Genomic DNA, 252500 nt, shown 5'->3' on the forward strand with positions numbered 1-252500 from the left:
ACGGTATGTTGAGCCCTCATTGAGAATAATCAACAGCCTTTCTGAAGCCTTTTGCAAGTATTTCTCTTTTGTGGTTGTCTGGGGAAAGGGATGTTTGCCAACAGTGGTTTCGCAACTCCCAGTGATGACTGATGTAGTCGACAAGCATGCAAAATGTTCGTAAACATTCCGAAACACTGTTTCGGAATGTTTACGAACATTTTGCGATCTCAAACGGATTACCAGCACCCGCTGGTTATCACACACCCTATGCTCCAGAGGCACAGGGTTACGCAAGGACTGATTTTAAATTCGGCAGACATTTCCTTAAGGTTAAAGCGCCTAAAATAAATTATGTTCACAAGTCCCAAATCCTGAGTCTGAGATCCTCCCGTCACCGCCCAAGTCACTGAGTGTGTCGGTTTAAGTGCGCCTCTATTCCCAGTCTCAAATTCGAGTCTCCCCTGTCTCTGATCCACACATTCATTAATTCATTTATTATTTTCTTTAGCATTTACTTAAGTGTCTTTTTATTATTTGTATTAATACTTTGAATTTGTATTTGTAGCCTGTGTTTTCCACTGCTACTGGGCTGTTCTAACAAAGGAATTTCCCCTCCCAGGGATTAATAAAGTTGTCATTAATAAAGTTTCTATCTGTCTGTCTGTCTGTCTGTCTGTCTGTCTGTCTGTCTGTCTGTCTGTCTGTCTGTCTGTCTGTCTGCCACTTGTCCCTCCTATCCTGTGTGTTTTTAACCAGTCTGTATGTTCCCCAGGTAAGAAGAACAAGCTAAGGGTGTACTACCTGTCCTGGCTGAGGAACAGGATCCTGCACAACGACCCCGAGGTGGAGAAGAGGCAGGGCTGGATCACCGTGGGGGAGCTGGAGGGCTGTGTGCACTACAAAGTCGGTGAGTGTGTGTGAGTGGTTTTCGGCCTGTGCACGTCAGTGTGTGGATTGAAGCCCCCTTTTTCACCCAATGCAATTGTTCGTTGTGGTTTTCTTTCCCGTGTCGATGAAATAATTACAAATCGTGGAACTGAGTGGACCGTACGGATACCATTCCATTTTCCGTTTAGCCTAAAAGTGCCATCCATTTCATTTGTTCAAATTCGAAATGAATCAAACAGGCGCCATTCAGGCGTCTTTGTCATAGTCACCATGGTCACTGTACATGTCGTGGGAAATGGCGGCGATACTTCATAGCCTATTTTCGTTTCTTAACACACAGTCCTCTTATTGCATCCATAGTGCTAAACAATATGCATATGCATTTAATTATCGCTTTCTGTTACTGCACTGATGGTAAATCAGGCAATGTATTGGTCATCGTTGTCGACGGCAGTCTCGATAACAAGCTAGAAGCCAATGTTTACTTTAACTGTGTTACGTGACTATAGGTTGTGTTACGTGACTATAGGTTCAGCAACAATTTCGACTTGGATACCAACTTTCTCCCAAAAGAGTGAGAGCCTACTTTCAGTTCTCAAACAGGGAGACAACCTCAAAAACTAACGTCTCTAAAATATTGATTTTATAAAAGAAGATTCCAAATGCACACTAATACACACCCACACATCATAAACCCCTTCATCCGTGAGCTGCATCCACTCAAATATTAAACACGTGGATTACAAGAGTGTAAAACCAATTATATTTTGGGGAAAGGACAGAGCATTAACTTGTCTTTACTAGGCTTTATGAGGTTGAGCGTTGTAGCCATCTGTCTTTTTCATTTACACGGTTCGCATTGGAAAGTGCTGCATATTTGTGTTGTTTCGGATGTAAATAGTTTAATCTCTAATGTTTGACAGATTTTTCTCTGTTTTTCTCGCCTTTTCTGTTTATTCGTAACATACTTCATAAAATGACGTCATAGTAATTCTCATATTGTGTGTACATAGATATATTTTCTGTATTTATTTATAGTTCTTATTTAAAAGTGTCTATTCCTACTAATTCCAGATCATGTTGATCTTGAGGTTAAGTAAGACCAGGGATCTCTTTGTAAAAGCCCTTAACTTTACCTGTATAACTTGTCTGGTTTCTAGTGAAATATGAACGGATTAAGTTCCTGGTGATTGCTCAGAAGAACGCGGTAGAGATCTACGCCTGGGCCCCCAAGCCCTACCACAAGTTCATGGCCTTCAAGGTAGAGGCACACAGCACCAAGACATGTCACATGTCACGGGACATTATACAAGTTTATGGATCAAACCTTTTTTGTAAAATTACAATCTTGAAGCTTGTACTTATTTTATTGATGGTTCTTACTAATCACAACAAAAGTTTTTGTTTGTTTAATAAATATTTTTCCATCCAATGATTTGATACGGTATACAACTATGTGTTATGATAACTGTTTGAGCTTAATGTTTCTAATTGATAGTTGGGTTCCTTTGATTATGCTTTGATTATTGATTATGCTTTAATATCTCTGTCTGTCTCTGTGTGTCTCTCTGTCTGTCTGTGTGTCTGTCTGTCTGTCTGTCTTTGTCAGTCGTTTACCGAGCTGCAGCACCGCCCTCAGCTGGTTGACCTGACGGTGGAGGAGGGTCAGAGGTTAAAGGTCATCTACGGCTCCAGCGTGGGCTTCCATGTCATTGACGTGGACTCCGGGAACCCCTACGACATCTACATCCCCTCCCATGTGAGTGTGTGTGTGTTTGCTGTCATTTGTGTCTGTGTGTACTGTGTGTTTTGCAGAAGTATATTTTAGGATGCAAGCATGTTCCTTTTTCTCCTTGAATGTTTCCTATTCCTTCCTTTTGGGAAGATTGTGGATTGTAGTCTTCAAAAATAATCTTTATTTAAAAATAACTAAACATGTGGTACGCATAACACAGGTTGTTTGTTTGATTTTTAAATGGACACATTTACAATGGAAAAAATGTAATAGATAATTTAGAATAAATATATAATAATGTTGATCAGTAAATAAAGTTGTATTATTTCACAAATACCATTGCCTGCTACATTCCATTATGTTTCCCATCAATGCTTTGTGTTCATTTAATTTTCTAAATAAACCCACTGAGAGCTATACAGCATTGCTTAACTATCTTACCACTGCTTTCTAATGGCCGTAGCCTTCCTGCACTCATGTTTGTGTATGAAGGGGCTGCTCTGCTGGCTCAGCCACTGCTTGGTATTAATCAACTCTTTAAGAGTTTACTACAGATTATTTCTACAGCATATAGTTGTTACCACTGCTCCCCCCCCCCCCCCCCCTATACATCCATTACAAAGGATCATAATGAATATACTTAATTTAATAACAGTTGCATGCTTTAAGCCCAGTAAGTCTCTTCATTAACCCTAATTAACCTAAATGTATTGATTAGCATGGATCAATGTTACTCCAAGCATGCTAGGCCTCTCCGGAAGCCATGATTAAGGCTGTTTAATCGCTGATGTTGATCTGTTGTTGCAATTCAATTATGAAACTGTTGGGTTTAATAACCTGACCTGAGTGACAGTTCTTTATTTGTTCTTTATTTCTGTATTTCGTGTTTTCTCCTCTTCCTCGCTTCCGTCTGCTCAACAGATGAAGATCACAATCTGCCTCTTGTCTTCTAGATTAGATTAAAAGATCCCGATCAATAGATCCATGATTAAACCCTGTATCAGAACCCCTGTAGAACTAAAGGAGAGGTTTCTGTGTACAAAACGGTTCAATGCGCCGTAGAGATTAACGCACAACACACCCACCCAGATATCTGTTTTAGCTCGAAGGGAATCATTTTGCCAATAGACCTCTGAAGAATAAGTCCCGCCTCCGAGGTGGGACTTATTCTTCAGGTCAAATGTCGATGGGAAACGTCTATGGGAAACAACATGGGCTTTTTGAATGATTGTACATAACAAACTCTCTAGGTGGCGAAGAAGTAAAAGCTGCTCACGTTTTAAACTACACACTTTTTCCATCTAGATTCCACTTGGGTTTTGGATTGTCTGTGCCGTTAAAGTGGCATTTATAATCGTTTACTACTCACTGCAATAACAATCCAAAACCCAAGCGGAATCTAGATGGAAAAAGTGTGTAGTTCAAAACGTGAGCAGCTTTTACTTCTTCGCCACCAAGAGAGTTTGTTATGTACGATCATTCAAAAACCCCATGTTATTTCCCATATTCATTTGACTGATGGAACCAGAGCCTCGGAGGTGGGACTTATTGTTCAGAGGTCTATAGTAAACTTCTGAGTGCAATTGGCCCTGACTTAAATATTTAAAGAATAAACCCTGTGCTTACCAGAATACGAGAGGGACAGCCTTGATTGTTACTAGCGGATCGGCCTCGCCAACCATCACTATCAGGATGAATACCCAGGTCCTCTGGAAGTCGGGAGATATATTTTGAAAAGGCTTTTCATCAAACACTCCACGCTACTGAATATTGCGGTAATGTGGCATTCCTCAAGCTAAATATCAAGCATCTGAATTGAGGGTTGAACACTTTGCTTTTGGAACACTTTGCTTTTGGCACATACGTTGGTGTAAACTTCAGTGCCGTTGCTACGCTACTGTTTGGTCACACCTTTTGGGCTAGCTGGCTTGCAGACGCTCTGAGGGCATTGCTGTGTTAAAGGTCAATAAACCACCTCAAGTGTGTGTGCAAGTGTATTCGCACCATGCATGAGAGGGCACAACACTTACGTCGGGGGGGGGGGGCAAACCGTCCTGTCACTGTTGGCCTGGCAACCGTTTCCTGCAGGCTTGAAGGAATCTTGTCACAAACCTTGGACCCGAGCACTTCGTTTTTGTTATCATCCCTATGTGCTGTTTTTTTGAGTCAGTTTCCATCTCCTCTAGCCTGGCTCCGCCCACCTAAGTACTTCCACTCAATTTTAATTTCCCTTCAGTACTACTTCTGGGTCTGCGGTATGTTAGTGGGCTTTCTCCGTCCAAATTTTGTGCATCCAATCAGCGACCATAGGGAGTGGCTGAGAACAATGACGTTAAAGTCAGCTCTCGTTGACGGACATCTTCACACACGGTGTTTGGTTTGTTTACAGCCTGCGCGCAACGTGATTCCCGGCCAAACGTTAGCGATTGGTTATTATGGCAGATCCAGAGTGGCACTGGGAAGATCCAATAGATTTAAACTTCCACAGACACCCGCCTTCAAGCGAGTTAAGGTTTCTCAATCGAGTAGGTCCAGACCTTCTGTGCAAATGAAATGAGGTACGAGAGTCTGGTAGGACCACGCTACATCTCCTCACCACACGATGTGAGAAAGCGTTCACCTGTGTGTGTGCGTTCACTCCTGACTGCGGTGGTCTGTGCATGTGTGTGTGTTTAGATTCAGAGCCAGGTGACCCCCCATGCCATCGTGGTGCTCCCCAGGACGGAGGGCATGGAGATGCTGCTGTGCTACGAGGACGAGGGCGTCTACGTCAACACCTACGGGCGCATCACCAAAGACGTGGTGCTGCAGTGGGGAGAGATGCCCACCTCTGTTGGTAGGTTGTGTGTGTGTGCCCCCAACCGTGCGAGGGCTAAAACAAACAAGGGTGCTTATAGACAGACACAGTCACACACACACACACACACACACACAGTGTTTCACACCCTCCCCAACCAAGGTTTTGCCTGTTCTCCCATCGGACCATGACAGCGCAGGGTGTGGTGTGCTTATGTTTATTTTACTTTAATAATTGTATCGCTTGGATTGCTGTCCTTGATCATATCAGAACTAGTGGCCCCGCCTTGTGATAACGGGTTGCATAATCCACAATGCCTCGCGCAGAACTGTATCCCGCTGCGCTACGATCTAAGGGCCTGATGAGAACCATGCCAATTCTCTCAAAGGGGGGTCTCACCTTACATAAAATAATAAAATAAAGGTCCAATGTCCCATGGGTCCAGCCCTCCGGAGTCAGGCCCCGTCGGTCAGGCAGCCCCGCTTCACCATTGGGTGATTCCCCCGGCAGCACCCGCCAATCATCGCCCTTTCTTTCTTTTCCCCTCCTACAGCTGCGTCTGAGCACCCCCCTCCCCTGTCTGTCCCACTCACACCACAGCAACCTCATCTCAACAAAAGCTCATTGAGAGCGGATTTATTTCAGATTAGTCTTGTTTACACATTGGGAAATGCTTCCACATATTTCCACCCAGTGAGGGCCTCACTGTGTCCTGCGCTGTTACATGAACATATAAAGCAATGAATCAAGCCGTTGAGAACTCCACTCTGCACATATGGCAATTTGCCGCAACGACACACACAATGAGTTTGTTTGAGGGACCAAGTGAAGACTGGTAGACCTACTGTAATAATGTGAAGAAGGAATTGAGTTTAGAACTCCACTCTACACATATGGTGACAACACAAACACTTATTGTATTTAGCTTTATATTATGGCCTATCATAAAATGTGATTGAGTCATTTGAAAGTCATTAAATATACTTAATGACTTTCATATATACTTAATATATTTAATAACACTCATTATTAAATCCACGATCATGAATAAAGGATGTTCAATAATCAATTTGAGAGACCTGTTTGTTTGAGAGACATTTGATATATTGTAGGCTATGTAATTTATACAGACCCAACACCCAGCTCTATTTCTTGACTGATCTCTTTCGCTGCCAGAGAAGCCCCTCTATATGGCTATATAGACTTTGCGGTTACTTCGTCTCTCTTCTTTTTTAATCCCTTGCAACCGAGGGCTTGTGTCTTTTAATCTTGCACGGGTGAGCTATCGTTTCTTCCTGTGAGTGTCTTTTCCCCATGGCTGGACGTGGCTCCGCAATGGACAGCAGTTGAGGAATTCATGTTGATATGTGTTAGTGTTAAGGGTACAGCGGTTAGGGAAACACTATGGCAGATAGGGATTTCAGAAAGAACATACTTTAATCACACTGTTTTGAATTTGTGATGTTGTGATGAATTCCACTTTCACGTACTCCACTGCCCCTGTGTACTGGTTCTTTGTTGTAGCATGACATGCCTTTCTGAGCATTTGTTCTGGTGTTTTTAGAAAAATGCAACACAGTTACCGTCCAGTAACGAGTTGGAATCTGAACTAACACTTTTTCTGATACACTCCTACCTAGTGCCTTCACATACGCAAAAAAAATGCAACCAAAACGTCCTATGAATCCTGAAATCTCCACTGACAACTTGTGGTGTTCTTCTACCCTCTCCCTGTCCTCCTCCAGCCTACATCCACTCCAACCAGATCATGGGCTGGGGCGAGAAGGCCATCGAGATCCGCTCGGTGGAGACGGGCCACCTGGACGGGGTCTTCATGCACAAGAGAGCCCAGAGGCTCAAGTTCCTCTGCGAACGCAACGACAAGGTGAGCCTTCAACCGAGTACGGAATCAAAGCGAAATGACCCTAGAAACTGAATGTGTCCTGTTGCCACGGGGACTGTCCTGTGAGTCAATCCAAGATTAATGTAAAATGTCCTGTGAGTCAAGTGCGCGTAGGATGTAAGGTGAGCTAATTTAAGATGAGTCAATCCAAGATCAATCTGTTGGAGATGGGGATCCTGCTTGATCATTTTTATGTGAAGATGAGACATCTTGATCATTTTAAGATAAAAAAGAATGATGCAAATATCAGAATGGTCATCATTGGATGGGGATGGTCAGCCATATGCAAAATGACACAATTGTTGATTACGAGGTGGGGCACACACGTAAAGATTATGAATTCTAGTGGTGAAGGTTTTGACTCCCAGCTCAAAGGTTCTGCGTTCAAAACCAAAATATCCACAGTGTACCTGTAGTCAGTCAAGAGCAGGAGGATTAGCTCCCAATGAATGATGTTTATCTAAAATGGTTCACTTTGGATAATAGTAATAGCATGTTGTCATCTCCTCCAAGGTGTTCTTTGCGTCGGTGCGGTCGGGTGGCAGCAGCCAGGTCTTCTTCATGACCCTCAACAGGAGCTCTATGATGAACTGGTGAAGGCCCCTCCCACCCTGAGGCTACACGTCCCCATTGGCCAGTTCCCAAATCACTCTAGGACTCGGCACCTATCGATCAGATGACAATGCAATCCCCACTCGAAGTGAATCCATTTCGTCAGCGAAAGAGAGACTAAAACTAATCTTTAGAGAACGTGCGTGTTACTGTATAGAAGATAACTGCAATTGTGAACTAAAGGAAAAGAGATCTTAACCCTTAAAGAGAGACTGTTTTGATGGTCGACCACGAGAAAGAGGTTTCTCTTATGGTCGCCTTATTGGTGCCACTGGATTCCAAATATTGCTCTTTTCCTTCCTTTCTATCTATCTATCTTCTGTCTATCTTCTGCACCTCACTTTTGACCTTTCTTGATTTCATTCTCCTCCCTACCTCTCGCACTTTTCCTTTCTTTCTTTCCTGCTCTTTCTCTCTGCAGGCCAGTGCAATTAATTCTTAAGGAACTGTAAAATCACTGTAGAACCACACAATGCACCCGTGTTGACTCTTACACACACACACACACACACACACACACACACACACACACACACACACACACACACACACACACACACACACACACACACACACACACACACACACACACACACACACATACACACACTTTCCACCCCACCTCTTGCTTCCTTTCTGGCTTCCTGTCTGACCTACTTTCTGTTGGCTGAGGGCAGGGAATAGAATTGAATGCAGGGAGTCAGTGTTTTCACATGAAGTATCAATACATACAGTAATATGACGATAAGGCACTAGGACCCTGAGGCTGGCTCAGATGACTCCCTCCGGACGGCACCATTCCCCTCTTGTGTGTCCCTCTCTTTCAGCCTTCATTCATGTAAATGTGTTTTTTTTACTTGTTTATTTTCTTCTGCACCCCTGCGCCTCCTAGTGGAGAATAACAGTATGCAAAGATGAAGCCATCAGCCCTTTAAAATTAGATCCTGGTCATGTGGACCCTTCCTTTGATCCATCCTTCCTTTCCTCCTAACGCCTTTCTTCCTTGCCTTATTCCTTTCTCTGTCTCCTCTCTCCATCCCCCCCCCTCTATATTCACTCAATAACTTATCCAGGTGCTGCATCAGCTATACTGTAGTTTTTAAATGCAACAACATGAGCATCTTTCTTATCATGGGATCATTAGAAATGTGTTTCAACCTTTTTCTATTCTCATTTTTTCCTTTTTATTTTTTTCGTTGGCGCACTGTACAAGCAAAGAGCTGCTTGGCACTTGAGCGTTGTGAAATGTACAGCACATCTGTGTTCCAGTATCTGTGTGTGTGTGTGTTTGTGTGGGATGGTGTTGTGAGACAAGCAAGACGAAAACAGGCTTTCACAGTATCTAAGGAGTTGATTTATTCACCGGAGTCTAAACGTTAAGGTCCGTCGATTCCGGCTAAGTCTTTCCATGTACACACATCATGAGTTTATGAAATGGGTTGACACACTAATATCCCCATATATTTCCCTTCTTTTTTATTAGTTATCACAGTGGGTCATTAACGCAAAACCACATTGAGGTTTTGTTGCAAGGTATGATGGAAGATGAGCACGGTGACCAATTCTTTCGAACAACGGACAGCGGTTACAGTTGGTTGCGCAAAGGCAAACTTCTCCTGACAACTGAGAAACTGGAGGCGAGAAGATCAGAGTATGATGGGCTTTTAAAAAAAGTTCTTGTGGTTTAAAGAACTTGTGGTCTAAAAGCCTTGTGGTTTAAAGACCTTGCAGAACGGGTTACATAATGTCTAGCGTGACGTGACGTTCAAATGACTTGTTTTTTCTCTCTATGATTGGTATATTGGGATTCTTTCTATGATTGGTATACCTTAAGTTTGATCATTGACATTACATTTAGTGTGAACTATTGGAAGCAATATAATTTTTTTTCTCTCTTTTAACAGACGTCTGTCAATATAATGTGTCTCTATGTGACAGATTCATGTTTAATTGCCAATGTGATAAAAAAAAACGACCAACAAAATAACAAATCATCGATAAACATTTTTTTAATTGCCAATTTTGTATGTTTTTCCCCAACTGACCAAAAGTACTGTAATTTAATTGTTCTTATTATTTTTGACAAAACAAACTGCTGTGTGTTTATGATCGTGGTTAGGAAGGGCAGGCTAACTGGCTAGCAATAACAAGCTGCTCAGATCAAACTACTGTCTTCCTTTAGTGTGTGTGTGTGTGTGTGTGTGTGTGTGTGTGTGTGTGTGTGTGTGTGTGTCTGTGTGCACATTGCCATTCTTAGTTATGAAATTGTTATGGTCACTCATTCGGTTGCAGAACCCTTCTCGTCATAATTATTACATTGTTTATTTTATTTTGAAAGTGTTTTACTAATCTAGCATCCTGTTATGGGAGGATTGGTTCTTTGTTTTGTAAAAAAGGATGCTGTACTGAATAAATAAAGTACCGTACAACATCACACAGCAATACAGACATCGCGTGTGTGTTGCATTCTGTCTTTCCCATTCTTCCCCAAGAGGGGTAAACTAATGACTAGTCGACGTACAGTTTACCCTGAAGAAAAAAGTATATTGCATTGAGAGTTCACAGGATGACATAAACTAGCAAAATTGCCAGTTATGATTATTCAGTTATTTTGCACAGCAAGAAAAGCTGGTATCAAAATGTAATCCAGACCAGTTGATGCAGAATTGCAGCGAGTTTAATACAGGGTCTCCTGTTTCCAAGACAGGTGCTTTGACCAGCTAAGCCACAGAATACTTGTACTGTTGTACAAACAAGTTCTTGATAAAAAAAAACAAGGAAATAGGTCTAATATAGCATGACCTTTACCTTCAGGCCAATGTGTAAAGATAAACAAACTGGATTCTAAAGGCCCATTATTTTATTATTTAGCGAAGGGAATTTCAACCACTCGATTGGTCGACAGGGACCACGAACGGAGTGGGGGATGGGCAATGTGTTCTCTATAAATTGATGATCATGCTAGCAATCTCTCCTTTCCACCGAACTCACTTGATAAGATAGTCATCAATCAATACGAAAATGACTGGTTGTGTTGCAATCAACTGCGTGAATCGATCGGTATCCAAGATATCCCTTTACAGGTATGTGAACGATCATTTCTAAACTAATAATTAATAATAATAAAAAAAACAACTTTATCGTCAAATAACATTGGAATTCCACCACGCAGCAAGCTAACATTAGCTTAAAGTTAGAGCTAAGTTATTTGTTAGGCTTAGCGATCATGTTAGCGATGCAGTGCTTTAGATTGAAGTGATGTACAAATTTGTGATATACTGACTATTCTATATTGTTTTATGAGCGTACATATTAATTTAAATTATAATTAATAAAGTTCAAACTAAAATGAGGTAATATTATTTTAATAATTAATGCTGCACAAAATCTCACATTTTATGTTGGTTCGTTGAATAAAAAAAAGATAACCTTAATGTTCACACTGACAGTCAGAATCCTACTGATGAAATAAAATATAATACTAATGACCATTGCAAACTTTTGGGGGAGTACCAGAATGCCATAACACAATTCTTTTTAACTTTATTATACTGTTCTGTTATTACTCAGATATGAATGAAATGTGTTTATTTCTGTTCCACTTACAATTTGATTAAATACATTCAATGATTTGTATTTTGAAAACATACAACATGCAAAAGGTACATATGCAGCAGAATTGTCCTTGTACTTAACTTTATTTATGTAGCAACTTTCATAACATACAATGCAGCTCAAAGTGCTTTGCACAACAAGAGACGGGTGTCTTTTTAAAGGAGGCAGGATTTAAAATTAAGAAAGTAGATGATTATTGGTGTGTTAAGTTTAAATTGCACAAATAATATTTTTACCTCACGATAGTGTTCCTTCCTATTGTTTTTTTTTAATGATTTGAAATATCCTTGTTGATAATAAACATCATTTCTCCACAGCCTCCCGCTCCGGCAGAAGAAAAGGCTCCGCCAGTGGTTGAAAAACATTAACCGCAAGTCGTGGGTACCAAATGTCTATAGCAGATTATGTGCCTGCAATTTCAGAGAGGACTGCTTCACCATCAATCGCAGACTCAAGCCAGATGCGGTACCCACCCTTTTCGGCAGCCCTGGAGCACCATCTAAGGTAAGGGCAGAGGTAAGAAATGTGAATCAAGAGCACAATTACTGCAAAGTCTTTTTAGATGTTGCAGGTGTTGTTGATGAAGTTGATGAGGTACAGGTAAATGTTTCGAAAGCCACAGAGGTTGCAGGTATTGTTGATGAAGCTGTTAAGGTACTGGTTAATGTTTGTAAACAGTGCTGACAATTGTAATGCAGTGAAGAAATCTAAAGAAAATAAACTGGGATCTATTAGAAAAAAACCTAGATTGGTGCAGCAGAAGAGCAGAAAATTTAAGATAAAAGTTTCCTGCTTAACTCAGGTCATCACTTCTCTCAAGGACAAACTGCTCATTCTAGTGCCTGTGCAGAGATGCTGGAGAACTCGTTCAGTGGAGTCCATGAGACCTTGCTCTCGAGAAGGGTGCAAGGTAAAAGATCAAAAGTGTCGGAGGAGTTGCGTTCATTTGCGATGACTCTGCACTTCTATTCTGCCAAAGCTTATAGATATGTGCTGTGTTTGACCTTGCACCGCCCCGTCCCGACACCATCCAGACGTGGTACAGCCCAATTTCTGCGGATCCCGGTTTTACAAAGACTGCATTTTCTGCTCTTGCATGTCATGTGCAGAACAGAAAAGTTGAAGGGAAGGAGACCCTGTGTGCTGTCATGTTGGATGAAGTGGCCATTCGAAAGCACGTGGAATATGCAGCTGGAAGATTCCATGGATATGTGGACCTTGGCTGTGGCACTGTTGATGACAGTCTACCCCCAGCAAAAGATACCTTGGTCCTGTTGGTTGTAGCCATCAACGACTCATGGAAAATCCCTGTTGCCTAATTCCTCATTGACAAAGTGACTGGTGAAGAGCGTGCCAACATCATCAGTGAATGCCTTCATTGACTCCATGCCACCAGAGTTTGTACAGTCTCTTTGACTTGCGATGGACCATCATGCGACTTTTCAATGCTGAGAGCCCTGGGAGCAACATTGGATGTCAATAACATGAGATCCTCTTTTGCACATCCTGCTGATCCATCAGAATTGGTCCATGTGCTCCTGGATGTTTGCTATATGTTGAAGCTGCTCAGAAACGCATTGGCTGAAGGAGGTTTACTCCGAACTCCAAATGGAGAAATCCGTTGGAAATATATTAAGGAGTTGAATAAACTTGAAGAGATGGAGGGATTACGACTTGGAAACAAGTTAAAAATGTCTCATGTACGGTGGGAGAAACAGAAGATGAAGGTGAAGCATGCAGCTCAGGTGTTCAGCAGCAGATAGCAGATGCTCTTGAGTACTGTAACAGACACTTGCATCTTCCACAATTCAGCGGGTGCGAGGAGACTGAAGTTCCTGAGAACCATTGATGCCGTCCTTAACAGCAGGAACCCTTTGGGGAAGGGGTCCAAAGCCCCAATGAGGATATCCCAACAAAGACCAGGTGAAGGAAATCCTGCTAAATGCTCAAAGGTCACTCTTGGAACTGAAAAACAGCAAAGGCAAGCTAGTGCATTTAGGCCCGAGGAAAACTTGTGTAGTTGGCTTTATTGCCAGTTGCGCAAGTGCATGGAATATTTTCCTTGAAGTGGTCATCCAGCCAAACGCACCATGCCGTTACCTCCTCACCTTCAAGCTGAGCCAAGATTAACTTGAGCTGTTCTTCTCCCCTCTGAGAGCATGTGATGGATTCAACAACAATCCCACGTCAAGACAGTTTACAGCTGCCTACAAGCGTCCTCTTTTGAAGTCCCAAGTAAAGACAGGAATATTGCTTTCAGAGAATTTTGCTTTTCAGAGAATACAGTGCTGGTAAGACATTGTTCCTAGAGCTGCACAACCACATGTTCAAAACCACTGTTGAGGACAACCACGTACATCTTCTGGTGAAAATGGCATCCTCTTTATATTGTAAAATAAGGATGAACCATCTGGCAACAACAGAGTCTGCATAAGGACATAAATCCACAAAGCTCATCCATTTTAATCACCATTAAACCCCTTTACTGGAAAGGATAGATTGATTGATAGATACTCTATTGATCCCAGGGAAAATCATTAGCAAACACAAGTAATAACAAAAATCCCCCCACCCCTAATTTTAACAATTGGAATTAAACAATGTAAAAATAGAAACAAATACAAAGTTATAAGATGACTTAAATTTAACCTTGCAATTTTTTTTAAATATGATTTAGAAAAGAAGATAATTGTTGTCAAAAGTGGAACATGTATAGCATATCTCAAACCACCCTCCAGCCAATAAGATCTGTATTTGTACAGCTAGTGTTCAGTGTAATACTTGGAGCTTGCATGACGGAGCACAAGTTGGCACAAAGCACTCAAAACTGCAAAAAGACATTGTTCAATTGTAGACTTGGAGCTTGCATAACGGAGCACAAGGCATAGTTGAATAGTTAATTAATTTTTGTATAGCACATCCGATCAGTGACCTCTGTAATTTTTGTAAATGTACATTTATGCCCATCACTAACTTGCAAGTTGAGTTTAGCTTTGCCTATTATTTTTTTTATTTTCTTCCCTTCTTTTCGTAATGTTATGCGTATTTTGGTTTTGAGATAAAGCAAGAAAAACAAATGTCTCGTATTTATATGACATGTTCTGACTGTCTGAGTTTGTGATGTGAGTCTATGGTCTCGTATTTATATACATGTTTCATGTATTTATGTTTTTTACATGTTCTGACAGTGCCTCAGTTTGTGATTGGAGTCAATGTTCTAGTATTATACTTCTTTTCTTGTTTTAATATTGCTTGTATTTTGATTTTAAAATAAAGAAGGAAAACAAAAAAATTAATGGTCTCGCATTTATATACATGTTTCATGTATTTACATGTTTTTGACATGTTGTGACTGTCTGAGTTTGTGATGTGAGTCTGGTCTCATATTTATATACATGTTTCATGTATTTATGTTTTTCACATGTTGTGACAGTTCCTCAGTTTGTGATTTGAGTACTTATTTTCTTGTTTTAATGTTGCGTGTATTTTGATTTTAAAATAAAAGAGAAAAACAAAAAAAATACTGGTCTCGTATTTACATGTTTCATGTATTTATATGTTTTTTAAATGTTGTGACTGTCTGAGTTTGTGATGTGAGTCTATGGTCTAGTATTTATATGCATGTTTCATGTATTTATGTGTTTTACATGTTGTGACTGTCTGAGTTTGTGATGTGAGTCTGTGGTCTAGTATTTATATGCATGTTTCATGTATTTATGTGTTTTACATGTTGTGACTCTGAGTTTGTGATGTGAGTCTATGGTCTAGTATTTATATGCATGTTTCATGTATTTATGTGTTTTACATGTTGTGACTGTCTGAGTTTGTGATATGAGTCTATGGTCTAGTATTTATATGCATGATTCATGTATTTATGTTTTTTTCATGTTGTGACTGTCTGAGTTTGTGATGTGAGTCTTTGTTCTATGTTCCCACTGTTGGCCTGCACCTTGACGTGGTGAGTGGGCTTTAAACTAAGACAGGCCTTTTATATTTTTGGTTATTGATTGTTTGTCACAGTCTTATCTTATTAATGTTACCAAGCCTTAATTACACCCCTTCTCTTCAGTCGCAGAAACTGGAAACTTCAGAGTATATTTTATCTTAAGTTAGATAATCTTTTTTCTTTCCTCATCAGATCCCAGTCCATCATGCTTCCCTACTTGTCTGCCGTGCCACCATCATGCCTCATGCATCACCTCTCAGCGCCCTGTCCAGCCTGATCTTATTCCGTTACTCCAGCTCTTTCACAAAAGTGACAAACATTAAGGTAAAACACACCTGTACCTCCCCAGGTGATTAACTTTAAGCATTTCCTTTGCTAATGCTCCATCCAGTGTTCAAACACAAAACTGCATATACATTTACATGTCACTTGTACTGTATAAAAAATTCTCCTCCTTGCTCCTTGCGCCCCCCCCCCCCCCCCCCCCTTACATCTCTGACCTCCTCCAGACATTCAGCCCTACCGGTAATCTCCGCTTTTCCTCCTCCTTGCTTCTCACCACCGGTGCACCACCTGCACTGGCTGTCATCCATGGGGTCCCAACTTTCAGCCACACAGCCATTCGTCTCTGGAACTCTCTCCCACATTCCATCCGTGAGACTGACTCTATCTCCCACAATCAAATCAGGTCTTAAAATCCACATCTTCAAACTTGTATATTCAATGTAATTCTTAGTATTTTAGTCAGTTGTTGTTTTATCTTTGCTCTGTTTTGATATTTTATTAATTATACATGTAAGGTGTCATTAAGTGCCCTGAAAGGTACCCATATTATTATTATTATTATTATTAATATAACATAATGCTCTTCAGGCGCTTCACAACCTGCTGATTGGCGCAAGCACTAATGAGCTCAGTGGCGCCATCTGGTGGAAATGGGTGGTACACCGCCTCAACCACCTGCCCCCTGGACATCCAGGGATGCTGTGCCGGAGCTGGGTTGCCACAATACATTGTGAGTAGCAAAACAAACTTCGGTTGTTGATGGGATTCCTCCAGATGGGCTTAGTCAGTCTCCATAGACGTTGGCCGGGTCCTCTTGTAATCAGGTGACCTCTGTGTGCCAGCTTCCCAGAAAGCGGACACTGTTCCCATGACGGCCCATCCTAGACTTGTACTTTTACAATGTTGTAATTTTTCCTGCTTGAGGGGGAAAATCTCCCGGCTAGGCAATTGTTTCAATATGTTACCCTGAAAGGACCAGGCTTTCACTGCTCATTTGGCGTTTTTGTATGAAAACTTCAATCTGTTACTTCGTCTGCATTTGGGTCCTCACTTCAAACCCTGTCAGTATTAAAGGAGAGATGAGCTAGTAGTACAAACTCATGTTTGTAGATAAATAATAAATAAAATCACTTTTTTTATATTTAAAAACATACTTTATGTTTTTGCTATTTGGTTGTTTAGATGGATTAATTACCTCTGAAACTTTACTTTCAGTTTGTTCTTATTTCCACACACTATCTTAACTGCAACATAAAGAACCATTGTAAACAACATAGTATGTCTTTTTGGTTTATCCTTTGAAAGCCACTGCTGCCACAACAGTTAATTATTGCAGTAGTTTAAATTTATGGGCTTCCATTATTTCCAGACCCATACTCTCTGCAAGCAGGAGTGCCTGTGCCTCAAAACTCTATCTATAAATATAATAATAAACACATCCTGTAACAGTTAATGTTTGTTTAATTTGTATTTTATTAAAGAGTTTAATATCTTTTGATGAACTTTTTGTAATTTGGTCAGAAAGTCCAATGTGAATCTTTCAACCTCTATTGAAGCAACAATTTGTCCTGCAGGTGGCACTAAGTGACTGCTTTGGAGGTTTTTGTGTATAACCTACAACACCATTTCAGTTAAAGGGAACAGGCAATATTCTCTTGACTCCCGTCTGGGAGAGAGAATATATGGATATTCACTGAATAACTCAAATAAATAAATAAAATGTAACCTCATATTATCCTCAAGACGAGACATGCTTCCCAGATGATATGTCTATTCTGGGATTTTGGGAAATGTGAAATGCGACTAGCATAGCCATTTGAAGGCCAAGTGCCTTATCTTGGTCCAAGCAACTGTTTTTTTCTCAGACTGAAGCAAACGTCCTTGAGTTTCTGTCTTTTTAGAGATAGTGTCCATTTCGGGCTACATTATGTATGTTTAGGCTTTTATCAAGGACAAAGGGCACCACTCTTGTTATGCTTTAAGGGTAAAGCAAGTGCTATCTCATCCATCCATAATAGATATACCGTACACTTGATGACATGTTTTATTATCGGTAATCATTGCCTTGTTGTGTTTAGGGTAATTCCACACGTAATTCGTAATTCCAAACCATCTCCCATGGTTTGTCAATAGGTCAACAAAAGTATAGAAGTAAAAAAGTTGGAAGCTTGAAAAGTAAGACATCATGTCACATCCTCTGGTTTTCATAATTTGTTTACTTCTCTTTCTCTCTCTCTCTATATATATATATATATATAGTAAATTTCAGGATTTTCTCACTGTTCTGCACCCATTTTCAGAGAGCTACCATTTCCAAGCAGTCCCTTCACGCCCAGAGCAATTGGCCACAGCATTATTTCAACAGCCATTGTGTTCGCACACAAAATTAATTTAGCAAAAAACAAATTATAATTTTCTGACGCCATATTGCACTATTCTCTGTAGGCAGCAATGAGCATTGTTCAGTTGCTTTGATAGTTATTCATTGCGTAGATAATTGCATACAAAATAGTATTATTATTAGTAGTAATCACAATGAGCATTGCCTGTTGGATGCACAATTCAACACCTTGCATTACTATGCTCAGGGGACAAACAGGGAATTTACATACCTACCCTTGGCTGAGTGCTTTATGTGTATTAGTCTGTATCAGCGGTAGGCCTAGACCACAATTTTATTCAATTATATGGTGGAAATATTGGCAATTTTTGTATGTATATACACTGGAAGCCAACCACTGAGTGAATGTTTTAACAAAAGCATTGCCATGGGAAGAAGCAGTGACATACATACACAGAGTGTATAATCCTGGATGTTCTAAAAGGAAAGCTTGACCCTTTTATAGTACAAGGAAAGAAAACGCCAACAGTGATGGAGGTGAATTGGTCAAACAGAAAGCCATTAGGAAGTGGGATCCCAGCATGAGGTATAGTGATGAAAAACTAACAGAGGGAAGTGTTGAATGCCTTCTACGACACAAGATTAATTCAGGAAGTAAACTGGAACAAATGAGAATCTGCTTCAAAGCATGCTTGAATTAGGAAGGGCATCAACGTGAGCAAATGGTGACCCACAAACAAAGATCAGAGTCAACACTCGCTGCATCCGGACTCATCATAGTTAAATGAGCAATAATAAGACACCAACAATAGCACCCATCCACGTATACAGAACTCTTGTTTAAAACTGTTGACATTGAAACAACGTATTGAGGATTGCATATTGGAAGTGATACTTTAACCAATATACCTCTGGAATGGCATTATATATATTTTTCTCTACAAAAGGGCAATACAATCATAATACAAAAGCTACCGGAGGCTGAGAAGTTTTGTGTTTGAGAATTGTGAGCGAAAGGTTCTTTCCATATTGAAAACAAGATAAGACAGGAATATTATTTCATCTTTGACTATTAGTCATTTTTCATTTGTATAAGATATTTACACATGCAGCTGAATGTGTATACACTTATCAATTTTCAGTACTGTCATTGAATATGCCAGTTCCTATATGACCAGTTGAGTCATATAGGATACATACATACCGTTATATATTCGTGTTTAAGTAATTGGCTGTGGGTGTGTTGCATCCCATTCCCAACAAGGACATGCTCACACACTTACACACGCTTCAACTTATTTTTCCATTTGTCCAGGCCTGTGGACTGTTATCTGGATAGCGCAGCTATATTTACACATGGACACAAACAAAAAATACAACACACATGATAACGTTACCCAATCAATGTGTTCCTATGTTCACGTTTATCTGGCTGTGGATTCACTTCCTCCGGCAGTCCTTTTTTCCACCTCCCACTGCTACATATCACGCATGCATGCCAAATGCGGTGCATTTTTAATCAACCGCCACCAAGGAGTCTATGGTAAGATATAGAAACTACTTGTAGACCTGTAATATTCAAAAGGCTTACACATAAGACGCTTAGTTTATTTTACCATAAAGCCTTTAGGACATTTGTAACTACATGTGGGGTATATGGTTGCATTGACATTAATATGGTGAAATTTAACAATCACCAACTAGCAGACTGAAGTTTGCTAATCAACTTGTGTCGCTAAGTCCTAGTCAAGCCTTGGTCGATCAGGAAGTTTGGTTGTCTTTATTTTAGCTTTTTTCCCCGCCATATGTATGTTCTATGTTGTCTGACATTTTAATGTCGCATTAGAACAGGACGTTTCCGTTTCAAAAGCATTTTTCATCCGCACCACAATTGTCTCCTTTTACGTTGATCCACTTCCATGTCGGATCTGTGATGATTCTATTTCCCTTCCCTATTTTCCTGGCATAGGCTACCTGAAGAGAAAATGAAACCAGCTTAATGCCAGTGTCACTAACAACCTAATAAAGAACTATGGGAGTCAAAGAAACATCCCGACCGTGTTTAGGTTTGTCTCGGATAAGCTTCAAATAACATACCCATTTTACATGGAACAAAAACTAATATCAAAGAAAGTAGTCGTAAACTTAAATTATAAAGGGATTGCCACCCAAGCACACTATGCAGCCCTTTTTTGAAGCGGTATAAATATGGTTGCATGGTGCATCATGGGAAATCAAACCCACTCAAGCTTAATTTAAGGGAAAGGGAAGAGAAATTCTAAGAAAAGGCCACAACACCTAAGGTAAATCAATACACCCGGTTAATAGAAATCAGCAACTAGTTCCCTTACCCTGTGTTCAGCGCTATTGCCATTAGCCCAGCAGTCACCCTTGCACTATAACTTGGAATAGATTAGCGTAAATGTGCTGTGACAAGTTGGCACAGTGCTGTGCCTCGCAGAGCATAGTTCCTAGCTGGGGAACCATTCTGTGTGGACACTTTACTCTCCCAGTGCACCCTCCTGGTGGTGTCCTTGAGCAAGGACCTGGCATCAGGACTGGAGTCGGTCCCCTGGCAGCGCGTTGTTGCTTCCCTCTACTCCTAGAAATGGAACCCAGGCCCCAATGGGAAAAATAAATACAAACTAACTCAACAGCTATCCCCAACACATTCATAGATATGCCATTTACAATTACAGTGAGCAGACATGGTGCAGTTTGACTCAGCCAGTAAATCATGGCCAAGAGAAATATGGCTCCTTTTACACATTGCTAAATCTATCTTTTTCTTTTTTTCATTCACAATGTGTCAACAAACACATAACTATACCACCCACTGTACCGCTGGTACAAATTTGTTAAATTGTCTGTTTGGGCCAAATGTTATATTCTGTAATTCGGTGATATTCTGACTGTAAGGTAAGGTAACAGCCGTACAGGAAAAAGATTCAGAAGGAAGACATACAACTATCATTAATGCACTTTGAGGTCGAGCGCAACACCAGAAGTAGTAGACACCGGTCTAGCCAGTAGTAATCGGTAAAGGATTACTATTTTAGACCCAAGGGCCTTTCCGCAGATTGTCTAGCATGATTCTAGAGTTGAGACACAATTATATCCGCAGATTGTACAGCATGATTCTTAAGTTTAGACACTATTATATCCCCAGATAGTCTGGCATGATTCCAGAGTTTAGACACCATTATATGAACAGATTGTCCAGCATGATTCTAGAGTTAAGACACCATTATATCCATAGATTGTCTAGCATGCTCATAGAGGACACCATTATTTTGCAAATTGTTTCAGTATGGCTTTGTTTGCCTCTTCCTGTAGTGGTCAAGGGGTGCTAGAATGGAAGGCAAGTGGGTAAACTTGCAAGTTTTTAAAAATATATATCTTGGGAGTGTGTGGACGATGGCTGGTGTGAGCAGCCTGACCTGGCCGAGTCTGATTGGACTCTGGGGCTCGGTGAGGTTGCACATTGAGTAATCAGTGCACAGGATGAACCAGCTATCTCCAACACACTCAGGAGGAGTTCTCCTAGATGGTAACATGAAGCGCAAGGCCATGTGTTTTTTTTTCAACAAACCTTTGCAAAAAGTATTTCAACATCACCACCCCGCGTCCTTTTATCTGGAGCCCAATATAAGTCACCTAGGTGGAGTGTTGCAGGTGGTTGTACTATGAACATTCCTCCAGGTATGTAAAAAGAAAAATTCTAAACTGGTAGTTCAGAGTGTGTTTATACATATCTCAGTAAACAGTTTTGTTTTCTTTTTTATCAGAAACCAACCACTACCTCCAAACATTGGTCAACTTCTGAACTGCAACTAAACTACAAATGAGAATCGAAATAAAAAAATTGCTTAAAAACCTGCCTAGCAGGCAGAACAATAATGGCAAGCTAAACAGATGAAAAATAATTTGGAAGAAAATATCGGACATTCTGTTTGGGGAAAGAAAGAAGATTTTTGGTTATTGAATTGATCTTCACTCGGGCAGACCTTGCTTAGCTGTGCTGCTCAGATGAAAACATATTTTGACTGCTTCCTCTGAGGTAAAATGCATCTGATTGGTGCCTGACTGGGCGGAGAAAACCTGCAAGTTGAAGTGATGGAAAAACAGCTTGGAAGCTTCCAATCAGCCCAGACCCAGAGCCCCATTGTATGGGCTGAACTCCTCTGCTCCGACCACTCAGAAACACCCAAACCAAATCGAAACGTATTCTGTGTGCAATACATATTTTATATATAATGAATCAAAAGAAACATTTAGCCACACGGGGGAAACCATCTCGGGCATCAGCCTTTGAAACCAGTTTTTCCTTTTTACTGTTAAAGTTAATTCAAACAAACAATAATAATAGATGATGATGATACAACTGTTTTAATATGCATTTCCCAGAACACCTCTAAATACCACATTATCACAGCGTCACATGATCGTAATACAATAGTTTAATACATTTCATACCTTTCTCAGAACCTAGTTATTTGTTGTGCAAAGTTATTCAAATACTATAGGAAAGAAACAACCAAACTTGTTTGTAGGTAGGATTCACAGGCCATTCACCTCATACTGTTATCCACATTACATTTCTCACCAAGGAATTTTAGTGGCATTTAATTTCATACTCATCAATATTTAATGATTACAAGTTATAGTGCAGTCACCAAAAAGAGAATGGAGGGATTTAGATCCATTATCCAACTTCAGTTATCCAGACCTTCAACCACATCTACATTCAGTTATTAAATCACTTTGATATCATTTGCAAGGTTCCTGGTGAGTATTATGCAGTATGCATGGATTTAAGGAATAGCATTATAACATGTTACATATATGCTGGTACATGTTGTCACATTGCTTACTACACAGTAGCTTATTTACTTGTGTAATGACATTGTAATAGGACACTCTTACGGCAGGTACTGGTTTGTACTATTTTTGTACTGGAGATGTTTGTAAGAAACATCTCCATAGTAATGCATCATGATCACTATAGCGTCTAACAAACTGCAAGGCACGATTATTTGTGTAAAACATGGTGCTACGTAGGCAGCAGTGTTTTATTTTGGGGAATAATTGGGAGCAATTAGAGAAATTCCTCTGATGCCTTGCCAGTTTCGACTCCCAGACTTGCAGCACGACTTTTAAGAGACCCAGTCTATGCTAGCGCACACATGCTCTGTGTGCTAAGTAGAGATGTGACCTTGTTATCATTCATTTTTCAAACCATTTCTCAGTCACTTTTCTCTGGCGCCGTTCTGCTCTCTTTTAGTTCTCCATTTCTCTATCTGCCCCCCTCCTCACCCCCACCCTGCACATTACCCAGAACATTGCTCCACGAAAGCTGTGATCCTGTTGAGCTAATACATTCTCCCTCAGGGCTGTGTGTGTGTGTGTGTGTGTGTGTGTGTGTGTGTGTGTGTGTGTGTGTGTGTGTGTGTGTGTGTGTGTGTGTGTGTGTGTGTGTGTGTGTGTGTGTGTGTGTGTGTGTGTGTGTGTGTGTGTGTGTGTGTGTGTGTGTGTGTGTGTGTTCATGCTTTCGTGTCTGTGTCCAAAGCCCTCTGCCGCCTGTGGTTATCGCCAACCTTATTCATTATTCAATGGAAACGTGCAGACACACACACACATGCATAAACACCAGGCCTATCCAAGGGGAGGGTTATAGTGCAGAGTTTGCATACATGTTATAGTAAAATGCATAATCCTCATGGAAATTGTTTTGATTTTACCTCCCCGTTCACAACCCTGTTTGAATCACACAACACATATGTACACGTATGTGTGTTGAACTAGATACCAAAGGATGAGGTCAAGGGAGGTTTTTTTTCCATCCCTTCCTCCTTTGCATAACGCCAGTGTTTATAAAACACCACAGTCCTCCCTGACCCCCTGGTAAGGTGTGTCCTGTCTTGTCAGGGGTTTGTAAATCTCCAGGCCTCTGTCATCTGTGTCACCTCACAATGGTCCATCCTTGACCTCTCCTGTCCCCATCTCGGCCCGAACATCAGTCCACACAGGCTGCTGTTTCATTGTAATGCTGCTCTATTGTGTTTCAATGAATGTGTCGATAGAAAGTGTAATTTGCCACGGTGTATACATTGTAAACGGTGTGTACAATGTAATACTTTGTTTTAGGATTAGGGTAAGTAAGTAATAGCGCTGCTGAAAAATGTGTCAACATAACAATGGTTGACAATCACTGCGATCGATAGCTCATGGAAGTTGACCTGAAGATCATCACCCCCAGATGGCCAATCCCGAAAAGGCCCTCCGCTAGAGAGCATGAAGTGACCCTCAACTACTTTGTTCCTTCTTTCCTGGTTCGCATATGCTTTGGAAGGAACACATCATATGAATGAATAAATAGCTTCCTATTGTGTGGCTCGGAAGGCAACATGCAACGGCTGGCCAAATTCATACCTGGACGGCGTCGCCATGGGGCAGAAGTTCTCTTTCGACACAAGACAGAGATGGACCCCTCTTTACAAGGTTATTTTAAGGTCCTCGGGAGGGGGTCCTCTTGTACCCCTCGGAGGAGTTCAATGGGGACCTTTCAATCTTCCTTCTCCATTTGGGAGCCTAAGTGTGGAGACACCTGAGGTAACACAGCAGGTCATGTAAAGGCCCGCGGAGAGCAACCCTGTAATGAGCGTGTCTGGCTGCGGTCCAGGCTTTGTACGCGGACACTCCATCCCAGCCCTAGTGGGATGAAATGCAGACAGAAATGGCAGCGTCCACGCCTCAGATGGAAAGGTCAGAAACTTGTTGTTGCACATAACTGGAGACGTGACACCTGCACCCTGGTAGCGGACCTCCGACGGCGGTGCGGCAATCATTCTCCAGCTTTTCAGAGAATAAATAGACTCTGTTTGGAGGATTTTGAGAAGCAGTGGGATTCGTTCATTATAATTCATTAGTAATCCATCGAGTCTGAAGAGGTGGTGAGCTCAAATGGCTTTTCTGCCTTGGTTGCTCGGCCAGTGATAACCTGGGCACCCCTACCGAACAGAAAAGGGGGCTCTCTCTCTGGCCCCAGAAGCTCTACTGAAGCAGTCATGCGGAGACAAAGCGTTGAACGACCCATGAAGAGAAGTGTGGCGGGGCACAACAGAATCACTGCCCGGTACAGTTGGAGGGTTATAAACCCTCTGTCTGGTGTCTCGTCTTTCAAGGGAGAGGTCCACTTTGCCACGCCGGGGCTGTGCATATACAACTATTAAGCTACCCCTACTCAGGGTAAAGCCAACCTAGTGTACTTCACTGGCTCTTCACGTCGACATACTGGCTTTGCCAACAGCATTGAGAGGAGCGCACTGTTTCCGAGCCATCATTCCAGTTAACAGGGCATTGAGTTGATTCAACGGCTTTCATTCACAATTCAAGGTCCATCGTGGCCGTGTTGCCACGATGGCACATGAAGGGTGCACATAATCTAGGGTTGTGAACCATGAAGCTGTTTTACAAACACTTCCATGCATCTTTCTCAGTTAATAGATTATAACACAATGGGTGCGCCTCCCACCCCTGTGTATCATTTCAACATTCTCCCTGCTGCCTGTCGACGCAACACCCACCAAGGGTATGTCGTAGTGCTGTGCCCCTCAGTCATATGTTGCATATGTTGCATTCTCCTGTTCCTCTGTCCATATGCTTGCAACTTTCCAATAAGAAATATGAGCATAAACACTATCAATATAACGATAGTTTGGGTAAGTTCTTGCACTCACTTACTCCTTCTTTCCTGTCATCGTCCATTCTACTATTCTACGACTACTTTCCTTGTTTGGGTCTTTATAGATCGACTGTATTATGGTTGATCTATGAACCAGTGCAGACAGTCCCACCCCGTGAACAGGGTAAAATGTCCTTGACTAGACGGTTCCACTAAATTCTGGATGCTAAGGGTGAGGAGGAGAAATGAGTGTGTGTGTGTGTGTGTGTGTATGTGTGTGTGTGTGTGTGTGTGTGTGCGCAGTTTCAGCATCTTTCACGTTCCCAAAGTGACAAGCACAGACAGAAAACGTCTCAGTTATCCATCACAGAGACACACAAACACACGTACACACGCACACACAGTCTATCAATCACTCGCTCATACACATGATTTCTCTTGCTATTATTCTCTCTTACTAACCCGGGGTTTACACATACAGGCACACTCCCATACAGCACACACTCACAAACACGCAGTATGTTATCTCACGCCCATTCTGTTTCAGTTTTCTTTTCATTCTCTTCAACGTTTCATCACAGACCAACGCACACACGCATCATAAATCAAGAATGATGGTGCAGGCTGTTAAAAGGTCAATTTTGGTTCTTATGGTAAGAGTCATCCTGCTGGAAGGGTGTCAAGCGCCTCTTTTCATCTCAAGACAATGGTTTAAATCAGCTCATCTACTGAGATGTTTTTTGTTTGTAGAATCAACGTTGAACCTGAAAATGGGAAAGCGGGGGAGTTATGATCATCGCTCAATCCTTTGATCAATGATCTCAGCTTTGTCAAACTGACAGACCACTGAACAAATAGATGGCAGAATAACTTCAGTTCTACATCAGTGGGAAATAGAACATTTAGATCAGCACAAGGAAGCACTACTGTACTATTTCAGTTAGAAATATGACAAGTAGATCAGCACAAGGAAGCACTACTGTACTATTTCAGTTAGAAATATGACAAGTAGATCAGCACAAGGAAGCACTACTGTACTATTTCAGTTAGAAATATGACATGTAGATCAGCACAAGGAAGCAGTCCTGTACTATTTCAGTTAGAAATATGACATGTAGATCAGCACAAGGAAGCACTACTGTACTATTTCAGTTAGAAATATGACATGTAGATCAGCACAAGGAAGCACTACTGTACTACTACCATGTTAATTTGAAATAAACGTGTAGATCAGTTCAAGAAATTAATGTACTATAATCTGCTAGAAATAGAACATGTAGATCAGCACAAGGAAGCAAGCAGTGGTTAATAACCTTATACCACTCTATAGCAAAATAAACACTTGCAAATGATGAACTACTACTACTACTAATAATAATAATAATATGTACAACTTTGTCATCATCAGTCATCGTTATATAAATAACATGCAGAGGAGATATATCACCAACAACACAAGTCTGTGATATTTGTATTGCATGAATATATCACTAATACAGCTGTCTTGTTTTACTGTTCTTTGATGCAGAGTGATTACAATCCCCGTAGTTATCCTAAAGTATAATGGCCAACTCTGATCCACATAGAAGAAGTAAAGTAATAAAGGCATCCTTTTCAATTTACAAACTAGCACTCAAATCGTCCTCATTGTTTGCAATTTTGAATGTGTGATGTGATATATTACAACGGACAGCAGGTTAAGAGCCTGAATCATTCAGCTGGGTCATAGAATTCTTAGAATACAATGAAGATGAAAAAATCCTTATGAATACAAATGGCAAAGACCAGGTTCATATGAAAGCATTCTTACATGAGTGCCTACACCTGTGGGGTCCACAATATGATTCAACCTAAAAAGTAATATATATAATATACCTAACCGTATACTGTGACCATTTACCTATTCCAAAGCATCCATTAAATCATACTATGAATAATTGCACAGAAAAGATAGTTATACCATACACTGGCCGACTGGTGTGTGTCTGCGTGTCTGCGTGTGTGCTCACGTACGTGCATGCAAGTGTGCGCGTGTGTTTGAATAACATCATTTTTGTAGAAGGATTGGGTTTACTGCAAATGATGTTGTTCTCCTGGTTTGTTAAAGGTAAAACACAATGTGGTATTTTTTTGAGTGCTGAAGTGCCTCTGCTTATTCAGATGATGCTGGGTCTCCGTAGCAACCAGAAGCCATCCGCTGCTGTCGCACCTGCTGTTCTCTCTGCACTGCAACCTCTGGGTACATTAGTGTAATTGTGCGCAAAAGAACACCTCATGCATTCCCATGAACTTGTGAAAAATGGGTATTATGAAAAGAATGACACTATCCTGGAGGAGTAATTTTGGCAGGGTGGGCGCAGTGGTTTACCAGCTGAGAATGCATTTAAATTAATCTTGTATTACCTAACACATGCAGGCTTACATAATTTATATGCACTGTGTTCATGTTGTGTGCCAATGTGAGATATTCAGAAAATTCAATTTGTGTGTGTGTGTGCGCCAACCAGCAGTTAATTGAACTGCTGGTTCATGGGTGCGATCTTTGTGATAGTCCAATGGTTCTGATTAGAGTCAGCAGTCTGCATGTTGTTTATTGCTATCCTTTACGGAAAAATTGTAATTTCAATAGCAGTTGGAGAGCCTCAACAGAACAAGTTTTTCTCGAAACAGAAGGACATCTACATAACTTGAACAACTGAATTGAGAACGCTTTCCCAAAAAACATATGCTTATTTGGCAATGAGCCCTCCTAGACTCATGTAGGTCTACTCGTTTCATAAACCAATTCTGCAGTATGCTAACCACAAGGTTCAAACGATCAGTGTATAATTTTTGTGCCTAACAATTTTTTTACATCAAGGTTTGTGGTTTATCACACAGGCACAAACAAACACAACTACCAATCAACCGTTAAAATGGCCAGAGTCAAAACTACTTCTGGCTCCCAATTAGATGCTATCAGAAGCAATCATTCTCAGCCAATTACCGTGAGAGGCGGTGAGTGAAAATGAGGGGAGAGGAAAAGAACAGGAAATCAGGAGGGGAAGAAAAACTCATAACCAATTTGCTCAAGGATATTTAATTGTTTTGTTTACCGAATCGTAATGGCAGTTGTCTCTCGGCTGATTGTATTTCATTAACTCCAATAATTAATATCAAGCCTAGATGTTAGCATGTTTAACTCAATGCATTTGAATGCAATCTTCACCTTTTCCCCTATTATAATGTTTAGTTCAACATAATGTTGTAGTTCCAAACCGAACCATTCCCTCCAACCACCAGAGGACAGGCCAGGTTAACCTATTACATTGTTAGAGGGACTCAACCCTATTTACTTCCCTTCTAGCTGCCGTCCATTAGAGCGTTATATGAGCATTTGTGCGACCCTTAAATTAACATACAAAAAAAATCAATTTAATGGTATTATATGTAACACTGACACCGAGCATTTAAAGTGGGTACTGCAGTCTAAATTCCCAATAGTGGAGGGTTGTCTCCGATTGCCCCCTCCTCCCCAGATTTGAAGCTCACGTTGGTTGCCAGGTTAACGATACTGAACGTACACAGGCGGCGCAAGATGAGCCAAGGGCAACAATATATTTTGAGACAAGCGCAATTATTATATTTTGACAATGATAAGTGACTATGAGTGGTACATCCTAAGTGGATAAGCTCGAAGTCCTTCTGGGCTCCAAGGTATCTCTATCTTTCAAAAGCATCACCAAGATTTATTTGTTTACCACAAATCTGGTCATGAAGCTTTTTCGAAAGAGGAAGTGGCTTTTTAGTTTGGGTAGAATCTAAGACAATCTCAGTTGATCAAGTTAATTTGCTTGCTTCATGGCTGAAGCACGCTGTGTTTTGTGTTGTAATTTGTTTCATATCTGGCAACCCGGGGAGTCTAAATAGGATGTGGCCGGAGTCGAGTCAGCTAATAGTGTATAAAAACACAAGCCAAAACAGACTCGAAATGAACATTTCAAAGGAGAACAAACTGGCTGGAGCGTTGTTGTCGGAGAAGCCAGTATTTTTACTTGTTTTCCTTAATCTCTGATGAAATATCGTGGTCATTTTATGATTTACTATAATAAATTGTAGTAAATTATCATAAAGCTGTTTTAACACACCATCTGCACATACAAGGTTATTTGAGAAAAATATCTCAGTCAGGTCTGATGAAAAATATATAAAATAAACAAAACTCTTTGAGGAGGAGGTGAGAGGACAGCAAATAAAATGCATGCATAGATGGTGAGCTCTTTGTTTATTTTTCTCTAGCGAGCACTGCAGAGAAAAACATGGTTATTTCATTTTTGATATTTGCTTGGTACTCCATTTGCCACAGCTGTGACTATTTATTGTGATGGCACATGCACCTGGAGGGGTGTTTGTGTTTTTCGAAGCTTAAAGACCACCAGTGCGATTCCGTACCGAAGAAAATAATAACCAATGAGCTTTATTTGTGTATCCAAATGTAGGAATCCATGTCCGCCGTTGGAATAAGTAAGCTTTGTAGTGTACTGTGAATCCATTGAGGATATGAAAACTACTCATGTCAAGGTCCTCCAGTGCAGCCCACTTTGTGCTGTGTTTGAGGCCTGTGGTTGAACTAAAGGTGCGGGGGAATGTAGCTGGGCCGCGGCTTGCCCGCCAATGATCCAGACGATAAATAGAACCGCAGCGACCTCTTGGTCTCAGAGACTGATGTCATGTCTACCTCATGTCGGATTTTCATCTTCTTTTTGAACAAATTGTGTGAACTGTCGTGATGCGTAGTGCTATGGTGCTGTGGATGGGGCGCTCAGTAATGCATTAGAGATGCAATAAGGCAATAACTGGAAAGAAAATGTTGAATCCCCGTAATATACAAAGTATATTATCGGGACTCTAAACAGTTTCATAGCAACCCAATTCAAACATCAATAGATTGATGAAAATTATTCTTATTTTTGTGCCCTTTGATATGTTTAGATATGAAGGTTTAAGTCGGCAAAGAAAAACTTTTTCTAGACATTTTTTGAATTGTCAACAATCATCTTTCAGTTATTGATCACTATTCATTTACATGCATACTTTACATCTTCTGATTTTATACAGAATAAGTTATGTTCTGAAAGAAATATCAAGGAAAAATTCAAAAAATACTAAAGTTAGTATTTTTGTAGAATACAAAAATAAATTTGTTGACATAGCTGTATTGGTGGGAAGATTAGTGATAATACTACATCAATATCAGTGCAACTTTACAGACAACATTTACGTTAACAACGCATCATTAATATTGACTGGTTATTATCAACAAAGCTTGTTGAAACCCCTCATTAAAATTATGGTCAATTCTGAATCCCATCTGTAACAGAACTGTGTTTACCCATTAATACAATTCTTGCTGACATGTCCCTTATTTATTGATATTGTTAGCTTCATGGTCAATAGCTTTATTAGAAACCAACTCCATTCAATGCTTCCGAACGGTATTCTTGACACATGGGTGGCTCTCCGTTGTTCATTACATGACCTGGTTTCAGGATGACACATATTCTCATTACAGCTTTTTTCCCCCGCGACATCTTCATGTTGATATTCAGGAGCTATAGGAACACGTGCAGGTTTGGAGGCGAATACACTATCATACATAAGTAATAATACACAACAGTGCATTATAACAAATGCTCTTATATTGTATTCTTCTCATTAAAAACAATGTGCAAGTGTGTAGTTGGGTGAGCCAAGTAACCGCCCCGTGCGTGTGCGTGTGTGTGTCCTTTTGATAAATCATTCAGTTCTCCTCGTTGTAAACATGACATCTGCGAGAGGAATTGCTGAGGAATCGCTCTCTCCGTAATTCCCCCCTCCCCCCCAGACTCTCTCTCTGGCTCTTATTCTCTCTGAATCTCGCCCTCTCTCGTTCTCTCACTCTCTCTTGCTCTCGTTCTCTCTCTCTCTCTCCCTCACCTCTTTCCATCACTGTCATTTATTTCCTCCACAGCCCTCTATCTGTCTCCTCTCTTTCCTCCCTTCGCCAGCACATCCATCTATCTACCTCATCTGCCTTTCCTATTTGTCTATTCTTCATCCACGTTCTGTTTATCTTGTCCTCCTTCCTGTCTATAAATGCTTCTCTGCTCTCTCTCCTCTTTCTCATTTTCTCCACCCCGGTACACCATCACACCATCACACCACACACAGGCACATGCTCAAGCTCACATGAACACACAGACCCAAATAGCACTTTCTTAGAGTGACACTGAATAAAAGGTAAATATCTAAAGAGCCCATTGGCAGTGATATGAATACCACCATCTGTACACTAAGTTTTGTCATGTTTTGATTCCATAGACGATAAAAAGCGGCTCCGGCACACTAACGTGCCAAATTTAACTTTTAAATAACGAGGTTTCCATAACTAGTGAAACCCACTGTCAATGTGTAACATTAGATGACAATACTATATGAGTGCTTAATAAATCGTAACATGAGCATTTATTAGAATATTTACAGTTAAACTTTATATTAAAGTTCCTGTTACATTGCAATCACACAAGTATGAAATGTGCAATGTAACAACATTTAAATGTACTTAATTGGTAATAACGTTCTGGAACAGCTTATAATGACACAGTGTGGTCAGGGCTTAAGGCGCGTTCCACACTAGTGTAGGGTTAGGGGTCAAGGATGGGTAGTTCCATTCCTTATTGCATGTAAAGTACATACTGTTACAGGTTGTTACATTGCTTAGTACGTGTGTATTTACACTCTGAAATGGACCATTAATGTACAATACAAGCTGAACATTAGCACATAATATAGGTTGTGTATTTAATACAAACATGTACTATGTTTTATTCAACCTTTTCCCCTTTATTTTACCGAGCAGGTTTTGTCCCTTGAGATGAAAAATATTTTTTTCCAGAGAGGGTAGCAGTACATGAAGTTAAATCAAAACTAGATTCCAAACACAACATAAATCAACTCCTACCAAGACAACCTTTAGCAGTTCCCTCTGCAGTAAAAGTTGTTTGTTTACGTAATTTCAATAATTGCTTTACCTTAATTAAAGTCAGGAAATGAGAATGACATTACAAATACACTCTGTAATGTGCTTATTCTGTTAAGCCTAGGAGATACTAAGGTCCTTGTCTACTCCTATTCAAATATGCATATTGCAGCAGCATGTTTAAACACTGCGCTGCCCTCTGTGATCACAGGTCAGTGGACACAGACATGCCCAGGAAAGTGGGTGCTGGGAGATTGAATTGGACAGATAATCAGGGCTTTAAGGGCATTATGATGATATGATGAATATAGACTGACCCTCCACATGCCTGCAGCCACAGACCCAAAACTTAAACAAGATGTCTGGTGCAAAAAAAGAATAATTTGGTGGGAAAAAAAAGAATAGTTAAATACCGGATTTTGCTGTTTAATTGGATCAAAGAGGGACCAGAAGGTAGTGGAACAGCCACTTCATCCACACCTAAAGCAGTCTATAGTAAAGCATAGTGCATGCTGTTTCTGGTTTCTGTGTATGTTTTGCACACGCTCCCTGCTTATGTTGTAGATCATTGTTAATCTTTAGTGTAAAGTCCAAGGGACTTTTTTGATGACATTCATTTCTTCTTTTCATTGTTGTGGCTAGAAGTAATTAATCTATTCTAGACATAAGCTATCTTTGATATATGAATTGGTGGGATATTTGCTTCTAGAGGTGCCTTTTGAATAAGCAGATGTGGACAATAAAAAGTAAAATATAACTTTATAAGGTCAAAAATGTGGGTGAATAATGTATTGACAGCTAAGAGGCATATTGGACTCTGACCAAACCAAAATATGTCTCTTCTTAACCAATCATACCTATCCATATATAAATAACCATATGTTACCCAATATTTAATAAACTGACATTCAGTATAATTACAGTGTCAACTTCATCAAGTTAATTGAATAGGTTGGCAAAACCCTAGACCTATGAACAGGGGTGGGCAGTACGTTTCTCAAGTGCTATATTTTACACCTTGCGCTGCTTGAGCTATATCTGAGCAGTTACATTATATTTGTAGTGCTTTTACTACATTTCAAGGGAAATATAATAAATGTGTAGAAGCCTTTACGATTTTTTTCTGAAACGAGATGCCAAATTTGCCATTTTGACAAAAAAAACATTCATACCAATAACTGTAAAGAAAAATAAAAACGCCTTTCCCTCGCAAATTCAAAGTGCATGCCTAGAAAACGCAAATGCAATACTATCTTCAATGCCACACAAAGTTCAGTTTAAAACCGCTGCTTGTTTCTTCAGTCATATCGAGCCGACCAGGCAGTCTGTGACATCGTGGCTCATCCTCCTGTTGGCCCGATACATCAGCCGGTCCAGCTGTCAATCTGCCACAAGCCGTAAGTGAAACTGATGCAAGTATGAATGTTAAACTCGAGTCAGATTTCCAGCTAAACATGAAGCTTGGAAGACCGAAGCGCAGGACGACGTTTACCACTGGCCTTGACAGATAGCAGCAAGGGGGTTAAAACTAGCAGAAAAAAATGAGAGCGTGGGGCAGATGAAAGGAAAGTGGGGGATTAAAGAAGAAAGTAAAGGAAGGCCCAGTGTGTGTAATTGATAGTAACAGTGTAGAACTCGCTGTTGGCAAAAGCTCCCTTTGACTGATGAGCCTTTTTCCTAGACCTGCTGACGCGCAGTAATATGCTGTGTGGGTGTGTGCACGTGTGCGTGTGTGTGTGCCTGTGTGTCTACCTTTCAGTCTAAAAAACTCCCGGCAAACGGAAGGCTTGAGTATGCTGATTCTAGTCATAATCATGCAGAAGCTTATTGAACACTAGTGGTCTTTGGTTTCTGGTTATTTTTGTGGGGACCGGACTCTTTCTGTCCCAGGTCTCTGTTTGTCTCTCATCTCTTCATCGTGTCACCCTTTTTTCCCTTCTATGTGCCATCATGTATTTAATCTGAGAACCTCAGTTCTTTGATGCCAACTGTTTGATGATCGCCCATACCTTGGGGTTCATCGGCGAGTCGACGTTCACACATGACCACACGCACCCCCGTGTGTGCAGTGCAAGCCCCCGCACAGAGAATCCTCTGAACTCATGTAACCATCACCCATGAGAAGCAACTAAAGGCTTGTAACCCATCCCTGTCAGGGCTTTCACAGACATTCTGCACTGACGAGCATAGGAAGCCAAACGCTGGTGGAGTCATGACGAAATTGAACCATATGGCTCAATATGATCCAATGAGAGGTTTTATCTGCCAACGTTTGGGGCTCCGATTCAATAAGTAGCTTCCTCAAAGCTATACACACGCTATGATGTTGTCTGTACATCCATCAACCCATGCTTACCAAACAAACGAAAGAATCACAAAAGGATGATAAAACGATCAACATTAGCATAACGTTATAATACCCGCAAAACATATCACAAAAGCAAAGCCAAATAAGCTAAATAAACTAATCAGTCATTTGGGAGGTTTAAAACTAAAAAAGTCTAGAAAACCGTTTCTATAAATCACTTTCTATCTCTATCTCTCTCTATCCTAATCTGTCTTTCAGTGTAGGCCGCAGTAGGATATGGGGACAACAAGCACTAAATCACATCTTGACACACACACACACACACACACACATACACACACACACACACACACACACACACACACACACTTCCCCCCCACCCCACCACCCATTATTTTGTCACTGATAGAAACTTAATAGGGTTTATTCAGAAACTCATAAGCTACTGGGGGAAAAACGTGTGTGTGCATACATCAGCAGGAGAGCAAATTAATGGATGAATTCTTATGCCAGCAAAAAGGAAAATATCCCGACAGGCAACTCAAGCCATTGAGAATAGTTTGGCAGCAGCTACTTTGTAACCCTATTAGGTGTTTGAAAGTGTTGCCGGAAAATCCAGTCAATTATAATTATAGCACATTTGTATTCCTATATCTGTCGAGAAGGTGGATGCGATACATAAATACATTGACATTATTAAATGGCAATACAACCCTTGGAAGTACATTTTTCAGCTGAGTATCAATATTTATGACAATTGTATAATGAAAGCCATCCATTCTTGTTGTGTTCATGGATTTTCTGTGCAAATCTTGTGATATTGACCCTAACTTGTGTTCTGAAAAACACTGCTATGATGAGGACTTTTTGCGTATAAAGGACTTGCATGCATCATCATGTCACCACCACTTACTTTAAAGGCCACTCGTTTACCAGCCACACGCACACGCACAGACACACACCACACACATCTTGTGCAACACCTAAAAAATGGCAATCTTTCAAATCAGTGTTGACAGAAACTTTCCATTCTATTGTTGTCAATAACGATGGAAGAAATGTATGAAGTCTCACTGGCTGTATTATACATTTAGCATCTGCTTCCAGTACACATTCTTTATATTTCATCTGTTCAACTTGCTTCACTTCACATTGATAACCTCAAACGAGGAACCAGATATTAAATTCCTTTCCCTAGCCTCCTTACCAATTTAGCAGTTAGATTGCAAACAGTAGCAGTTAACAAACTAAAATTGCTTCAGAGGGACCTAAATTAAAATCAATAAACCCTTTTCACAGAGGCGTGGCCGTGGGACCTGGGTATCCTCTGCGGTTTAGCCTTAACCCCGAGCCCTGGTACAGATAAACAGCAGACCCATAATTATTGTTATGAGCGACACTTGTCCTACAACTGGCAACTGCAAGACACTAGGTTGGACATGGATGTCTAGCCATGGGAAATTCATGTTGTTGTCAAAAAGACATCATGAATCTATCATGAATCTATACGTTAAGGAAAAACTATGTTCCAGACGCCACCATGCTGCTGTCTAAAGGTTAAACATCCGTCTTGATGGGACACGACTTGTCTAACAGAGTATAAACGCTCTTGTATAATCAGTCAAGTGCATAGGTTCACCTTAATTATCAAGAGACTATACAATTAAAGGATATAAAAAAGCACCATAAAGTTATCTTTGATCGACAATGTCAGATAGAAAAGAGAAGACAAAGGTATCCATTTAAGAATGTCCTTAGTAAATATGTAAAAAAAATCACATGACAATGACATCATTTGTGCATATCATTTCTCCCTATTGTGGCGACCCCCTGCACCCCCTGTTGGTCATAGCTGCCACTACAAGGACAGGGCTAGGCCTCAGTATCCTAATGACCTAATTGAGCACACCTGAGTACTGGGGGTGGGGTTATATAAGCAAGTTTTCACCCTCCTACAGTGGCCTTTACTACAAACCTCGATTAGTGGGTTAGCGAGGTATGTTGCGCTCAAAGCCTGGGTTAGCTGGGACACAAAAGGCGATCTCTTTTAGTGTCGCTGTATCACCATGATGACTTATGCTCTCAACCAAACCTGGTTGGGAGCAGGTTTTCAGCTTAGTCTATCGGGAGATCGACTACTTAAAGCGACGCACAACTTCCTCGCCCCTCCTCTGACAATGGCTTCACCATTTGTGGGTGTTCCCGTGGACCTCAGAGCCAGTTTCATACAGGGGTCTCTCCGACAGAGGCTCTTTCGGGACCGATCCCTAAGCATTGCCTGAGAATATTCTTTATGAGAGATACAGCTTCTCATCAGAGGGTATTCGCTATTTGATCGTCCTTGAGAATATGCCTTAAGTAGACAATGCTCACTGTTGCACATTGTGTCCCAGTGAGTGAGTGGTAGAGTGGAGGCAGTCTTGAATTTCTGCGTGGGGGGTTCGACTCCCAAGTGACGCGCATTTATGTGAAGCTTAAAAAGTCCCAATTCTCATGCATATAAAATACTTATTCACTAAAGGTTATGGAATTATATTTTTGTACTTATTTCGAACTTCAACCCATATTTTCAAGGCCGTGCTGGCACCACATCTATGGGGGTAAAAGGCATGATGATAAACCGGCGAGATTTGAACCCTGGCCGCTGGCGTTTGGGTCTTATACTAATGCACTATACCACCGCCGCTACCCCTCAACGGTTGAAAACATATGCAATACATTTCTTACATAGGTTGTATTTAAAGTGAATTCCCTAAATTATAGAATAAGGCAGGTTTGATGTTGCTTATGCATTTTGAAATCATCATTCTATCGGGATTAATGGCGAACAATTCTGCATTTGGCAGTTATTTTAAAGACAATATGCAGAATCTTTTCACTTATACGCATTTATATAGACTGCTTGATCCACCCAGTTTGTAAAGGTGAGTAAAATGACGCGATAAACGCCCCTTTCATGTGAATGCGCATTGAACCTAAAGCGGAAAACCTGGCTCGACTAATCGAATCCTAAGTGAGCTTTCTAGTACCATTTAACTCTGATCGCGAGTTCCGTCTCTGTTGAGCCAAGTTTTCCCAAGAAAGTCTGGGTATTGTGGCGACCCAGCCCCAGGATTGTCTCTAGTTCTCAGGATTTACCAAACGCCCAGGTCCGTGCAAAGCCAAAAGAGGCATTTATTCAAGGTACAACAGAAAAACCCGTGGGTCGGTGCCCGTGGGATAAACGGAAATAATACAAATGGCTCCCGTGAGCTATGGAAAAGTCACTGCGACATTGTCTCTCCGGCCGGGCCGGTCTTGTCCCTGGAGAGGGAGGTCGCTCCCGTCTGGACTGCTGTGCCGGCGGGGCGTTCCTCGTCGGCGAGCATAGTCCTTGCATGCGGCTCCCTCGGGAACGCTGGGGGAAGGTCCGCTAGACCCACTTGTCGGCCTGCCCGTATCGGGTCCTGGAGGTTCCTTGGTTCTCTCGGGCTCCCAGTTCTCCCCCCTCCGAGAACATGAAACAGCCTTTTAAAGGGTACCTCGTCTTCCTCGTCCTCCGCCGCAGGTGTTCCCCATTGCGCTGATTAGTGTGACGCACTGGACGCTCTCTGGCTCCGACTGGTGAATGTCGGCGGTATACGCCATTCACCACCACTCCCTCGGGAGGGTTTCGGACCGGGTTGCCACAGTATGTTCAGCGAGGTTCGTAGTATACCCCACAGGGGGGCAATCTTCAGTTGATGCAGGCACTCTATTGAATGGTCTCTCTTCCACATGGGCACTTTGAGTTATTCTCTTCGATTCTATATTACATCTAACATACAGACACATTCACCACATACTCCCACACACAAACTATATCCTTGCATTTAAAGGCAATGCTGACAATTTGGACCGGACTCTTTCTGTCCCAGGTCTCTGGACAATTTGGCAATGCTGGACCCAGAGTCTGAAGGCAGACTCTGGACCCAGAGTCTGAAGGCAGACTCTGGCTCCATCAAAGAGAAGAAAGAGAGATTTCCATGCAAAGGTATACTATCCATACAGGTATTCTATTTTATTGGCTTTAAAATGCGCTTTTCTTAAAGTGATGGACAACAGAAATTCGTAATCTAATTGTTGCTTTATGAAATATATTGCAATCGCATGTAATTTCGGTTTATTGATTTCCTTTTATAGAGTCTATTGGCCCTCCTGGTCTCATAGCCGAGCAGGTGTCCAATAACAGTGCACTCATGCGGCCGGGTTTATGTGCTGATGTGATGTACTTTGGTTATAAGAGACAAGTTATTTTAGGTTTGGCTTTAAAAGAAGTGGATGGTAAATTTTGATGACATTATTATTAAAAAAGCAAAAACAATGTTAAAAATATTTATGTTTTGTTTAATAAAGGTTTATGTAGCCTAAGTTCAGGGATACTTTGTCAAAATGGCTTGTTTGGGTATTGGTACTGTAACGTATGGTTCATTTCAGGATGACCTTAGAGATGAATGAGTCAGGGGAAGTTCACACACACACAAAATCCTGCCCCGTAGCGGAAAAGCTAGCCAAAAACACGCATCGCAATCTTGTTCGCAAGGCTTGTTTTTCCAAGCTTGTATCGGGAATGTATTCACACAAGTCCGCTCACACAGGCAGAGTCAGGGGAGGATATCAGATAATGGCAAGATACAGTAGGAAACCTTTTAAGTAGGGTGAGCAAGTGAGACATACATGGGCCAGTGGAGACCAAGCCGGGACCGGTGGCTGCCATCCTAATCCTATAAAGTGACTCTATTGCTGTGCCCTGGCTTAGTTTGTGGTAGCAGAGATAGTGGCAATGTTGCTATCAAGAGCATCTCCCCTCCCAAAAATACTTCACTTTGAGGACCTTTTAAATATTTTGTACACTTATTTTTTAAATTTTTTGTCTGCAGAGTTGGGTTGACTCATTTATGTTATCTTATACAGGCAGATAGCAACAGGTGTTGTAGCAAAAGGGAGTCGGGGCTAATATCCATGCAAAAGCCAGCCTTTAAGGGTTCTGTTTTTGTGATTTGAACTCTTTTGAGATGGATTCGAACAACACATTTATAAACGTTTGTGTATGTACAATATGAGTGTATTCATAATAGCAACAATAACCCCGATTGGAGGTAATTTATGGCCATGAAATGTTTGTATTCCAGGCATCCTCGATAGTGCAACAAACAAAATATACTGATAAAGAATAGGATATAGAGGTCATGTTGTCATGGCCGTCAAAAGCCTATATGTCTCTCCACAGTTCCTTGTGACCAAGTTGAAATTGATGAATGCGCAACATGTCGGAGATTGTATCTTCAAAGCTCAGTGGCTAAAGCATTGATCGGATCCCAGTGCCTCAGCGGACATTAAGTCAATTCCTCCAGCAGCTGCTGTGAGAGTAGCCTAGGCAGGTCAGACTTTACCTTACTTTCTTTTACGTCAGCAGGTATGATTAAACTAAATGACACTATTTTTCGATCAAAGCTGAAATCCGTCTTCAAATGCCTCTTTGTCTTTGCGACATCTGCTCCATTTGTTGTGCGTACAATCTATCTGAAGCATTGTTAGGATCCGATCAGTGCGTTACTCGAAAGAGAGAGAGAGAGAGAGAGGGAGACTTTGAGGAGCACGCTACGGGAGACGGTGGATGGGGAGTGAGAAGACATGGAGCATATTAAAGCAGTCACATTCACTTTAAATGACTCAGATCACCCATTAAATATATACGACACAGCCAGAGATAAAGGGAGCTAGAGAGAGGGACAAGGCACATGATGGTTGCTAAGTAATTTAATCAAGATAACTTTGATAGGCTATTAAATATGTAACAGACCGAAATAAAGAGACAGGCAGAGGGGAGAGAGAGTGAGTGATAATAAGGCACGGCGTTGGATGTTAAATGTATGGAAAGGCACAGAGAGAGAGGCACAGTGTGCAAAGAGGAGGCAGGAACAGTGAAAATGGAGGTGGACAGGCTTTTAACGCTTCATGTTTTTTTTTTCTAAACCCTTGTACTACAATGTCCATTTATCTTGAGATGAGGTTTTCTTTTTTTATAAGACCGAAAAGGGAGTAAAGAGCCTTGTCAGCCGCCCGCCGCTGCACAATAAAACACTTTACAGTGGTGGGGGTGGCGTGTCACCTGTGGTCCACTGGGTCCCCTGACCGGCGGTTTGCTCGTGCATGACCCCTCTGATTGGCTGTGCCGGGAGACCAGGTGGTTTGTATAAGGAAGTAGATAACCATAACATGCTTATTTACGTAGGCTATAGGAGGGACTTCCTCTTTGGCAACCGAGTCATGTGAGCCCATTGATGTGTGTGCGTGTGTGTGTTTGTGTTTCACTACCTTTCACCAAAAAAGGTTCATGTGAAACAATTCCATTTCATGTAGCTAGTTCATATAAGATGGCACGACAACATGGCTTTGAGTAATGCGACTATGGAGATCAGTGAGTTGGAATATACGTGTCTGTTGGTTGGATTACAGATGTCAAGTCAGTTGTCAGTTCCTTGTAAAAGAACAACCTGATGCTGAAGTTTTGTGCGGGCTTCTCGGTTGATCAAAACTTGCATTGTTGACCATTTGACTTGGGTTTATAGTAATTGCCATGGCAATCAGTGTAGCCCATCTCCGGAGCATTTTAACGGTCGAGCCAGTTATTCTGCTCTACATGACTGCCTTGTTTCTAGTGACCCCTGCCTATCAACGACTGATCATCACCAAGGTAATAACCTCTGCTATTTGTACAGTGATGTGAATGGGAAGGAAATATTTTGATTTGAAAGAGGATTCATAATGCATCATAATAGATCTCATTCGATTATGGTTTTCTTTGGCACAAGTCAATGTAGCCGTTGGAGCAGTAATTATATTTTAAACATCCAGAATGGATGATGACATCTTTTACCTTTGTATTTTTATGTTATCTTCATATTGAAAGACACTTTATTTTGAAGTGATCTTATGAAGATCAGAAACTGTTACTTTGAAAGGCTATGCTACAGGAAACCCTATAGGGCGAGTTCAGCATATCGGCCTGTGGCTTGTTTGTTTGTTTGTAGGACAAAGAAACCCTTAGGAAGACGTTGGACACCTATAGCTCTTTACGCGTTATGCATTCCTCTTTATGCTTTCCAAATTAATTAACCTTCTATTTTCCTGCTCAATTCATGACCTTCCAGCTTGGCTAGCTGCTTGCCTATTGTATCCCCTGGATCATTACACCGCATATTAAAAGAAGGCCTTGCATAGAACCAAGTTTGACACTTCATTCACCACAGCATCGATTTGTTTATAGCGCTGTATGTTTATAGCGCTGTATGTTTTACCACGTTCTAACCTTTAAATACTCAGCGTGTTATCATATTAAATAGTAGGCTACAGTAATAATATTATATTTCTAATTGTGCCAGTTAAATCTGCCACCAATATATAGACCAGACGACCTCAAATATATGCATTTGTAGGTATTGTATTTATATAATCGATTTTTGCATATCTATCTAAATTGTCCTGTATGGATATAGACTGCTGCACAAGCCTGTACCCCTTTAATCTGCTTCCATAACCACGGGTCTGTTAAGGTTTGAGTAGATCAATCATAAGATAACTAAGTGCCCTGCTGCGAGGATCCTTCTTTTAAAACCACAAGGTACACTTGAGCATGAATTAACCCCGGGTGGCTCCTCTCAAAATGAACAAACAAAACCTGAAGGAGAAAATCCATGGGGGGGGGGGAGGAAGAGCTCAAGTAACGTCCCTTTCTCTCGAGAAAAACTAATCCCCTGACGCCCACGCTACCAGCTTCTGAAATTGACTTGACATTGACAAAGCCATGCTTTTCGAATCAGGAAGGCTATGGGAAATAAAACAGGCCAAGTGCATGTGTTACTCAAGGATGGTCGAGTTTGGGTTAAGATAACATTATGTTTTTAATCATGTGATTGGAGGTGAGGGTGCGGACAGGGTGCTAAGTCAATGTTTTTCAAATGTCTGCGGAGATGCACACTTTGTTTGAACTTGGATCCATTTCCCAATGACCTAACTTGCATTGCACTCAAGTTGACCGATCCAAGCTTTGAATTAAATAAAAATAAAACAATCACAACATTCGGCACCTTTAAGCACATATCAATAGCATTACAAAAATAAAAACGTCATTATTCGTATTAACCTTTCATCTAGAACTACACTATCTTAACAATTGGGAAGACGACTGCACATTAACGTACCCCGATAACCAAACCGGACTCGCTCTCTCCAACATCACGGCCACTTGATAACCTTCAGACCAATCAGTATTCTGCTCTGTGTTTCTAAATTGCACTGCAGTGATGATGACCTCCCAGGTTTGCTCACATGCCTTGGTCTCGGTCGACCCTGGTCATCAAACCCAAGGACCCCGAACCAAAGAACACTTAAATAATCAACAGGTGTTGCGTATAAATCGAATCAGAGCACAAACCGGGGTGTGTTTGATTAATCCCCCTGCTCCTCCACCTTGGGAGCCCCCTCATTGGCTCTGGGCACTGACTGTAGAACTGCGTTAATCATGATTTGTTACTAAAATATTGCAGTTTGCAAAGGGTGCTCAAATATGTAATCAGTGACATTTAACAACAACCCGTGACTGTCTGTAACAGGATTGGGGTCTGCCTTAATATCCCAGTGATTAGAATTGCGTTACTATAGCAACATGGATTTCCACACACTAAAACGGGTGTTTAAATTTTTCCTCTGTGTAATTAATGTGGCTGGGCAACCTTGACCCTAAGACTTTTCAACCCTTATTTAGATACAAATTGGAACAACTTCTCCTAGCAGAAGTTGTTTGTAAGTTATTTTATCAGGTTTTCAATTAAAAGACAATACATTTTATTTTCATATGCATTTCATCCATTGTTTTTCCGAATGTTCCCATTTCAGTTGCAATAATAAGTTAATAATTAATTATATCTACACTATTCGAATAACATTGTGTAACATTGGATACATTTCACACAAAGGGTATATTGTCACCTAATATATTTTTTATGTTTTAGGGGCGCTTTTATCAGCCGTAAAAGTATGTCTACTTGAATTATCTGTGGAGTTAAAGACCACGGTAACAGTGTTGAGGGTATGGAATGACAACATAAGTTACTTTAGTGCTTCACTTTAGCACCCCATAAACAGCAGTCGATAGCTTTGGGTGGCAGCTGCTAATGCGTGTTGGATGAGGAATGCTGGAAGTCGCCTGCAGTAAAGATTGACACCGGTACGGCCCTTCAAGTTGATTATGACATAGATTACGTAAACATCTGCTGTCTAACTCTGCGTGTCCTTTTTAATGTTAGAATTGATCTGCGTTGTTTCCTATTCATCCGGGGGTATCAACGGATCCATCATGGTGCACTTGAAAATAACCCAAAGGTAAACGGATGGACTCCGATTTACTCATTGCTCTTAAATAAATTGTACAGAGCGACAGACCAAGCCGAGATGTCCAAGTCAAAACGGCCATGACGTGCGCTGCCTCTGTATCCGTATCTCAAACAACCAAAATAACCAATTCAAAACGGCCATGAAGGGGCGCTCTCTGTATCAGTATCTCGACATAATTGCGAAAAACGGCCAAGCAACGTACACAAAACACGCTTGTGTGTGAGCGCAGATCTGCAGTGAGCAGTACGGGCCGGCCAGCGCAGAGTGCAAGGACCTGGCGGCCCACCCTGAGGCGCATGAGTCGGTGCAGCGCTCGTCCTCCATGGTCATCCTTCTCTACACCTCCGTGCTCTCCGTGCTCTCCGTCCCCCCGGCCATGCTGCTGGGCTCCTGGTCGGACCAGAGGCAGCGCTCCGACGGAGGTACGCTTCGTCCACCACGCATCATCATGGGAAACCTTTTGTTATTTTTACACAGTCGTTATTTTAATGACAACTCAAATGAAGGAAATATCAATACATATGAGCACGCGCGCACACACACACACACACCAATCCCACAACCTATCCAATTTTTGCCGCAATCCACGCCAAGCAATCCTTAGCATTTAAATTCCCCGCGGAGATAAGGATCCAAGGCCGCGCAGCACGCGTGCAGAACGGCTTGCTGATCAAAATCACATTTTTACATACATTTGCAAGAATTTGCATATGATTTGTCCAAAACCTTTTTTGCACTGGAGTGCTGTCAGAATAGATGGCAGCTCACATCAGCTCGTCTGCTGTAGAAAACCAACACCCTGTTGGGCCTCCATCCCCCCCCCCCCCATTAAGGTCTCCCGTGATCCATTGAACCAAATTAGTTTTCAATTAGACACGCCCACCGCTACAGAGCTAGTAAGCAAAGGGCTCGGCTAGAACACACACAAGCTTATCAATCTTGTGCTTGAATGGACGTTTACTTGTGTGGTTTGTTTTCGGGGCTTTTTCTCGGCTTGAGCTGTTCGTGCGTCCTTCTGCTGATTGGCTGGTTGATGTTTCACTTACCAATCAACCGTTGGAGTGTGTAATGGCGATGACCAAATCACATTTGTCACATTGTTTATTTATTCCGTCGCAGAAATTGATGGCCACTTTAAACGTTTTCGAATTGCGGGTGCACCTGCTTAACTTTTCACTGCTAGGATTGTTTTTTTACTTTGTTTTGTGGATTCAAATGGTTCCAAGGTTGCATGGAGCCAAAAGTAAAACTTTTCTTGTGTCCAGTGCGGTATTATTGTTCTGTTAAGACCATGAAAACACATAGGCTCATACCAATCAGTTTTTGTGGTCCGAAATAAAAGAATGATGTAAAGATTAAAAAAGATATAAGGCTAACAAAGAAAAGATGAGTCGACTTTATAGTCCAATCAATTTACATAAAATTGAAATTTGTCTTCATCAATCTAGCAAACAGTAAGTACTGACCGAACACAGGTTTAAACACATCACACACAGCATATAACAGACATTGAACAGCAACTAAAGGGTGCCATGATGACAAAAAGCTTCTGACACGTAATCATTCTGAAAAAAGAGCCTTTTGACTGAGGCCGTCCGTCTGTCTGTCCTTGACCCTCACAAAGGGGCAGTAAAGAAATGACAGACAGCAACCTCTGACCCAAAAGGACCTTACTTTCTCCGGTAGCCATTTATAAAAACGGCCAGCCTTGTTAAAAATGATCGTATTCTTTCACTCACTGTGTTAATCGTATTAAGCAGCTGTCGTGTCACCCCCCGGCCATATGGCCCACGACGTGTTTCATGTGAATTGTGGATGCTGTGCACGTCTCTGGGGTTTTCACTTTGTGTTGGGAAGCCTTGAATGCTGCTGGCGTTCAGTGGCGGACCACCCCATGAGCCAGCCATGAGCAACCACACAACCTATCCACACAAGCGCACAACCTTTTGCGTAACAAACAATAACTCGGCCTGTTGGATTAGCCTGTGACAAGATATTTACAACGTATAAATCTTTCATGCAAAAAAACGAATGCATTATTAAGAGTCATGTTTAATTAAAGCTCTCAGATGGAGAATGTTCTCCGGGTTTTTTCCGTGCTTTTGTGTTGACTATTAATACGCTTTGACACTAGTTGCTGTCATTGAGACCTTTCAGATGGATATAACATTTGATGCATTTTGTAATATCTAGTATAATATCTAATATGTTCCTACGCGGCTTATGAAGATTTCTTTGTTTGTCATATCCAATAGATTGTATTAAATCGTCGTTGTTTATTGCTAAACTTAACAGGGTTATTCTTAATGTGTTATTGATCACAGTCAAACCCATGCCAGTGGTTTAGCCTACTTACACTTGACAGGAATCTTTATTTATTTATTTATTCAGCATATAACATATTTTCTTCTGAGAAGTTATCTGTCTTCAGTAATGAGAGCGCATGTCTTGATGGACAAGATAAACACGCACATCAAATTGTATAATAGATGAAGATCCAACCGGATCAAAGCGTAGATCTTGTTTGTAGTCTGGGAGAATGAACACCTTGGGAGCAGAACACACTGTGCAGACTCCTTTATAGAGGGTGCCTTGTGTAAACCAGCTGTCACATTGTATAACATTTGACGGAAACCCTTTAGCAACTTAAGAGAAATGTTTGAATACAATGGGAATTAAGCAAATATAAACAGTGACAAAAGAAAATCTAATCTGGGGTTGTCAAAAGTACGATGAAATGTGATGAAATATCAAGCAATATGCATCTCTGCTGACAGTCAAGCTAATGGCTTTTGTTTGGGACAGGTTTTCGAGGCAGCAGGCGCAGTTTGGTTCTGCTATTGCCCTGTCTCCTTTCCCTGGCCAGCGGAGGCCTGCTCATCGCCATAGCGATGGTGGACCAGTTGGGGGTACTCTGGATGCTGATGGCGGCCGGCTTGGTCGGACTTTCGGGAGGTACAAGTTCCCTGTTCTTAAGGTAAATATGTATACGCTTAAACACACGCCACAAGTATTGGACTAGTATTCTTTCGCCAGAGTTGATTACTCTGGTGAAAAAATATATTGAAAAATATTTGTGTGGATATTTATTCAATATTTTATTGAGTAGTTTTGTTTCCAATTTGAATATCTCTTTTCATATTTCTTCTGCGGTACCACAATTTCCCAAATAGGATTAATAAAGTTCTTCTTTATCTTGTCTTAACCTCTTCTGCTTAAAACTGCTTAAAATGTGTTCGACGCTTGGTTCTCTAATGTGTTACATTTCAAAATCGAACACCCCAGCTGTGTTATATTGGTTGGAAAATTGATAGCCACGCATGCTTGTACATTTATGATTTACATTAGTGTAAACGATTAGGTTTTAATGTGGAATAATTAGAAAGATCAGGTTTTGTTTTTGTAAAACAGGTAAATTAGAGGATTTGCCGCTTGAATACCTTCAGCCAACCCTCTACAATATTGATGAATACAACTATGATTAATAAGCATAAAAACAACTCTCTTCCCCCTGTCAGTTCCTTCAGTTATCTCGCAGATCTCACAGCCAGTAATGAAGGAGTGAGCAGGACTCTGCGTATGGCCGTTGCCGAGGCCATGGTTTTTGTGGGTGGCACCATTGGCTTCCTGCTAGGTAAACTTCCTTAAAGTAGAGTTTTATGCAGAGGCTATTGCTGTATAGTTGAGAATTCGTTTCATCCTTTTTTTTTATCTAATTGTTTTATAGGTTGCAGTTTTATATATTATTGTGTTATAGGCTATGGAGAAGACGTATACTATTTTTAGCTCCATAAATAAGTCCAGTTTTTTTCTTCTTTTTCTAACTGCCGTAAGGTATGTGTGGATTCCGCGTTGGAAGTGTTGCTCAATTTCACTGTACTCTGTGCAACAAAAGGACTTCTATCATACCGTTATAATATTTTGGTGCATTATGAATTTATGACATATAATACAATTAATTATACATAGCAATATCATTTTTCAAATTATTTTCAAGGTGGATATCTGGAGGAGCAAGATTGGGGGCTGGTAATAGCCTTCTCTTCCTTCTGCGGTTGTCAACTTCTCTCCATTGTATACATCCTCGTCTGGTTACGCGACCCCGTCATACCAGCCCGACTCACATCCTCATATGGGGTAAGCGGAATAAAGGCAGCGTTGTTCAAGTTTGACTAGGATGTCAGCCATTTTGTAGGGTGTTCAAATGTTTTGAAAAAAAAAGGGTAGCTGTCCTAAAATGAAGAAAGTTCAATAGGAAGGCCTTCCCATAATTTGCTCCAGTGTCCTGTTTTCCTACGATACCCATAATGACTGCCCTACCCCCTCACTACATCAGCCATCAAAATTCTGTAAATGGTACATTAATAAATATAATCAATTAATCAAATGGTTTAATAAAACATGAATTACAGGCTTTATTATTAATTATAAAAGCTATCCCCCCCACGACCGTAGAGCCGAAGTGTAACACAGATTTACAAGGTTTCAGTTCACAGCCACGTACTACACAAAACTATAAAATAGGACCTATTTTCTTTTGGTGCGTCGCACATCACGATAGATGTTTTAAAATGATTTCAAACTGTTGCGAGGCTGTTTTATCCCCTAAAGTCCATTATGGCAAAGAATAGTGCATTTTATTAGGGTAGAACCAAGAAGTGCAATTTAATAATGCGATTCCAAAACCAAGACAGCCCATTGATTCCATGAGATTGACTTCTCCAAGCTTGGTTAAACATTCATATCCCATTGTTCTTGGATATCTTGTCATGTCCTGTCTGTGGATCTACATTGTCTAACAATGCAGACGCATCATCACATCTTTTGAGGTGAATAGAAGTGGAATAAATCCCTGGATCGTGTCGAGGTGCCAGCAGACGTTTAATCACTATTCTAACTGAACTGGGGGTTGCCGCAGATTCTCTCAGAATACCAACAGGCAGGCCCTGGGTAACCACCTGAATCCTGAGTGATAAAATGATGTCACTCGGGCTCAATAGGTTTTGAGTGACGTACAAGTCACCTCTTTGCGAGAAAAAGCAAGAGTAAAACGTAGTTAGGCAAAAAATGCTACATTCGCCATAAAATCGCATGTCTGTCCTGACTGTCATGGTTAATCAGGCAGGCCTGACAGCCTGAAATAGGCTAGATGATTTGTTTACAATGATCATGCAAAGAGAAGATCATTGCAAAGGCAGTGATTCTGCATAAGGCGCAGTCATCAAAGTGTGATAATGTTGCTGTCATCGGCAACAAAAGGTTTACTATGCTTTTTTAGATATGTTTCTAAATGAAGGCTATTACTATTGTTTACGCATAGATGGAAGATTTGGATGTATTCAGAAAGAAGAGAAAAGGAGACCATGTTTCTCCTGAGAACTCGTTTTGCATAGACGACATTCAGCTGAATTCAAAACACCCAGTAGCACTTAATTTATCGTGAGGTAAATGTTATGTTTAGCAGCGATCACGCGTATTCCAACTGGGAAGCAATTTGCGGTGTTTCTGACAACTATCATTTCATGAGATATGATGAGACGCACAACTGTTCATGCGTTATGCTTCCGTGGCTGCAGTGTGCAGCAGAGATGGGTTGATTGATCACGACAGCAGACATATTTCAAGGAAATCCCGACTTATGTAAACTCCTGTGGGAGAGGGGATAGACGATACCAAACTAACGAAACATCTTCACCCGACCGTGTCAATCTTCTTCTCACTTAGAGTAGTCGTCTGGGTCACATCTTTAAACTTCTGCTCGGTGACGGCTGCTTAGTGATTGCCAATTGATTGCAGCTGCCTCGACTCCAGGTTTGGGGCAGCTGCCAGTCATAATACTGATTGCCCAGTATAATGCCCAAACATGGGCGTTCCTGAAGGGAGGTTGTCCAAAATCCGGATCTTTCTGCCCGCAGAGGCTCCACAACTGTTAACTTACATGTTAAAGGGGACATATCATACCATCAGGTGTGAGTGTGATTAGCCATTACAAGCCGTTTTCAAAATGTGCAGCATTGTGACATCACAGGTGGGCGTATCCACCTAGATGTGTGACGGATAGATGAGCAGTGTTTGCTAGTCTACTGGGTAGGCTGGTAGACTGATCTATCCAGCACACATCTAGATGGACACGCCCACCTGTGATGTCACAATGCTGCACATTTTCAAACCTGCTTGTAATGGCTAATCACACTCACACCTGGTGGTATGATATGTCCCCTTTAAGCTACATCGTAGACAAAGAGCATTTGGTGCTCAGACCGCCTATCGATGGTGAATACGTGACTTACATTACATACCTGCTATTTAAAATGATGAAGATGAATAACCTTGTTTTTCACTTTATTAGTTTAAATGTAATAGTACATTTAATAAACTTTAATGTTCAAGGGCAAGGGTTCCAGACATATCCTCACTAGTTTAGTGTAATTCCTGTGCCCTGTTAAATGAAGGTGGCAGAGCCATAATTAGTGTTATGAGCAACATCTATATATGTCCTCAGATGACACCTCTGTGAAGAGGTGTATTTGATTTCAAGAAAAGTTAGAGGGAAACCAGATATTCGGTGCCAACACTGTCATGTCATACTGGAATTTGCCATTTATATTAATTTATTTGATGTTTTATAAAAAGCAGCATTACTTTCCCACTTCCTAGAGGGTCATGGTTAATGGAGCCAGCCTGGCATTACAGCCGTAACATAAAAAAATAGCATGACAAGGAACATGAGTTAGCGAAACCCAAGCACACGTTTGGACACAGTGAGCAAAGGTCATATAACCTTTGAATTAAGCTAGCCAAACTGTGAAATTAAGAGGAGCATCCATTGCAATGGGTGGCAATTTTAATTTTAAAGCCAATGTAATAGTTAGCTCAGGATTACCCAGGTGTGGTTATCTAAAAAAAGTTAAGAAAACAACTTCACAAATCAACTGAATTGCTTTGCCTTTCCTGTTATAAAGCCCATTTCAAGATTTATATTTCTATATCGACCAGCAGAGTGTGCGAGGCCAAAGTGTAACAAGGGAGTTCCATGATGCTATAATATATTTGTGGACTTATTATTGATGGGAATGTAAACATTTTCCATTCAGATTAATATAAGTGAATATTAGTCATATGTATAATGGGCCTCCAAATGTACTGTATTTTATATTACTTTCCATCCTTCCTTCCTTTCTTCCTTCCTTCCTTCCTCCCTCCTCAGTCTATTAGCCCTAGCAGCGAGGATGACGCCACCCCCAGCATCCTGTCACATGCCAGAAGGTCTCTGGCGGTGGTGTTCAAGGAGAGGCCTGAACGGGGAAGGTTCAAGCTGCTGCTATTGATCGTCTGTACATTCATTAACAATCTGGTAGCTGTCGGTGAGAGAACACACAGCATCCACGCGCACGTGCACACACACACACACACACACACACTCACTGGTGCTCATGTTCGACAGGTGAAATGATGCTGTGTTGAAATTCAACTCACAGTCGGAATTGTAACAGTTGGGTCTGTCAAAAAAATGACATCCAAAACATTTGCATAATTCAATAGAACAGCTGAAAAACAAAGGGAGTTCAAACATGCAATTCTGACAGTGTGTGCGTGTGTTTGTTTGTGTGTGTGTGTGTGTATTCCAGGTGAGACCACAATCTCCCTGCTTTATCTTTCGTATGAGCCGAGAGATTTTTCTACACAACTCTATGGGATCTTCCATTCAATCAGGATGCTGTTGCTGGTAACACACACACACGCACGCACGCACACACACACACACACACACACACACACACACACACACACACACACACACAAATTACAAATTGACATGCGACACACCAAGAAACATAACCACGTCATTTCCTTGTAGCTTTCTTATGGCAAGACAACATCATCTTTTTTCAGTTCACGCCAAAGTTGTTGAAGTTCTCCGAGGCGGAGTGGAAGTCAGCTGGCGAGAATGGCTCCGTGCGTGAACCCGTTTCTGTGGTTTTTCGTGTTATCATGGTTTCATTTTCTAACAGAGATATCGTCTTCAGTCTCAGATGCGTATTAGGAATGCTGAAGCTCACTGGAGATTAAACGGTTCGGAGGTGATAAAATGCAGCGTTAACACAGCGTAGTATCACATCATATCATGCAAGCATTACACCATTTCAAGGAGATATCTGAAAGAAAAAACATACTAAGGAATTTCAATTAAAACATGTCTTTGTTTTAAACTGTTCCAGTTCTGCAAATGGTACACCACACTTGACTTTAAATACTTGCACGTCAAATCTAGAGGCAGACAGTTCCTCATACGGTTGTCTACAAATGTAGCTGCTGCCTTTCCCCCAATGGGAAGCCTTGTGTGACAACTGCTGTCCTCTCCAAACTGTGTACAGAGAATAACACCACTGCTTTAATACTCCTCACAGACTGATCTGATCCCAGCACGGCAGACTGAGTCATCCACACCTGGGACCGCTGAGCTGAAACTGTAGCTTTACCTAGCTGTACAATTCACAGTTAGTTTTACTTTGATTTTGGCCAGTGGACGTTTAAGAAGTGTACAGTTGTAGTAACTTAAGCGACAGGAATAACCGCCTGCCTCCAAGCCATGGCAATAACCGCAATTTGACAAAGTAAAACAGTATTGATCTAATTATCGACGGAAACGAGACGGGGAAACCTGGTTTCCTGTTGTAACCTCTCTGTACACATCCTCAGTCTCTCTTTGAGAAGTTGTCATTCGTTTCCTCTAATGGGCGATCCACATGAATTATTAATTTACTGCTGGGTTATTTCAGTGTAACGCGAACGGTGAGATGTTTATATTGGAGTCATTCAATCCGCCCCCGAGGTTAGACCTTTACTTGACCATTTTGAGGAACTGCCTCTGCTCTGACCTATAAACCTCCTTTGAAAGAAAAAAAGAGGTATCATTCACATTTGAATCACGTAACTCCCTTATGTTTCCCAGACTGACTAACAATGCTAAATGGAGGATGGTGGACATCAAGATGAGGTTTATGTGTGTTGCCTTGTTAATGTGCAGCAGCAATACCCCTGCCTTGCATGTGTGTGTCACTATGACATTGCAGAGTCCATCAAGGCAGACCACCGGCACACGTCAGACCACCAGAACACAGGCACGCACGCACATACATACGCACGCAGCAATGCGCAGGCACACGCGCGCACACGCAAATGCACAGGCACGTACACATGCTGGACACACACAACCACACACACACACACACAGACACACACACACACACACACCACAAAGAGGTTTAATTAAGGCCAGATCAAATAGCTGTTGGACAGAGAGGAAGCCGGAAAAAGGGTAGAATTAGAAAGATGAAGAGAGATAGGAAGTAAAGAAAAGATGGAAAGTTGATTTTAATTAGGTTAGTGGGGGTAGGGGAGGGGGGAGGAGGAGTACCTATGGAGCGACCAGGGGGGAGCGGTTAGAATACAAAGCCAGAAAGATGCAGAAGGTGGAGATAAGGAGGCTGATGGGGACGTGTTTACCAATGGGACGAGAAGCGAGCGCTTATTCATGTCCCCAGTGAAGGGGGAACGAGTGAGGCTATTGTGGTGCGGTGTAAATAAATCAATCAAGAAATACAATGTACAATGAGGAGGCTGGCTGGGGGAAGAGAAGACGGGGTGGTGGTGCGTCATGGAACAGATTAAGGTGTTTGAGGTCAGCTGTAGAGAGCAAGTCCCAGAGGGGGCTCTGCTTGAAAACACATGGCTTGTTCAAGCAATTCATTGAGTGGCTTTTGTCGCATTGTGGAAGATGGTTTAATCGGAAGTATGACGCTTAAAGGTGATATATTATAGCACCAGGTGTGAGTGTGATTAGCGATTACACAAGGTTTTTTCAAACGCCCACTTGTGATGTTTAAAGAGTGATTTGCAAAACGGTAACGGCTAAGCACACAAAACTCAAACAAAACCAAGGTTTGTTAATGGCATTATCAGATTAAGTGGACTATTGGTGTGGTGATTAATACACACTTACCTCAGTGCTCTTCAACCACATGGGCACAACAAAGTCATTTCAAAGAAATGATATTGTTCGTGGAGGATTTAGCCGAGAAAGAGAGACGTGGGCAATGCTTTGTTCCCTCAGACTGGTGTGGTCCTGTCTTTTTCTTTGCTGTATTTTTGGGGGCTTTTTTTGTGCCTTTAAGGACGGGACAGTGAAGAGAGACAGGAAGTTGGGTTGGAAAAAGAGAAGCAATGTCATTGGAGTACAGGTGGGAATGGAACCTGGGTCGCTAGAAGGCATCCTGCCTCCGTGGTCGGTGTGCTAGCAGCCTGAGTCACAGAGCCCGCCCACACACATTTTATAACGGCCATTTAAAAAAAAGAAAATTGGTAACTCTATATTGACTGAGGCTGCTTTCAATTTATGTTCCTGCATAGGAAATTGGACAGATTAGCTGTAAAATTGTTCAGACTCATCCATGTTGTTGGACTGGTTCAAAGTTGTGTAAAGCTGACACTGAGTTGTAAATAATGTCTGACGCTTAAAAAATATAGCCTTCATTCTCACCTGGGGCCACTTCGTAGAGAAGAGCATCAGCACAAGAGGTAGACAATATTTATCTCTGCGCCAGCACATCATCTTTACGAGAACACACGGAAAGAACAAACGTCAGATGTAGAACCTAGAAATGCACTTCCATATTATGAAGTATTATCTTATGGAAGAGTTTATATACTCTATAGAGTACTGTAACACACACACACACACACACACATAGCTCTCTCTCTGCGTCACGGTGTGCGTTGTTGTTTGGTGTGTGGCTGAGGGCGTACGTGCAGGACGTCTCATTTTGCTTTGATAACAGAAGCAAGAAAATTTGAATTTGAACATCCCCGTCTACACACGCGCAGACACTGGTGAGAACAGTAATGGTTGAAGGTTAATTCATTCTACTCTGTTGTCTAACAAATGACAGGATTATTCATCAGCCACACCACCGCCATTGTGTTATGGATGTGTGGCCACCTCTTTGTATGTACATCTTGCGTGTGTTTGTGTCTGTGCGGTTGTGTGTGTGCGTGTGCGTGCGTGTGTGTGTGTGTGTCAGTGTCAGCAGTAGTGATTCCTCGCTAATGATGTGTGACTGTGATAACAGCCTACAGCCGTAATAGCCTCCTCTATTGGATAATAACTACAGCTGAATGAATGCCCTTGAGCAAAGCACTTAACCCCTCGCCTCTAATCGCAACGCCTGTCATTCTCACTCAGGTGGGAGCGGCATCTATCTATATCTCTCCGTCTGTCCGTCTATCTACCATGTCCGTCGGTCCATCCGTTTCACATGCATTGTCACTGTATTTATGCTGCATGTACGTTTTGAATACATGTTGACACCTCCTGCTTTTGTTAATACCACAAATGGACTTGCAGTAGAGGCGAAGGGAAACATACGGCCACCGCGTGAGTCATTCTTTTCCCTTCATTCCCTTCACGTTTTTCTCACCGCAATCCTCGTCCCCATCCAGCCCCTCGCAAGGCAGGGACGTCGTTTGATATCCAAGCGCCTGTTAACATCTAGAAAGCAAAAGACCAGTACAAGACCCCGAGTGCGCTTTGTGATCGTCTCACTTGGGGACATTTTGCAGGACATTGTAAGGACATTTCAGGGGACAAATGGCTGTTCTTAATCCAGCTGGGTTCGCCTTAATATTTTTTATAAGGTTCAACCATCTGGATGGTGAGCGTGCGACAGACTCCCCCTTCTATTGTGATCTCACGGGATGTGTACACACGCTATTTCCTGCCAGTCTCACTGTGACCTTGCCAGTGCCGTAACGGTCCATACACATCAACATAAGTGAAATGACATGTCATTTGTAATCCTTTGGTTCACAAAAGCCATTGGTTAGATATAAGGCCACGGAGGGATCAAAATAGGGCGTTATCGCTAAAGTTTCAGTCTCAGTGAATGGCTTAGGCTCAAATTCACCTCCGTCGCTTGCTCTCTTTACGGCTAATAGATCCATGCATGTAATTATGTCCTAATTGCCTTTAATGCAACTCTGTCTCTGTTATTGTGAGGTCTATATGCTACGAAGCGTTGTGTGTGTGTGTTTTTAGGGTGCTGTATTGCTGTTGGTGTTTCCTCTGTTACTGAAGCGGGTTTCGGAGCAGACTCTGGCAAAGGTCAGCGCCCTGTTCCGCTCGGCCGCCTTATTCCTCATGGCGTTCTCTACCAACACGTGGATGGTCTTCCTAGGTGAGCCCAGCCACACAGTCCTTTTTGCCACACAGTTTTAACATTATGTCTCTTTAAATTCCGAATTTGGGTCAGGGTTATTATCAGGGAATTTTTCGACCTGAAATTAGCATTCAAGACAGTGTTTTGGAACTTGATTTCTATCACCATTTTCAGTCTTTGGTTCCTTTCATGCAGGCATACATATACACGCACGCACGCACGCAGGCCCGCTCACACACCCACACACACACACACAATGTAGTAGGAGTTTATACTCAGTGATAAAACAAAGTCGCAGATAAAATGTGTCACTAGCTTAAATTGAAGATAGATTTTTATCCAGAGAACAGTGTGAAAAATCTGCAACAAGAGAACAATTCCATTCATTTAACATTTTGATAATAATTCGAAAATACTGTGAGGACCAAACAAAGATTTTTCCGTTTCCCATCAACAAACAACAAAAGCATTAAAAAAACAAAGCTTTTTCAAATGGCTTATGCTAACAAATGCATGATAATAACCTACATTTCCATAACTATGATTGCTAACTTTTAAACGGAAATGAAACAATCCAGGACAATACTGGAAAATTGTGATTGAAATTAACTAGATTGTTTGGTCAACATAGAGTAAACGCATTTGACAGTCTGCTGTTATGTGTGTTCATGAGCTATGCAGCAGGCGAGTGAACAGAATTGGCAGTACAGGGATTTATCCAGATATAACTAGTAGAGGGTATATTCTAGGCGGCAATTTAACAAATGGTTTGCATAATGTTTAGACATTTGGACCCATTGCAAGGTTCACCGAGAGGGACACGCAGTGCTGTATAATGCAGCACAAATCACTGCATGCGATATTCAAGGATATTTTAGCCTGAATGTAGTGGGCTGAATTAGACTGGCCCCAGTGGCTGAAGGAACGTCTCAGCCATATGAAAGCCTTCATCTATCTCTGTACTTGTTCCTCTGCAGTGTGTGTCATTGGGGCTCCATCAGGAATAGGCCAGGCAGTTGTGAGGTCACTTTCTTCTGCTATCGTGGAAGAGCATGAACAAGGTGATTCAGTCCACTTCTGTCTGTCTGCCTGTCTGTCTGTCTGTCTGTCTGTCTGTCTGTCTGTCTGTCTGTCTGTCTGTCTTTCTGTCTGTCTGTCTGTCTGTCTGTCTGTCTGTCTGTCTGTCTGTCTGTATTTCGGATTCAAATGTGAATTTCCGAAAGCTATGCCTCTCTCTTCTGTTCTGGTTGGCATTTTAAAGAGAATCTCTAACATGCATGCAAAACAAATTAAGAGGGACTGGCCATGCAAGAGAACAATCAAAGCATACTATTGTAATTGGATTACCTACAAGAATACTAAGTGAATACTAAGTACCAAATGCTTAGGTGTCCATCTATCCCTCCAAAGGATCTTTGGCAATTGGGCTTTTCACTCTATGTAGCTGTTCTGTTGGATGCCCCTCCAGAACCCGTACAGGACTACCTGCACGAGGTCAAACAGCCAGTCCCAAGAGATGCTGCTCGACCTAGGGAGAATCTAAACACCATGACTACATTGCAGGACACGGCAATCAAACAACCTGTCCCCATCCCATGGCCAATTAAACTGATGAAGAACTATAGTAGAAGAGTCTATATGCTTTTCATCTCTATTTTGCCCTTCCATCAGGACTAGGTATAGTGGACAGTGGTGGACCATAGTGAGAATATCATTTTTTCTTTTTCTAAGACCCAGTTTGGGGGACCCCAGACTTTGGTCACTCCTGTATGCTTCACACTGCTGCATCTGAGGTGGGCGGCCGGGGGCTGTCACATAAACAAACCATGGATTGCTTTTGCACAATGTCGCTATGCCACCGTAGATAATGAATACCTGAGTGGGCAAGAGGCACACTGAGGTATCTCCTCTTATGAAGGCTATTAGTTCTTGTCACTGACCATGCATCCCCAAAGTGGATCATTACTAATGCAGTCGAGGAGCCCGAGAATAGGGGCATGTTGGGGTGACCTAACTCGAAGCAACACCACGCTTGGGAAACTCCATGGGCGGGCCTGGGAACCTGTCAAGAAAAACAGAGCCGGGCGCCCCGGCGGCTCGACGGGTAGAGCGCGTACCATATCGGCTCAGTACTGAACTGGGTTTGAATCCTACCATTGGTCATTTGCTGCATGTCCTTCCCTCTATCTCCCATACCTTCCTCTCTATCTCACAAATGCAAAAATAAATCTTTAAAGGAAAGCAGCGCACCTATGGACAGGCATCCATGACTGGTCGATTTCAGCGGATGTCATCACGCACAGCCCATCCATTGAAGGGGGAGGACATGAGTTGGGATTCACAGCCGGGGGTGGTGTCACCTGCTCTGCAATCTAATTGAAGGCTACATATTCGAATTACTATGATGGCATGCATCCCAGGCCTGCTGCATTCACGTCATCAACGCAGAGACACTCCCCCGTGGTGTCCACCAGTGTGAAAACCTTCGCCCGACCAGTGTTGATTACTGAATGCTCCCATAAATACATACATTAGTGCCCAAAGAGTTCAAAGCTTTCATGAGGGAAAAACAAGAGTATAATATATGTTCTACCATCGGTGATCCAGCAGACTGTCCATGCAGCCTCCAGCAACATGGAGATCCACATGTTTACAAGCGCCAGCCAAGCCCACTATTAACCATGGCAGTCGCCGTCTGCCAGCTTGTTCATGTACATCCAACACTTGTGGGACTTGTGTATTTATACCAGACATGTGTATTTTTCCTATTTGGCGTCTATTTGTGGAGAAAATGGTGCAATTGCCAAAACGATTGCTATTGCGCCCACAGAGAAGTTCCCGCACCATAGAAGCGATAGCAAATAGTTTTGATCATAGTGTGGTACATACAGTGTCATATTGAAAGGTCCAGGATTCAGATCTGTTGTGCACACAATTTTGAGGTATTTAGATGATTTAAAATAGTCCAAGGAGACATGCATACAAATTAATCAGTACATTTTTTATGTATTATTTGGTCACTTGGCGTTTTGGTAGCCATAGTCTGAAGGCATTAACTCTATACAAATACAACGACTGCAAAAAGTACGGAAAAACAAACAGACTTATGTTATGACTAGATTGATAGTGCATTGTGTTGAACAATATATCCGGAACCAGAAACTAGTTTACATCCGTGTCATGTATTTGTGTAAACAGGAGATCAAGGGCCAAAGTGTGCTGCAGCACTATTCTATCCAGACATCCTATGGGGACACATTTAAATGCAGAGTAATCACCCTGTCAGAGCTCAACGGGATAGGACAGCTGAATAGTCACGGGTAAACAAAGTCACTAATCTGCAGTCTCACAATTAATCGGGGGAAAAAAAACCCGGATAACACTGAAGTCCTGTTTTCTATCAACCGGGAACCGAGCCAACACACAATGCTGCAGAACAGAGTAAATCAGAGAAGAACAGAGAAGATGTCTCGGGCATCACCACTGAGCAGTCTCTCAGGCACTTCAGATCACAGGCGTCAGACAGCAACCACAATCCAGCGTTGCGGCACACATGAGTCCATCCCCGCAGCGTTCTCTCATCTCATTACAGCCGGCCACACTGACTGTGGCCGTCGACGAGCCCTTCAAGGTATTATGTTATAGAGTGATTCAATGGAGGACGGACCTACTGAGAGTGGGTGGATTTGAAGGCTTGTTTATTTCTATTGTTTTACTGCTCATGTCGCTGCGCTCAAATTGCAGGATAAAGATTTATGGCCTTGTTTGTTTCTAGGGAATCTGCTCTTTTTTTTTTTTATTCTTACTTGGCTTCCATCCCAAACGCCACCACTTGTTTATAGTGCAACCCTAATAGCAATTCAAAATCCCAAATCCAAAAATGATATATATAGCAGCGCAGTTCAGCACAGTTCTAAGAATCATTCTAGGTGTGAACAAAACTGTGTATACAAAATGTGCATTGTTATGTTGTTACGTGAATGTCTGTGTGCGTGCGCGGGCATGCATGTACCTGTGTGTGTGTGTGTGTGCGTGGGCGAGGGTGTGTATCCCTCTAAATGGTCTAAATTGATATAGGGGGTTTATTTTTTTCCCTAGGTGCCATGTTCTCATTTTCAGCGTCTGTGGAGGCCCTGTGTATTCTCTTGGCCGGTCTGTTGTTTAACGGCCTCTACCCCCTCACCTTGGCGACCGTGGCTGGGATGCCCTTCGTCGTCATGGCGACGCTCATGCTGGTCGTCTTCGTCCTCATGCAGTAAGTGCACGCAGTGCTCCAGACACGCAGACATTAGGGTGGACACGAATTTATGTTATACGCCATAATGGCTCCCGCCAAGGCTAGCTTGACAGGGGGGAAAAAAGATTTATTCTTAGTCAAACAATATGTATTCTATGTGTGTTGTATTTGTCTTGAAGGGAAATACATTAGGAATACAAATGAAACTGGACAGGGTAGAGAGTGTCTAATCTCCTGTTGGTATTCGACACTGAGCCAAGATGAAAGGTATATGAATGATTAAGAATCTCTCACCGTATTAGCATTGGTAAATCTAATTGGAGTCATTAACAAATCTCGATTTTATATGTTAACACAGTCAATATAATTTAAAAATAAAGTCCTTCACATTGTTATCATTAATTTTCACACAAGACAAAGCTCTGCATTGTAAAGTTACTCATAGCTTAATGAATGCTGCGGTAGTGCATAGAGTACTACCACCACTACTCTTACAGTTCTACAGTGATGCATCGGTCACCAGTCTCAGTTTCATTCCTGTTTTAATGTATGAATGTAAATCCACAAGCGCAATTTCGTGTACTAATGATGTTCACCTTAAAACCTTTCACATGTACGTGTTCTGAGAAATCTCTCACTCTCATTTCCCCCAGCTGCAACTATCGTTTCCTATCCTTTCTAATTCCTCATATTGTATCTGTTTGTCTACTGATGCTGGACTTTTTGTTTTTGCGTGGCCCAGTGTTATTCAACAGTGCTTGGGCCTGGGTATCCAAGACGCTTCCATTTGGCTCTTCCTGATCCTTCTTATAGAGGGCTCCAATACTGAAGACTTTAATTACCTTTGAAGTGACAAAGTGTCTAGCCGACCACAGCCCACCCTAATTCCTCATTCAATGATTCGCCTCAAAGCTACAATACGAATAAGGGAACAATCCAAGACTGTGGGCTTATCTCCATTTGGCCTTTGGTCACGTCTTCATGAGAGGAAGGATTAACATATTTTAGGATACGGGAGGCAATGCTATGATCCCTCGAATGCAGGAGTCAGATTTTAGCTGTGAATGCTTAATCTGGAGTATGGTAAACACCAGCATGTTAGCTTGAACTCATACACAGGTGTGTATGCAGAAGCTATACATGACCAAATCTGAAAGCCCAAGTTCACAACATCCTTGGAGAGTTTAGCGCAACAGATTAAGGGGCCTGGCAGCTTTTACAGACAACCCTGTGAACGAATGTGTCAAAAGCTTACATCACCAAGCCCTTATTTTGCCTTGTCACCGCAATGTCAAAACACGGCAACCGTGTCTGAGGTTTAAGGTTTACCATCACCGTCGCGGGGGGACCCATTGAAACCAAAGGGGGTAGAAAAGTCCGCTTAATTACAGCATAGAGACAGCATAAGGCCCACCTTGTGAGTGAATGGAGACCTTTTAACCGAAGGTTGTTAGAGGAATATATTGTCGATAGAAAAGGACCCTAATTTAACAGCCCAATGCATAAGAGTTGAAGGCCAATGCGATTTCCTAATCAAATGAACGCCAGCATAAACTACTATGGACTGATAAACTTCGGCTCTCTTTCTGCTCTCCTTCACTAGCTGGCGCATGATGGAGAAGACACATGCTTTTTTGACTTCCACGCACTGCACCAAAATAAGTTTGCTTTAGTAAATACAGTAAATCAGATATCTGCGTTATGGTAATAAACCAGCATGTGCGCCTGCAATTCAAAGTTTATGTACTAATCATTCAATACAGCTCACACTGGCTTACTTTAAAACAGATATTGCTTATACATGCAAGTCCATGGACGTCAAACATAGGAGTGACCTTGTATAGGGGCTTTAGCAAAGGGAATGTATCGCGCTCATGTTTCTCGTCGTACATTTTTGCAGAAGAGTAGAATTACGGTGTAATCGTTACAGACATGCCACTCCTACACAACCCAGTTTTATCCTGGAAACAAAGAAGAGTCTCCACAGTTAAGTTTGTCGGTGCTAAAACATAATGTGAACAGCTTTACCCAAGTCGTATTAACACAATCAACCAGATCCCAGCAGTGGTGCTATGACCTGCAGCAGAATCCCACAGCCATGACATTCATTAACTGCTGAGATGCACTTTCATCCATAGGCTCTTTTATCCTCCTGCAGTGTTCTCTTTCTATAAATTCTCTCCCTCTCTCTCTCTGTCTCTGTCTCTGTCTCTCTGTCTCTGTCTGTCTCTCTCTCTCTCTCTCTCTCTCTCTCTCTGTCTGTGTCTCTCTCTCTCTCTCTCTCTCTCTGTCTCTCTCTCTGTCTCACTTACTCTCGCTCTCACTCGCTCTCTCACCCTGTCTTTCCCATTGTCACTTGAGAACTGATTACCACGTTATTGACTCCCTGGTGACGTAGACGGGTAGAGGGGGAGGCAGAGATAATGTGCGGATAGTGAGTGACGTCGACAGACAAAGAAAAGGGGAAAAATAGAAACCAAATTAATTATGCTTCCATTTGTATATGCGTATACAAATGGAAGGTAATCACACAACAATAAGGGTGAAATTGTAAGCAGACACCATGTGGATTGAATCTGCGGATGTGGGTGTATTGGTGGGTGGGTGGGTGTGTGTGCACATGCATGCCTGCCTGTGTGCATGTGTTTGAGGGTAATTGTGGGTGTTAATGGGAGTGGGTGAGTGTGAGTGTGTGTGTGTGTGTGTGTGTGTGTGTGTGTGTGTGTGTGTGTGTGTGTGTGTGTGTGTGCTGATCCTTCATGGGTAGCGAGGCATTTATTTTGACTGGAAGCTGATATCACTTCAATTTGATTTCAGATTTAATTTTGTTCAGTTTTATTGATTTTTAATTTGAGTCTGTATGTGTGTGTGTGTGCATGTGTGTGTGTGTGTGTGTGTGTGGAAATGAATGGCTCGGAGTGTGTCGTTTAATTTGATTTTCATTTTAATTGGTTTGGGTGCCTTATCATGAAGTTGCTGCATCAAACCCTTGCTGAAGTGTCAGAAAAAATAAGGAATTGCTTGCAGTGAATGGTTCAGGTTAATGTATGTGTTTGTGTGTGCCTGTGTGTGTCAACAATTTAAATATATGTGTTTGATTAATAACGTAGAATGTTGCTGTTCCATTTCGATCTGATTGATAATGAGGTTCGGGATTATTTGAACATGTAATACAATTCCAGATTAGGCATATCGATCAATAGGACCGGCCTCCGTGGTGAAAGACTGTCGTAAATGACCGCTCAGTGTGACACACGGATTCACAACACTACTCCAATTATCTAGTTTGTAGTTCATTGATGTTGCCTATTTTGAATGGTTCACTGCAACCACTAATGACATATCCGGGAGAGTCTCATCCCTTCCATCTCTCACTCTGTCTAGCCTGCCGGTGGAAATATCCTAACGGATGATGAGGAGAACGACATTGTAGTGATCTTGTGTCTCTGTATCAGCGGGGTTGCCGACTACATTCTGTTATTTCAACACCACTTTGTATTACAGGCCTTCTCGTTTAGCCGCCGCTGCCGCCACCTCAATGTTTGTACTGCCTCACAGTAGATTTACCACTCGGCGTTGCCTCTGTGTTGCCAATTTACTTAGAGTTTCTCAAACGCCTGAGGATATAGATTCTTGTCCAATCTGGCTTTAGTTTTAAAAAAAAAAAAAAAGATGCGGAACATGTAATGGGATCTTGGGAAATTGTTTTAAAAATGGACTTCTCGATTCACAAAAGGTTGGTTTTCTCCAAATCCCAAAGCAAATCCCTTTGGATACTTAATCGCCGGCTGACACTCCCAGGAGAGTAATGGGCCGTGGATGACAGACAATTGTTCGACTTCATGGAAGAGGGCGAGGTTCGACAGAGGGCAAGGATCCCCTCCCGAGGAAGGACTACAGTTAAAGATATATACATACTGTACATAGGAGGCTGAAGAAAAGGCAGACAGGGAAATTGGGAAAAAATAGGGATTGTATTTAAAAAGTGCCACTGGCAGTCTTAAATATCTGAGGATGACTCTGTGTGTAATAATCAATCCACAGAGGAAAAACACAACTTCCCATCACATACAAACACATGCATGCACACACAAACTCTCCTACACACACACACACACACTCTCATAAACACATAAAAACACACCTGCTTAGCACGCACACATACACACACACACTCTCATAAACACATAAAAACACACCTGCCCAGCACACCTGCCCAGCACGCACACATACACACACACACACTCTCCTCCTAAGTGCAAGTTTAAAAGCGGAAGCTCAATATTTTGTGTTTTTCAGAGCTTTTTAAAGACCGAAGACTTGGTATTGAATTGCTCCTAGTATTGTACAGGCCTACACAGTGTATACATTGGCAGGATGTGCAAAAAAAATTAATGATTACGATTAGATTTAGTAGCTTTTTCAGATGCCAAATATCCTCGTTTAGTGCGACCCTCCATAACTTAATGCTAAAATACACAATGTAAGGGACCAATAAAACACAATATGGTTATTGTGTTTTAAAATGAAATGAATGGCGAAAAAAACCTCTTGTGTTCTTGAAACTGTTCCTCATGACAATCCACAACCTGTGTTATCAGTGTTGTATAACGTGTTATTGGGGAGCTTTTTCTAACCAATGCCACCAAGCGACCCACCTCGGGTGGAGGAAACTCTTCTTCTCACAAGATACTTTTGGGTGGAGGAATATGTAATCATCTACCGCTGGAGGACGTCCCACTTCATCGTGCAGTGTATTCTCCTCTTTGTTCTTCCTCCTCCTCCTCCTCCTCCTCCTCCTCCCATTGTGACGTCCTCCTCCTCTCTGCTCAGGTGGATCAGTGAGAGCCCTGCTACACACCCTCGCCTCCTGCTGTCGGACTGACGGACTGACGGACAGACAGGTACAACATCCTGTCTGGGATCTCATCTTGCTGAAATAATCCTATTTCTAGAAATAGATAAGGATTTATAGTTGAATTATTGCAGTTTTTATGATAATAGTACCATGATGAATCGTTTTGTGAACCTAAAAGTTGATTGGATTGAAACAGATTATTACATGGGGAAGGGGTTCAAACCTGCACTATCTAACTTTTGTACTGCAGCTATTTAATCCATTAAAAAACTGATAGTTTCTCAAGAATAAAATAGACCCATCCATGGGGCAATCCATCCTGGGAATTTTCCTCTATAAATCGTTTAATCGTTTTATTCTGGTCCACTTTCAAATGATAAGGCACAAGTATGATCAAAACACCCAACGATGGTGAGGTTTAACCTCAATCAATTGCTGTGAGAAACGAATGTTGTAAACATACACTGTTTTCGATATGTTTTATATTATATATGAATAAAAAATAACTAAAATAACTATATATATGTTTATATGATCTATTTCAAAGACGGAAACAAACTGCCACACTCACACACACACATCATACATTCCATACGACTATGGAATGCCAAATGTGCCAATATTAAATATATAATTAATAAAAACATGGAATGCAATAATTAATACATTTTAACATGAAATAAATACTTAAACAACAAATGCACATTTTTATTGTCTTGTTCCAAATGTACTATTTTCTGTGCATTGATTTATTCCCACATGTTCTTCATTATTTAACCTTTACTTCACAATTTATTTCATAACCTGGCCATAAATAAATAGTCTCGTGTGCGCCATGAGAAAAATAGATGTGTCAAAGCCCCTAAAATTGTGTCTTTGAGGAGATTTTGGGTCGCTAACTGGTAGTGCACCCGCAGAGTTTCAACCGCCCACATTTTTATTTAAGACGATTTACTGAGAAATCTGTGGTGCTCAGACTGCTGTCTCTGCCATCCAATGGATTGTGAGTGCTGTGAATAAAGTCGTACTCAGTGAAGAGTTAAAGAGTTTCTGAGACTACCTGGTTCGGGAGCTGAGCTCAGCGACTGTATTCTGGACTTCGTGACAGGCAGACCCACTACTTGTGAGCCTCTAGCAGTAATAATACAACAAACATCCTCATCCACAAGTCTGCTACTTTAGCCATCACCTTTACTTTTATTGTCCAGAAAGCATTAAATCCAGGGCAAGGGTTAGTAAATACATGCGGCAGTGCAGCTGGAAATATGCAGCAGAAATAATAACCTTGTGGTCTGCCCTGAAACAGAGCGACAGAAGAAAACAGCAGAAGAGAAATTATTTTGAAACTAAAGAGCCACAAAAAAAGTCCCCTCCCTCTCTGCTCCCTCCCACCTGCCTGTATCTACACCATTGAGAAGTGTTGCACCTGTGATTGACAGGCAAGATGGATTCCCTTATCCAATCAGTGAACTCGAAATACTCTCAAATATTCTCACAGTACGTTTCACTTACTGGATGACGGTTGGCTGTGCAATTTCTAACAAATGACACTCCAATAATAGCTCTCAATTCTTACCAACAGCGCCTTTAAGGGGCTGTCAGAAGCCACCACAGTAACCCATGACCCCATGGGAAAGTACAAGGTACCAGTTGGAAGTTGTTAAGTACTTCTGATGTCAAGCTGACATAGATTGTAGTCGCAACAACTTTGGTCTGAGTCCTCAGTGCTTGAACAACTCAACAAAATGTAGTCCGAGATGAGTCACAGTTACATGAGTCATCAGTTGAAATTCAAATAAATGTCTATATAACATTTATTCATTTTATTATGTTACATTTATAATGATTCTCATTCTATTTTACAGTTTTTGAAATAAAAAAAGTATAAAAAAAAGCCACTATAACGCATCATGATATATGTAGGCTGCCAAACACTGTTCAAGTTATTATGGATGTAAAACATTGCCATGCTATCCATGCTATTTAGCAGTTTAACCCTGCAGCTTTATAACAACAAACTGCTGAACGCATTCCAGTGCACAAGCACGTCGTCTCATAGGAGACAGGGGTGAGAGTCCACACACACTGGGTTCTAAATGTTTATCGTGTCCCCGTAGGACAGTCGGTTCCAACGTGACCCCATTTCTTTTTTAAATAATTGTGTCTGCTTCCACACACACATTGCGTCAACCCTGTTAGCGTCACATCACTAGTAGCAGTTTGCAAGTGGGGACGAATCATAAGCACTGTCTGTTTGGGGACACACAAAAAGCTTTTACAAGACCTTCCAGACCTGATCGTCCTGTTAGTTGCCATCACATATCTATATCTGATAAGTTAGCAATCTCCCATGGCCATTCATCTCCAGCTACCCAAACTTGGTGGTCCTGACCCCAAGTGTGCGAACCTCTGCACAACTGCTTCCCAAGACAGGGAAGCCATCCAGAGGGTTATGAGAACAACTGCGATCCATCCATCTTTTCTATCTAATGTGCAAACAGCAGACAATGTTCTTTCCCTGGTTGCCTGGCTGTCGATTCACTGGGATATCATAAAAAAAAAAGGACCACCAGGTTAAACAGACTCAGTATATCCACAGGCTGTGGCAATGTGAACTGTTATCACATTGATTCAGCCCACTACTACCCAAAGGGAGTAACATACAGAATGCTTGATCCCATCAATGATGAAACTTCAAAAAAACAGCGGTAGCTTCCACCACGACGGTAGACTACCACTCCGGACTGCACAAGTGGGCCTCAAACGCACAATCTATACTTGTTTATCATGTTATCTTGCTTACAGTTACAATATATTTGTATTGATGGAGGTAACGGGATGCAATCCTTGTACTTGTTGCGTAAGGAAAAACAAAACTGTATCTGTCGTTGGTAAACAAAAGGTTCTGTTTACATTTTGGTCAGATTAGAAGTGTTATGTTGGGGGGGAAATGGACAAACACTGTATTCCGTAAAAAATTAGATTGAGCCAATGCATATATAGGTATTGTGATGGTGAGCATTAGCTTACGTAGCGTGCCAACTTGTCAACCTTAATTGTTACACATCAATAGCCAGGAGACAGCTTTATGATGAGCTACACATTGAAACAGCAAGGTCTGACAATGTTACTATTCATGACAAAATATGTAAATATATGGCATCTATATGTAAATACAAGAAAAAACGAAAGGGGGACTTGCATCTCCCTTAAAATGATTTTTTTCCTGCAAGTGATATAATTAGCTCGCCATTAGGTCTGGTTTTGTACACAAAGAGTGCTCATTATTGCAGCATGCCTCCCATGATGCATTGTGCTGCCCATGATGAAAGCCATGGAAATTGCAGTTGGAGAGCAGACTAACTAAACAGTTTCTTTTAGCCGGCCCTGTGGTCTTCATTTGCTGCTCTGTCTCATCTACAATGAAAGCAGTTGTTGGTCAGAATGTTTTATCTTGGATCTGAAAATAAAATAAAACCCAACCATAATCGATAAATCTAAATACATAAGACTTTCGCATACATGTTTTTTAACATTTAAATTCACATTTGAGATTATTAGAAATACATTTGCTCTTGTCTTGACTGATATGAAATAGTTCATTGGTCTTCAATGTACTGAGCGAGCTCCTGGACATCATGACATGGACTTTGAAGAGGTTGATACAAAGTCAGAAGACCGCAGGGCTAGTCTTTCAACTATGTTTTACACTGACAGGGCCTTCGTTGATTCAGCCCTGTTAAGGCTTTTTATTATCACTACTTTGAGAAATTGTAATTTATTCTGCCTTGAAGGCAACCGTACCTCCAAGTCAAGTATAAATTAAATTTGTGAGTTGTATTATACTTTCAGATATACAGTCCTTGTGGGAATTAGGCTAATTCTAGTAAATATTAGGATACTGGGATATAATGTTAATGTGATATTGCCACTTGTTATATGGGGTTTATCTGATTCCCCATACCTCTTCAAGGGAACCCCATAATGTTATTTTTAGCATATACTGTATATGTGTGTGTGACACACACACACACACACACGCACACACACACACACACACACAGACACAGACAATGTGGCATTGATGCAGCAATATTGATTTAGTCAAATGCCCTAGATATTGACATGCCAGCAGTTGTATTCTGCGAACAAATACCAGAGGTGTTGTAGACAGGGGAAGCCAGCGAGTCATAGATGGGGAGGCAACAGGACCACGGTAAGACCTATCTTCAGGAGAAAAACACAGGGAAACTATCTCACTCAAATGCGCTTTTTTCTTTTTACACGCTTAGTCTAGATTGTGAGAAAGATGCCATGCCAAGCCGCTCTAGGTTTTAAAGCATTGCATTTGATGCTAATGTGGAAATAGCATATTATTGGACACACACACACATGAACGCACACACGCACGTGCACACACACACTCTAAATCCTACATAGGATTTTTATTTATAGGCCTGGGACCGATTTTTATTTATTTAATTTTGTATATAGAATGATCACGTTAAAACTAGACTGTTCACACCAAAATTACGAGATGAGTTCTAACACCATTTCTAAATTCCAATCATGGTTATTGGGGTCAGTCAACAATAGGCGCTGAATGACGCTGAATGATGAGTGAGACAGCAACAATTTGATGATGTTGAATCTTGAAGATGGCTTGACCTAATGGTGACGTTCTAATACTAGAGACCAAAACGCTCTTTCTGTCTTGCCTCATCATTTTGTTCTAAACCTTAAAAAGCACCAGTTATCCAGTTCCATTGCGAGAATTGTTGCTCTTATCTTTGATCCCTTTTCCCTGCAATAATTATTACCCAAAACGGGGTAATAATTTATATATATATATTTTTTTTTCCTTCCTCACAATATAAGCTGAACCATCATGGATACCTTTATTCATGACTATCAAATTCTGTCTCCATTTGTTATGGGCCACATTTATTCATTCACCGGCCTTCGAAATACAGGTACTGGAAGCTTTCGGCTTGTACCTTATCATTCAGCTTCAATTCTGGCTGGATATTCAGTGTTGCTAGAGGATATACTCAAGTACATCTAAATGGACAAGTATCTTTTATGGGCTCATGCCAACTAACTCTTTCATGACCCTGTTGGTCTTTTAGAATTACATATTTTCAAAGTCGAGGTAAAAAATAATCATATTGATGGTGTTAATAAGTTAAATGAAAGATTTCTCTTGGTATGAATAAGTAAACCCATAAGACCCTGTCTGCCGTTAATGGGGTGGTTTTTCCACACAAACAAACACATACACACTCGCACACACACACATATTTTCTGTTCCCTCATCATTCCGTTTCATCTCATTATGAGTTACTTGCTGCAGTGTTGACTCATCATAGCTCGGTTGAGGTCAATCTCCCTTCATGTACACCTGGATGTGTCATCATATTACCCCTCCTTAAACCTTGCCTGTTTAAGAGTCATTCAAAATAGTACAAAATAACACTTTGACCTACTATAATTTGTCAAAGCTCATCCGTAACGCCTCTCAAATGTAAATAACGAAAAACAACACAAACGGTAGTAGATGAAGTGTAAAAATAAAATTATTGCAATAACAATGTTTTATGAAACACATTTGAAGATAACTGGACACACACCAACACACACACACAACAACAACAGCAGCCATCCCCTGCTTTATGAAATGTTCTGTTTATTTTGTCATTACGTGAAGTGTACCCAGATTGCCGCTGTTCGTAGGATGATGGTTGGGTGTTTGCTTTCGGAGCTCCCAATGGCAATCGGATGCACTCACACCCACACACTCGTGTGGAGATCACATGCATCAGTCAGACATAACATCGGCATTGTGAGGGGCGATGCATGGTGGCAGCTTTGTGCTCGGAGACTGAGATCCCTGAGTGCTTTGCTGTGTTTCGTCTAAATGACACACCTCCACATAAATGTGAAGACACTCTTAAGAATACACTTATGGCGCACATGGACACACACACAAATAGAGGAGAACACACATGAACACACACACAAACAAACAGGGTGGGACACACACATAAAGACACACCCACACACACACGCAGGCACGCATGCGCATGCACAAAAACAGAGGGGCAGACACATGCAAGCACGCATACAAGGGCCGACACACACACACAAGCACACAAAGCGTCAATTTGTGAGTATGAAGTTAACTATTGATAAAGATCTATAATATCTTGGACAAAAGAGCTGTCTGATGCTTTATTGGATATTCGTTTGGATTTCTGTTAGATGTTTGACAGGGATCTGCTGAAACACGGCTTCCATTGACCCAGTTTCAATTCACAACAAAAACAAATTACCTGTCACGGTTGTCAGGTTTGTGAGTTTATGACTCTATTGGTTGTGTTTGATCTGTGATCTTTTTGAGGATGGATATGGCAAGACAGACCCCTTTGTCAGGGATGCTGCAGTGAAATTTAAATGATGCCTGAGACAGCCAAAAAAAGGTGAGGCATGAAATGACGAGAGAGAGAGAGGTGCGGAATGACGGAGATGGGAATCAAACCTCTGGCAAAGAGGAGCAGAAAACATCCTCACGTAATGTGTTTACTTTTTCAGCAGTGACATTCCATTTTGAACGTCTCTCCTGAGAACATTTGCTGCCGTGAACTTCCCCCCTAGATTGGCACATGTTGCGTGCTCGTGAGGCATTCCACGACCAAACAGAAACACAGTGGCTGCACAGGGAGTGGGAAATAACTCAAGGAGGGTGGGAACTCTCTATGTCTCTGCTGTTTTTCTCAGCATGTTCCTGGAGGACGGGGCTAAACTGGGCTCATAACCATCCTTGCCGCAGCGCACGACGCACCAGCCCAGCCGAAAACGGGAATGGTTGGGGGGGTGGCTGCTTTATCCATTGTTTATCCGAAAACATCAAACCTTAAAGGTTTAAAAACTTGACATGGATGTTTTTTTTGGGGCCCCTATTTTGGGACACTATGCCGGGAGGGGGTTGGGGGGAATCCAAGCCAAGTCAAGGGGCAGGCATTTAATATTTCAAGAAGAAAATAAGTATGATCCGTGAAAAATACTTAAGACCCCTTCTTCTCTAAAATTCAAATGAGAGAGAGCCAGTGGGGGTGCTCTTTGTAGCCCCCTACAAAGAGAAACTCCTGAAGACGAATAGCATTTACAGAATCTGCATTAAAGTGCAATTTTCCATAATTTAGTTAATACCGTAATTTAATTTTCGGAGGCATTTGACGTCACGATGAGGGAAACCAGTGCTGCAGTGTTTGTGGATGTGTGGATCTCTGTCTTGGCAGCTGTTTATTTTGAACTCCACATCTGAGAGAGGGCTACAACTTCGAAGAGATGTTACTGAATTGGGGGAGGCTGAAATTCTGTCTCTTGAGTACCCGGCATTCATCATTGTCAATCTTAATAATGCCAGGTGTAATAGATTAATTGCCCTTTAGGCGTCAGTTTCGAGAACGCTGATTGGCAAAATTAATGATGCTATGTGCACATCTTGTGTCAGCAATTGGCTACGCTGCTGCCCTGACTGGGCAGTGTTCCTATCGCCCCACAAGAGATCATCAGCAGGACGGGATGAACATGGTCGCTAGTTCTCCCTCATGATTGGTATTTTATATTTAACATCTTATTGTGCACTTTAAACACACATACTTGAAATAAATAATGATTGTTTGTTAAAATATATATATATTTTAAGAAGAAAATAAGAAAAATCCAAACATACTTTTCCCTAGAGACAGCTGCGCCCTAGCGCACTCTATTGGCCAGCCACCACGGCTAGCATCCATATAAAGACGAATATGATAAAAACACATAACGAACCAATAGTGTGTGTATGTATATATATATATAACGGTTCGATGATTAATGTTGAAGTTGATTTTCTCACAAGACGCACCTTCCAAATCTATTGCAGCGCTTCAGTAATAATATATATATTTTCAGAGTTAATCTTTTGGGGGTGGGGGTGGGGGCGGTCATCAATGTTATTTCAATCAAGTTATTTGAAACAAAAAAAAATTAATATGAAACTATGCAACTGCATAGTCCGCACATAGCGGTCTATGCAGCGACCTGGATGAACTGATGAAGGTTTTTCTAGAACACAGCCAACCTAAACACTTATATCCTTCCAATACAGATTAATATCTGTAATATGTTAATGAAAAGACAAACATTGTACAATTTTATTACCATAAGTAACATGTTTAAATACTTGTAGATAACTAAAATAACATGGACGGAGCTAATGATCAGTGACTTCTTAAAGCCTTTTCTGAAAATCGACTAAATAGTGACTAAATTGAGTGACTAAATAAATAGTAAATGTTCCTAAATTTAGAAACATTTACCAATTTTGGTTTGAACATTTCTTAGTGGTTACACACAGTATGAAACATATTATTTTCGATCAATCTAGTTATGTCTGTATGGCAGAAATAACACATTTGACCACATAGGGGCTCATTTCAATAGTGCTGTCCTAGGTTCTCCTTATGCCTTCCTATTTGCCCTGAGTAGGCCTGGGACTGAATGTGTGTGTGTGTGTGTGTGTGTTTTTGCGTGCCTTTTTGATAGCAAACATCAGCTTCTCGTAGTTAATGGGGCGTGTCGTCCAATCACAGTCTCAAGTTCAAGTGTAACAGGCAGAGCACCACCGTACACACCTCAAGGCATTAAGATGAGAATGTTGCCATGACCACAGAAGGGATTGACATAATGACATTATGGTATGTCCAATGAGCCAAAGCTCCCTCTCTCTCTCTCTCCTTCTCCTTCTCTCTCTGTCTCTCTGTCTCTCTCTGTCTCTCTCTCTGTCTCTGTCTCTCTGTTATCTTTTCTCATTTCTGACTTTAGTCCTATTTTGTGTGTGCATTTTTGAATTGTAAATTGTGCATTGCAGTGAAGCTTTTTGTCACTTACAGTTTCCATTAAAAAGTTACAAAATTCTATTTAACTTTTATTTCAGTTTCTAATAAGAACCATTGTTCCATATCCAAGCAATCTTCATCTCTTTGTTTGTATGTGTGCATATGTGGAAGTGAGAGTGTGTGTGTAGGATAGAGAAAGGTAGACAGAGTATGGCCGATTCTTGGTAATCTTTTGTGGCTTTATACCTTGAAAAATGATGACAGACAGGACAGAGTATGAATGTCTGTCCGTCTCAGTAACTCTCCATGTTCTGTGTGTGTGTATGTGTATGAGTGTGCGTATGAGTGTGTTGGTGTGAGTGTCAGTGTGTGTTTGTGTGTGTGTTATAGTAATCTTTTGGTCTCAGTCATCTTTGATGGTTCATGAGCGGCAGCCATTTTGTGTTTCAGCTTGGAAAGCCCTGAGGTGTGAAATTGGTTTTTCCTGCTCACACACGCTTACACAAAAAGACACACACTCACACGCAAACATATGAAGGTAAACACAAAAGACACACACTGACACATCGACACAAAGACACACACACATATATTGTTCACCTACACATATGTGTGCGCACACACAAACATTTACTGCCAATTTAAGCACTGATGAGCTATGACAGCTAGGCAAGGCTGTGTGTGTGTGTGTTTGTGTGTGTGTATGGGCGTGTTTGTGCAAGTGCCAGAGGCTACGTCGATGACCACTAACATTACAGACCCCCGGATATTGAAAACTGAAAACTTAGATTACCTTTTTAATATTGCAGTTTCCCTCCTCACTCATCATATTATACTCTCAGCTCCCCGTCAGGTGACGATGACAGACCCCCCCTCCAGACCCAACCACGCAATCCTTTTTTCGTGCCCTCACCTCTCTCCTTTCCTCTTCAACATGATTTCCTTAAATTACCATCACCTTAGCATGTAAATAGAAACAGCCCATCACTTGTTATGACAAACACTGCAAATCAATTAATTTTAAACTAATTGGAGTGGAACTGCCTTCTGAAGCTTTGTTTGTGGAGAATAAAGTAGGGAATGTAAATTACACCGATGTAACCAAATTCACGGTATTTTCTTACTCTTACGTTGAATCAGTCCAGTACTTTTTTATGGAATTTTAAGTGACTGTAATTAGGCACACATAAAATCACGCATGTGCGCACACACAAACACACATCATCTGCAAATATGTTGAATAAATGTATTCTGATTTGTCCCACACTGAAACAGCATGGTTTATCTATGGGGGTATTTGTGTGCGTGTTTTTGTGTGTGTGTGTATGTGTGTGTGTGTGTGTGTGTGTGTGTGTGTATGGGATTGTAGACCGAAAACACTAAACAAAAAAAAGATACCAACCCAAATACATAGAAAAAGATTATCTCATAATGGATAAGCCATACATCCTTATTATATTGTTGGAATGTTGGAATGGGTACAGAGATTTAAAAGGAAGTTCATCCATCATATTTATCTGCTTGATAAACCACATCAAAGGGTCACTTTTAGACCTCCCATGAGACTGACCTGTACGTCTGTCTTTGTGCCGGTTGGCAAAATACTAGCAAAACATTTGGAAAGAAAATGCAAAGTCCACAGAGACCAACCAAGTGTCATGAGGTCCACTGCAAATGGGAGAGCCGCTGAATTCAAGCAAGGTGCTAAAAAATGCACGGTAGACGGGCATACTAAATATGCCTACCTTTTTTTTTTTGCCTTCAAGAAATCCATCTATCCAATAGTTGTAATGAGCACTTGGAGATTCATAGAAGTAGCCTAAGACTTTCCACCCCTAGTTTAAAGGTAGATTTAAAAAGGCAGCGGTCGCAGCAGCAATTATTTTTAATTGCTATGAGGGAGTGGATGGATAATATTCAACCTGACCAGTCCAGCAAAGTTCTGTTCAAACGTCGGCATGAAACACCTTCCGTCTGAACCCCAATGCTGCTAGGCGGAGTTCAATAATGAAAGTTTTCCCCTTTCTCCTCTATTATTCTATGCTGCTGTCAAACTTTCCTGTTGCTTTGATGGCATAATTGTTGCCTTGCAAGAAATCCACGCAGCACCAATATGCATGCCAACAGTCTACTTTGACAATAAACAGCCAATAGAGATTCCCGTTTACATTTAAGGGAATACATTAATTGAATTTGTTTATATATTTCTGACACCTGGGTTTTGATGCTGAAAGCCTATAACGAATCGTGAATTATAAATTAAGTTTTAACATATGGATGGGGGAATGCTAATCACCTTGCACGTTCACTTTTCTCTGGTGAAGAATGAGTACTCAAGGGTACATTGTGAAGTTGTTTGTTATTTAAAAATAATTAAATAGATTGTCTCTTAGTACTGTCTTAGACTATAATATAGCTCAAGGAAGACAGAGAGCCAAAACATTTCTGCTGTGCATGACATTTTGGAATCAATCATTCTTAAACCCGCTGACTTATATGGCTGTTGTTTTGGTTTCTTTGAGGATCTCAGTTTGGGATATAATCTTAGGAAACTGCAAAAATAAGTACATTAGCTGTGTCTGAACTTGATTCCTGTAGTGCTGAAGTTTTGGGACATCAGTTTGTGGGCATAAAAATTTAAAAAAGATATCCCAAGTTGGCGTTAGTGGGCCACAACCATGTGGAATATCCCTTTTCCCGTACAACTTTTTTTATTTCATAGTGTTTACATTTCCCAAATAGATCCATATTCTCATGCTCTGACTTCACGTTGGCCTAGGCAAAGGTAATCAGCTGTCCAATCGCAGTGGACTGCAGACCGATTCCCGACTAGATATGATGAATGGGAACTTCAATAATCTTGAAGGAAGTTCTCGTGCCAGAGATGACAACAAACAAAGCATAAATCATTTGCATATGCTAATGATTTAATTAATTTAGCACATGATTGCCAGGAAATGAAAAGTTTTGTCCTCTAAATGCCCAAATTGAACAGTGCAAAATGGAAAAGCTGAGATAATTACACCACAATATAACACTTTTTATCTTTAGCTCTATACCCGTGGTCATTTTAATTAATTACTGGGAGGGATAGGGACATTTTGATGCATGCAAATGGTAAAATAAATGGTAACTATAGTTTAAACTCATTTGGTTCCTCTAAACATACCTAGAAGTTCAGGAACCTCAAGCTTGTTTATGCAATTGAACAATGCATTCTGGGATTGGTAGTCTATTGAAGAATTTATACTCAAGTTGATAATTATAGGTCAAAAACGTTAACCCAAATTTGGTCTATTGTCTATTGCAGACTCACTGTATCATCAACACTCAGAAACAACATTGTGTGTTCTGTGTTTTACTACTCAAACATTGTACACATTAAAATATTAATTATAATATCATTATACACGTAACAATTTAAATAGGAGTTGTTCCGACATTTTCAAAAAGATTGGCTATAAGGGGAAAAAATCCACCGTCTTCTATTAGCGTTTTCCCTGGCTCTATTTAATTGGTAAGCAAGTACAAACGTTGTTGTTTACACTGTGTTTGATTATTTAATGAAATGGCTAACATCCTGACAAACAAGCCCAACAGCTAATTAGATGTTTACTTTGGATTCAGATGTGGAATTATGACAAAATATGTCACTGAATGTGTTCCTATTATTGATTTAAGTGTAGCGCTTCAACTAAAACAACTGAAAATACGGAAAAAGTACCAGAATAATGTAGCCATCTAATCTTGGATCCAGCAGTGCTACTGTGTTGTAGCAGAATAGATTGTGGGCTGGACACCAAAACTGCAACGGGAGGAGTTACCGCTTGTTTCCTGTTTTGTTACAGAGTTATTCTACCAAAGAAAACAGCATTTGCAGGAGAGGATGAAGCTTTTAGTGTCTGTCGAAAAACCTGATCCCCTCCTCCAGCATCATGATTGGTCAAAACAATTATGAGGCAAAAAGAGTAAACACCCTGGTAACCAGATTGGAGCTCTGCTATCTCACTTTAGATATTAATCTTAAATCTGATTTGTGACTACTAGTTATCCAACCCTCTCTCTCTCTCTCTCTCTCTCTCTCTGTCTGTGTCTGTAATTGAGTGTGTGTGTGCGTGAGTGTGTATTCATTATCATTAATAAATTTGCATGAATGTCAATCAAATAAAACATAGAAACTAGTGTATTGAAAGAAAATCTGGAAAACTTTCATACATCATTTAAAACAATATTTGAAGACACACAAATTATAATAAAGCAGGGGGTCAGGAACTGAGACAGGCAGTCAGCTTTACAAGAAGGCGCAAGAAGGGATTTGATTCTCACTGACACACAATATAATATGAAATTATATTATGTCTCTGTTTATTTATATTGTGTGTTATGCAATGCACTTGTTATAGGGGGGATGAATTCATCATTGGAGAATATCTCCATATGATTAAATAAGAAAACACTTTATTAATAATGGAAAGGACATTCAGGGAGATTCATAAAATGATGATATGAGATGAGCTATTGATAGACTCCAGTATGATATTGCAAGGCAAGGGAGACGCTCAGGACAAAGTATCTGTGCCAGAGTGAGAAACAGATGCAAGTTAATGATCCATATTGTGCAGCAGATTATTGTTGTGAATCTTGACAGACAGAGGAATAAGGTCCAGTACCAAGGACAGCGATTGGCTGATAGACATCAGCCCTGTTCTGTGCTAGCCTGGCTAACGCCAGATCTCATCTCAATCTACATTTAGGAGAGGTATGGGAACCACACATTCATTTTCTCGTATTTGAGGCGTGGTTTACGATTGCCCGGAGCCGTTTATTGGGCGCTACGAATGTCTGTCATATGAGTCTGTACGTAGCTCATAGCCAATCCTATCAATTATACCAGATGACGTATGTAGAGCGACAGAAATTTGATGAGGAAGAAGACGATGGGTGTGTCGCATAGACATCGTCATCGTCTTGCCATCCCTCCCCGTTCTGTGATTGGCTGCCTATCTCAGGCGAAAATCTGATCCATGGAATCCAGGCTGCCTAGCAGTGCGAAATGAAATCGCGCGCAAGGCAGCATGGGTGAACTCAGGCTAGTTCTGTGCACCAGCTTCGAGAAATTGGTCCCAACCAGTCGGTTTAAGTCATGTTCTTCCCACAATTGTTTTCCCTCAAAGAAAATAACGTTCTCTCCATGTAACCCATTGTTAGGGATTAGTCTGACACCATTTGACATATTCAGCTGGATATAATCGTTGACTCTGTGTTCAATAGATTTGATTTGATGTGGGATAAATTGTTCATATTTTCGGGTGAGTTGTTATGAACGAGTTAATGCGACTAGATTTCCTTAATCATGTAAATACTCAACAAATGACCTACTCCTGAATGTAAACATTTCCCTCATCTGTGTTCACTAGAAATGTCAAGTCACTTTGTCCGCAAAGCATGGCGGAAAGATAACTGGGCTTGTCTGTGAGGGACGCAACATCCACTGAGAGCCAAAGTAGCGTTTACTAAGACATCTGTGACATATGGATCAGCAGAAAAATACAACCTGTCTAAAGATGTTACTTTAACACAAATCGGTTACATGTTAAAAGCTATATTTTGGTATATCACATGTTAAAATTACTATATTCTGGTATTGCGTGATTAAACAGCTAAAATCCGATATTTTTGGAGCATTTAACAGGCAGCTTAAACTCAACCGTGGACTATTCTTTAGTTCCTCATGTTGTTTATGCGGTATGAAGGCCTACACAAAGTGTAAATAGCAACACAACATATAACATTCTGCTGCCAATATAGTAAAAGAAGTCTGTTGAAAAACAGTTTTTGGGGCCAGAACTGAAGCAGCCAAGTTAACTACCAGAAAAATAAACAAAGCCCTCCTACAAGGAGTTTTGAGTTAGGTTGCTTACTAGGTCGCCTCTTTCAAACTGTAGAATAAGCAGCGCAGACATTCATACCCATACATGTGACATTACAGGCTGCGATAATGGCACACTCCTTTTTGCAACTAGAAACGAAACAAACTGGAAGCTAGGAGCTAGAAAAATCTATGTACAAAGGATTTCTTTTTTTATTGTCAATGCTACTATTTTTGATGATGTTTTAACACATATTAAGGATTTAAATAGCTTTTAGGGCAGATAGGAGGTAGGCCAGGGAGCATACCACTGTTTGAGCTTCCTGCTTCTCTTGAAAGAGCGGAAAAGGGAGTTGTCCCCTCCATGGGTCAAAAGGCGGAGCCCGTCATTCCTTCAACCTAATTGGTCCCCAAAGATCATGGAGCCTGTGTTGCTGAGGAAGTGATCATTGTTGGGAAAACAACTTACTGCGGCTTGGAAATTCACAAGAGCTATAGGACTGCATATCTTACTGCCTGTTTATCCTCAGGCTCACCATTGCACTCGATTTTATGCATATTCCCCCGAAAAAAGACTCTACACTAAATCATAACTGAGGCTCCACAGTATATGAATTTGATTGATTCCAACATTTTCAACATTTTCCAACAATATGCTTAAATACTCAAGTAAAGTTTGACTGTGTCCGTGTAGACAAGCTTGATCTGAGATATCGATATACAGAAATCGGTAATGTGGCTACTATATCTGGACTTTGCTGGCAATGCTTTTACACTGTGGACTGTTGTTTTAATTAAAGAGGGATTTGACAAGCTGCTGGTTTGGAATCACTCCCCCCATCTTTGATATTCATGACATCATTCATTAACATCTAGATGGCCATTATCATCTTTTCCGCACATTGGGGGGCTATGGTTAGGGGATGTCATAAATATATGACCTGTTAAGCCCTTTGAGACTGTCACGGTGATTTAGGACCCTACAAACAAAATGGACTTGACTTGACATGGCGGAGAAACAAAGGGAAGGAGGGAGCAGATATGAAGGGTGCGCTATTTGGGTTGTCCATTTTCAACGTCCTTCTCCCTTACGCTCTTTTCCATTCTTTCTCTCTTTATAATTCTGAAATCGTACCAACCATTTTAAGAAGGAGACAAATCACAAAACAAAAGCAGGGGCTGCACAGAGAAGTTGTGAATGGGGAGCCAGATAATCATCGGGTTCATTTTCAACACCAAACGATATGTGAGAAAAACAACAAGTGAAGCTGTAGGCAACACGCAGAAGATGTGTTAATTAATGCATTCATTTTTGCATTAGAAATCCCTTACGCAGTAAGTGTGTGTGTGCTTGTTTCAGGGGGCTGTGGATCGTGTTGGCTATATTTCAGGTAGACGCAGGGCTAATGCTGCTGTGCACAACTGTTAGAAACTGTAAATCAAGTGTGTATACAGACACACTTGATTTACAGCTGCTGCTGTTAAGATTTGAGAGTTATTGAGAGAGAGAAAGCAGAAGAGGGCAAGACTTTGAAACCTCCCTTCTTTTTCCAACATTGAGAACTGTTGCATTTCATGCACCTGTGCTTCACAGGCAAGCTGGATTCCCTGAATTCCCATAAGACATGCCCTGATTGGTATGAAATAAGCTGCGAGCGGTCTAAAAATCAAAATGATCTCATACAGAGGCAGGCTCAGTCAAAATATATTCTCGCATTTCTAGAAAATAACCATTAAATGATAGCTCTTAAATCTTACCTACAGCACCTTCAAACTCTGAAGCCTTTCTTATCAATGTTATGCACAGGTTGCTGTATCAAATCAGCACACCATCTCATACATGTCTTTTTTGAATGTGAACAGGACGATAGAAAAACTATTTATATTATGTAGTACACAGTGCTAGTTCACCGCGGCCACAAAGCTGGAGAACATTTGTTCATAAAAAGAACACACTGAGTAGCAATATATGACAGTAACCAAAATAGCAATTGGCTAGAACATTAGTTCCATAAATATCTAAGCTGAACAATTAAGCCAGCCCTAATGTGAAGTCAGTTTGTACACAAGTGTTTTTATGGAGATTACTGTTTTCGAGTTTTCATCTTGGAAAATGGCGTGGGATATTTACTTGGTTGGGACTGTTAAACAGTTCTAAGAATAATCGTTATTATCATCAGCCTACAAAGATAGAGAGAGAGAGAGAGAGAGAGAGAGAGAGAGAGAGAGAGGGAGAGAGAGAGAGAGGAGAGGGAGAATGTGAGAGAAAAGAGAGGAAGAGAAAAAAGAAAGAGAGAGAATGCCTTCTGGTGTTATTTTAATAATTGATTTGTTTTTATTTCATGCGAGTCATGGATGTTTTGATGTTAAGGCCTGCCAACTCAACAGACACAATCGCTCTGTCTACAGACAGAGGGCACACACAAACTGCACACTGCTCTCTGTTGTTGTTGTTGCGTGCGTTCAGAAGAACAAAAGACTTACGAAGCAGTTGCCTTTTTTTAAAGAATTGAGCAAAACGAAAACAGCCAGAAGACGAAGAAAGAATATAATCTACCTAGGTAATGTTCCTAACAGTGCTCAGTGATCTTGGGGCTTTTTTTCACTCTGAATAAGTTCCACAGACCTGCAGGGTCAAAGGATTTGCGAGTCCTGTCGCAAATTGAAATTCTATTTTAACCAATGCACCAGAAAAGGGTTTATTTATTTATGAGTCCAATATCGGCATGAAAATGAAAAAAAGAAAGAAACCAAAGACATCCACATTGACAGAAATGGAAAAAGGGACATGAATAGAAAGAGGTTCAAAACAGGAGCAAGAAATATAGGGAGTGGGGGTGAGAAAGAGAGAGGGGGCGGGGGGGGGAGAGCGAGGGAGATAAATAGCAGCGTTTTAATAGAATTACCTAAAACAGCATGCTGACGCTGCCCTAGGGTGAGATACGTGTTTATGGGTGCTGGTGTGAGAGAGAGAGTGTGTGTTTGTGTGTGTGTGGGCCGTGTGTGTGTGTCGTTCTGTGTGTGCGTGTGCGTGTGTTTCTGCGTCAGAGCGAAAGCTTGGTAGCAAGACGTTTACCGGTGCGTAGCGTTCCCCCTCACCCTTCTCTCCCCCCGGCTGGATGATTAATGGGCCGCTTAAAATTGTGTGCACATGTACACACACACACACACACATGCACACACACGCATGCAGGCACGTACGCACACACGCACGCACACATTCACAAATCGCAACACACGCATACACACACTCCTCCCTATTCATTTCTCAAGTCTTTCTCTAAAACACACACACACCATATCCCTTTTAATTTCCTACTCTCTCTCTCTCTCTCTCTCTCTCTCACACACAGTCACAGACTCCTGCTCCTTATTCATTTCACACTACTGCTCTATGTCTCTTTATCTTTATCAAACACATGCATAGACATTACTTGTTGGTTTTTGGATTGTTACAAATCCCTCTATGCTTTTCAATTTGAACAATTCCATTCATCACATTATGTGCTGAATTGAATAAGGTGTGTGTGTACTGTATATATATTTATGCATATGTTATGGTTGTTACTGAAAAGGTAATTAATTCAATCATTCAAATGTGTTTTTTTATTGGGCACACATGCACACACATATAGACCTACACACACACATTCTTATTCCTATTAATTTTATACGCGCTTGTTTGTTTTTTGCTTAGTAGAATACATGCATTATACGACTATGAAGAAAGGAATAAAATTATAACCAAAAAAAAAGACACTTGTATCTGAATTTATTTGAAATGTCCATGATCACATTATAATGTTTTCAAATAACTCCTCGGATGTGCCGCGGCAAGATATGACATTCTAACATATTTTTCCGAATATTTTGCCAAAGCATAAAAGTTTGACAAAACATGACAAATATTTATTTCTGAAGGCTCAGTGGAACTAATGATAATACACACAACCCAAACTTATTGTGTAAAGGCTGTGTTTGTTTATATGGGTGTTCATGTAACCGACAAAAGCTATCCATGCCATTAATTATGGATTTAATTAATATCGTTTTGATGGATGAATACTTTTGAGGTGACAATAATTGTTTACTCCTATTCCTTGCTTAAATTAGTAGTTTTTGGCTTCCCAGGTTTCCTATTGCTTATTTGTTCCCTGCAAACAGTTTATTCATTAGGTGACCTGGGAATATGGACAGACAGTTGAGCATTATGCAAATGAGATCACGGTCACTGTTCTTCTCACTGGGGTCCCCTTGTGCTGTCCTTCCTGGGGCTAGGGCCCAATAGTATTTACTTGTTTTTGTTATTTCTGCATTTTTAATTGTTTCTTATTTGAATAAAAGCTGTTAAATTAGAACGCGGCATACAATTTTCTCATTGGGAAATTATTAGAAGAAAAGGGGTTATTTCATTGTTATTTGACTTGGCTATGGCTTGGAGAATACATGTTGCTTCGTTTTTTCAATTGCATTTTAATTAGATCCTTATAACAAACTTTTGTTTCACCTTAATTATGATATTTAAGCAGCACCAAAAAACAGTATAATATCAACGCCAATAAATGTTATTATAAAGCCAAGGCTCCACACTATCACCAACCCTTTTATCCAACAGCCACGGCAAGACACACGAGGGCATGTCCCTGTTGAGGACAATAACATTCATCTTGAGGTGTTAGGGCCCAGATATAATACAACATGGAAAATGGTGGTTAGCAGCTATGTTCTGTCTGATTTATCGGACCGGTGACTCAAAGTTTTCCTACAAACTTTTGTATATTTTGCGGCTGAACTTGAGGTACCTGTTACATAAATCAAAAAGAACATTGCCTGCTAACCGCCGCTTGCTTTGTATCGTATAACCCTGTGCAGCCATCGGTGAAGCGGCTCTTTCTGATCCCCTGCTCCATTCCACATTTAATGTTATCCTTACTGTAGTGACTCTAAGTGCATTTTATCACCTGTGCCCCCCTCCCAAATCCAGTCACCCAGAAGCTGTTGGAATAACTGTTGTGGTCCCGTGCTCAGTGGCACTTTGAATGACCGAACACACACAGACAGACACACACACACACACACACACACACACACACACACACACACACACACACACACACAGAGACACACACACACACCCATGCACCTATGTACTGTAGGACTTCAAGTCAATCAAGTAGTTGAGTTTGTGGTGACACTAGATTTTAACAAAGATCATGTATGTACACACACGTGCGCACACACCTATCTAACTTAGGACTTAAAGTTGTTGAGTTTTGATAACATTAGATTAGGACCGATCATAATTTATAACACACACACACACACCAAGGATAGAGAAAGAGTCATTGCAGAAAATGTGACTTTAAGAAGAGTATGGATGTCGTCCATAACGGTTTCAATGTGTGTCTTCCTCAATCTCTCTATCCCTGTCAGTATGCCTCTCTCGCTCTCTTTCGCTCCCTCTCCCAACATTCCACACCTGCGCCCTCAGCCGCATTCCGCCGCTGTCCAATCGGAACGAAGGGTCTTCTCGGTGGTGGGCGTGGTCCCGTTATGAGGTCACGGCTCGTGCTCGGTGGCTGTGTAGCCGAGAGCGGGCAGTGCGCGCTGGGGCTGTTACGGTAAACACGCAGGAAGGAAAGTCCATGAACAGGAAACGTTTTGCGGAAGAAAAAAAAGTGACATTCGTTAAGGATATTGAAAAACAAGACGCAGCAAAACCTTAAAACGTTGGCGTTCCACCAGAGTTTCTAGACGTCCACTGGCGGGAAGAGTGTTTTTTGTGTGTGTTCGGTAATTGCGTATGAATGCGGGGTTTCTGCTTGTCGTTGCAACAAATCAGTGGACTTGGAAGGAAGACCGACATTCCACCCGCTCTTGCTGCTGGCTGCTGCTGCTGCTGCTGCGTGAGTCGGGAGGAGGGTTGAGCCTCGCGGACAAGTAACGTTCCACCGGGAAGGAAAGTTTCCGTTGTGTGCGTTCTGCACAAACCCCCACGGAGAGGACGGGAGAGACCGCGGTGCGTTCTGCACAACACTCCCCCCTTCACCCCCACGGAGAGGACGGGAGAGACCCAAGGGACAGAGGACGTTCAGTCCGGATAGTTGAAAACACGAGTTATTCGAGTCGTGTCTGAGACTTTTTTTGTCGCGGTAAGGTTCTGATTGAACAACAAGCGTTGTCTGTCAGTTCGCCAAACATTCATTTGGACTGTTAAGATCTTAAATATGCCAGTTGTCAAGTGAACATTTTTGGTGATGTTGTCGCACAGGAATTGAACTGATCAGTCTCGTTAGTATATACTACGTTATAACTGTCTGATATAGTTGTGTTGGAAAAAGTCTGTTGTTGTTTTTTTTGGCCATCACCCATGTGGTTTACAGGCTCATATCCAACTCTATACGCTAACGTCACACCTTGACCAGACTTCAATCTTAAGTCTATTTCAGGCTTTTTCATAGAATCGCTTACTTTTGTGCTGAGAACGAGTATTATACAATAACCATCATTCCAGATTGTTGAGGTTACTTGTACTATTCGATCGGCGCTGCTACTCGAGAACAGGACTGAAACTGTTGTGTGCTCTACGAGGACTTCCTCGACTATTAAAGTGACTGGAACTACAAAGCATCCCCTTTGCGTTCTTCTTACGCAATAACAGAGCAAAACGTGAACGGTTTACAGTGGATAATAAAACGGAAGTTTCCTCATCAAGGCCCAGAACTGCTTCCACCGGGCCTTCAACCTGGGATACGGAGTCAAGACACAGACTATTGTTCAAACAACTGGTGAGATGTGGGTCTCCACTGGGAACAATCGTTCGACCCATACTGGGTCTGCACCCAAAGTTTGAAAACCGTATTTGTGCTTTACTTTTGGATGGTACTGAATTTGTTGATCGTCGTTTTGGATCATAGTAGATCTAGTTTCTCACGCTTGATTTGAAGTTTGCCAATCATCATGCCGTGGTCTGCTACCCTCATGTCGGTCTTACCATCTCGGACGACCTACTTTGCGCCTCTTTTTGTAGTTTGCTGGTTCATTTTTGCTTCGAGCGTCACACAGGCGTTACTGTGTCTGCCGTGCGATCAGTCCAAGTGCGAGGAGTTGCCGGTTGGCGCTTGCAAGGGCTCGGTGGTGCCGGGGATTTGCGGCTGCTGCCGCGTTTGCGCCAGGCAACGAAACGAATCGTGCGGGGGCGTGTTTGGACTGCACGGTACCTGTGATCGTGGGCTCAGATGCGTGATACGACCACCAGAGAACGGAGACGGGATCACTCAACATGAAGTTGGCGTATGTGAAGGTGAGTGGAGATGATGTGCAACGGAAGCGCTCACCCCATGGACATCTCACTTGGTCAGACAGTCAATGCGATAGACTGCATTGTCCTGAAAACTATTATCCTTCAAATAACTCCCAACAATATCTCGAATGGGAAGTCACGCCACTTGCTTGCTTACTGGCAATGAAAAAGAGGAGGTGTGCAGAAGGGGTACAGGAATATTTATTATTAATTAAATGCAGTACTCATCGTCCATACAAGTGTATCAGTATTAATTTGTGACCCAGTCCAAATGGTGCTATTTCTTGCTTCCCATGTAAAGGGTCATGATAAGATAAGATGTTTAATGTCTGAACAGATAGCCATATAAGAGTTTGTACTAAATGTGTACCTACCTAATGTAGTCATTTTGTCAGATTAGAATTGAAACTTGTATACATCAACTAAACAGAAAATATGACATGTCGGTTTACAACAACCCTCTAAGAAGATACAATGCTAGAGTGTTTTGCATCCTTTGCCATAAGGCCCGGCCAGTGCCATATTTGTCATTGGCCTAGGTACTTCAGTTTGAGTTACATTCACATTTTGTCATAAACATATTCCTGGGCATCTCTGAAACCTACACATTGAATACTGTCTTAACCACATTCAGAATCATGTTTCCTTAGCGCTTACTGCTACTCCGTTGATTAAATGACATTGACATCTTCTCATTTCAAATGCTTGGTTCAATACAAACATAAGTCTGTATTTCTTGATATAGGTTATTGAGAAAGTGCCAAAGCATCTTGGCAGACCTGTGTTATGTGCCATGCGAGACTACTGCACATGCTACAGTATAGGCCTGCCAAAAAACAGACTAAACTCCCCCAGGGGATTATAGTACTTGGCATTTACATGGATTTTTCAATATTTGGCTTATTGTTTCCATCATCATTTTCACTCCATGACTGTATTACCACAGAACACTTCCTTTGTCATTCCTCCTGAGAAGTGGTTTGATTATGAGTGAGAGCAGTTTATTACAAATAAGACAGACACAATTGTATCCAACCAGCCTCTTGATCCTGTGACTCCATATACTGTTTAACGACCATGTCTTTGACACTCTTGAACAAATTCTTCAACAAGACCAGGGAAGTGTCACGTAAACTAAGTTAGACCGGAAGGAGAGATTGAAACAATAATATTGAAGTATGAAAATTCAGAAGAATTTCTTCATGGTTATCTCCTTTCAAATCGTGACTTTAATTGCAAAGATGGTCATGCAGTACATTAAGTGTTAAAATGCTTTTGTTTTTTTTAAGTACAGTGCAGTGCAGTCATATGGAGCCTATAACGATGCATTAAACATTGCGATTAAAATGTGTTGTTGCTATTTTACAGACATGTACAGTGACTTGCGCACAATCCCACATTGAACTTTCAAGATGATTAAGTGGTACGGTTTTTCCTCACCTAGGGTTCCATTCTTGGACACGTAAATTATTGTAGCTATACCCACTTTCTACTCCTCCTCTTGCTTATACTACTGTAATTCTTGTTCTGACTAATTCAGGAGCTAGTCATACAGGCGAGACAATCAAACATCACAAGTGGCGCAGCATGGGTAAAAGAAAGAAAACAGAACGCCCCCTTTCAAATTAACAGCTTAGCAGGCGATGTGCGTTACAGTCGATGTCGGAGGGAGGTCAACTCAATACATGTGACCGTTGGGTTTAATAAGCCTGTCAGGAAGCAAAACTGAGATGGATGAAAACCTATGGATTTCACAGAACCAGGTTTTCTTCCCTGGGGTTTCTTGCGCAACCCATGTAGAAAATTTCAATATCACTTCCCACTCTGACCTTGATAGCCATTATACCAGATCATCGAGTCTAGGCCTCCTATTCTTTTTTTCATTTCTCCTTTTAATTTTTTCTTTTACACTATGCATGTCATGCATCCTTCTCTCACGCGGCATTGTCTGGTGCCATAAAGACTGTTTGATCGTCTATAATTTTTCGATATACATTTTCTGATGGCTTTGAAGTGTAATGTCTCATGAATATTCGTGAGGCCAGGCGTTTCTGCATAATTCATTGGCTGCCGGTGAACTGAGGAACAGGAGGTCAGGGGCTGCCTTGACAGGGCCGTCTTGCTACCCGCTTGCCTTTTCCGTGAGCCTGTCAACCTACAGTGATCTTTGATTGGCCTGGAGAATATCTATTATTGCTGTCCATCTGTTCTAGGAATGCACAGAGACTAGTATCAGGTATAGGTCCAGTCGCAGAAGGAAGGAGATCCTTTTGTATTCCAGTATTTAAGTAAATACAAAATTTTGACAAATGGACATTCAGAAAGCAAATTTGGACCAATTACAATTTTTTATTGTAGGGTCCGGTTCTGTGCATGCAGACACTTGTCACCCTGTCACTGCATGAAATGACTTTTGCCTGCCAATTTCATTTGTACTGACAGCGTCATTACAGAATACCAGCATTAACCCTGAGCAGCCTCAGCCTGACCACCCCCACCCGCAAACGCAGCAGGTTGAAGTAATTGGTTGGACCGAGGTTCGTTAAGCCCCCCCCCCCCCCCCCCACACGCGCGGGTGTGTGCACGTGTGCTCATAGCCCCCAATTGGAAGCTGACTATGTTTTTACCTTACATAGGGCTTTATAACTATCTGTGCCTGTAACCTGCTTTAATAAATTCAGGACGATGCCTGTCATATGTTACGAATAATAAATGAAGAAAGAAAGGAGTACTGACTTATTTGTAGTTTTACTTTTCAAAGTTTCTGTTGCAGTAGATATGGTTTCTCAATAAAACCCTTTGTGTAACTGACTGCATTTCCCAATGTTTGAAGAACTAACTTATTTCTTCAAAAGACGATTAAACTGGAATTTTTGAAAATGATTGAAAGATGGAACTGCATCTTGAATATGCAACTTTCCAAATAGAAGTGCAACGGGCCTGTCAGTAGAGACGGCAGCTAAAATGCAGGGGTTTGACCGACTCACCTGTCATCCATAGTTCCATTAAAGCTTAGGTTGAGGAGAGCCAAGTTGTTGAAGGCCTTCCAATGGAGTGTGCAAGAAATGTTGTCTATTTACTGTAATGGGTTTCAGGTAGCATTATATATATATATCTAGCTAGAAGGTCAGGCGATATTTATATCTTGTTACGTGACTTGTGATTTTATTCTTGCTTGTAACGCTGTGACTATATGGCAGTTCTTCTGTCACAACATCTTCTAGGGAATGAGGCTTGTTTTCGTTGGTGTGTACCGAGGCGTTATGAGAGCATCTCATTGTGAGTCCCTAATCAGAAAATCTTAATCCCATGCTCACCTGTTACAGAGATGCCTCTGAAAGTGATTTAGTTTGTTTACAGAAAGAATTCCCTGTAGGTATTTTCTATTTGCCGTCTAATACCCGACTGACTCCACAAGGAATACTGTTTTACATGGAGTTTTCGTTTGAGCTTGGAATTGGTTACAGTGACCATTTGCATTAAAACATTTCTATGTTTAATTAATAAAATATAATGTCACCTTGGTTTACCTTGTGTTCATTAACAGGAGTAGTATTTTCATTTTGACTACTATTTGTAATGGAAGTTAAGGTTCTGAATACACTCCTAATGGACATAACGCCATGCTTACTAGAGGGCATCGTCAATAGAGTCTGCGCATATTTATTATCGATGCGTATGTGCCCCCATTGGGAGTCTTCAAACCTCTTATTCACCTCATCCCAATGTGCTTTATTGGATAGAGGTCTGGTGTCGTTGCAGGCAGTTGCAGTTACAATGGAGTCACTGTCAGGCTTGGGGAAGTAAGCTTTAAATAAGCCATTTATTTTATTTGCTATCTATTGTGTTCTTTATCAGTTGGGTATTCAGAAATCACTTTTACCTTTTTTTTTACCATTTTAAGCAGACAATTTGTAATAAAATAGTTCTCAACCTGGTTAATATGTTAATTAATACCATGAGTTGGAGAATAATGAGGAAATGTTGATAAGATATCAGATAATACTAAATTAAATGTGTTTGTCGAAGTGTATTTACATAATTGATAAGGCCAATTTTCAATTTCGGGTTAGTTGCACTCTTGCCAAACTTGAGCCCTCAAAGATAGCAAGATTTTCCCAAACTACCAGGGTTGGGTCCCTTTCCTCGATTTTTGAGACTTGTAAATTGGTTACTGTGTATCATAAAGAAGCAGATAGCAAATCTGTTAGATTTTTTTTTATTACCAAATATATATTTTAAATATCCACAAAAATCAATTTACATACAGTAGCTTTTTTTGTTTATGTGTTGCATTACTATAACAGACAATCCAATAAACCATACAAATACGTATTTTCTCAGAATTCAGGAGAACTGCCGAAGAATTCTGTCTCCTGGTAACTATTGGGAGAAGACAGTGACTCTGGGGAAAATCATGATGGTTCGCAAGTATGGAACAGAGTGTTATGACCTTTCAAGGTGAAGTCTCTCCCCGGGTGCCATTAGAAGACTTTCTTGCAGGGTCATGTTGAATTTCACAAGTTTTGATGCATTATCTTGCTCATCAGCAGTCTACTCCGAATGACTTGACTTGTTTCAACGACATGTCATTCAAATACGATGATTGCTCATCTGGTATCCTGTCCAACGCAGCCGGATTACTGATATTATATCATCCCTCACCTCTCCACTGTGATAGCCGGTGTCAGATGCACGTTCTGGTTGAAAGATAGCCGCTGTGCATCGCCTAGTTGGGCAGCACACATTGGTTATGGATGGGGTGGTGTGGTAGTGTATCACACACACACTCTTTAAAGCAATATTGAGTGCCCTGAAAAGTGCTGGAAGGAATTATTATTTTTTATTATAAATAAACTTGAATATCCGAAGAACTGTTTCCATAAAATAATGAATTCCATGAAAGAAAAAGGAAACCGTAATTGGCTATGACATCCACATGAAGGCAGTGACTTCTTTAGAAAACTGCAATCTAATTATAAGAAACTCAGACAAATTACTGGGAAATACAGAAGACACAATGACCCATGGATGCACAATTTGCTAGATATCTTAGCCCAAGGAGCAGCACTGACAATTCGAGGGCTCAGGCTAATGACGGTACAGACTGGTCAAAGGTCAGTGGTACAAGAAGAGGGGCAAGCTGTAGAACACACGCATAATAAACCTCATTCCGTTTCACCATTACAGATGATCTGTGTTGTTGTTGAAAGAGTGCACAGCCTTCCACATTTAGCATCTAAAACCAATAAGTGACTTCTGCCATCTCAAACCCTTGCAGAGAGTACATGTGGCAGTGGAATTCTGACAGCGTAGGGCAAGGCTTTTCAGCATCTGAGTAATGTGGAGATAAGGCACATTCCTCACTCATGCAGTCAGGGGATGCCCAAGTAATCTTCAGAGTTATGTCCACAAGAGAAATACCCGAGAAATCTTCAAGGGTATGAGTGTCAAGGAAATTTGAACAAAAAATAACAGTCAAATAATGTATATGTAATGGAGTGCACACTTCATTACACAATGAATAATTATGAGGTAAAACTAGTAAATTATTATTGTTGCTCAAATGTTGCTGTTCAAATGACAAGTTCAATGTCTCTCAAGGTCAATATTGGAGGTTACACCTGAGAAATGCCTGTGATTGTGACATTCCAGAAGGTGTTAACGAAGCCTCGAGACCACACCAGAAACGACATTTACGCTGTTGTTATCCCAGCTTCACTACTGTGTATTTGTACAGAAAGTCCTGCAGCTATTGCAACGGCGATGACTAAGGATCGGCCACAGGTGGAGAATACAACAAAGGAGAGAATGTGGCAGTTTGACTGTCCAAATTTAGACCAGCCTTGCACTGCATCTCGGAACGTGTCCGATGCTAGGTGGAATGTACTCCAGTGGGTGGAGGGGTAAATCGTTACCTTGTTGGGTTATGCTTTGGATACATTTTTCAGTAGATCTGCAGACAAGGGTAAGAATGCAAAATTAGACACACTCTTACTGCTTACTTAGCTTATCGCAAGGTTCAACTTGTCGTGGGTAAGGGCCAGGGTCAGTCATAATAGGCTGCTTGGAAAATTCAGATTCTCCACTGGGTGCAGCCAAAGAAGGTAATACGATTACATAGAAAATTAATTGGAAAACCAAATGCTTGACATGAGGACACATAATGGCCAGGTCACCCTTTCAGCAGAGAGATTTTTTAATCTCAATGGTTTTCCACCTGGATAAATGAAGGACTAATAATACAAATAATAGAGAATATTCATGAAGACTTAGATAAGAATTGATTTCACATTGTGATACATCTGCTGAACACATTTTCTGGGATTGTATCCCGGGATCACTGGGCATTTTGGCGAAACATCAGACCAACCAAGCCATGGTTGATCAGGCCACAACTTGTTCAGGTGACGCGTGCGGCCAGTTATACACCGATATGGTCTCCTCATGCACAGCCATCTTGGGCATCGTTCAAGTGTGCTCAAAACCCTGTAAACCCTGTCGAGTAGTTGTAGCCTTCAGCCAACCTTAACAGGCATTCACCAGTCCTACCAACACAATAAAGAATAAGGTCATTATAATTGATTAAAGGCCAATGCACATTGAATGATTTGCATATAATTAGAATCTAAATGGAGGAATAAGGCTTTTGAATTGTTTGTTTATCCATACACATTTCTGATCTGGTGTATGTAGTCCAATTGGCGCGAGCAACTTGTACCAAATGTCAACGGCTTACCTCAGTAAGCCGTTGACATTTTACGTCTTGCACCCTTTTTAAGATGTAATATTGGCAGATGATATCCGTCAATCTTAAGTTTCGAAACAAGCTTCTGGTAAGACTATTATTTTATTGTGAGTTATCTATTCCTCAATATCTGTTCCTGCAGACCATACATTGCTAATCCTCATGTTTTGTACTGTCTGTCAGTGCTGGATATCTAATAAAAACATTACCTTGTTATCCCATTTTCAAAGACATTATCAGTGGCCGCACGGCACTACACAATAGCAGTGTGGACGTCAATACCGCCGGCGTCTGCTTCTCAAGTGAAGTGGTTTACATGTTCATAGAAACCGTACCCTACCCATTGTGATGTCCGAGATAGGCTACATTACACACTTGTTGACCTATCAAAAAACAATCACTGCTGAACAAAACAGACCATTGTGTGCACTGTTCCACCTAGTTCATTCACATTTAGATGCTGGACCGTGCGACCATCCCAAAATAGTTTTGAGTAATATTATTATAATGGTGTTGTTATAGTCATGCTAAACCTTTTTGGAAAAATAGAGGCAAAGTTGCCAAGCATTATGATATCCTTTTAGAATTACTGCTGCAAATGTACAAGAGAATTTCCTCCTTTTCTTTATTTATCTTTGCACCTTTTTTAACCCGTATTCCTACTTTCATATAATTGAGCTGTCCTTAATCCCGAGGAAGTGAACAGTGAAACGTGGGGATTCAATACACGGGCAAAGTGCCTTGTATTATTTCCCGGCACGTCTGCATATTACTAGTTAAATAATATATTATTTTTAACCACAGAGAATTGTTCAAGATCAGATGATTTATTTAGGTATCCATTTATTTATCAATGTCAGCCATTTCATTTATTCATCAGGCAAAGGGTTCCTTCGAAGAATGCAGAGGAGGGGTTGTACACCGGCGCGGATACACCCAAGCCTCCTTCATTGCTCCTGTTATCGTCGGTCGGAAGTTCAAGCGCACCAATGTGCTCGTCCCCAGAGTCATTTCCCCGCCTCACTGGCTGACTTGCATCTCATGGTTTGATGCATGCATGCCTTGCTCATGAGAGAGAAAGGTAGAGGATATTTTTGGAGTAGGAAATGTGAGTGAATATGAATATATATATACAGATCTGCATTAGTACAAGTAGGGAGGCTGGCCTTCATTCTAATTAAGTACTCATGGACTAGTGCACTCAAATTCAACGCAGCTTCTAAATTAATGGATATATCACTTTATGATTATTGCTCAGTTCCTGTTAGTTAAAGTTACACTGGCTGGGGTGAGGGTTAGTGGGTTAGGGTCAACACTAACCCTTGTTTAAATGGATATCTTAGGTAACATCAACACTATTAGGGAATGAGGAATAGACAATTAGTTGACTGTTGACTTAATTGAAAAGAAAATGATCTCTGAACTCTAAAGGAATAATTTATATTTTCTTATTGCTTTACCGAGTCCTCTCGTTTTTTTTGCAATTTAAACGATAACGGTCAGCAAAATGTTTTTTATTCAACACTTTTAAAATGTATTGCATTTTAAAATGCATGCACTTTTGCCTAAAAACTCTGTTGTTTTTGTTGTGTCCTGCTTAACAGACGGTGTGGTCTTCCAGGATTCAGCTTGCTTAGAAGAGATCAGTAGCTCTGCGATCCCACTGTTTTGATTAGTTTGGCTTTCCATGTGAATAGGACACCATGGAGCAATCAATGACACGACTTGAAAACAAGTGTTCATAAGAGGATTTGCGAAAGTGAAAAAAAGCTTTCAGTCCAAATCCTTTATTTGCTCTTCTGTATTACTGTGTACACAGATAAACCCTAACAATGTACCAAGAATCATGTGGTGGACACGCCAACGTCTTAATATGCTAGATTGTGTGTGTGTGTGTGTGTGTGTGTGTGTGTGTGTGTGTGTGTGTGTGAGTAATGGCGATCCTGGTTAAAAACAGCACTCCGACACACCTGACGTTGTTCTGATAGACAGAGGTCGGAGAGCGCAGTTTGTTACAGAGGTAGGCTTCCCATATCACCTATACATGGACCATGTATGAAACACCAAGCTGAAAAAGAACCAGCCTCTAGCTACATGCATACGCAATCTAGGCTATAGGTGTATCATAGCTCTTCTAAGTTGGCAGCCTGGGACTTGTACAGCAGCTAGCTGTTACGGAGCTTACCCAAGAGCAGATCTAAACAGCTGGCAAGGTATTGCTTAATCCCAGAAACCATGGGCAGCCCAACAGTGGGGAAAAGACAGCATATCCTGTACCCCAGTCCCTGTATGTCTGTAAATCTCTGCATATTTTGAATTCCAATGGAAAACATTGTGTGTGTGTGTGTGTGTGTGTGTGTGCCTTCTGATGTACCTGCCAAGCCTGTGTAATTTCAGAGTTGCCAGCAATCAGTTCTGTTTTTACACTCGATTCACTGATGCCCTGAGGACCGAGTCACCATTGGCTGGATGAGGTCAGCGGGGGAGGGGCAGCATCTGCATAACTAGCATATAATTGCCAGTGGGCAAGTGTTTCTGTGCACATGCTGTGTTTGCGTGTGCATATGAAGAGTAACTAGTGCACGTAATCAATCTCTTCCAATGTGGTTAAGATATGTCTGTTAACAAGTGCTGCCATGGAAACATAAAGGGATTCAGCAAATAGAAAATTATATATTCTGATTAGTCCATTGGATGCCACGGAGAAGGCATCACTAAAGTTCCAACCTATACATTTTCTATGTTAGATTTAGATAGGGAATGTGGTTGACGTGGGATTCTGGCCTGATAGATGGAAGGCAAATGCAAAAATAAGAATAAAGCATAGAAACTTCCATCACAAATCCCTACTGAGTTTAAATTATTTGGATGGTGCCTTGCCTTCTATGTGAAAGTTGGAAATCATGTTTGAAAGTGGGTCCTCCTCATATGAGGTTAGTTGGTTTTCAACTGCTGCTTGGAAGCAGAAAGGTTATATCTGCAGAAAAGCCATGGAAAAACATTACATATTTTTAAGTTTAAGATTATAAGGGTGTCTCATTTTAAGATATCCGGTAACGTTTCATCATTCACTAAGCCACATAAGAATTCTCCTTTCTGGAGCATGCAGAGGGGGTTACAAAGTTTATATTTATAACTATATATTCTGTTTGATTTGGTGTTTGGGAGCTGTAGGGTGGAAGGGCTCAGAGAGATTAAAGAACTAACATCTTTTTTGCAAAAAAACAAAACAATTTAGGTGAAAAGTTCATTGAGTCACAAAATGGCACTCACTGAAGATCAGACAACAGTAAAATCGATCCCGGGGGACAGAATCATATCTGATGAAGTGCAAGCTATCACAACTGACATCACCTGATTTGATCGTCCCGTGATTCGACCCAAACTGAAACCACAATTGTGTTTGATGATGTCCATACAGGGATGGTAGTTTGCCTTTTGGTGTAGTAACTCTTTTAAAGCAGAAATCCAGCATTAATCCGTTCGTTAGGCAGTCCATCACTGGCTAGCGCAGGGATGTGTAAAGGTGAACTTATAAATGCTCTGTACCTAAGCCCACTAAGATCGCATTGTTATTGGAGACACAACGCCGAATAAACTCTAAGCCAAAGCATCCTGCAGCCCCACACACTTAAAGTTAATTTGGCTCACAGTGATCCGGGATACAGGGTTGGTATTCATTCTTGTAATTCTCCCTGCAAGGGATGATTTGTTTTTACAGAGATGTGATAAAATGCTGACTCCATAGACTATGATCAAAGACAAACAAAAAAACATTTCTTTATTATCTTCTCCTTCTGTTGTCACCGAATAATGGAATTAGTTTTTAATTGAAAAATGTTTTCATTCTTTAAGCATTTGAACTTTTGCTCACGAAAGCAAATCCGGAACTGAAGTGCATGACATGATCCGTGCTTCCGATGGAGATTGTTTGACACACGCACGCACGCACGCACACACACGCACAAACAACTCCCCCCCCCCCACACAAACACACTAACAACCCCACACACACAACCACATCCACACCCACACAGGGCTCTCAAAGGGATCCCATTTGGAGGAGGTGAAAGTGCAACAAGTCAGTTGACGTAGCCAGTATGATTACTGTCCCCCATCTGCAGCCGCCTTCCCCTGCTATTACAATCTGAAATGGATCTCAACATTTTCATAAACGGCTTTCGTACCCCAGGGGTTCTTTTTCTGCTGCGAACGTCGAATTGTAAACGTGCGCCAGTTTGGTTTCAGAATAAGATGTCTCTTCTTTTTTTTTCTTTTTTTTTTTTTACTAAAGGTTTATTTATTTATAAGCACAGCGCCAGCCAAGTGTCTTAACATTGTAGCTATCTAATAAGTCGCACATGTTTTTAAGGCCATTTCTGTTGTATTATAATCTCAAGATCTCCTTCACTTGAATTTTTGACTTGAGGTACCAGATTTATGCCGTCTACAATCTTAATATGGCCCTATCTTGACAGCTTGTGTGCGATTCCCAGCCACAGATAGATTATTATAACAAAGCTTTATCTCTCACTCTTGACTCCTATTACATTCCACTGCCAGATGGGGGTGGGGTGGGGGTACAACACAATACATTGAATTAATATTTTCTGGCCCTCAAAAGAGCAGATTGAATATATCTAGCAAACATGTCTGCTTATATGACAAATATAATACTAAGGATGTGAATGATAAATCATTTACCCTTTTAATTGCTGTTAAGAAGTAAAAATAAATTATTCACTGACAGTTTGGTTTGGTTTGTTCTGTCTTGTTACTTTAGAAATGGCAGTAATTGCGGCCCATTTGACATTGTTTTGTTTGGCTGTGCCCAGGACAGGCGGTCAAGAGCAGCCGTGTCGAGTGAGAGGCTTGTGGTCTTCAAGAATCAGTGTTTCAAAAAAACGAATGTGGCTGTGGAATTTGTTTGAATAAAACTAATACCGAAAAAAAGACATCCGTTTTGTATGTTATTAATCAATAATGATTATTGATTGTTAACGTGTTCTACTATTGGTTCAGGAAAATGCAGGACATTTTCAACCCTTTTATGAAGGGGGAAAAAAGAACACAGCATAGATCGCTCTTGGGATGAAAGGTGAGTACCAAGTTGAGGCAACTCCCCTTAATCAGATGGGCATGTGGTCTTAAAAATATGTCTGCTATATGGTCAGGCCCAAGACCAAAGGACATGATACATATTTATGATCTGAACCACAAATCATGCAAATTACCTTGAGGTTGGAAACGGATGTGGGGGGGGGGGGGCAAGACAAGAGGAAGAGAGAGTCTGCAGGTGGAACATTTAGGAGAAGTCAGATTGCGGCCACGTTTTCTTTCAGGTGGGGGTAGGGGATTGCAAGTTGGCCTGTGCATGTGTGCATGCTGAAGCATTTGACATGCACACTCTAGGGAAAGGCCTTGAAATAGGTAAACACATTTCTGCTCTGCTGCTACCCTGATGACAAGAGACACACACACACACACACACACACTCACACTCATAGACACATACACACACACAAATGTCAGAAAGGAAACATCCACGTAGCCTGAAAGCTTGAGAAGAGATAGCGGGGTCAGCTGTCTGTCCAAAACTTTTTCAACCTGAACCGAAGTGGCTAACCTGACACGCAGAGTCTGAGAGCTGTCACTTTACTCAACCCCATAACCTTTACACTGACACAAATATCTGTTTTTGTTGTTGCTCAGGGCCTTCAATGCCTCTTCATTTTAGTATTTGCTTTTCAGCTTGTTGAATTCATGAAGCGTAGCCCAAAATGCAAATATATAGCTCAGCGTGGTGCCAGGTAAAGTGCATTGAACTACAGACTGCGCCTAGCTAAGACTTCACACACATAACGCCTTTGATAAAGAAGAACACTTGAAAATGTAGGTGTGAAACACAATAGGAGGAAAATAATACTTCAATTGGCATGAAACTAGTGGGGCAGGCTGCAACCATGCAATTTGTTACATTGGACGACCAAAAACTAATCAAACTGAAGTGTTATTTCTATTTCGGGGGCGTTGAAAGAATATTGAGGGGTTCGGAGGGGGGGAAAAGGTGCAACCACCCCACTGGCAAGCTCCCTAATTGGTGTATTCTGTTCTCCTATTGGCAGATGAAGACTGGGAGGAGGGCCAACTGCTTGGATTTGAGCCCTGCAGCGAGAACCTGATAACCGGCTGCAACATCCAAGATGGCCGGTGCGTCTGCCATGCCTTGCGCACGTGCGCCAACCCGTTCCAGTTCCCCTCACTGGACAGCTGCAAGACAGCCCTGCGACAAATAGAAGGTGTGCCTCCTTTTTTTCCTTTCTACTTTATCTCCTGGGCCGTCCGTCTGATCCTAGCTCCTCTGACTGGTGCCATTGTTTACAGCGAGGAGTTACAGCTTCAGAAGCTGCCATCTTTCTTACCGCCAGGGTCATGGCCACTCTTTGCAGTTGTCAACATTGTTTAACACCGTCGGCGGGCCTTCCCCACTTCCTGCCTGACTGTTTTAGTGTTCACTGTTGATGTGTGATCCCTCGCCCAGAAACTTACTCCAGACTGCACTCTCCCTTTTCCTGTGATGATTCCCGTCTCGGTTGCATTTCTCTTCATGTCTCGCCGTCCCACTGGTTTTTAAGCAGAGCGCACATCCCACCATTTTATTCAAAGACCTTGTTTAAAACCAAAAAAACAAAACCACATCAGCTTTAGATTTGCATAAAATAGTCCTCCATTAAACTGTCCAACACAAATGTATTACAATGCTGCCATGCACCTGTGCACATGAATGGGCACATTAAATGCATAGAGAGAGAGAGTGAGAGAGACTGAAAGCCCAAATCACAAATGAACAAGTCTAACACAATTACTCCTTTTCCAATCACCCTTGCACCCAGCAAGGCAGGCCATCTTACAGACACCGGTCTGGACAACACACGGTCGATTTGGGTGAGATAAGCAGCAACCATTTCTATCTGGCTGCAGCCCCTGACAACATTGAGATGTGCAGATATTCTTTAGCTTTAACTCATCCGAAAACGTAGACACGTCATCAACACTTCCAAAAGACGTCAAGACTCAAGATAGTTACCACCGTGACTACAGCGAATATCTTAACCCAGTGACACAGGAGGAGTAGACTTTACTCTCAGAAACAAGGACCCCTAGAATGCTGTAGATGACGGAGGGATGCGGCAGAAAATGCTTGACTATTCCTTTGTCGTACTACTATTGGTGTGCTACGTACACCACTGGTTGATGTCACAGACGGTCCCCATACACTCTGACTGGGATTGATGATCCACTTCTAGTTTCATTTAAACTTGATTCATAATAAATCTCTTCTGTTTTTGAAAGATTGTTTTTTGCTTCTTTAGGGGGATCGGATGTATGTTTGTTTGCACATTTTGTGGTGCTTTAAAACACCAATTTTCAGTGTTTGTGTGTGTGTGTGTGTGTGTGTGTGTGTGTGTGTGTGTGTTCTAAATTGAAGTTACTTTACCTTCGTTCCTATACGCTGGTTTTTTCCGTCGCTGTTCTAATGGCGGTAGGTGGATGGGAATGTGAATGTTGGCCTCATTATGTTTTCAGTGTTTCAGCACATGGTGGAGCTTAAAAATCTGTAAGACGACATGAAGCCAAAAATTGTAATGCAAGCATAGCAAATTCCATTCCCAGGGAAAATAGTCTTTAGTGTCTGCATGTCTAACGGGACCTATGAGTTAAACAGCTAGCATGTAACTCCATCTTGGAAGTTGTATAGACTTGACTCAATAAATAATAACACGTAAATATTTATTATTTACCTACATATTACATTGATAGTAACATCACAAAACTAAGTTAGGACATTTCACCTGGCACAGATTGATATTTGACATATTTGTTTGGGCATTTAGCAGATGCTTTTCTCCAAAGCGACTTACAACATGTACATATTCACAAACCAATGGTGGCGTCAACCATATGCAAGGCGACACTCAGCTATGAGGAGCCGGGTGTTGAACTAGCAACCCTACGGTTACAAGGCAACCCGCTCTACCTCATGAGCTAAGCTTCTCAAAAAAAGGACAGCCAAATGGTTTTCCAAACAAGGTACAACCTGTTTTATATAATACCCTCCCCTTAATGATGCTTATGTTGGGGTATTAAGATTCCTCAGGCTTTAATCCAAGGATTGGCAGTGTATCAGTGCTAGTGCTAGGCCGACATACCACAGAAAGGATTGTTGTTGTTTTAACAAAGACAATTAAAATAAGGGTGTTTAAATAAACTTGTTCAAATACATAACCAAACATTAGCAGAATGAAGATACAAAGTAGTCCTGAACCATTAGGACGTGTAATGTTTACAGAGAAACAGTAGAAAATATTTCAGTTCAACATAGGCATATGGATACATTTAACGCAATGTCTTACATTCAAATTGAGATATGGTTTGTAGAGATGTATTCTGAGTTCAAGCTCAAATACATAGTCTCAAGTGTTGAGAGTGTTTCGAGTTGTTAGCAAGTGTAATTGTTGTGTACTGTGCCTCATAATCATTAAAAGATTATGCCGTGTGTGTGTGTGTGTGTGTGTGTGTGTGTGTGTGTGTGTGTGTGTGTGTGTGTGTGTGTGTGTGTGTGTGTGTGTGTGTGTGTGTGTATGCGCCTGCTCAGGGCTTACAACGTAATAATAGTGTTTGTCTTTGCGTGATTGTGTGAGTATGCATATGTGTAAACATTTGTACAAATCTTTGTGTATGTGTTAGTCATTTGAGTGTGTGTGAGGGTGTGTATGTGTCCGGCCACACAGAACTCCCAACAAAGAATGCATGGAATGCTGTGAATGTCCTGATTCCTGTGTTGTCATGACAATTTGGTAACGATTACATAAAGGGAAGTTCCGTTAAACATAACACTCTCTGAGGTTTTCTAGTCTGTGCTGGCTGATAAAGCATAGTTGAAAGTAATCATTCTGCATGTATAAATTCACTTTTTTCTGACAAGCCGTTTTATATTATTAATATTTTTGAAGAATAACATCAGTTTGGGGTCATGCTTTTTGGCTTTAGTTATTTCAGTATTCTTCAGAAGGAGGTTTTGGTCATAATGTTGTCAAAGGCCAGGTCTTTGGTTGGGTTTGTTATTTTTGACAGTTGATTAAAGATATGACTTTGATCCCACTGCTGCCACGGGGATACATTGCCCATTGCAGTTATCTGGGTTAGGGTTATTAAAATAAAAGGACTTCACACACCCTTAATAAATTATCTTCCAAACTCCTGGTGTTTGTGCATGTCTCTGTGGGGTTTTCTATGTGCAAAAAGCCTCCATTTGTTACCAAAAGATAAACTCCAGAAAGCATAGATGGATAATAGAAAACTTCTGAAGTTGAGAGTATAAAGAAAAAATTAATTAGAAAGCTGAAAACAAACAGATTTGTGTGTGTACTCTTTCTTTCTTTCCACATATTTTCCCTCTCTCCCCTTTTCCGGACTTCTCTTTTCCTTCCTCACACACTCCTTCTTTCACTCTCTCACTTTCAACAAAATAAGGGAGGAAATTCTTTGCATTCCTGTGTGTGTGTGTGTGTGTGTGTGTGTGTGTGTGTGTGTGTGTGTGTGTGTGTGTGTGCGCACATGTGAAAAGGCCACGTTTAGGCTAGTTGTATCTAGTGTGGCATTTGGTATATCTGGTTTTATGTGAATTAGTATGTTTAATAATGTTCACTGGTGGCTCAAATAGGAACAGATGTTTAGTTATTTTAGTAGAGCTTCCTTCCTTCCTTTTTTTAGTGGATTAAAAAAACATATCTAACCACATGAACTAGTAGTTGCACCTGGGACAGTTAAATCGCTACCAATCAGATGAACACATACTGCCAAAGCTGATTCACACGTACACATATTTAAGGCAATTTATTTTTTTAAAAAGAGGATTATATTTGACGCTGTCTGTGCATGTGTGTAAATGCATTTGCATGTGCCAGGCTCCTACATGTGGCTTGTGTACCAGTCAGAGATGATATGGCTATTTGTTATCGTTGTTTAGACTCCTGTAGAGATGACAAAACGACGGAGAAGAGACGTGCAGAGAGGGATGGGGAGAGAGAGAAAGAGCGAGATGGCGCAAGCGAGATGAATAGGCTTGTTTATCGGTCATACATTGCCCCTTTTTCCACCAGCTATCTGAAACAAAAACAAACCACCTTTTGCTCTGGGCAGCTACGCTGTGCATGTGAGTGTGTGTCTGTGTGTGTTTGTCTCTGTTTCTGTCTGAGTGTGGCGCAGGTGGGTGGCAGAGAGCGTTCACATCTGCTGCGTCTTATTTATGCCTCTCAGCCATTTATGATAATAATCATTTGTGTGTGTGTGTGTGTGTGTGTGTTTGTACTGCACCTCAGTAGACAGGGATTGCAATAGATGCCTTTGCTCACAGCAAGAGCTGATTATTTAGGTACATGCAGACACCCACACATGAAAACACCCACACCCACACACACACACACGCACACTGTGAGGGGACTCAAATTATAACTGGACAAAAAATGGTATGGAACATAGCTAATGGCTGAAGAATTGTTCTTACCAAACTTAAAGACTGTGGTACAATATCACAGAACATAATTCAAATCGCAGACAGTCGTGGCTACCATAAATTACTCACCCCACTAGTCAAACATGGGGATATGTATTGCTCTAGGACAAACCAAAGAACGAAAATAGGGGTTGAACAGAACATCAAACATTAATTTATAACCTCAATTACAAGTTAGATCACTATACAGCCAATTAATGAAAAGTACTCTCTATTTCCTATTACAAAACAAGAATGTACCTAACATTTCCTTGAGTAAACTATTATTTTTTGATTTGATTCACTGTATGAGAATACTACATGACACAAGAGCTATGCATGGTCACTATTTGGTTTCCTCTGTGAAATGCATTATGAATTATTGGTGAGGAAATCCTGTAATATACAACTAATAACTTAACCTAATGCTGACCTCCATTACTGTACGGTTGGATATGCCGTCACTTATGCCCCCTCCTGGAATCACGCTGGGATAGCCAGACAATTCCAAGAGGTAGTATTTGAAGGAGTCCAGAGCCCACTTAACAACCATGCATTCCTTTTCCACAGTGGAATAGCCAGCCTCACAGGGAAATAGCTTCCGGCTGAGGAAGGCTATCAGATGAGGCATCTGTTTGCAGTGAACAGTTCTGTCCAAAGTCTGGGCCAAAGACTGGGTTCCTACTGAGTGCTTGTTGGATGTTTTGAAAAGTCTGCTCCCCTTCCTCCATTCGCTGAAGCTGAATGTTGTTTTTGGGTCCTCTCTGGTAGGGTTAGAAGCATTCAGATGAAGGATTTCAGCTGGATCTCTGTCTGAGAAAGTGGACAGGACTGGTTCTCTTGGACTTTCTGAATTTGGGTCCTGATGTCTCTATTCAAAATCACATAGCCCAGATACTCTGTTTCTGTTTTTGTGGTTGACGTTCAGGTCAGCTGTCTGTAGATGGGCAAGGATCACTCCAACACACTTCAGATATTCACTCAATGTTGTGCTGTGAATGCAATAGGCATCCAGGCAAAATATGATTGTCAGCTTCTGAAAAGTCCAAAAATATGATAGCAGGTCCAAAATCGAATAGTACGCCTCTGAAAGGTAACCGGTGTGCAATGCTACCTAAAGGGCACAGCAGTACAGTCCCCATGCTGTCTGAATGCAGTCAATTTACCAGGTCGTTTGCTAAGGCAGTTGCATAGGTCAATAGTGGTTATGAATTTGGCCTTTCCTGAGATGATCAATGTGGGAAGTTGGGTATGAGTCAAACGTTGAGATATTATTCAGGTAACAAAAGACAATACAGAACAAGATTTCACCTCAAAACGATTGAATTCCTCCACTCTTGTTAGTGGTTGACACTGATTCCCATTGCTAACAGAAGGTCTGCCTCCTTCCCCATGGCCACCAGGAGACTCTCTTGGATCCTGTGGCTCAAACGTCTTATTAGTGCCTTACCTTTTAATTAAATGTCATCTACAAGCATAGCAGTACTACAAGGGTTCTACTGTAACACATCTGGATCAAAACATGCTCTCACCTTGAACAGCTGGTTTCCTGGTAGGTGGTCCAAGGCAAGGGAAGAGGAGGTTGGAACTGGAATGTACTGCTCAACAACTTCTTCCTCAGTTTGCAACCTCTTGATGAACCAGACCTAAGGAGGTTGGAACTGTCGTGTTCTTGAAGAAAGTACGTAGTTAAATCCGGGTCGCTTTTAACTCACTTTATTTGTTAAAGTATTTCGGTATGGTAACTATGAAGCAAAAGGAGGGAATTGTATTTAACACGCGTGGAGAGAGATACCGCAAAGCTATCTTACAGCCCCGGGGGGCTTTCCCCGGGGCTCTCAACGGGTCTGCCATATGTCTCTGACCTCATCTGACTCCCGCTCCCCGTTTGTACCAAGTAGGCGTGGCCTATGTGAAGTAGGCGTGGCCTGTGTGACGTAGGCGTGGCCTATGTGACGTATTGGGTCCAGCTTCCTCACCTGTCTAAAGGTGATGCCATCTGTGGCTGGAGTAGTTATTGCAGCTTATATGTTGGTCCTGCTCGCCTTGTGGCTATGTATAGTAATTACAGCTTATATGTTTGATCCTGCTTCCTTGTGGCTATGTGGAGGTTATGCAGCTTGTGTGTTCGATCCTGCTTCCTTGTGGCTATGTGGGGGCAGCTTATGTGCTTAAAATACGTAACAGAACTGGAATGTACTGCTCAACAGCTTCTTCCTCAGTTTGCACTCTGTTGATGAACAGGACGTCACTTTTCTTCACAGGACATGGTGTCCAATCTTTTAGGAGATTCATATGAGGAACCCTGACCAGAAGTTGAGAACTCATATGTTGTGTGTCTAAGATAGCGGGTTATCTGGAAGGGCCCTTGCCATTCGACCAGTACCTTGCTATCTTCTGAGAACTTTTTTCAGCAGAACTTTCTGTCCATGTTCAAAGCCCATTTCCCAGCGGGTCCAGTCAAACCAAGTCGTCTGGTGTAGTTAGCCCTCAGCTAGTTTCCCCTGGGCAGGATAACTTGTCTTCTACAGTCACTCATGTGGAAAGCATAGTCCGAGGTCCCCATATCTCATGACCATTGAGCAGTTTGAAAGGGAACCTGCTAGAGTCCTGGGGAACATTTCCTAAGCATTTGCATCAGAGTTTGAGTTTTTTTCTGTTACCTCATCTGTTTATATATGGTAGGGAGTAGTTCTTAAGCCCTTAATTCCCAACAACTGGTGTACGCCCTACAGCAAATTAGACTTGAAGTTTGTGCCCTGGTCCGTGATAATCTAAGGGAAAACCTACCCTTTCAAAGAGCTCTACTAGGCACAAGGCAACGGATTTGACCTTGATCATTTTCAGGGGGAAAACCTCAGGGTACCTGGTAGCGTACTCTGTGACTACTAGTATGAAGTCATTTCCTGACTTCCTCCTCTCTGCAGGGCCAACTTTATCCGTCCTGAGCCGTTCAAATTTGATTACGAAACATTCAACATCGTCAAAATCAGTCAACTACTCAAGCCTTCGTTCTTTAAATGCCTTGCATTTAAAGGCATTTAAAAGGCAATGACTACCAGATCAGTGGTCATTGGAAATAGGGCCGGCAAGTGAGTATACATGAAAAAGTAACTCCTGGGAAGCAGACTGATGACTGCTTAGGTCTTGTGCCTTGGGTCCATGAGAGTCCGGTGAGAGATTGCTCCAGGCATGGAGAAGTATCGGCCTGTGCCTCCATTTGGAGAGGACCGGCACTTGTGTTAAAGTTCTCTCAATTGCTGCACCTGGCGTGCACTTGGTCTCTGCCTGCTTAGAGCCTATGGCCGCATCAGTATCACCTTCTTCCTCCTGCTCCTCCTCGTCAGTTTCAGCTTACACTGTATGTAGCTCCCAAGTTCCAGTGGCTCGCCATCCACTCTCGGTCCTCTCAGCATCCCACATACGTCAGAACGAAAGCAAGAGGGAAGAAATGCCAGAGGACATTTGTTTTTGATTATAAATACATATTAAATCATGATAATGAATACAAAATAATAATATATCTATAAATTCCTATCTATATCTATCTAGATCAGTGGTATTCACTATTTTTTTCAGGAGAGCCGCACTGACAGGACGACGTCAACAGGAGAGCCATTTTTACCGCAAAGTATCAAAAGCTATAAATCCAGTCATAAATAAGTATGCCTGCTTAATAATATGTCCTCCCTGAAGCAGTGTTTCCCACAGAATTTTGTGAAACTGTGGAGGGAACCCGGTCCTTAGCGGGGTCCGGGGGCATGCTCCCCCGGCAGAAAATTTGCTACCTTTTAACCTGGAATGCATCAATCTGGTGCACTTTGAGAGGAAAATTAAGACTTGTGTGACTGTGTGCTATTTTCTGGAATAATCTGGAGACACTGGGTCACATAACATGGAAGCTATTGAAGAATAAGTTAATAAGAATAAGTCCATCCAAAGAGCACATTCTCTCTTGTTATGCAGGAAAACCGCCAATCTGGCAACCTCTGTCAGCGTAGAGCCGAGCAAGTTTAAAAATATTTTCTAGACAAGGCTATATTTCCACCTTTTAATGCCGCTGTTGATTTATTTTTTAAATAATTGTTTGTATTGTTTTTTTAAATATCTGTATTCACTGCATGATCATATCACTGTACATTTTTACCGCCATGCGAGCCGCAAATAGAGGCTTGGCGAGCCGCATGTGGCTTGCGAGCCGCGCAATGAGTAAGGCTGATCTAGATAGATAGAGATATAGATGTTTGCTCTACTAGGGTGGAATAAGAGTTTTATTGGCTCCAAATTTCATATGAACAAAAAAATAGAGCAGAACATAATTAATTGGTGTATACTGTTCTAACCCAAAAATAAGACTGGGATGAAATATAACAGAACATAATTCAAACTGCAGACATTCATGACATCTGCCATAAATTCCTCCCCCCCCCCCATTAGATAAATATGGGGGATATTTCTATTCAACGACAAACCAAGTAATGAAACGGTTTTTTAACATCTTAATTGTACCGTAACCTAGAATGAATGACAACTGATGTCAAATAAGTAATACTACAGTATAAAATATTTTGGCATGGTGGTTTCGGACAAAAAGTTTTTGTCCTAAAGCGAGGGGAACAGGATCAACAAACTGCAATTGAGTGTTCTACAATGCACCACTGGCCAAGCTAAAGTTAGCGTTGCCTGGCTAGCTCTCTCTGCCGAGCCCCGAGCTCTCTAATCCTGCGTCAGTTTTCACAAAGGGATAGTGGAAATTTGATCACCCATGTGGCATATTCTAGAGCTTTCTATACAATCTCGCTAGCTTTCACAAGGATTAATATAGCCTGTTATGCATATCAATGTAAAACAATTGATTCATAAATTAAATGTATTAGTACCATTCAAGAATGTTGCCTCATATTGTTGAGAGGTGCTGGCAAAAGTAATTCTGGGTAATGTAGGAAAATTGCACACTGGAAACAGCCGTGGGAAGCCTGACACGACAGCAAGTGACAAATTACAGTAGAATATTACAAATATCTGATAAATTAGTCCTGAAATTAATAGCCAATCAATGGCTAATAAAAATGACGTTTTATTAAAATATATTAAGTGTTTTAGCCGGTAATATTCCTTAACACGGCAATACTTGAATCAATGTTATGAGAATGCGATATGAAACAAAAGCTATGTGTCATGTATTTGATTCACATGTGATTCTTTATGAATGATATGTGTATTAGGCCAGGAATTAATAAGCAATAGCATCAATTTAGGAATTATTACTGACCCGCTTTACTGTGTGGCTGGGTATATGGCCATCATACACACACATACACACACACACACACACACACACACACACACACACACACACACACACACACACACACACACACACACACACACACACACACACACACACACACACACAAAATCTATTGTTTCCTTCAATCTCTCTTTTGGTATGAGCGTTGCATTCAAACAACTCAAGAGTTGAGGAGAAGCACGCAGGTCCTTCCGGCCACGCTGCCATGATAAAATGAACAAACAACGAATCTCATATCGCTGTATTGATCGGGATCCTTCGTCTGTGTCATAAGCTCTCCCCGCCGGTCGAACAGAAGGTTGAGGTGTTAACGCACTGCATATCGTTTCACAAGGTGGGGAAATTCAAGCTCCAGCATACCTATTATTATTTAAAACACACATTTTCGGAGGAAAGTTCCCCTTTGTTTAGTATTGTTCTGTAATATAACTACTAAAGCTTTGCATCTCATAGATGCTCTGTCGGCTAGATATGCCTGACTGAATTGCTGGGTATTTAGACAAAAATTCCAGCTGGTGCCATTAGTGCTATAATTGCTGCATTAACTCCACTTTCTATGTCAATGAAGGGTGTGCGTGTGTGTGTGTGTGTGTGTGTGTGTGTGTGTGTGTGTGTGTGTGTGTGTGTGTGTGTGTGTGTGTGTGTGTGTGTGTGTGTGTGTGTGTGTGTGTGTGTGTGTGCGTGCGCTTGCTACAGCCCCTTCCCTGGCTGGTGTGTGTACGAGCCAGCCGGTAACAAATCCCCACGAATCTGAAGACTGCGTCACGTCAACAATATATTTGTATTCCCTCCAACGAAAATAACTAAAGTGAACAACGATACACAGAAAGAGGACACGGAAAACCAAACAAAGCGGGGAAGAAGACTCTGGGCGGAAGAACCCTGCGCTGACCTTAAACTACTAAAGCAAAATTCTAATACGGAAACAAAATTGTGAAAACAGGACTCTGGGCCTCTGGCCCCGCATTAAAGAATAACCAAGGTATTCAAAACCACCTGTCCCTGGTAGACTATCCTCTGCACCTCCAGCACACCTATATAGGCCCACCCATAATCGCCAGTCGTCTCCTGTTCCATGACCTATTCGCAGAGAGAGCAAGGGAAAACAGATGAAAGTGTGTAGCTCTGTGTGTGTGTGTAGTTGTGCCTCTGTGTGTTTGGGCATAGTCTAAAAGGCACACTGAAGCCTCCAGTATAGTGGCATTGATGTGCCGTGCTTGAAGTCCACGCACGACCAGGGTATTTATAGTCACCATTTGGCCCAAACACTGGTCTCAACGCACCCATCGTGCACTCTCTGTGCAGACTTTTAACACTTAAGGTTAAAATCGACATCGGAACATGGCTAGAGGCGTGAAGACATTGTTTTTGTTCACGCAAAAGGACTATGTATTAGGACATTACAATGATACTCAGTTCACACAAGAACTATATACCACACGCAATTTCAAGATGCGCCCTCAAACTGCATGGCAGACATCATGACCAAAAAAGAGAGAAAAGTCTGCCGTTTTATTATAAATCGATCCTCGGTGTTAGAAAGAGCATTTGCAATAAGCAGTGTTTCACTTCATGTGGTATTGTCCCGAAGGATTCATTTCAGTGTTTGTTTACTCTTCGATATCTACTGTGACTGGAGTATACATGTTTTTCTTTTAAGTGAACAAACAACCTTGGTGTTATTTAAGTCTCTTGGCAATGGTTCCAATCTATTATAGTCTACTGCTATAGGTCAATACTCAATACAATTAAATAGAAGGTCTCCAACTGGGAACCAAAGTAAGAAAAACACCAAGTTAATTTTCTAGGGCTGATTAAATACAATTTTATTAAATCTTGTTCGACTGAAATTCGACCAACTCTATGACTAATCGGAAAAAGAAATCTGCACGTTATCTCTAGATTACTTTTCTCTGCCACAGTGTATTCTTCTCAACCTGCTAGCCTAAATATCACTTAAGTGCTGTTTGAAGAAGGTCAGTTGGCTTCAGATCCACTCTTGGTCTGAGTCCGACTTGGATTACGGAAGAGCCTCGGTATAAAACGGGTCACACACCAGACGAGCCACGGAGTAGTAGATCGGAAGATTCGATTTTATGTTTTTGTTAAAAATGAAGTTGACTGAGAATCGCAGACAACATGAAAAAATGATAACTTATGCCCTTTTTTGGGTGTTACGCCTACATAGATTTATTTACTTTACTCTTGACACACTTTTTGACTTTTTTTTATTATAAAATACTAGTGCCAGACTGCCATCACCCAAAAACAAGCCTTTCATTATGAAAGAGACACCAGCGATTTTCCGAGCAATGCTAATTTGGTCCATATCCACCAACCAACTGACCAACCGACCAGTGCTTGACCAGCATTCAAGAGTTTTTGACCTTTTGAAAGCCACTCTACATGGAATTCCCACATGTGTTGCACTTTAACTGTTATGGTCTCACTCTGGTGTGCTTCCACCTGGTGGAGAGTACAAAAGACACAACATGGCAAAAAAAACAACACTTAAAAAGTTCAGCTGTGTGGGTGTGTGTCCCTGTGTGTCTTGTTATATAACACCTCAACATGTTAGGACTTTACTTTGGAATGTACTGATCCCTTATTCTCTCCTCTCTCGCACACACACTTTCTCACTGTCTCTCCCTTCCTCTCTCTTTCGCTCTCTTTACCTTGCTTCCTTACAGTAAAACAGAGGCCATAATTCATGTTTCTGTGTGAGAGAGCAAGCCTTGTTTCTTTTTTTGTTCATCCATCTGCTTGGCTGAGTATGCACACATGCGAATGCGTCATTTAACAAGCGTGTGTGCACACACACGCGTGCAAACACACACACACACACACACATACAGGAGTTAGGGACCATGGCAAAGAAACGAACGATTGGAATGGGCTTTCATTCCCCTTTGTCCTTGTATTACAGTTTTCTGTTTGATTGTCTCTATAGCCTCCAATTATGATTCAATTGATATACTTTACTGCCCGAGCCCCATTCTTGTCCCCTTTATAAGTCTTTGAATTTGGGATTGTTTCCATTTTTGTGATATCAATTATTGAGGCGCGCCTGGTGTCTTCATTTGGTATGCATGCAGCAGCGAGCAAGCTTTCTCTCCGTACGGTCTCTCTGAATAGCTATTTGAACAAAAGAGAGAAAACGAAATGGCTCGGAAAATGTGACATGTACGAGGAACCATGAGCCCTTTTAAAAGATATCGACTGCAGAACGGCGGGAGAACCGGAGACGGTGGGCAGCAGTCGGCGTTAAGAATCATTGGGTCCCCGAAATGAGAGTTTTCCAATATCTTGCATCTCCTTTCCTAAAATGCTATCCAAAAGGCCGCCACTGCCAATCAATTGATCATGCCTTGAATTGAATACTGAAGGCAAAAAAACGAATCACCGCCTGTTCATCCACTTTGATAAGTGAAGAGTGAAGCCGGTCTGAGATTTTACTGAAGTGAGTATGGTCTTTGACAAGCAACTGTTCATTGTCAGGCCAACCGTAAAACTGCGGTTCATTCTGAACCTGTTCCACTATGTCCCTAAGGCCTGTAAAAAAAACATGAAATGTATTTGCATTCTCAGTCCCTGCTTACAAGCATGCTGAAGACATTAGAAGAATTGTTTTCTGGAAAATGTTGTTAGAATTGTCTATATAGAGATCTATAGAGAATAGAGAATTGTTCATACATGTCATGCACATATGCAGTTTGTGGATGTAATATAGGAAGGTAGTACTGTTTTCTTACACAGTAATATTCTACAAGCGTATTGTACCTTTTCCTCTTATTTGTATTGTATTCCTAATGTATAATGTATTTGAGATACTAACAATTCTAGTGGAGGATCACCGTAGATAAGAAGACATTAAACTCAGATCCTCTTTTTAATGTGCAATAATTACGGCCTCTCATTACGTGCCATAATACAGCCCATAAGATCTACTCTGCCAAGGAATGCATGGGTCAGCACTATGTTTCTCCACACACACACACACACACACACACATACACACACACACACACACACTGTTCAAAATGTTAATCTTAAAAACATCACAAAGTAATAATAGAAATGAATCGGCAGAGAGAGAGACAGAGGGAATGGCTAAAAGACAGGAAATGGAGAAGCTGAGGTGAATTGGAAGGTATACAGTGAAAGTGTGCGAACTGAGATAAAGGGAGGGAGGGAGGGGGAGAGAGGGATGGAGAGAGAGAGAGAGAGAGAGAGAGAGCGAGAGCGGTGGCGGCGATGACGGCAGAGAGGGAAAGCAAGCGCCAGGGAGGCAGTGCATAGGAAGGCTGTTGCCGGCAAAAGGAAATGTTTCTCTGTTCTTCTGTCAAGCTACTTCAGCTACTGTGACATGCCTGGCAATCAGCATTGTGGCCTACCAAGGCGTGTGTGTGCGTGTGCGTGTGCGCACGCTTGTTGGCACCAGTGTTAAACTAGTGTGTGTCAACATGAGTGGGAAGAGTGTGTGCATGTGGATGCAACTTGAAGTGTGTGTCTTTCAGTGGTTGTCAGCATGAAGTGTGTGTTAAGCTGTCACAGCTGGTGGTGTTTCTCGCTGAGGGTGAAATTGTTCATTTTTGTGCTTCAGTCTAAAGCTGGCACTCTGCATTTCAATGCAGACACACTCATCCTTCTCATGCACGTCACACGTAGACACACGCACAATCACACGATCTGTCTAGTTCTCTCTGCCTCCGTTTTCAGCCTATGGAAGTTGCCTAAATGTTTACTTTCTAGATGTGATACAAAAGATGTGACGATACACATAAACAGCACAAAAAATAGCACACATACACACACACACACACACACACATTCTGTTTTCAATAGGTGCAATAATTACGACCGCTTTTTGGGTGTCATTACATAGCCTACAAGATCCTGGCCCAAGTTTGCTACAGAAAGCGAGGACCAGCAACCATGTTTCCCCCCGAGTCCCCTTTCTTCCCATCGTTGCAGTAAGCCTCTTCATGCACGGCTTCCCCCGTCCCGTTCCAAAGTTCAAGTTGTGTCACAGCTTTAGGCTTGGTGTTCTTTGAAATTACATTCATATTTTTTTCCTTTGCTCCAAAGTCAGGGCTCTTCGGTGCTTGTGAGGGTCTTCATTGGGAAATGCCTCCGAACAGGAGACGACAGACGAGACGTTTGCCTCCCAGTTGTTTCTGTGCTTGACAAGACATTGATATATTTGCCATAAGACCCTGCAAATCTTATGTTGAATTTAGAATAGGGTCTGTGGATACGAGTGGGTTTACTGTGTTGTACCAACGTGCGGCGTGTTTTTACACAGACTTAGGTGTCGGGAAATGACATGTCATTTTGTGGGCTTTTCTCCCCACTGATGCCCTGATAAGAAAAATACCTCCAGTAAGCGGCGAGGTGGACTAGGTGGGAGAAAACTTGGGTGGACTAGTAGGCAAAAAGCCTGCTTTGAAACCAGCTCTCACACTGAGCTCCTGCAGATCCCGCCTCCAGCACATCTCTCTCTTTCCCTCTCTCTATCCCCCTCTCTCTCTCCCTCTCTACCTCCGTCTCTACCTCTACCTCTCTTCTCCTCCCTACCTCTATTTCAAATCAAAGTAGTTTATCGGCTTTAGAACACGCTATGATTCATCCATAAATTGACGTTCAAATGCCACTGGTTGTATGTGTTGAAGAAATGCGGTAGCCGGCGATTTGGATCCTTTTTCACACCGCAAGCCTGTACACAGTTTGCACTGATCCCCCCTAACCTCCCCCCCACCCCGCCCCGTGAGACGCAGCCCTATTGGATAGATTACATTTTATTGTTGCTTAATCATTTTGCCAAACGTTCCGTATCATTATAATTGGCTATTATAAAATCAATATAATAAGCCATCAGAGAAGCACGCCCAACTCTGCAGCCTTGAAACATTGCTTCAACATTTCTCTTCTAATGTTCTTGTAAAGATATGTAACAATGCATGCAAGTATTTATTGGTAACAAAAATATGCTTTTTTAATCTTCTGATTTATCTCCTAAGCCTCAATTTTTCTTTATATTACTATGCAGGTCTTCATGCACATTTTGCGAAACCATTACCATTTATTAACAACCTTTGCTCTTATATTGAATATCTGTAAAGGTTTAAAATGGGTTTGCACTAGACCCATTAAAAGCCTTCATGAGGGTCAGTGCGGAAGCTCTTCTATAGTCTCCACTTATACCGACCAGCATATCAGTCAAACGCAGCTACAGTCCAGTGCTGCCAGCTCCTATATTGCTCACCTGGCCAAGCTTTATTAAATATGGAGCCGGTTGCTAAGGTAACAAGTCACAACCGGGGGCTCCGTGGTATCCCATTTGTCTATCTCCTGTTATTATTGTTGTGTTCAGTTTTCTCACATGACATTTAAGACCACCTACTCTATTTTATAGTGTTGGTTTCGTGTCATGTTTATTCAAAAGTACAAGCTTGTCTGAAATTCTAATAAGTTGAGTGAATATTAATTATTAAGCTGCCATGACAATAATTAATGCCGTGTTACTCAATGAAAATACAAATTTATCATAGAAATGTTTACATCATAGACTACATTGCCAGTCCCTGATTGTCCCGTGTACGTAATCAACTACTGCCCAGTCCCTGATTGGCTCAGATTACATTGTTATTAGTGGAAATCAATGTGGGCGGCTAGAGGTGCGGACTGATGGCCTGAAACAGAACGTGAAGTCATGTGATCAGGATGGTCTCCGGGCTAGGGTTACCAGTGGAGACTGAAACATCCTTCACTGTCTGCAGAACTGCGCCGTCTTTGCTGCCTGCCGGTAGATAAATAGATAGATGTAGATAGATAGATGTATACTTTATTGATCCCCAGGGGACATTCAAAGTCACAGTAGCTTGAAGACATCGCACACAGCATACGCACACTGTTCATGCATACAAACATGAAAGGAGCATGGTTGTATATAACAAAGGCACCAGATGGCATGGTGACTTTGTGACCGGTGTTGAAGCACATAGGGGTCTGGGTTGTAAATACATATAAACTGCAACAAAAATTCTTGAAACAGTCAAACCTCTTTTTGATTTGGTTGTTTTTATCTTTTAGTTTTCAGTATTTCTCTGAAATGTTGTTAAAGGTTAGGTCTGATGTCGTTGTATTCTATGTTCCCCCGGCTCACAGGTGTAGTCCGCCTATTGATGGATTTCGATGGTTTTAAAAAATACAACCACACAAAAAACAGCCACAGGTTACATTGGTCAGCAGAGTCGCGATTTATTGGATCATGGTGCTTCTGATCTTTTGATCAGGCATGATGGAGTGAGCACGTATACAAACCGCGGCATAGAGATTTGTTCGTGAAAAGCCAAATTCACCGTGAGGGTTCTTGAAGAGTTGGAGAATGATCTATTATTATGTGACGGGGAAAAGTTGGGGCAAGGGAGAATGCTTTTAGTGAGCAAATCCTGTCAACAAACGAAGTTGTCTTGTCTTTTGTTTGAACCATTGAAGGGCGGAGACGGAGCTTTGCTCAGGTGGAGAAGGAACGAATGAAAGGAACAGTCTCACGTGAGATCTCGCTGAGTACAGAGCGAAATACAAGTCACAGAGAGCGAGTTAGACACAGCGGAGCAGAATGAGCGTGTATTTCAGAGCACTGATCCGACACCAAGCCCAGAGAAGGCGAGGGAGGAAAATCAGAAGGCAAGAAGAGAGGGTGATCAGGTAGAGAGAGGGAGGAGGAGGAGGAGGAGAGAGAGAGAGAGAGAGAGAGAGAGAGAGAGAGAGAGAGAGAGAGAGAGAGAGATATGAGAGAGAGAGAGATATGAGAGTGACGTGAGAGAAAAGGGGGTTAGGAGAGGACAGATGTGTGTGTGTGTGTGTGTGTGTGGGGGGGGAGCAGTGGAGAGAAGAGTGAGGGATAAGAGATGAGAGGAAAGGAAGAAGGTAGGAAAGTCTGGGTGGATCATTGTGTCGTTGCTTCCAACAGAATCCCCCATGAATAAAACAAGAAGACACGCCGCCCCCTCTCTCTGCCCTCCCCTCCCCTCCTCCCCACTACTCCTCCTCAGGTCCTCACTGCCCCCCATACCCCCCACCCTCGCCCTCTGATCTGCATACATGCCCCAGTGTCACCCAGAAATATTTCTTTCTCTCCCTCTCTCGTCTCTCTGTCTCTTTGTCTCGTTTGTCTCTCTCTCCCTCTCTCTCTTTCCCTCTCTCTCTCTCTCTCTCTCTCTCTCTCTCTCGTCTGTCTCTCTCTCTCTCTCTCTCTCTCTCTCTCTCTCTCTCTCTCTCTCTCTCGTCTGTCTCTCTCTCGTCTGTCACTGTCACTATCTATGTCTCGTCTCTCTATCTTGTCTCTCCCTCTTTCTCGTCTCTCTCTCGTCTGTCTCTGTCACTGCCTGTCTCGTCTCTTTCCTCCCTCTCTCTCTCTCGTCTCTATGTCTCTCTCGCTCTCTCTCTCTCGCTTTCGCTCTCCCTCCCTCTCTCTCAGCTGTGCTGCAGAGCTAATAACTATAGCTCGTTAGCTTTCTTTCAATGCCTCTTTTCTTTTTTTCCATGCCTCTCACCTTTTAATGCTCTAATCTCGTTGCATCATTTGTTCTATTTTCTCTCTCTCTCTCTCTCTCGCTCTCTCTCTCTCTCTCTCTCTCTCCGTCCGAGCCAAATAATCAAAGAAGAGGGAAGAGAATAGAAACACTGCGGTTTGGATAAAGGGGGTTTTACTGGCAAAGCTGGGTCAGCACTCTGCGAGGCTCGTCAGCAGGGAGACAAAGGAGCACGGTGCGGTGGACCAACAGGTAGTCAGACACAGGAAGAAAGGCAGTGGGAACGCCGTACTGGTGTTCAGATACCGAACATGGATAGGCCCCGGATGACACGGGGATGAGAATAAACGGCCCCGTCTTTATTGTTCTGAATATCGTAAAAAAGCGTAATCTCTGAAAACATTCCAACCTTCGACTACACACGGGATGTCTCCCATGTGTTGTATGATACTGTTAAGTTCTGGCAAAGTGTTGTTCTCCTTTATTGTTGGACGTGAGCACACAGAGAGACGCAAGGAAATGAGAAGGGCATTTTATGGCTGCTACATGAACTACAGTTAAAAAACTGAATACTATATGTTGTTGTATTGTGTTGTCCTATTTTTAATGGGGACGTTAGGTACACACAAGACCCTCGGTTACCATGAGAGGGTTTCATTTACTTGTTTTTTGGCACACACACTGATACACACTCGCAAATGCACAATGCCAACCATGATAAGCCCCATCAACTACAATAATGCTTGCTGATTGATGTTGATCCATAGAAATATTTGAATCTCTACAGCGACTAGTTGAAAGGTTGTTATGGCAACCACTTCACATATGTCATGATGGATTATTATATGTTGGGTTGCCAAAAGTGTGCTCAGTTTTGTCAGTGCGTGTGTATATACGATCCAATAAAATCAATATTTGTAGCACTATGGGTTCATTTGTTTTATAAATTTGTTGCAATTTAGAATTTGGTTAATACTTGAAAAGTAGTCTTCACAAATGTAGCCCTCATTGAATCATTAAGTGGTTGTAGGTCTGGATAAAAAAGCCCAGCATGCTTTACCCGGGGACTCCTTTAAAGTTCTCATCAAGTTACAGCACGTTCCACAACTCCCCCCCCCTCCCAAGTCTCCCTCCAACCGATTTGAGCCGTTAATAATCAGATTTCTCTGTCCTATTTTCTTGTAGTGGGTCATTTCCATATTTCCTTTTTTCCTCTCCTATTCCTGGGTATTCTGTTTGTTTACCCCGGGAGGGATCCACAGGATCTTTTTATTTTTGGTGTGTGTGTGTGTGTGTGTGTGTGTGTGTGTGTGTGTGTGTGTGTGTGTGTGTGTGTGTGTGTGTGTGTGTGTGTGTGTGTGTGTGTGTGTGTGTGTGTGTGTGTGTGTGTGTGTGTGTGTTCCCACTCTTTCATGTAGTATTTTATTTCTTAAAGCTTGACTCCGGGTCAGATAAATGGGATCAATCTTACTGGTCACGTATATCTCATATTCATCTTTATTCCAATATCTGACAGCGTTCATGGTGCTGGATAAGCTGCCGTTATATTGTCTTGTCAATTTCCCTTTCTCGTGCTCTGCCCTCTTATTGGCAATTCTGTTTCGGATCTGAGCTATTCTGTTCAGTTTGAAGAAAGGCTCCCGGACAATTTCCTATACAAAGATCCAATAGACAAACATTGACACATAGAAGCTGCATTTTCCATATCTCTCACAGGAATATAGTGTAACTATAGCTGTCAACACTTAACAGCTGAAGTGTTGTGTAAAAGCAACAGACTCGACCAACTCTGCATCGGCCTTATACTTAGGTCTAGGCTGCTGAATCAGTATTCAGATGACTTTACCATTGGCGTTGTTACTGCCCGGCTCCACCGGAGCCATCAGACCCTGCTTGTTATGAGCGTCCATTCAGCTTCTGTGTCGTGCTGGTGGTGAAACGCTGCCGTGACAAACAGTGGAAGGCGCTCCGCTGGCCACCTCGTGCGGCGCCTCCGATTGGCTCCACCCGAGCGTAGAAAACATGTGCGTAGCTTAAACTCTTGACGGAAAGCGCTAGCGGCATCGTGAATGAGGACGTCATCGATTTTTGTTTTTCTCACGTCGTGAAATGTGAAAATGTTTGCAAGCGTCTTGTGGAGCACGGAGAACGGACCAATGGCGCGATGATAATGGCGACACAGTGAGGCGGTTGCAACAGAGCCCCAGTGCCTGTTTAGCATTCCACTTCTGTTAAGTTTTACGCTTCGTTTTTTGGTTAAAAAGTTGATTCTATTCTTTCCTGTTTATTTTTTTGTGCTGTTCTCCCTTCTATTCAGTTGTATTGTCTTGTGCCTCTCTCTGTTCCATTTCATCCTGTCGTGTCCATTTTTGTGTCAGGCTTTATTTCCCCTCCATGTTTCCTTGATGCCATGGGAACTTGGCAGAAGAGAAGGAGTTTCTAGGAATATTGGTGGTGGCTCGGAAGGGTTGGGATGTAGCAAGTGAGAGAGAGATGTACCATCAGGGGAAGAAGTATACGGTAGAGTGGGCAATTGTGTGGCTAGAGAAAGGGAGAGATGTTGGATTTCAGCAGATATTTAATGTGTGTGTGTGTGTGTGTGTGTGTGTGTGTGTGTGTGCGTATTTCAAGTCTGTTCGTTAAGCTCTTCTCTGTCAGCAGTCTTTTCTGATATTTTTTTCCCTATCCTCAGACAGAAGGCATTTGGCTATCAAGAAGAAAATCAATCTGTTCTTTTCTTACGTTTTCTCCTCAATATGTCTAACACTTAACTCTTTCAAGTCAAAGGGCCCTATTTTAACGGTCTGAAACGCAAGTGAGAAGCGCCAAGCGCAAGTAGCTTTGTGGGTGGTTCTATGGCGATGTCGCTATTTTACCGGTGCAAAAATGACTCTTGCGCCTGGCGCAAATCTAAAAAGGGTTGGTCTGAAGTAGCCTAATTACCCGTAGGTGTGGTTTGGGCGTAACGTGCAATAAACCAGTGAGAGTGCCAGCTCCCATCCCCTTTAAGAGCCATGAGCGCATTTGAATCTGACAAGTTGATATTTTGACAGCGCGTCTGCAGTCTCCGATGAGACAGATGCACATGAATTTCAAACTTCAAATGGCTCAGTTTATGGCCAAATAGTATGGCCTAATTCACACATGTAATAAGGTTTTCTTCCACAACTTCAGAAAAACTGAGTCCTCAAATAAATTACGGCAAAGAAAACATAACACACATATGATACGCGGTAACTGTGGTTCTATTTAATGATATACGCAATACATTATCTTATCATTTATTGTATTGTATGCATTATCGTTATCGACTTGTGTTCCTATTATGCATGTGTCCCTCCGTTAATATACATTGCCATGGACTGTATTATGCGTTACGTGTTTAGTTTGCGTGTGTTTAAACAGATGGACGCACACACGCGTGCCCGCATTCATTAATTCTTTTACACATACACACACACGTGCCCGCATTCATTCATTCTTTTTAACACTCACTCGCGGTAAAACAATGTTTTCTCACGATCAAATACTCATCAATCCTAAAAGTTATGGGCATGTACACGATGTCTGTGTCAAGAAAATATGTGTTTGCTGTACGGTGTTTGCAGATGCATTGATTTAAAAGTACAACTTATTACCGCTGTATCAGCTGTTCTTTCCCAAATAATATACCTAGAATGTGTGGCTAGGTAGATGAGAGAAGCAAAGTGTATGCGCGAGGTTCACAAGCAACATTATGCATGCGCCATTAAAATAGCATCTGAACAACGCGCCACTGACTTTAAACCAGGTATTTCCTGGTTTGTGGCGCAAGTGGTTTCTGAAACTGCAAAATAGCACCAGGGAACGTTTGCGCCAGAACACGCCTCCTCCTTTCGCCGAACCACCCCTTGGGGCGCAAGATCATTCCCTAATTTACCGACGCGTGGCGCAGGAGGGAATAGAACGCTCTGCGCCAGTTGCGAACTAGCAACGACACATGCGCCAGTGAGAAAGTCAATTGCGCCGGATGCAAGATAGGGCCCTAACACTTAACTTTCAAAGAAAGGCCACTGTATATTTCGAAAGTCTTTAAAGGGCTCATGTCATGCCATCAGGTGTGGGTGTGATTATTATTATTATTGGTACAAGCCTTTTGAAAATCATTCCTTCCCTGTGCCATAGTGACATCACAGGTGGGCATGTCCACCTAGATACGCTGGATGGATCAGTCTACCAGCCCACAAAGTGGGCTGTGGCAAACGTTGCTCATCTGTCCTTCATATATCTAGGTTGACACACCCACTTGTGATGTCACTATGGCACAGGGAAGGAATGATTTTCAAACGGCATGTACTAGCTAATCACACCCACACCTGCTGGCATGACATGAGCCCTTTAATGTTAGAACACAAAAGTCAACAAATGTTGGTATTTTGCTAATAAAATCAATTTTCTTTTTGGCTTTAGCGTCTTGGTGTAAGAGCGGTAAATTAACTTCATACAAATTAATGCCATCAGAAAATAATAACAATTTAGCACATGTGAGACTTCAATATCGGGTGCTGGTCTCTTTTGGGATAAATTGTTCAGTGAACAAAATAACTCAAAATTGTTGTGTTTGATCAATGCAATGATAAGTGTTGAGGTGTAAAGTATTTAAAAAGTTTGATTCCTGAAATCTTTGGTTTTGCAATATACCAACCTCCAGCTCCATGCATCAGTACAGGGTGAATATAGCTGATCACTCTTGTTAGACGATAACTGGTGTCGGTGACCTTTTGAGGTTCCCCTGATTTGTGGAATTGGAGATCAGGCAAGTCTCGGTTGAAGTGGAAGTCGATGTCCAACCAAATAGAATCCCCACAGGCCAGAGTTTCAGCCCAAGGTAAAAGCGAACAAAGTCAAATTGCGGCAAATACAAATAATTGTTTTGAAAAACGATTTATGTGCCTATTATTGCCATTTTGTGCATGCCTGGATATTTCCCAATTCAATGTTTTCATAATGAAGAACTATCTGGGGCCGTCCGTGTTGAATAACGGACTTCTGAGTTATTGCACATGTGGTGCTAGGCTGGCGTTGTGTGTGTGTGTGTATACAATCTTGGTTGGGTATGTCTACTTGAGTATGACGTGAGTTTGATGTGGGGGCCTACGTGCCAATATTTTGTTGTGTTCTTCAGCTTGATTAAGTTTTAGTTTGTTATTGTAGCAATATAACAGTTAGAAAGGGTAATCGCTCCTAAACACATTCCCCTGCAACACACACACACACACACACACACACACACACACACGCGTCCCCTCTTTCTGTCTGCCTCTTCTTCCATGCTTTCAGCTTCTAAAACATGCAAAGCCATACTTACAAGCACAGCCGTATAGAAGGACAATCGCACACTAAGACTCTCACATTCTCAGATCTTCCCCTTGAGAGTTGAAGACAGAAAAACTACAAAGGCTTAGCAATGAGTGTACTACACTTGTTCTTTATACACACACACACACACACACACACACACACACACACACACACACACACACACACACACACACACACACACAGGTGCTGCATAGCAAAACCCCAGACTGGCTCCGTGTGTGACTGTGGTATTATTTAAATAGTATCTGCAAAGTATGGAGCAATTGTACACTTAGAGGAATATCAATAGCATCAATATATGCAAAATAATAATCTCTCATTTGCATAAATAAATGAGCAATTTCTATCTCGGCTCAATTGTAGGTGAAAAAAAAATGAACAACCTCTACCCAACATATTTAAATGATATATCTATATTATTTAAAGCTGGTATCGCAGAGGTCTTGCATTATTCCATAAATAAACATAACACCAGCGATGACTAAATATGGGGGTTGAGGTTGTTGTGATCTGGTGGGTCATGTAGCAGTACAAAAGGGCTTACAAGGAGCTAGCGTCCGTAGGAGACATTCTAAGACGTGGCGCTTAACACTTTACTCTTCCCAGTCTTTTGGGGGCCGTTGCCAGAGAGAGCTGGTTGGGGATGGAGGTTGGGTGGAGGCGTGACCTCTTGGTCTTTTCTTGGGGGATGTCTCGGCTGCTCCTATCAGCGCCGACCTTAATTAAGCACCAGTCAGTTCATCTGACAAGATAACGTGAGCGCAAACAAGAGCAGGGGGCCAAGGGGGAGCGAGCCCGGGGCGCTGCCTGCAAGCTAACATCATCACCCCTGGGGTAATGAGGCATATTACCTTCATCAGATGTGTACCATCGCCATGGCAACAGAGGGCTTACCGATGTGTGTGTGTGTGTGTGTGTGTGTGTGTGTGTGTGTGTGTGTGTGTGTGTGGTCTGAGGATATTTGAATTATTTCCCGAACGGGAGTTATATCCTGTATTATAGAAAAATCCAGAGTGGAAACATGATGGAACGCTGGAAACGCTGAAGTCACAGAGCTGGACGCTGACCGCTGATTCGTGTTTGGCTTTCAGCGAACAGATTAGCACAAGCTTGGCACTTGGTGTGAGTGCTTTTTTAAATATAATGTAATATATTTAAAGGCCCCCAGCTGTTTTCATTTCCACAGTGAGACTGCGAATCACAAGGACTTGTGTGTGTGTGTGTGTGTCTGTGTGTGTGTGTGTGTTAATCAAAAACACAAAGAACGAATATATATAGGTCCAAACTATTAAATAAAAAAACATTTCACACACATACACACACACACACACACACACACACACACACACACATACAGATAGACACACAGACATACTTTGGGCTTGTCTGTCAGTTAGGATGAGGTGATTTAAGGATGAATGACAGCCACAGAAGCGTAGAGGCGCCTGTGCAGTGTACGCATTGTGTGTAAGGCACCGCTGTGCATCCTGCCTGGCGGTATGACCCGCCTATAATGTGTGCCTGCCTTTGCAAGTGTGCATGCCTCACACTGCTGCACAGTCTCAGAAGACGGAGACTGGAAAACTTCAAAGTAAACATAATGTAAATGTCCTTATCTCGCCTCCGCCATAACCACAGGCTCTGTCACTGATTTTAAAAAGTGCAGACAGTTCCTGTTGTTCCTTCCATTATGCGCTGTCTCTCGTCTCTCTCTCTCTCTCGTCTTTTCTGTCTCTTTCTCTTTCTCGTCTTTTTTGTCTCTCTCTCTCTCACTCTCTATCTGTGTCTGTCTCTGTCACTGTCTCGTCTTTCTATCTTGTCCCTCTCTCTCTCACTGACTCACTGACTCACTCTCTGTTTCTCTCTCTCTGTCGCTCTCGCTCTCTCTCTCTTTCGCTCTTGCTCTCGCTCTCTCTCTTCTCAGTTCTCTCTCTCTTTCTCTCTCAGCTCTTTCTCTCTTTCTCTCTCCCCTCCCCTAAAGCTTGTTGCAGTGGGTAGAATCTCTACGGACATTCTGTCGCTAAACACAGGTATCAGAGCGAGATCATTATGTTTGTCTTTGCCAGGCCAAAGCGTTACCTAAACGTATCACATCTTACCTAAAAGGGACAACCCTAATCCCTTACCCTGACCATTTCTAATCGATCAGAAGTTTACTGCTTCTGATGGTTTACTTCAACATGTTCCTCCAACACGATGCCATCTGATAGTATTAGCCCCAACCATGGTACCAAGCACAAGTCCTAACTGAGATTGCGGGTGGCAGCAGTTTGAATCCCTGGTTTCCAGGCCTTTGATGAGTTGACTTTGGCTACCTTCTTCTGCCACGTGTTCAGATGCAGAATTTCCATGGAGACCAGTTGGGGATTTGGCTTCCTTCACTATGACTGCCATGAGGCTCAGCCCTTGAGTGCCTAGAGAGACTAGAGCGATGATCTCCATTAGTGAGCGCTAATTTTGTATCCCATAGGACGGCGCATTAGGGACAATTATCTCGATTGACGAGCGATATGTTGTGGTGTTCTTTCTTTATATATATATAGAATATTTAAAAATGGGCTTACGTTAAGGATAAAAAAAACAACCTTGAAAGATAGATCATCATTCTGAACTCTTAATATTACAACTGTCAAACAATTCGTTAATTGTCATTATTTTTCAGTGTGTTGTTGTATAATAAAGGAACGCTTGCATGCTAATTATATTGCGTTGTCTTGCACTTCACTTTACTTTTGAGTATGTCGTATTTTTAAATAGACTATAATTTGTTTTTTACTGATTGTGAAATTAAATAGTGTAGTCATAGTGTGGTTATTCATTTAAAAACGTGGACTTTAAATATCTAGTACAATGTCTTATGTAAGGCTCTGAGGAATGAAGAAGCACATCTATCCTTTGGTAGATGCTGTTCTACAAAGTTCCTTACAATACCATTCCCTTATAAATAATAAGGGGGATAATCCTTTTAGAGGGTGAATTCTTAGCCCCCGGCTTGAGCTGGAAATCAAACATAAAAATGTGTTTTGGGCTGGGAGTTCTAAGAAGGATGGGCAAAGCTTTCACCCCATGGTTATGGTCCACCTCGACTTTGTACATGTGTTATTTGTTTGTAGCACACGTTGCATATGAGCACAATAATAAGCGATGCTGTTTTTAAAATATTTATAATGGTGCTTGGCTTTCTGTGTGGCACGGTACTGTAAGTGTCCAAGAAGCTTATCCCTCTTGGAAATGGCCAACAAAACACTGTGGCATTAGCATGCTCTCTCAGCGCCTGCATCGCAATTTGCTGGAAATGCCAAAGCCATCTGTCGGCTATTAGTGCGTGAATTCCCCAGTAAGAATAATCTGTTTTTGAGTTGAATGCACCTCAATTTGAGACTGCTGCCAGCTCATTTCTGACCAATCAGGTCATCTCTTCCCTGATTTGTTCTGCCTGTTGACCACAGGTGCATGAAATGCAACACTTCTCAATGGCGGAGAAACATGGGGAAGGAGAGGGGCTGTGTTTTTGGTTGTTTAATGGTGTGTTTCATGACACGTCACGGTTCGGGTTTCCACCGCCAAAAGTGGGCGGGGTCCCAAAATTAGCGCACTTAGCCGATCTAAGCCTTATCTAATTTCCGGTACCAGGCGGTCTGAAAGTGTGCCGAAAACTTTGATTTTTTTGGGCGAAAAAGAAACGTGCTCTATACCGCTCTCTTCCACACTTTTTTCCGCTCGCTCTCCTTCCACCTCTGGACTGGTACTAGCGGCGCCCTCATCCAGAACCCCCACACTGCCCCATCGTCCCATCGTAACGCACAATGCCCTGCTGCTCCCCCCCAGACTCCCGTCCCGACTGCTCCAAGGCCCGGTGCGAGGTGCAGTTCTCGCCCCGCTGCCCAGAGGACGCAGTGCTCATCGAGGGCTACGCCCCGGCGGGACAGTGCTGCCCCCTGCCGTCCCGCTGCGTCTGCCGCCCCTCGGGCTGCCTCCGCAAGCTCTGCCAGCCGGGACACCTCACCATCCTGATCACCAAGGCTACGGGCCGCCCGGGCGAGTGCTGCGACCTCTACGAGTGTAAGCCCGGTGAGTAGGTCGCCTTTGGAATTCCACGCTCGTACCTTGTAATCTTTCCAAGGTTTTTTTTTTCTTTTCTTTTTGTAAGACAAGGATCAAAGATAAGTTTAAAGACGTGTGTGTGCGTGTGCGAGGGTGTGTGTGTGTGTGTGTGTGTGTGTGTGTGTGTGTGTGTGTGTGGAAAATCCCTGGAAGTAAAAACGCAGGGCTGCCATGTTCTGCACGTTCAGCAGTCAGCCGATTGTGGCGGTTAGTCGCACCGCAGCCGATGCAGGTTGTTGATGCACTTTAGGGCTTGTTTGCCATATAGGCCACATTGGAAAGTTGGGCGGGTACATCTTCTAGAAGCTTTGGGGAAACCCATCAAAATGTTCTACTCAGTCGCTGGGTGGGGAAACGGAATGCAGAATCGTTGTTTGATGGTTAAGGTATAGGTGAATGGGGTCTATTGGGATTTCGGGAAGCTCCAATTTCGGTTCTATATACAGACCACTGTGACGGTACACCAGATTTGTGGTTAGGTGTATTCATTTAATACTGTAGTGGGAAGAGGGAGACCTGGACAGGTTCCCAAGCAGCCCATTTCATGTTTGCATACTTGCTTTCAATGTCTGGACATTGCTCTCTCTGTCAAGGTAGTCGCAATGGCTGTGATCATGTGTTAAAGTTCTCCTTGCCACCTCAGATGCATGATGCTGGTTATAATTTCAGATTGTAAATTTCATTCTTAGAACTATCTTACCGGTAATTGAACAGGATCCCTGCCAGGAGCCCCTCTCCATTCAGCTCCACTTGGTACAGCCAAATGAGGTCTAACCAGGTGTGCATGGTTAACCAGCGAGGTGGATCGTGTAGCCTCCTCCAAAAATCAAACTCAAATTCTGTGTCTTTTGTCGTCTCCAGTCTACAGCGTGGACTGCAGTGCCGTGGAGTGCCCCCTGGTCCAGCAGGGGAACTGCCCACTAGACAGCTACGAGACCCAGGTCCGACTGACCGCCGACGGGTGCTGTACTCTTCCTACTAGGTAAGACAGAGACGGGCGTGTTCAGAAAAACAAATGGGTACTATTTCGTTGGTGACTCCCTGATCCTCGATAAGAGCCTGAGCATTAACTTCTGAGGCAAATGATTGTACATTTATCAGCCTTCGACTCTTAATCAGAAGTGGGAAGGCAAATCAAGGCTGAGTCGAACATACAGTTTCATTGAATTAGTCAAGATTAGGCTCCGTCTTGAATGTTTATTGTTTCGAATGTAGCGGTGTTCGGGTTTTCCTCCTGTTTAGTTAATACATTTGCAGGGAAAAGCCATGCTATGCGTTTAAGGTAACAAAAGGTGAATTATACTCTAAAACATATCATGCTGAATCTGGTATTGAGATTAGTTGATTCTGAAAAGAATTGATGTTGTTTACAGAAATATATGTATTTGGAGGATATGTTCACTGCCTCTTAACACCTTATACCATTAGACCACCAAAGTGTCCGTTCAGCTGTAATTCAGTTGACAGCTTGCAGGAAGTCTAGAAGCAGAATAGATAAATATTCATCACCTACCTCCCCCCTACACACACACACACACACACACACACACACACACACACACACACACACACAACCATTGTGGTGAGTTCAACAGAAAGAGCTGCTGATAAAGCAGCCTGAATATTAGCCAGTGAGAACTGATGTGTGCAATAACTAACAGAGACTAGCATGTGATTCAACAAGCCAACTATCCGCCCTGCATCACTGCTTTTTCTACTGACGGAAACGTAAATGCTCTTTTATTTTGGAGGAAAAATGAATCATGGGCTATTGTGTTTGTGTGCGTGCTGTGTGCGCGTCTGTGTGTGGGGGTTCTTGCTTGTGTGCACGTGCTTGTCTGTGTGTGTGTGCTTGTGTGTGGGGATGCTTGTGTGGGTGTGGGTGTGGGTGTGCGCTTGCGTGTGTACAGGTGTGAGTGTCTTCCAACAGGTAGCTGTGTCGTTCCCTCCTGTCCACCGGGCACCTATCCCCAGATGGTCGCCAACGGCAACGGCACTCCAGGGAGTTGCTGTGACCACTACCAATGTGTTAATGGTGGGTGAAAATACACACGTACACAGGCACACACACTTACTCTCACATGCACACGTTGGATGTTGTCACAGTAACAGGATTAATTAATATTTTATATGTAGTAAAGCATACAATTTTACATATCTGTTCCAGAACTCCCAATTATAAATAAAAACACATGTGGTTGTGTAGATCATTTGATGTGAATATTATTGGGAATAATGGGTGATGCTAGTGTTCAGTTTGTCTTCCTACGGCATTGGAGAGGCTGCACTATGTGTGCCTTTTTTCCGCAAGACAAATGTACGATTTTATGGGTTTGTAAAACAAAGAGAGGCGTATTCTTTAAGGAGCGATTTTACCCCTATTAAGTCCCCCTTAAAACAAGATGTTGCAAAAGAGCTGTGGCACCAGAGCACCTAATCATCAAAGAAACAAATAGTGACTCCAGCAGTGTTTTTCTCTTTTGTACAAAGAGGGAAGCTATACAAACGATTATGCTCTATGGGTTTGAAACAAAACAGAACCCAAATAACTTGAAGTCCCATAACTAGGGCTTTGAAGTAGTGGGGTAAATATTGATGAGAGAGAAAAGAGAGGGAGAGGGAGGTGAACGTGGGAGAGAGACGGAGAGGACCAATGGCATAAGAGACAGCAGGTGCAGCACTTATAACATCATCAGTCAAACAAACATCTGTTCATTGCTACGACAACTCTGTCACTATGGCAACGTGCTGCACAGAGATCCAGCAACAGAGGTGTGTGTGTGTGTGTGTGTGTGTGTGTGTGTGCGCAAGCATGTGCGTGCATGGAATCAGCAAAACCTTTCACCATTTCAGGGGGAAACGGTGAAAGGCATTGTACGTCTGTTTGAATGCGTCCTCAGTCCAAAAAAAAGATCTGTGTGTGCGAAAGAGAGGGAGATATAGAGAGCGCAGAGAGATTGAAAATCAATATGGAGAGCAGCTGTAGGGTGCATTGCGCCGCAGTCCCGATAGCCAATAATAATTCGCCTGACCCAACGCTACTGGAATTCTTTCAGGAGCCCCATTTGCACCTGCAGTTTAAATCATTTTCTGATTCCGTGTTCAGAAGCCAGTGGCGTTTTTCTCCAGAAGAGGAGGTGGAGGAACGGTGGGGGTTCAACTAGAGGGTCAGTCGTTGTGACCAACACTTGTGTGTCTCCCTCATTGTGTCTGCTGCGAAAACACAGTCCACTTTGAAGTCGATTAGTTTAAGTCTTCCTATGGTACTCACAAGAAGATACACGCTTCAGGGGAAGAGGTTTCTTAATATTTATTCCCACACACACACACACACACACACACACACACACACACACACACACACACACACACACACACACACACACCAGACACATCAATTACTTGTCCACACTGCCTGTTGATATCGCTGTAAAAGAAGGATGTCACAGGGGTAAAATGTTTCTTTGCTTTTCTAAAGGCTTAACTGTTTCCCCAATTTATTTCTTAAGAGTGAACAGAACTCTCAGGGAGTCGGCTAGATCCATTTGAGTGATTGCAAAGCCGAGCAAAAATACTAATAAAAGCCTTCGTAAGAAATTATCAAGCTTTTATTGAAGGCCGAAGTTGCTGCTAAGCTGTAGTGTAAAAGTAGTGTAGTATAGTAGTGTGAGAGATGAAGCAAGCAGAAAAACACACGTTTCCTTATGGAGGTTAAAGGAACAAGGAACAGGCTGTGAATGTTTCCATTTCCGTTTCAATGCGCACGTTTGGGATCATTTTTAAAACGTATGAGCGATGTTGGGCAGATGAGAGGGTGAGCAAGGAGTGTGTGTGTGTGTGTGTGTGTGTACGCGCTCCAGGGACATACAAACTACAAAAGCACTGCTTTATGTCTCAACATTGTGGTTGGAGGAAGCCATCTGTGCTGGAGTAGACGAAATGATCATACTAACACATGAGTTCATGCACAAAGTTAATATCATTGACTCTCTGGCATCTCTTTGGAGTGGTCTTTCTCTTAACTCAACACACCACACGCACGCACACACATCTCTCACTCACTTAACTATGCCATAAAAGTTTGGTGCTGAGTACTGGCATTTTAAGTGAATATGTCGAAAGCTGCTCAGCTGCTGGATACACACCCACACACACACACACCCTTACACAAATGCAGAGCCTTTGTCTGAGTGTATGAGAAGGTCACACAGATCATTAGATGACTAACAATCCCTATGACATAAATGAGCACTTCCCTGAATATATTATTACACACAGAGACACACACAATCACAGGTACACAAAATCACACAAAATAACGAAAATGCACACACGCACAACAGTCACGCGTACACAGACATCCATGAGCAACATCAGCACAGCACATTCTGATTATTCGATTAATCTATTGATGCACAAAATTAGAATATTCCCATATGATGATTATGCCCCTGTTAAGATTCACGGGGGAATGTTGTTATTAACTAAATGTAAAGTGGTAAATGCATCTGCATTGTTAGTAGTGATGGCGTTCATTTTCTTAGTCTTTGCGCTTATCAAATAATTTCATTATTAACACAAAGTACATCTGTTCAGAAATCTTCAGCAGAATTTGTACATCAAAGTCAAATATGAGAAAACTGGGTGCTAAAATTGGAAGGAAAATGCCTTGTTGACCATAACGAGATTGCATCCATTCCTCTATCAACTAGGGTACATTAGCTTTAATCGGCCAGTCACACACTGAGCCACAATTGGGAGTGAGGGTGCAATCATGACAACTTTGAGCGGTATAACTGTCCTTTGTTAACAGCCCAGATAGAAATAGAAATGAGTAGGGAGGGAAGAATCCAGTTTTAATGGCTGCCAAGGATGTTAGGAGCCAGTGTTTTTGAATCCTGACAACCCTTGTGTGCAGGTAAGTGGGGTGGGGTTGTATGTGGACATTGGCTGGTGGAGGGATCTGGCAAAAGGGAAATCCGACTTTTGAAATGGGGTGAAGCTCGTTAAAATGAACGCTTTCACCCCCCTGTAAAAAAAGCTACCACGTACATACACAATGTCTCTCAAACACGTGCCGACTACACAAAGGTCGCTCAAATATAAGCCAAATTCAAGATGCTTTTTGAGGCAGAGGAGAGGAAGGGAGAAGAGAGGTACAGGGACAGAACAAGAAGAAAGAGGGCAGGGGAAGACGGAAAGAGGAATGAGAGTGTGGGGGTGGGGGGGGGGGGGGGGGGGGGGGGGGGGGGGGGCACAGACAGACAGACAGACAGGGACAGGACCGCCCAAGGCAAAATCTGTGAAGTGACCTCCATCTCATCTTTCAAAGAAATGCAACTTCTTTTTTGTTTTTCACCAACCTCCCTTTCTCTGTCTAAATCTTTTACTCTTGAACACTTTTTGCTCTCTTGTTGAGACATGTTCCACTTTGATTAAAGCCTTCTCTAATGGGAGGATGAATGTTATTCTCCAACTCTCTGTCCTGAACACCCCATACATGCCATCAGTCACATCCAAATGTGGGCACTGGGCACACATCATTGCTAAAACACGGATGGTCATGGGGAATTTGACAGAAGGGGAAGCTGGGGGGTTTGGGTACAGTAGTGGCCAATGGAAAAACTAGGCCTTATCCTCCTCCAGGCCTTTCAACAGGAGCAAACTGGACCCCAAAAAAATACTGGTAATCCAGCCTGTGTATATGTCCGTTTTATCCCCTTCTCTGTGTCATGAGCCAAAGGGAGTTTGGGAAGGGGAGCAGGTGAGGTCTGACAGCCTTAAAACCCAGCCTCACAAAAGATGGTGACCGCTCGCCAAGTCTCAGCAGCAAGTGGCTGTCACTAGTTCTCCAGGAGGCTTTCCATTGGTCATTAGCGGTGTTGTCTCGCAGCGAGTGAGAATGGGATGAATTCCCATTTATTTTGGCTTTTGTATGTGTCTGTGTATGCGCATGTGTGTGTGTGTTTGTTTGTCTCACCACAAGCAACACAACATCGAGCCCAAGAGGAGGCTTTCACTCATTCCCTCGCTGGTTGTCTGTAGCTTACAGCCAGGGTGCCTTTCAAGTCCAGTGACACAGTGGGGGTGGGGTGAGACACCTGGATTCTGGGATCAAGGCTTGAGTTACCGTATATCTTGCAAGCCTATCTGCAGTCTTTCTACGCTGATGTCTATGGGACCACAGTGACATATCTGTGTGAAACACAGTGGGAGAATATATGTGCATGTTGATATCCTCTTTCTTACTCTGGCTCCACAGGGTCAGTATTGCCATTCCACTACGATTGTTCGGGAATGATATTAAAACACATAGACATTTACGTGTTATATTAATAAAAACTGTATTTGCGTATCTTTGCGATACACATCTGTGTAATAAATCCTGCCAAGCATTCAACTTTTTCCTTATCACAACAAGCTTGTATAAATACATTGTACGAATAAACACCCAAAGCGCCATATGTTTTGACAGACATTTAACCGTTTCTAATTAAACATCTATGTAGCTGGAAAGACCAGAGTGAAAGTTATTCGGTACATTGGTACTTCTTTGCTATATATATATATATATATATATATATCTCTTTACATACCTTAGCTATTCTTCTACTGAGTAATCACGGATGCATGTGTGCAACATGATTCATTCATCTCATAGATGTCTATGCATATAGCATGTCAACATGTTCAGCGTTGAGACATTCAGCACTTAAAAGCGTAGCATTTAATCGTTCAGTACTTCCTGTTTTAACCTCAGCAATTCGCTTTCAACTCCCAACTGCCTGAGTGAATTCAGTGTTCGCTTTAGTGGATCATCTGTGGTAATTCGATCTTAATTAATCTTGCTTTATTTCAACTTGATCTGCTTTTAATGATTGATGGATTTTAATGAATTAATCCCTAGAAGTGTTTGCTACACAATTAAAGATGACTACTGCAAGCAAAATGTCAAGCAGACATCACAATTGAAATGTATGTTAACTTAACATTTTTATCCAACAGAAGAATAACCATGCAGTACATTCAAATGAAAGTAATAATGACACTACTTCTTTTAACCCGATTTTCCGCCCGGTTTGTGCCACCCACTGCTGGTCCAATTTTCAGGAGAAAACACCCTCTCCCTTCAATAATGAAAAAAGAAAATAGGTGGCGGGAGAAGTGATGGTGAAAGGGAGGGGATTGGCAGAATAGGGAGCGCAGGGAGCTAAAGTACAGGGGGTAAAGGACAGCGCTCTTAACCTGAACACGGCCTGGTGAAAAACAGGGATCAACTGGGTGCGGTGCGGTGCGCGCGCGTGTGTGTGCGTGCGTGCGTGTACGTGGATGCGAGTAGAAGTAAAACCATTAGATTAGGCACTGACTGAGAATGTGAAGTTAGCTTGTGCTTTTGGTTGCTATGGATACCAAGATGTAGCAGATCTTTATCTTCAGACATGCACAACACATGGGTGCGAAGAAACACACAAACCCAAACCATACCTGTAATATCTCGGCTTATGTTTACCACTCAGTGCAGGTTTTCTTTAATCTTAAAGTCTTTTCCACACTTTCCCTCCCCAACCATTCCTCCACCTTGGTGCTTTATCCATCATTGTTTTTGGCCTCCATATGTTCAAAGTGGTTCACACACCCTTTCATTCATGTCAACCGCTCCTCTGGATTATCAATGAAGAAAGAGCTTGAGCGATCCACAAATGCATCGGTGGAAACAGCTGGACGTGGTCCTCAAACACATTGCACTGTGGTAATGCTTTGATTTTCAAGTTGTGGTTAAAACTTGGAAAACCGCCCCATATTATATATTACTATTACAATTACGGCATTAAGCAGACGCTTTTATCCAAAGCGACTTACATCGGTTAATACACACATTGACACACCGACGGCATAGTCAACCATGCAAGGCGACAGCCAGCTCGTCAGGAGTTAGGGTTTAGTGTCTCGCTCAGGACGAACTAGCAACCTTAGTTACAAGACAACTGCTCTACCTCCTGAGCTAAGCCGACCACTACTATTAAATGTTGTTTGTGGGCATTGGCAGGTGACAGGTATGCAGCCCCACCCTGCCCTAGAGTACAATCAGTGTGACTTGGGTCATGTGAGGCTGCTTAATCCAGCCATAAGCCACACACACCCACAACAATCATTTTAGTTCAATTTAAGCAGCCTCACATGGCCCGAGTCAGACTGATTGGGCTCTTGGGCTGGGTCCAATCAGTCTGACTCAGGCTAGGTTAGGCTGCTTAATCCAGCCATCAGCCACACACACTCACAACCATCTTAGGTCAACTAAAGACCCCCCCCCCCCCCGTTCAGTTCGGTACAAGCAAATAGGTGATAGTTGACAAACAAAGACAATTTTGAATATACCTTTGGTATTCTCCTTCCATTAGTTTGTGGTAGGAGTGTCAATGAGCCGTTGCACCACTTTCATCAACAATTTGCTATTTGTGTGCATTGATAATAAAATCCCAATCTCTTATCCTATATTGGAATTGTACCCTCGTCCTTCTTCATGGTAGATACCAAGTCAGTGTGTCTGTTCGGAGGGGTGGAGCGCGAAGAGGGCGAGCTCTTCCAATTGGACGGCTGCCGTTTCTGCCGATGCAAAGGGGGAGTGGCCAACTGTTACCATGCCCAGTGTGGTAAACTGCGTTGCACACGGCAATACACTCCTCCCGGAGAGTGCTGCCCAGTCTGTGAGGGTAAGACACACACACACACACACACACACACACACACACACACACACACACACACACACACACACACACACACACACACACACACACACACACACACACGCACCAGCTTAACTAGTGTTTTGTTTGTTTTTGTTTGTTTCCATTTACTGCTGGAAGCCGAGCTATCCATGTTGTTTACTGTTACGATGACCGATGGGGAATCCTAATGCAAATATAAAATGACATGACACCGTGACGCCAGCTTTCCGGATCCTAATGAACCGTGAGCTTTGTGAACTGCTTCACCCCTAATAAATAAATATATATATATATATATATATATATATATAGACTTTTTTTAAGCAAGCATGGCAGTATCTTCGGATCAATGAGCAGGCAGAGATTTCCGATTGACAGACTCTGATTGGCCTTAATGGTCACGCGCCACTCAAACAGCATCAAATCCACCGACACGTTTGGCATATTTCGCATATTTACACTGAATAACCAACAGATTCCATTCAATCTGTATAGAAAGCCAGCCGTGACTGCTGGCACTCAGTAATGGATCTGAGGTATCTTGATTCGACGTTACACACCGGTGAATGTGTCCAGCACTGGCCTGTGAAAGTTGTTATTTCAGATTGTTTCCTATCCTAACGCAGAGAGAAAGAACACAAACGTGCTGTTTTGAAAGTTCCTCGATTCATCCGTGGGAATTGTTTCCCCGCTAGGTGTGGCTGTGAATATGAGCATATGAATTTTCCTGCATATGCTACGGCTATCAAAAGTTGATCCGTGATTATACACAATCTCGTATTTCATTTCACTTAAAGGTGACATAATATACCACAAGGTGTGTGTGTGATTAGCCGTTACAAGCCTCTTCTGACATCACAAGTGGGCGTGTCCACCTGGATGTGTGACGGATAGATGAGCAACGTTTGCTGCGGTCCACTGGGAAGGCTGGTAGACTGATCTATCCAGCACACATCTAGGTGGACACGCCCACCTGTGATGTCAGCAGAGGCCGATTTTCAAAACGGCTTGTAACGGCTAATCACACTCACACCTGGTGGTATAATATCTCGCGTTAAAAGATTTTCCATGTTTTTCCCCCCAAAAAACGGTCAAACTAAAATTCCCCCCCCATCCCGACCCGCAGATCCCATCTTCCCCGCGCTGAGCGCCGCCGGTTGCTACGTCAACGGCCGCATCGTGGGGCACGGCGAGCACTGGCGCGAGGACGACTGCACCTTCTGCCAGTGTGTGGCGGGCGAGCGGCGCTGCGTGGCCGCCGCCTGCGCCCACAACTGCCTCAGTCCGGTCAAGGTGCCCGGGGAGTGCTGTCCCGTCTGTGAAGGTACGCACGCACACACACACACACACACATACAGACGCGCACGCAAGTGCGTACACGCACACGCACCCGCACACACACAAGCACACTCACTCGCACACCCATGCATGCGCACACACTCACCGAGAAACGCAAATGTACACAAACGCATACACTCGCACACACCGATACGCGCAGGCACGCGCACGCATACACACACACACACACACACACACACACACACAATAGAAAAACTGTGATATAGGTATTTAAGTGTAAACAAACACTGAAATAAAACTTTAGGGTAAGTACAATCGGTAAAATTGTTGGGTCCGAAATCGTAAACTCTGACCCAACATATTGCAGTCAACTATCAGTTACGAGGCGGATATGCTGCATTATTCAATTACAATTTTGGCAGTGAAAAAGACAGCTGGATTCAGCCCTCAACCTATAAAGCTGGATAAAAACGAGCTTATGCTCCGTCCATTCACCCAACATATCATATGTATTCAGAGGATTCAATTATAATGGAGTTTCACTTTTTAATCCAACTGTAAAATGGTGTGGCGAATGGCGAGAGAGGAATTATGATAATTGGGTGCGTCTTGTCTGCATTTGGGGCGTTCTTTATGCATAGAGTTGACTTGAGGTTGTTTCACTTTTGGTCGTATCAGTCTTTCAGACAAAGTTGGTATCCAATGCTAAACTTTTGCTATATAACTGCACCACGTCATGGTATAAAAAGTAACCTATATTCAGTAATCAAAGGCTTGTAGCACCGACTGCTATTGAGATTATTGAGATGAATGATGAATGATGAATGCATGTAAAACATGGTGATAATAGGTCTCTGAATGTACCACGGTGACTCTGACAAAAACTCCTTATTGTGAATGGACAAAATTGATTTCGCAGGCTGGAGCCGCAAAAACAATCGCCCTTGGTGCCTTTCAAATTAATGTCGCATTTTTGGCAAATGGAAATCGTGTCAGATGTAGTCAGTTCCATAATTTATTATAATTATTTTACTGACATGGGAAATTAAACTCTGCATCTAAAAATGGCATGTTGCAGATAGTTATCGTGCAAATATAACAAGCCATGTTGTGCTTTACCCACCTGTAAGGAGACTGGAGACTGGACCCCAACAAACACACACAGACATATACAAAACCATTAAATGTATATATATGCAAGACATGCATTCTGTTTGTGCGGCAGATATTACGTATTTTTCGAAGGTAGGATTTTATTCCTGACCGGCTTAGCTAGATTTTGCAAACACAAAGACTTCAGAGAAAAAACAGTTTTGCATTTGAGCAATAAATTGTGATGTCCCCGATGCTTTCACGGTGGAAAGCACAAATGCTCATTTAAATTTGAGGTTTGCGAGTAAAAGATGTACAATAAACATTTGCATTACTTCATGACAACACTACATAAAAACAACCCTGTTTTGCCGTACCTGCGGCTTATAGAAAATGCATCTTTATCCTCAAAAAATACCATCCCACACACACATCAAGGAGTAAGTGTATATGCACGGCTTAGTCTGCATACTGCTGAATAATAGGTTATGGTTATTTCCCTGTAAGCTGGTGAAGTCCAGATTTAATCTTTGCGATTGCACGTTTGTGTGAAAGGCTTGCGCACATAAACATCAATTAGATCAATATTTTTATCTTCAGATAATGAAAGTTATGGGGAGTCGATAAAAGTGGTATCCTCACACCCCTTAAAGATTGACGTCGAACTTGGCCACAAACAAATATGTGAAAGAAATCATATTTTTATTATGTTGCCTTGGAAACAGACGCAACACAAAAGGCTGCGTTGGTACACTGCCACGCAGGTGTTAATTGCTGGCCCAGTTTTTTTTAATAAGGAAGAAAAATGTGTGGGAATATTGATAATAGTAACTAAACTTTTAGTTCTTGACTTTGGAAAACACAAAATAATACGGTATGTTGAAAAGGGTCATATAGACTGGAAGACAAGGTAATTCCAAAGACACTGACAAAAAGCAAGAGAGTATAGTAATAGACTGAAGGGGTGTGTGTGTGTGTTTGTGTGTGTGTGTGTGGTGTGTGTATGTGTGTGTGTGTGTTTGTGTGTGTGTGTGTGTGTGGTGTGTGTGTGTGTGTGCGAGGGCGAGCGCGGGGAAGATGTTTGTGGCAGTCACCTTGAGGCAGATGGCCACAGTGTCAGTTACTGTTTAATGAAGTTCACACACACACACACACACACACAAACACAAATGAGCTCATGCTTATATTCTCTTTTATTTCCTCCTTCCTCTCAAACACACTCCCTCAGTCTGTTGTTATTGGTGTTTTTTTCTCTCTTCCTGCTTCGTTGATTTTCCGATTCCCATGAGGGAGACGCATGCCTTGTCTCTCCTCTTTCAGTCACCTCACACATACACATACACACACACACACACACACACACACACACACACACACACACACACACACACACACCACCTCTTAGCCATCAGAGCCCTGTCTGTGCCTGACCTTGGCTCTCTCACCTTCTTTCTTTTCCTCTCCTCCTCTCCGCCCCTCCTCCTCCTCCCCTGACTTCCCCTCCTGTCCCTCCTCACATATTTGACCATCAACAACTAAACGACCACTGATGCTATCTGCAGCTATCTCCCTACAGCAGGAAACAACACCGCTGATAAGATCTTCCCGGGCCCTCCTCCCATGGCCACTAGGGGGTTTCCCTGCCCAGCACTTTAGTGGGCGGGGCTTGTGACATTGTGTCAACAAGTGTGATGGAATGGCTTATCATGGCTAGATATTAAGATAAGCGTTATGGCCAGCCAAGTACCAATGCGATTTTATTGTCTTCATTTGTCTATATTTTGAAGAACCTGTTTATCTTTTCTGACATGACCACTTTTCCAAGTCGATATGATGTGTTTTGAAATTGGGTGTAACAAAAATTCGACACATTTCCTGTTTGGCCTTTTTGGTCTCGAGTAGGGCTATTTGGGGAATCCCAGTCGCATTTGATCACTTCAGGGTGTGCGTTAAAAACAATATTTTTCAAAAGAATGTCTGTATTGTAGTAAGCTTGCATTGCCAGACGAATTGCAAACTGTAATTTGTCTGGCGATGCTAGCTTACTACATATATAAATAAAAAATGACCGGAGAGGTCCCAGACGAATTGCAAACTGCAATTCGTCTGGGACCTCTCCGGTCATTTTTGATTTCCGTCACCAACGGGCGCAGACAAAAATGCCTCTGGACGCAATTGGATAGGCCTACAACCAATCACAGCAGCGATACGGCTGATGCAGCACTGAGCGACGGAAAAAACACATAAATTTTCCCAACAAAAGCTTTAGGGAATATAAACCGTCCAGTTTGTTTAACACTGTCTCAATAGCGAAATCAACGCGACATTCTAACATCAGCGGCATCCATCTTTGTTGTTGTTGGAAGTGCCTCTGCCACGCTATTTTTATCCCGCCTCTTATTAGATTAGTGGTTGTCATTGGTTGGGTCTAACACAAAATCTTTTTGTATGGTAGGGGAGCACGACCCTTGAATATAAATGTGCTATATTGTGCAGCCATTGGACAGGTATGTGTGTGTTCTTTTCCAAGTCAGATAGGGTGCTCGTTTTCTGGTTGAGTGGTGATTATGAAAGGCAGGTAGGAACGACCAGCTCCCCCACCTCAGGGAACGGTCACAAGATGTCCGCAGTCCCGGTTTGTAGCGTTTCTGCAGGAAGTAATTATCACTGAGCCCAGGAGCGCTGTGTGGTGGCGCTCGCTGCTAGTTATTGCTCCCATGCAGTTGCTTACACTGTGATCGGTTGCCGTGACAACATCGATGATTGCCAGTGACTTGAGATAATGGTCAGACATGCAAATTGACCAGCGGCACACAACACACATCCCACACAGTATGTAAGGCAAATCGTGTACATTCACACACACACATATATATATATATATATATATATATATATATATATATATATATATATATATATACACATGATCAGTCCTAGTTGCATTCTAGGCTTTTGCCTGCCCTTGTAAGAATCACTTCAATTCCAAAAGTTGTAATTATTGTAAATGCTCTTGGAATTGTCCCAATTTATTAAATTGGACATCCTTCGGACAGACCATTATATTTTTCTGTTTAATGCTTACTGAACTATGGGAGGATGGGATGGTACAAATGCTAAGTGCTTGCCTAAGTGTATGTGATCAAAACACACCTTAATTTGTAGCTCAGAAAATCACACACTCACACACTCTTACATGCACACACACACACAACACTTTCGCCCACCTAATAAGATGAAGCAAGGTTCATCATAATTCATATTCCTCATTTTTGAAATATGAAAACAACAAGCCACAAGTGGCTCATGGTTTAATCAATTTGACTCATAGATGTGTGAAACTTAAAATACAATGTGATATTGTGGTGTGTCAATGTACTCGAATCCTTGTGAACATTAGGCCTCCTGACAATGACTGTAGAACTGGAAAACAATCCAAAAGATAAAGATGGTGTCTGTAGAACATAATTCAAAGCCTCTAATGGGGTTTTAAAACTGCCAGTGGCTGTTCTCCCAGAATAACTAATAACTGCATCTTCCATGTGCCATTGCATCTCTTATTACAAAGACCTACCTAAATCGTTCATGTTGTAAGGGAATTGGGCTATTAGAGTCTTTGCCATATTCAAAACGTATGTAGAAATGCACCATCTACACACTGATGCACGGATGTCAGTTCTGTAGAGCATTGTTTCTCAAATGGGGGTATGCAAGCCCCTGAGGCCCATTTGAGAGATTTCAGGGGTTCTAGCGACATCAAAGAGTATATTAAGTACTTTTGGATATTCTAATGTTGTTTATGAACAAGTGCTTCATAATGCAGCTGTAAAAAAGAATGTGTCGAAATAGGAATACCAACTTAACATTCAGAAAACTACAATGTCGGTATATCTTTCTGCATATTTGCAACGGCCATTTCACGTTCATGTTCACATCAAATAATATACACATACATTATATTATATTACTTCTTCAGATATTATCCTCTCCAAAAGTGTTTTTGCTGGCGAAAGGGGGTGCTCGGCTTAAAATAAATATTCTAGTGGGGCTATATTAGTAAAAGTAGTTTGAGATCCTCTGCTGTAGAGCACAATCGATAAGGCCTGGTTCAGAAGGCTTAAGTCCTGCTCAGCATTAAGAGACAAGGTTCTGGATTTTCTAATTAGAACAGTTGGGCCAGTGCCAGGGTGCAGCAAAAACATGGCTGGACTTGCACCTTGAAAATATGTCCTTTTTTTTATCATCTTGGGTATGAAGTCATAGGGTATGAAAAGCCTGACACATTAAGTTATTCAGGCATTCACATATTTACTTAATAACATAATTTGATAAAACACTTAGGAATGTTTTTTTAGAAGACATGATTATACAAATAAATGGGTTTAGTCTTGCTTGGCTGGTGGGTGGCAATGCTTTGTATTAATACACATTTATATTTTCAAACTGACACCCAACTGGTGTATTTTGTTGGTATGTACACTTTTGGAGATGCCTTCCCCAGTGCACCTTAGTAATGGATTCAGAGAGGACTGTATGACAGCTTCCATTACGACCTTTCTGCCCTTGCCTGCACTGTCATGGAGGTTGTTGGTTTAGGTTTGAGAAAAGTTTAAAATCCTCTTTCCGATTGTTACTAGTCATTGGGATCCTGGCTCTTCACCTGTTAAAGTTATGTCCCTGCAGTTTTGCTGAAGCACTAAAATGTCTAACCATCTGCTTCGATTTTGTGTGTGTGTGTGTGTGTGTGTGTGTCTGTGTGTGTCTGTGTGTGCGTGCGCTGCTCGTGCCTTAGAGCCCAGCTACATCACCATGGCGCCCCCTACCTGTCCTGAGGAGAACTGCCTGCTTTCTGAGAGCGACTGTCGCTACGGTTACCCCACGGACTCCCGGGGATGCCAGGCTTGCCGCTGCCAAACCAGTCAGTAGAACTCTGTCCAATATCTCCTGTTATTAACACGTACCACACCGCTTTGTACTAAAATACATGTAACTGAAGAGGCAACACCTTCCCTGGATATTGTTTTGCAATGGCAAACATTCCCTGGCATCAGTCTGAACCAATATGAAATGGTTTAAGAACATTTTTGTTTTTATTCCGTGTCCCTCTATATTTTAAATACACTGGAGCTTTACTTAACCAAATGCTTGATTTGCAGAATTAGGTTCTGATATGATTTCTGATAGGTCACCCAAATTGTCTCATGTCGATATGCTTTCATCCTTCACGACGGTGTTAGTTTTTTTTTTGTAGGTGAGAAATTCAACACTACCCCTGAAAATTGGTTCTTTGTCCCAATTCTATAGTCCTACGCCACTAACTTAGAAAAATAACCATTCAGAAAATGGACTTATCCCTCCAGGAAGAAACGATCCAGTTACAAATTGGGAAGTTTAATGGAATGTAATCCTCGAGTGATTGCATTTGTGTTTCGTGGAACTAAATGGTATTGTTAAGTGATGCTTGAGCCTTTTTGATCACAGGCTGAATTTGCGATTGTGTCCTTGTTAATGATTGTCATCGGTGCATTTAATCAGAGCATATGTGTGAGTGATTCCCGCCCTGATGGTCGGTAATGGCTACAGAGTTACGCGGCTGCTCTGAAACGTCCCTAGATGGCCACAGATTATATCTCACTAGTTTTCTGTCTCCCCCCCTGGAAAAAACGCGGAATTTAGTCTTGAGCCATGAAATTCCAGACTATTCATTATTGAGCTTCAAGCTCATGAAAAATGTATCAATATAAATTATAAAGTGAACAACGTCGCAGATGCCAAAAAGACCACAGAGCCGCCTTTACTTGCATAACAATAGCCATCCTGGCTTTGTTTACTGTGCACCTCAATGGGTCCAGAGAGAGGCTCTCATGAACTGCAGAAAAAGCCTTGAATGATCATTATAAGGTCTGGTTGTTACTAAACCATGTCACCGGATAAAATGGGGGAGTCTAGCAATCCAAAAGTGTCGCTCATTACCCATTACAGAGGAACACCACATTGCATCTATATAAAATGCATCTGTGTATATGGGCGTGCATGTACTTTTGGGCGTGTGTGTGCATGTGATTGTGTGTGTTTATGGGATTTTGTGTGTGTGTATTGGATTGTGTGTGTGTTTGTGTGTATGTGATTTTTCGAGTGTATGTGTGTCATTTTTTGCAGTCATGTGTATGATTTTCTGTGTGTGTGTGTGCAGGAGAGGAGCACTGCAGTGCACTGCTGTCCGGATGCAGTGTCAAGTGTGTGTTTGGCCGGCAGACGGACGCCGATGGCTGTGAGACATGCCAGTGTCGCCCACGCCACAGACGATGCAAGATCCTGGTCTGTGACCGGGCCTGTCCCTTCGGCTACCAGTAAGCAGGCGCCAACGTCCACACACACACACACACACACACACAGACACAGACACACACACACACACACACACACACACACACACACACACACACACACACACACACACACACACACACACACACACACACATACACATCAAACGGATACACTTATATTTCTCGTTTTCCCCAGACTCAATGTGAATTCCTTCATTTCCCAGGTCACAGTTTAACCCTACATTCGTATAAGAACACACGCAAATGCACAAAAATAGCAACGCACAAGGACGCACGCACGTCCACGGGGCAGCACATGCTAGCCGTACTATATATACACACACCATTACTTCCCTTTACTTTCTCGCTTTCTCCATCTGTCATTTCTTGTGCATTCGTCATGTTCCAGCCCCCTTCTCCATCCCAGTGCACAGCGGGGCCCCCGCAGGCCTTGTCTCGTGCCCGTCATCGCCCATTCTAATTTAAGATTGATCTCCACCAAACCCTCCTGACACCCCCCACCCCAGCCATCGAGCCATCGTCGCTTTGGTCTGAATTATTCATTGTCACGGTGAATGCGTTGCCACGGCAGCTCTGATATTATTATTATTATTATTATTATTATTATTATTTGTCGGGGAGGGCGCACGCGATAGGCCGAGATATCAGCTGTTTATCAGCCAACCAGACGCTGAGCCACTCGGACAACTTCCTGATTAGGAGCGTGGCAATAAGGAAGGGGAGTGGGGTCGGAGGAGGGGATCATTTCTATAAGGGATATAGAAATGATATCTTGACAAAGGGGAGCTGTGGATGGGTTGATGGGAGAGGGAGGGGAAGAAGGAGGAGACCCTGAAAGCGGTCGGGTTAGAAGGATGCAATTGTTGACACTCTGAGAGACTAGAGACCGCCATTTTAAAGTAATGGCTCTAGTCATAAGCTCATTAGAGGAGTTTCTTTTCTTGGAGTGTGAACAATAACAAATCACTGCCAAGTATAATTTCAGACACAACCTCCTCGTTGTGCATACATGGCCAAGCATATGAGTTTAGGTCTTAGTTGCTTTCGTACATCGAGTGTGATTTCATACCACGCGTGATTGTGTTCTTCCTGTGTCATTATAATTATTTCAAGAGCTGTCTCTTCCCTTCCTGTTGAAGTGTGGATGCATGTGGATTCATAATTTTAATTTGTTCATATTCCTGTGCCCAAAAGTGCTGCCTTCAACTCCCACAAGTACCATTACTCACAAGACTCATTCTGCCTTTGTCAGAGTATTTGTGAGCAGTGGTTAAAATAAGCTTGATGGAAATTTTCTCTCAACTCTCCGTTTTTTTGAGCGAATTACAGACATGTCTTCAAGAAACATAAAACGGAAGAATGTTTCGTTTTTTGAGTGAGGCACTTCGGTGTCATGGGATCAAGGATAATTGAACTGCTAACCAGCCACAAAAATGCAATCAGTGCTTTGGATTGGCTTGGAGTGCTCCATAAACAACACAAACACTTTGTTGCATGTTTCTATGGGTGGATCGTACTAGCAGGTCTTTCTTTACTCTTAAATTAGGTATTGGTTACATCAAAGAAAAATACCCCCCTCCCAATCTTTAAATGGGGCTGGACCAGGTTTTTGTCTGTATGTTCCTACTTCTCATTCAACATAGTATTGTGTCTTGAACGTATCCAGCACGGTGGGTGCAGTGCCATGTATTTGTGTTCACATGCGTTTCGTTCTCGTGTTGTTTTTTGTACTCGTACATTAAGGTTGAAGGTTAGTCATCTCGCTAGCCTTCAAACACAGGCTTAGCTCTGCATTGCGTTCACAGCCACAGTACTGGGTCTGCCTACTGCTTCTAGAGATGGGTTGAAAACAGGGGACAGACGGAGCCAAGGGCATCAATTAACACTCAACTCATTTGTATGTTAATCACTGTTAATATTTTACCTCAGTTTCCCCACGTAGTAGTTGCTGCTTCATAATATCAATTTCTTTCTTATTGTCATTATCTCCACTGACTCAATCCCTCTCCCTCCGTTTCTCTCTCTCTCTCTCTCTCTCCCTCTCTCTGTGTCTGTCTCTGTCTCTCTCTCTCTCTCTCTAATGCTCTCTCTCTCTCTCTCTCTCTCTCTGTCTCTCTGTGTGTCTCTGTCTCTGTCACCCTATCCGACCCTCTGTCTCTCTCTGACTCTCTCTGACTCAATCTATCTGTTTTATCTGACTCTCGCTCTCTCTGATTCTGAATCTCAGTAAGAACAGGCACGGCTGTGACACCTGCAGATGCAAGAAATGTCCAGAGGTGCCATGTGACCTGTCCTGTCCAATGGGCTTCGAGACGGACACTCTGGGCTGTCTGCGCTGTGTGTGCAGAGGTGGGTTCAACCATGATCGGAGTGGATAATATACAGACTACTAAAGTCTGACAAGAAAAGATTCATCAATGTAAAGTAGGGCTGCTCGATTATGGGAGAAATCATAATCACGGTTATTTTGGTCAATATTGAAATCACGATTATTCAAACGATTATTTTTGACTTTGAAAACATGTAATTATTCAGCATGTCTCCGATTTTTTTTTGTTTTAACTGAGAACTTGAAATTTCGCCTTAAAAAAATACACAAAATGGTCAAAAAGAAAAAAATGATGATATACAGATATGTATCTAAAATTATATACAGATATGTATCCAGCTGTTCTGCCCTTTCTATAAAACAATAAAAAAAAAAAAAATTGAAAAAATGTAAAATCGAAAAAATCGATTATGTTAATTGTGTGATCAACGCTAAAATCGAATTCGCGATCAAAATTCGATTAATCGCAGAGCACTAATGTAAAGTCTAAAAATTCAATCTTATCAAGACGAAGACAAATTAACAAATTTTTTGTATTTGTACCACCCTCCCCCCCGCCGTCTTCAGTGGTCTCTTCCGAGGCGCCTTCAGGCGGTAAGGGTGCGTGTCTGTCCATGGACGGCCTGCGTCACGACGATGGCGAGAGCTGGCATGATGGCTGCCGTGACTGCTATTGCCATGGCGACCGAGAGATGTGTTCCCTGATCTCGTGCCCCGTTCCTGAGTGCGAGAATCCCACAATCCAGCCAGGGCAATGCTGTCCTACTTGTCCGGGTAATTATTTTCTTCCTCTAATTCCAATATGTATATATATATATATATATATATATACATATATACTGTATATGTGATTGTTTTCGGGACAGAACAACAATCACATATGTTAATCACTATGTGATTAAAAAAATATGTGTTTTGGGCTGAGCGTTTTAGGAAAGAGGGGCCATGTTATCCCCATGGTTACGACCCACGCCAACTTTAAGCAACTTTTTTAGTGTTGTTGTTGTGTAACAGCTGTGAGTATTATAATAAGCGATGTTGCATATTTAATGTGCCACACACCAAAGCGTTGGCCCTCCCGTGTTTGATGAATCATCATAACATACTTTAGTTATACTTGAGAGCATGTCAGAGTAAGCATCATTTTGGACTTTGGTAACTTGTAATGGGCCTTTGCGAATATTTATGACATTTTGCAGACCAAATCATAAATCGCTGAATCTGAAAAAAGAATTGTATGATTAGTCGACCTTGGAAATAATCATAAGTTGCATCCCTAGTATAGTATATGAAGATATGCAGTCCAACAATCCATGTTTTCAAAAAACATGCCAAAATAGACTAGTGGGAACCTTATAAATGTATAAATTGCCTACAATTGCCAACTCACTATTAAGCAGCCTTGGAAAGAAGAAATGTATTAATATATATCTATAGATATAGATAGATAGATAGATAGATAGATAGTTAGATAGATAGATATTGTTCATGCAAACACTGTTACCATTAGGGCCTTGCCCGTTGCATCGTAGCGACAGCCTTGTCTGGATCTCAGCAGACCGTAGCTACTTGCATTGGCTTGACATCACATTAGCATAGCTTGTTTGTCTCGTAGACCTGAAAGTCCAATTCATTATGTTCTCAAATCACGTCACTGCTGATCCCTACACGATAACTTAAAGCTACTGGTTTGACAGAAGACATGCTGCAGAGCAGCAGCAGCAGCACGCCTACATCAAAAAGATGCATCGAACCTTTCATCCCTCACCCCCCCCCCCCCCCTCTCCTGTTCGAGCAATGCTCTACACCAAAGAAACACGACAGACGCTAACAGTCTGATCCCTGCAGACCGGAGCGGTAGCGGGCGCGGCCCCTGAACTCTTGTTGAACTTACCATGGTTCCTCTGGGACATGTGGTCTGTCTGGTCAAGTTTATCCTCCAATCAACACCCTAGTCGATGCTGGCAGTGTGGCCACACAACGCTGGGTTTTCTTTTTGGACGGTAGTACTTCTTTCCTGTTCATGGTCTTAATCCGAAACCACACGGGCCAATGTCGGAAACAGAATTTTCCCGTCCAAAAGGGACTTGGGAGGAAGCGAGCGGAAAAATCCTCCATGTGCTTTGCTCCGTTCGAAAGCAATTTCGTTGTTTTAATTTTTTGGGCCGCGCCAAAAAATAGGAACCGAAATCTGCGCTCCCTGTGCATTTTATACTTCCTTGTCTCACAGCATTGGAGCAACGATGTTTATTTAGTGATGCACAATCTACAATTACACTATTTTCATAGTTTTAGTTTAATTTAGTTTACATTCCAAGGCACACCACTCCTGACAATGTGTGTCTTCCACCAACGTACTTTTATTCTGCCATGTCCTCCACTGGCTCCATCTCACCTCCATGTCTCTCTCTTCCTCCCCCTCCCTCTCTCATACCACCCCCGCCTCTCCAGACTCCCCCATACCGCTCCCCACCCCGGCCCTGGGGGGGGTTCCGGCGGACTCCTCTGTGTGTGTGTCCCCCGGGGGAGAGCTGTTCTCTGGGGGGGAGGTGTGGAACATGGACCCCTGCAGCCAGTGCACCTGCAGGCGGGGCCAGACCCTGTGCGAGAGCGAGGCCTGCCCGCCCCTGCTGTGCCAGCAGCCAATCAGAAGCCACGACTCCTGCTGCCCGCACTGCCCTGGTAAGTGGGCCCATATAAAGGGTCATTGGCCACTGTTTCTCGCACTGCGCACCGCGCATTCAGTCATGGATCATGTCTTAGTCTGGAGATACACTCGCAAACAAGTTGTAGGTGTAGTGCAGTGTTCCTACGAAGGGCCGGGAAGTATGGAAATGTATGGAATTTGAAATATTGAGTTCATTTCGAGGTCTGAATAAGGATTGAAAGAAGTCTACAAACTTGGTTAAATCTGGAAATATATTTGCTATTCCAAACCTTTATTTTTAAAGGATTAATTGACGTTTAATGGAATGATTGACCGTCAGAGTACATTTCTTTTAATTATGGTTACAAAAGATGGTACGTTTGTGTTAAACAAAGAACTCTGAGGGTAAGCAGCCTCTGAATACTGAGAACTTGAACAGCAAAACGTTCAGAGGTTGGAGATAGGAATTAACATGAAAGCACTTTTCTTTACTGTGTTTTGTATACATTAATTTATTAAACTTAACCCTTTTAACCACCCTTCAATAATCAATGTTATTTGTTTTATTTTTCTGTATTTAAACGTACATCAACTGATTTGTATGCAAGAGCAAAAACCAGCCTTTCTGAGAGATCTATAAGCCTGACAATGAAGGCTTACACAGTTTTGTCTAAATCTTACAAAAACTTCAAACCGTGCAAGAGTAGGCCCATTAAACAGATTTGAGAATATTATATTGTTTTGGGGAATCATTCCTCAATTATTCCTTAAACATAAAAAAATTATGTTTCTGAAATAAATTGGCATGTAAACAAAGATAAAAAAAAAAGCTTACTGACGTGAAATTTACAATGTTTCCATCATAAAACACCTTTCTCTATTTGAGCTCTATTTTGAGTCTATTAGGAGAATCCAACTTGGGAAAAGTGTATTGAAACTTCCCAAGTTTTGTTGCATGTGTGCTTGTTTACGAGTTTGTGAACCGAAACACAATTTAAATCCTTTTAGTTCTTTGTTTACCAGTTGGTTTATTAGAGGGAGACAGTAACGTTGCCTGCATTGTCTCAGCAGCATCTGGAAATGCTGGCAAGTACCAACAGTTGTTTGTTGCAAGGAGAGCCAAGTTCACTAGTGCATACACGCACACACACAAGCACCCATGCACACAAACATATTTACATGCCTTTATGCACACACCCACACACACACACACACCCACACACACACACACATACACACACACATTTGGCAGTGGTGTAGGACAGGTGTGAATGTGACGGCAGACATCTGTGTGCAGGTTTTTTACGCTGTCTGGAGGTGAAGAAGTTCGCTCAAATAATGATGGGGAATACATAAGTGCTAAAAAAACCAACACACACACGCACACCCACATTTCTTTACATAACGTAGCATATGTGCATAATCCGTCTGTTGAGCCATCAGTGGGACAAGGGGCAACTTATATTGTTTATATCCATTAGAGCAGAGAACTTCATTATCATGTACCGATATGGTCAGAGCACCGCTCACTTTATACTACCGAACTACTGCATTTGGGTGCTTCTGTTCATAAATGGAGCATCATTACTACCTGGCAGATTTTTAAGTTTGTTACCTAATATTTCTTTAAGGAAGGATTACACCCTGGATTAAGTTTGGCTTTTCAGCGTATCTCCCAGTACAATCAAATATGTCCAATATAATCCAAACATGTGCAGGGTTAAGGTAATATATTGTGCCTCGTAGCAATAGGAATGATGTAAGAAGGGTGACATTTTGCTGTGTCGCCAGCTACCCCACTGTTAAAGGTCATGCACGGACATTTCTAGTTTGCCGTCCTTATGTTCTGGTGAGATATGGTCCTCATTCTGCGGCACCTCAAGTAACTCATATTGTGTTTGTGTGTGTGTGTGTGTGTGTGTGTGGCGGCCTGCGTGTGCGTGTGTGTGTGTGTGTGTGCATGCGTCTCTCTGTGACGTGCCTGCGTGTACTCCTGCGTGTGTGCGTTTGCGTGTGTGTGCCTCCACAGAGCAAAGCACTCCCACGATGGGCGCCCTGCCCGGCGGCGGCGACCCTGACTCCTCCCCCTCCCCCAGCTCTGGCGGGGCGGGGTCTCTGTGCCACAGCGTCGGCGGCGGGGACATGTTCCTGCCCGGCGAGTCCTGGAAGCCCGACTCGTGCACCAGCTGCATGTGCGCGGCGGGCGCCATCGGCTGCTTCACCGAGACCTGCCCGCCCACCTTCTGCCAGCGGCCGCTGCTCAAGAAGGGCCAGTGCTGCCCCTACTGCCTGGGTGAGGACACTGCAGCCCGCCGCGACGCAAGGGGGTGGTGTGTGTGCTCAGGAGGTGGAGCGGGTCGGCTGGTGACCGCAAGGTTGCTGGTTCGATCCCGGGCTCCTCCTAGCGCCCGAGTGGCGAGGCGTCCCTGAGCAAAGCACCTCACCCTGATTGCTGCCGACAAGCTGGCTGTCGCCTTGCATGGCTGACGCCGCCGTCGGTGTGTGAATGTGTGTGAATGGGTGAATGTTAGGCAATAATTATAAAGCACTTTGGGTGGCCAAAAAGTGCAATATAAATGCAGTCCATTTACCATTTACCATGGAAACACACGACATGGCTGTGGCCCAACCTGCGGTACTAACACAGGGTGGAATGTTTTAAGGACTACTATTGGTTTGCGCGCAGATTAAAGTATGATGTAATGCTTAACAATAATGGTACAATAATTAACCATTGATTGATATTAGTAAATGCATTAATAAGCATTGTGTAACCATGGACTAACAGTTAATTAACAGTTTACCCATGGTCTAGTAAACATTGATTAACATAAGGTAATGAAGTATTAAGCGTTGCTATGTAGCATTAGCATAGGGGTTATGGTTAGGGTTTTAGTTAGGTTGAGGTTTAGTGGGTTAGGGTCCCATGGAATAATGTATAAATTAATACCTTGGTCAAAATGAACACCATTATTAGACATGAATACCATTTGTTCTATGATTACTACACCATTAGTTAACAGTTAATGAACTGTACGTTAACGGTTAATTAATTCTTATTACCTTATTTAATTATGTTAATTATTGGTTCAATACTGAACCCTTATTGTATACTGTTACCAAGTATGCATTTTTTTTGTGTATGTATTATTAACCGGAATTGTGTGTTGTGTACTGCCCGTAGTTTGCACAAAACAAATTTCGCCGTTAATAGAAAGCTATCCGGGTACCTTTTGGTACACTGTTTCTTTTGCATAATTTGCGCAAATGCATTTTTGGACACATGACTACTCTGGCCTACTGCGCAGTATGCTAGTGTTGGGATTCGGATGAAGCCAGTGTCTGCACCTTGACCTTATCTAAGACTGCTGCGGAGAAACCCTGTTATCCCCTCACCACCCTCATGTCATTTTGCATTTGGGCATGTGCTTGGTCACATCTAGTCGATACCTCTAAGCTGTGATAAGGATCCAAGACGATGTGATGAATAATGCATCGTTTCAATAATGTAGCATCTCAGGCTAATGTGTACCTCCACGGCCTATAATGCTTAGAAAAGTTGCTTAACATTTCCATTGCTACTGCTGTATCAACTTAGAAATACTTTATTTTATTTTCACCATGATTTCTTCTCTTGTAAAAAATTTTTGCTCTCACACCTGAATTAGCCCTCTGGAATTCAGTAGCCTTTAAATACCAGCTTATCTTAATTCAATTCAATTAATATTATAATCTAAATATTAATTAACTCTCTGAACCCTGAGGTTGACTTGAGTAACAGGTGAATAATTTTTTAAGCCCCAGGGTTCCTACATGTTTTGTCTCTGGGTGACTGTGCTTTACCATGGGCAGCCCCTAGACTCTGGAACAGGCTACCCTTCACACCAGGAAGGCCCCACTATTGACACATTTAAAACTTGCCTTCAAAACCATATTTCTTTTTTTTTTATCTCTTTGTCTCTGATTAGCTTGATTTTCTATAATCACTTACTCTGATTGTGTGTCCGTTTTTATTTTGGTCTTCTTTGTTCGGCCCCTTGGTAAATCAACTCTTGTTTTTAAGTTATATGAAAAATTAATCTCCCTCTCTCTCTCTCTCTCTCTCTCTCTCTCTCTCTCTCTCTCGTCTCTCTCTTTCTCTCTCCTCTCTCTCATTCCCTGTCTCTCACTCCTGTATCTCTCGCTCCTGCTCGCTCTCTTTCTCTCCCTCTCTCTCTATCTCTCGCTCATCTCTTTCTCTCTGTCTGTCTGTCTGTCTGTCTCTCTCTCGCACCTCTTTCTCTTTCCTCGCCCTCTCGCTCTCTCTCCCTCTCCCCACCTCTCCCTATCTCTCTCTCTCCCACCCTCCCCCCTCCCTATCTCCCCCCCCAGACTCCCCCACCCAGCCCAACGTGCCGGCGGGGGCGGCCGCCTGCCACTTCAACGGGCGGCAGTACTCTGACGAGGAGCGCTGGGACATCGACGCCTGCACCCACTGCTACTGCCTGGCGGGACAGACGCTGTGCTCCACCGTGTCCTGCCCTGCCCAGGCTGCGCCCTGCGACAAGCCCCTCGCCAAGGAGGGCAGCTGCTGTCCAATTTGCTTAGGTATGGAATACATGGAATACACACATTAGCATGCACACGCACACACATTAGCACGCACACACACACACACGCACGCAAACACACCCAGTCCCATTTGCATAGGTATGGAATACAGACATGAGCGTGCACACAGACACACACACACCCATACACACACACATGCACGCACGCACACGTACGGAGCACTGAAGCTAATACTCCGGTCTTGCGCAATGAGTGCAAGGGCAGAGTCCGCCCAGGTACCCGGTAGGCAGGCAGGGAGACGGACAGGTAGGACATCCAATCAGATTGGACGGGCTTATTGCTGGCCTGCGTCAGCCAAAGATACTGAACGTGGTATTTATGGTTTCATTTGATTTATCGATCCCTTTCGGGACGTAACAAGCATTTTTACAAATATGACAAAAAATGCCTCTAAAACAAATTGCCTTCCCTTGCGTTAAGCACTCTGAGCGGTCTTAATTAATAGATGCAGTTGATTTATTATTTTCCTTAGAACTTTGACATTTTCAGCTAAGTGGGAGTTGTATTTTCCGTAAATTTTATTTATTCCATTTATTTACGCCATTCATTTCATGTCTGCAAGGTGATTAACCTCAAGCTGTACTACACTGTTAAATTATGGGATTAGAACGAGCGCATGACATTTAGTTTAAATGTCCCTTAAATGACAAGGAACATCTGCTGTTTTTAATCAAGGCTTAAATGTTTAATCATACAGTTTTGTGTGTGTGCATTTTTGCGGGCCTGTGTGGGTGAACTCTTGTGCTTGGTTGTGTCTGTATACTTTTGTGTGTGTGTGTGTGTGTGTATGCGGGTGTAATCTTGTGCTTTGTTGTGTGTATACTTGTGTGTGTGTGTGAGTACATTCTTGTGTGTCAACGCATTTTTGTGTGGTTGTGTATTAATTGTGTGTGTTTCCACGTGTGTGCGCCTTTGCAGAGTCCTTCTCTCCAACCAACGTACCGATTGAGAAAACGGACTTGACGGGGGAACGGAAACCTGCGGCCTGGGACCACCCCTCCCACAGCCCCAACGACCTGCCCCGTTTCAGAGGTACCACCCATACTCACTAGCCCTGTCCTGTAAAGGAGGCGAGCACAACAGAGGCATCTGGCTACCAGTCCTTAGCCGGACACATATTAGTCGAGGAGGAATTGTATTGTTTGGTCAAAGTGTTTGTTCATTCGTGATCTCCTATTTTGCAACATGCGTGTTTTGTTCAAGCAAATCTTTACACACGTTGTAGAAACGACTCAGTGAGTTGAAGTCCACTGAAGAACCTGATCGGTTGTCCTTAGCAATGGCACGACGGTCGGGTAGGAACATGGAAGTCTCACTTCAAACCAACGATGGAAATATGGCTGTTTATTAGGAATTCAATTAGGCCCGGGAACCAGACGAATCTGCAAGCTCATGTTTTATTTACTCTGGCATATGCTGCCGGCCCTCCTCCTGTTCAGACAGACCTGGCCCGGGTCCGGCCAATCACAACCAGTATTATACATTCTGTGTTCAGGGCTTTGATTGTGTCCCCACAAAGATGACAACACCCGATTCAACAGAATACGTTTTTTTCGGGAGGACGCTTCAAAGCACAGTGATCCGTCCCCGGCCTGAGATCAGCCCAGTCACCCCCCCGTTGTGTCGGTTCCCCAGGTGACGTGGGCGGGCTCCAGATGCCCTTCCTATCCGGCTCCCCCAGAGGGGGATCCCAGGGGGGGCCGGGGGCCAGCGGGACGGAGCTGACGGCCACCACCGTCATGTGGGTGGTGCTGCCCCTCCTGCTTCTCCTCCTCCTCCTGGTCTCGGCTCTGCTCTACACCTCCCACCGGAGGCGCTGGCTCCCCCTGCAGTGCAAGGTGTGTACTGCAAACGCAGGCAAAAACACTCACGCATACACATTATCGAACATAACTCATAATATTTGATCTCTAATTCAGGTTAAATTTGTAATGCTTACGCATCCAACGCACATACTTGAACTTATATATATTAACTTCAACGTTAATGATCTTATCGTCCTCAGTTCTTGGTACTTTTGTATTATTATTGTCAAGCCGAGTATTCTGAGTGTTCAATCGTGTCCCGTGTTCCCCCCCCGCAGGCCCAGTGTCTGAACAACCGGCTGTTCTCCGGGCTCGGCCCGCGGAGTGGCCTGGCCTCGCCCTCCTCCCCGGAGGACCAGGCCCTGTCCCCGCCGCCGCGGCCCGGCCAAAACAACCACGCCCGGGTGCTGCGCATCGCAGAGCCCGAGCCGCGCTTCAGCGGCTACTACAGCATGAAGGCCAGCAACCTCAACAACAACCTCAACCAGGACGCCTTCTATAGCACGCCGTGACCACGCACGCCCACACACGCCAGTACACACCTCATACACACACACACACACACATGCACGCGCGCGCGCGCACACATGCACACAGACACACACAATGTTATCCTCAAGTATTCAGAAAGATGCAGATGGTTACATCCACAAAACTTGTATGCCACACACTTTGACGTTTAGAGAAAAGAATGAAGGAGATGAAGATAGGGAAAGGTTGTTGCAAAACTGTTAGGCTGTCACATGACATACATGTACACACGTACGCATATATTACACACACGTGCTATAAAACGGCGATCCAATATGGCGACCGATGATTGGGTCCGAGGAGCATAATCCAATGATACGCTTAGCAGTGGAGATATCTAGATCTATCGGGATCTGCCACACTAGATTAATTTCTGACGGGGATACGAAAATGATCTGGTGTTAATAACCAATTATTAACCAACGACAATGTACACTGGTCTTTTTCTCGTCCTGATTGAAAAGAAAAGTCTATTTTGGTATATCCTATGCCTATAACGCACATAAACACGCAGACATGCATGGACCACACCACCCACTTAGGATACCAGTACTCGACAACAACCACACCTGTCTATGGCTGATCAGCACATCATTATCGACGCCCACACCCAAGCCTGATCAGTGAAGGAGCAGGGAAGACGCCGTGGAACTGTGACTCGGTGGGCCTGGCACCGTGAATACTTCAGCTGAGATAAAACACATCTTTAAATTCTCCTTGTGGACCTCACAGAGCGTGTTTCCCCCACCCCTCATCCCCCAACTTTCGAAATTCACCATTTTGTCGTCGTCAAGGAAAGGAGCCGGTCGTCAAGCCCAACGCTCCAGAAGAAAGCACAGACAGACGGACGGACAGACACCCCTTGCTTGTAAATTAAACAGTGGGCGAATGGACCCAGATGAAAGGTGATGGTGGGAAACGAGAGGGGCCTAGCGTGGAGAGAGACGGAGAGGGCTAGAGATGGAGTGGTGGTCTTCTGGTTGCCTGTCCACTGCCTCTCTGCAGCCTCAAAAAAATGTTATTCTTGTAATCGTTTTTGTTTTTTTCTGAAGGGCTCCTTTTAGAGACCAACAGTGATATCGCTAACCAACCCCCCCCTCACCCCCTTTACCGGAATACTCCATGGCGTGCCCTTGGCCGGTGGAGGTGTGATGGGGGGCGCTGGTCATTAACTCAAGCACTCCCATTCTATTGACTTTATACATACACATACATTCACTCTTTACACAAACCACAACGCATGACCGTAGGGGCTGGTTTAGCCTTGCAGGGCCTGTAGGCTTGTGACGGATGTGACAAGGCTACGTCATCACGTAGACATACCGTAGTATCCCTCCGGGGATGAAGCTCGCTGAAGATGAGCTGGTTGTCCTTCCGGAATCTGCCAAAAATATAACTTGGTTGGGTTCCTCATGACATGTAAGATTTGGCCTCTTGAGCCAAAGCCAAACATTGAGCTATGTCTAACTTCCTCTGGCCCACGATGACTACGACTATTCCGATTTATTTGGGGTTGAGGGCTGTTGTTTTTTTGTTTTTTTTTCTTTACCCGTTTTTTAGAAATGATTTATGTCTCAATTACGAGATTGAATCACTCTTGCTTAACTTGTCAATGGAGTTCTCCCAATCCGACTAGGAATGAGCCCGTACGTAGAAGCGTCTTAGCACGCCACTGGACGGCCCAGCGACCACAGCGGCTCGTCCGGTGTTGTGTTGTGTTTTTAGGTGACCCGTTTGCGTAGATGACGTAATTATCCCCAGAGAACGAGTCGAGCCGTTCCAAACGTTGACATTTTCAGTCCTCTTGGCCCTCAGTGTGAACCCACGGTTTCCCCATAGAATTGTTATACGCCTGGCTTCCAGGAAACGGACGTGTCAGTGATTGATTGCACTTAGAAAGTATTGTTTTTCTTTCTCTCTAGCAGATATATTAAAATTGGGACAAGACAATGGTCAGGGTTATGCCTCTGAGTGTTGTGACACAAATGTAAAGTGGTTTTGTTACTGTGTAGGACTGGAGTGAGTTCACTTTAACTGTTCAATGGGTTTATCGTGTAAATATAGATATTGTGTATTTTTGGCCTGATAATCAAGCACTTTGTCAAGTGTTCGCCAGTCAAATGAAAATGATTGACTTTTTCAATAAATAAATAGGCCCACAAATTTACGCCAAACATTATTTAATTTGACGAAAATCCCCTTTCGAGATAAAAAAAGGATATTGGTTTGATATTGTATACAAATGTTTCCTTAATGGATAATTCTCTTTTATATCTACAAGTCAAATAATTTACAAAATACTGATGAATACAAGCGCACTTGTTTGATACTCAACCTACAAAAGTTCAGAAGTACAGAAGGGAATCTGCAACGGTTTCTCCCCGGAGAAGAAGACATGGTCTATTGAATTCATGATAGTCGCAGTATTTTATGTGTGTCCCAAAGATACTAGTCCAGAAGCTCTGACCTCATTTGCCTCGTTTCACAGGCTTTGCGTATTTTAAAAACTGAAACCACAAAAAATATAAAGCGCAGAGCTGCAAGCTTCCAACCCGGTGAACTGCGGCAGCATCTGTGCTTGGTTGGTGCTGGTTATGGAAGCAGCGTCAGTGGAGGTTGTTGTCCTAAGGGACAGCGTGCTGGCCATGTCGCTCTCATTTCCCACTTCCCACCCTGCACTCGGTCGATGTGTACGTCTGTACGCGAGGACTCTGTTGAAAGGGTTATTGTTCTTATAGCTATTGATTGGTTATGGCGGTCACATGGCGTGTTGAACACCATCAGGAAGATGACATACCATGAAATCCATTCCGTTACGTTAGCCAACGTGCAATGATCCTGATGCACAGGGTCACTCAGAAGTCGTTTGGCCATTTCGGCGCAATCAACTGACCATAAGAGGAATGCTGACTTGGTACCAGATTGACATTTGAGATAAATGAACTCTTGCACACAGCGGTCTAATATAAAAAGTGGTCTCCGACTGCTGTCAAAACAGTCTATCTGGCTTGGGCTAGTATGCCATCTTGCTCCATGATGTGATTTATAACCCCACGGTGAAAGAGCCAATGGGATGAGCTCCCTGAATGGAAACTCTTGGGACAATAGTTGACAGGCTGCAATGGGTATGATGAGCAATTGGAATTAAAGTCCTTATGTCCTGTGTGGTGCACCATATACTATTGCTCAACTAAAATCCATGACTTTGTTGACGTAACTCTGTAAAAGTCATCGGGTGTAATATTGTCATGGAGTTATGATACTCTAATACTTAAACAATGGCTCTCTCTCACTCGCTCTCCGACTATCACTTTCAGTCTCTTCATCACTGTCATTCAAATGTATAAAAGAAAGGCGCAATTGGAATGCTAATTGCCATTTTAGAATGATTGGCTTGAAGTAATGCTTTTGTCCCGCAAATATTTTTTATCAAGTCATATAATGTAATCACATTTGGTCCTTAGTGTCTTGTCAAAACATTTACATAATATTTCTCAAAGTATCGTTTTAGATACTTCGTCTTAGAGTAGAATTTTGTTAAATACTCTGCCCCCCCCCCCCTCCCAGCACAGGGACGAATAAGAATCAACCCTAACCAACAAATCTATTTAGAAGACAAAAACGACATTTTTATTTATTGTGTTTATAATTTATTTGCTGACCGGTAACTGGAAGATGAATTAGGAAAAGAAGAAGAATGGGGCTCCCCGTAATACTTGTTGTTATTGTATATTAACGAGAGTTCAATTAAAATATATATATATATATATATATATATATTCTGTTGGACAAAACCTGTGCCCAGTTGGGATGAATCAACAACAGTAGGGGTGGGTTCACCCAAACATTGTCCAATTAGAACCTCATCTTTTTTTTTTTCAAGGTAATATGACACATTTCTTTTCGCAGTGAACAGAACTCTAAAGCTCATGTGACCCCCCCCCCCCCCCCCCCAAGGGACTTCTGGTCAAAGAGGGCCGGGAGAAGTTTTGAATTATCGTTATTATTTTTCCTTGTTGTCTACACCGGAATCATACAAACAAAACACAATACCCACACGCCTCACACTAAACACCATGCACACACATTTACGATATTGATTTCAAAGAGTACAACTAGAGTGTTGGGATGTAATGGGTTCCGTCTCCCCCCTTTGTAACACAGAGGAAACTGCTGTGTGGATGACTTTATTTAATCATTCAATGCTATTGATACAAATGATAATGATGCATCAATGACTCCTCAGCAGACAGCTTTTATTGCCCAAGGTAGTTCATGTATCATAGGTTTTCTTTCTTTACAGCACTATAAATAAATGATTTGAAAGTTGAAGCGATGACGTCTGATTATTTATTTGATCCTACATGTGTTTGGTTCAAACCCAAGCTATGTTCTCCCATGCTGCCTTCCTTTATTACACCACCTTTCATTGCGTTACACTATTACCGTCATCCGCTGCATGGAGGTCATTTTACGCAGCCGACGCCAACGGCAAAACAGCCAATGAGAAGTCTATCTCTAGATCAAATCACCAGCATAGGGGCATTTTCCCATACTCGGATTTCCAGCGGTTTCATTGACTTTATTATAATTAATCATAGCGTTGAATAGAAGGCAAAAGTTTCTGAAAATGTTAACCTTTAATGCTGCGTGAAGCGGCCAAACAGCGCCCCCATCCAACCCCCACGCCCCCCTCAGTTAATCCCTGTAAAGCCTGATCTTCTGATACTGAATGCTTTGATAACCAACACACACACAATTACAGCATGTAATGGAGCGCACACACACACACACACACACACACACAATTACAGCATGCACATAAGCAGAATGACCTCACACACACTCGCATACACAGAATCACGTTAACACACACACATACACACAAACACCCGCGGGCGCGCGCGCACACACATACACGCGCGCGCAGACACACATAGGTACGCACATGCACGCACCCAGACACACACACACACTCACGCAGAAAATAAATAAATACCTTCACGCTCACCCACACACACGTTCAAACTGATCTGCGTCTCTCACTTGCGCACACCTTCTCACACTTCACGGTCATTCGGGAAATGTCTGTAACTACTCACATGATTGCTCTATGACCAGAAGTGCGGCGGCAGGCACGCATACGGCCCAAAAAATTGGAAGTGAACGTAAATTGGAAGCGAACTGCAAATAACCCAATAGGCCTACACATTCGTTCATTCATTCATTCATTCTAAACAGTTTTATTTTAGTTGGATCAAATGATTTTAGAATATACTGTGGTGGTGTTAGGGGACGACCAGACGAAAGAGCCCAGGGTATTGGTTAACTTTTTGTATGCTATTGTAAAGTATCATCACATGATATGATATTACATATTTAATTTCAAACCAAGACATTTGTACCTGCCATAAAAATGGAGCGGGCCTAACGTGTGGACGCCAGATCGTCCCATTTCTTTTTGGTCCAGCCCTCCCCCTTTCCCTTGTGTCTCACCCACACTCTGCCTATCAACAAGAACTTTTCAAGGGAGCATACATGCAGACCTCGTCCGGCTGGACAGTGAACCACGACGCCTACCAAGGACACCTTGCGTTGTAATAGATTAGGTGCAAACGAATTGTTTTCTTTTATACTACAATTATCTTGGGGGCCACACACGGAAATGACAGACCAGCAAGTATTCGCTCCTTAGCCAGGACAAGTATTTTCTACATCATAAAAACGTAGGTAAAACACGGGTTGGACGAAGCTTTTGTCTGCTGTCTCTATGGATTGTTGCGTTTTACAATTATAATGGTAGGCTACACATTGTGGGGGCTGTGTTAAGCTTTCGAATGAGTCAATGTATTGTATCTCTTGCCTAATGCTCAACTTGTGAAACTAGGCTACTACATTCTCCCGAAACGACATGATCCCGACTACCTAACAAGTAGCCTACAACAAATTAAAACAAATGTCACTTTCTGAATATTGCAAATTATTAAACCTAAATGATCCTGAATGAAAGGAAGGAAGTACAATGGGTAGCAAAATGCAGCCATTAACCAGAAAAGTGTTTTAACAATGATGTTGATTTTTTCTGAAAGCAGAACCACGTCTAACTAATGTAATTAAACGAAGTAGTGATATAGTAGGCCTTCAGGCATACCTTGACACATGTTGCCTTCTTATTAGACTGCCAGCAGACGGGTAGTCTTTGAAGGATTCGTAAGAATATCAAAACGCGCGGCAGATATGGAGGGGCAACAACGCGGGGGTCCGTCCTCCAGACGATACATGAGACGGAAGAGGCGGGACATGATGCATGTGCAGGTGTGTCTGGTGCTCGTAGTCCTGGGGACCACCTGGGGAATGTCTGCACTGACTGACGGTGAGGTTCAGAAACACGATGCCCCTGGGTTTTTTATAGATTTCGAGACACAGCAATGTATCAGTCAAAGTAACGGCTTAAGATGTTGATGAATGCCACGGTGAAATTGTAAGATAAAATATTGGATGAAAGAAGCCTGTGCATGAAATCAAGGTCAACAAGCGTTTATTAACGATAAGAATGCATTCATTATAATTTGATTCAGTGTGTGTTTGTGTGTTTGTTTTTGTGTTTAGTGTCTGGGTTACATCTTGAGTCATTCCCTGGAGCCTCTCTTGACCAATCACAACGCAGGAAGCTTTTGGCTGTCGCCAATGGCACCCTTGAGATCAACTGCACTGAGCCAGGTATGACACACACACACACACACAGACAAACAGACACAGACACACAAACACTCTCACACACACACACACATAGTTGACCAGGATACCGTTTTATATTGACATTTAATCCAGAATGCAGTGTGACTCAAATTAAATTGAAATCGTCTTCCTCAACCATATCAGATGAAAAGTCACATTGGGCATTGTGTATTGTTGTCTTGTTTTGCCACGAGCCCTGCACAAATGACACACAAGCAGCGCTGTTTTGATAACAAAGGCAAAGGACTCCATGGCAATCTGATTCAAATCCATTTCTATGTCTTATGGAAAGTAGGACACATTTAGATAGTCATGACTGCAAATTATTGTTCTGGTTTGGGGGTTCAGCAATGGGAGCCAGGGTTGTTATCCCACATGTTTTTCTGTGTAAGAAAAGAAACATTCGAGCAAGAGATATGGGAGGAAATGGATAGAGATACGGCTTTTGTTATCATCAGATATCTAAAGTAGTATAACAACAATGAAAGATAAGATCGATGATTGGTCACACATGTGTTGTAGGCTATGTTTTTTTTAAATGGTTCTTCTCATAGTAATTGTATTGTGCAAAGCCTGCTCATATATATATATATATTTATTTTTTTTTGGGGGGGGTGGTTTGCATTTTTGCAAACTAGACGAAATGTATTTGTCTATTTTAGTCCTCGCATTAATTAACAAATAATTACACTATGAGCTTGACATGAATAATTTCCCACATCGCTCAATGTCCCAGGAGAGCATTCACAAAACCATTTTCAGGTAAATGGCACTGAGCACAAATAAACAGACAATAATGAAAAAGATTAGGCAAATAGACACTAAATAGAGAGCTACTCCAAAGTCCTGTATGAATCAAACATAATTATTTTGATGATTTTATTATTTTATTGTGGCTTATATTGAGAGATTATATCAGTATTTTTAGATTCACCAAAAATGTGTTGCATGTCCTCTAGCTCATCAATGCATACATTGCATGAAAGTTGATATTTGTATTTAAATGTTTAATTGGCTAATATAAGATAAGCTAGTACTTTATTAATCCTAGACAGGAAATTCGGGACTCTCCAATCCCCCCCTCCCTGTGTGTGTGTGTGTGTGTGTGTGTGTGTGTGTATGTGTGTGTGTGTGTGTGTGTGTGTGTGTGTGTGTGTGTGTGTGTGTGTGCATGCGCGTGTGTTTGGCACAGAATCAGTTTTGAAATGAAGCATGCTGATTCCTTATGGTGATACTTAGACACTTAGACAACACTTAACATTGCAGCGCAATAAAAAAGCATTAATTCACACACAATTAAATGAATGAAAATTGATGAATGGACTCCACATTGAATTGACCTCCACTTCAAGTTGACCTATATACCGACCTACTCTCAAGTGGTCTTTCAACACATCCCGAATAGTAGGTCCAATAAAGAGGGTTAACCTAGTAGCAAGGCAAGAGACACATTTAATACCGCACCTTCTTCCATGGTTCAATGATGTAGGCTGAATTCAAAGGCCAACGTTCCTTTGAAATGCTTGATTTTTGTCCTCAATTGCTTCATACATTTTTGATAATGAATGAATGAGCATGAATATCAGATTTCAGATAAACCTTACCTACTAGATGATGGATATTAATAACATGTAAGATTGGAATATAGATGGCATGCCTATTTGGAAACTAAACATACAGGTTTTTTACCTCTTACTGCTAACCGATGTTCATGATCCTTTTGTGAAACAAGATTGCTTGAGAAAAAGATGCAAAAGTACCAGATATGCGTACCATGGATATCTCTGCTCATTCACAACACATGTATGTTTCACCTTCCTGGATGTCCGTGTGATTTCTGTTCAATGAATACGCTTGTCACGAATATCAATGCAGTATCTGTATGTATTTCTTTGTGTGTGTGTGTGTGTGTTTGTGCATGTGCGTGCATGTGTTTGTTTGTGTGTGTGTGTGTGTGTGTACATACATGTGTTTGTGTGTGTGTGTGTGTGTGTTTGTATGCACTGTGTGTGTGTCTGTGCACGTACGAATGAGCATGTATCTGTTTGTACGCCTGCGTGTGCATGTGTCTATTTGTGTGTGTGTGTGTGTGTGTGTGTGTGTGTGTGTGTGTTTGCGTGTGCGTGTGTGTGTTCAAGCAATTCACCAGTTCCCCACAGACGTCTTCTCCAACAGCCAGAGGAGGCAAGGAGCTGTGGTGCTGCACATAATGGCAGTGAGTGACTCAATGCAACTTCATTAAGATGAGCTGAACAACGTGAACTCTTGTTTCTGCTTGACCGCTTGTGTGTACTGCTGCAAAGGCAGTGTGTTGATTCTCTCTGTGTACTGTGTAGCTCTGTTGAATAATGGGCTAAGTCTCTCATGTCTTCTGCCCTTCCAATGTCGTCTCCTGATCACTGCTCTATCCTCCGCTGCCTTGAGGCGTTTGAGACCCCGATGACAGTAATTGTCCTTTCAATATTGGAAACTCACAAGGGATTTTTCTTGAAGCCTCTGAGATTGATGTGAATGCATATATGATGTAAAGTTAAACGTCTTAGACCTGTACAAAGATGTATTGACAAAGATTTTATTATCTATACAGAAATATTCATCATGTTTGCTCAGATTTGTTGTAATTTTGCGAATCCGCGTTGTGATCAGGACCTTGGCCTTCACCGTCCCTCATTTAGTCGCTCCCCGTGCCATGATGGTAGCAGCCCCATCACTTGTGTTTTGAGCGACACCTGTGTTTGCCCTACGATGACACCTCTGTGAAAACGGTCTATTCATATGACAGAATTTTGGGCGTCAGGTAAATGGAGTGTAGTGACAGTGACACGTCTTGCCGAAACAGCACAAGCCAAAATGATCACACACCCTTGAACCGACAAGAGGATGTGAAAGGATGACACAGTGGATGAATGCTAAATTGTCAGGTTATACGCGGTTATATTTTGGCATGACAAACAACAAAGCATTTGAAAAAAAAAAAATTATATACTTTTTCTAAATATCTTAATCAATATCTTTCTGTCTTTCTTTCTTCGCTTATCCTTTTTATCAAGACATGCAAAAACTGAATGAGTGCTGTGTTCCGTTCGCACTGATCTTGATCTAGAGCTATGGCCGAGAACGTTTGTCATCTTTAGATGGAATATCTGCCCTATCTCTGTTGTTTTTTCTGTTTGCTCTACAGGCTATGTACATGTTTTTCGCCCTGGCAATCGTGTGCGACGATTACTTTGTTGTTAGCCTGGAGAAGATCTGTGAGGTAAAGAAACTTCCTGGGCTTGATCACTACTTTAAGGAAATTATTAATTCATGGGACAGCTTGTATGCCTGAAAAAAAACATGGTTAAAATGTGTTACCTTAGGTTCACATTGGAATGTGAGCCATTCATTTGGGCATTGAATAGTCAAAGAAATTAGGAAAGTAAAATCTAGTCTATTCACCATGTATAAAACAAATCCCAATGCTTTTTGTTCCATCTCCAGTCCCTGAAAACGTGTCCTTACATAAAACTGTGCCAAATAAACTGTTTATCTTGTTATTTTTCTCTGTGTGTGTGCGCGCGTGTGTGTGTGTGTGTGTGTGTGTGTGTGTGTGTGTGTGTGTGCGTGCGTGTGTGTTTGCGTGTGTGCGTGCTTGTGTGTGTGTGTTTGTATCCTATACAGAAACTGAGCCTTACCGAGGATGTAGCGGGAGCCACTTTCATGGCCATAGGAAGCTCTGCGCCTGAGCTTTTTGCTTCTATAATAGGTATCTCACACACTTCCATTCAGCACATCATCGCACAGCAGAACCAAATGAAACGCTGTTCGCTGTTCCCTACGTTTGTGTGACCATGACAAATGAAGGGGGATTGCAGAGTTTAAACCCCTGGCGTTGTATCATGTTGGGAATGATCCCTTCGTCCCATGGTTCTGACCCGGGATTATGCTCCGAGGCAAAAATTGTTGGAATTCACTGTGGGATAAAGGACAAACTCGCTTGGCTTAGGCTCAGCTAAGTTGTAAATTAATTTCCACAGAAAAGAAAAACTCTTTCAGTACGTGTTCTCCGATAAATGAGGGCACACAGGCAGAAGTTTTTCACTCTGCTTTCCCAGAAGAATTTGAGGGAATGAAAGCAGAAAATAAGAAAGAGAGAAACAAGAGAGTATGAGTGAAACACAGGATGTAGGATAGAGCCTTTGCAGTTGCTGCTCAATGTCTGTGGAACCTTCTCCCCCTGGATATCAGATCCGCCCCCTCCATTTCTGCCTTCGAATCCAGGCTAAAACCCACCTTTACTCCCTGGGCTTCCTTGTTCCCTCACCCTGCACTCCATTTTCTGTATTTCTGTGTTGTGTGCCCTAATATCCAAGGTTTCCGTTTATTTATGTTTTACGTAATTCAGACTATTGGTTCAATGTGTTTTTTGTTAGAAAGAAAAATAGTTATCTACTTTACAGCAGTTTGGTCAGTTTATGCTGTGTGAAACCGTGCTTTATATATCAAATTGACTTACTTACTTTACTTAAAAAACATTTAGAAGATGTATTACGTCAGGGATTTGAACATAGCAGACTTTCTGTGTTTTGTTCCTGATACAAGAAAACGAAGCAAAGGTTATCCATGCCTCTTAAGTGGTAATCATGTGGGTGTAATAGCAGGGGGTGTGCGTGTGTGAGTGCATGTGAGAGCTTATTGGTGTGGGTCTTGTGGTTAAATCACAAGACCAATTGCTCCACTGTTCCTCCACTAAGCCTCCGGTTAGCAAGACCAAAACCAGAAAAGCAGAAACAAATGACCATAAAGACCTTATATTCAAGTCAAGAAATCCCAAGCATTAATGAAACCAAACCAGGAAGCATCTAAACAACTAAGACCTATTGTTTATTCATACTTTTATTTGTCCATTTAACCTTTGTCTGGCAGAGCTAGAGTTGTGACTATTGTGTTGTAGTTGAATGAGGCCAGAAACAACTCTTAAACATGATAGATCTCCTCAGACCTGCAATATGTGTGCACGGCATTGTGTTCCTAAGAAGTATAGTGACTTTGATCAATATCTTCCCTCAGGGTAAATGTTCTTCTGCCCATTCTGAGCGAGTAAATATGAATAACGGCAAGATTCAAAAGCTTTCTAGACGTACCGTACTGCCACGCTAATCCATGAGGTCACTCATTGTAACCCTTCTATCTGCCAGGTGTTTTCATAACGCACGGTGATGTCGGGGTCGGTACTATCGTCGGCTCGGCTGTTTTCAACATCCTTTGCATCGTTGGAGTCTGCAGTCTGTTTGCTGGTCAGGTGTGTGTCTATCTGCAGTCTATTTGTGGCTGTCAGTATACTTGCTGTCCAGGTGTGTGGCAATCTGCAGCCTATTCTCTGGTCTGGTGTGCGGCTATCTGCAGTCTTTTTTCTTGTTGGGAGTGTGCCTTACAGTATAAGGGTAACAACAACTTACATTATTAAAATTGCTCATTGTTCATTGGCAGTACTTCTGTTGTACTTCTAGATTATTTCTTCCATCAGATAGTCAAAGGATGTTGGTTATTTTAAGGATAAGTAGGCATAGATTTGCACCCACTGATATACTGGCCGATTTATATTTTGTATTTCTTGTCTGCTGAACAGCACCATTCATACATTGCTGAAATTCAATTAGAAATTTGTTTTTAATTGATCTGACTCTCTTTCTTTTTCTCTCTCTTTGTTCTCTCACCAAAGGTGGTCCACCTGACTAAGTATGCCGTTTTTCGTGACTCATTTTGCTACACATTGTCTGTTCTGGCCCTCATGGCAGTGAGTATAATATCCTAGCCGAATGATAGTATTTAACATGGTGTTCAGCTGTTCTTAAGATAATGAATACAATTAATTTCACACCCCTCTCTCTTTTGTTAGTTTATCTATGATGGACGGATAATGTGGTGAGTAAAATTGACTATATTTCTTACTTTTTCTAATGTTGTTTAACTGTTCTTGTTGTTCAAGAACAGATTAAGGCAAGGTCAACAGAAAAATCGATCTCTGAATGTGACTCAGATTTCAAAATTTTTTCAGTTATATTAGAGGCAAAAACATTCATATTCTGCATCGAGCCTTCCTTCAGAAAATGTGTGTGCTTGCCTTTGTAATGCATTACTTTAAAGGTGTATTGCCCTCATAAAAATCCAACAGGACACTTGAAGTATACTTAAAGGTCTTATGGCAAGAAAATTTCACTTTAAAACGAGCACTAGGTATCCTGCTCCGCATTTGAAAAATGAACGCTCCAATTTTGAATTTGGCCCCATACGTCGTCATAAGGGGCCAGGTTACCTCCCCTTTTCTGCTTTGCCTGCCCAGAGAATTTACCCGCCTATAAGACAATGAGCTACGACGATTGTACACTTCTTTTTTATTTGGATAACCGTTCTGCTGTTGGTGTTATGGCGCATAACACGTCGGGTTCTCTGACGTCTCTTGTATTTCCAAAACTAGACTCGTAGTGGGGGTTTTCTCAGCCATGGTTGAGAAGGATTTCGGGGAAAGGAACTTTGGCTTTACTCCCTGAAGTACATGAACCGCGACATGGAGGAGAAAGGGATTGTTGCCCACGACTGTCTCCCGCCGGAGCCCTGCTGCCTGCTGCCGCGAGGCACCACCACCAGGAGGCACCACTGCTGCCGAGGCACCACCGACCCGCGGCGGTGCTGCCTTGCGGCGGCAGTCAGCATCAGCGGGAGGCGGGGCTCCGGCCGGAGACAATCGCGGGCAACAATCCCTTTCTCCTCCATGGCACGGTTCAGTCTACTTCAGATTGATGTGGAAGTGGAAGAACCAGAGACGTCGTAGGCAGTCGTTTGTGATTCATAATATCGTCTGGAGGCGCACACAGATTTTTGCCGTCATAATATATATTATATGATATAGATATCTATGTATAATATGATATTATTTAGATATAGATTTAACAGAACATGGCCAAAGGCTGTGTGCGCCTTGCCATTGTGATACATCCACTGTAAAAGAGCGCATGGTACCGTGGCCACAAGCTGCTCAGGGCCACACCCCCACCCTCCTCCTTGACCCGCCTCTCTCCTCGCGTTTGGGGAAAGCTCAATGTGAGACTGGCTCGTAGTGGCTGTAATTCTGCACCACGGCTGAATTTCGGGAACGTCTTCAAATGCTGTGTTAGGGGCCCACTAATATCTATATTAAAGCATCCATAAAGTAGCATGCCATGGGACCTTTAACATCACCACACAATATCCATTCTTTATCGATGAATTTAGCCATGATTGGTCTGGATTACCCGCAACCTATTTTCTTGTCTAAAAGGTTTTGTCTTGATATCCTCTGATTGGTTGCAGTGACATGAACTTGATGTAGTTCAAATCCACTCACTTGTCATTTGGTCGCCTCCTAAGTTAATTGCAACTGGTAAACCTTATGGTAAATCATCACAGACTATTTGTCAAAGTCTGTTGATAAATACTTCTGATTATCCCATAATTTAACACAATGAGTTCAATTGTGTGTGTATGTGTGTGTGTGTGTGTGTGTGTGTGTGTGTGTGTCTGTGTGTGTGTGTGTTTGTGTGTGTGTGTGCGTGTATGTGTGTGTGCGTGTCTGTATATGCCTCTCATGGTGTGTGTGCGTGTATGTGTGTGTGCGTGTCTGTATATGCCTCTCATGGTGTGTGTGTGTGTGAGTGTGTGTGTGTGTGTTCCAGGTGGGAGAGTTTGGTCCTCGTCTTCTTGTACGTCGGATACATCCTCGTCATGAAGTAAGGCCACTGGGGTTCAACTCACGTTGTTCTCATTTCGGAGAAAGACCATAAAATGTCAAGTATCTTGCATTTTAACTTTTTTTAATTGCGAGCAACAAGAAATTCGCAGAACTTTATCGCAACTTTTGTAATTGGCAGCTGAATTATCCGAACTTTCCGGAGCGTGACAGCTGGCTGACGGGGCCAACTGCGATCAGCCATCAGGGTCCAGCAATTTCCGACAGACTGATGTGACAACCTGAAAGAAAATGATTATTATTTATTTGACATATTAATTACCCCCTTGTTTTATTTCCTCTGCTGGGTGTTTGTGCCTACGTCTGTGTGTGTGTGTGTCTGTGTGTGTGTGTGGGGGGGGGGGGTGTGCCTGTTTGGTTGTGCGTGTGTCAGGTTCAACAGCAGTATTCAACGCTTTTTTACCAGGGGTGGCTCGATAAAAGCCATAACCAATGGAAACGCAGTCTTCAACCCGGATGACTATAGTTTCCATGGCGACGGCAATGATCCCACCAAGCGCCTATTACCAGAGGGTCAGTAGAACACCCTCTCTATACTAAGATCAGAGTTTCCCCAGATCACACACGGCCGGGCCCTGTTTATTTTCTATTAGGGGGGGTTGTGGTTGAGCTGAGCTATTAAAGGTGCACTATTTTATCTTCCATGAGTGTGCCCAAGGCTGTGAGGCATCACTGTAGATGGACTCAGCCAGCACCCCAATGTTTTGGGGAAAATGAAATACTCTCAGAGGGGGACGAAGGAGCAATGAAACATATGGATGTAGTCGGCTGTGCTGCGCTCCATTAAAAGTCACACAATATAAATGCGGCAATAACAGTGTTAGTCTGTGGTCCTTGATCACCATGCCCAGCTGTTGTCAGGTGCTGCTGCTCTGCTGCTCTCTAGTGGTCACTGCTGGAGTCTCCTCTGGCTGTCGCGCAGAGGACTTTGCATCAAACCCCCCTTTAACGTGCGTTAGGACTTGACTGAAATTATGGACTGAAATATCTCAAATATTTCAGTCCATGTGTTTATTCTGATTATATCCATCCACTTCTTGGTCCAGATTTAGTAGTCAATTCAGAACTTTTATGATGATACCCTTTTTTGAAATAGAAGTTATCTCGGCCAGTCTGAATGCTCCTTTCCTGTTCACCAGGAACCGGTTTAATGTACATTCATCTGCTTATTTCTTTATTTACATTTGTGTGTGTGTGTGTGTGTGTGTGTGTGTGTGTGTGTGTGTGTGTGTGTGTGTATGTGCGTGTGTGTTTGTGTGTGCGTGTGTTTTAGGCCCTGCAAATAAGATGACATCGGGAGAGGAGGGAAACCATGAACAAGTACCAAACTCACCCTTCAGAGTCCCTGGTAAAGGAACTGATTCTCTTTCTGTGAAAAAAATTATAATTGGCACAACTAAATGATGATTGAATTATTACCACTGTTTGTCCTAGGAAGCCCCATGAAGATATTCAAGTGGCTAGTCTCCTGGCCAATCCTCTTCCTCCTCTTCCTCACTCTCCCTGATGTCAATCAACCACGCTGCGAGAGATATTACCTGGTTTCCTTTTTTGGCTCCACTGTGTGGATAGCGGTCTTCTCTTATGTCATGGTGTGGATGGTACGTGCTACATCTGAATAGTGATGTTTAGTTGAGGTCGTCCTTCACAACTCAATTGGTGGAAAATGCAGTTTTTCTTTTATTATATCATGACATTTGTAATGCAAACTGTCAGTCTTATTGCTTAAATTTTTTTACAATTTTTCGGCCATTTAGCGTTACAAACCATTCACATCTGAGTCAGAAGCTTATCAAACACTGACACAATCCCTTCAGAAGTGCATCACTTTTACAGCCATGAGGTTTGTTACGTGGTCTGTGTAGTCGCTTCGAGGTAGCTGTCATTAGCATGTGTGTTGAGTTTGAAGTGTGTCGTGCTTGACACGTGGTACATCTTGTTGATTTGTCCTGGGTTCACGTCAGGTGACGGTGGTCGGCTTCACCCTGGGCATCCCAGACGTCATCATGGGCATCACGTTCCTGGCTGCCGGCACCAGTGTCCCGGACTGCATGGCCAGCCTCCTGGTGGCACGACAAGGTACTGCAGTGTGTGTGTGTGTACCGGTGAATAAAAGGCTTTGTTCCAATTGGTCCACTTGTGCCCTATATAGTGCCCTAATAAAGTCAAATTCGTAGTCCAGCCATACTGTTCACAGACGTGACTTCACAGGGGACCGCGCTGACAAACATCAAGAAAATGTCACAGCCTTTAGGTGGTCACCATTTTGTTGAATCCGAAATGTGAGTGTAAAAATCTGGTTCCCCACATAGTGAACTACTCAATACCCATAATGGACCATAAAAAAGGTTAACAACTTACAGTCATTATTCCCTCAGTATCTCTTGATTCCTAGAGGTTTTCACTCATTGGATTGGATTGGTCTTTGGATGCATCCAATGGAGATGACCGGGCCATACGGGTTATTTATGCAAATAAACAGTCACAGGTGGCATCCTCTTGTTTGCGTAACGATACACGTCACACCAATGGATTTCTTGCCCATAATTACTGTTTGAATTCCCCCTGTAATTGTTTGCTAAATAGTGCACTCTGTGGTGGTCACAGTGTATGGGCTGGCAGTGGCTAGGGTAGAGTAGGTCGATTAGCCGCCAGAAGGTGGCTGCTTCCATCTAGGCTACTCCTCGCTGAGTGTGGCGGGGTCCCTGAGTACTCCACTTAACCATAACTGCTTCTGACAAGCTGGCCGTTGCTGGCCCATTCTCGACCCCAGTGTCTGAGTATGGGTGGAAGCTGAGGAAATAATCGTAAAGCGCTCGTGAGTGGCCACAGGCTGAAAGCGCTATATAAATGCAGTCCACTTACCATTTATGTTGGGAACGAGGGAACATGTGAGCCAATTCAAACATAGCCAGAGTGTTTTGTATAACACTGGTACTAGGGACAGAGTTGAAGGATGGTTATAATATCAAAGAGATATCTAAGTTATGGATGACTTAGTTAATGACAATACTGGTCATTTATTATGTCCGCACTTGACTAATAAACGTAAAGTTTCAGTAATTTAGCATATACTGTCAATGATGTCGACATCAAAACAGCCGATCTTGTTTGTTGATTTTTTTTTCATCTTTATGCCGAGAACTCTTACATTGTGTATAAAGATTTTTTTTCTGTATATTTTTGAATAGTTTTATTCTCATTTAGAAAAATGTATACACTTAGGACTTCAAGCAGTAGCTCCTCAGACCACCAGTGAATTTTAATTTAGTCGAAACAAGCATTCAACGCAAACAAAATAGCCATAGTTAATGGCAGAGCATGACCTATATTTGGTGCATTGGATTTTGAAACACACATTTTGACATTAAGCCTATCTCTCGCTGCGTCTCCGTCCCTCTCTCTGTCTGTCTCACTCCCTCACTCACATATCCTGTCCAGGCCAAGGTGACATGGCCGTGTCCAACTCTTTGGGCAGTAACGTCTTCGATATCTTGATTGGCCTAGGGGTTCCCTGGAGCATCCAGACCCTTGCAGTCAGCATGGGATCCCAGGTGAGAGGCAGGCTTGTTGAGTTGTTCAAATTTCAATTTTTATTACGAATAACCCCTTCAGATGAACCCATCTCGTTTTTCAAAACTACAATCACAACATATTAAGAACATATTTCTTAACAAAAAAATATTAAAAAAGCAACAATAACAGTTGTTGATGACGTTGTCCCTTTTGAAACCCCAACTACTCGTCTCTTCCTTTCCCTGATACGTCATCTGTAAGGAGTAAGTCCGTAAACAAACTAACCTTGTCCACGTCCCTGTCGGTCTATTTTAATCTGCTGTACATCACACCCACATTCCTATTCATTTCATCGATTTCGACAAAATTACCCCCACGTATTTCGTTAGGTTTCACTTTCCTGTAAAAACTCTACATTCTGGATAAACTCAAACATTTCCAAGGACACAATTGTAATTAAATATTATATTATTATTATATTATACATTTGAGGGAGAATGCCAAAGACAGGATGGACTGAAAACACACCTGGTTTGCATAGCCTGCTGAAATAGTTGTCTAAAATATTCTACATAACAACATTGTTTTCTAACACAATGCAATGAGATTCCAACCATGCTAATTTATGAATCTAACGTGTTTACTTTCATTGACACAAATATAACACAAATCAAAGCAGTAATATGGAATTTAAATCCATTTTTTCTTTTTACTCCAAAACTGGCAATTGATGTTGAATGAATACTTAATACTCATACTGAATATTTAAATAGACTGAATTGAAGTCATCCACCAGACTCTGCTCAGTTAATTGTACTCTTGGTACTTGGCTCGGAGCTGGTTTGTGTAAACTCTGGATTTAGTGCTTAAAGTGGTGCTTAGGGGTTAGTATTGGGCCTTGGGTATTAATCCTGTTTATCGGTCCTTAAGCCAAGGCCCATGGGTAATGTTGGCATGAGAAGGCCAAGCTAAATCTTCCTAAATGTTCTGTTGGTACAAGAATTATCCTCTTGCTCTTCTCATGGGAGAACAACCATATATTCTACTGAGAGCCTGAGTGGAAATAACTTAACGAAAACCTTGCTGGGTAATTAACAAATCCTAGGCTGATAAGCTGTTGGCTGGTAAACTGTGCTTTATTTTAGTCTCTATTTTGTGTTTATTTTACGCCTCCATTTTCGTCAAAAGTGTTTTTTTCTAAATGTGAATAAATATCACTTGACTGTTGTGTGGTGGCACATAGAGCAGCTTGCAAATGAAGCATCAGTCTTTTAAAAGTCTGTAATCTCAAAAGGTTTGCAGAGCAAAAAAGAGTTTAGGCATCCAAAAGGAGCCCTAAAAAAAAGACCAAAGGGAAGTTACCTAATTAAATTAATTAACTAATCTGAAAAACTGGCAAGACACACGCATTGGCAGACAAACCAACAATCCAAAGAATGAATTACTCGTTGACACAATCAACTTTTTGACAATCAACGATAATAAGGTGCTGAAAAAGGAACAACTGAGGCCATCTGCTTGAATGAATAAAAAAACGACATATATACCAACAGATTTAAACAGTTCAAAGTGGGACACAACATCTGTCTTCTCATCTTTCAGGTTCTGATCAACAGCAGAGGGCTCTTCTACTCTGTGGTGCTGCTGCTGGGCTCTGTGACCCTAGCTGTAAGTTACTAACCCCACTCCACGCGTGTGTGTGTTTGTGTGTGTGTGTGTGTGTGTGTGTGTGTGTGTGTGTGTGTGTGTGTGTGTGTGTGTGTGCGTGTGTGTGGGTGCGTGCGTGCGTGTGTATGTGCGTGTGTGTTTGTGTGTGCGTGTGTTTTAGGCCCTGCAAATATGTCTGTGTGTGAGAGTTGTCAGAACGTAGTGTCTATGTTCTGACAATGTACGCATTTGATGTTTATTTAATATAGGGACCCTTTTCATTGGTTTGTATACTAAAACTTCCCTTGCTTTCAGGTCCTTGGTATCCATGTAAACGGATGGCGCCTTGATACTCGTCTAGGGGTGTATGTGCTGCTACTCTATGTCATCTTTCTAACCGTCTCCATTTTAATAGAATACAATGTTTTTACATTCATAAACCTGCCCATGTGTTTAGAAGGATAAGTGTATAGGTGTGTGTTTGTGTGTGTGTGTGTGTGTGTAGTCCCAGTCAGTCCCTGATAAAGCTTATTGTATCACGCCCATCTGATGGTCAAATGTTCTTATACAGCTGTTAGGCTACACGTAGAGTAGCTCCAGCATGCCAATATATAATTCACACTCTGTGTTTGTGAGTTTGTGTTTGTGCAAGCATGCATACTTATGTGAATATTTGTGAATTTAGCCGAAGAATTTAACAATTACTATGGTGAATGTTGGTCTGTATCTTAGCATTGTAGGGCTAGATTAGATATTTTGTAATACCACGACAATCAAAGGACGTTATACACAAGATGTGTAGATAGCATCTGCCAACTGGCTGAAAATATTATATTAGACTAAATTTGTATTCAAAGAAATTTGCGGTAATACGATTACATGTATAAAATATCCTTCCAGTATAAATGCTTGAACGTTTATTTCCGAGTTAATTTCTGATCTGTGACTGATAAATATCAGGTTCACTTGTTTGAATGCACTGGTCTGTCCTCTTTATGCCGAAACACTTTAGGAACTGCTTTACTGAGCAATTAACAAAAGTATTTTAAAATACAAGGACAGCAAACTTTCATTTGTTTATAGTGCTTGGTTGAAATGTGTTACTTACATTAGTTTGTATGCAATGACCAAGTATTGCTAAAACAGAGGTGCTGCTGTCCTTTCATTTGTTCAGGCTGGCTACACCTCATAAAAATACCCTGGAATTAAACTACTGAAGCTGAAGCAATAATGTTTTTAGGCATTATGCATTCAGTTAAATTGTTAAACAATATTTACATTTGGATTCCAAAGGTCTGTCTTTAGGATTGTTTCCATTTCAGGTATCTATTTTTCGTACCAATGTAGTTGTGTTTCAGCATACATTATATGGAAATGTATTGCGAACTTTCATGAATCCTGTGGGAATAAATTTATCATGAATAATTAATAAAAAGTAAATGGCATATTTGACGAATTTGTTTGTTTGAGTTTATGTGTTTGCAAGCCTAGGTCATAGCATATATTTACTCAATATAAATCTGATGATCTGAAAGAGAAATGTGTTAGAAAAATGCAAGATTCAGTACTGATTCAGGACGTATTTTTGGTTGAATTGTTGATTCACTGTTGCGATGATCGCTGTCTTTCTCGCGAGATAATGTGTATTCACGCAACAGGAAATCAAATGGGTTTGTTTTCGTCGCCCTGTCAAACGGTTCGCACTGTTCAGGTGAGTCATGTTGCTGTGTGCTTATGCTGCGTTCAGGGACACTTTTTAGCCCGTAAATTACGACCTGGAGCTTGGAGTACAGCGATCTGGTACGAGTTCACGGCTACTGATTTAATTTTGTTGAGTTTCGACTATTAGCCTAAAGGGTAACTTTCGTTTAAGTTTAGATATCAAGCTTCCCCATAATGCCCTCCACAATATGCTCAACTCAACGTCCATTTTCTTTGACGACTTTTTTTTTGACGACTTTGAGTTGCTTTAACAAGGAGATTTTGAAACAAACTATGAGGTGTGTGTGTGTGTGTGTGTGTGTGTGTGTGTGTGTGTGTGTGTGTGTGTGTGTGTGTGTGTGTGTGTGTGTGTGTGTGTGTGTGTGTTTGTGTATGAAGGTGAACTATGCTGACCGCTGCCCGAGTTGCTAGAAGATCCGTGGTGTTCCTACGAAGCATCACTACGTCTCACGTCGATTTAGGTGTGTATTTTCCATCATACTCATATTCACAAGAACACAGTTGTGTCCCATCGACCTATTTAGAATTTGTGGTTAAATATCCTCTTACCATCAAATACATTTATTAAGGAACTTAATAAAAACTCATAATGACCCTATCCTACGTGTTTGGGCCTTTTAATATTTCAGCACTGTTCATTTTACTTTGCTGTACAAAATCCTTGGGAGTAAACAAATAAATCTGACACGGAGTTAAAGTATAATTTAGCTAATAACTATGTTTTGGTTTTTAAAAGCTTCTTTGGAATCATGAAGTGCATGGTAATCAGCTCTTCTTTCAACGTTGTGAGAGTGCTCATCCCTCTTTGGGCTATTCTACAGAGTAGATCCTAATCATACATTATGGTTCCTCTTTACCCCTGGGGCCCTCTTGGCACAAAGCTGTATGCTATCCAGTTAGGTACTCTGATTTAGATTCAGATGAACACAAAGGAAACATTCATTTTTTGCAGATACTCAAATGCTTCTGAGAGAAATCAAGGCCTATAATCATCATTGCACCAACCACAAATGTAAGTGCTGCACGGCAAAGCAGCCACATATCAGAGAGCCTACAGCGACAGATCTCACCCTTCTAACAAATGGTTGAAGCTTTGTTGCCTTGCAGGCAAAGAGTTGATACAACAGAAGAAGTGTCTCCCTTTGTCGCCTGTTGGCACAAGTCAATTGTTTGTCTATTTGTTTATCTTTGTGTGTCTATTGTCTATTGATGTAATAAGTGATTACACAGTGGCCATGTTTGTACTTGGCCACTACTGTCTATTCAAAGAAAAAACAAAACCTGGAATATATCATTCTAAATGAAAGGTGATGTTCGCAATGTTTTTTAATGGTAGGGTACAATGTCAATAGGAAAAGATGTCAATTGAATAAAATTACCCTCTATTTGCCCTCTATCTATATGTTACTAGTTATTGGCAGTTTTGGGTACAAGGTGACAATCTCCAAGAAATTAGTGAGAAGGCATTTATTTTACATTTTGATAGTGGGCAGGGACTTGCTCAAACAGAGCCTTTGGTTAATCAGTCTAGCAGTTACCTGTTAACCAGAGTCATCAACACACCAGAACATTAGCAAACCAGATATAAGACACAGAGTCCAGCTAGGTTACATAATCTAAAGTCTGGAGCATACAAACTCCAAGCTTATTTAAACCGTGCTGCGTATTTGTTTCGGCCAATCATGTTGCTTGAGGCAGGGATCTGTAAGCATGCAATTGGCTATTAACAGCCAACACAAACTCAGGTAGCATTAGTGAACTGTTAAAAGGTGTTGGTAAATATTACAATTCAACACCGTTGAGCCTGGCCACTGTAGAAAAACACTTCCCCTCTGAAAACTTCCTTCACACATTTTTTGTTTATCTTAAGTAAAATATTTCTGTAATGAAACAGGGAAAAAACATCCCTCTGCCCCTTTTAGTTTTTGGTTTCCTGCCAAAAAAAGTGCTGCTCTAACATAGAAGGACGGCTAAATCTGAGATTACATATTATGTAGCCTACCTCAGGTTTGGCTCAATGCTTATGAAGTATTCTAACTGAAATGCTTCAAGACCTTGGGGTGAGGGGCCAAGTTGCTTGAGAAAGAAACCAGAGCACTGGTTTAGCCAAGCACACACAAGTGAAGTCACAAAGTGGTTTGTGCTAGACAAACTATTAACGTCATTGCTGTAACTCGTCCAATTTAAAGATTTTACAGTATAGGCACCATCCCTGTTTTGCATTGTTTACATAGTATAATATACTAAGTAAACAATACTTATTGGTTTATCAATGTATTTCCCTAGGACGCCAGCAGGCTACGGTGGTCATCCTGCCCAGTGCTCTGGCAAATGACTTCAAAGCATTCTGCTCAAGGAACCCCGCCGCCTTGTCACTGCTTTATCGCAGCCAACCAGGAGAGACCTCTTGCCTTCCACTAGCCTCCAATGTTGACATACGGTAATGTACACAGATCATAAAATGATCAGTGATTGTCAGCCGAACCAATCGTATGAACGATACACATTCAGATATACTGGCACATACTTATGTGTGTGTGGATGATGGCTGGTTAAAGCAGCCTCACCTAGCTCCGAGTCACACTGATTGGACTCTGGGGCTGGGTGAGTAATCAATGTGCACAGGTTGAACCAGGCCTCACCACACACACTCAGGAAGCATGTTTCACCTACTTTCTGTATCATTACACTCAACCCTCGACAATCAGCTGGTTTGCAGCGTCTGCACCATGCGTCCACTGAAAAGCGTGGGGTTTGGGCATATGTCAGGAATTGGGCAATTTGATGTACTTGGGAAACGTAGTGAAGTTCCTCTGAACACAACACATGTTACGTTTCAAGGGCAATTGCATTTACTTTCATCAATTATGATATTGTTTTTTTTTTATAATTGCAACACAGCTCTTGTTTATAAATAAATATTAATATTGCAATTGGATATTTTGGTGTCTGCGTTCATGTATTTACCATGAGTGACCTATATGCTGCCATAATTCCCTTTGAATAGACACATAACCAAACATTTTTGATTTTGCCTCTTAAATATTTAATGTACATTAAATCAATCAATAACCATACAATATGTTTTTCCACACGTCACTCACTCTTTCTTTCTTATTTTTGTTGATTCATTTTCATTGTCTCCCAAATGTGCAGGAACTATATTTCCCAGTACTGTGTGTTTGAGAATGGCCGACTGCAGAAGACTGTTCCCAGTCTGAAAGGTTTGGGTGATGATTCAAGGTAACCAGTGACAGGACGAGAGACGGTATCAACAGCCAACTAATGGGGCAGACTGTGTCAGTGCAGTAGGCCAGAGCTCAGTCAAACCTAGCTAGGAGGTACAATCTGTATTTGAAGTCTCAAAGTTTCAGTCTCCAAGTGCTTCACAACTGCATATTCAGATTGGATATCAGCACACGTCTGACCTTACCTTTTAGCCATATTATAAAAGGTAGAAGGTTGATATGGTGTCAATGATCAATCAAGTGAATGTAGTTTAAAATTTCTCAGCACCCCTGTTATTGAACCCCCACTCTGAACATTCTGCTTGGATACATTGGTGGAACCACTATAGTCAGTCTGAACTGTGCCATTGGGCTGATGGTCTCACCGTGCCTATTGTCTCCTGGTCCCCCAGAGCTGGCGCAGACACTGGGGTGGTGCTGTCAGAGGGGCTGGGGGCCTGCTGGCCAGACATGGTGTTCTTCTACCTGGGGAGCAGCTTTGGTTTTGAGGCCCGTCTCAGAGAAGCAGGAGTTCCTGACAGGAATGTGGAGCAAGGCAAGAACGGCATGTACAAGGTATGGGCAAAATAAAATAATCAAAATGAATGAATGAATGAATGGGTACTTCTATGAATAGATTTTAAGATTAATCATTATTTCATCTTAATAATTTGGTTTCATAAAGATGAAAGCACAAAATAAGATACAAAAGGTTGTGTGATTGAACCTCTTTTCTGTGCTGTTGCTACAGGTCAAATTTTATTCAGACACTGTGTGTGTACGTGGCTATATATGCGTGTGTGTGTGCTTGTGCTTATGTGTGTCGTGCTTTTTGCTTGTGTTTTTTTTACAAAGACTGCAGTCCCCTGTGTTCCAGTGGGAGGGTTTAACTGCCCCCTAGTGGTCACCATGCGTCCGGTTCCTGCTGACATGGTGACCACTGCTGCCAAAATAACACACCTCAACCCATACGCACACGGAGCTCCTATACACATAGGAGACCCAGGTACACACCTTAACTAGCAGGGTGGATTTATTGTACCGTCTTTATTATGTTATGTTATGTTTACGGACGTGACTGATGTCTCGGGGCCAGGAGTCAGACCCGATACAGTAGCCACTGCCAAGGCAACTGAGAAACAACTAACCGAAGGGGGTTCACTTTGAGAGATAATCGCCCCACAATACGAGTATATTTTGATGATATACTTTATCTTTTTGTAACGAGGGCATCGGGTTTAATGGCTGACAGATTTTTTCTACAGAATGCTGGAGTATAAATGTGTTCACATAAAATTATATGAAAACAATTATTCGGATCTAGGTAGTACCCAGTATAGCCTTTTATAGTGTGTTTGTAGCTCTCTTAGGCATACGTGACCTGTCCCAGCCAGACTATGGGGGCCCAGTAGAGCGCCACGCTGGTGATGTGCCAGTCTTCTGGGCCTGTGGAGTCACCGCCGTAGAAGCAATACGAAACAGCAGTGAGTCAAGCATGCTGTCTCCTAACCTGCATCACATGCCTGAACAAGGAAGCTTTTTTACAATTTGGTTGTAGGTCATTAATCTACTTTATGCTCTGGTTTAAGCCTAATAGGATTTTTTTTTGTCAATTTATTTCTTCCATATTTGCAACTCATTAAAAATATCTGAGAGATATAAAGGTATTTTCTTTTATTCATGGTTAAGTGCTATGGTACCTGAGATTTTTTTATGTTTCCAAAATAAATTCAACAAAGTGGAATATTTCTTTGCCTTGTGAAGCTATTTTCACATTAAGTATTAATAAGACAAGGTTTTGCCTTCGGCAAAAAGGCAAACAAATGTCAGAGTAGCTCCAAGTTGTCCATTCAATGTGGGCTGACCTCCAGCCTGGTAACTGCTATCACCCTCATGATCACTGTCTTCTTTGTCCATTTTTCTCATCTTGTTCCAGAACCTCCTCTGGCCTTCAGCCACTCTCCAGGCAGTATGTTCCTGACAGATATCCCAGACACCCCCCTTCCAACATCCCAGCTGAGCCCGTGCTGCTTCCTGATCTCCCAGGATCCCTTGCTGTACAGCCTGGCTTCAGAGGGGGCTGTGGGGAAGATAAGGCAGCTGGAGAAGGTGATTGGAGAAGACCCAGGTACAGTGAAACATGGAAACATTTTCATCCATAAATTATTATTTTGAATGAATTTCATGATGAATATGTTTGTTCATATATCTACCGTATCTACTGTATCGGTTGCTTGTATTTACTTACCTAGTACCCAAAACAATGGGTGCCAATAACATCTAACTAATGCAATGAGTGCGTTTAACCCACAGGGTGCTATTTGAGTCCATATTTACAATGTAACTCACGTTTCAAACTTTTTTTTAAACGTGTATGTAAGAATGTAAATTGTACGTAAACAGAGGGGTGTGTTTGCATCGCGCTGGTTCTATCCACAGGTAATCGCGGCATCAAGGCTCTTTTTGTGCAGGATGAACTTTTGCGTTCCTGTCTTGCCCTTTCCCACTCTACCTCTGTTGCCATAACAACCGGTTTCCCCACACACTACATGCACAGGTATTTACACTCAATCATAATTGCAATGTCTCTCTTTCAAATGCGACTCGAAGATAAACTTGTTTCCACCTCAGCCCACTTTGAGTGGAGTCTAATTGATAAAGCATACACATTGTTATTCATGTTACTCCTGCTCCTGTTGATCCCCCCCCCCCCCCCCCCCCCCCCAGCCCACCTGATGAGACAGACGGCCCACCGGGGGCCCTCGCCATGGCAACCATGTTGATTGCCCTTGGCAAACAGGTCACCATGGTAACAGACAAGAGAGCTGTGCAGCTGAACCAGGAGCTGTTGGAGGAAGCTGTGAGGACAGGTGGGGATACTGCATCACAGAGACCCCCTCCCACCTACCAACCCTGAACACCGCTCCATCCATTCATGGCTGGAAGGTTGCCAAAGCATTAGTTTCTAGTTTATTTCACTACTCACCTGAGGGTGTGTGTGTGTGTGTGTGTGTGTGTGTGTGTGTGTGTGTGTGTTTTTCAGTATTAAGTAAGGCTTTGTAATGCAGTAAAGTTGCATGCTATCACTGTGTTGCAGTGGGGTCTGTACTGTCAGTAAAAATATATTGTCCATAAAAAGTACTTTTACATTCTGACCAGCAGACCCGCGTTTTTGGGTTACAATATTGAAAATGAAATTAACAAATGAATTTGAATCTATAATACAGCCATGTGACCCATCCCCCAACTGCCTTTTTAGGTGTTTTGAAAACCACAATCCCATTGGTCACTTTTGAAGACAGTGGGCCCGACTCTGCCCTCCACTTCCTGTGTCATGAAGGAGACCCCACAAAGCCCAGGTCGGACACATTCACACCAGACACATCCACCAGCATGAACGACTCAGAAAGGGCCCACTATGTCCAACATGGACCCTTTTGGCCGAGGCGTCATCGTAGGACCAACACAAGTGATGTCCTACGATGACACAGACCCACAATGAGTGTTCTGATTGACACCTGTGTTTGTCCAATGACGACGCCCCTTGGGAAAAGAGTCTATGGTGGGTTGTTTTGATGAGCAGGTTTGACCACTTGGTGGCGATAGAGCGCAGCGGTCGGGCAGCAGATGGAAACTACTACAACATGAGGGGGGCCAACATCAAGCATCTGGTGGACCCCATCGACGACCTGTTTGTAGCCGCCGCGGACCTACCGGGAATCACTACTATAGGTAGCCTGATTAAGAAAGTGTGTAAGGTGAACCCTCCATGTTTTTAGACTTCAATTTACATAGTATATGATAATGATATCACAATGTGCCACCGTCTTGTCTTTCTGTCCGTCCGTCCCTCCGCCTCTCTCTCTCGCTCTCGTAGGAATTGGTGATGGTGGTAATGAGTTGGGGATGGGCAAGGTCAAGGAGAAGGTGAAGGCCCTGATGCCCAATGGGAGCCTGGTAGCGTGTGATGTGGCAGCTGACTACGCAATTACGGCTGGTACGTTCATACGTTATGAATGTAAACCACAACTCCAGGAATCACCTCTTTAACAAGCTGATGATGTCATGAAGCTTTGATCATATTGTCATGGCCTGCCCGCGTTATTTCACCTCTATTCTCTGCACACAAAGAGAACTTGTACTTGAAGCACAGCCCAGTATCCTGCCATGGCACTTATATTCAGACTCAGTATACATGGTTTAACACCGGACACTAACTCACTTTAATCCCACCTCAAACACAGTTTTCCCCTTTCGTCACATTTCCGTAGTAAATACTTGTGCTGTCCTCTACCATCTTGGATGACGTTGAGGAGATCCATTGGCCAGTGACACAGCTGACCACCGTGTGTGCTCTTGTGGTTCTGCCCTCCTCCAGGAGTGTCCAACTGGGGGGGGTACGCGGTGGCCTGCGCCCTGTACCTCCTCTACACCTGCCCCACCCACCAGCGTTACCTACGCAGAGGAACCGAACCAGCAACTTCCCCCGGGCTGATGGACAACCTGCTCACCTCCCTGCCCTCTGTGGACAAAGTGAGAACAAACAGCTGGGCTTACAAAAGTAGTCAGTGTTTATCCTGTGATGATCTGAGGTTCAGAGCGCTGGAAGGTCCTCTTTCACTGGGACTTTGATGTACTCCAGTAGAAGTGAGAGCACTCGTATAAGAAAAAAAACAACTTTAGTATAAATTAAGTCACTTCAAAAGTACTTTAAGAATTCTGTAGATTTTTATTTATTTTTTGGACGAGTGACTTGAGCGGTTGTTTGATGCCTAACCGATCATAGCCCTCAGGTTAATTCAGTGTTACGACAGGTGATGTCATTTGATTCGCCTGTTGAGTGAGATGGGTCGGCTCTTTAACTAAATGCCTCTTAATATTTTTTTTGATACTATAACACTAAAAAGGCTACTTGATGACGGTCCACTGAGTAGTACAGTTGTAAGAGAGTTCCTTTCAGCCCGGCCCATTGATCACATGGCCACATGTGACCCCGTCGTCTCCCTCTCTCTCCAGGAGGAGGCAGTGTTGTCCAGCCTGGTGCGGTTGGGAGTGCGTAGCGGCGGGACTGGTAACTTAGCCATGGAGGTGGACGCTCTGCCCTTTCACCCAACACACTCTGACCTCGTCAGCAGGCTTGTGGCGCTCACGCTAGACTCAGGCACCACCGGCGTGCCCTGAACGCCTCCCAACATCCTCAAGCAGCAACAAGTATGTTTAAAGGCAATGGCATGTTTTGAATATATTCTGAGGCACCTCCCCGGTTCTTCAACAGTCATTGTCTCACGTTTTCTGATTGAAAATGATACCTCTACTTCTTTGAAAATGACTGAAGGAAACCGCTTTCTTGGTTTATCCAGAACCTGAGCTCAATATGCGATCAGGTTTCAGTCAACTGTCCCCTACTTTAAATCAGAAGTAGTCTTGTCTTCAATGTTAATGATTGTTTAACACTGTTTTATCATTTTGACTGTTAGTATCAGCCAGTCTCTTAATTCAACATCGTTTCGTAATGTTGGACAAGACATTTGGCATTTATAATAGTTAAACGTTATTAAGACCTGTTCAAAATGAGGGTCCTAGAAATTAGATCGTAGGAATGAGGTCCTGAATCTTAACCCTATATCGCAGGAAGATTAGACCTGGCTTGGTCCTTGAAATCCTGTGCCAAGTTTTCTTATTGAATTAATTTAATTTGCATGTTAATGGGTCAGTTTAGCTCAGAAGGTTAGTAGTTTGATTCCCGGCTCCTCCTAGCTGATAGTCGAGGTGTCCCTGAGCAAGACACCTAACTGACTGCTGCCGACCAGCTGGCTGTTGCCTTGCATGGGTGACTCCGCCATCGGTTTGTGACTGTGTGTATGAACCGTTGTAAGTTGTTTCGATAGGTCTGCTAAATGCCTTCAATGTAACTGTAATAAAGAAAAAGAATTTACACAAAAAAAGTGTAACAAGATTCCTAGAATATGATATATTACTGACCTAATACTGTATTGATCTCAAAATGATGTATAGTATTGTAGATAGAAAAAAAAAAATGCATTAGCAAATGAAACAATACACATTGAGTAGGTTATTTTCAAGAAAGGGGACATACCAGTCTTCTGTGTTCCTTAATCACCTAGCGGCCATCTTGGTTCAACACTAGGCCGGGGGGAGGGAACATTTGGCTTTCAAGGCCCATTGTGGACTGTTCCTCATAGTTGGTCACATTTTAAAAATGTGGATATCGCTGAGATGAACAATGGCTGAAAACATTTGGGATTATGTTAGTACATAAGAAAAGAAAATATATAACAAGTCTAGTCGTTTTAACATGTTTTAATGCCGAAATATTACATATTCTAATTCTACTTTTAACACACCTACTGTGTCATTGGAAGTACTAAGCGCCCCTTAGTGTTTAAATCAAGTATTACGTTGACAAACAATGACGCAAGTAAAGCCAAACTGTAGACTGGGTATCCCCGCCCATTCTGCACAAGTGTCTGGAGAAGACCAATACATTTCTTTCTGCTTCTGATACGTTTTTGCGGGAGCCAATCACCAAGCTGGCTTTTCCGCTTGCCACCCTATTGGCTGGTTTAACACAGTGCGACAGGAAAGCGACTACAAGCAGCCAATCGCGTACAGAGTCAGTTGAACTAGGCCCGTTGATCACGCCTCTTGTGCTGAAGAAAATGACAGCAGCTTCTCTAGACCAACGTGCAATCTACTATTGAGCTTGGTCTGGCAGTAGCCAGACTAGCCAAACTGATGTATGGTTGAAAATATAAAATCAAATACTCTTATTCTGTATGGTTGTACACCGCTAGAGACAGGGTCAGAGCACAATGGGGACCAACATTTGTCAGTTACTCCAATTGGGGAAAACAAAAAACGTCCAGGTTTGAACGGAAAATATATATATTTATTTCAGAACATTTTCTAATGTTTCAAAAAGTACAGCCAATAAAGGAAAGGTGTGCCATGTCGACATCTTTTACTTGCTAGTGAGGTTTTATTCTGTACAGAGGGACAATTTGTACAAAATTAATCTAGATATACAACACTACATAAACAAAGTAAATCATATATACAATATTAAATGAAGCCATATACAGGTCACATACAAAAGGACACTTGTTAATCTATAGTAGTTTGAAATTATTTTAAAACTAGAGGGTTAGGAGCTGCAAAATCAATCGTTTTTTCAACACAACATATGGTTCTCAAACGCACCCTTCAAACATCTCTTCCAGCAAGCTTAATTTCATTAACTAAATGAGAAAATAATTTGATGAAAGTCCTTTTCTCCAGGGCGAGAAGGGACATGTTAACATGATCATTTAAAAATGTACATCTCTTTAAATACAGTATCCATACAGACAGTATCCCAAGGTGCACTGCCAGCAAACTACTCAGCATCTGGCATTCGCACCAGCATCTCTCAGCATTTGTCTTTTTCTATTCTTATTTGCCAAATCTCACATCCAAGAATTTGCAAACGCCAGGAACAAGACATAAAAGAAATAAAAAATCATTACGATGAAAGAACTAGCCAAAAAGGCCTTCAATTCAAACAACGGCAGTGATTTTGATGAAGTGGGTAGCAGAATAAAAAAAACTAGCTTAACTACAAAGTAACAAACCAGGGAAGTGAGACTGCAGGTCTGGAGTTCAGCGTTGCTACCAGGAGAATCCTGACATGGGAATGGTACAGAATTGTTCACTAATTTCAGAATGTAGACGCCATTCTAACGTGTGGGTTTTCTATTCACCCATAAAACATCTCTATCGCTGCAAACCCATTCAATAGTATTTGGTCTAGAGGATTTCCTATGAGGACAAAAGAAAGCAAGAAAGAAAAAAGTTTTTCCATGGACATTCATGTCCATTATGTCATATTTCATATACAGGCAAACGCATCCAAACACATAACAAAGTGTCCTCTTAAACCACTGATACACAAACATGGCTGGATGACACAGATCCAAGTGAATGAAAGGCCCACCGAGCCGATCTGACGCCACCACACTCCTAGCGTGGCGCTTTCAGCTGGAATTTATTAAAAAAGGGTTTTCTGCAGGAGGGGAGAGGCGTTCTCTTCCCAACGCGGTGGGAACCTTCAGAACGTGTGTTATTAGCAGAGAAGTTTTATATGAAAGGCGTGAAGTGCCTCCAAAAAGGCACTTCGACGTCATGAAAAGAAAGGTCCTCTTGGGGGGCTAGAATGTTCTGGAACATGTTTGGGGGGGAGGGGCTAGAACGTTCTGGAACAGGTTTGGGGGGGAGGGGCTAGAATGTTCTGGAACATGTTTGGGGGGGAGGGGCTAGAACGTTCTGGAACAGGTTTGGGGTGGGAGGGGCTAGAACGTTCTGGAACAGGTTTGGGGTGGGAGGGGCTAGAACTTTCTGGAACAGGTTTGGGGTGGGAGGGGCTAGAACTTTCTGGAACAGGTTTGGGGTGGGAGGGGCTAGAACTTTCTGGAACAGGTATTGGGGGAGAGGGGCCACAACGTTCTGGAATAGTTTTTTTTTTTGGGGGGGGGACAAGAAAGTTCTAGAACAGGTTGGGGGGGGGGCTGGAACATTGTGGAATAGGTTGGGGGGGGGGACTGGAACGTTCTGGACCAGGTTGGGGGGGGAAGGGATTGAAACAGGTTGGCGCAGTCTGGCAAAAAACGGATTTAAGCTCTTCCCAAATAACAGTATTGTATTTGGGTGACAAATGGCATTTAATCATATGTTCAACATCATAGAAGACTTAGGAACACAGAACTAAAAACAATTTAAAGCAAGAAAAACATTTTGGGCTCACTGGCTTTCAACTAAACACATTTATACCCAGGAGCTGCTGTTTCAGCCAATCAGAAGAAACAGAAAAGGGAATATTCTGCTAGAGACAGCGCTGTCCCAGAAGTTTAGATTGTCGTGTTTCATTCCTCTTTAAATATTGCTAACTCATAAGTACCAGGTTGAAACGGTCACTTTCTCCATATGCTGTTCTATGAAAGTTTGGTTGGCCAATAAAAGGAAAAGGACTCATTCACCGGGACAGCAGACAGAAGAACAGAAACTACAGAACGGTATATGGCACGAACCAAGAAGACCAGTAGAGACTCGTTGTCCATGGGACCACATTCACCTGGCCATCTCCCGGGACCCGAGGCGCCAGACGGGTCTTGGGGGTGTGTGTCTAGGGTCCGGGGTCTGGGGTCTGACGACCTAGAAAAGCTTGTGCTGAAACAACGACAAAGAAAGAAATAAAGGCAAGAGGCGTCGTGTGACCCCGGCCGCGTCGTGCGACCGGGCGTTTCTGTTGGGGCATGGCCCAGGTAAAACACGTCGTAACCATGGAAACTAAGAATGAAAACATCATTCTTGGCACCGACTGACGTCGCTGGGATCGAGAAAAGAAGGAAAAAGTAAAATAATCCACAAAAAGGACAGATTGGTCTTCAAGTTGCTGAATTGATCCCGAAGACGGAAAAATAAAGTACGCCCAAAAATAAAATAATATATAATAATATAATAAAAAGTGTCCGGAAGGAAGAAGAACCCAGTCCCCCCTACCCAGTCCCATTTTGTTTTTAGCAAACTTGTTATTTGCTAGCGAGTGACTGCAGGCTCCTGGTGGCAGCAGACAGACGCGGTGTGCTGAAGTTAACCATGACAGGCTGAGGAGGTCCGAGGCCCCCAGGAAGAGGAGAACTGAGCCAGCCTGCCCCGAGTCCTACTTGGCCAATCAGAGCCAACATGACTTGGGGAGGGGGGGGGGGGGGCACATTGGGGTGGCTTGCTGTGCGGTTTGAGGCTCAGAGGCTGACCGGGCGCCTTGGTGGGGGGAGGGGCATGACGTTATGGGGTGGGGGGGGACCTAGAGTCGGTCGTGGGAGGTCAACATGTCTTCGCCTCGGCGGGGGGAGTCCAAGGCTTTCGTGGTGTAGATGTCCTGAGGCAACTCAGACCTGCGGCTCACCAGTGGGCCCTCTGTCCGCTGGGCTCGCTGTAGCTGTGGAGGTCAGGGTCAGCAGGGTCAGCAGGGTCAGGGTCAACAGGGTCAGGGTCAACAGAGTCAGGGTCAACAGGGTCAGGGTCAGCAGGGGTGGGGTCAGCAGGGTCAGGGTCAACAGGGGTGGGGTCAGCAGGGTCAGCAGGGTCAGGGTCAACAGGGGTGGGGTCAGCAGGGTCAGGGTCAACAGGGTCAGGGTCAACAGGGTTAGGGTCAACAGGGTTAGGGTCAACGGGGTTAGGGTCAGGGTCAACAGAGTCAGGGTCAACAGGGTTAGGGTCAACGGGGTTAGGGTCAGGGTCAACAGAGTCAGGGTCAACAGGGTTAGGGTCAACGGGGTTAGGGTCAGGGTCAACAGGGTCAGGGTCAACAGGGGTCAGGGTCAACAGGGGTCAGGGTCAACAGAGTCAGGGTCAACAGAGTCAGGGTCAACAGGGTTAGGGTCAGGGTCAACAGGGTCAGGTCAACAGGGGTCAGGGTCAACAGGGTTAGGGTCAGAAGGGGTCAACAGCCTTAAAAATTGTTGACAGTTTCTTTCCCAATTTCCACAACTTTTTAAAATCAAACACAAACAGCCCTGCTTTATTAGTCGCAGTATTAATGGTCAAAAAGAAGATCAAAACATTATGTTGGACCAAGATGAAAGCCATTTGCAATGATAACGGCCCAAACCATCCTGTGCCAATCACAGACGTACCAAACAGTGAGAAACGGGAGTTTCAACACATGCACCCGTCTTTACTTGAGCTACGAGCATGTCAAGCTTTGAGAGAAGAGAGGTGGTAAGAGAGGGAAAGAAGCCAGTTACCTGAGTGGCGCCTTCCTCAACTGTCTTTCTTCACCGCTGAACATCTTCTATCGACGGAGCCTCCGTCTCCATTGCTACAGGACTACAGCGGGCAGGGGAAGGAACACACACAAGGAACTGGGTTGAAAGAAATGACGGGAAAAAGACATTCAGCAGCATGCAAAGAACGAATAGAATCTAAATGTTATTTAGTTTTTCAATCTTAAATCGGCTTGATTAATTTAATGTTGATAAAATAAATAGATATTTTTATATATAACGTGTTCAGCTTAGGATTTAAATCAAAAAGACTTGTGACCATTTTATGTCAGGCCAAGGTCATATTCTTCACTAAAGCTAAGCATACAGGCACACACACACGGCTGACCTGTGGGTTTGATTTGGCAAGGTTCTCAATCCTGATCCAAGCCTCTTCCCGCTCTTTCGACTTGGCCTTCTCTCTGTGTATCAACAAATGTCACAATGCATCAACTTCACATGTCACCACGAATCAACCTTGTGATTATATAACAGCGTTGGCTGGAGGCAAAACAAAGAAACAACTTGGAGGAAATACTAACAGTAGGCTACACCAATTATTAGGGGTGGGAATCTCTTGGCACCTCACGATTCGATTCTTAAACGATTATTGATGCATCTCGAAGCAATTTCTTTTTAATGTACATTTCCATGCGTGATTTTCAAAAAAATATCTATACATCCAAATTTGCTACTCAGAGTCTGCGAATCACTTCCTACTTTTGTGATGATCATTAAAGAGATCAACAGTTTGATTACCTTATCTAATATTTGATCAGAGAAAAAGCTTTTGTCACAAACATGACTTTCTATGAACAATGCAATAATCAATGCAGCTTGCATTACAACACACAATGGAAGTAGGTAAAAAATAAACAGATTTAGTTTTCTTTTCTTTTACTTCTAATCTTTCTTTTCTATGAAGAAAAGTCTGCTCTTACTCAATTATAAGAATAAGAACTTGTTCGTCGTTCTTGTGTCTGGCTGTGAGTTTGAGTGCATGCTATGCGTAGGCTGAATCGCAATCGCGTCCAGACAAATCAGAATGGCCAATACAAATTGAAGATAAATTAAATAATTTTAAAACTACTCATATTATCCCTCTGTCGAACAGAATGTTACAGGAGGCGAACAAATTTGATCTAATCTTTTTTTCTCGATTATTAACTTATCTGAATCGAGACGGAATCGATCTACACAGAATCGCGATGCATCGAAGAATCGATTATTTTTCCCACCCCTACCAATTATCCAAACTAAATCATCTTGCTGTGTTGTCGAGTAACAAATAACGTTTTTCCGATCTAGATAGGGATATGTGACCCAGGTTTGGCCCAGGTGAATACAAGTTATCCCTTTGGATTAAGTGACATGAGACGCCATCAGAGTCCTCATCAGGCTGATCATGGAAGCAGCCCTACCACTGGCCAGGAGACCTACTTGTTTTTCTCCGCTCTGAACTGCTGGGTGCAGTCGTCGAACAGCTTCTGGTTCATCTCCATGAAGAGCTTCAGCGCGTTGTAGATCAACCCATGGATAGTTCTGGAACACAACGCAGGGTTAGAGTCCTGGAGCACATGAGCACAGGGTTAGTTAGTCTTGGAGAACATGCCCACAGGATTAGGCTTGGATAGTCCTCACGCAAATTAAAGTGACATTAATCCTGGATCACAACGCTGAATAACCAATGTTCTCTAAAGCTAGATATCAGCCGGTTCTCACTTGTTCCAGTGGGTCTTGGAGTTGCGGTACAGCGCGGGGAACATGATGGGCAGGATCTTTGCGGCGTTGTCGCTGATGAGACTCATGATGTACTCGTTGTTCCAGTAGTACAGCGCCCTCTCCGCCACCTGCCAGAGAAACACAGGATTACAGGAGGATCCATCCACAGATATAGCAGCAGGTCACATTCTATTGATGTCCCTCTCTGACAGCTGCTGTGTCAGTGGGCCAGTAGCCCCCCCCCCCCACTAGAATCAAGGCTTTCAAGAAATGTAAATACCAATGCTGCCAAAAATTCACATGAATTACATAAGTCCACCCGTCTTTGACACTTCCAACCCCTCATTAGACCAGTCCACTGACACGAGCACCGAAGAACTACGACGGATCCGTAGGCCATCACAGAACGTACCCCTAACCCAGTTGTGCTAGATCACGGAAAATTCCTAATCCCGATTATCTTTGTCAATATTGAAATCCCGATTATTCAAACGATTATTTTTGAGTTTGAAAACATGCTGCATTTATTCATAATTTCTCTCCAAAAAAACACTTTAATGAGTGTTGAGAATTTAAAGTAGAAATTGTCCAAATCGGAAATAATGTACAAACATGTACCCAGCTTTTTAATAAATAAAATAAATATTAAAAAATACTAAAATAAAATAAAACATTTCAACTCGATTATATTAGTTTGGAGATCGTTTGACCCAAAAATCAGGATCACAATCAAAATTTGATTAATTGCACAACCTGTGTGGCCTATTGATTATTACCCAATCAGGTTTTCATCGTATTCATTCTGGTCATTGTTTTCAGACACAACCTCTCTTGTCTCTGTGGGTTATGTTACATCTCTAACCCACCACAGAACGTACCCCTAACAAATCACAGAAGGTACCCCTAACCCTATCCCTAAGCCCCGGCTGACGGTTTACCTGAAAGTGCGGACTGGACACGCACTTGGCCAGCTGGCGGAAGAGGGACTCCTGGACCTTGACGAACTCAGAGGGCTCGATCACGTCTAGGATCTCCTCCAGCTCGTTCAGGAACATCACCTCCTTAGGACTGTGCGTTTTGGGCCAGTACTTCAGCAGGGCCATCACCACCTGTCAGGAACCAGACGTTACGGTCCATTATAAATCAGGAGGGTTCGATTAAGAGAGTGGAGAAGTACAACAAATGAGGTGAATGTGTCCAACGTACCGGTTCAGTGAGAGTGCTGTCTTTCTCCAGAAACTGTACCACACAGTAGGCCAGCTGCAACATAAACCCCATTAGGATCCTCCACAACATAACCCAAACAATAACCTTAACCCTAACCATTAGGATCCTCCACAACATAACCCAAACAATAACCTTAACCCTAACCATTAGGATCCTCCACAACATAACCCTAACAATAACCTTAACCCTAACCATTAGGATCCTCCACAACATAACTCTAACAATAACCTTAACCCTAACCATTAGGATCCTCCACAACATAACTCTAACAATAACCTTAACCCTAACCATTAGGATCCTCCACAACATAACCGTAACAATAACCTTAACCCTAACCATTAGGATCCTCAACAACATAACCCTAACAATAACCTTAACCCTAACCATTAGGATCCTCCACAACATAACCCTAACAATAACCTTTACCCTAACCATTAGGATCCTCCACAACATAACTCTAACAATAACCTTAACCCTAACCATTAGGATCCTCCACAACATAATCCAAACAATAACCTTAACCCTAACCATTAGGATCCTCCACAACATAACCCAAACAATAACCTTAACCCTAACCATTAGGATCCTCCACAACATAACCCTAACAATAACCTTAACCCTAACCATTAGGATCCTCCACAACATAACCCTAACAATAACCTTAACCCTAACCATTAGGATCCTCCACAACATAACTCTAACAATAACCTTAACCCTAACCATTAGGATCCTCCACAACATAACTCTAACAATAACCTTAACCCTAACCATTAGGATCCTCCACAACATAACCCTAACAATAACCTTAACCCTAACCATTAGGATCCTCAACAACATAACCCTAACAATAACCTTAACCCTAACCATTAGGATCCTCCACAACATAACCCTAACCATTAGAATACCTAACCTGTACGTTACAGAGTACAGGTTAGGGTTAAGGCTAGCCATACACGTTACAGAGTACATGTTAGGGTTAAGGCTAGCCCTACATGTTACAGAGTACATGTTAGGGTTAAGGTTAGCCCTACACGTTACAGAGTACAGGTTAGGGTTATGGCTAGCCCTACACGTTACAGAGTACATGTTAGGGTTAAGGCTAGCCCTACACGTTACAGAGTACAGGTTAGGGTTAAGGCTAGCCCTACACGTTACAGAGTACAGGTTAGGGTTAAGGCTAGCCCTACATGTTACAGAGTACAGGTTAGGGTTAAGGCTAGCCCTACACAATACAGAGTACATGTTAGGGTTAATGCTAGCCCTACACGTTACAGAGTACAGGTTAGGGTTAAGGCTAGCCCTACACGTTACAGAGTACATGTTAGGGTTAATGCTAGCCCTACACGTTACAGAGTAAAACCTCCTTCTGAAACTCATTTCTTTGACATTTTATATACCTTCATTGTAAATCCAAACACCTAACTCCTTATGCTAACCAATACTTCTTTAGCATATAAACATACATAACCTGTATGAAACAAGAACGGCGTGACAGACCTGCGGATGGTAGACACTGAGGGACTTCACTTTGTGCAGTGGCAATAGGACCTTCAGTAGGAAGATCTTGTGCTCTTCTTTTAGTGGCAGGGCAAAGCCATTGATTATGCTGGGGGAGGGGGGGGGGACACACAACGACAGGCAATTAGAAACTCATCACACTGAAAACAAATAACACTAAATAGGGTCAACTCAACAATTCCACATCCTGGAGAAATTCAGCGGATTGATCCGAAAAACGACAGCTGCATAACAAAGAAATATTCATATGAAAACAAAGATCACAAACCTTCCAAGTATTTCCAGTAGTTCGGCAATACCGTTATGATGCTCAGTCTCATAGATAAACCTGGAAATGTGCAGAAAATGCTTTTTTAGTTTTGAAATGAAAATGTATAGATTAAAAATGGTTTGCAGTGCGTGCATGTATTATTTAAAACATGTGGTCGAGAAGTCGAATAGGGCTCAATTATAGAAAACATCATGAATCCAAGTTAAACAGGACTTGCTGATACCGTTATTGAACTAAGCTAATAGGACTCACCTTTACAAAGTTTTTGATCTAAGCTAGTCCGACTCACCTATAGAAAATGTTATTATCTCAGCTAATGGTGCTCACCTGTAGAAAACTATTAATCTAAGCTAACCGGGCTCACCTATACAAAGTTATTGATCCAAGGTAAATAGGACTCACTTATAGAAAATGTTATTGATCTGTTTCCTTATGTAGGCCCGCAGCCCCAGGAACTTCCCATAGATGCGGTGGAGCGTGGTTTTCAGGAAGTCTCTCTCTCTGGGATCCTCGCTGTCGAATAGATCTAGAAGCTATGCCGTCCAACAGAAATATCCCACACCCGTTAGACTTCTAACGAGGTCACAAATCAAGGTCATAGCGAAGTGAAGAAGTGAAGAGAAAACAGTGTGGGCTGCTCACCTGCATCACAAACTTCTGGTCGATGTACTTCTTCGCTACGTTGGGCTGAAAGTCGGGAGACTCTAAAAACCTCAGGAAAAACTCATAGACAAGCTGGAAGACAAGAAGTTAAAATCAGACCATCCACTTCGAACCATAAACCAAGCAACAAGCCAGTTAGACTGAGAGGGTCGGAGTGGGAGGGGTCTATCAGAGGTTGGGAGGGTCTATCAGAGATGGAGAGGGTGGGAGGGGTCTATCAGAGATGGAAAGGGTGGGAGGAGTCTATCAGAGGGTGGGAGGGGTCTATCAGAGATGGAGAGTGTGGGAGGAGTCTATCAGAGGGTGGGAGGAGTCTATCAGAGGGTGGGAGGGGTCTATCAGAGGGTGGGAGGGGTCTATCAGAGGTTGGGAGTCGAGGGGTTCATCCGAGAGGCCCCACCTGGAGATGGGGCCAGGCTGCCTCCAGCGTTGGCTCATCCTCTTCTGGGTCGAACTCCGCCCCGGTGGGGTTCGAAGACGGAGGCAATGTTCTGAACATGTTCACCGCAAACTAGAAAAAAAAGATGCAAAAAGAGCAAAAAGATGAGGTAAAGTGAGATCAATAACGTCTGGAGCATTTTCTTTGAACACACAGCCAGCTGCTTTCGGCGCCAAAGGGAATTTATAAAACACAGAAAAAGCTTGTTATCCAACGCCACTAATATCCCATGACTGGTTATCAACATTCCCTTTTAGCGCTCCAAGGAGGTTTTATTGTTGCTGAAGCTGTTGATTTAGGGTTAACTGTTCTATTGATAACTAAACCATTCCTTAAAACTGGCCCTAATCTGCCATGTGTTGATTTGTGATTCCCAGAGAAATTATATTGAAACCTTCCCATCTCATTCAAAAACGAGCAAAGGGCAACTTTAAGGTTTGTGTTATTATTGTTGACATTTTTTTAAAATAAACTAAACCCTATCCCATTAAGCCACACCAGTTACCAGTTCAATAAACTAAACCCTATCCCATTAAGCCACATCAGTTACCAGTTCAATAAACTAAACCCTATCCCATTAAGCCACACCAGTTACCAGTTCAATAAACAAAACCCTATCCCATTAAGTTACACCAGTTACCAGTTCAATAAACAAAACCCTATCCCATTAAGCCACACCAGTTACCAGTTCAATAAACTAAACCCTATCCCATTAAGCCACACCAGTTACCAGTTCAATAAACTAAACCCTATCCCATTAAGCCACGTCAGTTACCAGTTCAATAAAATAAACCCTATCCCATTAAGCCACACCAGTTACCAGTTCAATAAACTAAACCCTATCCCATTAAGCCACATCAGTTACCAGTTCAATAAACTAAACCCTATCCCATTAAGCCACATCAGTTACCAGTTCCTCAGCAGCAGCTTCCACCCCAACACCACTACATCATCCAACACCACCCAACACTACACCCCACAGACCCGCTCCAACCAACACTATACCACACCACCTACCCCGCAAATCGATGAATGGCACAAACGGCGTGGTTCAAGAGGAGTTAGCATGATCCTACCCGCAGGTGCACGCTCGAGTCGCAATATCTGAACTCACCATGTGCACCACCTCCGGGTAGATGGGCTCCGTGATGACGTTGCGGTTGTGCGTGATGTACTCCACCATCTCGCTCAGCGCCGCGCGCTTCACTTCCTTCCATTTCAGGTCGCTCAGTGGGTCGGACAGGAAGTCGAAGAGGACGCAGCACTGCCGGAGCTTCTGGATGAACAGCTTCTCCTGCTCCGCCGGGGCTACGTCTGAAAACAAAAAACACAAAGCAGACACACTTTGAGGGACTGGAGGTTGTTTGACAAGTCTAACCTTATCACACGCATCATAACTTCTATGAAACAGGTTGCTTACAGTGTTTGTGTTCTCCACGTTGCCTGGAAGTGGAGCTAGAGGTTTGGACAAGCAAACGAGCAGTACGAGATGCCTATAAGCAGCACCAGAGTTTAGCAGACAGAGGGCGTAGGCATGAACTCCACTCTGCCTCTCATTGTCTAGTACTCTTCGTTGATAACTTGGACGAAACTTGGTGTACAAGCCTTATTTTGCATGCTGAACATTTTTGCCATTGGGACTCATATTGTCCATCAGGATAGATTTTGCTGTACACTGTACAGCATAATCGATTCTATTTTAAGATTATACGTCTTTCAGAAAATATCTCTGCACAAGTGATATTTGTGGAGATTTCCCCCCCCTCCCCCAAAAAAATAACCAATAGGAAAAATTGCCCAGATTTTGATTCTCATGATTAATCTACGTCTGATCTTAAATTTAGCAATGATTTTGAAAAAAATAAAAGTGACAGACCTATGGCAGATTTAAAATATGTTTATTTAGCAAAGAATATTCTAGCAACTTGTAGAAGTCAGATTCAGAAAGTAGCAGAAACTTGAGACACGCTCATCTGGGCACCTCCCTTAACATGGGAAAAAAGGTTTGGTGTCGATATCTCATCTTCCATGACATCACAGTGTCAATTACAGGAATTACTCTCAAGCATAATGCACCATTTCAACAGCAGGTGGCTAATAATCACATAAACGCCATCTACCACTAAACCAGTGTGTGTGCAAAAATTTGGAAAATATAATTTGATGCATTGGTTTGAAATTCTTTTATCCAAACCGAGGCCTCTCCCAACGCAGGGTGGGCCTTAAAGAGGTAGAGTTTGGATGGTGGATTTTGTATAGTTTAGAAACATGGTTAGGGATTATTTTGATACGTTTACTTCCGGTAAACCATAAGGCATTATATGCCCTTTAACCAGAACTACTGTATTGAAGTCTGCTCCTCCAGGTCTCTTTTACTCCTAGAAAGAGCCCATGATTCTCTTAAACAGGGCGGATCATATACACACTCAGGGCGAGTGTGTATATAGCTGGTCAGGTACTTTTATTTATCTAATTAGAACTGTGATTTTCATATTTAGCCAATTGGCTCATTGTAAGCTAAATATCGTTCTATTCAGCCTTACATTTGAGCTGTTGAAAGACTATTATCCACTTCTCCCCCTAAAAAAATTCTATAAAAACAGCAGCCTTCTATGAACTAAAAAGGTAGAAACTAAGTCCCACACTGAGTTAGGGTTAACTAACCCTTAATTGGGTTAGGGTGGGGTAAAACCCTTGTGCATGGCGAGAGGGGAAGGGTAGCAGGCTAACGTGTCAGAGCACAGGAAGCCTGTGGTATTGACAAGGCCTGTCAGCATCCACTCACTCTCACATTTTCTCTGTTGCTTGGCAACGGCCCAAGCCAGGTCCCTTTTTTTTAGATATCCCATCCCTGCTGGCCCACCCAGGCCCGCCTTTAGAAGGTCTTATAGAGTCATGTGAATGGATGAATGGATGAAGGCCCAGGCTGAAACCAATGTCCGGTTGCTATTATCAAAAGGAAGTATTTACCGGGGCAGTCTTTAATTATCAGCGGATGCTGTCATCCATTATACAGGCTGGTTGGATCGGCAGAGCTAAACATACATGCATAATATCACAATTTCAATGCAGGACAATTATACAACCTTAGATGTAATTTAAGAGTTGGTGAGTTTTATCGTCTCTCGCTTGTAAATTGGATCATCTGGGACTCATAGCGACGGCTGTAGTCTTTTCTCTAGAATTACATTTTCACTAGAAAAAATCTCCCTTATGACTACGAGGGAAAAAGGGAAATAGTTGAGTGTACCAATACAACAATATATTAAATGAAAAAGATAAAACATGAGAATGTTGCCTGTTTACAACACTTTCCATTATCCTGCCTGTCTGAAACTAGGGTCAGAAGTGGGAGACCACTAGGGAGAGCACAAGACCACCACATTACTACATACAACTGCAAACACACAATAGAGAGCTTTAAGGTAAGCAATTCACTAGAAGGTTCTCCCGTGCACACATGACACACCAGGCCTACAGTCTCACTATGTATAGAAGCATCTTTCACAGCCTCATCCGTACGGCGTGGGGCTTCATCCCAGCCCCCCACGGAGAACCTGGGGGCTCTGATGTCCATGATGCTATTCCCAGAACAGATCCACACCAGTGACCGTGTCCAGCGGATTAGGGTCCCAAGAACACAAGAAACGCTGCTAGGGTTAGGGTCCGGACACAAGAAACGCTGCTAGGGTTAGGGTCCGGACACAAGAAACACTGCTAGGGTAAGGGTCCCAAGAACACAAGAAACGCTGCTAGGGTTAGGGTCCCAAGAACACAAGAAACGCTGCTAGTGTTAGGGTCCCAAGAACACAAGAAACGCTGCTAGGGTTAGGGTCCCAAGAACACAAGAAACGCTGCTAGGGTTAGGGTCCCAAGAACACAAGAAACGCTGCTAGGGTTAGGGTCCGGACACAAGAAACACTGCCAGGATTAGGGTCACTCTGGACACAAGTAACGCTGCTAGGGTTAGGGTCCCAAGAACACAAGAAACGCTGCTAGGGTTAGGGTCCGGACACAAGAAACGATGCTAGGGTTAGGGCCCGGACACAAGAAACGCTGCTAGGGTTAGGGTCCGGACACAAGAAACGCTGCTAGGGTTTGGGTCCGGACTAGTGATCGACCGATTTTTACGTGTAACATAAATAGATTAATTCGCTAGTGGAAAACAACATAAACTAGGCATAACAGTTATGATAACACATACGTTTTGGATTCTAGCAGCAACGATTGGGATAGGATCAGGGTGATTAGTATTCAAGTTAATGACATTAGCCTAGGCTTACAGTTCTAGGCGTTTAAACATTTGTCCACTATATTCCCAGGAATATAGTCTGAGATCTACAGGTGCAGGGTCTAGAAACGTTCATTTCGAAACACATGCTTGTGCTATTTGAAATTACAACTTTGTAGTGAATTTAAAGTAAATGAAACATTTTAAGGTTTATTAACCTTATTTTGGATGCTTTATTATTCTAACAACATAACTCCTTGAACACCTAATACAGCCCTTTTGCGGTTTATATTTTAAGATTGAGAAATGTGGTCAACTGAAATCCTAATGTTCAGACATTACGTTTCTAGTTGAATTTCCTCCCTGTTGATGACGCGGAGAGACTTTGTTTTAGCAGTAGATCTTTAAAATTGAATGTGAATTTGACCACGCCTGTCTTGTGTCTCTACAGACAAAACAGAACCTCTGCAATGTATTATTGTGGATCTGTTAATGAACTTAAGGACCATAATAATGGAATGCATTCTATTTCACACTCCACCCAGTCCCTGCTCCCGTGACATAAGGGCCTGTGTGGTTATGAAGTTCCTTTACAGCCTAAAATACCCAACCGGCTTGTTGTGCAACAGATAAAGAGCCGGTGTTGTGCCAATACTGGTGCTAACCCCGGTGTGACTTCATTAATGTAGCAGGCCTCAGATTAGTCGCCTGTGTGTTTCTGTATAGGCTCCTGATAATAAACAAGGTCTTTGAATAATTGTAGTCCCATTGTGAACCACCTACTGTTTCATCTACACTACTCTGTGCATGAATGCAATTAGAATAACAACTTGAACTCAGCCAGCGGAGGGGATCATGTTTGTTCATCCACAAACTACAGGGAGTAGGATTTATCAATCAGAATCCTTTGAAATTACGTCTATATACAAACCTTACATAATTGCATGATCATATAACATTAATAAATAAATACAATGACAGGAGACTATACACAATAGGCCTCCATGATGCATAAAGTTTGGTTCTCTTTTAAGAGTCGCAATCAATGCACGGCGAAAACCCAGGGGGTACCCATTGGGGGGCAGAGATACTATGAAGAGACGGTGCACATTGAGGTGTAGAGGGACAATGTGCAGAGAGACTATGTGAAGACGAACGATTCACATTGAGGGGTAGATGGACCATGCCGGCTGCACATTGACATTGCAGTTACTGTTGAAGAATTGCATTAGAAAAACATGCAATATATGCTGTCTTGGGGTTGGCCTATATCATCATATCAGGGTCAAACATCTACAGTTCGTAGCATTGATGTTGGGGGGGGCTGAGTAGTTGAATTAAATTCAAGCCTGTGGTGCATGCTAGGATAATGCTTGGGTTTGATCGTACTCAGTTTTTTTTCAAGTGTGAGAAACCCACGTATTCACCACTTGTGAAATGTGGTAAACATGAACTAATTTGGTGTTGTTGTTGGTCGAATAGGGTGTCATCCAATGTAGTCCCCATTTGATTCCAATCGACAAGATGATCAATAAGTGCCTCAGTGCCTATGGCGTCGTCCAAGTTAGGCTGTACCAGAGTACAGTGTCCTCTTTGACTGGCCTCCCACAAATCAAACGCACAGCAGCCACATTCAATCTAGCTAGTACTGTCACAATATATATACACTGTACAATTGTAACTGTGAGCTACATCGAAAAATCATGGACTGGCTCCAATGCCAGCATTGTTCTGCGGGCACACTTCGACCAGGAATCGGCCTTATTGACCATTGTGAAATGGTTCTTTAATGGTCTGATGCCTTCGGATATAGCATGGGGCATTTAGCAGGTGCATGCCATCTAGAAAGTCAAACGGAAGAGTGCTGGACAGAAGAGGGCAGTCCACTACATTCTAAACCCCATGGTCAATGTGTTCTCAAATACACTGGAGTGTGTGACCGAGTCCTTCATCACAGAGAACAGTAACGGATGAGCGGGAGGAGAAGGAGACGCGACTCCTCGGCCCCAAGAGGGCGGTCAGCGATTAACGCACAACGTCATGTAAACAGAAGAAAGAACAGCAGATCGCAGGAGTACACATGAGAACCCAAGTGAAGCCCTTCCCTGGCTATGACCTCACTTCCTTTGACATCACTAGTGGGGGGATGGGCAGACAGTAACTAGCTAGTAAAACCAGCTCATTAATGGCGTTATCTAGTCTTATAGTCAAGCACACCGGGTTAGTAGATTAGCTTGCAATCAAATATAATAGCGAGGCAGAAACAACTGCAATTAGATTGACAGAAATAATAGTTTCTGTAACCAAACGTCTGATTGCTGACTAACCAAGCGGTAACCAATGGAGGGTAGCAGAGAAAACACACAGCTCTTCATATGCTAGGACATAGCAGGGAATAACCGAACATACCTCGAAAGTGCATCAGAGCCACCGGCTGAAAAGGCCCGTTGGAGTTAGGGGCGTCCACGACCATCCTGTCTGCTGGTTTATTGCATGTCAACATCTAAACTTCGACCAGGAAGGCGATCAACTCAGGGCGAGAGGCCAGCCTCCATTTTAGCACAAAAAGCAGATCAGAAAATGAAGCTCTCTGCCGCTGGAGGGAACTGGCTAGTTAGTGACGTCACTAGGGAAGGAGCCCGCCGGTTGGCTGAGTTTTGACCGCTCATGCTGCCAGTGACGTAAAGTGATTGGTTGAAAGCTGAAAAGGGGGCGGGCCATGAAGTGTAATATAGGTCCGGCCCCTCCTCCCCGCTGACTGGTCTCTGCCCTTCAATGCAACCGGGCCTCAGATCTCACATCAGAAAGCATAACCGTATCCCACTGTTTAAATGGCAAAAGGGGTTAAAGCGTATCTGAATGAGGATAAGGGGATTTCATAGGCAATTTTATAGACTTTTCCTTTTCAGTAAAATCATTGCTTTACTTAATTTTCGTGCACGGTGACTCCAAGGTTCATTTTAAAGTGAAAATCTTCAAATATTGACTCAAAAATAAAATTAATGTGGCGATTTTTTTCAGAGCATCAAGTGAATAGGAGTCATCAAAATGCGATGTGGCAGCAGGAGATTTTCCATAGAAATCATAATAGAGTCGTTCCGTTGAATGTAACCTGGACATGTGTTTTCAGATCCATCCATATAGATAGACTGTAGGGAAATCACCACGCTGATCAAAACTCGAATAAATCTTCTTCTTACGCCTACCGCCACAACTTTGGGCATAGGCCACGAACAAGGTCTCTGCAGTCATCCCGGTCCCCGGCCAATTTCTCCAACTGTCCCCATGTATGGACAGACCTCTTCACATCTGCATCCAGGTCACAGCGCCAGCTGTTTCTTGGCCTGCCTCTCTTCCCTTTCCCTTGTGGATTCCAAAAGAGGGCATGTCTTGCAGTGCTGGATAGAGGCTTGCGAAGGGAATGGCCAACCCATCTCCAGCGCCTTCGGAGGAGCTCTTCCTCAACAGGCTGCCGTCCAGTTTGCTGCCACAGCTCCAGGTTACTGATGGTGTTCGGCCAGCGTACTCTTAGGATCTTTCTGAGACAGGTGTTGATAAAGGACTGGATTTTCTTCATGGTGGTGACCGTTGTTCTCCAGGTCTCTGCACCGTACAGAAGAACAGGCTTTACCATGGAGTTAAAGATCCTGATCTTGGTGTTACAGCTCAGAGGATCCCCAGACTTTCTTAAGCTGGAGGAAAGCTGCCCTTGCCTTTCCAATCCAAACCTTCACATCAGCATCTGTCCCTCCCAGCCTAATAAATCTGAGTCGATAAAAAAATAAAAAATGATAATAATAATAATAATATATATATTTTAATTTATTTTTTGTTCAACCTAATACATCTGAGTAAATCAAAAAAATATTATTTTTTTCACTCTATTGCTGATTACTATTACAGACAGACTACCAGTGAGACAGACAAAGATAGACAGACGACTGTGTTCAGTAATCATCCAAAAGCGATGGTTCACAGTGATTCACTGATTAGCTAACTGGGCCCTATCATGATGAACCAAACAAGCCTGCGCTTCTTTAAATCCCTTGATCGTTCATTTCACCAGAGAGGGTTACGGGTTAGCTCTAGACTATAGTTGGTTACCTATAGACTCACCTATATACTCAGCTCACCCAGAGAGGGTTAGGGTTAGCTCTAGACCAGCGGTTAGCTCTAGACCACCGGTCCCTGGACTGGAGACGGCCCATGGGACCGATTTTCTGAATAGTCACCTGTTCAAATGGGTGCCAATAACCATGCAACAAAATTGTGGTTTGTCTACAAAAGGCCACCTGTGATGCGTCGGTGGCGCAATATCAGCTGCTTATGGCTTGTTTCAGATCTCCTTTTTAAAACTCCACCCATAGGCAGTGAGTGCGCAGAGTGGGCAACAGGTGGTTGGACAGATGGGTTGGTGGGCAGACAGGAAGGCCAATGCTTTGATTCAGGCCAAATTGAATGATCGGCCAGGTTTATGATAGGCATGCAACAGCCAGATACAGAATTAAGGTTTTTTCCTTTTTTTGTCAGAGTTTTTGATTGATTGATTGCTCTCGGGAAGTAAAGATAGTCTCAACTAATGGGTACAAAAATTAATACAAAATGAACTGCCTGCCCTAACTTAAAAAAACATTTCTCCATTAAATGCCGAGCAGATGCAGTGAGCCAGCCCACAAAGAGAGATGGCTATCCTTAAAATATGATATGAATCCGATATGAATATGAGTGCAGGTACTGTGAAAGGTTGTGTTTTAGCATGCATATTATAGAAAATACAGAGAAAGCGGAAAATTGGGTTGTCCAGAATATACTAATTATTCTGTGGAAGAAACGCAGATATGCAGTTTCATTTTTATCCAGCAAGTGGCAGCAAACGTTGTGTGAGCTGCACTTAGAAACATAGCCAGAGAAAATGAGGCATACGAAAGAACATGACTTTTTAAGGCTTTGAGTTGCCCTAGTAATCATATCCAGTCAATAATAATCATTTAGTGTGCTAAGAAAGAACTAACTGGGACCTAAACCGCAACGCTAACCTATTTAGTTAATTTCTGTAATCTGAAAGACACATCTTACACATTACCCATGTTTCTAATGTGGAAGACACATATAACACATTACCCATGTGTCTAATGTGAAAGACACATATTACACATTACTAATGTGAAAGCCTGGTGGTGAATTCGGGTGCTTCTGAAATTCTTTCACTTAACAGCGGACTTAAGAAGAGAATATGACATAAATGATTCAATCAGATAAATTTTCCCCCTTAAATATCACGTGACAGGTTTCTCTCCCACAGCCAAAACGTCTATGCCTACCAGCTGCTGTTCATCCACTGAGATCATCAGAGCACAGTATAGCTTACAGGAAACCGCTTAGAACAGATCCGCTGTAATTTGGCATGTAAACAAAGAAGCCATGAAAGATTCATGTAAGCTTGCAAACCTCAACCATCACTGTCTTGTTAACAGTCAACACAGTAAAATAACCACCAATACACACGTGGTCAAGTGCATACATGAATGAATACATAAATATAATAAATTAAAATAAGCTATGATCACAGCTAAGTACTTTGACAGGAAATGTTGCTTACAGCACAATATAGTCTGAGAGACAACTAGCCATGGCAAAGAGATGTTTCTACAATGGTGCTTATCTGACCAATGGAAGTAAAACACTTAGACCACCAGGGAGACATAGCCTAACCCTAAACCCAACCAGCCCCACTGCAGTGGTGGGAACAGGTCAGACACAGGCCATCGATCCCACTATCAATAGTCTTCCTCTTCAGCATCTTCTATATGCAGAATGATAAAGATGATTGGTGTGATACATTGTATCGAACAGTGAATATTGATACATTGCAGACTCTGTTGAACCATCTGAACTGAAATATGAACAGGGCCCTTTGTTTCCTCTCAGGGTCAGGGTTCAGTGTCAAGCAGCAAGCGTCCACATGTTGTACATGATGTGAAACCATTTGCTCGCTCTGCTGGTTTGATGACCCAGATCTTTGTTCCGGTCCCAGTCACTTCTCTCCATGTGGAGCTTATCTTACATTAGTAAGCCCTCCGCAGGTAAGATCCGTTTCCCTCGGCCCTGAGTCCGCGGCCACGGCTGAATGGACAGGATCAGTATTCCAGATCAACCCGGCACCGACCGGTCCAGTCAGCTATCAATTATGTAGAGCTCCTCAGACCTCAAGGTTAAGAACAAAAATTTGGTTGTGAGGATCCGACAAGGCTATGAATTGTTAACGCAGCCCTCTTTGTCCAGTATTGGCCGAACATGCAGCGCTAGATTAAGGTCATGGGGCAGCCCTAATCATAGCCCTAACCCTAGCCCTAACCCCTAACCCTCACCCTAACCCCTAACCCTAGCCCAAACCGTCACCCTAGCCCTAGCCCTAGCCCTAACCCTAGCCGTAACCCTAGCCCTAACCCAAACCCCTAACCCTAGACCGTTTTCCAGAGGAGAGTCAAACAGGATGACTGACGTATACTTGGCTATTACTTGAGAGCTTGGCTGAGAGGAGGGGTTGCAGAGATTTAAATCATAGCGTAAATGTGAGCCTGTTGAATGGATGTGAAGTGGTTTTGAAAGGCCAGAGTTATGTAATGTGTTCTTGAGAAAGAGGAGTAGTAGATTAGTAAAACTAAGGCTATTTGGGGCAGGAGGAGGCAAGCATACTAAAGGTATGAAAAGGTTCCAGGTTTGATCCTCAATGCTCACTGCTTAACCTGATCGCATTCTTGAACATGACTCAAGCAAGCTCCTTATCTGTAGTCACTCACCGCAAACCCCTTTAGGATAAAATCATCCCCAAAATCAACGACATGGTAACCAGGTATAGCTTGAAGGGTGAGTTAACCTCCAAATCGCTTTATTTTCATACTAAACGGTTCCGTTTTGGTCTTACAGTGATGGTGAACATTTCTGTGTTCTTTTTTACAGAGGGGAATTCTCTGTAAAATAAGTCAGCTAGTTCTGGCTGAAGACTCTTTTCCAGAGTGGACTTTTTCTATCGGATACGCTCCCTTGCTTGAACGAGATTGACCCAGGTTTGCCCATGCCCCTCCCAAGCCCCTCCCACGCCCCTGCCAAGCACCTCCCTCACCCCCTCACACAAGCTCCTATGGAACCCGTTGTGTCCATGGATCGGGGGGTTACTCTCCCTGCAGTGTGAGGGAGTGTACCCGACAGTGGAGGGAGTGTACCCGACAGTGGAGGGAGTGTACCTGACAGTGGAGTGAGTTTCTGCAGGTCCCGGTTGGTGCTGAGAGGGAAACAGGAGGTGCTGTATCTTTTCTCCTTCTTGGTGGCCGAGTGTGATCCCGGTGGCCTCACCCTCATCGCCTGAGTGGCAGGCGGCTGCTTCTTGTTGGATCCCTGCTGGGACAACAATCACAGAAGGCCGGGTTCTGGTTACCCATCGGGCAGAGAGAGAGACGGTTCCCGGTACTCGTAAGAGAGAACCACAGGAACCAGAAACACTCAGGTTTCAAGACAGGGCAGCCAGTGGTGGGTGAGAGAAGAAGAAAGAGGTGAGGAGAAAGTGACAGGAGCAGATGAGACGAGAGGTTAGGAGAAGGAGAGGTGATGAGAGAAGAGGAAAGGAGAGTTGATGAGAGGAGAGGAAAGGAGAAGTGATGAGAGGAGAGGAAAGGAGAAGTGATGAGAGGAGAGGAAAGGAGAAGTGATGAGAGGAGAGGGGAGAGGAGAGGAGAGGAAAGGAGAAGTGATGAGAGGAGAGGAAAGGAGAGGTGATGAGAGGAGAGGGGAGAGGAGAGGAGAGGAAAGGAGAAGTGATGAGAGGAGAGGAAAGGAGAGGTGATGAGAGGAGAGTGGAGGAGAAGAGAGGTTAGGAAAGGAGAGGAGGAGAGGTGAGTGAAACAGTAGAAAGAACTTGGATAAGAGAACTGGAAAGACAGAGAGGATGAGATGAGCTTTGCTAGCATGTGAGCATGCCTGCGCCCACAGTGTGTGTGCGTGTGTGTGTGTGTGTGTGTGTGTGTGTGTGTGTGTGTGTGTGCGTGCGTAGGACAGTGGGGGGCTGTTAGATGTGGTTAAGGGTCACGTTCCATTCCCTCCGATCAGGTGGTTCCCGGCCACCTGATCTCTCAGGTTCTGTGAGACTGAGTCTGATGACAGGGCGCTGATTGACCTCCGTGCTCACAGCGATAAATAACAGATAATCACATTGAAGAGAAGTTGAAAACCTGGGAGGCGTCTCTGTGAAGCCCGATGATTTCACACCCTAACAACACATGTGACACACAAATAGATGAGGTGCAGACATAAAGTAAAACACGCTGTGACAAAGACTATGGGAAGGGCGTTTTTTTTTTTTATTGACCAAAATAAAGCGGACAGGTGTTGTGTCCCATGATAAACGGCTTTTGTTCCAAACAGCACCATGGAAGGGAACACATAAGGACACTTTGTTAAATCATTCATATTTTTGTTCATTTATTTAGTTTGTACATTAATTTTCTCTTCAGTCAATTATTTCAATGAAATTGTATTGGTCACCCTATGCTAAGCAAATGATTCCTAACGCTTCCCTAATTGCAGGGCCATTCATACTTCCACTATGATTTACCAGAATTGGAGTCCTGAACAACAGTTCCAAATCAAACAAAACATCACACACCAACTACTAAATGTCGATGCAGGGAAGTAAACCCAACGAAAGTCCGTTTACCTTTTCTTTCTTGCTCTTGTGAGGCATTCTGTGATGGGAGCCCCAAAGGAACAGGGAGATTCAGCGATCAGCCCGGCTATCTTCTCACCCTCTGCCGATAAGGGACGTGCATCCCTTCGTCTGTCAACTGACCTGTAGAGCAGTCTGGCTCCCGAATGACCACCATGTGACCGCCTTCCGATTGATCCACTCTCCTTACATGACATCCTTTTGTCATGATCCCAAACAATGTGCAAGGACAGGGGAGATTGTGTGCATTATGGTCGCAATGTGAAACTTAATGCTGCCTGTCCTCCTCTTTAGGCAACTTTCTGGTCCCAGCATTATTCTACTGCTCTAGTTGCCAGCGGCACAATGTGTATTGATCGCCAGTAGATGGCCATGTTGTTATTGTTTTTAGTATGTCGGTGTTTCGGGGTTGGCCACGGGGGAGCGCTGTATCCATAGCGCTCTGCGCCATGCTGGCTGACTTAAGTTGAACCTTCCCTAGGTGGTAATTCATATGCATTCCTGTTGTTTGTGTGTTTTTGTGTCTGACCCAGTTGTTATTTATTTATATAAAGGCCTATGAATGTTTTTTTACATTTAGCATTCAATTATCAATTGTTATGATAGGTTCTGTACTTAGCTAACTCTCAGAAATGTGTTTAGTGAGACAGAGGAACAGGCGGAGAACATCAAATACCTTATTTTATATTCTAGCATAAAGCACATCCACTACATTGCACAAACTCACACACACACACACACACACGCACACACGCACTGTGGTGAGTTTGACAGAAGTGGCAGACGCAGAACCTTCAGCAATGTGGCTGCAGTCTACCGAAACGCCCTTTATCACATGACACCTGACCCTCCATATCACATGACCCCAGACCCTCCATATCACATGACACCTGACCTGACCCTCCATATCACATGACACCTGACCTGACCCTCAATATCACATGACCCCTGGCCCTCCATATCGCATGACCCCTGGCCCTCCATATCACATGACCCCTGGCCCTCCATATCACATGAGGTCACCAATGTGGAGGCTGCTCCAGCACATGGTAGCGTTGTAACATAAGTTGTTCTTGAAGGTTGGCTGTTGATACATTATTACACTATTGATGGGAAGAGTTTCAATGAGACACCGTGCCTCCGTCTCGTGGCTCGCCATCCCAGCGCCGTGCTGATATAGATAGGGTCGCCTTCATTTCCTGCTGAGCGGCGAGGGGGAGAACGGAACAATATTGAAAGAAAACATATCCTCTGTGTGTGTAATGGTGTATGTGCGTGTGTGTGTGTGTGTGTGTGGGGGGGGGGGTTGTGCGTGTGTGTGTTTGCTTGAGCCACTGCATGCATGTGTGCTTGCATGAGTGTGAATGGGTTCGCAGCGTGCATGTGCTTGTGTGCACATGTGTGTGTTTGTGTCTGTGTGTGGGTGGGCACATCAGTGGGTGGTTAGATGCGGTCAGATGTGTGTGAAGCTGGCCAGTGTCGCTTCTTCACAAAATAAATCCAATAAAAACACTAGTATGGCACACAGCATACGCACAAGGAATACAATGATGAACACAACCTTTCTATCCCGGTTTGTCCTCCCTGTCATTGAGCACATGAAAACACATTATTCTGTACACTGCTGTTCAGTTTTCTGACATGTCTCCCTTTTCATGTCCTTTCTTAGCCATCGGAAATTATTCATCCTTTGTGTTTGATTTTCGTTTCGGCATGTGTTGCTAGAATGAAAAAGGTTAAAACTTTTCCTTCATTGCGTACTTAGGTAAAGTAATTCGCTGGAAGCTGCAAAGGTAGGTGGTGAAATTCGCAATGAGGTTTGAGCAAGAGCACAACACTCACTCACTCACTCAGCCACAGACAAACAAACTAAACAAGCCTCGTTGGAGCCCACAGCACCGGTTTTCCAGCTCTTTCACGCTACATTAATTGCCGTCTTGTCGGCCCCGTCTTGTCGGCCCTGTCAAACACAGCCTCTCCTAATGGCCTTGGACCACATTGATTGTCTGGTTGTCCATTTTATTTTCGCCCAACAAGTTCACACGCCCTGCATGAGAAAGTAGCTTCTTGTTATACTTAAATAGCAACAGTTGAACAACAGACACACTGTAGCTTCGCTGTAGGACGCAGGAGGAGGTTTGAGCTCCTCGCTCCGTTCTCCTCTCTGTCTCCCTGCTGTCAGGGAGACAGCGGAGCGGAGTAGAGCTCCAGCCCCCAACGACACTCACAAAGAGGCCCAGCGCGGCTGATCCACTCCCCGGCCGGCGGAGCTAGAGAGGCTCCATGGTTCTGCTGGTGGTGGGTGATGTTCAGGGTCTCTGTGGTTAAGGTGGGGGTGGGTGATGTTCAGGGTCTCCATGGTTAGGGTGGGGTCGGGTGATGTTCAGGGTCTCTGTGGTTAAGGTGGGGGTGTGTGAAGTTCAGGGTCTCCATGGTTCGATGATTTTGCTTTAGGACTCAAAAAGAGAGTTTTCACACAACAAATATGTCGATTCTTTACCAAGAATACAGTTTTTCAATTTCGATTTGTTTAATTCCTCGATCTTTGTTCTCCATGACCTGGTCTTTACCTCATAGAGCTGCGGTGGTGATGAAGGAGAGGATATGGGAGGAATTACTGTGTGAGAGAGTCAAAGATGAAAGGCAGAAAATAACCATTGTTTTTTATCTCTCTTCTGTAGTTGTACATCCATCCATCCATCCATACATACATACATCCATCCATACATACATACATACATACATACATACATACATACATACATACATACACATACATACACACATACACACAAAATCATACATACTTACATACAGACATACAAACATCATCCATCATTAAAATATTTGTGAATGGTTAGGGTGAGGGTACTTTTCCCTTACCAGCATAACTGACAAAAACAGAATTCCCACAATTGAGATACACCGATGTGCACACACTCGTTCGCACACACGCAAACTGACACAAAGACATACACACACACACACAAACAAGTATGCACACGCGCATGCAAATGCACATACACCTAGTTGCTATCTGTAACAGTCCACCTTCTGCATAATTGAAGGGCTCTGTGTTCTGTTGGCTTCACTCTCCCCAGTCAGCTCTCTACAGTCCCCACGTCCACAAGAACGGCTTCTAAACTCTATGTGGAGAGGCAGCTAGGTTGGAACACATGTGTATTATATATACAGAGAATTGTGCCTTTGAAAAGTTTGCACTTCAAACAATGTGTGAGCAGCCAGCAATTTATACAGCTCCACTCTCCCTCCCTCCCTCCTCCCTCCCTCCCTCTTTCCCTCTCTCTCTCTTTCTCGCTCTCTCTCTTTCTCTCGCTCTCTCTCTCTCTCTCTCCCTCTCTCTCTCTCGTGCTCTCACTCTCTTTCTCTCTCTCTCTCTCTCTCTCTCGCTCTCTCTCCCTCTCTCTCTCTCGTGTTCTCACTCTTTCTTTCTCTCTCTCTCTCTCTCGCTCTCTCTCTCTCTCTCTCAAATTTTATAAAGTGGCAATCTCAAAGTTTTGCACCTCATCTCAAAGTGATTTCCCCCATTTACAAAATAGCGTATTAAATGTTCTAGAAACCAATTTCAGATTTGCTCTAATGTATTTTAAAACTTTGCTGCAACTTTACAGAAAGCCCTGCCGTGGACATTTCAACAGAGATCTCTCCGCCCGACAGTCTGAAGGGAAAGGGCTCCTCTTGTGTTTTGAGGAGCAGGCTGACGGTCCACCTGAATCATATCTGATTCAGGTTCCTCGGATAAAGACTTGTCTCGCGAGCCCCGCATGTGCTATGTGACTGAACCCGGCCCAGTTTGAGCATTATTCATTATTTCACTATGGATCATGTCTGATTATCATTAAAGATTGTACTTCAGCAGTGAAAAAGAAACGGTAACAAATGTTAATACATTCAAGACAGGATTATTATGTACATACATCACCACTGTATACAGAGGAAAATGTCCCTTTGTATCATGTGACATATGCTGTCCTCCTCGGCTTTGAGACATGAAACATGTTAATGAGAAGACAGAGGAGCTGATTATAAAGCTGGCCTTTACCACTGTCTGCATCATTCAACATCCATGTCTCTTTGATGAGGATCATCTTTACTGCATATACATATTTGTGTGTGTGTGTGTGTATGGGAGCATTATTTGATAGAGGCAATTGGTCTATCTTCATACTGTACCCCTTGAAATCAACAATAAAGACATTATAAACCAGCATCAAAATATGCTCCCATATTCTTACAGTGTACATAGGGTGAGTAGTGGTGTAAGACAACGTGATTCTACAGTGGGAGCATTATTTTTACTGCATATACATATTTGTGTGTGTGTGTGTATGGGAGCATTATTTGATAGAGGCAATTGGTCTATCCACATACCATACATTTTCTAGTTTATTTTGTTACTTCGAGGAGGTCTGGTGGTCTCCGTATATAATAAATAAATAATACATATATATATATATGTATGCATAGAGTTCGTTAGGACGAAACGCATCCTAGTACATCTTGTAACTCTCTTAGGCAAGATAATTATAGTATTAACAGAGACAATCCCATAAATAAGATAACATTCTGTCGTTAAGTTAATGCTTTACAAACACTTTCAAATAAGAATTGTAGGTACGGCTACTTTATCCCACCAGGCAAGTGTAATATACCGTTAAGAAATGTACAATACTCTGCATGAATTCAAGTATTTAATTTAGCTCTGAAGGACGTATTAAAGGAAATAAAGTTAGAACAATTATTTCCTTAAAGTCTTCAAAGACTAATATGTTAATTATATAAGCGGCACATCTAATAAGCAATTACAACTAACTTTGGCATGTACATTCTTCAACAAACCCTGTGGATAAAGAAGTGTTAACACCACCACCGCCAAGGGTCTTTAGAGAGAGAAGTTATCCATGGGCCTCCCTGGTGACTATCTGTGGTAGAGGTTCAGGAGATATTTAACCTTTGTAGTATCCTGGAATCACACAAAAGAGAGCAGCCTCTCCATAGCCAGGCCTGGATTTTTTTAATTGTAATTGTAATGAACAGGTACTGTATACACTACAAAGGTAGAACTGTGTGAGAATATATCATAGGAAAAAATTAATTTCCAGTTAAGACAAACATATTTTAAAAAAATAATATAAATATATAATAAATATTCAATTATAATAAAATTATAATACAACAAGGAGCAAAAATAGGAAAATAAATTTGAAAACAAATGTAATTTAATTGTTACCTTCTTTAAATAATAAATATTATTGATGATACATATATATATATATAATCATGACATTGGAAACAAAAGGGAACACAAAGACACCATGAATAGGACATTATCACACCCTTTCAAGCTTATTAAGTACAAATTTCTGATTTCACTCGTGCTGGGTAATCGACCATTTGTCATGAAGCAGTTTCCACATTTTTAGGAAGACATTTTCCTTGTTGGCAACTGTAACCAAGCAATGACCACTGTTCAGTCGGTTTGAATAACGTGGCGTTTCTTTGCATGTGGGACATTCTTTTACAGGGTTGGTGATGCAGAAGGTCTTGCAAAGGCAACTGCATTACAAGAAATAAGATACCTCGGTTTAAGGTAGTGCCTGAATATTTTCATACTTTTACCTGGTCATCTTTTAAGACAAATAATCAAGGAGGTGTTTATTACAGTTAAAATAACCATCAAGCATCCTAAAAATCAAGCAGCTGAATTAACTAAATCATGTCAAATTTAACTAAAACATTGGCTTCCCCAATGTTAAAAGGTGCAATGGACTATACATTCCCATGTGCGTATCCAGGCACCATCTGGCCCTGTAAAGGCAGAGTCAATCTGAAAACATTCCATAGCCTAAATGTACAGATATGTAATGGGCGCAGCGGTTCATGCTAGGGGCGGGACAAAATATCGATACGGCGATATATCTTCGCCCATCTTTGTGCAATACGAGAATCGATACACTGGCGCCAAATATCGAAATATTATTTGTATTTTTGTATTTATTTTAAGAATTTCTTTAAAATTGTTATACTTATTCATGAACAGTAAGACAGGAAATATCGCCCCAAATATTGATATTTTAATAATAAAATAAGGCACTCAACATATGAATGAAGGAAATTTTAACGGAAGTTAACTAGCCAAAGACGAGTAACTGAAATATCCAGTTTTGACCATGAATAAAGATCGAAATCCAGCACTATAACTTTTCATTTTGTATTCATCGTTAGACACATATCTCATATATGATGTATAGTGATAGGATTGTCTAACAATATAATGATTATTGCTGAATAGCCGTATCGCGATATTATCGGTATCACGGGCCATGTATCACATATCGTATCGTGAGGTACCCTGTGATTCCCACACATAGTTCATACACTGTCAGGCATTTGGATTTGGATGGAATGCATAGATATGTACAGAGATATTTTGTTTTACTTGACCATATCAGCACAGATCGATATAGAAAAAGACCTTCCACAATGTCTGACCCAAAGTTCAAAATATTATCCTAGAATGTTCAAGTATCGTTCAAGCACCATCACTGTCAGAGAGTTTCACATGGAAAGATTTTATGTTATGTTTTATGATTTTATGTCTTACTTAATCTACTCAAACCTTAAGAATCTTATGTACATTTAACCAACATTTTTGTTCGGTAGGACAGTTGAATGAAGTTCTGCTTGGGAGAGAGCCTATGCCTGTATGCTGAAGTTGGAGACAACCTACCCCAAAAAAGCAGCAGAAGTAGAGAGGGAGGTTAACCTTGCCCAATTTGGTGTTGATGCCGAAGAAGCCTCAGGGTTACTTAAGGCATGGCCTGTGATATCTAGCCTTGAAATTGCCACCCTACGCCATGAGAGACTGCCCAGATTGTTGCAGGAGGAGCAATGGGACGACATTGAACCCTTCAGGGACCCATGGATGGAAGGGGATCTTTACAAGTATACCTTTTTCAGTTTACTGAAAGACATCTTTGTTTTGGAGGGAACGCTTTTATTTAAAAGTGTTGTATTTATAATAAGTGTACCAAAAATGTTTTTTATTTATTTATTCATTAAGTCGAAACCATGATCTTCTGCATGGTTTAAATGTATACTTATATCCTTCTCTAGTATCTTATTTTTTATATTTTACTTTTTTATTTAAATACTTTATTGTGTTCAATCATTCAATTTTCCATAACTTATGACATTCATTTCTGAAGAACACATTTTCTTTCTTCTTTTTTACGTGCACACACACACACATATATATATATATATATATATATATATATATATATATACACACACACATGTACATGCATACACATACATACATACATCCGCATAACCCCCCCCAAAAAAGCAACAAAAAAAACATGGCTTTTACAATCATTATTCCAACTATAGGTTACTACTGCTTCTCATGCGTTTTTAGCAGGATCCCTCGTTTAACTACCACCCCCCCTCTTCTTCAACACCTTTCATGCTTGATTTGCTAGTAAAGGGCCCATCTTTTTTCAAATAAAATGTTCTTGTTGATAATCTTATAAATTACCTTTTCCATGAAGCGCATTTCCTCTATGCTTTTTTTATGGTGTTATATTTTTTTTCCAGCTTCTTGTGATTTATTTAAGTGCTATTATTCTCACGGCCCAAAAGAGGTGTAGCTGTTCCTTTTCAAGTTCTTTGGGTCTTGTTGTACCCAAGAGCATGTTATGTTGTCCTAAGAACACATCTTTCCACAGTTTTAGCTTCCTCAAATGTTGGACCAATATTTTTGTATTTTCTTACATGTATAGAAAATGTGTTTATGGTCAGCGTTGTTTGACCCACATTCCCTCCAGCAACTGGTACTGGTTTGTGCATACTTGAGTGTTGTTGATGGCGTTATGAAGTATCTAAGTATCATATGGTTGTTTTTTGATTCTTGCTCCCAATTTCTTTGAGGATTTTTAACTGGACTTTTTCATGTAGATAGTTTCTCAATTGCAAGTATCTGTAGAAATTGCTTGGGAGTTGATATGCCCTTGCGATGTTGTCAAACGACTCAATTCCAGTGTCACTGAACATTTAGTAATGCACTATGAGGTCCTTATTTGCCAAGCTCTTGAAAGCGTTGTCTAATTTATTTGGAGTAAAGTCTGGGTCGCTCTGTATCTCTCTAAGACAGGTCAAATCTGTCTTTGGCTTTTAATGTCTTACATAGAATTCTCCAAGTTTTAACAGTGTCATTGACTATAAAGTTTGTTTTAGTCCATTTTGAGAAGAGTAGTGTATTTAAAGTGCCCGCCAACTTAATTTCCATATTATTTTTCCATTGAGGGTACAACTCTTTGTTCAACATTATTATAATAAATTTTACTTGTGCTGCATAATGATAATTTATTTGTCAAGGTAATGCGAGTCCCCCATCACTTCTCTTCTGTTGTTATATTTTGAGTTTAACTCTTGGCTTCTTTTCATCCCATATGAATCTTCTCAACAAACTCTCCCAGTATTTTAAATTATATGTTTTACTTTTGGTCCTCCTTGTCCAGTTCTGACTTCAGTGCAGACCGACCCTAACTACCCCAGCTAGGACAGACAGACTGCTGCCAAATATGAAACAAGCATGGTGTAGAAACTATTGTGGTCCCTGTAGAGCAGCAGAACTCGTCCGACCACCTCGATCCAACAGCCTCCCAACTCGGTTTCCTCCTGTTCTTCCCGGCTTCAATAAGTCTGTTTCTACTTTAATTCACTAAGTCACTTAAGTCACTCTCGAAATGCTTTGTTGGCCTTTTCATTGAAAAGATAGATGACGGTGAAGTTCGATTTGGTCTGGAGGCCTAGAAACCGATTCTGTTGACCAATCAACGGACGGCGTGTGTAGCTCGAAATTGTTGGCACCATTTCAGGCGTCTCAGTACTCCAACGGAGGAGTACTGCGAGATGAGTACGGCTCATCAAGGCTCAGTCCGGACCACACCCACTTTTGGCGATGGAAACGAGAACCGTGCCGCACCTTTGCACAGTGAACCGACCCGCACCCGCCGGTGGAAACGCGCCATTAGGTAGGGTGCTGCCTTAGCTGTTGTTACACTTTTGTTTATTTCACTAAGGTGCTTCTCTAAATAAACGCAATTTTCAGTTTCAGAAGAGCTGCTTGTTTTTATTTTCAACTAACCAATAGTAGTTGCAATGCATTTTAAAACGTCAATGCAGTTTGATCCCTGAATAACAGTAGAGGCGATTGAATAATTGATTTGCATGCATAGTATACTACACTTTCCATTTAACAATTAGCACTGTAACCCATAAATTTAGAAATTTTATAATGTAATCAAATGCTCACAAATTATTATGCTTGCTTCATAACGTGAGAAAATTATTATACTTGCTCTATTACGTAATAGGTGAACCTAAATGTTATACGTTGTAATATTATTGGCAAAATATTATTATATTATGCCCTCAGCAATTTGTTACATTATCGACTGGGGTTTCCACATTAAAGCTATGGTATAATTACAGCTAGAGTTTGAGCAATGCGCGCTCGGAAACTCTAGTTTACATCAAAAGAGAGGTTGAGGCTAGTTTGTTGGCCAAGCTATCTCCGCTAGCCTAGCTATTAGATTATAAACTATAAGTTCACATTTTTTTCATTTGTGACATTCAATGGTGAACTAACTAGTTAGTAAGGGTTAGCATTATTTAAGTGTTATTAAATAACACTCAAATAAAACGAAACACAGAATCATGCTTATAACATAAGAGGGACTTTATTATTCTCTTATATAAGATATAAAACAGAAGAAATATGGGATAAAACAATATTTGGGGGGAAAAGTCTGCATTTACAATAATTGTATGACATATAAATTGGATCCACCACTTAAGCCCATCAGTGGAAGTGTATTCCACGATGTGGAGCTCTGAATTTATATCAGAATTCCTTGGGGCCCTCACTGGCCTGGTCCAGGAAATACAGGTCGGTGTACTCCAGGATTAGATCGATGGCCGACAGCAGGAGGGTGTCTGTGTTGCTGTCCAGATCCAGCTCACTGGAGTAGTTCCTCACCGGCATGATGGAGGACTTGGACATACCCAGCATCTCCCCTGCCTTGGACATCTACACACACACAAACTGTAAATTATCTTGCTTACCTGCTCTTGCTCACTTTTCTCCCCTCTCTCACTGACTCTCTCTCTCACCATTGCCTGGATGATTGGGCTCTTGTATACATCCTTCACATCTGTGTTTGTCATAACACACACCTTGTCGATGTGTGTTAACACCGTCACCTGATGCACCCCTGGTGAAGCACAAGCTCATATGAAGACAGGATTAATAATCAAAATAATTTTTTTGGGGGGAAGAAAATACACACACCTTTGTAAATTACACATCAAATGACAATAATGTCTGACAACCGACTAAATGGCAGGTATGGAAATTCATGAAGATGAATTCAGTTGGGTTGTATGCGTGTGGCAATGATAGGGATGTTGGGGTGTGTGTGACGATGGTAAGGTCCCCTAGTGACGGCCCCAAGCCGGGGAAAGGTTGAACTCACCCAGGTCACTGAAGTATGCGCGGAGCTTCTGGAAGGTTTCTCTGAGGCCCGTGCAGTAGGAGGACAGCCGGGAGGCGTCCAAGACAAACACCACACAGTGCACCCTGTTTGCCAGGCGGGGCTCCTCCAGGTAGCCTGCGGTGCACGGGTCCAGCGGGTGGCTGGGGCTGAACTACAGGACAGCAAAATCAGCACACATGCAGATCAGAGAGTCAGCAGAACACATAACACACCATGGGCCCTATCTTGCATCCGGCGCAATAGACTTTCTACTTTGGCGCATGTGTCGTTGCTAGTTTGCAACTGGCGCAGAGCGTTCTTTTCCCTCCACCGCCACGCGCCTGTAAATTAGGGAATGATCTTGCGCCCCAAGGGGCGGTTCGGCGAAAGGAGGAGGTGTGTTCTGGCGCAAACGTTCCCTGGTGCTATTTTGCAGTTTCAGAAAACAATTGCGCCACAAACCAGGAAATACCTGGTTTAAAGTCAGTGGCGCGTTGTTCAGATGCTATTTTAAGGGCGCATGCATAATGTTGCTTGTGCACCTCGCGCATACACTTTGCTTCTCTCATCTACCTAGCCACACATTCTTGGTAAATTATTTGGGAAAGAACAGCTGATACAGCGGTAATAAGTTGTACTTTTAAGTCAATGCATCTGCAAACGCCATACAGCAAACACATATTTTCTTGACATCGTGTACAAGCTCATAACTTTTAGGATTGATGAGTATTTGATCGTGAGAGAACATTGTTTTACCGCGAGTGGGTGTTAAAAGAATGAATGAATGCGGGCGCGCGTGTGTATGTGTAAAAGAATTAATGAAAGCGGGCATGCGTTGGTGCGTCCATCTGTTTAAACACACGCAAACTAAACACGTAACGCATAATACAGTCCATCGCAATGTATATTAACGGAGGGACACATGCATATTAGGAACACAAGTCGATAACGATAATGCATACAACACTGGTAAGAAACGATGTTTAATAATGTATTCTGTATATCATTAAATAGAACCACAGTTACCGCATATCATATGTGTGTTAAGTTTTCTTTGTCAAAATGTATTTGAGGACTCAGTGTTTCTGAAGTTGTGGAAGAAAACGCTATTCCATGTGTGAATTAGGCCACATTATTTGGCCATAAACTGAGCCATTTGAAGTTTGAGTTCAACTCGTCAGATTCAAATGCGCTCATGGCTCTTAAAGGGGATGGGAGCTGGTACTCTCACTGGTTTATTGCACGTTACGCCCAAACCACACCTACGGGTAATTAGGCTACTTCAGACCAACCCCACTTAGGATTCGATTCGTCAAGCCAGGCTTTCCGCTTTAGTTTCAATAAGCGTTCCCATAAAAGGGGCGTTTATCGGGTCATTTTACTCACCTCTACAAAATGGATAGATCAAGAGCAGCATATTTCAATCAAGAGGAACAGATAGTCACAATGAACTTCTATGAGGAGTTCAAAAATCAGATAACAGCTAGGGGCAACACAGTTGCACACATGAGGCGTGCTGGCAAAAAATAGCCAATCGTGTACATTTGTAAGTGAAAAGATTCTGCATATTGTCTATAAAATAATTATGTCAAATGCAGAATTGTTCGCCATTAAACCCAATAGAGTGATGATCATTTTTACAAACTACAAAAGCAACGTCCAACCTGCTTTATTCTATAATTTAGGGTATTCACTTTAAATACACCCTATGTAAGAACTGTATAGCATGTTTTCAACTGCTGCGCTGTAGCAGCGGTGGCGTAGTGGATTTGTATACCCAAAGACCCAAACGCCAGCGACCGGGGTTCAAATCTCGCCTGTCCATCATCATGCCTTTTACCCCCCCATCTAGATGTGGTGCCATCACTGCCTTGAGAACATGGGTTCAAGTTTGAAATAAGCACAAAAATATAATTCTATAACCTTTAGTGAATAAGTATTCTATATGACATAATATTTAGGACTTCTTAAGTTTCACATAAATGGGCATCACTTGGGAGATGAACCCTGCATGCAGAAATTCAAGACTGATGCGCTGACTCCACTCTACCACTCTCTCACGGAGACACACTTCACAACAGTATTGTTACCCAGTGGACTAGTAACATTAATAGTATTCATTTAAACAGTTGTCTACACAAGGTCCAACAAGGACGACCAAATAGCGAATACCCTCTAATGAGAACCTGTATCTCTCATAAAGAATATTCTCGAGCAATGCCAAGTGATCGGATCTGTCCTAAAAGACCCTCTGTCTCCGGAGAGACTGCGGGCTCCGAGGTACATGAGAAAACCCACAAATGGTGATGGTGTTACACCGAATTCTGAGACCCACCGAAAAGTGTGACGTCAGTTGCATATTTTTTGCAATATGCACGAGTTTGAAGCGTAGACAGGCATGACAAAAACATAAATAAAACATTAGATCTCCCCCAACCAAGTACCTTTTTATTAAAGGTGCTTAATAAATACATTTGTTTTGATTTGATTAGCATTTTACAGACCCATACAATGGATGGGGTGTTTAGCACAGTCCTTCACCGTTGCTTCTTTACCCATAAAAAGTTACAGTCAGTGATAAATTACGCTGATTTACCTTTGAGCATTTCATATTATAGGCTACTGTGTAAAACGCTGTTTAGAATTAATGTTAGTATCAAGAAAAGAAGGACCCACCGTTGGGGGGAGATCTTATGTTTTATTTATGTTTTTGTTATAATGCAAACGTGCATGTTGCAGAAAATGTGCAACAGCGCTCCATGGGGTCACACTTTTCGGTGGGTCGCAGAATTCGGTGTAACAACGGCATTGTCAAAGGAGGGGCGAGGAAGCTGTGCTTAGCTTAACTGAAAACCTGCTCCCGACAAGGTTTGGTTGACACCATGGTAATACAGCGATGCTAAAAGAGAGTGACTTTCGTATCCCGGCTAAACCAGGCTTTGAACACAACATACCTCGCTGACCCACTAACCGAGGTTCGTAGTACAGGGCACAGTTTGCCTGACGTTTGTACATCCTCTTGTTGACAAGAAAGTTATTCCAAACTGTTTTTGTGTGGAAGTCCACCCTCCTCCTTTTATCTTAGTCAAGTGTGATAGATACTAGTTGATACTAGTCTGGTGGTTTATGCTGTGGTTTGGTTCTGTTTTGAACAGGCCCCTAACTCCACCACAAGGCTTCTTCTCTCACCTTGTGTCCTTCAGGAGCATTGCCTTTGAGGACAGAAACGATGTCATCGAAATTGATTCCGGTGCCTTGCTCCTCCCCCAGACCCATGACATCACACATGGTCAGTGCAGTAGACCCCCCCCGTTTCTCACCCTGGATAGTGAAGGACTGCAGCTGGTAGGGAACAGAGATCAAACGTCAGTCTCCTTCAACAGCAGCCAACTCGATACAGCCATTACAGTTACACATGCAAGAAGGAGAAAAAAATATTTTAAACAGTAAACTGTACGGAATTGGCACAATGTCTTCCTGAACTTTGCTGTATTCTGGTTCTGTCGAACCTTCTTGGTGAATCCGGTTGTAGACGAGCCCACCATGGCGCGGTTCAGGACCCTTCCTGAGAAGACGGACTGGACCGAGCTGATGAAGCTGGACTTCCCAGAACCCACCGGGCCGAGGAGGAGCACACGGGCCGGCTCCTCATAGCTTGTCTGGTACGAACGGATCTTCGACATCAGCTCTTGCTTGTGGCTGGACATGGAGATTTGAGGAAAACATATGTTATGTCCAAGCAACAGCAGAGATGCCTCCACATATTTCATGTTGTACATCCATCTATAAATATTTAATTTCATTTAATGCGCAACATCCCAGCATCTGAGTATTTTGTCGCCTACCTTCATTTTTATTCATTTATATATATTTATACATTCTTTATATGTTATATTTGTACATTTTTTTAAGATGCTTGCTTCTATCATTAAGCAGAGCACCTGTAAGAGTAACAATTTGCATTTTTTTGTAGATATAGTACATTTTCTTTACAATATCCCACAGAAGCATAACGAAGATGCAGCAGGGAAGGTAGCAAAGGGTTGAGCACTAGACTCAGGCAAGGAGCAGAATCTATAAAAAGGGGCGGAGCTCAACTTGGACTGTCTTCCTGTAATGAGACACACCTGAGAGAGAGCAGCTGAGGCTGGTCTTCGTTTGGGGTTTGATTTGGTAGGTTACCTTTGTATTAATGTTTAAAAGCATGATCTTAATAGTGAAAACGTAGACCCATGAATATTTATTTTAGGTCATTTAAAGATTTGTTAAATAACTGCAAACATAGTTATTGGTTGGATTCTTCATGCTTGGTTTGGGACTTCAACTTGGACGGATAACTTGGGCACGTCAGCCAAGAAACAAGTTATCCTCAAGCAAAAAAGAGATGTATTTAAATGGGTTCTTAGTCCCTGTAATGCAGTGCAACATGGCTCTATGTATGTATGTATGTATGTATGTATGTATATATGTATGTATGTATGTATGTACGTATGTATGTGTGTGTGTATATATATATATATATATATATATATATGGCTCTTTATATATGCATGTATTTTCTTTTCTATTAAATGTCCAGGGGTCTCTTTTAGTTTTCAAACAAGGATGAATTTGAGTGCGTATCAATACAATATAGGTGGGGGTGTGGGTTATTTGAGTGCTGTAGAAAAGCTTTAATTTGAGTTGGTTGGTTTGCAGCGGGTTTATTTATAATTTGCTTATGTATTTTGGGATGAATCATAACTTATTATTATTTTTATTATCATAACAAAGTCCCTGATGGTACAGTTTAGCCCCATTGTTTACTTTCTTTGTCCACTTTAGTGTTGATTTGATGTCTGTCATAAGTCAATAAAGTTAATATTTTTGGGAGAGCAGTCATTGGGCTCTGTTCAGTCTGGGTCGTGTATTTTATATCAGCGGGTGACACGCATGCATTTTTATTACATCCCTATACATTTTTACAGATAAAATAACATTTAATGCAGATGGAGTCATTGGAAGTTGAATAACAAGAAACAAGTGTTCATCCTTAAAGTAAACATTTAGTGAACTATATAATGAAGTAATGTTTTAACTCACTCATTTGTCCACTGAACTTCTCTTAAAGGCTTCATCTTTTCCAGCCATGTCAAGTCCGGTTTATCTTGGAGGTCGGAAGAACCTGGGATGGAGGAAGCCTTGTCATCTTGTTGCGTGCGGCCAAGGTGTCCTACCCTCTTGATTTTCATTCTCTCCCTCTCCTGTGTGCCAATTTCTGCTCCCTTGTCAGATTTTGCTACCTGCGAATGAGGACACTATTGATCCGCGGTGTAGTATTGATGGCTGATGCCGCCGTCGGTGTGTGAATGTGCAACACATTCTCACGGAAATACGTGACACTGTCACGTCATTTAATCTCCTTCGTGATCTGGGACACGTAATTTCAATTTTTTTCGTGCCAAAAAGCACAAATTTCTAACAATATGACAGCTTTTGGCCATCCATGGATATATTTAATGCAGTTGCGCTGCTCTGTAGGCAAACCGCGACGGAAAAAAAGGTAGCTGCTTCATCTCTTCTTTTTAGAATGAGTTTGAAATTTGTGCTTTTGGCACGAAAAAATAGAAATGACGTGTCCCAGATCACAAATGAATAGATTAAATGACGTGACGTGACAGTGTCGCGTATTTCCGTGAGACTGGGTTGGAATGTGTGCAGGTGAATGGGAGGCGATATTATAAAGCTTTGAGTGGGAATTGGTGACAAAAAAGCACTATATAAATGCAATCCATTTACCAAAATCTGATGCGTAGCAGAAATTGGCAGAACACCGGCCTCTCCCATATAGTTTGATCACCGTTCTTTGTTATGATTTTAATAATTTGTAATAAATCCTTTACCTGGCTCCTTTTCGCTGGATCCTTCCATGTTTTTGGTAGTCTTGTTATTGTCTACCGCATTTCCACCATGGAACATAGTACCCGCAGAACCAACCACAATTCCAGCACCAAAAATGGACATTCTGGGGAAAATCCAAAATGAATATCCTTTCAGAGTTCATAAGTTAACCTATTTCAATTGTCTATAGCAGGGGTTTTCAAAGTATGAGAGAGTGAGCCCCCCCTCAGAGAACAAATTTCAGCCGAGGCCCCCCGAAAACAATTCTTTTCTAAATCCCTGTGTTTTGAAAGATCTTTTAATTATTTTACACATTTTAAACATCTCTGATCATATCTTAAACATCTCTGATCATATTTTACACATTTTAAAGATCTCTGATCATATTTTTTTGAAACATTTTTGAAACATTTTAAACATATTTTTGAAAGATTCCAAACATCTTTGTGTGTTTTTAAACACATTTCTTAACACATTTTAACATCTTTATCTAAGCATGTTTTTGCTTAACGTTTTTAAAATACATTTGAACATCTTAATCTGTAAACTGCCAGTTTAGCCTCCTTTTTAGCTCACTTCAACTTTAGTGGGAGCAATGAGTTTGCGTAGCTGTGTTCGAAATCGTTCCCTATCACGGTTACAGTGCACTATATAGGGTGCTCGCCATTTTGTAGTGGTGTTCGAATTCTCTGTGGTAAATTTCATGCACTATATAATGGACTTAAAATACCCAAAATGTTGTTGAACATACGATTTTCCCTACATGTTAATCCCGTATACCACAATGCAACGCAGTCGTGTTTTTCCGGAGGAAAAGAAAAAGCTGAATAACCGGGAAAACGAATAGAAATGTCAACAATTTATTTGGGATTTAACATAGAAAATGTAACATTCAAAATGAATTTAAAAAAAAACTTGATCAAGGAAATGTAACATTCAACATCAATACAACCTCCAGCTTTCCTCGTTGGTGCCCGGTTTGTTTACATGATGTGGGCGCAGCTGTCTGCGTTACACAAATACCCGGCGCATTTACTGACGCAAATTACGTTTAGAAACGTTCAGCGTAGGGTCCGAATTCTCGTTTGTTCGTTCCCTATATAGTGCACTATATTATAAACACTATATAGGGAATAGTGGGTGAGTGAATAGGGAACGATTTCGAACACAACGCGTCTTCGTCTTTGCGGTTTTTTTGCGTTACTTTTCCTGGTATATTTTTTGCTCACGACGCGCCCCCCCTGAAGAACTCTGGTGCCCCCCAGGGGAGGCGCGCCTCACAGTTTGAAAACCCCTGGTCTATAGGGTATTATTGCATCATTAAGTCATTCCCTGATGCTTCTTTGCGTCCGCCACCAACCCCAATAAACCGTCCTCCAAACGGCATCTGCTCTCGATCCTCATTGTGATCCGACCGTACCCGGTTGTTTTACTGAGGGAGGCTAGAAACGCCTGAACTGTAAGCGTTCTTATCTAAACATGAAATCCGGTGACTAAATACACCAACCTTCAAGAGATAACAGTCATATTGATGAACAGTAGTAAAATTGTGTTTTCTATTGACCTACCTGCTGCGGGGTAAGGACGTCTACCAGAGTGAAAGCATGTAGGCGTGACTTTCGGCTGACTTACTGGGAAATGAAAGTGATCAATTTCACTTTCATTTTCATTTTCACTGAAATGCATTATGCATTAAAACCATTAATTATCAAACTTTTGATTAGGCTATTGACTAAACTAAACTGACTTCAATCGATCTACATTGTTATCCAGTGTGTGTTACATTTAATAAACTCTTATCTCTCGTCTTAAATTAACCAGGTTATTAATTCAAACCTGGGGTGCGTTTCCGAGCGTTTACCAAAAATCTCCAGCTAACATAGCTGATCTCTTCGTTGATTTGCTGCGTAGGCCTACTTATCAGCTAATACATAGTGAACAGATGTTTTCTGAAGGCAGAGTTCAGAGTTGCTCTGGCATTCTTCACAGGTGGAAGCCTCACAAACGGATCATTTAGACTACATGCTTGCTTGTTATACAGTTGTGGTTAATATTTGCCAACTTGTTTGTGTCTAACCTACCTATTCTTTGTAACAACATTAGAAACAATTTCGGAAATAGCGTCACACAAATTTTTAATGACAGGGGCGAATTCATCAGCATAGGCACTACACTATCTATGCAATACAATATAGGTGCTGCAAACGGTTGATACGCTTATGGAAAGAAGTTAATTCCAACAATTAATTTGGTGAGAAATTTGCTTTGGCGACACACCATTCTCTTGGATAGGCCTATGGATAAGTAAAAAAAATACTTTTCTCTGCAATGCTTTGGAAGAGTCAAATGGCTGATACATACATATTTAACAATTATTCGCCGAAGGCAAAGTGAATAGTGGGGAATAGGGCTATTCCCTACTATTCACGGAGCCTGAGTTGAATAATTGTTTTAGTATATAGCTTAGGCTACTACACGTGAACACTTTTTGCCGGGATTTATTTGTTTTTATGAGCGGTTTTAGCGTGACGAGACAAGCGTCATGCGACATTATTTATTATTATTATTATTATTATTATTATTATTATTATTATTATTATTATTATTATTATTATTTTTATTTTTTTTAGGCTATTATATACGGAGACCATCAGACCTCCTCGAAGCAACGAAAATGGTCTATTAAATTCAAGATGGGTGGGCGAGAATAGCTGGATATAGTAACATACAATATAAATTTCATACGAGAGGATGGTCAATGGTCAGATACAGATCTTGTTATGACGATAATTGAATAAAAGCTATGGTTTACTTATAATATTATAACTAAATAATTTTATATTTATATATATATATATAATACATATTTTGATATGTATTATATATATTTATATACATATGTATAGAAACCAATGTGAAACCAATCACCTTGAGAGTCACGTGATGTGGACGCAGGCCCATTGAAAAGAAACGGCCGAAAAAACGTAGGCATGTCACATGTTTAGAGCCGTTATTGTAAAGGCGCGTTCACTCTCCTTGTGATAACGAGACCCCTCGCCAGTGATGGCGAGGGGTCTCGCGTAAGCGGGAACACGCGTAAGCTCACGCTTACGCGTGTTCCCGACAGCGACCGTTCATGTGCACTTGGGAAACAGCTTGTTGGGAATCTAAAAGTTCTTCAAAGCAGGGCTTTTTTATCCGATAAAAGCCAGTCAGTACTAAACAGAACTTGGTAGGATCAGTTTCAAGTTTGCATGCCTTTATTTCCTTGATGCCTATCACCTACTATCCTTTTGCTTTTATTGATGAGAAGCACGTACAGTATTGCCACTGTATGGAAGGCAACACTTGCCCTTATCTAGAGCTGGTTTACCAGTACACAACGTTTAAAACTGATTAAAGTCGATGCCAACAGACGTTACAACGTCAATCAATAGTAAAGTATGTGATATGATGGTTGATTCTTTTATATTGAGTATAACGTTCATGTTCCGCCATGTTCATGCGCGTCACTAGTAAGCCATACGTCACCAACTGACAGGGGCGCTGCCTGGCGGGGAAAAGTGGTACTGATTCTAAGGGCCCAGCCCAACGCAGCACGGCCCACGGCCCGCGGATGGCAATTAATAATATAATATATTATTGCCTTTTTTTTTTTTTTTGAAATGTCTCATTACAAAGAAATGGTAATTGGAAATAAACTTATTAAACTCACAACTGTCGATTTCCATAACGTTTTCGTTAGTTATTTAACATATTGTCATTTGCCCTTCCCCCTGAGCTCTTGCGAAATGGTTCAGCCGCAACGCGCGATGCGTTGAACGAACAGCATCCGAAATGTGAGATGCTGGCACTGGCAGCAGGTGTACAGAGCGGCTGGGCTGGCTGAGGTCAGGTCTTAACCACATGATGGTGAGCTGGTGGTGACAGCTACAGAAATGAAGTCAGGTTGGCAAAAACTGAAGGAAAGACGGGAGAAAGAGGAGAGGGCCAAAAGAGGCAGGCAACTGGTCACTAAATTTTTCGCCAATAAAGAAGGTAAGCTCACTCAATGACCTTGCGTTTTCAAACTCTATCAAATGGTAGGCTAACAAGCAGAATTCTTGGATTAGCCTCCAAGAGAGCTAAGGACATTGTTGTAAAATTGTGTTTAAGCAGCTATTGGACAATATGTATAAGACTGCTGCCTAAAAGTCACTAACTGTATGAAATACGTTTAATAAGTAAGTTCATACCCTTATTTAAAGTCACACAAACCCATACTCTATTGTGCTATTGTGATGCTGGGCCATGTTTACCAAAACAGTCGATAGATGTTGGGGGGGGGGGGGCCCAAAATTAGAATCTTTCATAGGGCCCAAAATTCCTGGCAGCGCCCCTGCCAACTGGGCAACTCTGTTATCAAAATTTGGCCCGAGCTGCCGAACGGAAGTAGAATCATAACAGCGTCATGAGGTGTCGTTCACGCGAACTTTCCGACGTCGCGAAAATGTTTTCCCCATAATTTCCAGCGATGTGAACGCAACAGAAACTCCCCTGCGTCGAATGAAGACGCACAAGGACACCCTTTGTGTCCGCAGTTAACGCCTAAAGCCCCTGACCAAGCGTCATTATTGAGCCTACCACACCTAGGTTAGTTCCTCCAGGCCTTATGGGGAACATACAGTGGGGCTAGGAAACACACAGCATAACAGTCTATGGGTTAAAGTATAAAGGTCAATAGTGAGCATATCGCACACAAACACACACACACACACACACACACACACACACACACACACACACACACACACACACACACACACACACACTCTGTCGGTCGATCCAGTTCACCATTACGTCATAACGGCTACCTTTGCTCTTTCCTCAGTCCTACCCTAGCTACGCTCTCAATAGGGGCTCTCCTGCTCCTCCCCCTGCTTCTCTTCCTCCTGCTCCTCCTCCGCCCACTCCTCCTCCTCCTCCTCCTGCTCCTCCTCCTCCTCCTCCTTCTGCTCCTCCTCTTCCTCCTGCTCCTCCTCCTCCTGCTCCTCCTCCTTCTCTTCCTCCTGCTCCTCCTCTTCCTCCTGCTCCTCCTCCTTCTCTTCCTCCTGCTCCTCCTCTTCCTCCTGCTCCTCCTCCTCCTGCTCCTCCTCTTCCTCCTGCTCCTCCTCCTTCTCTTCCTCCTGCTCCTCTTCCTCCTGCTCCTCCTCCTCTTCCTCCTGCTCCTCCTCCTCCTGCTCCTCCTCCTCCTCCTCTTCCTCCTGCTCCTCCTCCTTCTCTTCCTCCTGCTCCTCCTCTTCCTCCTGCTCCTCCTCCTCTTCCTCCTGCTCCTCCTCCTGCTCCTCCTCCTCCTCCTCCTTCCCCTCCTCCTTCCTCTTCCTCCGGCTCCTCACCGCCGGGTCAGAACGCAGGCCAGCTAATCTGGGGAGTCCAGGCGCGGCCAGATGGAGACAGAGGTCGACAGAGAGGATGGCCTCTTTGCACAAAGATAAAAAAGGGCTTCTGCTTGCGGGCTCGTGGCAGATAACATCCAGCTTGACCTATAAATATAGTGTCGCCGTGCAGGAGGAGACGGCCCTGGCCTGGAGAAGGAGTCTCTCAGTTCTGGAAAAGGATTTTTAAAAGAGAGGAGGGGGGAGGGGGCATAAGGAGTCTCAGCAGTAGGAACTGAACGATGGTTCTTTTAACACTGACTAGCATTTCATTAATGAGTTAAGTATTTCCACTGCTGAATATAATTGAGTGGGAGGTGTCTCTTGTGTCACACATCAGGCTCAGTGCTACTCATTATTGTGGAGCAAAATTGTTATAGCCTGAGGAAATGGATTACAATTGTAAATCCTATCAGGGAGAAATTCAGTGAGCTATAGCCGCCAGCAAATACAGACAGTGGAACAGGCAGTTTAATTAGTGGGCATTGTAGAAATTATGGAAATGAGCTTTACCTCATAGCATCACAAGGAGCCTCAGCTTTACCTCATGGTGTCACAAGGAGCTGAGCTTTAACTCATGGTGTCACAAAGCTTGTTACGACAGCTTGCAAAAAAGGTTTCCATTTAATGGTAGCCTTTAATGGACAGCAGACTGCAGAAAATACCAGAGGACTTTGTGTTGGGCCTATATACTGTACTGAATAATATATGTATATATATATATATATATATATATATATATATATATATATATATATATATATATATATATATATATTACACAATATGTTACACAATAGCCAAACATAGAAAATAACAAATGAAATGAAGTACTTTTTACAGCACTGTTCTGTGATTGATTAGTATCCCTTGTATCTAGAACCTAACGAGACAGCTGTGTCCCTGATGTTCTAGTAACCCACAGCGACTGCATAAAGGTCAGTGGGAGACGCTGGTGCGGTGAACGCATTCCTCATTTAAAAAGTCCTCCTCACACCGGCACACTCAGCAAAGAACAAAAGCAAACGGAAGCATCAGGGCAAGGTGTGTGTGTGCCTGTGTGTGTGCTTCTCAGTGTGTGTGTGTGTGTGTGTGTGTGTGTGTGTGTGTATTTGTGTGTGCCTGTGTGTGTGCTTCTCAGTGTGTGTGTATGTGTGTGTGTGTGTATTTGTGTGTGTGTGTGTGTGTGTGTGCCTATGTGTGTGTGTGTGCCTGCTTGTTCCTTGGTGTGTGTGTGTGTGTGTGTGCCTGTGTGCATGTCTTTGTGTGTGTCTGTGTGTAGGGGAGGGGGTTGCTGGTCGTCTGTTGATCTTGTTCATCCTGATTGAGTTCAGGATTTCCATTAATGGTTTATGGACGACCTTCTCGTCCTGGAGCTACTAGTGGTGTAATTAATTAATTAAGCTTAATTATTAGTGTGTGGTCAGTAGGTACGGGTTAGGGCTAGGGTTGGGGTTAGGGTTAGGTGAAGCGTCCTTTAGTGTGGTCAGTAGGTGGGCGGCTCTAGTGTTGGTGTTTCTGGGAGGTCCAGCGCTTCTCCCAACTGTTTCCGCCCGCTGGCTCCGAGGGCGTCTGCTAATCAGGCTTCATAGAGCATCAGGTCAGCCCTTTACTGCCTGACCTTACTCAACACCGCTCTACAGCCATATAGGGACACACCAGGCAAGATGTCTCCCAGGTGGACCTTCCTGTCCTCTCTTAGGGAGCGACACATATTGTGAATTAGGCAGATCTAGGAAGTCTCTTGCTTCCCATTCTCGATAAACGTTCCCTTGCTTTCATTCATATTTGCCATTAGGGAATATTCTTCCGATGTTCTGCCAGTGTGACGCCGTGGCTACAGTGTCTTGTCTAAACCAACGTTCAAACTGATCATATCCTTCTCTCCTCATGTTCGGACCTTCAGTCGTCACATGGATGTTCTGGTTTTCCATGCTTTGCTCAGATGGTTCCATCTCTATTCATTCCATTCCATGAAGGTCTGGGTGCTGTCATGGTCCTGTCACATCACTTCCAGTGCATGCTGGGATAATTGGTGTGAAAGGGGAGAAGGTTTCCATAACCCATTGGATCTCACACACAGGCTGAACCGAATGTCTTCTTCAAGTATCATTGGAGCATTCAGTAGAATCCCTCCAGCGTTATCATGGCCCCCCAGCCTCTTAACGGACACGTAATCATGTGCATGCACACACACATGCACGCACACACACGCACATCCAGACACACACGCCTGCATATATGCATGCACGCATGCAAGCACACACAGACAAACATACTCACACATGTGTGCACACATGTGGGCACAGCCTCCTCCTCCACCTCCTCTCACAAACACACACACACACACAAACGCAAGCACACATGTGCACACACACCACACACACCACACAAACAATATATATCTTTAAATGAAGCAGGAGAGGCAGAAGAAAACCAAACATCACATGAACCTCCAGACCTTCTCCTGGTTCATTAAGCACCAACACCTGAGGCATCCTCTCCTGTGCTCAGTGTTCAGGGTTCAGCCGCTGGGCAGAGTGCCCAGACTCTTTCAGGAGAAGGGAAAGGGAGCAAGGAGACAGTGGCTCCAGGAGCTGTGACTCGTATGAGCTCGTACTTCAGTTCTACTCACCTCGCCTCCCTCAAAGCGGCAGACGGCTGACTGAGATGTGATGTGAGATTCATCTCATTACCACTTAAAACAGGGTTTAAAAATATGACCACATTTTGTTAAAGATTACAACTGGTAATTGTTTTCCGAAGTTGGATTAATCAAATGAGTACAAAGAAATGCTAAAGGAAACAGGAATAAATCAAGTATCAATGTGGTAAAATAACAATAAATACATTTAAATGTTTTAATTCTTCAAAGTCAAAGTTTTCTGGTTTTGGGATTCATGTTTCATATGAGAGAGAAAATATGTCTCAAAGATGAGATGCTGAACAGAGTTAGTTAACCTGTATTCCATAAGATGTGGAATACAGGACATGGATCGTTGTGGAAATAGGCTTCAAATGGGTGAGTACCTCTGCCATTTGAAATGAAGAGATCCCCTCAGCTAAAGCCCTTTACTTGTTTTTAATAGCAACCAAAGAGGTGCAAATTCTGGTGAGTTCAACTGAGGATTTCATAACCCTTGCTGTACCTATTGTAATAGTTAGTATTTGTACATTATATAGGTTGTGTGTGTTTGTACATTATTTACAGTTTGTTGTGATGTTAGCTCCCTATCCAGTAGCCACACTACTGAATTCTTATTCTCCTCGCACAAGGAGGAGTGAGGTGAAGAGGAGTGAGACGAGTTGGAATCTCATAGGAATTGTTCTTCTATGTGCTCAAGGGTTTCCTCCTTCTCTCTCTCTCTCTCTCTCTCTCTCTCTCCTTCTCTCTCTCTCTCCTTCTCTCTCTCTCTCTCTCTCTCTCTCTCTCTCCCTCTCTCTCTCTCATGCGGGGCGAGCAGACGTAGCCAAGCATTCCTGATAAGACAGCTGGATACGTCTCTACCACGGTGTGGTGTCCCCCCCCCCACACACCCCCTCAAACACCCCCCCTGCCTCCTCCTTTACCTCCTCTCACAAGTCCCCTCCAACCCCCTTACACACAGCCTCCTCCTCCTCCCCCACACCCCCTCTCAAACACACCCCACCCCCCCCCCCCCCCCCCCCCCCCCCCCCCGCCTCCTCCTTTACCTCCTCTCACACACACCCTCCACCCACCTTACACACAGCCTCCTCCTCCTCCTCCTCCTCCTCCTCCTCCTCCTCACTTTAGGCTGCCAAGGCTGGAAAATGGATGTAGTGAGAGATGAAGAGAGGAAGCGAAAAGGGAAAAACTGACGGATTTAGGGCTGGAACCCCTTCACTGAATTGTATGAAAAGGGTTCTTTCCACCGTACTTCTTCCTCTTCCCAGCCTACTCTTTTGTTCACTAGCTTCCTTCTTCCATAGTTAGGGTTAGCATAACCCTAACTCTCTTACCCTAACCCCAGTTTATCATTGGTTCATGTATTCAGTTTATCGTGTCTTGTCCCTCATGTAATCCTGTTTACATGCAGGTTTTGAACCAGATCCCATTCATGAATTAAAGAGCATTGGACAATCTCAATGTTTCTTGTGTGTAAACAGTGACACACAATCTAAACCAACCAATGTTTTCTTTATTGTTTCATTACAAACTCCTGGGTCGGAATGGTAACATCACATTTAATGCAAACATTCATGAAGTGGACCCTAACCTCAGAGCTCACCCTAACCCTGACCCTATCCTCAGAGCTGACCCTAACCTCAGAGTTCACCCTAACCCTGACCCTATCCTCAGAGCTGACCCTATCCTCAGAGCTGACCCTAACCTCAGAGTTCACCCTTACCCTGACCCTATCCTCAGAGCTGACCTTATCCTCAGAGCTGACCCTATCCTCAGAGCTGACCCTATCCTCAGAGCTGACCCTAACCTCAGAGTTCACCCTAACCCTGACCCTATCCTCAGAGCTGGCCTTATCCTCAGAGCTGACCCTATCCTCAGAGTTGACCCTAACCTCAAAGTTGACACTATCGCCAGTGTTGACCCTAACCCCAGAGTTGATCCAAACCTCAGAGTTGACAGTAACCTCAGATTTGACCCTCCCTAACCCTAACCTCAGAGTTGACCCTAACCCTAACCTCAGAGTTGACCCTAACCCTAACCTCAGAGTTGACCCTAACCCTAACCTCAGAGTTGACCCTAACCCTAACCTCAGAGTTGACCCTAACCCTGTAATGAATCAGTCCAGAGGACACCTTGATGACTTCCTCAGAGCAGAGGAAACCAAGGCAAAGTATCAGGTTGTCTGGCGTTCTACAGTTTGATAGAGCGCACATCGAGCCTCTCTGTCAACTTCATCCTGCGTTCCTTTCATGCTTCACGGTTCATGTGATGGATTCGGATCAGTGATCTATAAAATATATATAGAATATAAAATATTCATTATGTCGCTTCAACCGTGTTCAGTGTACTTGTGTTCATGCGTTTCCGTATGTCTATAGAAATTGAAACCGTCTTCGTGTGCGTGTTTGTGTGTGTGTGTGTGTGTGTGTGTGTGTGTGTGTGTGTGTGTGTGTGTTTGTGTGTGCAGCTGAATGTGTGTGGATGTGTGTGGATGTGTATGTGTATGGATGTGTGATGGTCTACAAGTGTCTGTGTGTGTTTGTGCCTGTGTGCGTGGGTGGTTTTGCCTCGGCCTGCGTGTGTGTATGTTCAAGAAAGACTTTACTTCCCTTCATTATGCTGCGCATTTGATAAATAAACCACAGACAGTGTGTGTATGTGTGTGTGTGTATGTTTGTGGATGTACTTCGGTGAATGTGTCTGTGTGTGTGTGTGTGTGTGTGTGTGTGTGTGTGTGTGTGTGTGTGTGTGTGTCTGATTGTGCGTCGTCTGGATGTGTGTCTGTATGTGTATGTGTTTTTGTGTGATTGTGCATCTGTCTGTGCGTGTGTGTGTTTCTGTGTATGTGCAGGTATTCAGCTGCATGTGTGTGTCAGCATGTGTCTTTTTCTGCATATGTTTGCATCTGTGTGTTGAGATCCTGTTTCCGTGTGTTTGCAATTAAGATTTGTATGCAAATTCTTCCATAAACAGGCTGACTATAGGAGGGGTGCGGGCGATCAAAAGGGAGCGAGCACATGCAGGAGCACAGTGTTGACAGACTGCATTCCTGCATGCTAATGAGCGCACCACTCATGGAACGTCCCGCTCTTATGATGCTGCTGTTGGAATAATTGATACACTCTCTTCGTACCCACAGGAGAGTCAAGGAGAGAAAGAGAGAGAGAGAGAGAGAGAGAGAGAGAGCGGTAGGGAGCGAGAGAGAGAGCGGTACGGAGCGAGGGAGAAAGATAGAGAGAGATAGAAGATAGAAGGAGAGAGGGAGAGTGAAAGAGAGATAGAGCGATAGAGAGGGAGAGAGAGAATTAGAGAAGAGTGTTAGAGAGAGACTAACAGCATCATAATACAGTGATACCAGGTGTGTATCCACCTGATGTGGGCGGTTGAGAGCGTTTTAGAGGACAAGGTGGGAGCACATATCTGTTCTTCCCTAGGAAGCGATGTAAAAAGTTCAGCTGCATGCCTCCTCCTCCTCTACTACCTTACAGTCGGCAAACACCTGCCTACATCTGTTATCCTCTGTTTCCTCTCTCCCCTGTGTCCTCTGTGTCTTGTGTCCTTTATCCTCTGTGTCCTGTGTGGCCTGTGTGGCCTTAGTGTCAGGCCCTTCAGTGTTGTTCTGTGGGGTGGCAGCAACATGGAAGACCCTTCACATGAGCACTATGAGCTCCAGAACTAAATCCATGATGTGATACGATGTGACACATCATTTTAAATATAGTACTTTAATGTATACTATATAATACATGGTGTTTATTTTGTGATAAACATGAATCCCAATTGAGGTACGCAACATAGAATCAGCTCAGTGTTTGCGTGGTGTTGCTGTGAGTGGTGTTGACGTTGGTGTACACATGATTGATCATATTTATTAAATATTTTTATTGTTTCCATGGCATCAGCCTCTTTAATGCGTTGCTAATGTGATTCATCGAAGCCCAAGAAGAAATATATTTCCATAAAGTGATGTGCAGCCTTTGTCTGCTACTGACTCAAGGCACTGGAAGAGAAGAGTGTTCGAGTGAGTGAGTGAGTGAGTGAGTGAGTGAGTGAGTGAGTGAGTGAGTGAGTGAGGGATTGAGGGAGGGAGTGAGGCATTGAGGGAGAGTGACGAAGGGAGTGAGTGAGTGAGGGAGTTAGTGAGTGAGGGATTGAGTGAGGGATGAGGGAGGGTGGGTGGGAGTGAGTGAGGGAGTTATTGAGTGAAGGAGTGAGTGAAGGAGGGAGGGAGGGAGGGAGGGAGGGAGGGAGTGTAGTTGTAAAGTGCAGTTGTACAGTTTGGACACGTTCATCAGTGAAAGATCACTTTGGACACCCGTATACACACTGTTCTGTGTTGAGGGTTAAATTAGGGGATTTTAATGTGCCTAAACATTTATCCATCAAGGTCAGTGTGGTTGACCTGCTCCCCCCTCCTCCGTCTGCTCTTTGCCTGTTTCCCCCCCAAACAATGTGCATTTCACCCTTTTTGATGCGCTGTTGAAGAAAGCCTGAGATTTGAGAGTTTTGAAATAGATAACCACAAGTGACACATATTTTGTATTAAGTGTCTTATTTTATTATTTAATTTTCCATTCATCCATTCAATCCGGAAATTCACTCTTTCAGACATTTAGTTTGTCATTACAGGATACCTCAAATGTTTTTAACCTTAATAACCCTCAAGCCTTGTCACCCAGGATGAACTGCGAGCAGATTCTTCTTCATCTTATGACTCTGACAGCATCTGACTGCAGTCTCGTCCTGGCTTTGGCTCCAACACCTAATACAAATTTGATCACATTCACCCTAACCCTACCCTAACCCAATCACATTAACCCTATCATAACCCTAACCCTATCACATTAACCCTATCCTAACCCTAACCCTATCACAATAACCCTTACCCTACCCTAACTCTATCACATTAATCCTAACCTTACCCTAACCCTACAACATTATCCCTACCCCTACTCTAACCCTACCCTAACCTTATTACGTTAACCCAAACCCTAGCCCTATCATATCAACCCATACCCTAACCCTATCACATTAACTCTAACCCTAACCCTATCACATAAACCCTAACCCTAACACATTAACCCTCACCCTAACCCTAAGCAGCAGACGCTGCTTTGCTTTGAAAGCCAGCAAATGGTTTTGCAAGGATCATGAAACTTAATTTTCTCCAGTAGAATAATTGTAGTCGTTTTCTATTCTGTGGATCAGAAATAAGTTAACAAAACTGAAAAGATGGTGGGATGTAGAAGGTCAATGAACTATCCATTAGGATTGTGTAGTGGTGCCTCTTGTAGTTTCTAAGGCGAATAAACAATTTTTACACTCCAATACATTTCTAAAGTGACTTGCTCCCAAGGTCAACCTCAAGTCAAACCAGAACACTTCGTTTGCAAGTTTCCTGGCCGGCATTGCGATTTGGATTCATTTTAAAAGTCAACAGAGGCAGAAATCTGCAAGAGTTCAGAATTAGTTCTGTCTATGGCATGGGGAACCCTATCTTTTAGGTTCTTTACCTTTGGCTAAAACCATCTCAACTTCACCTTGCTGCACACTTCAAGCACCACCTCTGTGCTTTCAAGGGACACCTTGATTTATGTTTCCCAGCATCTCGGATCCAGCAGTCCTGACGGCAGACGGCCGGAGGCCCAGAGTTACTCCGTGATTGTTGTATAATTCTGAAGCTATTCTACCAAAGGAAAGGCATTAGTGCGAGAGGAGGGAGCTTTCAGAGGGGCTTTCGATACGTGTATTTCTCCAGGGGCCAGCCGTGTTGATGTAGAGCCTTTACCGACCCTTTCTACAGTTGAATACTGCTGGCCGGGTTTGTGTTCACCAAATACCCGCGCACAGATCCCGTCTCCTGCCACAGGATTGTTCGACACCGATGCAAAGCCAAAGTGTCTGTTGGTGAGACTATGTTTCCCATGACCTTCGCATCGCCATGTATGATGCAGTTTATATTTCTTCTAGTTCTTCAGTCAATTTCGGCATATTTCCATCCAACAAAACTGGATAATTTGTTGCTAGGGCAATGGATACTACTTACAATCTAAAGACGAAATTCTGCTTTCCTTTCTTATGCTTATTGTTTTCATGGGGCAGGTCTCTAACACACACACACACACACCGACACACCGACACACCCACACCCACGACACACCCACACACACACACACACACACACACACACACACACACACACACACACACTCATTGTTATAGTTTATATAATTAGATCTTTACACTCATAGACTTCTTAAAATACATACTGTGTCACAGCAACTTCATACGGACAATATCCTGTGATTCTGGGACGTGGTCGTGTATATTCCATGGCTTTCATTCCTGCTCTCCACAACAAGAGGAGTCTGTCCTTCTCTTTTGGAATCTCTTTCACAATTATCCTTTGTCTGTGGATTAAAAATCCCCCAATTCGTGTTTTCATGAAATATCAAGAAAGCGTCTTTTCAGACACACATGCAACAATGTGTTTCAAGACGTTTCTGGACATTTATGGTACAGTTTCTGTGATTTAAGATTTAAGTACATACAAACAAAAAAAACACAGCTCACTAAAACACATTCTGTCATGTATATTTATATTTCATATTTTATGTCTGATCTTATCTGTTTTTAGTAATAGCATTTCATTAAATGGAACATACTCTAGTCCATAAGCCTCTTATCTATTCTCCATAAATCGTCATGTATATACATATATTCATATATATATCTTTTGCTATGCTCCATATATATACAAATATAATAGAATTGCTATTTCAAAGAAATAGATCTCTCATGTACATAGTTTGGCTCACATTGATGTCCTTTCTTAAAATACATATATTCTCTTTTCGTCAGTCAGTTGAATCCAACACATGAACAGTGTCAAAAGATGAAGCAAGAAAAACAAACAAGCAGTTCTTCAAGAGCACCTCCTGAACTTCATGAGTTTGTGGAAGGCCTGCTGGAAGTCGTCGTTGAACATGGTGTAGATGACGGGGTTGATCAGGGAGTTCAGGTACCCCAGCCAGGTGAACACGTCAAACAGCAGGGGGTGGAACCAGCACTGGGTGCACACGGCCAGCACCAGCGTGCCCACGAAGAAGGGCAGCCAGCACACGATGAAGGCGCCCAGGATCACGCCCAGCGTCTTGGTGGCCTTCCTCTCTCTCGCCGCACACAGGCGCTTCCTCTCCAGCAGGTTGTCCGCCAGCTTCACCTTCACGCTGTTGGTGCCCAACGGCGACGCCCCGGCCCCGGCGGCGGCTGCCGATCGGAGGTGCGCCTCCTGGATGGAGGCGGAGCTGATGGAGCAGAGCGAGGAGCCGGCCGAGGTCTGGATGAGCTGCGCCGTGGTGAAGCGCTTGGCGCGGCCCGCCGGCGCCTTCAGGATGCGGGATCGCGCCGCCACGTAGATGCGTCCGTAGAGGATGATCAGCAGCACCGTGGGCACGTAGAAGGCGCCGAAGGTGGAGTACAGCGTGTAGGAGATCTGGTCCGTGTTCACCATGCACTCCGTCAGCTCCTCGTGCGCCTTGGCCTGGCGCCAGAACAGCGGCGGGATGGAGATGCAGATGGCGATGACCCACACCACCGCCACCATCACGGCCGCCCGCCGCATGGTGCGCTGCTGGGAGTACTCCAGGGCGCGCGTGATGGCCCAGTAGCGGTCCAGGGCGATCACGCACAGGTGCAGGATGGAGGCGGTGCAGAAGGTGATGTCCGACGAGAGCCAGATGTCGCACAGGATCTGGCCCAGGGCCCAGGTCTTGCTCACGGTGTACACGATGCTGATGGGCATGACCAGGATGGACACCAGCAGGTCCGTGACGGCCAGCGAGCCAATCAGGAAGTTGGCCGGCGTGTGCAGCTTGCGGGTGAGGTAGATGGTGGCGATGACAAACGCGTTGGACAGCACGGTGGCCAGGGTGAGGAGAGCCAGGAGGGCGGAGATGGAGACCTGCAGGCCCAGCAGCGTGGCATTGTCCCAGGGCAGGTTTGTGGTGGTGTTCTCCGGAGACCCTTCGGTGCCGTTGCCGAAGTAAAGTTCCAGCGAGCTGTTATCGAGCTCCATCTCGCCTCGTGCCCGCTACAAATCTCCTAAGCAGTTTCAAACGAGTGTCATCAGCATCTTCTGGGAGTTTACAGGGAGTGACTGAAGAGCTCTTCCTTCATGGCAACGATGAGCACTGCATCGTGGCACACGCCAGCGCTTTGACAAGGAGCTTTTTTCGATTTCAGGTTTCCCTCCGTTTTCAGAGATAATATTCTAATATGCCCCCTTATCTCCGTGCCCCCCTTTTGAAATTTCTTGCATCAATACCAGCACCTCATATTTTTATATGCATATAAAAATTCAATCCACAATCTACGGCATCGTAATGGAAATGGATCTTTTGTCCGCTTTGGTTAACCAGTATTGATTCGGTGCAGCGGTCTTGCCTGAGGCTTGCTGGAGATTCATTTGTATGCAGGTCCTAACAGCAGGCGCTGCTTCTCTCTTCCCAGCGCTCTTCTTATCTGATCTCCCGGTGGCCGCAAGACAGAAACAACACCTTTAGAGCTCTGAAAGCATTTAAAGATTGCATGGGGCTCCCCCTTTTCAATAACCCTCAGCGTTGAGCGCTGCAATCCACCTTGACGATCATTGAAACAGATAAACAATGTGTTGTGGATCTCCTCACCACAGAGCATCAAGTCAGGGGCTGGAAGTCATCCTACAGCAGGACCGCTGCTGGGGCTTCATGGTCCATGATACAACCAGGGGCCAGGCCCTCCTACGCAAACCGGGAACCGGGGAAGGTTTGGGCTTCAAAACCTACGATCATGTTCTGATCAGAGAAGCCTGGTTGGGGTTCAAACCTACGATCACGTTCTAATCAGAATGCCTGGTTGGGGTTCAAACCTACGATCACGTTCTAATCAGAATGCCTGGTCGGTGTTCAAACCTACGATCACGTTCTAATCAGAAGGCGTGGGAGGGGTTCAAACCTACGATCCCGTTCTAATCAGAATGCCTGGTTGGGGTTCAAACCTACGATCACGTTCTAATCAGAATGCCTGGTTGGGGTTCAAACCTACGATCACGTTCTAATCAGAGAAGCCTGGTTGGGGTTCCTAGCTGTCTAAAGTGTCTAATGTGCCTGAGAAGATGTTTAGGTCGTGGAAGATGCTTAGGATGCGTGTGTTTGTCCTCCTCCCCTCGGATTGGTGGGACGATGAGGAGGTCCGTCTTTGGTTTCCAGTGGATGAGGACGCTGCCCTGGTCAGATCATCCGTATTTATTTCTGAACTTCATCTGACTTCCTCTGACGCATCCCCTCCCTGGGAAGACAAAGAGATGACAAAGAGAAAATGATGGAGCTTAACATAATTTATACATATAATCCAACCATACCTCCCCACACCCCCCCTCGAACAGATACACAATGACAACACAGCTGCCTGCTCCAAAAGGCAGGTGCAAAATGACGGTGCACAGGTGCACAAAAGGCAGAGAAATAAACCTCTTCCTGAATAGGGTGTGAGAACATATATATGGCGTTGAAAGTATAAGTATATAACGCCAACGGAAGCATTAGCACCTGGGTGATGGTGTTTCATTTACGTTACCATATTGAACAAATCTAAAAGTAGACAATTTATGCGTGTTTCTTAAGCTCTGGATTTGCAACACATTCCGAGACCACACATTTCTGCTTACATTGTAAACAGAGGATATGTTCATTACCTTTGCCAAATGTTCATTAGAGTGAGCTGAATATAGACATGATGTGTGTACATCCCTGTGGGGGGTGGAGATGCAAATGACCAAAGGAAGCATGAATCCAAAGTGGTGGAAGTCTGCTGGATGGACAGGTGAGCTGTAGACAGCTTTAAGATCTTCAGTCATTATCATCCTATTCTACATGTGTAGGCGCGCGCACGTGTGCATGTATGTGCATGTACTTGGGTTAACAAGTTATCTTTGGGACCCCACCTGGCAAACTAAATGGCCGCATCGCCAGCAATATCTCAAAAGTGCAAAGTGAGTTTTTCCAATGTCTGGACCTTTTTCAGCACTACGGTCTCTGAGGGCTTTTACAGACCTATACATATGATCACACGATTGACACAGAAGCCACAGCAGGCTCAGAACCTTAGTGAGATCTTCATAAATCCGGCTGAGAAGAGGATTCAGCAGTTCCCAGCCTGTGATACCTCCCAGCCTCTGGTACCTCCCAGCCTCTGGTACCTCAGCAGACACCCAGCCTCTGGTACCTCCTAGCCTCTTGTACCTCCTAGCCTCTGGTACCTCCTAGCCTCTTGTACCTCCTAGCCCCTGGTACCTCCTAGCCTCTGGTACCTCCCAGCCTCTGGTACCTCCCAGCTTCTGGTACCTCCTAGCCTCTGGTACCTCCTAGCCTCTTGTACCTCCTAGCCTCTGGTACCTCCCAGCCTCTTGTACCTCCTAGCCTCTGGTACCTCCCAGCCTCTGGTACCTCCCAGCCTCTGATACCTTCCAGCCACCCAGCCTGGCCTCACAGAGGAAGGAAGCTAAGATTGCAGTGGACCTCCCAGACATATTACCCTCCAGTGCACTTGCTAACATCTACAGAAGTTTGAGCCCTCTGTCAGATACTGGGCTCAGCCAATCAGAAGGCCCCGAGCTCACAGACAAACACACGCCTTCGATTGACAGGGAGGGGGGCTCAGTGAGTGTAAAGACAAACAAATAGTCACTTATTTTGTTTTGAAGGTTTTTTGGTGAAGTGTTTCAGCATTAAATGGTGATAACCATGCTGCTATCGCAGCACCCTGGCATCTGACGAAACAAAGAGAAGAAGTTAAACAAATAGACAACTGCGATCGTAAAAAAAAAAGGAAGGATTCGTGATGAGTGCCAACTGGGCCAGAAGTGGAGCAACCTGATTGGTTCATTATTGGTTCCTGGTTGATTGGGAATTAGGTGAAGAGCTTTAAGGAGGATTAGTTAAAGATTAGTTAAGCTGAAATGGTGAAATATGATTGGGGGAATATTATCCTGCCTGGCAAGTGGCAGCTGAGAGCTACCATGCCAGAGTGTCATTAGTACAATTCTATTTCCTGCACAAAAATAGAATGCTTTTCTGAATCCGGATCAGTCAATCAAAGGCAAATGCTTATCTCTCCTTTGGGTTGGTGCTCAATGAGATAACAGCAGCCATAATTAACAAATGTCGGGGAAACATATGCAATTAAGGAGAGGCCCTGGCGTGGTCAGCCAGCATGCTAGCGAGGAAGAACACATCAGCTTTGATATCTGGCTTTTCAAATCAAAATGAGCATCGGGGCCAGGCTAAACTTAGGTCCTGATGAGCTCAAGCAATCATCATCGGCCTCCGAATGAAATCCATCCAAGAATATCTAAATTACATCATGTTGTCTCACTCCAACCCAGAGATCGACCGACCTGGATCTCTCTCTCTCTTTCTCTCTCTCTCTCTGAATCAGATTGCATTATGGGAATTCTGTTGGTTTCAAGCACTATTGATGAACTACTGTCTCCCAAAAACCATAACTACTAGCATAATGAGGTGAGATCATTTTTTTTCTATATCAAACTTAATGAAGGTATGAAATATAAATATTTAAAATAAAATAATTTTGTAGTGTGTAAGTGTCAAGCAGCCGGTGCCTGGTATCAAGATTGATCGGAGATCAATACCTATATTGTCAAACCTAAGCAACACTCCCACAGCACCCAAGAGAGAGACTTGAGACATGAAGGAACACACTGCTAGAGTTAAGAGCCGAGACACATGAAGGAACACACTACTAGAGTTAGGAGCCAAGGGCCAGTAGAGAAAGTGCAAGATACACAGGTATCAGGGTCTCCGGAAACAAGACTAATCTTGGTTTGGAATTTCTGACGCTGCTTTTGCACTCACCAACATGAACCTGGTTGTGCTGCACTTACATTTTGTAGTAGCCACTCAAATATTGATGATATGCTTTGATTTTTCCCAGCCTCACCTGGTGACTTCATTCATAATTGATACATAATCCAGCATCCAGCGAGCCTCTGGCATTCTGAGTGCTGCTGCTGGGAAGGGAAACTGCAGCTTTCGTGTTTACCTAGGAGTGGCCTTGGTGAGGACTTGGGCCCGATCCCGATCCACCCCTTCACCCAAACCCTCAGTGTAATTGTATTGAGGGGTAGGGGGAAAGATAAGGGGTAAATACCCCTTGGAAGTTAGAATTTTGATGGGCAGACTTGCAAACGAGGGTTGTGATATTTGCTCCCACAATACTAAAATGGAAAATCGAGAAAGAAACCTAGGCAAGATGGCGGGCGATAGAAGCGACAGGATTGAAAATCACAAACGTTAGTGTTTCCTTTGTTAGCAATCATTAAATAAATTATTATGACCATCGCATTATCATTATGCCGTTTCAATGTATTACAGACATCTTCTTTATCACAACCACCAAAATCGCTAGCATGCGCTAATCACTAGCAAGCAAACTTGCCAACTACATACTTTACAACATTGATGATAGTAGATAACAGTACTGGACACATTTCCATGTCCCATTTTGTTCAACAAAATTTTGTTTAACAAAATGGGACAATGATATCCATATGTTGCATGTTCTAGGGACTCCAGGTTGAAGATAAGCTTAAATCCCCTGCCAAGTAATGCAACAGTTAGTTTTAAAAATGAGGGTTTGGGCCAAGGGGTCTAATGGGATACGGTGTGGCCACGGTGTGGTTACGGTGTGGACTTCTAGCCAAAGCACACAGCGGGCGCGATACGGCTGGCAGTCACTCAGATAACAGGGATGGAGGTGTGGCCATATTGACATCAGAAACATGGCAATAAGGTGGATGTGAAATGTGTTTAAATACTTGCTCCTTCTGTTGGTCGCAGCGTGCGGGTGGACTTAAGCAAGAGTCTCATATCATTGGCTCAGAGGTAAGGCAAAGGTTTTGTGAGAATATCTTTAAGTAATTTGCTGATTGGACACCCCTAACCTCACATTATTACTCTCCCATTACATTATCACTCTCCCACTACATTATCACTCTCACTACATCATCACTCTCACTACATCATCACTCTCACCACATCATCACTCTTTCACTACATTATCACTCTCACTACATCATCACTCTCCCACTACATTATCACTCTCACTACATCATCACTCTCCCACTACATTATCACTCTCACTACATCATCACTCTCTCACTACATTATCACTCTCACTACATCATCACTCTCACTACATCATCACTCTCTCACTACATCATCACTCTCTCACTACATTATCACTCTCTCAATACATTATCACTCTCTCAATACATTATCACTCTCACTACATCATCACTCTCTCACTACATCATCACCCTCTCACTACATTATCACACTCTCACTACATTATCACTCTCTTACTACATTATCACTCTCACTACATGATCACTCTCTCACTACATTATCACTCTCACTACATCATCACTCTCTCACTACATCATCACTCTCTCACTACATTATCACTCTCTCACTACATCATCACTCTCACTACATTATCACTCTCTCACTACATTATCACTCTCCCATTACATGATCACCCTCTTACTACATTATCACTGTCTCACTTTCAGAATTATCACTTTCTCACTACATTATCACCCTCTTAATACATTATCACTCTCTCACTACATTATCACTCTCTCGCTACGTTATCACTCTCTAACTACATTATCACACATTTAAATTATTTGATCTTACCCCTGAATGCTGTGTACAAAGCAGATCCTCCCAAAGATTATATATTAGAAGCCGACTGTTTAATGTATATATATTATTATTTTTAACAGAGAGAAAGAAAGACAGAAAGAACGAAAGAAAGAAAGAAAGAAAGAAAGAAAGAAAGAAAGAAAGAAAGAAAGAGTTACTATAAATATCACAGAGAAGGAGTAACAGGTGTTGCTCGTTAATGTAATGAGCGTTTAATTCTTTGAGCAGATCCTCCCCACGGCGTCCTGCCCTGCCTGCTCTGATGCGACTACACCTGTGAGGAACCTGTGCTGCTGTAAAAAGGGTTTCCGTGACAGAACCAAAGAAAGGGGGGGCTCTTAACAGCGCATTCGATTGAGTGGATAGGCTCTCTCGGTCAAAGCGCTGCGGCTGAATCATTTGAATAGATTCAATAACGGAGCTGATATTGAGTCGGACAGGAAGAATTCCTTCATTACCACCCGACTATTAGAGCCATTGTTCCAGCCAGCCTATAGTGTCTTATGGGCGATAGTCTCTAGAATCTTCAAATTTCTGAATAATTATCCAGTGTAATGTATGTGGATTAATATAAATGGGTTGAACCACACTAATTTGAATATGGCCCTCATTAAATAATTCCACACACGCGCACACACACGCACACACACACACACACACACACACACACACACACACACACACACACACACACACACACACACACACACACACACACACACACACACACACACACACACACACACGAGATGCATCTACGTGTGTATGTGTGTGTGTTATACTTACTCAAACATGCACACATATAGATGCTCGAAAAATTATATATTTTTAGACTTAAAGCCCAGTATATAAATTATGTTGGAAGGTAAAATGTTAATATGACAGCTCATACACTGGGTCGCAGATGTTATTCTTTAAACAATAGAATCACATTGCCACTAAGAGAGAATCATTGAAGACGCTCAAGTTGGTTTTAGAGAGAGAGCAACGACATTGCGGAGGTTAGACCATAAATAAACACTATGACCAATATTATTAAAGTCTAAATGTAAGACACAATATTGTCATCCAAATTGAATTGCCATACACAAATTAAAATGTTGAATGGGGAATTATGTTTCAGTCCGTTCCATGGTGGAATTCCGAGTTGTGGGCAAGAATAATATGGTTTGTGTGTGTAATCATTTAGATAAGTAATGTGCCGTTCCTCGGTGAGCATCGTCTCGTTCAATCAGCTTTACCGTGCGCCCTCGGGGCGCATCAGGACCCCGGGGCAGTTCATTACGGTACCCGCTCATCATATGGATGAGAATTAATCGATCGGGATTATTGAGGCATCATAGTGTAATTTGAACTACATCATTCCGAACACTTAACAACAATTTAAAAACAGAAATAAGACCGCCATTACGCTTACATTATTCTCCCCCCTTGTTGCATTATTAATGTTTTCTCGATCGATTAATCAACTCCAACTTTAGTACTCGCTACATTGAAACATGTTTCAAATAGGATGATATCGTAATGCTCTTGGAACTTACCAGCCTATCTCTTGTGTGGATGGTTTTTCCTATGGTGTTGCTCTTAATAAAGTAGAAACCAGGTAAAAGCAGTATCCCAACTAAAGTTGACGTCCTTCTTTTAGTCCGGGTAAATACCAAGATGTTCCAGATCAGATGTTTATTGTCCTGAGGTGTTTCCCGGACGCGCAGGTTCAAGTGGACCGGAGTGATTTCAGTATGAGGCTGACTGAGCCACAGCCGCAGCCATATGTTCAGGAATCAGGATCACAACTTTAGTCAGCATTGATAAAGGAAAAGTGGACAACGTGTACCGGCAGAGCTTCCATGTTATACATTACATTGTCCCACCGGGGGTAGGAAAATGTTTCCCGATGCTGCAGTTGGTAATACGCACAGCTTCTGTGGAAAAGTGGGAACACGTCAGTCTCACTCATGCAGATCTTTTCGATTTCACGGAGAGTTGCGTACATTATTTTTAAATCAAAATAGTCCATATTGAAGTCCACCTATTTAAACGGGGAAATAAACGAACCACAATCAAAGGTCAACCGATCTCCAAGCATTACAGAAATACGCACCTCAGCTTAGTCTTTGTCTAGT

General features: G+C 42.5%; 8 protein-coding genes across 13 annotated transcripts in view; 5 read left to right on the forward strand and 3 right to left on the reverse strand.

Annotated features, from left to right (window-relative positions):
* The window catches only part of tnika (TRAF2 and NCK interacting kinase a), a 67184-nt gene extending 56821 nt beyond the window's left edge, over positions 1 to 10363 (forward strand). For both annotated transcript variants that reach the window (XM_079752516.1, XM_079752515.1), the window contains 6 exons: positions 755 to 889; positions 2031 to 2131; positions 2480 to 2629; positions 5282 to 5441; positions 7148 to 7287; positions 7819 to 10363. In XM_079752516.1, coding sequence (XP_079608642.1) covers positions 755 to 889; positions 2031 to 2131; positions 2480 to 2629; positions 5282 to 5441; positions 7148 to 7287; positions 7819 to 7902 — 770 coding nt within the window. In that variant the 3' untranslated portion in view covers positions 7903 to 10363. The remainder of the gene's footprint in view (positions 1 to 754; positions 890 to 2030; positions 2132 to 2479; positions 2630 to 5281; positions 5442 to 7147; positions 7288 to 7818) is intronic.
* Positions 10364 to 41391: 31028 nt separating this feature from the next.
* On the forward strand, positions 41392 to 66268 carry LOC307086620 (proton-coupled folate transporter). The gene is made up of 11 exons (XM_079751892.1): positions 41392 to 41808; positions 44737 to 44929; positions 47313 to 47484; positions 48026 to 48141; positions 48505 to 48644; positions 51715 to 51871; positions 52136 to 52233; positions 56602 to 56740; positions 57700 to 57783; positions 60821 to 60977; positions 65793 to 66268. The coding sequence occupies exons 1-11, from the start codon at positions 41692 to 41694 to the stop codon at positions 65842 to 65844; spliced, it is 1425 nt and encodes a 474-aa protein (XP_079608018.1). The 5' UTR covers positions 41392 to 41691; the 3' UTR covers positions 65845 to 66268.
* Positions 66269 to 86181: 19913 nt separating this feature from the next.
* crim1 (cysteine rich transmembrane BMP regulator 1 (chordin-like)) lies at positions 86182 to 162212 on the forward strand. The gene is made up of 17 exons (XM_079751798.1): positions 86182 to 87871; positions 100745 to 100918; positions 128212 to 128454; positions 129349 to 129469; positions 130398 to 130522; positions 137016 to 137198; positions 138343 to 138540; positions 144400 to 144525; positions 145801 to 145957; positions 148185 to 148306; positions 148854 to 149060; positions 150738 to 150968; positions 152963 to 153226; positions 155305 to 155520; positions 156463 to 156576; positions 157180 to 157382; positions 157628 to 162212. The coding sequence occupies exons 1-17, from the start codon at positions 87529 to 87531 to the stop codon at positions 157859 to 157861; spliced, it is 3261 nt and encodes a 1086-aa protein (XP_079607924.1). The 5' UTR covers positions 86182 to 87528; the 3' UTR covers positions 157862 to 162212.
* Positions 162213 to 163435: 1223 nt separating this feature from the next.
* slc24a4a (solute carrier family 24 member 4a) lies at positions 163436 to 178946 on the forward strand. Its single transcript, XM_079751895.1, has 17 exons — positions 163436 to 163606; positions 164058 to 164253; positions 164490 to 164600; positions 166757 to 166833; positions 167800 to 167874; positions 168279 to 168363; positions 169796 to 169899; positions 170320 to 170394; positions 170497 to 170522; positions 172310 to 172363; positions 172757 to 172896; positions 173657 to 173731; positions 173818 to 173984; positions 174348 to 174462; positions 175825 to 175937; positions 177502 to 177567; positions 177862 to 178946. Exons 2-17 carry the CDS (start codon positions 164118 to 164120, stop codon positions 178009 to 178011), a joined length of 1569 nt encoding a protein of 522 aa, XP_079608021.1. The 5' UTR covers positions 163436 to 163606; positions 164058 to 164117; the 3' UTR covers positions 178012 to 178946.
* A 274-nt stretch (positions 178947 to 179220) lies between these two features.
* On the forward strand, positions 179221 to 188426 carry dglucy (D-glutamate cyclase). 3 transcript variants are annotated; one of them, XM_079751822.1, is made up of 15 exons: positions 179221 to 179257; positions 179647 to 179729; positions 181555 to 181708; positions 182425 to 182511; positions 182909 to 183071; positions 183351 to 183501; positions 183857 to 183979; positions 184432 to 184623; positions 184935 to 185052; positions 185223 to 185365; positions 185755 to 185854; positions 186079 to 186227; positions 186373 to 186492; positions 186874 to 187028; positions 187512 to 188426. In XM_079751822.1, exons 2-15 carry the CDS (start codon positions 179654 to 179656, stop codon positions 187674 to 187676), a joined length of 1896 nt encoding a protein of 631 aa, XP_079607948.1. In that variant the 5' UTR covers positions 179221 to 179257; positions 179647 to 179653; the 3' UTR covers positions 187677 to 188426. The 3 variants fall into 3 exon arrangements, 2 of the variants coding, with proteins under 2 accessions (XP_079607948.1, XP_079607947.1); XM_079751821.1 differs by having other exon boundaries at positions 179252 to 179346; XR_013812445.1 differs by lacking the exon at positions 187512 to 188426 and having other exon boundaries at positions 179252 to 179346; positions 186079 to 186244; positions 186874 to 187015.
* A 968-nt stretch (positions 188427 to 189394) lies between these two features.
* Positions 189395 to 205957, reverse strand: LOC307087331 (serine/threonine-protein phosphatase 2A 56 kDa regulatory subunit gamma isoform). Of its 2 annotated transcripts, none has more exons than XM_079752866.1 (14): positions 205796 to 205957; positions 200270 to 200469; positions 199117 to 199227; positions 198696 to 198788; positions 198456 to 198586; positions 198051 to 198110; positions 197762 to 197870; positions 196244 to 196297; positions 195976 to 196146; positions 195038 to 195165; positions 194756 to 194857; positions 193665 to 193737; positions 193298 to 193379; positions 189395 to 192489 (listed from the first exon to the last, which is right to left on the reverse strand). In XM_079752866.1, the coding sequence occupies exons 1-13, from the start codon at positions 205887 to 205889 to the stop codon at positions 193314 to 193316; spliced, it is 1392 nt and encodes a 463-aa protein (XP_079608992.1). In that variant the 5' UTR covers positions 205890 to 205957; the 3' UTR covers positions 189395 to 192489; positions 193298 to 193313. The 2 variants fall into 2 exon arrangements, with proteins under 2 accessions (XP_079608992.1, XP_079608991.1); XM_079752865.1 differs by having other exon boundaries at positions 193298 to 193414.
* Positions 205958 to 221862: 15905 nt separating this feature from the next.
* LOC307086530 (interferon-induced protein 44-like) lies at positions 221863 to 230176 on the reverse strand. Of its 2 annotated transcripts, none has more exons than XM_079751770.1 (8): positions 230119 to 230176; positions 228553 to 228674; positions 227753 to 227834; positions 226180 to 226369; positions 225860 to 226012; positions 222671 to 222842; positions 222309 to 222409; positions 221863 to 222225 (listed from the first exon to the last, which is right to left on the reverse strand). In XM_079751770.1, the coding sequence occupies exons 2-8, from the start codon at positions 228671 to 228673 to the stop codon at positions 222040 to 222042; spliced, it is 1005 nt and encodes a 334-aa protein (XP_079607896.1). In that variant the 5' UTR covers position 228674; positions 230119 to 230176; the 3' UTR covers positions 221863 to 222039. The 2 variants fall into 2 exon arrangements, with proteins under 2 accessions (XP_079607896.1, XP_079607897.1); XM_079751771.1 differs by having other exon boundaries at positions 227753 to 227952.
* A 13360-nt stretch (positions 230177 to 243536) lies between these two features.
* Positions 243537 to 244688, reverse strand: htr1d (5-hydroxytryptamine (serotonin) receptor 1D, G protein-coupled; the record flags this gene model as incomplete). Its single annotated transcript, XM_079752807.1, has 1 exon — positions 243537 to 244688. The coding sequence occupies one exon, from the start codon at positions 244686 to 244688 to the stop codon at positions 243537 to 243539; it is 1152 nt and encodes a 383-aa protein (XP_079608933.1).
* Positions 244689 to 252500: the final 7812 nt, after the last annotated feature.

Source organism: Pollachius pollachius (assembly GCF_949987615.1).
Source record: "Pollachius pollachius genome assembly, chromosome: 15".
In the NCBI taxonomy this organism is placed as follows: domain Eukaryota; kingdom Metazoa; phylum Chordata; class Actinopteri; order Gadiformes; family Gadidae; genus Pollachius; species Pollachius pollachius.

What these genes read in the sequence shown, in the direction of transcription:
- LOC307086620 (XM_079751892.1), top strand. Translation starts at nt 41,692, where the DNA reads ATGGCAATCAGTGTAGCCCATCTCCGGAGCATTTTAACGGTCGAGCCA. An exon ending in GACTCACATCCTCATATGGG is followed by an intron (nt 48,645 to 51,714) that starts GTAAGCGGAATA and finishes CTCCCTCCTCAG; the next exon opens with TCTATTAGCCCTAGCAGCGA. An exon ending in GTCGTCTTCGTCCTCATGCA is followed by an intron (nt 60,978 to 65,792) that starts GTAAGTGCACGC and finishes CTCTCTGCTCAG; the next exon opens with GTGGATCAGTGAGAGCCCTG.
- crim1 (XM_079751798.1), top strand. Translation starts at nt 87,529, where the DNA reads ATGCCGTGGTCTGCTACCCTCATGTCGGTCTTACCATCTCGGACGACC. An exon ending in TCTGCGCTGTGTGTGCAGAG is followed by an intron (nt 148,307 to 148,853) that starts GTGGGTTCAACC and finishes CGCCGTCTTCAG; the next exon opens with TGGTCTCTTCCGAGGCGCCT. An exon ending in CTGCTGTCCAATTTGCTTAG is followed by an intron (nt 155,521 to 156,462) that starts GTATGGAATACA and finishes GCGCCTTTGCAG; the next exon opens with AGTCCTTCTCTCCAACCAAC.
- slc24a4a (XM_079751895.1), top strand. Translation starts at nt 164,118, where the DNA reads ATGGAGGGGCAACAACGCGGGGGTCCGTCCTCCAGACGATACATGAGA. An exon ending in CAAGCGCCTATTACCAGAGG is followed by an intron (nt 172,897 to 173,656) that starts GTCAGTAGAACA and finishes CGTGTGTTTTAG; the next exon opens with GCCCTGCAAATAAGATGACA. An exon ending in CTCACCCTTCAGAGTCCCTG is followed by an intron (nt 173,732 to 173,817) that starts GTAAAGGAACTG and finishes TGTTTGTCCTAG; the next exon opens with GAAGCCCCATGAAGATATTC.
- dglucy (XM_079751822.1), top strand. Translation starts at nt 179,654, where the DNA reads ATGCTGACCGCTGCCCGAGTTGCTAGAAGATCCGTGGTGTTCCTACGA. An exon ending in GGAGACCCCACAAAGCCCAG is followed by an intron (nt 185,855 to 186,078) that starts GTCGGACACATT and finishes TTTGATGAGCAG; the next exon opens with GTTTGACCACTTGGTGGCGA. An exon ending in TGACTACGCAATTACGGCTG is followed by an intron (nt 186,493 to 186,873) that starts GTACGTTCATAC and finishes GCCCTCCTCCAG; the next exon opens with GAGTGTCCAACTGGGGGGGG.
- LOC307087331 (XM_079752865.1), bottom strand. Translation starts at nt 205,889, where the DNA reads ATGTTGACATGCAATAAACCAGCAGACAGGATGGTCGTGGACGCCCCT. An exon ending in CAGCCTGGCCCCATCTCCAG is followed by an intron (nt 198,789 to 199,116) that starts GTGGGGCCTCTC and finishes CTTGTCTTCCAG; the next exon opens with CTTGTCTATGAGTTTTTCCT. An exon ending in ACAGCACTCTCACTGAACCG is followed by an intron (nt 196,147 to 196,243) that starts GTACGTTGGACA and finishes GGTTCCTGACAG; the next exon opens with GTGGTGATGGCCCTGCTGAA.
- LOC307086530 (XM_079751770.1), bottom strand. Translation starts at nt 228,673, where the DNA reads ATGTCCATTTTTGGTGCTGGAATTGTGGTTGGTTCTGCGGGTACTATG. An exon ending in ATCCAGCGAAAAGGAGCCAG is followed by an intron (nt 227,835 to 228,552) that starts GTAAAGGATTTA and finishes CCTCCATCCCAG; the next exon opens with GTTCTTCCGACCTCCAAGAT. An exon ending in ATGCTCCTGAAGGACACAAG is followed by an intron (nt 222,843 to 225,859) that starts GTGAGAGAAGAA and finishes GCTGTCCTGTAG; the next exon opens with TTCAGCCCCAGCCACCCGCT.